The following is a 288,358-nucleotide window of genomic DNA, read 5'->3' on the forward strand; positions in this document are numbered from 1 at the left end:
CCAGGCAGAGGCTTGGCTGGAAGCAGTAGGTGGAAAGTATCTAATGGACAGATGGGAGGCTTGATGGCCACCAGGGAATAGAAATGGCAAGCATGAGAAGTACAAAGAAAAAGGCAAAGGCAATATTTTGGAAAGAAATCTATCGTCGTTTTTGCTCATAAGACAGAAAAGCCCATTCACAACAATTTATGTATTGAGAACTCCTAGATCCTGGCTCCTGATCAACTAGGAGTGTGCAGTCTCTCACGTCTGATCATTGGTGATCACAAAGGCTTCACGCAGCAGACATGGGGTGGGGTTGGGGGCAGGTGCCTCCCCATGCCAGACTGGGTGCACAGCCTGCACACTGCACTCTCTGAAGGCCTCACCCGCCGCACCCTCCCAGGTAGATTTACATTTCTACCCGACAGGGTAGACCTCTGTTTCCAGGTCTCCTTATCTGAGGCCTTAGAGTCTTCCCCAGGCATCTCTGCCACCTGCAGGAGGCAGCCAGGGAACATGAGGACGCTTTTTCTCTCTCTGACTCAGAACTCAAAACTTCACTCCTCACCTTTCCCCTCATCCCTCCCATCGCCCACCTCAAGGTCCACAAAATTGCTGAAGCCTTTTGTTCCAGGTGCTGGAAACAGCAAGATGACCCCCAGCCCCCACCCCCACGGACCTCTCAGTCCCCTGACCTCAGACAGGGCCATTCCACGGAGGGAAATGAAACAGGGGGAGTTGGCACATTCTCTAGTTTTAGCCTCTTGCTTATTCCATGACAGTAATTATAGACTTCACTTGGACACCTGAGCTCAGCTCTCTCCCAGCTCAGTTGGATTCCTGACAGTATGATCTGCATGCAGCTCTCAGGGGCCAAATGGACAGGAACATTAATAACTTTGTTTTCAGGCACAGACTTCAACCCTCCTCCTCTTTGGAATCTTGGGGAATATCCTGTGCTGTCAGAGGCCCCGAGTACCAGCAGGCACCAAAGAAAAGCTCAGCTATTGTGTTCCAGTTATTCAAAATACTGCACTAAATCAATTATCAGAGTGGTACGGAAGTGGGGCGACAGGGTGGCTCAGTCAGTTGGGCATCTGCCTTCAGCTCAGGTTGTGATCTTGGGGTCCTGGGATCGAGCCCCGCATCGGGCTGTCTGTTCAGTGGGAAGTCTGCTTCTCCCTGTCCCTTTCCTTCTGTGCTCTTTTGCTCTATCTCAAATAATAAAATAAAAAATATTAAAAAAAGAATGGTATGGAAGTTTAAATAGTAGGTGTCAGTCCTGGATGCACAATAGAATCACCTGCAGGACTGACAAACATGGAGACCCAGTGTTTCCGTAGAGCACCTGATTTTAATTTCACTAACTTAAAGAAGCAACACAATCCTGCTTTCCCACCGTTTTTTTTTTTTTTAAGGATTTTATTTGTTTATTTGAGAGAGAGCACGAGCAAGGAGGGGGACAGAGAGAGAAGTAGACTCCCCACTGAGCAGGGAGCCCAACATGGGGCTCCATCCCAGGACCCTGGGATCATGACCTGAGCTGAAGGCAGATGCTCAATCACTGAGCCACCCAGGTGCCCTCTCTCTCTCTCTCTCTCTCTCTCTCTCTGTTTATTTGAGAGAGAGAGAGTGGAGGAAGGGGAAGAGGGAAAGAATCTTCAAGCAGACTCACCAACAAGCATGGAGCCCCAGGCAGGGCTCCATTTCACAGCCCATGAAATCATGACCTGAACTGAAACCAAGAGTCAGATGCTCAACTGACTGAGCCACCCAGGCGCCCTGCTCTCCCACGTTCTAAATAAACCATGTTGGAGGATTCATATCACTTTCCTGAGGCTTAGTTTCCTTACCTTTCATATGGGGGTGATAATACTTGCCTCTCAAAGGGTGGTTAGTTCAATAATGTGTCTGGAAGCATAGTAAATGTGCATAGCAAGTGCTAGCCCAACCACAAGCTAAATCAAGAGCTTTCAGAAGAGGGATTTCCTGTGAGCCCAAAGGCCTGGAAGACTACTTGGAAGAGTCGGATTTGCCTCCTTAAGAAGGAGTGTTGACATGTGGGTGGGTGGAGAGGCGAAGGGGCCAGACTAAGACATCAGCAACCAGGGCCCCTGCCCCAGGCTCTGTACTTTACAGGGCTTTGCTCTGGCTTGCATCTCTTCTCTCTGCACCTTGCCCCCTAGGGCAAGGAGTCCAAAGGCAATAAGTGCCATGCATCCCAGGAGCCCATGTCCCCATCTTCTAGAACATGCATCAAGCACCAGAAACCAGCCTGAGCAGCCTGGGCCTACTCCTATTGTTTTTCCCTGGTCCAGTCCTCCTGAGAGTGGACCACACTTCGTTTGTAACTCTAGCCTCATGGGGTGCCTTAAAGGAGGCTGTTTACTGAAGGGCATGGGGACAGATCTTGGACTTGAAGGCTAGGAAGCTACAGACATGTGTATGAGGCCTTTCAGGGTGTGGGGTAGGCCAGGGGTAGAAAGAGGAAGGGACAGGCCACAGGCCAGGGGCTTTCGTGTGTTCTCTTGCTCCAGACCATACAGATGTTAAAAGTAGCTTCAATACCAGTGTCCATTTTACAGGGTTTCATTTCAGTATTTTTCTGGTATGTTTGTTCTTATTATTAAATTTAAAATAACATTTTGGGGCACCTGGGTGGCTCAAGTCAGTTAACTGTCTCCCTTTGGCTCCTGGGATCCAGCCCCACATTTGGCTCCCTGCTCAACAGAGAGCCTGCTTCTCCCTCCCCTCTGTTGCTCCCCCCCTTGTGTTCTCTCTCTCTCTCTCTCTCAATAAATAAAATCTTTTTAAAAATAAATTTAAAATATCTTTCAAAACCAAATAATGCTTAGCTCTCTGCCTGAGACCTCATAAGTACTTGAAAAATATGAGTGAAGCAGAATCCAAACATACGCACTGCAGCTCAGATGTGCATCTTGTTGCGTAGCAGGATTGCAGCTAGGAAGGAGACTGCCAATTTAAAGGAAGTTGGTTTCTTCCAGTTTTGAGTAAAGGTCCAGTCTCTCGGGTATTTTCCCTCCCTAGCCTTCCTCCCTTCATCTCAGGAGACATCTGGGCAGGAGGAGGCTGACAGACATTATGGTGATGATGAGGATAGGTGAGACTGGATCTGTGTGTTCTCCGCATCCCCAGCTTCTGCTGACTTGCTTTGGCGTGGAATTCATCACTCCTATCTCTGAATACCAGTCTCTTCCATCCCTGCACCTGCTGCAGAGGTGGCTGCCGCTGGCCATGTGCTGACACTCAGGCCAGGCTCCAGTGTGGCTTTTGCTGGGCTGCTGATTCTCTGAAAATCAGTAGCAATTTCTTTTTTTTTTTTTTAAGATTTTATTTATTTATTCATGAGAGACACACACACACACAGAGAAAGGCAGAGACATAGGCAGAGGGAGGAGCAGGCTTCACGCAGGGAGCCTAATGTGGGACTTGATCCTAGGACCCCAGGATCATGCCCTGGGCCAAAGGCAGGCACTAAACCACTGAGCCACCCAGGCGTCCCTCAGTAGCAATTTCCATCCACCTTTTAGCTTGAACATCAGGCCGCTCTGAAAGCTCTGCTAAGTTCTCTCCAGGTCTTTATGCTAATTCTTAATTCTCAGCTACCTTGTCATCTTATATTGACAAGAGAGGAAAAGTAGGAGAGACAACACGCAGAGCTCGGTCCAGTTATTTTCACGGTGCATATTGGTTTCCTCAGTCAATTCTCACAAGCCAGTAAGCCGAAGGTTCCTGTCCCACCCTTGTGTTATGGGCTGAACAGTGTTGCCCCAAAGGCAAGTGTTAAAGATCTAACCCTCGGTGTGACTTCACTTAGAGATGGGGCCTTTAAGAGGTAATTAAGGTTAAATGAGGTCATAAAGGTGAGGCCTTAATTTCATAGGACTGGTGTCCTTGTAAGAAGAGAAAGAGCTACCAAAGGTAGCTCTCCCTCTGCCCTCCCCACCTCCCACACCAAACACACAGAGAAAAGGCCATCAACAAGCAAAGGAGAGGAGCTTCACTAGAAACCAATCCTGCTGGCACCTTGACCTTGGACTGTCTGCCAGCCACCGGAACTGTGAGAAAATATCTATTGCTTAAGCAACCCAGACTGTACTTTGTGACGAAGGCCTAAGTGATCTAAGACCCCTAGAGATCACAATTGAATACCTTCTAGGAACCCAAGCATGCTTGGCTCTGAGCGTCCTGGGTGCCCAGTGTCACTGCAGCTGACTTCCTGGGCCTCGCTGCCCAACTGGAGTTCCAGTCCCATACTTTTACCTGCCTTTAATTCTCCAAACCAAGTTCCAGCTTCCTTCCTTTATTCCCTTAGCTCTTAGTCCCATATTTCTCTTGATACTTACAGTGTTCTTCCATTGGCCTGGAAACCCATCTGCAACTCAGACATTCTTTAAGGAGGTTATTTGTGTCCCATTTCTCCTCTGATATTCCCACTCCAAGCAGCTTCAGACATGGACTATAAATTGTCCCTGTGTGTATATGGGAGGGCTCATGCCAAGGAAAGAGGCTGAGTTTTCCCTGTAAGGAGAAACCAAGTGCTCCTTTTTGAGGCTGAGCTGACTCTGAGGGACTGGATCCTGTCATATCATGGAAGTTTCCTGGGAGTCCATCCCCAGCTCGGGGATTCATCCTGGCATCAAGTTAATAAGCCTAGGATTGGAGAAAGGGTTTTGGAGTCAGATTCCTATGGGTTTGATTTCTGGCTGCAAGCCCTACTAGAGAATCTTAAGCAAGTCATGTCATCTCTCTGAACCGCAGTTTTCTCATCTGTTAAAGGGAAATAACGATCCTTGCTTTGTAGAGTTGTAATGAAGAGTTCACATTCTTTTTTGAAATGATTGGTTTGGGTTTTTGTAGGCATTTATTCCATTCCCCCTATTCTCCGAGTCCAACTGGCCAACAAATCTGAACGGTAGTTCACACCCTGCAGTATAGCATTGGTGTGCATGTGGTGGGGGAGGAGGGGAAGAGTGGAGGGATGGATGTCTTTTAAAAAATCTGACTTATCCTATTTTGTTCAGGAAATATCCTCTCAGAAAATGCAGACTAACTGCAATCTCTGCCCCCAGCACATCTTTAGGAAGGCAGAACCATTCTCCAAAGAATGCATTAGTGAGCAATCATTCCCAGACTATCAATGACCTCGGCAATGTTTTTTTGTTTTGTTTTGAATGTATGAGTGAATGAATAAATAAAATCTCTTTTTAAAGGTCTGGTCTGGGAACATTCCCAGCTTCCCTGGGACTATTTACTCTCCCAGTCCCTTTGGGCTGGTTTAGGGAGCCAGAATGGAACGCAATGAGCCCAGCAACTCAAGGTCTGCAGGAAATGCCCTTCAGAAACAGATACTTTCTGAAGTCATTTTTCTGGCTGTTTCTCAGACAAGACACTTGGTGATACCATTTCGGGTATGTCACGCCTTGCAATGGGAACGCTTTGCAAAGTAGACCCACATCGTACCCCCTTGCCTGGTTGTGTTATTTTGAAGTCAAAGGAGAGCACAGAGAGGTGGAAGAAAGCACACAGGGAAACTACAGAACTCTGTTCTTTGTGTGTCTACATGTGGGGACCTGCAGCCTGTCCAGTGTGGGCCATGTAGGTGAGAGGTATGATCCCACTGGTATAGAGGAAATAGCAGTAGATTTAGAGCCCAAAAGATTGGGATTCAAATTCTATCTCCCAACTGGTTATGCAAACTTGGGCAACCAGTTTACCTTCAGCAGCCCTTGTTGCTTTACAACAAAAGGGAAATGGTTAACAAAGCCATCCCAGCGGGGGGTGCTGAGTAAGTCTTAGAGAAGACAAAGGGGCTTAGTTGAAAAGTACTAAACACACGTAGTGTACTAGAACTCTGGCTTAGAGTCAGACAGATTGGATGTGTTACACTATACCATCATCCATCAATATCCAGCGCCATTCCCTGGAGTCCAGCTTGGTCATGCGACTTAAGTCAACGTAAACCGAAACGGTCCTTGGGTCCCAAGGCGGACTTTACAGGCCCATCAGCGGTTCCCCAGCTCTTTCCCCCCCTTGCCCCCGTGATGAGAAAGCGCGCGTGAGAAGGAGCCCGGGGACATCAGGGTCCGAAGTGATGAGTAAAGCACAACGCTCAGGCTGTTCCTTGATGGGTTCCTATTAGCAGCTCTTACTTTAGCTCTTGAGGGATTTGAAGATGCGGAGATGTAGGGACTGATGGTTATTGCGGCAAAACTGTCTGGCCTCACTGATGCACTGTTTCTTTGTGCCATTTAATGCACAAGAGAAAAACAACACATAAAGCACAAACGGACAGGCGCACGGCCGCAGACACGGGGCCACCGGGCGCGGCCCGGCCCGGCCCGGCCCGGCCCGGCCCGGCAGGGGGCGCAGGCGCAGCCCGCGCTGGGGGCTACTTGCCGCCGCCCCTGGGCAGGGGCCGGTAGACGCCGACCACCACGGCGTGGTCCCTCTCGTACGGCTCCAGGGTGAGCTGCTCTTGGGGCTTCAGGTTCTCCTGCTGCAGCTTCCTCACCTCGGAGGCGAACACCGCCTCGGCGGACGCAGTCGAGTCGATGCAGTTGGCCTTGATGGAGATGAGGAAGTGGCCGCCGTTGCGCAGGAAGGTGTGGGCGTTCAGGGCCACGATGCGGGACTGGTCGGGCTGCGCCACGTCGGCGAAGAGCACGTCCACCATCCCGATGAGCATGCGGTACTTGAGCGGGTGCCGGGCGTCCTCGAGGACCGGGATGATGTTGGTTCGCTTCTTGGCCACGTTGACCAGGTCGCGGCCGGCCCGGTGCGAGAACTCGACCGCGTAGACCAGGCCGTCGGGGCCGATGATGTCGGAGACGTGGGACACCGTGGTCCCCGAGGCGGCGCCCAGGTACAGCACCTTGGCCTTGGGCTTGATGTGGATCTGGTCGACGCCGCCCAGGATGGCGGCCGCCAGCTTGGAGCGGAAGGGGTTCCAGGCGCGGTACTCCTGCCTGACGCCGCCCTCCGTCACCGTGAGCCGCCGCTCGCCGTACACCGACTGGCCCGGCACCAGGTTCAGCGTCACCAGCGCGTCCTCCGCGCCGCGGTAGATGAACACGCCCTCGTGCCTGTGCGGCTCCACCGACACGCCCGCGGCGCCCTTCCTGCGGCGGCTCTTGCTCCTCGCCGCGCCGCCGCGCCGCTGCCCGCCCCCGCCGCGCCCCCGGCCCCGGACGCCCGAGACACGGGGCCGCGCCCCGGAGCCGCCCTTGCCCGCGTGGCCGCCCTCGCCGCCGCCGCCGCCGCCGCCGCCCCGCCCCCCGCCCCAGCCGCCGCGGCCCCCCGCCCCCGCCCCCGCCCCCGCCCCGCGCGAGCTGCGCGCGGACTTCATGGCGCGCCCCGGGCACCCGGCTCCCGGGCGGCAGCTGTCGCGGGCGGCGGTCCCGCGTGGGCCAGCGACCGGCGGCGGCGGGCGCGGCCGGGCCCCTGCAGCACACCCGCGGCGGCGGCGGCGGCGGCGGAGCAGCTCGACCGCGGGCCCCCGCCCCGAGCCGCCCTGGGACGCGGCGGCCGGCGTGCTGACGTCACAGCCGCCGCCGCCGCGACCCCGCGGCTCCCGGAACCCCCCCCCCCCCCCCCGGCGCGCGCGGCCCCCTCCCCTCCCTCCCTCCCCCTCCTCATCGCCGCCGCCGCACCCGCCCGGCGCGCCCAGGAGGAAGCGGCCCCGCTGCCGCAGGCGACGGATCGAGCCCCGCGCCAGGGCTCGCAGCTGTGCGGCCTCGGGGAGCTTCCCTGACCCTCTGAAATCCCGGGTTGCCGTGGGCAAGCTCGGCGAGTTGGGCCTCGACCCCCCGTCTGCACACACTTACCCCAGCCACGGCACAGGATCATTTCTCGGGGCTTTTCTTCTTCTTTTTTTGTAATGTATTTCTTTTGTTCTTTTTATGGAGGGAGATTTGCATACAATAAATCGCACCCATTTTTGTGTGTTTTAAGCAAATATATTGCCTCTTAGAGCTTTTGCCACTTGTGCAAGAGTGACTCTCGCACCCTTATACAAGGTTGATGAGGATGCAAGTTGGTGCGCATATTCTTTTTCTAAAGATTTTATTTATTTACTCAGGAGAGACACAGAGAGAAGCAGAGACACAGGCAGAGGGAGAAGCAGGCTCCATGCAGGGAGCCCGACGTGGGACTCGATCCCAGGACACCAGGATCAGGCCCTGGGCCGAAGGCAGGCGCCCAACCGCTGAGCCACCGAGGGATCCCCTGGTGCGCATATTCTGACAAGCCACTTAGGCCATATACCTAGACTCAGTCTACTTTGAAAATGTTATCCTAAAGGGATGATCCCAGCGATTACCAAAGATGGTAACTACAACTTTTAGAGCGGGGTGGTGACGGCAGTAGTGACCATGATCACTGTTGTCAGGGAAGTGGCAGAGGTGAGACAAAGTAGACCGATCCAAGGGAAATATTTCAAAGATAGAAGTCACAGGGCTTTCTGATGGACTGGATGTAGGAAGTCAGAAAGAGGAAAATTCCAAGCCAGAGATTGCCAAAGTACAGTGCCTCCCTTTAAAAAAGAGAGAGAGAGAGAGAGAGAGAGACTTATTTGTTTCAGAGAAAAAGAGCATGAGCACATGAGCGGGGATTGGGGGGTGGGCAGAGGGAGAGGCAGAAGCAGACTCCCTGTTGAGCAGGGAGTCCAATGCGGGGCTCAACTGCAGGACTCCAGGATCATGACCTGAGCTGAAGGCAGACACTTAACCAACTGAGCCACCCCAGGCACCCCTGTGCCTCCCCTTTTTGGTTAATAGTCTACAAGCTGCAGCTGGTTGCTCTGTTTAGCTCTGCTCTCTTCTATTAATTGTGCTAAATGCCAGAATTTGTTCTGGGAATATGCAACTGCAAAAAAATGTTGATTCTTCAGTGTGAATGGATACACATAGGCCTGAGCCCTAAATCCTGTAACAAACCTCAGCAGAAGCCAAAATCTCGTGTTTACTCCTTAATTCTAGTCTATGTCTCAAAAACCCTGCTCTTTCAGTCTTCGGCATCTTTTTGAGCATTAAAAATAGGGGGCATCTGGGTGACTCAGTCGGTTAAGCATCTGCCTTCCGCATCGGGCTCCCTGCTTGGTGGGGAGTCTGCTTCTCCCTCCCCCCATTCGTTTTTTTTTTTTCTCTCTCTCTCTCTGAAAAAAATAAAATCTTTAAAAACAAAACCAAAAAACACTGGTTAGCGCAAAAGGACAGAAAAACAGGCATAACGTGGAGGCTTGAGCATTCAGCACCTCGGACAGCGACACCACCAGGGACCATTTTTAGCTACTGTGACTGGCTTGGGACCCTCCTAAGACTGGGGGAAGGTGGTGTATGTAGCTGGAATAAGCAACCTTCCCACCTCCCTATTAGTAGAACTAAGTGCCTCCTCCAGAGAAAGACAAAACATACCTGAAGATCAGGGCAGATGTTAAGCAGAGTGTACTGAATGCGCACACACCAAACTTTTATTTCATCCTGGACCAGAACTCTTCCTGTATCAAATTCATGGACAGTGACACCAGGTCTGGTTTTCTCAGAGAGCTCCTTAATGGGGGCCATAAGTTTATGTCCTGGAATGTGGACAAATTGTCAAAGAGTGCAAAGTACAGTTCTTGAGGTGGATGATTGTTATAAAACAAACGCTTTTCTTAGATGTTTTTGCTCTCATTGCAAATTGAAGAGTGAACTACGCTTGGTGTCTTGGTTTGGATTTCTCCCAAATCAGACCCTGTAGCGGTTGATTTTATGGACCAACTTCACCGGACCGTGGAGTGCCTGCATGTTTGGTCAAACTTATCCTGATGTTTTTGTGAAGGTGTTTCAGGATGAAATTAACATTTAAACAAGTAGACTACATAAAGCACTCTGCCCTCCATAATGTGGTTGGACCTTATTCAATCCATTGGAAACTTAAATAGAGCAAAAGGCTTACCTTTCCCAGAGTAAGAATTCTCCTGCCTGATAGCCTTTGAACTGGCACATTGACTGACTCTTCCTGGTTCTGTAGCAGCCTGCCTGCCTTCAGACTTAAACTGCAACATTGGCTCTGTAGATTTTGAACTCACCAGTCTATAATTGTGTGAACCATTTCCTTGGAATCTCTCTTTCTATATATATAGATGTGGATGTAGATATAGGTACAGATATAGATCAATCTATTTATCCCGTTGGTTCTGTTTATCTGGAGGACAGACCCTGAGACAAGAACGTGGGTCCAGTTGGTTTTTTGAGAAGTGATCCCAGGAAGCACATCTAGGGGATAAGCAATGAGACAGGAAGACAGAAAAACTAAGATTGGGTACATTAATTAGCAGATTACCACAGTGGGGGGCTCAAATGTCTTGAGCACATTCTGTGAAACTGTGTGGAGGGCATCTCAGAATTTTTCTATCACAGGCTGGAAGGCTAGGGCACTAGTTCACCATTCTCCTTCTCTATTGTTGGGAGTTGTTTCTGGGCCATTAACTCTCCTGCCCTTCGAGTTGCTCCAGTGTGTGGCTCAGCAAACTCCTCTGATGCTGCAGAGAGCCACTAAGCAGAGAGGCAGGCCCTTGGGGTAGGGAGCTGCTATCATGGTGGAAATTGTTTACCACAACTGCAGAGCTGGGCCTAGCGGATATTGGGTAAGGCACTAACAGTGCCTGCTTCAATTGGCTACTGTATATCATATACAACCAGAACAGGAAAGAAAGTCACACTATAAATGTACTAACACTACCTGTAATACGAGTATTCAACCTAGCAGTACAAAACTCTCCTCAGTATTTTTCACTCTAGTGCACAGTTTCATGGAGGTCTTCAGTTGTATTTGAATAGTTTATTACTCTTTTGCTTTTGTGCAATGAACTTTCTCCATTATGCCTCCATACCATAGAAGAGGATCCATATCTAACAAGAGATGCACCCAACTTTTACCTAAGATAGTTTAGATAATTCTGTACAACATTCCAGGTGTAAGCCTTTGAGGGCACACCTAGAGACACATTCCAACCTTTGTCTTACCACTTTCTGCAATGCTGTTATTAACATTTCTTTACCACAATACAAGCAAGTATCTCCCAGGTCCCTGTTCCTAGCCTGTTTTAAATGGACTTAAGTGGCCTTTCTAGTGTACTTACCGTTCATTTCAGAACTGACATACTCAAGAGTGTCATGCATTTTCATGTAATTTATTAAATGGAATCCACTAGGAGGGGTGTCCAGTGATTTCAAACATTCAACCTAATGAGCAACATCTTCATGAATTTATTTATTTATTTATTTATTTTATTAAAGATTTTTATTTATTATCTTCATGAATTTAGAGTTGTTCTTTGGGAGTAATTGCTGTCAACTGGCAACAGCAGTGGGCTACCAGCAGTGCCCATATCCCAGGTATTGCTGGTCCACTCTGCTCAGCAGATTTCATACCAGGGCTTGAGGCAGCCTCTACTACACTCTAGCAATGACAATTTCTCCAGATATCTTCTCCTCCACCCCCTTCCCCCATCACTTTCTTCACATTACTGCTGTCACTTTCAACAATATGCTAATGGTTCCAGAAGCACCTTCCCTTATGTATGCAAGCCTTGGCAGCTTCCTTTAGGCCTTTTCCCACTGCCTCATTGCTGGTGACAGCCTCAGAACTGCTAAAAACTAAGTTTTCAAATCTTGCTTTTCACCAGAGGCATCCTTACCCAGAACAGGGTTTGATGACCCCAGAGAACTTTTCTGTCTCCTGGCTTTGGTTCCTACCTGGCAAAGCCATTATTTTATAGCCTGTCTATTGAGATGCTATAGCCTGAGAGGACCCATCAGCCTATGACTTTCAATCTAGTTGAACATGCTCTGCCTATCCTGTACATGACCCCCAGAATGCTACCAAGGCAAAGACTCATGCCAAGTACTGGCATCTTAAGATGTCAAAAAATTCTTCCACTAAAACTTTTGGCTGGAGCCACTGATAACATTGAAATCTGTGTCATTCCCAAAGGTTCATGAGAAGTAGGTCCTATCTACTCAAGATGTTTCCTAAAGTAATAATTTATCATTATGATCAGACATTTCTTTCTGACAGAGAATAAGAACAACTATAGCCACTTAAACTTGTGTTTACAGTTGACTTGTTATTCCATAAGATATGCCCTATAGTAATGTTTGTAATTATATCTGTGACTGGGCCGTAGAGTTCATATGGAATAGACCAATCCTACTTAGAGACTTAAAAAGATACATGAGCAAGTTTTTTTTTTTTTCCATGAGCAACTTTTTTGCTCTATTTCTCTCATACACTAATTCTAGAAAACTGCCTAACAAATGACTAGCCATGACTTAGGTAAAACAAGCTGGAAGGCTGTGTAACCTCATTCCCAGTCTCATTAGAATTTAAATAGCCATGCATGAAGTGGCTTCCCCAACCTGGTTTCTAAAAACCATGGTTCACTTCCAAAGGTGACTCCAGGGATTTGCATCTCCATCCCCAGTGACAGCCATAGCTGTATTTGATCAAGACGCTCACATTGTCATCACTGGGGAAGAGTGCAGAGCACTCACATTCCTTTTTCTGTGGTTTGGCCTAGGGTTTGATATAGTCATTTCTACTCACAACCCATTGGCTGGAACTAGTTTCTAACTGGGAGGCAGCTGGGAAACATGAGTGAGATAATCAGTGAACAATAAATGTTTTTGCCATAAGTATCTATTGCATAGTGCTAGGCTGGCACACGTTGATCAGTGTACCTAACACAAACAACACAAATGAAATTTCCTGTTCAATGTGCATATATTTAAATTTACTAATCAAGGCAAAATATACTTTTTTGCGAATACATGACTAAAACCTAGACTCAATCAAATCCCAGCTATGTATCTAACATATTTTGTTAAATAAAGTAGAAAAAAGAGAACTGTCTCTCTTTTCCTAGTCTCCATGCCTTAGAGAATAGCTCAAGTTCCTCAGTTGGGATTCCATTAATATTTGACTCTTTTTTGGGGTGCCTCAGCAGCTGAATGTCTGCCTTCAGCTCAGGGCGTGATCCTGGGTCCTAGGATCAGGTCCCACATCCGGCTCCCTACATGGGGCCTGCTTCTCCTTCTGCCTCTGTCTCTACCTCTCTCTGTGGGTCTCTCATGAATAAATAAATAAAATCTTTAAAAAATATATTTGGCTCTTCCCTTACTGAGTGGGTACTTTATGTTTAGGGTGGCTCAGACTCTCCCTTTATTGCCCTCTGCAAAATTATTGACTGGGACTCAGTTAATGCTTAGAAAGCTTTGATGGGTGTTATTAGTTAGGGTTCTCCAGAGAAACAAAAATTTATTTTCTCACAGCTCTGGAAGCTAGAAGTCCAAGCTTAGAATGTCATCATGGTCAGTTTCTGGTGAAAGCTCTCTCTTTCTGGTCTGTGGAAGGCTGCCTTCTCACTGTGTCCTCACTTGATGGGGAGAGAGAGAGAGAGAAAGAGGGAGGGAGAGAGAGACAAGCTCTGGTGCCTCTTCCTTATAAGGACATTAATCCTGTTAGTGTCATACCCTATGACCTCGATTAACTTTATTTACTTCCTTATTCCAAATACAGACATTGAGAATTAGGGCTTCAACATATGAATTGGGGGGGGGGGGGGGACACAATTCAGTCTAGAAATAATGAGCTACTTTACCAAAGATCTTCTTTCTATAAGAAACAGAAATCATTAGTAATTCCTCTTTTTTACAGAATAGGAAATTGAGATTCAGAGGTTAGTTGGCTGTCCACAAATCCTACAATCTACAAATCCCTACCAACAAATTATCTAAAATCCTTACAAAAACACAGTAGGTCTAATTGAGCTTTTGTCAGTTCATAGAACTTTACCTTCCGCAAGCATTGTCTATACTTAACATCATGAAACTGTTGGCCAGTTGGAAATGCATAGCACCAAACAACAAAATAAAGCAATTTTTTTTTTTACCCCATGTACTTTCACAAACCTCAATAAAATTTCTATGACTTAACTGAATATTATTTAACTAATTTCCTAGGACCATTAATGCTGGGCACTTGAGCTAATACTGGCCAAGAAGGAAAGTCAAAGACTGACAGGAAAAAATAATAAAAAATTAGATAAAATTCCATCATGCCCTAGTTTAAATTCTCTTAGTATTAATTGTTCAATGGAGGAAAAAAAAAAATCAAGGCTGCCAGATGACTCACCATTTATCCCAATATATTAAGAATAATTTCTCTATTACCTCATTTGTACCATTAGTTTGCTCTGCTTTCTAAGAATTTGATAGCCAGTAGTGAAACCACAAATATCACCATAAAAATTAAAAACAGCATATTTAAATTTCAGTTGCTCTCATGGCTCCTCTTTGACACTAGTGAACTCTACATAACCTGTTCTTGACACTAGTGAACTCTACATAACCACATTCTTGCCCATATGGATTCCCTCATCTCACTAAGAATTTTTTATTTTGTCAGTGGGGCCAAATCAGAGCCTGACAGAAAACTTTTTCTTAAATAACCCCATGGTTCCTTGTTAACCCTAAGTAATTCTGACTGCAGTTTAGCTTCATTTGTAACTTCATTTTGGCTTCTCTGCTCTTTAAGAATTTCTAGGCAAAAGGAGAAAAATCAAGGCTTCCAGAAATAAATAATCAGAATAAAATTGACCCCTCCTGTACTACTGACCCCTTGATGATTCCAGTTTGCCTTTGGAAGTTCTCCCAGGTGTCAGAGGCCATTTTAAAGGAAAAAAGTTAATTAAAAAAGTAAATTTTTATTTTTCCCCTTCTTTACTGAGATACAACTGACATATAACATTGTATAAGTTTAAGGTATACAATATGATGATTTGATGTATGTGCCACGAAATGATTACCACAAAAAGGTTAGTTTATACATCTGTCACTTCACATAGTTACAATTTTTGTATATGTAGTGAAAACTTTTAATACCTACTCCCTTAGCAACTTTCAAACATACAGTATTGTTAACTGTAATCACCATGCTATACATTACATCCTCAGAACTTACTCATCTTATAGCTGGAAGATGGTACCCTCTGACCACCTTCACCCATTTCCTCCACCCCCTGGAAACCACCAATCTCTTCTCTGTTTCTATGAGTTTGGTTTTTTTAGATTCCACATAGTGAATCCACATAGATTTCACCTAATTGAGATCATTTAGCATTTGTTCTTTTCTGACTTATTTCATCTAGCATAATGACCTCAAGTTTCACCCATATTATCATAAATAACAGGATTTCCTTCTTTTTTATGACTGAATAATTTTATATTATATATATATATATATATATATATATTTCTTTATCCATTCACCCATCAATGGACATTTAGGTTTTTTCTGTATCTTGGCTATTGTAAACAGTGCTGTAATGAAAATGGGGTTACAGATCTGAAACAGTAATTTCATTTCCTTCAGATATACATCCAGAAGTAGATTGCTAGATTATATAGTAGTCCTATTTTAATTTTTTGAGGAATCTCCATACTATTTCCCATAGTGACTACACCAATTTACATTCCCACTAACAGTTAACAAGTTGTTTCCTTTTCTCCACATCTCCACCAACACTTATTTCTTGTCTTTTTGGTAATAGTCACTCTAACAAGTGTGAGGTATTAATTATCTCATTTAGGCTTTGATTTGCATTTTCCTGATAATTAGTGATGTGATAGCCATCTGTATATTTTATTTGGAAAATGTCTGTTCAGATTCTTTTAAAATTGGATTACTGTTTGCTTAGACTTTGTATTTGTTTTTGCTATTGAGGTATATGAGTTACTTATGCATTTTGGATATTAACTCGTTTTCAGATATGTGGTTTGCAGATATTTTCTCCCATTCCATAGACTTCCTTTTCATTTTGTTGACCGTTTGTTTCTTTACTGTACACAAGCTTTCTAGTTTGACATAGTCCCACTTGTTTATTTCTGCATTGGTTGCTTGTACTTTTGGTGTCATATCTAAAAAATCATTGCCAAGACCAATCAATGTCAAGGAGCTTTACCCTGGGCAGCCTGGGTGGCTCAGCGGTTTAGCGCCACCTTCAGCCTGGTTTGTGATCCTGGAAACTCAGGATCGAGTCCCACATCAGGCTCCCTATGGGGAGCCTGCTTCTCCCTCTCCCTGTTTCTCTGCCTCTCTCTTTCATGCTCTGTGTCTCTCATGAATAAATATACAATATTTGAAAAGAGGAGCTTTCCCTCTATATTTTCTAGGAATTTATGGTTCCAGATCTTAGATTTAAGTCTTTAACCCGTTTCTAGTTAATTTTTGTGAGTGGTACAAGATGGAAACCAATTTCATTTTTCATGCGAATATCCAGTTTTCTCAATATCATTTATTGAAGAAATACACTTTTCCCCATTGAATATTCTTGGCTCCCTTTTTAAAAAAAATATTTTATTTATTTATTCATGAGAGACACAGAGAGAGAGAAAGAGAGAGAGAAAGAGAGGCAGAGACACAGACAGAGGAGAAGCAGGCTCCATTTGGGAAGCCTGATGTGGGACTCGATCCCGGGACTTCAGGATCACATCTGGGCTGAAGGCAGGCGCCAAACCACTGAGCCACCCAGGGATCCCCTCTTGGCTCCTTTGTTAAAGATAATTTTTTAAAAAATTTATTTATGATAGGCACACAGAGAGAGAGAGGCAGAGAGATACAGGCAGAGGGAGAAGCAGGCTCCATGCACCGGGAGCCCAACGTGGGATTCGATCCCAGGTCTCCAGGATCGCGCCCCAGGCCAAAGGCAGGCGCTAAACCGCTGCACCACCCAGGGATCCCATCCTTTGTTAAAGATAAAAAATTTAATGGTTAAAACACAGGTCTGTTAAAATGCAATTATTCTGCATCCACAAAGTACCATAACTGAACTCTTTTATTCAGTTCCCTTGGTCACAATATGACATTCTTTTGGCCAAAAATATTCAAGTTCTCCAAATATGGTATTTTAAAAAACTATCACCTTCAATATACTCTTTATTCATTCTGGAAAGGCTTAGACCTTTTCACTGAAATACCTGCACTGTCTTCAATGACTCAGAAACTCAGATTCCTGGGGTCCTCAGCTTCCAGGCTCTGCATATCTTGGTGTGCTACTCAGGGCTCTGCGCTCAGCAAACAAAGGGCAGCTGGTATCCCTCTTAGTCCACCAGATGCAGGGTCATGAAAACAGATGACCTTGAAGCCACAGGGATAGGTGATACTTCTGGTATGGGTGCAAAGGTAGCCCTGAAATCTGGATAGACTAGAAGGAAAAGAAAGGAATCTGAAAAGTAGTAGAAGAAAAAGAGGAGAGAAAGAAAAAGTGAGAAGGAAAAACGTACACGTCAAGGCAAATGGATGTGGGTCCCAGTCCTGGGTTGTTGAATTGTTTTCTGTGTCTTCAATGGAATAATCAGGTTGTTGTAAGGATTATAGAGTCTTTCTTCTTCTTTTTTTTTAAAGATTTTATTTATTTATTTATTTATTTATTTATTTATTTATTTATTTATTTATTTATTCATAGAGACAGAGAGAGAGAGAGAGAGGCAGAGACACAGGCAGAGGGAGAAGCAGGCTCCACACAGGGAGCCTGACATTGGACTCGATCCCGGGTCTCCAGGATCACACCCTGGGCTGCAGGCAGCACCAAACCACTGTACCACCGGGGCTGCCCAGGATTATAGAGTCTTAGGATAAGTGTTCAAATGAATAGTTCTTACCAAAGCTATTAAGCCAGAGCAGGTACAGAGGGGCTTATGATGTTGGCAGAGTTCCTTTGCTGCTAGATATTGGCACATCTTTGTTTAACTATGCTTGAAATCTCTTAAGCAAATAAGTATTTACTAAGCAAAATCATAGGAAGAAAGAATTTCTTCCTTTCCTATCTAATCCATACTCTTATTTCAGTCTCCTTAATTGGTGCCTCAGGCTTCTTACGATTTTTGCATTTAGTCAGGCAAACTTAGTGACAGGCAACTGAACATCAGCCTAAAGGAACTGAAAGGATCATTTTTCCAAGGGAAAGGGGAAAGACTCTTGACAAAGATAAAGACTTAATTTGACCAAGTCTCACTGATTCAGCCCTGATCCTAGAGTTCCTCAGAGAAGAAACTCTTTGAGTTGCTAATTTGTCAGGCATTATACATTATTCCCCTAAATGTTTTTATTTATTTATTTATTGTTAATAATCCCCACACCCAACATGGGGCTAGAATCCATGACCCTGAGATCAAGAGTCACATACTCTTCTGACTGAGCCAGCCAGGTGCCCCTATAAATTATTTTTCTGACATATGTTTCTAAAACATTCCTAAGGGAAGAAAAGTTCCATCTATGTTTCTGTACTGAGCTAAATATTTCATCTCCTATATCCTCACAGGAACATTAGGGAGAAGGTATTATTACTTCCATTGAACAGACTGGGAAGCTAATGGTTGAAGAGAGGAAATAACTGTCCCAAGCCAAGGTATACACAACTTGTAAGTGGTAACTAACATTTGTTGAGTGTCTGCTCAGAGCCATCTCAATTATTATTACTGGTAATAGTAGCAACAGCAGTATCATTTTTGAACATATTAATCATAGGTATATACATAAATTATTAGCTATTATATGTAATATATAATTCTGTAATTCAGTCTAGTTGGAAAAAGTAAATAAGAATACACACAGGGGCACCTGGGTGGCTCAGTGGTTGAGCGTCTGCCTTCAGCTCAGGTTCTGATCCTGGGGTCCTGGGATCAAGTCCCACATCAGGCTCCCTGTAGGGAGCCTGCTTCTCCCTCTGCCTGTGTCTCTGCTTCTCTCTCTCTCTGTGTGTGTCTCTCATAAATAAACAAACAAATAAATAAATAAAATTTTAAAAAAAAAGAATACACACACGTGTGTGTGTGTGTATGTACTAATTTATCCTTCTCAGCTAGACACACAAAGAAATTAATTAACATGTCCAGAGTCACAAAGCTAATAACCGGTAGAACCAAGGGTTAAAATCATATCCAACGTTCCACATTCCATCCTTAACTGTAATACTACATGGCCACATCCCCACTGTATTAATCTACTTGAACTTCCATAACAAACTACCACAGACAGAGTGACTTAAAAAACAGAAATTTCTTCTTTCATCATTCTAGAGACTGAAAAGTCCAAGACTGAGATCCCAGAAGAGTTGAGTGCTGGTAAGAACTCTATCCTTGGCTTATTAGGCAGCTCCTTCTTATTGTGTCTTCATAAGGCCTTTCTTCTGTGCATATGCAAGGGGGGAGAAAGAGACATAGACATATCTCTGTTGTCTCTCCCCCCACCCTTTTTTTTTTTTTTTAAGATTTTATTTATTTGAGAGAGAGAGAGAGAGAGTATAAGCAAGAGAGAGAGAAGGAGCAGGGGGAGAAGAAGAGGGAAAGGGAAAAGCAGACTTCCCACTGAGCAGGGCTGGATCTCAGGACTTTGGGATCATGACCTGAGCTGAAGGCAGCCGCTTACCTGACTGAGCTACCCATGCGCACCTCTTTGTCTTCTTATAACAACACCAGTCCTCTCAAAGTAGGGCCCCATCCTTATGACCTCATTTAACCTTAATTACCTCCTTAAAAGCCCCATTTCCAAATACAATCACATTGAGGGTTAGGCTTCAACATATGAATTTAGGGGGGGAAGAGAGAACACAATTCAGTCCATAAACTCACCATCTTCAGAGTTGGTAGGCAAAGTTAAGGTGAGGAAGAGATTAAGTAACTTTTCCAGAGCCAAAAGCAGGGAAGGAAGGAAGGGTTTAAGCTGTGTACAAATCTAACCCATAGTCTACGAATTTCTTCAGAGTAAGGATATGTACTTATCTTGTTTTTTAACACAAAGTTAGGGTACAGTTTTAGGCTGATTAATTTTTCTAGTACTAACCTTGCATTACCACGTGTCAAATTCAATGTCCAGTACTGATGAGGGGACAAGGATGTAGAGTTCTTGTGATTGTTGCTGAGACTGTGACATGGTACCCTCTTTCTGGGAGTCATTTGGTAATGCATGCTGAATCCTGTAATATAAGTGTAACCTTCAACTCAATAATTGCCACTGCTTTTCTACTTATTAGAAGATGATCACGAATATGTGCAAAAATTTAGCTCCAGGAATCTTCACTGCAGTATTATCTGAAAAAAAAAAACAAGAAAGAAGTTCTGTGCTTGACAAAAATGACTAACATAAATTTTAGTATATCCATAAAATTGAATAAAATTCAGCTATTATTGGTGTTTTGGAGGAATATACAAAGCCATGGAACAACATGACATATTAACTGAAAAAAAAAAACTGGTTAAAATATGACTCTTTTTTGGGGCACCTGGGTGGCTCAGTCAGTTGAGCGTTCTGCCTTCAGCTCAGGCCATGATCTCAGGTTTCTGGAATCGAGCCCTGCATTGGATTCTCTGCTCAGTGGGCAGTCTGCTTCTTCCTCTCCCTTTGTGCACTCTCACTCTCTCTCTCATGCACATGCTCTCTCTCAAATAAATAAATAGATCTTTAAAAAAACCCTCTTTTCCATTATAAATGTAAACACATGCATATGTTTGCACACAAAAAGAACAAAAACACTACAACGTTTATAAATGTGATAGAACTATTGGTAGCTTTTGTCTTTTTTTTTTTCTTGTTCATCCACAGATTCTGAAGTTAGTTTAGTGGCAAGGGAAAAAATATTATTGGTTGTTTTTTGTTTATGTTTTTAAGTAGCCTCCACACTGGGAATGGAGCCCAACAGAGGACTTGAACTCACAACCCTAAGATCAAGACCTGAGCTGAGGGATCCCTGGGTGGCACAGCGGTTTGGCGCCTGCCTTTGGCCCAGGGCGCGATCCTGGAGACCCGGGATCGAATCCCACATCGGGCTCCACGTGCATGGAGCCTGCTTCTCCCTCTGCCTGTGTCTCTGCCTCCCTCTCTCTCTCTCTCTCTCTCTCTCTCTCTCTGTATGACTATCATAAATAAATTTAAAAAAATTAAAAAAAAAAAAAGACCTGAGCTGAGATCAAGAGTCAGATGCTTAACCAACGGAGCCACCTAGGCGCCCCACAAACATTAATGTTTTTAAGATTTTATTTATTCATGAGAAACACAGAGAGAGAGAGAAAGAGAGAGAGAGGCACAGAGACACAGGCAGAGTTGGAGAAGCAGGCTCCATGCAGGGAGCCTGATATGGGACTCAATCCCAGGACTCCAGAATCAGGCCCTGGGCCGAAGGCAGGCACCAAACCACTGAGCCACCTGGGCTGCCCAACATTATTGTTTAAAAGAATAACTATAATATTACATCTGAACCAAATTTTGAGTAAAACAATTTGAGTATCTACAGAAACAAAGAAAATGTAAGGAGGAAAAAAAAAAAAATTTGCATTCCATGGATGTCTGGATGGCTCAGTGGTTGAGCATCTGCCTTTGGCTCAAGCCATGATCCCGGTGTCCTGGGATCGAGTCCCACATCAGGCTTACTGCTTCTCCCACTGCCTATGTCTCTGCCTCTCTGTGTCTCATGAATAAATAAAATATTTTAAAAAACCCCAAAACTTTACATTCCAGCTTCAGAAAAATAGGTTGCACTTTCTTTGGTAACACACTAAGGCAGTGATCTAGACAGGAAATACATAAATTTCAACTAGGATACAATGCTCAGACCCTGACTTTCTAACCATGAGCCAATATTTATTTTGAAAAAAAAAAAAAAAAACCACCACTTTTTCAAAATTAGGAGTTTGAGTAGTTGACTCAAACTCTCTATTGAATTTGCCCTTGATATTTGGCACATTCTTTGTACAAAACAAAGAAAGTATGCTGGTCTAGAAGCTCAAGATCAAAATTAGCTGAGAGCCCTTACACAATACCCCCATCCATTCATTCGTTCATGCATAGATATTATTTAATTTACTTAAATATTTTATTTATTTATTTGAGAGAGTGAGACCGATCACAGAGATTGAAGAAAAGGGAGAAGCAGAGTCACTGCCGAACAGAGAACCCAATGGGGGGCTTGATCCCAGGACCCTGAGATCATGACCTGAGCTGAAGGCACTTAACTAAGCCACCCAGGCACCCCCCTTTTATTTAAATAGACTATATTTTAGAGCGGTTTTAGGTTCACAACAAATTGAAGTACAACGTACAGAATTCCCATATAACCTCAATCCTACACATGCACAGGCTCCTTATCAACATCCTCTGCCAGAGGTACATTGTTCCTATCATTGAGCCTACATCGATATATCTTTATCAACCAAAGTCCATAGTTTATACTGAGGCTTACTCTTGGTGTTATATATTCTACGGGTTTTGACAAAGAGAATTTCTTTTCCTTAAAGAACTAATTTTTGTTAAATTTAGTTTGATAATTACACCTAGTGCTTACTGCGGAAGGTAGAAGCAATGTTGAAAGAGCCAATTGGGAGTGAGGGAAGATTGCATCATTGTCACCATTCCTTTTTACCTAAGGAAGTTAGCAAATGGTGGTGATCTTAATAAAGCAGGGGGGTCAGGCAGCCTGGGTGGCTCAGTGGTTTAGCGCCACCTTCAGCCCAGGGCCTGATCCTGGAGAACTGGGATCGAGTCCCACGTTGGGCTCCCTGCATGGAGTCGGCCTCTCTTTCTCTCTCTCTCTCTCATGAATAAATAAAAATTAAAAAAAAAAAAAAAAAAAGCAGGGGTCTCCCAGAAGGTGGTCTAGCACAGGCTCTATCCCGCTCTATACCCAGGCTGCAAAGGTACTTAAATGACATTTCTGGACTCCTCCTGTGTCAGACACCAACACCGGAGACTCAGCCTGGCATTCTTCATGGTAGCCTCTCAATCCACTGAGGTCTCTATTGTGCATCTAAACTCTATGTTCCATTAAGAATTACCTGAGGATGGGGCCTGTCCTTCTCTTTCCCTTATAGAACACAGGGAGCAATCCTGTATGGGTATCTTTATGCCCCAAACTAGAAACAACTCAAATTTTCTGAAAATTACGAAAATGTTTGTCTCTGGTTATCTTTTGTTCCCCAGGTTAACTGTACAGACTCTGTCCTATATATCTCTATTCAAGTCTCTAGTCTCCAAGGATACAACTTCCTCCTACTGTTCCACTTCATACCACCATGTTGGAGGCTTTTTACTCCTTTCCAAAGTGAAGAATTCTTGTTCTGATCTATTCTGAAGAAAGTGGTTTGGAAGGAAGTCCTTTTGCCACACCACAGAGTTCATGATTGGATGCTTAGTCCTTTTCAAATAATTCAATTCACTAATCTATTTATTAATATATAATCTGGTTCTTGAAAGCATTTGCAGAAGTTTGAAAACATTCCTTATAAAGGTAACAAGTGGATCTGAATTATTTCAGGTATAACTGAGGTTTCCCACTCTGGGCCTTTCTGGTACCCTTTACTCATGGCATGCTGCCTCCACTTCAGCTGGGAGCTCCTTAATGTTTGAGGCAGTATACAAAATCTTAGCTATGTCTGTCCCCACTTTGTTTTTGTCACAATTTACATCTTTAAATATTGTATGCTCATAAACAGATTTATAGTTTTTTTTTCCCTTTTAAAGATTTTATTTAGAGGATCTCTGGGTGGCTCAGCGGTTCAGCACCTGCCTTTGGCCCAGGGCGTGATCCTGTAGTCCCCGGATCGAGTCCTGCATCGGGCTCCCGGCATGGAGCCTGCCTCTCTCTCTCTGTCTCTCTCATGAATAAATAAAATCTTTATTATTTTTTTTAAAGATTTTATTTATTCATGATAGACAGAGAGAGAGAGGCAGAGACACAGGCAGAGGGAGAAACGGGCTCCATGCCGGGAGCCCGACGCGGGACTCGATCCGGGGACTACAGGATCACGCCCTGGGCTTAAGTCGGCGCTAAATCGCTGAGCCACCCAGGCGGCCCAGATTTAGTTAAATTTTATGCAGCTGTGTTTTGAGTAAAAAAGTTACAAAAAATACATTAGTACTGCCTTTTATATTTATCTAAATAGTTACCTTCACTGGCATTCTTTGTGTGGATTTGCATACTATTTAATGTCTTTACATTTTAGTGTTTAGCATTTATTTCTTGTAGGGATGGTCTACTAGTGACAAACTTGACATTTTTGTTTACTGAGAATGTTTCATCTTCATGGGGGGGGGAGCTATTTATTTATAAAAAATTTATTTTAAACTTCCACATAGTTAACATAGTATCGTATTAGTTTCCAACATACAATAAGTGATTCAACAATTCTATACATCACCCAGTGCTCATCATGACAAGTGCACTCCTCAGTCCCCATCACCTATTCCCCCCACCCCCCACCCCCTTCTGGTAACCATCAGTTTGTTCTCTATAGCTGATTCTGTTTTTTTTTTCCCTTTTCTTTGCTCATTTTGTTTCTTAAATTCCTCATGAGTGAAATCATATGGTATTTGTCTTTCTCTCATTTTGCTTAACAATACACTCTTTAGTTCCATCCATGTTGCTGTAAATGGCAAGATTTCATTTTTATGGCCAAATAATATCCCATCATGTATCATCATTTTTGAAGTAGATTTTCTAGAAGTCACAGTTAATAGTTTTTTCTTTCACCTCTTTGAATATCATTCCATTGTCTGCTGGTCCCCATGGTTTCTAAGGAGAAAGTAGCTTTTATCCTGTTGAAGATCCCTTGCACATGAGTTGCTTCTCTCGTTTTCAAGATTCTCTTTCAACAGTTTGATCATGTGCCTAAGAATGGATCTGAGTTTATTCCTTAGACTTCACTGAACTTCAATGTGTAGATTTGTTTTTCATCAAATTTAAGTTTTCAGCTATTATTTCTTCAAATATTTTCTGCCTCTCTACTCTGGGACTCCCATTATACATATGCTAGCCTTTTTGATGGTGTCCCACACATCTCTTAAGCTCTGTTCTTTCTTTTAAGAAATTATTGTTACTCTGACTGGATTTCAGTTGGCTTATCTTCAAGTGCACTGATTCTTCCATTTATCTGCTCAACTCCGCTATTGGGCACCACTAAGTGAATCTTTTATTCCAGTTATGCTTTTTTAGTTCCACAATTCTTATTTCTATCTCTATTCCCATCCTCTATTTGGTAAGATAGCATTCTTACAGTTGCCTTTAGCTCTTTAAGCCAATTAAATCATTGTCTTGCATGTTCAATGTCAGGGATTCCTGGGGGACAATTGCTATTATTTCCTTAGGTATAGGCCATATTTTCTTACATGCCCTGTAATTTTGTTAAATATTGGACATCTTGAACATTCTAACGTCACAACTCTGTAAATCAGGTACTACCCTCCTCATCCCAGGGTTCGTTGGTGATGTGCATGGTCATTAACATTTCTCAATTAATTTTATAAGGTGTGTATTGTTATGTATGGCTACTGAAGTCTCTATTCTATTAGCTTAGGTTAGCTAGTGGCTGGACAGGTTTCCTTAAATGCCTAGAATCCAAAATATCTTCCAGTCTTGCAGATGAGCTCTGTGGAATGCTTGTAAAACTTTCAACACTCAACCAGGAAGTTCACAGCTCTGCCTTAGTATTTATTTCTTGCTTGCACAGAGCCTTAAAATCAGCTGGAGGTGATCTTTTAAAGCTTTTGCAGAGTATGTGCACAGCCCTGGACATGAATGAGCATGGCTTTCTAGATACCCAGCAATATGTCAGAGCTTTTATAAGTCCTATACACCAAAGCATCGCATTCCCCAGCCTCTTTGCAAGCTCTTTGGTTAATCTATTTTTCTCCCAAATGTTATCCATTCCCCAGCCAGCAACAACTAATACATTTGCCTGTGCTTTTGACAAATGACCTCTAGGGTGTAACTACTTCAGTACCGGAGAGTTCTGAGTTAGGTAAAAGAAAGGCAAACTCTTTGAAATTGTATTCCAAGGGGATCCCTGGGTGGCTTAGCGGTTTCGCGCCTGCCTTTGGCCCAGGGGTGCGATCCTGGAGTCCCGGGATCGAGTCCTGCATCGGGCTCCCGGCATGGAGCCTGCTTCTCCCTCTGCCTGTGTCTCTGCCTCTCTCTCTCTATCATAAATAAATAAAAATAAGCCTTTTAAAAAAAAGAAAAAAAAAAAAGAAATTGTATTCCAAGAAGCCACCAGGCAGTACAAAAGAAACAAGTACAATTTTTTGCAGATTAGTTCCATTACACTCACTGTAGTGGTGGTATACTCATAGGGAAAGTGGCTGTTATCTTCAAGGCCTTTGCTAAGGTAAGGAGAGGAGGATGAGACTAGGGTAGGTTAAAAATACCACTATGCTGTTCTTACCAAGATTCAGCTGTTTCTTCTTGTGTCACCCTGGTCTGCAAGCTTTTAGTTTCCAGAGCTCTGAAAAAGTTGACTATGATAATTTTTGCCAGTTTTTCATTCTTTTAATGGAAGGCAGACTTCTTAAGTTCCTAACTACATTTTTGCAGAAGTCTGGATAGAAGATTTAAAGAACTATATAGGAGAGTGTATCCAACAAATTGCAGACATCACATTCTTTTCAAGTATATGTGAAACATTTATAAAAACTAAACTTCTGGGTTATAAAGCAAGTCTCAACAAATTTCAAAGAATTGAAACAGTGCATTTTAGAATGGAAATATCCTTTCCAACAGCAATGCGATTAAAATAGAGCTCAACGACATAAAGACAATTAGAATCTAGCATCCAGCCAATTACTTAAGGGTGGTTGTAGTGAAGAACATGACAAGTTTTCTGGGGCTCTGGTCACATGCAGGTCAGAATTATCAGATGTCAGAGCCGAAATGCAGGAACATTAGAAATGTTCTGGTTTGACCCCTCCCCTCACCTTCACTTTTATGGGATTGACAGAAAACCAAAGAAAGTCACACTAGAACTGTTGGCTGAAATATTTCTATACCCCAGGACTCTCAACCCAGTGTTGATACAAGGCTGCCTCAAACCTTCCTTCATCCAGAGGTCTGGGCTGCCAGTACTCACTCTCCCCTTCCCCAATCATATCCCCTCCCCACCCCCCACAATGGTAATTCTAGCTGTGTTTCCTGACAGTCTTCCATTTTCTCCCAAAGACTAGCACATTAAAAACAGGCTAATCAGAGCTCTATTATTTCCTAAAGTAAAGTTTCTGGTATTATCTGTTACCTAATGATATTCATATCTGGTAAGACAATATTTTAAAGATGAAATAACTACATAGTTACTATCTCAGGAAGCTGAAGACTGGTCAGCATATGAACTAACCATGACATCTGATTAATTTAACATCCTCCCCAGTCTTTCATTAGTTCCTCCTATACCTCACTGAATTTTCACCCATAAAACTCCTGGAATTTCTGACTAATGTACTCAGTAGTACAGTAGATTCTCTTTGCAGTCACCAGGCTAAAGGAAAACTGGCTTGCAAGCTTGCTAGTTCTAGTATCATCACTTCAAACTTTTACATACCCATTTGTTTGTAAATTTGCAGCTATTGTTATAATTCATTAAAATTATCTCTTAGGTTCCTTTGGGCTTGACCTTTGGAAACAGCATGGTACAATACTGTTCATGTTCATTAAGCACTAATTTTCCCAAGTTTTATGCTACGTTCTTTATATGAATTCTAATTTTTGTGTTGGCAAATTACATTAACTACTGACCCAACAATCACCCCCTTCCCTGACTACCTTCACTGCCACTAGAAATGTCTACCTTGTCTTTCTACAACTCAAATTTCTTGGAGTGAGATAATAGAACAAACCTAGGAGATGAGTCTTGACTGATCTAAGCGAATCAGCTAATCATGGCAACTAGAGATTCAAGTTTTTCTATCTTCCTTTTTAACTAAAATTGGCACATGGCCAATGAGATAACGAAGAATTAATCTGTAGCTTTTTTGTTGTTGTTGTTGTTTTTTTTTTTTTTAATTTATTTATGATAGTCACAAAGAGAGAGAGAGAGAGGCAGAGACACAGGCAGAGGGAGAAGCAGGCTCCATGCACGGGGAGCCCGATGTGGGATTCGATCCCAGGTCTCCAGGATCGCGCCCTGGGCCAAAGGCAGGCGCCAAACCACTGCGCCACCCAGGGATCCCTAATCTAGCTTCTAAAAAAGTTCCAATCTGTTAATTTTCTTGACCTTCCCCTGAATCCAGGTTTGTTCTATTGCCAATGTCATCTTTTGCCAAAACAGAAAGAGGTTAAACTGAGGAGTCAAACATAGATATAAATCTTGGTTTTTCTTTGTGAGCAATGCAGGGCAAGATACTAATTTCTGTGAAGACTCAGTTTTGTCAATCGCCAAATAGAGATTCATGTTACGACAGAACAATGGAATGAGGACTAAATGGGACAATGAAAGTGTGTAAAGTTCCTGGGGCCTATAGCAGAGCTCAATAAATGGGACTCTGTATCAAATTAAAATGAAAAAACACCTCAGCCAACCCGATAAATGCTCTCACTGAAATATACAACAAAGCCTCTTACTCCGTGACCCCACTAAGGAATTTTAGTGGTCAGCAGAAGTAAGCTTACTAATGAAGTAATGTTTTTATTTTCCAGAGGCCCAGTTGGTAGGAAAAAAAACCACATTATGCAGATAGTTGACAAATTTCATTTACTTAATTTTTGTATCCACATGATTGTAAAAAAGCAAATAGTGCTAAATGGCTATTTTTTGGTAAAAACACACAGTGTTCAAACCTAAGGATTACATTCTTTGGACAGGTTTTATTCCCAAAATATCGAATGCCTTGGCCATAATAGCAGCTACTGCTTCACAAAGCAGCATACGCCACATGTTTACCTTCAACACTTGTCCTGAGGAAAAAGAAAAAAAAAAAATTAATTTGTCTTTTTCATTCTGCGACCCTCAGTAACCCTGCTTTTGTTAGAAATGTCCTGTTTCGAAAAATAATCCGGCAGAAAACAAGGGTAAGGGGGAGGCATTTAATGGGAGTTTTTCATACAACTTAATTTCAAGGAAATCATGGCTGTTTCACTAAATGAAGCTGAAGTTTCTCCTGGATCCCAGAATTCACACCATACATACAAATACATCATCCAGCTATTACTTGATTTTAATGGGCTTGTTAGACTAGTGTGGGAAATGTGTTTTTTACTATTTTCTATGGAGAAAATATTTTCCAATGTAACAAACTCAATGAACTTTTAAAATACAATCCATTTACGTTGGAGCTATCGGTGCAGCAGTTTCTTTACAACTGTACATAAAATGCTTTTTCTGTAAAATTGAGTTAATATATAAAATACTGTATTATACCAGAATAAAGGCATTAATATTTCCTAAAAAAAAAAAAAAGAAAAAAAAAGAAATGTCCTGTTTCTAGTTGTCTTCCAATTGTTTTCTTTGGAGTCCTATGATTCCATGCCATATGCCTGAGGGTGGGGGGAAGCTACTTTGCTTGGTAACAAGAATTCCATTTATGCTTCTATTAGATCTAGTTGAATTTTGTGTTATATATGATATGACCAGTGTATAACTGGGAGAAAAAGGGATGGAAGGTGTCCCAGGAATAAAGAAGTTGAAGACCATCCACCTAATTCAAATAAATGCCTTGCTTGTGTCCCAATCCCAATATGACCACTGAGTGAGATACTCACCAGTTTGTCGATCCTTCTCTACACAATAGCAGCTATCATAGAATTCTGTGAAAGTAGTTGCCAGCTCATAGATATAATCACAGAGTGTGTGGAGAAGTAAGTCATCTAAAATCTTTTGGAGAATCTCAGGGAACCGTAAAATACACCGGCCCAGTTTCCACTCCTTCTCATGGTCCAAAACGATCTTGGTCTCTTGAGCAGCTTTCTGAAGCATCTCTTCATTAATATTGGCCAGACGTGCAATAGACCTGAGAAATCAGGCAACAGCCATCATTTTCTTTGGTTAGGCCCATTCTTCTCCACTTAATAGAGAACATAGTAAGAAATGACTCATGTAAATTAGAAATCCTATCAATTGATTAAAAAACACAACACTGTACAATTACCTGATTCTAGTGAAGGCATACAACAAATAAGCAGCTGTGTTTCCTCTGTCATCCAGCATTTTGTCAAAGGAGAAGATGTAGTCATTCAACCGGTTATGAGAAAGATCAGCATATTTGATACAACCATAAGCAACAGATGTCTGAGCAGCCTTTAATTCCTCTGCAGTTAAGACCTTTAGAAAAAACAAAACAAACAAACAAAAAAACAACTTCATAACTTACTGACCACTTCCTTTTTCCTGGTGTCTCAGGCATAAGACACACATCAGGAGCATCTAATGGTTTTCTTTTATCAGTAAACTTTAATAAATATGGACACTGAGAGAACACAGGTCAATCTAAGAACTCATCAGCTCTGCATAACAAAGAGTGTTTTTTATGAAAAATCTGATTTGTAAAATATGAAGTATCCACTCAAATACTTTCCCCACAACATATTCAGTAGATATGAAATAGAAAGCACCAATTATTAAAGACAAATACTTTAACAGAGAAAAACAAACAAAAACTAGACCCACAAATATAGAGAATAAACTGGTGGTTTCTAGAAAGGGCGGGGTGGGGGGGAGAATGTGTATAACAGGTAAAGGAGATGAAGAGTACACTTATTTTGATGAGCACTGAGTAATGTACAGAATTGTTTTTTAGGGCAGCCCCGGTGGGGCAGCGGTTTAGCGCCGCCTGCAGCCCGGAGTGTGATCCTGGAGTCCCAGGATCGAGTCCCACGTCAGGCTCTCTGCATGGAGCCTGCTTCTCCCTCTGCCTGTGTCTATGCATCTCTCTATGTCTCTCATGAATAAATAAAATCTTAAAAAAAAAAAGATTTTATTTATTTATTCATAAAGGACCAGAGAGAGAGAGAGAGAGAGAGAGAGGGGCAGAGACACAGGCAGAGGGAGAAGGCGGCTCCATGAAGGGAGCCCAATGTGGGACTCTGGGATCACGCCCTGGGCTTAAGGTGGCGCTAAACCACAGAGCCACCCGGGCTGCCCAATGTACAGAATTGTTACAATACTACACTATATCCCTGAAACTAGTATTAACATTATATGTTAATTACACTGGAATTAAAAAACAAAACATGGTATCAGGAGTAGGAGAAAGAACTCATGCACTGTTTTAATATTTGGCCATGTATTCTGAAGCACTATCAGGACACAAGGCTATTGTTCAAAACTAAAAGCAATACAAAGATGTTTTCAGACAAATGCCAATAGAATTTATCACCAGTAGACCTGCACTACAAAAATACTAAAAGGAGATCTTCAGACTGAAGGAAAATAATCCCTGATGGAAGCAAAACACACTTCATCAGGAAGGAATGAAGTACACAAGAAAGGGTAAATACATAAATAAATTTAAATATTTGATGGTTTGCAACAAATAATGGGTAAAAGACTTGAGAAGACCCTTCATAAAAGACATATAAATGGCCAATAAGCATTAAAAAAGGCAATCAACACCAGGACTCATTGGGGAAATGCAAATTTTTTTGAGAGAGCATGCAAGAGGGCGGGCGGGGGGGGGGGGGGGGGGGGGGGGATATCTTAAGCAGATCCCATGCTCTGCTGAGCCCCATCTCACAATCCTGAGGTCATGACAAGAGGCAAAAATCAAGAGTAAGACCCTTAACCGACTAAACCACTTAGGTGCCCTGAGAAATGCAAATTTTAACCATAGTGAGATGCCATTACCTTCACCAGAAGACTGACAAATCAAGCATTGGTACCTATGAGCAACTGGAACCTACCATTAGTGGTAGGAGTGGATAATAGCTACAGTTCTCCTTGGCAATTTTTAATAAAGTTAAACATAAACCAACTTTCACCCTACAATCCAGCAATGATATTCCTAGATATATATCCAGAAGTAAAAGTGCACTAATCCATAAAAGGACTTTAAAAATGTTGAAATTAATATTTTATTCATAACAAAGAGAAACAACCCTAATATCCATCAACAGAATGAACAAAATGTGGTATATTCATACAACAGAACACTATTATTTAGCAATAAAAAGAAATGAACTACTGATACATCTAGAAAACAGCACCTACTCTATGATGTCCTAGAATAAACAAAAGTGACCTATGGTGACAGGAAGTTTTCTCAGGTAATAGAGATATAACTAGATTGGCTGGAGTTACCAGGCATATATTAGTGTAAAAAATCATCATGCTTCACATTTTATTGTACGCAAATTGGCCAAATAAAAGAGCCAAAGCAGTTTTTACCATCATACGGAGTGAGCAAATTGGTTAGATGACCAAATTTTCCACCTTTCATCTGATTGTGCTACATGTGCCTACACCAGGACTAAAAGGAGAAACTACTCTGTAGATAACAGTTGTGGAGACTTGACAACGACCTAGCAGAAGCAGAGAGAAAAGCTATTTTACATTTTATTTTGTTTGCAATGGAAAGGGGGTGGGGTGGGGGGACTATGGATGACAATGTAGCCTCATGGCCTGCCTTCATGCTCTCTGGATTGTCAGTGACCTGAACCAAACAAAAGAGCTTTTCCTCAAAGGACCTATTTTTGTGTTTGGTTCTTTCATGTCTATATTTCATCCAATTCTATTTCTCCTTCTGTAATTGTACGGTTAATAGTAGTTATGTTCATTCCAAAATATCACTTGACTTACTGAATAGTAAAAGACCTTGAATCTCAATCCTTGACCTTCCTATCTTAAAAAGATTTTCTTGTCAAGTTTTCTTCATTTTATTTCAATTACTTAAATTCCACACAAATCAAACCATAGTCCTTTTCAAGGGTGCTATCTAAGCCTATTATGTTGTTGCTTACTCTGATGGCTGACCAATGGCCTTGGGTGTAGGTATTGACTGCTAGGACTACTCTTCAAATGCTCCCAGAGAAAGGATCTCAGCAGATGTAGATCTTTCTGTAGGCTGTAGAATCTAATCTCTTAATCTGAAATAGTTTTGAATCATTGGTTCAAAGCAGTGATAGAATGCCAACAAGAAACAAAGATATGATGCCACATTAACACAGGAGGAAACACAGCCTTTTGTAATAGCCAAGAATTTTATTTTCAAACTACATGCTCAGTAATGAAACAAACTTTTTGTGCAATAATATCTGAGTAATATAAACTTGTCTTAGGTAAATTTGTTCCTCATAATGTTCTCCAGTTCTCTTGATAAAAACAGAAACGAAAAAGTCACAACATGTACACAATAGGCAAATAAGGCTTTGGATTACCTTGTCTCTTTCTTTTTCCTTCAATTTGTCCATGGATCGTTTTAGTCCTTCTTCCAGAAGGTCTATGAGGCGCACAGTTTCACCTGAACGTGTTTTAAACTTCTTCCTAAAACAGAACTTCCCACTTAGAAATGAAGGTCTGACACTTATTCCAACTGGTAACCAGGAAAGATGTCAAAGGAGTGGTACTTTTAATTACCTTTCTTCTATAGTCCTCAACTCAAAGCTTTTTTTTTCTTTCTTAAGGTTTTATTTATTTATTCATGAGAGACACAGAGAGGCAGAGCAAGAAGCAGGCTCCATGCAGGGAGCCCCAACGTGGGACTCAATCCCAGGTCTCCAGGATCACACACTGGGCCCAAGGCAGAGCCAAACTGCTGAGGGCCCCAGGCTGCCCAACAGGCTCCTAAGTTTATTTTATATTTTATTTATTTATTTTTTATTTATTTATGATAGGCACACAGTGAGAGAGAGAGAGAGAGGCAGAGACATAGGCAGAGGGAGAAGCAGGCTCCATGCACCGGGAACCCGACGTGGGATTCGATCCCGGGTCTCCAGCATCACGCCCTGGGCCAAAGGCAGGCGCTAAACCGCTGCGCCACCCAGGGATCCCCTGCTTTAGGCTAATACCATTCTGTTCATGTTAATCTATAATACATTCCCTAAAAGGGAAACAAAGATATTTGTTAATTTGTTCATTTTACTGAACAGAAAGTTTGGCTTATTTTGCCTTCTTTGAAGAATTAACAAAATACATGTTTGCTCCTAAAACTGTTCAGGAACTAGCAAGTTCTTAACTGGAATCTCATTTGCATTTCTCTAGATAGTAATCCCACCTATTGAATGGCAATCAACAGAAATCAGCTGAAGAGTTTAAGAAAAGCCAGGATGCCAGGGCTCCAATTACAAAACGAATCTCTGAGGATGGGGCAAAAGCACTGATTAACAACTGTTCTGTTGCAACATCACCATTAAAAGCATTTCTCAAAAATTGTATTTTATTGGGACACCTGGCTGGCTCAGTTGGTAGAGCATGTGATTCTTGATCTTGGGGTCATGAGTTCAAGCCTCATGTTGGGCAGAGATTATTTTTTAAAAACTGGATTTTACTATTAAACAGAAGTTTATACAATACTGAGTTATAAGCTTTTTTAAAGTTAAAAATTCTTTGGGGTGCCTGGCTAGCTCAGTCAGTACAGTGTATGATTCTTGATCTCAGGGTTGTGAGTTCAAGCCCCACATTGCATACAGAGATTACTTAAAATCTTAAATGCAATGGTACAAATGAAGCATGCTTTCCTCTTCAACACAAAGCCTACCAAAATCAAGATGTTTCTTATTAAAGTTGTATTTTCAGAGTTACCTTAGAAACGATCTTCTTGCCCTTTATCGCAGAATTAAAACTCCTTTATTACCCTATGAATACATTAAACACTTCTGTGGCTTTCCTTATTGCCATCCCCTACTGAGTACTAGAGTGTTCAGCAACTTCCAATTCTGTCTGATAAACTGTTACCCATCATAAAGCTAGTCAAAATGCTAAGGGAGGCCTTCTAACGTCTCTACAATAACGGTTCTTTTGTTACTCCCCCTATCTGTACCTGTCTTGAATTTTTGTGTTTTTTTTGGCACTCGTTTATTCCTCAGACCAGTGATTCTAATATAAGGGATCCATATCTGAATTATCAGAAGTTTTAAAGTAAATCCTTAATACCTGCTTTAGAACCTAATGTGTCAGTAAACTCCTCTGGTGGGGCCTGGCATGTATAATTTAACAGGCTCCCCAGGGAATTGCTCCCCTTCACAAGACAGGCCCCTTCAAGGAAAAGGTCATGTTCTACTATCTGTGTCTATCTGACACCTGCCAATGCCATACACAGGAGCTCAATAAATAGAGGAGTCTAAGGAATAAGATGATGATTAAAGGGTAAACTATTTACTATAAAAAGCTTTAACACAGAAGATTTCAGGGCATCTGGGTGGCTCAGTCAGTTAAGTGTCTGACTCTTGATTTTAGCTTAGGTCATGATCTCAGGGTTATGGGACTGAGCTCTATTCAGGTTCTGCACTCAGTGGGGACACTGCTTGAGATTCTCTCCCTCTCTCTCTGCCCCTCACCCGACTCATGCGGTCTCTCTATAAGTTTTTTAAAAAAAATAAAATTTCACTAACGGCAGAACTGGTGAGCATTTTAATGTAAATATTTAAAACATGGTAAATTGACACTGGTTAACTATCGCCAAAATTATTTTTCCTTAGCGCCTGCCTTCAGCCCAGGGCCTGATCCTGGAGTCCGGGGATCGAGTCCCACATCGGGCTCCCCACATGGAGCCTGCTTCTCCCTCTGCCTATGCCTCTCTCTGTCATGAATAAATAAATAAAATCTTAAAAAAAATTTTTTTTTCCTCTTCAGTGGCCTAAGATGCTATTAATTATATGACACTGATTGCAGAAATATAAAACAACAAAAATCAAGGAAAAAATTCCGTAGAATTACATGATCAATAAGTTAAATGACAAGATACGAATACTGGTGATAAATATAGATATAAAAGTAAATTCAACAATTTCACCTAAGAATAATCACCTAAACATCAGTCCAAAAAATCAACAGTTAAGAAACTAAAGTATTATAATCAATATTCAAAGTGCTTTCTTAGGACCATGGACACTTAAATAAGGACCTGGTGTCTTTTGATTCCAAAAAATGCTGCTCTATAGGAGAGTCACACATTATAATATAAAAGTGTCTGATGCTGACTCCAGCAAGGTCTTTGATATTCATATAATCAGTATCTAAAATAATACCTCAACATACCTAGCCTGACTTCTTTAAAGCTTAATTAGAGCTTTTGTACATTAGCTAGCCAAGCATCTTGAGCAACTTCCTGTGGTTTTTAAAATCATCACCACCTTTGTGTGATATTTGGGTTGTATCATTAAATCTAAAATGCCACAGATTTTAAGAGATATGATAACTAAATACCTAAGTGATCCTAAGACATTATTAAATGCAACATATTAAAAATTTTGTGCCTTTGAAAATAAAAATGTGTGCCTTTGAATTGATGAATCCTGTCTATATTTGCTTGTATTTGCCTTTTATTTCATAAACTGAACAGAATGTGGGGAAATGACTGGAAAATAGAAAAACTAAAAGCATGAATTAATATGTAGGTGTTAAACTTAGTATTTTTGAGAGAAACAGAACAACAAAAGCTGTAAATTTTAAAGCTCAATTGGAATCTCAATAAATGCATACCTGCTGACCAGGTGTTCAACTATGTAGGAAAAAAAACAGACATTTACAAAATGCTTGAAATATACCATTGAGTATTTTGTGTGAAATCTGAGAAGGTACTGTGATAGATTTTACAAATCATATCTATACAAATGAAAACCCTCTTTATAATCTGTAAAGTCTATTTCATTCAACTTTGTCCAAATCTCCCCTAAAAGGCTATATTCTCCAGCAGTGATAAGATATAGGTACAAAAAGGCTCAGCCAGATTCACCATTACAGCATATACAGACTAAAGAAAATTGTGCACTTAATTCTAATATGGTATCAAATGAAATGTAGCTTCTTCCAAAGAAATCTGGGGGTTAGGAATGTTATTAACACTCAGACTCCAGACTTACTTGTCTTCTCCCAGCACCACACCAAATCCGGCATGAGATACTCGAGTTACTTTAGGGTCATACCAACCAATCATTTGAGCAGCACCAAATATTGTCTGGAAGTGCACAGACTACAAAGAAACAAATGGAAAGTTACCTGCTAAACTTTCTAATTACAAAAAAGGGACTTAAAACTCTGTGCTTTGGGATAAATATTTACAAACACAAATTTTAAAAGGCAAATATAATTATAAGATCTTTTCTTTATACCTAATATATGAAAGAACAAGAACAGGATTGTTATACTTTTTATGTACAAAGGTTTTCAAAGTGCCTGAACTAAGGGTAGGTTCATGTGCAATAAATAATCTCAATTAAATTTTAAAAGGTCTCACAACCACCCTTTCAGATAGAAAGGGTCACTGATGTTCAGGAAAGTAACCCTTTCCAGTTTATGGAAAACAAGATCAAAAACTGGGAAGTATTAAAGCATGGCCAAATCCATACCCTGTTTTTCCATTTATGTTATACTGCATTTCTGGATTTTAGTCTTGTGCTAAACGCCACAAACCTCATCATACTGTCTCAGCTCCAATCAGATAATATAAGAACATAAACCAATCTGCGTGCCTGGTAGCTCAGTCGGTTAAGCATCTGCCTTCAGCTTCCATCATGATCCCAGGGGCCTGGGATCAAGTTCTGCATCAGGCTCCCTGCTCAGCAGGGAGTCTGCTTCTCCCTCTGCCCTGCCCCCACTCATGCTTGTGCTCTCTCTCTCTCTGGGGGAAAACAAAAAGAACATAAATCAATCTGCAAACTCACTTGTCCATTGTCTACCACATAGATAATCATATCTGCTTTTTCCTCAAATAGTCTTTGTTTAAGAGCAGCCAGGTCAGATGTATCATAGGTATAACCTCCATCTGATTTTACTATGGTTAATGGTACAGAACATCCTGGGACAAACACAATTTTTCTGCCATCATCCACTTGCACAAATCCTAGGAAAGAAAGCTTTATTAATAATGTTAATTAAAAAAAATAATAATGTTAATAGAATCCTGAAGGAATATAAAAGATAAGCCATTATAAGATATTTATTAGAAAGCTTAAGAAATCACATTCTTTCCCCTCAGTATGATCTACTATGAGTCTTGGAAAATGGCTATTGTCAAGGTTGTCTGGGCATCCGTGATGTTCTCAGGGCACAGGTGAGCTATCCCAGCAGTTTACTAGACTCACACTATACTTGGCTCTCAAACTCTTTTTAAAAACCACATCAGAGAGTGTCTGGGTAGCTCAGTAGGTTGACCATCTGACTCTTGGTTTCAGCTCAGGTCATGATCTCGGTATCTGGGGATTAAGCCCTGCACTGTACACTCAGAGCAGAGTCTGCTTGTCCCTCTCCCTCTGCTCCTCCCCCTAAGATCTCTCTCTCAGAAATAAAAATAAAATATTAAAAACAAAAAAACAAAAAAACCCAAATGCCTCACTGGAACCTACCTATCCTACCCATTGACATAGAACACGGGAATCCAGGCTCTATTTTCAAGGTAGAGCCATATACTTCCTTTGGGGAAAATGTGCAATTTCTAACACTGTCTCTTGAAATGTACTGAAAGGAAGTGAAAACTGTACGAGGTCCAAGAAACGAACATGGCAGGGTTTAGCATTTGGAATGATTATTGGAAAGAAAAAATAAAATCATGTTCATATATTCACATTACAAAAGGCAAAACTCTTTGATGGAATAAGGGACAAGAACATGATGATGGTAACAAAGTTTTTTTGATTGCTACTATGTACCAAATTCCATTAAGTCTAAAATTCAATCTTCACAATAACTCTAGGCAGCAAATACTATTAGTATTACTTTCTTACCTTTTAGGAATCTGGGGCTTGGTAAGGCAAGGGCAGTATAAAACTATAGTTAAAAACAAGCTCTGAATGTGGAGAAAAGGGAACCCTCTTGCACTGTTGGTATAAATGTAAACTAGTGCAACCATTCTGGAGAACAGTATTGAGGTTCCTCAAAATGTTAAAAGTAGAACTACTCTACCATCCAGCAATTACACTACTAGATATTTATCCAAAGAATACAAAAATACAGATTCTAAGGGACACATGCACCCCACCCCGATGCTTATAGCAGCACTATCAACAACAGCCAAAGATGGAGAGCCCAAATGTCCATCGACTGATGAAATGGATAAAAATGTGGTGTGTGTGTGTGTGCGTACTCACACATATACACAATGGAATACTACTCAGCCATCAAAAAGAATGAAATCTTGCCATTTGCAATGATGTGGATTGAACCAGAGTGTATTATGCTAAATGCAGTAAGTAAGAGAAAGAAATACTGTATGAGCTCACTCATATGTGAAATTTAAGAAAGGAAACAGATGAGCATCTGCGAAGGAGGAAAGAAAAAAAGGAGGGAAGGAAACAAGCCATAAGAGACTCCTAACGATAGAGAACAAACTGTTGATGGAGGGAGGAGGGTGGGGAATGGGCTAAAGTGGTGATGGCCGTTAAGAAGGGTACTTGTGATGAGCACTGGGTACTATATGTAAGTGATTAATCACTTAATTGTACTCCAGAAACCAACACTTCACTATATGTTAACTACCAAAAATATAAATTAAACAAACAAACAAACCCCCAAAACCCAAGCTCTGAGGCTAGACTGCCCAGGTTTGAATCTCAGACTTATTATTAGCTGTGTGACCTTGGCGAATTACTGATTTCTGTGCTTCCTTCTCATCACTAAAAGTCCCTAAAATTTTATTACCTTAAAGGTGTAATCCCTAGGCCACAGATTGTGATTAATAAAAACCATTTCCTATTCAAGAACCCAGTCTTTCTTGGAGATATCCAGTTAGCTGATTCTAGATCTAAGGCAGGAAATACACAAAAAAATCTTAGAATATTGTGTACCTGAAAGCAAGTAAACTATCAAAGACAATGGACCGTGAACATTTATTAAAAAGTATAATTAAAGCAAATGATTGAGAAATAAAATATATTAAATCCTGTCTATAATAATGCTAAAAATAACTCAGTTGATCTGGAAGATGCTAAGAAACTAATTTACTACTCTGAAATTGAGAAATTAAAAAAAGAATCACACATTTATACTATACGTCTTTGGTTAACTGTACTTTAGAGCAACCAAAATAATTACGTGGCAAAGCTCTGCACAGGGTAATTCAAGATAACAAAGAAGGAATAGAACACTACCATTTTCCAACCTCTAATGAAGTAATGGATCAAAGTCCTGATCATGAACAGCTGCTAAAAACAATATAGGGAAATCTAACAGGAAAATCTGTGGACAGATCAGGCTGACACCTGAACCTACAAATCCATCTCAATGTAGAGAGAGCCAACCAGACATTGCTGACATACTTGCAAATAAAAAGACAAAACAAAAAAAAAACAAACCAGAATTTGATCAGCCTCTTCAGAAGATACAGACGGAGGAACTGTTTTAATACCATATGGGAATTCTCTTAAGACAAATGGTCCAGTTTCTTCAAGAATAAGAGAAAAAAGCAAGGGTAGGGAAGAACCCTATGGATTTACAAAATTATATATATATATATAAAACAAATGTAGACTGAAAAAAAATGATTTAGAAAGATTATTTTAACAATCTCTTCACTTTTGCCTCTTCGAAAATTTCCATAACGAAAAGCTTAAAAAAAAAAAAAAAAGGTAGAATGCCTACCTTTATCTTCAAATTCTTTTACAATGTCATTCATCCTGTCTTGATAGAAGGATTCCCCTCTCTCTATTAAAGAGATGTCCAATGCGTCATAGATTTTATTAAACTCTAGGAAAAAAAAGGTCACCAAAAAAAAAACAAAAAACCAAAGTTTAAGAATTTAAATAGGAGACATACACCATACATTACAAGAAACATACTATTTAACTGCAACATTTTACTTAATTAATGTATTTATTAAGTTGGTTCCATGCCTAGCGCAGAGCTTAAAGTAGGGCTTGATCTCACCACCCTGAGATCATGCCCTGAGCTGAGATCAAGAGTCAGATGCTTAACAGAATGAGCCACCCAGGCACCCCTGTATCATATATTTTTTAATATAATTAATTTTCTTCCTTTAAAATGTTGCAATTAAAGTTGTCTATTTCTCTTCACTTTGGTCTGACACTTTCTATGTGAATTTATTCCAATGTGTTTTATAGCTTTGATGGCCACTATGAATAGGATTGTCCCACTTTCCTTCCTACCTCATTTCCTAATTAAAAAAAAATCTTTTTTAATTGAAATTTTTTCCTAATTAATTTTTCCTGGTCTAAGAAAGTTAAAATTTGCACTTGACTCTCTTAATGAACTTTCTTAATAGTTGTTTCAGTGTTAGAAAATACTTAAGAAAAAAATCTATTTGCCGGTCTTTCAGAGTTTAACATGTCATTAAAGGTCAACTGAGTAAAGACTCAAGGAAACTACTTGCAACAGTATTTCTTGGATGAATGAATGAAGCCCAGAAACTAACCTTGGCGGGAAACATCACAGATAAGCTTCCAAGCTTTTATAATATCTGGATTTTTACTTTGGAGCAGAACCACACACTGGTATGCTCGCTTCTTAAATTCCTCCTCAGTATCAAATCTCTTCTTGGATTCCTGTGTTTGAGGGGGGAAAAAAAAGCCAACTTTGTATTTTTAGGTAAAGAATTTATTCATTCTAAAACAAAAAACAAATACAAAAAAACCCAAAGTGAGAAAAGTGAAAATTTACAACACTAGTACAAAAGCAACAGAGTAGGTGCTCTATTTCAATTAAGTCAATAGTTACAAATCAATGTGCCAAAGAACCATATTATTTGTTTTGAAATCATTTCTTGAAAATGCAAAATTCTCACCAGAGCTACCTCCACTTTTACAATTCACAAAAACCTCCTTCACACCAATATTCAAGAATAAAGAATAACTAACAGGTGGGGTTCAATTTTCTGCACTTCATTTTCCATTTTGGATGTGGTCCTGGACAAATAATTTTTGTAATTAAAAATAAAATTGCTTTCATTGTTTATGTCTATTTTGAAAGCAACACATGCTTACTGCAAAAAAAAGAAAAAAAAAATTTGTTAATCCTACTCCAACCTAACCAGGGATAAGGTTTTGCTGCATTAATTCTAGACATTTCTTTGCAAATACATACCTATGTATTTTAAGCAAAAACTGGAACATACAGTGTTTTTACAACTTAGTAATGTATTATAAACACTTTTTGCATTAACAGATCTGCCTTACTATATTTAGAGCACAGAATTCCAATAGATTATAACATTAGTTATGTAATTTACCAGTTTCACATGAATAAACATATTGTTTTCAATTATTTCATTAGAAAATGGTTACTGAGACAAACCCCAAAAAACAGTAACAAAAAAACTCCCACATAGATATTTACACTTTAATGCTGTAATCCTATTCTTGGGAAACGATCTATCATAAGGAAATAATGTTTTTTTCAAAGATTTTATTTATTCATGAGAGACACAAGAGAGAGGAGCAGAGGGGAGCCACCCAGGTACCCCAAAGAAATAATTTTAAAAAGAGAAAAACTTGTATGTACAAAGTTATTTACCGAATGTATAAAAGCACTCCAAAAATGGGGAAAAAACCCCAACAAGAGGGATTAATACAAACTTCAGTACATCAATCCAACAAAACAATGTGCAGCCAAACCATACAGTAATGTGAAAGTTGATAATGAAAGATTAAACACGAAAGTATTATAATCACAAACAATGTAAAGATTTTTTTTTTTTAAGATTTTATTTATTTATTCATGAGAGACACACACACAGAGAGGCAGAGACATAGGTAGAGGGAGAAGCAGGCTCCATGCAGGAGCCCGATGTGGGACTCAATCTGGGGTCTCCAGGATCACGCCCTGAAGGACTGAAGGTGGCGCTAAACCACTGAGCCACCTGGGCTGCCCCAATGTAAAGATTTGTATATGGATGTCACAAAGTGAAAGTATATTGACCACAGTGATTAATTTAAAATTATGGTTTATAGTACATCTGTCTTTTATTTTATTTTATTTATTTATTTATTTTTTTTACATCTGTCTTTTAAAAACTATTCTTACATATACTATAAAATTTTCAACATATAAAATTGAGAAGAGTATCAAAAAAAATTTTAAATACTAATTTATCTTTTGATTACCAAGCTCCTGAATTCACTTAATGGATAATGTGGTGGCACCTAGGTGGCTCAGTGGTTGAGCGTCTGCCTTTGGCTCAGGTCCTGATCCCAGGGTCTTGGGATTGAGTCCCACATCAGGCTCTCCACGGGGAGCCTGCTTCTCCCTCTGCCTGTGTCTCTGCCTTTCTCTCTCTCTGTGTCTCTCATGAATAAATAAATAAAATCTTAAAAAAAAAAAAAAAAAGGGGGTAATGTGGGAGAGTTCAATTTTTAACATACACCAATTAAAAAAGCAAAGATGCGGTTAAGGGGCAGAGTTTAGTTTTAACCCCACAGTAGTTTCAAATACCAATTTGAACTCTCTAAAGAAAACTAAAAATTATGATGAATTGGTAAACACACAAATACTGTAACAATAAATGGTATCTAACCTTATAAAAGGCTTGAAGATCCCCAATAGGAGGTGAAACTGTTAGGTAATCTGGAAATTTATCTTGCAGGTGAGCGATGAGCATGCCAAATTGGGTTCCCCAATCTCCTACATGGTTTAATCTAATGCCAATCAGAATACAAAATTATTTTAAAATAACATGCTTAAACTAGACAAACTATATTCCATTAGGAACCACTAACATTTAAGTGCCAGTACATCACATTTAGTTACATCTGTTTCCTTGGCTGTCTCCTCACTGGTATGCATACTTTAGGAGAGGTGAGGACAACATCTATACGTTTAGAAATATATACCCGCTGATAGAGGTTGCACATGACAGGCCTCCAGTATTTGTGGTCAATGAGGTTCCTATTGATAGACTGATCTGTTTTCTGAGTAGTTAACTGAGACATGGACAGATAAGTCAACGTTGATAATTACCACTTTATGAAAATTTAACTTCTCAGCCAACTATCACCCTAAGATAATTAGACCAGTGGTTCTAAAACACCAGTGGATAAAATTCTTCAAAATGTGTCAATCCAACCACTTTATACTCCTTGCTGTTTTTAATCTCAAACCACCAGATCATCTTTTTTTTTTTTTTTCTTCACCAGATCATCTCTAACTGGATTGTTGTCATAGGGTTTCTAACTTACAGTTAGGCCTTCTTTGCCTTATTTCTTAACAGAAGCCAGACTAATCCTTAATTAGATTGTATTGCTCCTCCTAATTAAGACTCTCCAATAGCTTCCCATCACACTTAAGAATAAAATCCCAATTTCCTACCATTGCCTACAGGCCCAGCATAATCTCTTGCATACGCCTTTCCTTATTAGAATATAACCCCGTGGATACAGGAAGCACCCAAGTACTTGTGGAATGAACAGGAGAGTTTTTCCTTAGTTCCATCCCCAGTCAGTCTACAAATTAACAGTTCAGAGGAGCCCAGGACATAATTTATTTAAAAAGCCCACTTGGTGATTAGAAGCAGAACCATACTTACAAATCACTAACTTAGTCAAAGATTCTATCTCAAACAACATTTCCCATTTTCTATAGAAATTTCTAGAGGCAAGAGCACATACCTTAGCACATCATATCCTGCAAATTCAAAGAGGCGGCACATGCTCTCTCCTATGATAGTTGATCTGAGATGGCCTACATGCATCTCCTTAGCTATGTTGGGAGACGAGAAGTCAACTACAACCTGAGACAGAAAGAAAACAAAAATCTAGACAATATTGTACTTTAAAGTGATAAATATAGGTTCAATGGCAATTATGTCACAATATATAAATGTATCAAAGTTTAACACCTGTATATCTTAATTTTGCACAATGTTCTATCAAGTACCTTCAATTAAAATTTATTTACTTTTTTTTTTAATTTTTAAGTGGGCATAGACATTTTAGTCTGTTAACATTTAGTAATAACATTTAAAAATAAACTCAGACTTAAATAACAGCTTGGATTGCAGTTCAATTGTGTTAGGTTTCTAGTATACCTACTTGTCCATTATTAACTGAAAAAGAATTATATCTGTTTATACAAATAACCTACCCTATTTTAGCCAAACCTCATAAATACCAGCTGGCTACCCCAAATGCTCTGTGGAATACAGTGAAAAGAAAAACCAGGGCAACCCTGGTGGCACAGCAGTTTAGCGCCGCCTGCAGCCCAGGGTGTGATCCTGGAGACCTGGGATTGAGTCCCACGTTGGGCTCCCTGCATAGAGCCTGCTTCTCCCTCTGCCTGTGTCTCTGACTCTCTCTCTGTGTCTCTCATGAATAAATAAAATCTTTAAAAATAAAATAAAATAAAATGAAATAAAAAAAAGAAAAACCACAGAAGAAGCCAAGACCCAGGAAAAAGGTCATTTCAGTAATTTTCATAATCTTGAATACTAATGATTAAATCTCGATATAAAAAAATAACTGCCAGTCTCATCACAGCCCTTGTCCCACGGTTGTAAGGTGTTAATGTATCATTACAAACCGTGTACATACCTTTTTATTCTCTCCAAGGGCAGGTAGTTGAACACCATTCACCAGAAGATTGGTCAACTGTTGTGATACAAAGTCCTTTCTTAGGTGGACATTAATAAAACCTAATGAACAGTAAGAGGAAAGAAAGAAAAAATCAGATAGTTTCCTGTCTTAAAGGACTGCTCACTACCACAGTCTTTCTCAATTTCACTTATGCTGGCTCCAGAGTGCTGATCTGGCTCTGGCAAAACTTAAGGATTCCAACACCACCTGAAGCCCTCTTGTAATTCCTAATTTCAGTTGAAATTCCTAATTTCAGTTTCTGTTTCAAACATTACCATTCTCTTGAAGCTTCCTACTTAATCCTGGGCCCCTTCACTCTCAGTGTATGATTTGTTCACCTCTTAACAGAAAATTTGTGCCCCTTTTATGATAGATTTATCTGCCATTATCCATCTCCTTCATGCTGTTGAAAAACCGAGTCACAGGACGTAAAATAACTCATCCAAGACCAGGCAACTCAGTCCAGACTAAAACCTCAGTTTCCTAACTTCAATCCGAGGTGTTTTCACCACCTTATACAGTTTAAGCCTACATTCATATATTATATGAATCAATATCAATACTTCTCCTTAAGAAGGATAACACTGTCATACCAGGGCCGGCAATTTCAACTCTTTCAACACATTCATTGTCTGGGAGGTGTTTGGTAATGTTTTCAGCAATTTCTCTTGGATTAACTTTCTGTTCCTTGGTTTTGAGCATCTATAACACAATATAAAATGATTCATTACACAATAGATTCCAGCAAGTTACTCAGAAATACACAACTGATAAAGAGGTATATTTGACATTAAGACCCATGAAGAGGCACAAGCATGGAGTCCAACGGCCTTCTAAATGGACAGATTAAAGCATCAAGCATCAATAGGGCCAAGAGGCATACAAAAATGCCCAAACCACATGATCTCCATTTCAAAGTGAGCTGCCCCACATACCTAGAACTCTTTTACGAAGACATAACAAAACCTTTAGTTATGATGTTGGTTTCCAGGATATTTATATTTGGAATTTGCAAATCATGAAAGTGTGCAATATTCAGACCTGGGTAATAAAAATAGTACCCTTATAAACTTAACCCCAATGTAGACATATAAAAATTACTAGAAAAAATCTGGACATTTTAAATTAAACCCTTTGACTCAACAAAGAAAGGAAAGCAAAAAGTCCCAAACCAGGGCCAATTAAGCACAAACACAGTATACAATGCAGCTATGGGGAATGGGGAATTCTGGGGCACCTGGGTGGCTCAGTCAGTTGAATATCATGCCCTGCACTCAGCACGGAGTCTGCTTATCCCTCTCTCTCTGCTCCTCTCTCCCCCAGCGCTCTCTCTCTCTCGAACAAATAAATATTTAAAAAATGAAGGGGCGCCTGGTGACTCAGTAGGTTAAATGTCTACCTTTGGCTCAGGTCATGATCCCCAAGGTCCAGGGATCAAGCTCAGTGGGGAGCCTGCTTCTCACTCTCCCTGCTGCTCCTCCTGCTTGTGCTTGGTCTCTCTCTCTGGGAAATAAAATCTTAAAAAAAAAAAAAAATTAAAAAAAAAAGTTTAAAGTAACTCAAATTGTTTCTTACTACTAAAAAAAAAAAAAAAAAAAAAAAAGGCAGGAGAAGATTCCTCTAACTAAAAATGAAATATTTAAGTCCAACCCAGAGACCCCACAGCTGCACCAAGCATGTGATGGGGACATTGGTTGATAAATGGCTCACTTAGAATCTCTCACTTTCCAACATTCATCAATGATAACACAAAGCAATCCTGGACACAACAGGAGGCAAGCACCAGGAGTATCAACTACCACTCTTAAATACATATAAAATTTAACTGAATATTCAAACTTGTGTTTTAAAATTAAAAACATCCCCTTTGCTCAAGTTTTTCAGAACTGTGGAAAATGTTCTTTTCATTGAGAATACAATTTGCTACTATTTATGAAAAAGTAATGATGATTAATACTTAAGAAAACCAAATCAGTAAGAATGCTTTGTAGTAATGCAATCACCTGAGAGATACCCATAGCACTATTACACTGGTAGTCCCCAAACTTGGGCTGTTGACTTGGTGTCACTATAAGAGGAGGATTTTCCAAATCTGGATATGCAGCCTTAATGGCACAACCAAAGACTTCTTGCAGTCGGCTATTGATGTTAATCATATTTTTAGTTGGTCTGGTTCTTTCTGCTTGAAGACTCTAAGAAGGAAAATGTCAACAAAATATTAAATTATCATATAAAATATTCCCAAATATTGTAAGGAATCTTCAAGGTCTTGAGAAGGTAAATACCAAAAGGTAACATACACTGTGCGATGCTCTCATATCTGGGACATACTGAAAAACATAACAGGACAACCATCTAGTAAGTGTTGCTAAGTCAGAGCACGTGACCAATATGACCCAGGGAATGAAGGTAGAGTGAATGAATGGGTGTCTGACACATTATTTTTACTGATCTATGACTTGTTGGTTTTTGTTGTATACCTTGTCTTCAGGTACTATTACTCAGTAGGGCAAAGTATTTGTGAAACAATCAATGTGCCCACCCACCCATTACACTGACAGCATTCTAACATTTACACACTGGAGCCAATGTGCATTATGGAAACACATGTATATTAGAATGTACTGTACTTGGAGTGCCTGGTTAGCTCAATTGGTAGAGCATGGGACTCTTGATCTTGGAGTTGTAAATTCAAGCCCCATGCTGAGTGCAGAGATTACTTAAAATCTTAAAATAGGGGTGCCTGCCTGGGTGGCTCAGTGGTTAAGCATCTGCCTTTGGCTCAGGGTGTGACCCTGGGCTTCTGGGATCAGGTTCTGCATCAGGCTCCCCATTAGGAGCTTGCTTCTCGCTCTGCCTAGGTCTCTGCTTCTCTCTATGTATCTCTCATGAATAAATAAAAATCTTAAAAAAAAAACTTAAAACAATAATACAATGTACTTTGGTGTTTTTCCTCAGACCCTCTACCAAACATGAGGCATAATATTTCTGAATTAAAATATAAAAATGAATATAAATAAGTACAGAATAAATGAGGTAACCAGAAAGCTGAGGTATTTGGGGGAAGACTCCATGGAAAAGAAATGTCATTTTAGAAGATTCAAAGACAAAGTTATTTCAAGCAGACCAGATCACAAGTAGGTGATAAAAAGACTTTATGGGAGTGGAATGGGTAGAGCCTAAGATAAGAAAAATGGGGTCAGCTTTGGAAAAAAGAACATAATGTCAGTGTAGCCTGGCTAAGAAGTAGTATATACATACTGGAGAACAATTAGGCCAGTGAGGTCATCTCCCAGGATGTGTCATCAGCAGACATGAAAGGCAGGCCAAGAAATTAAAACCTCCACTAAAACAAGCTCAGTTCTTTGACAAAACTGATAAACACTGTTAGATTTTAAGATTATTAAATAACAAATACAGCACAAACTTCTTAGGAAAAAGTTCTGAAATAAAAGTGGAAAAAAAACGACACTCTGAAATATAAAAATCAAATTATAAAATAACCAACTTAGGGCACAGAAAGACTGTGCATATATTCTATATTTTCTTTTGATTGAGGCAATTATTAAAAATTCAAAAAAAATTTTTTAAAAGTCACCAACATAAACTATTAAATGTCTCAACCTATTGGAAGCCTACTTCAAGCGGGCCAAATATTTAGCGTATCAAACATTTCAAGGGGCCCTGGAAGGACAAGTCTACACCAACTTCTCCATTACTTGCACCAACAACTTAGTCCTAATTAGTCTTAGCCGGGGGAAAAGATAGGGTTTCTTTCCTCATGTCTCCAAATTCCTCAAGGTATACATTCCGAATCCTTGACAAAAGTTTTTTTTAAAAGATACAATAATTCAAATTATAAAATGAAAAACAACCCACAGTACTTACCTTTCGAAGGATTTTTAGTCGATACTTTAATTTTAAATTTTCTTCTCGCAACTGCTCCAAATCTGGAGAAGCTTCTAAACAGCCACAGTTTTTTAACCGATCTATTTCAGCAGTCAGAGACTTAATCTCTTTTTCCTATGAAAGCAAAGGCACTTTGTTCAGTCCACAATCCACTTATGACTGACAACTTTCGTTAACGTGATGAATTGAATTGTACTGTCAATTTCTTTCTTTTCCTCTTTCCAACAGCATGGCAGAGGTGATGGGAATAATGGGCCTTTCCTTTGATAAGCTGTGATTTTCCCTCCTGAGACTTTGCACTATATTAGCATACTATCCTTTCAATGAAAGATTTATGTGTGTATACTGGAGAGGAACAGGTGTGTTAAGCACATAATGGGATAAGCCTTATTATCCTGGGTTTTTTTTTTTTTTTTGGTCTCAGTAAACCACTCTGATTTAGTGAAGAGGACTAGTTAAGTTCAAGGGTGACCAACCTTTGTTCCTAAATCTTAGGACTTGGGGTTCTTTTAAAAAGGAAATGCCTGGGGATCCCTGGGTGGCGCAGCGGTTTGGCGCCTGCCTTTGGCCCAGGGCGCGATCCTGGAGACCCGGGATCGAATCCCACGTCGGGCTCCTGGTGCATGGAGCCTGCTTCTCCCTCTGCCTGTGTCTCTGCCTCTCTCTCTCTCTCTGTGACTATCATAAATAAATAAAAATTAAAACAACAACAAAAAAGGAAATGCCTCGGGGAACCCTGGTGACTCAGCGGTTTAGCGCCGTCTTCAGCCCAGGGCATGACCCTGGAGTCCCAGGATCGAGTCCCACGTCGGGCTCCCTGCATGGAGCCTGCTTCTCCCTCTGCCTGTGCCTCTGCCTCTCTCTCTCTCTGTGTGTCTCTCACGAATAAATAAATAAAATCTTAAAAAAATAATAATAAAAAGGAAATGACTTTTGTCACATTTAACATAGCTCAAGTGTCTGCCTTTTGCCCTTTCCTAGACAAAATGATTTCCCAATTCTTCCCTTAGTTTTCCACTGTGTCTCAGGTCCCACGCCAGATTTAACTCTAATGCCTAAAACTAAAAACATGCCAATTCAGAAGGAATAAACCTCCCAACCTAACAGAATCACTAAGGGGGAGATTCTCCCGAGACGTGAGAATGCTTATCAGGAGGTGACCACAGCAAAACCAGGTTGCCCGACACGAGCATAAGGTTCCACGCACTCAGCTGAACATTTTCCAAAAATTGAGGTCTTCTTCTTTTTCTTGTTGATGTCTGTAATTCTTTATCACAACCGAATGCTACGGCACCTGTACCCCCACCGCGACAAAGAACAGGGGCTCGGCACCAGCGCGAACCTCCCACTTTGCTTGACCGAGCTGTACTGTGTAGCTGCTGATCCCCTAGAGAGCAGCTCGCTCCCGGAGCCCGAGGGTGACGGGTGCGCCCCGGCGCCCGCAGGGGCCCTGGCGGCGCAGGTCGGGGTGTGTCGACTCCCGGGCTCCCGGCCCCGCCCCGCCGGCCGACCCCGCACCCCAGGCGGCGCATGCGCGGAAGGAGCGGCTCAGGGTCGGCCCGCACCGAGCACGCCGCGCCCCGAAGACGGGCGCCGCCGGGGGGCTGGGCCGGGCGCTGGAGCTCGCGGCGGGGGGCCGGGCCCGGGGGCGGGGCGGGGGCATCCCGGCGGGGGCGCTCGCTCCGGGGGAGCAGGCCCGGGTCTCGAGCGCGCGGACCAGCGCGGGCGCCGCCCCCCTGCCGCGACGCGCCCGGGCGGGCGCAGACCGTCCTCGCTCCCCGCCGAGCCTCCCTCCTGGCCCCATGCGGTCCTACCTGCTGCAACAGCCTCGCGGAGCACTGAGCCACCAGACCTTCCATCCTCCCGTCAGCGACGAACACCCCAAGGGGCCGGAAGCGGAAATGGCCGGCTCTTCCCGGAAGCGGAAGCCCCGGGTCCTGCGCCTCCCGCTGCTGCCCACGGTGTGCCGCCGCCTGTGCTGCCCCCTGGCGGGGTCCCGGCGACACTGCGGGGACGACGACGGGGAGATGCTGGAGGCCGCCCGGGCTCCAGGGGCGTCGGCAAGGGCCGCCCAAGGGTCAGGAAGACCTGTTCTGAGTTAGAATTTTTAAACAGCTGGGACGCCTGGTGGCTCGGTGGTTGAGCATCGGCCTTGGCTCAGGGCATGATCCCCTCTGGGGATGGAGTCCCGCGTCGGGCTCCCTGCATGGAGCCTGCTTCTCCCTCTGCCTGTGTCTCTCATGAATAAATGAATCAAATCTTTAAAAAAAAAAATTTTTTTTTTTTTTTAAACAGCTAACCTGGGATTTAAGTTCTGAGAAAACAGGGACATGAGTGGTCTTTCTCACTCTTCCCTATGGCCCCAGTACTTAGCAGCCTCTAAACTTTATTGCTTCTATGTCTTATAAAAGAATTAAAAAAAAATTGTATTCCAATAAGGATTTTTTAAAGTTGGCACCCCAAAACTCTTGTCGCAACTTTTTACTTTATTAAGATTTTATTCTTTAAGTAACCTCCACACCTGACGTGGGGCTCAAGCTCACAACCCTGAGATGAAGAGTTACTAACATGCTGTGCCGACTGAGCCAGCCAGGTGCCCTTGTCACAATTTTAAATAGTGGCAGTGGCCTATTTTCTGGTGTGATGTTTCTTGTATAAGTGCTCTCCACGTATTTTCATCAAAACTGCAGAGCTGCAATAAGCAAACACACAAAAACCCATAGAGCTCCATATTTGGCCCATCCAGAATGTTATCATATTGATTAATTGGCAAAGCCAGCTCTCTTTGTCAAACCAAATAACTCAAATCATATGTACTTATTTTTTTTAATTTAAAAGTTTACCTTTATTTTTATATTTCAAAACACGTGAAAGTGAATATATGATCCTGTGACACCTTCTTCTTTCTAAATTCAAAGAGAAAAAGACGAAGAGAAGGAGGGATGAGTTGGCGGATGGACGAATCGATGGACACATAGACCACCACCTTTGAAATAAAGCAGGAAGGAAGGGCCATCTTTTTACGGAGTATCTTCCGCTGGGTGCTCAAGGGTTTGCCTTCAGGAGAGGTGCACTCTCGAAATGTACTTTGTTCAGTTCCTGTTATTTTACACCTATAGCAGTGGGGGAGGTGGTAAGCCTTTTCTTGTGAACAGGGGACTATAAAAAATAAAAGTTGGATAACTGCATTGGTGGGCAAATCAATTTTAGGAAAGAGGATACAAAAATTCAAGATCTGCAGATGGATTTCCCTAATGTATCCAGATCCACCTACCCCTAGGAATATCTTCCTATATGTCAAGACGCATATAGGCAGTTTGGAAGATCCTTTACCTGGAGTGTGCTTGTCACAGGGCATTGCTCAAAAACTGCTTCCTACCTGAATGAATAGGAGGGTTCTCAGTAGAGAGGTATTCAAAGCAAATGACCTGAGGCAGGAGCTAAATTTATTTGGAAATAGAAGAGAGGGGGATTGGATGTGAGCCAAGTGGAGAAATTGGCAAAAGTGAAGCATATAGGAATTTATAAAGCAGAGCAAAGGTTTCTAATTTTATTCTAAGCATGATGGGAGCCACTAGAGGTTTTGCATGGGGGTAGTGGAGTATAATTTTTTGTTTTCAGAAAGGGATGTGTTGGGTTTAATTGTATTCCCCCCAAATTCATGTCAAAGTCCTAACCCCTAGTACCTTAGAACGGGACTGCATTACTGCGGTGTGTCTCCCAATCAGTTGGGGACCCCCAAATGTTGGGCAAAGATCTAGTGGAGACTGATGGCGCAGGCAGAGAAAGGATTCACCCAAAGGCAGAACAAAGGAGATGGAAATTTAATTAAGACACCGCAAGGGAGCTGCAAGCAGGACAGCAAATGAGAGACTGCAAAGAGGCAGTGGGTAGGGGTTGTTTTTAAAGGGGAATATGAAGAGGTATGGGGATGTATGGAATTCTCCCTTTCTTGGGAGCTGTGCCTGGTTGTACATAGCCCGTTAGCTAATTAGGACCTATGGATATTTTGAGGGGGATCGGCCTGTTGGGCCTGTCTGTATTCAGCCAGGTGGTCACTGTAGGCCCTTTTGCCTTGATCAAGTTTCCACTGTTCAAGCCTATTGTCTAAAAGTGGCCTCTGTAGTTACCTATCGATCCATCGTAGCCATTAACTCAGGAAACAAAAGAAGCCCTGGAACGCTGCCTCTGCCAACTACTCTGTCCTAGAAAATCTTGAAGGGGCTAGACTAATCAAAAGCATAGTTTAGTTCCTGGTTGGGTTTGCCAAACCTGTTGCCAAACAGAACTCAGAAAAACTCATTGCAAGAGAAGCCAAGAGAGATGCCTGGGTGGCTCAGTGGTTGAGTGTCTGCCTTCGGCTCAGGGCGTGATCCCGGAATCCCGGGATCATGTCCCACATTGGGCTCCCTGCATGGAGCCTGTTTCTCCGTCTGTCTGTGTCTCTGCCTCTCTCTCTGTATCTCTTGTGAATAAATAAATAAAATCTTGAAAAGAGAGAGAGAGAAGCCAAGAGATGAGGATTTGGAAAAGAGAAAGGGAGAAATTTATTTGGGGTGCTGGCAGCCAGAGGAGACGGCTCAGGCCTCAATAACCAACCTCTTCATCCACAAGATGGACACCTAGAGTTTGACAGGGAGAGAGGTTCAAGGGGTACATGCAAGAGAGCAGGCAGGGATCACATGATCGTAGGTAGGGATTGGTGGGGATTGGTATGTGTTCAGTGCCTGATCCTGGGCAGGGAAAGGGATGGAATGTGGTCTTTAAGGCATTCCGTTGCTATCAGGGCTTTTCTGGCCTGACAGTTGGAATGTTCCAGTCATTGTAAAACATCTTCATCAATGCCTTAAGGAAGTGTGATAAGAAATAAGTACGATGGGTTTTAGTTAGAGCATGAGTTAAGCAGCCCTATTTCTGGTTTAAACTGATGGGTGTCTATAGTTGAGGAAGTAGGCTAGCTGACAACTGTCTTTGGAGAGAGGGTTCTTAAAGAGGTAATGAAGTTAAAATGAGGTAATGAGTATGAGACCTAATCCAATATGATCCATATCCTTATACACACAAACACACACCCCACACACACCATGTGAAGACATAGGGGGAAGAATTCCATTTATAAGCCAAGAAGAAAGGCCTCAGAAATAACCAACCTTTAAAAAAAAAAAAAAGAAAAAAGAAATAACCAACCTTGCCTGCCAACACATCGATCTCAGTCTTCTAGTCTCCAGAAGTCTAAGAAAATAAATTTCTAGTGTGTAAGCCCCTGGTCTGTGCTACTTTGTTATGGCAGCGCTAGCAAACCAATATAGGAGGCTTTGGAAGTCCAATCTTTCCCTCAATGCAACATTCTATGGGAATTGGTGATGGTGCCTACAGGATCTTCTGTGGCCAGGATGCAGTAACATCTCTCAGTTGCTGCTGATAAGGTGTACAGGATGCAGTAACATCTCTCAGTTGCTGCTGATAAGGTGTACAGGTTTGGGTGCCTTGTTTTATGTAACAAAGGCTATAGCTAAGTGATGCTAAAAAAAGAAGAAGCCCTTTAGTTTCCTCTCCAGATTCCCAGATTCCAAGTTGAGAATTGCTGGTGGAAGTTCTCCATTTGTTTGGAATCAGTCCACAGTTGCATTCTTTGGGCCTGCAGGTTCGGTTCTTTCCACACCCCTCAGATTATTAGTGGGGCTCCGGGAAAACAAAAGGCCTCTTTAAAAGAAGTGGAGTTCTTTAAATCTGGGGAGGTGAGCCTGCCATGTTCTGGCACACTTTGTTTTCTAAGAACCATAGTCTCAGAAGTTGCAAATATCTAGTAAAATGGCAAAATCTTACTAAAGCCAACCTAGAATTACAATGGCCACTATGGGGAATGGTCCAATTAGATGGAATCATTTGTGAACTTGAAAGCAGGAGTTCCCAAACTAAACACAATGGGAACTAATTGCATGCTGAAGCCTTGAGGAGGTTACAAATTTCCAAAATAGTTTTATTGAGAGATTCCTTGCAAAGGTCTAGTGAAGAATTGAGGAGAAGAAAGTTACCTACAGCCAAAGACTATGAGACTGATGTATAAGACTGACATAACTTCTCCTGCTCCCCTCTATCCTCCTTTACCCGAGTGCTCATTCTCGTAATCCTCTGTCTGAATTGCCTTTCTACTTGGAAGAGACTTATTAAAACATTACCTTTTAACATAAGACAACCTGAGACTACAGGCAATCCTTTTCAGGTATCTTTCTTTCACTCCTTGGTCACGGCCAAAAGAATTTCTTAAATCCAGGGAGGATCCTCAAAAGTTTTTGTAAATAGATTACTTCCTGAACTCAGTAGAAAGAGAGATAGAGAGAGGAAAATAAAATTTCATGTTGTCCCTTCCTTTTCAAATCTAAACTAATTGGTTATTGATCCTTTCTCTCTCAGGAATAGATAGCTGTTGCCTTCTTTCTTGTCTCATTTCAGCATCCTAAGGACTTGGCTTGGCTTTTTGTCTGCCTGGGACACGCAGGTTGTGGGTCCTTTCTCTGCCTATATTTGGAAGTGACTCTAGATCTTGTGAAGATAGTATCTTTTGCACCCTCTTTGAGGACACTTCTTGGGTCCATGAAGTCATTTAATACTGCCAGAAATATTTCCTGTTTGTCCCAGCTGAATCCTGACAAGATATTTGAAAGAATTTAATGACTCTATGATAAGAAATTTGGCTAAATTGGAAGGTGATTCAGAGCCTTCTAGGAATTTCTTTAGGCATTCAACCCTAGGCTAAATGTACCCAAATGGAAAGGAAAGCATCCTAACAGAGGTGAATGGGGGTGTCAGTCCTTGATATCATTTAGGTGGCAACTCAATTCTTTGATGAATTACAAACAGATGTTCTTATTTTACAAATCTAGTCTTTGCAGGACCAGAGGTGTGGTTCCAGAAACAATTCAAAGTTCACCAATTCTTTTTACTAATCCCTGATTTTTCCCTGTTTATCTCAAAAGACCTGTAAGTATTGTAAAGACTCTGGCCTTAAAAGAAGTTCTAGGAGAAGCTTGCTTTTTTCCACCACTCCCATCTATGTCTTTGAGATATAAATGGTATATCCAGAATCTTTTCCATAACTCTTACCTAAACCATCTCTTTGATATGCAAACTTCAGGGGATGGAAATTTCTATCAAAAGAAAAAGAAAAAAAAAAGTGTGTGTGTGTGTGTGTGTGTGTATGTGATTTGGAACTTGACCTATCAAGGACAAATACAAACCTTTAAGTGTCTTTTCCACAAATATTTTACAAAGCTCTAGCCACCTAGACCGGTAAACTTAGTCTATTCCATGTTCCAGAAAGCAAACTTCAATCCAGTTTATAACTGGTAAGTTTTGTATTATCATATCTATTTTATGGCAATAATTTAAAAACAGACTTTTGCTGTCTGATGTCCTTGTACCATGGCAAAAGTTTGCTCCTGAATCAGAGAAATTAAGATGGATAAGCAGGTGCAATAAATTAAATGGTTGGGGCTATAGAGAATCCAAGACAGATTTTCTCTGCTACCTGACAAACCCCATTTTTCAGGGTTTGCATTCCTTCACCCAACACAGCACGTTTAAGATGACTTGGATTATGAATAGGCCTTGGCAGGGAGACTTCCATAAAACTGCAGAAACAGAGAACCTGCAATGTCTGATCTGTCAGGCCCATAATCCTGGAAAAACTATTTTTATTCCCAGTGGCCTCAGGCTTCCTCTCTCTGGACCCTCTGAACATCTGCTGTGAGACTTCATTCAGCTGCCACTTAGTATGTCTTATCAATATGCTCCTTGTCATATGTATGTTTTCTGAATAGGTTGGTGCCTTCACAGTGGCAAAGGAACCATTAGAGACTGTTTCCACTTGGAGTACACCCTCCATAATCTCCAGTGATGGAGGCACCCACTTTGCTGGACAAATCAGATGAGCCTTAATGAAAATCTTGCAAACTTTGCAGAATTAACACTGTTTTATCATCCTCAGTCATCAGGCAAAGTTGAGAGAATGAGTGGTGTTACCAAACCATCACAGCCACTAACTCAGGAAATGAACAGGAAAGCCCGGGCACTGCTACCACCTACTTTATCCCAGGGAATTCCAAGGGGGATGTACAAATGAAAACCACAACTCCTGACTGGATTTGCCAACACTGTTGCTGAACAAACTCAGATAAACTCACTGCAAGAGAAGCCAATAGCTTGAAACATGGATTTGTAGAAGAGAAAGGGAGAAATTTATTTGGGTGCTGGCAGCTGGGAGAGGTAGCAAGTTCAAGCCTTAACAACCCACTTCTCTCTTGACAAGATGAACACCTAGAGTTTTATAGGAAAAGGTTCAGGGGGGTAAATGCAAGAGAGCAGATAGGGAGCATGTAATCATGGGTGGTGGTCAGTGTGTGTTCAGCTTGTGACCATGGGCAGGAATGTGGTCTTCTAGGCGTTCCATGGCTATCAGGGCTTTTCTGGTTTGTTGACTGGAATGTTGCAGTCATTGTCAAAGCCTCAAGAAAGTGCGATAAGGAATAACTATTGTGGTCCATAGTTGAGCAAGAGGGCTCACTGATAATGGGATCCTCAAACTTAAAGCTTCTAATCTTACAAAAACTACTGGACTTTCCTGGCCAAAGGTACTGCCTTTGGTCTTGCTGACTATTTGAAGTTCATCATTCTGGAAACATAAACTGATGTTCCATGAGAGTCACTGGCAGACCAATGTCTGTTGGCATATAACCTTCTGCTGATTCCTTGTCTCATGCTAGTATGACTAGCTACTCAAAGTCTCTGATATCTTATACTCAAGACTGTCATCAGTTTTAAGAAGCCTTCTTGATTCCCAATTCAAAGGATCCTATTGCTCATGAAAAAGGCCTTTACCACCCCCCCCCCCCCCCCATTTTGACTGCAAACTTTCTCATTGATTAAGTTCTTTACTACTTGTTGGGCGGCCCCGGTGGCACAGCGGTTTAGCGCCGCCTGCAGCCTGGGGTGTGATCCTGGAGACCCGGGATCGAGTCCCACGTTGGGCTTCCTGTATGGAGCCTCCTCCTCCCTCTGCCTGTGTCCCTGCCCCTCTCTCTGTGTCTTTATGAATAAATAAAATCTTAAAAAAAAAAAAGTTTTTTACTATTTGTTAACTCAGGCAAAAGACCCTACTGGCAAAGCATCCTGGGAAGAGAACTAAAACTACCCCCTCAACAATAAGGACTGCCCTGAGCCAGTAAGATCCGGCCTGTGATGGATTTGACCTTCACTGCACACCTGCATACATCCACAAACCGTTGTTTTACATTTTCTTTATGTAAACCTGAAGGTATTTTCAGCACTTTGGAGACAGTCTTTGAGACACTAGCCCACTTTCTTTTGGTGTTGTCCTCACCAAAATAAATTCCTTTCTTGTTTCACCACCACTTGTCTCTCTGCCTTTGGAGTTTGTTAGCAGTGAGTGGCTGGATAATGGTCTGTTTGCAACCCCTGGAGCCAGGTGCTCATGTACCCTAGGTACAGTCACAGTGTTAAGCCTGGTGACTAGATATTCTGGAAGCATATAAAAAGATGGCCCTAGACTCATTAGAGGATACCTTACCGAGTGCTATTTTCAAAAGATTTTATTTATTATTTGACAGAGAATGAGGGAGAGAGCACAAGCAGGGGGAGTGACAGGTGGAGGGAGAAGGAAAAGCAGGCTCCTCACTGAGCAGGAAGCCCAATGTGGGGCTTGATCCCAGGACCCTGGGATCATGACCTAAGCCAACAGCAGATGCTTAACCAACTGAGCCACCCAGGCACCTCTCAAGTGCTCTTGACCACTGACATTGCTGGAGACCTCCCCATCAACCTGACAAGAGAGATAAGTAGCTGGTATGACATAGACTGCTTCCACTTCATATTGTGAACACTTTCTCTTCTTATCCTTTCCTTTACTCTGACATTCTCTTGGGAAAATAATGTCCTCATCTGTATTTCCTATAACATTGCTAAGAGGGATGGGTAACCTGAATTTACAACAACTTTCATGTCAGGCTACAAGAAAATCTAATTGTCCCTAATTTTTCACAAAGTAAGAGATCTCATTGGCTGTACCTCGCCCCCACCCCGAATTTACACTGTGGAGTTAGAAAGTACCTAGCAGGAGACTTTCAGGATTCAGTATTCACTCCTCTGGGTGGGTCCCTATTTCCCTAGCTAAGGATAAATGAAAATAAAGTTTCTGTTAGAAATTTCATAAGTCTTGAAATCATTGCAGAATTTACTACTAAAGCAATAGCTGCCTGGCAAAGATTCTTAGCCTGTCTGGCCAGAGTTGTTTTTGATAGTAGAATAGCTCTTTATTATCTTTTAGCTGAGTAAGGAGGTGTCTGTGCTATGCTTAACACCACCTGCTGTATCTGGGTTAACACTTCTGGGGAAGCCGAACCTCAGTTATTAAGATCACTGAGCAATCACCTGGCTTAAAAGGCTGACTCCTGCAATGGGGCCTTTGATTGGTTTGGGTCTTGGGGACCATGGCTCCAAAGTAAACTCTAATATAATCTTCCTGGTGCATTATATTCTCAAGAGTTTTTTTTTTTTTTTTTTTTTTTTTTTTTTTTTTTTTAGGGAGTGCGTACACGTGGGCAGGACGGGAGTGGTAGAGAGGATGCTGGGCAGACTCTATGCCCAGACAGCATGGAGCCAGAGGTGGGGCTCCATCTTCCTGAGACTGGAACATTGAAGAAGCAACAAGAATGACTGATTTAGATGATAAGCCTGGAGTTGTGATTTGAGAGTATCACAGGGTTAAGCAAAAAATGTCATGACCAGTGGATACCACACAAAGGGAGAAAAGAAATTGCAAGAGCTTCAGAGTGGTAGCTGACAGTAGTACTAATACCTTAAATTTTGAGCACATCTCTCAGGCTGAGAGTCTAATCAAAAGAGGGGAATTGTTAAAAAGAAAACCACAGACCTTAAATGGTATCACTTAAACCAAGTCACCAAGTCTACACTTAATACCTAATCTAATTGCAGTTTCAGCCTCCCCCAGAAATGTAGTCTTAATGGGTTGGTCAGGAATTTTTTGGCCAGCTTCAATGAGGTAATCCGCCACATGAGCCTCTCTATCCCTCAAAGGAATAGGAGATAATCTTCGCCATAAGACTCCCTGCCTTCCCCAAAGGTAAGATGATCTTGCCCGAAACAATTCTTTTCTTTTGTTAATAACTTCTTGTCCTGCCCTCCCTCCCACAAAACCTTCCATTTTGTACAACTCCTCAGAGCACCCTGGTATTTGCTAGATGGGATGCCATGGATTCATGAATCACTTAATAAGTAAATTAGATCCTCAAATGTATGCAGTTGCATTTTGTTTAACAAGGTCAATTATTTAAAGTGGAAACTACTAGATTAGCCAGTATTCATTGTAGATTCCAGAGAATGAGGGTAACTTCCATATCTTATGTCCTGTAGTACCTGCGTTTTTGTTCATTTACCATGCCTCTTCCTTCCTCACATAATAATAGAAAACAAATTCTAAACTTAAAAAAAATAAAGGGGCACCAAGCTCCTATACTGAGGCTCTAGGTGAGCGCTGGCCCCCTTTCTTACCCTGGTGGTAATGAAAATCCCCTCAGCACAGTGACTTCTACAGAGAGGGGCTGGGGCTGGGACAAGGCCCTGACCTAATAGGAGGCACATCCTCCCCAACGCATCTGAAAGCCTCCTTGTCCCCTTCCTGCTATCAGAGAGATGGTACCTGCCTCTCTTTCCCAAGGATCCGTCTTGTGTCTGGGTGCAGTGTCACAGTGTTACAGGATTACAGGGTTCTTGTCTCACGGAGTCCAAGAATGAATCTCCCGGACACAAAAGAGTGAAGTGACATGAATGTTTATTAAGTGAAGGTGAGCACAGAAAGGAAAGTAAAAAGCTCTCTAGAGTGAGAGGAGTCCCGAATGGGTTGCCACTGAGGGCTTTTACTGGCAGTCTTTTATGGAGAACTGACGAGGAAGTTTGTGGCCTTGAAATTCTTGGGCCATCTTGGTTTGAGCAAGGACTATTGATAACATCCTTAATGGCTTACTTCTTGGAGGTCTGGTCATTTTCTGTGATTACAATGAAGCTGCCAAAAAATATTCTCCCTGACATCCAGGGCCAGGTGATCTGGTTTCTTCCCTTATCTCTGGTTTTATACACCTCAGAGTTTCTCCATCTGGGATTTCTGTAAGCCTGGTCATGTAGCCCCCTGCATGAGCCTAGTCTGGGGAGTCAGGGACCTCCAATCTCTCCCTGCCTAGACCTTAACCCTTTCGTTACTCAATACCAGGATTCACACTCATGCAGGAGGAAACCAGAGAAAATTTGGGAGCCTTGGGCAGTGGCCGTTTCCCTTTAACCTCCCCCAGTTTGGAAAAGCACCCTTGGGATTCTGAGGGTTAAAGGGCAGAGGTGGGCATAGCTCAGCCCGACATCAACATCTCCCCATCCCCTGCCATGTTGCTTCCTTCCTTCACCCACTTCCTTGTTCAACAGTCACTGTGAACTAGGATGCAATGGGAAACTACTCAAATCAGAGGGCTGAAAACTATCAGCAGAAGGGAGGAAAGGCACAAAGCAGGAAGGGAATGTGTTTTGTTTTGCAGAACCAAGAGCTCCAGCCAGGGAGATGCTCAACTAGTGTTTCACCTGATAGCCCTTACATGAGTCAGTTTGAGCTGTATCAGAGCTGAGGACTTACAAGGAAGCGCCCCCCACCCCCCCACCCCACCCCTCGGCAGCTGACCTGAAGTCACCTTTGCTCATTATAATACTAAGATCTCCTTCTGTGGGTAGAGTTTTCTGCCATTTCTTGAACATACAGTGAATGTACTAGAATGTTGACAAGCTAAGCATGTGCAACTGAACTAGGGTGCTTATGCAAGTCCCTTATGCAAGCCCTTATGCCCTAATACACTGAATAAAAGCATCCTGTACTAACCCCATGGTGAAACAGCCAGTACTTTGAGAGCTATCTCCCTGTGTCCTGACATCACCAGCCCCCATGGCTCAGAACTGGGTGCTGGGGACACAGACGAATTAGACATAGTCTGTATTCACAAGGAGCTGACAATCTAGTCTATTGGGAGATAACTCACATCAAACTTTTTTTTTTTTAAGATTTTGTTTATTTATTCATGAGAGACACAGTGAGAGGCAGAGACATAGACAGAGGGAGAAGGAGGTTCTGGCGGGGAACCCAACATGGGACTCAATCCCAGGACCCCAGGATCACGCCCTGAGCTGAAGGCAGCCGCTCAACCACTGAGCCACCCAGTGCTCCTCAAAATCCATTTTTTTTAAAGATTTATTTATTTTAGAGCGAGTGAATGTTGTAGCAGGGGGAGTGGGGAGAGAGAATCTCAAGCAGACTCCCTGCTGGGCACGGAGCTCGCCACCAACGGAGCCACGCAGGTGCACCTCACATTAAACAAATCTAGAAAAGGAAGATGTGTCTTGGTTGTTGCTGGTGGTGGTGGGAAGGCCTGGGTGATAGGTGATAAGGAGGGAGGGCCTGTAGAGGTGATATTTAGGCTCGGTATGGGAGGAGGAGGGACATTCCAGCGGAAAGGAGCATTGCTGGTGGAGACAGGCAGGTGGAACCTTACCCTCAAGGCCAAGTTGAAGGATGGGACTCGGGGGTCAACATTCCCTCTAGGCTTCTGGGTCTGCACTTGGAGAAGAGGAATGGGTTCTGGGGGATGGTGGTAGCAGGGTTACTGTCACCATTGCTGGAGCCCCATGACAGAACCAGAACTGTCATCTGTGTTCTCTCTTCTGTCAGTAATAGGAGATGGCTCAGATGTGGGGGCTGGCACCAACACAGAGGTTGGGCCTAGAACTGGGGAGAGGAGGTGGGGAGGATGTTGCTGCTGTGGTTGCTTTCGGCTGCCTCTTGCATTTTAAACTAGATCAGTAATTTCTTTCCTTCTTTCTTCTTTTTCTTTTTTCTTTCTTTCTTTCTTTCTTTCTTTCTTTCTTTCTTTCTTTCTTTCTCTCTTTTCTCTCTCTCTCTCTTTCTCTCTCTCTTTTCTTTCTTTCTTTCTTTTCTTTCTTTCTTTCTTCTTTCTTTCTTTCTTTCTTTCTTTCTTCTTTCTTTCTTTCTTTTTCTTCTTCTTTCTTTCTCTTTCTTCTTTCTAAAAGATTATTTATTTATTAGAGATAGAGAGAGAGCAACAGGTGGAGGGAGAAGCAGGCTCCATGCAGGGACCCTGACATGGGACTCGATCCCAGGTCTTCAGGATCGTGCCCTGGGTGGAAGGTGGTGCTAAACTGCTAAGCCACCGGGGCTGCCCTTATTTTATTTTAAAAAAGATTTTATTATTTTGAGAGAGAACATGAGAGAGAGGGAGCACAAATAGCTTAAAGGGAGAAGCAGACTCCCCAACTGAGCGGGGAGCCTGATGTGGGGCTCCATCCCAGGACCCTGAGATCATGACCTGAGCCGAAGGCAGGCAGACAATAAGTGACTGGGCCACCCAGGCACTTCTAGATCAGTAATTCTTAAGAACATAGGTGGGGGAAGGGTTTATTAAAATTTCTAGATGAGGCAGATATATTAGTAAAAAGCATATTCCATATGGTGATCTTAGATTGGGAGGGGCACTTAGTAATATAAAGTAGAGCAGATGTAAACGTTTAAACATGGGAAGAGTTACCAAGAGCTGTTTATTGCTGGTAAGCCACGGCTCCTGGGCCTGCTCTCCCTATCTGTGAAATGCAGGATCATGCAAGGTGACCATTTAGACCTATTCCAGATACATTAACTCAGACTTTCCCAAATGTGTTTTCATTATCAGTATTTTTGCCGTTTCTTTGTGCCACGATATTATGTGATTTTTTTCTTAAATTGATTCACCTTAACTTAAATATTTATCCTCATCCAAAGCCATAATGTCTTTGAGTTCATGGGTTTGATGTGCATATTAAAATAAAATTATAAAAAAAATTCAGTTAGGTACCATCTAGCATTTTATTTTATACTTCCCTTTTGGAAACACTGCATCTAGTCATTGTTATCAAGACAGCCTGTTGAGAGGGTCAAAATCCACTGGAAAATATTCACCCAAGTTCCTGTTGTTACTTTGTAGGACTAGAATTAGAACTTTGGTTTTAGCCTTATTCATTCACCAAAAAATTGTTTGAGCATCAGCCCTCTGTCAGGGACTGTTTTGGCCCTGGGGATTAAAATAGTGAAGACATGAATGATGCCTGCTTTTCCATCTCCAACACTGTCATGAGCAGCCAGCCAAAACCCCAAAAGATCAAATAGGTAAATGCAAGTGGTAAAAAATACTATGTCAAGCTTATGTCCCCTTGTTACTTCTGATTGGCTATATATATATTTTGCTTATAAACTTAAGACTTATCATTGTCTCCTACATAAATTTATTTAGTCCCAGGTGCCCTAGAAGAAGTCTTACGAATGGTGTTAGGACAAGCTTTCAAATTTATTCTCGGAAGTTTCTGGTATATAACAACTAGAATGTAGTCCCCTGCTAGAACATAACTTCCCTACCATTCATTAGCAACTTATATCTATCTGTTCAGTATCTAAAGTGTATTATCTCTGCCACTCTCTATTATTTATTTATTTATTTATTTATTTATTTATTTATTTATTTATCTCTGCTACTCTTCATGCCACTTAGTGAGGGTAGCAAACATGCTGAGAAGAAATGTCCGAGAGGCAATTCACACTTTCATGTGGAGCTCTGATGGTGCATTTCAAAAATGTAGGCAATACTTAATCTATGGATATGCTCATACACATGTGAAAGGATGGATGTACAAAGACCACTTAGACGCTGTAAAAGGAAGAGACTGGGCTACAACATCGATGTCCATCAATTAATTTATGGTACACCATTCAGTGGAATACTACATCATTGTTAAGAAGAATGAAGTTGTTTACAAATATACTGAGAAATGGCAAAGTATAGGACATTACATTTAGTATGCATTTTGAGGTGGAGAAAATGATACACATAAGATTATATATGCATTCATCGCATATACACAATATATTGCCTATCTCTGGGGGGATCATGGGATAAACTGGCAATATAGAATGTCTTGAAGGAGGAACTGGTGGTAGCAGAGGTAGGAAGTCTCTGGTCACTGTAGGGAGGTGTCTTGAGAACTTACACTGGGTTTAATCCCAGTTTCTACCACTTACCATCTGTAAGATGTTGGGCAAACAACTTCTCTGAGCCGGTTTCCTCATGGTAAAATATGAATGATCATAACGTGCTTACCTCGTGGGGTTGTGGTGAGGATGGGTTCAAAATAAGTAAACATTTAGCACAGTGCCTAGGTCTACTGTGAGTGGAAGAATTTGCTCTTGTGTACCCTCTGGATTTTGTGTGGTATGTAAGTATTAGCTATTAATGCAACACAACTAATTGTTACAAGAGAGGAATGATTTCAGGGTAAATAACCTGACTTTTCCCTCAAAGAACGTAAACATTGTGTGTGGGTGTTAGCTATCCCAATCACTTCTGCTTCTTTACCCTCTAGGGTGGTGTGTGCATGTTTGGTGGGGCAAGTGCAGAGCTGGATCAGAGAGGTGTCCACAACCCAGCACCCCAAAGAATGCCCTTCAGTACTTTTATTCCACCCAGAATCTTCCTTTGCCCTGGTCAGGCCTGACAAAGGGAGTAAACACACCTCTGGGGGAGACATTTGATCTTGTTCATTTATTCCACAAATATTTATCGAGCACCCACTCTGTGTCAGACTCAACAGAGTCTCAAACAAAGACTAGAACTTAAATACAGAATACAGAGAAGAAATGTGGGAATACAGGAAAGAAAAATTAAGGAGTCTGATTAGCAGGGGGACAGGTAACTAGACAAATCTTATTAGTTTTCTTGGATGCAGGAAGCACAAAGATTGCTAATGTGTACATTGCAAAAGGGTTTATGGTCAAAGGCAACCATTGGTTTTGTGAATGGGTCAGAGTCGGTCAGTTTTTTCTCAGGCCAGTGTCCTAGTCACACCACCTTTATCATACCTCCCTATCCTCCCCTGCAGAGAAACCACAGGGTTTCATGACTTCACTCTTCAAAACCAAATGTTCAAATTCCTTTTGGGTAGGGCCCACATGTGACCACAGTGCCATGAAACAGAGACCAGAGCTGAAACACAAAAGTCATTTCGGAGATAGATGGTATTTGTGTCCTAGCTCTGGCCATTTCCTATCTGAGAGACCTAGAGCAGATCTTTCCACATTTCTGAAACTATATTTCCTGAAGATTCTGGAGAACATACATGCGTGAGTCTGAGTGGAATTTCTTTATCTATTCTTCAATTTCTCGTCAGGCAAATGACAGGATGTATTGCTGGTGTGCCAGTGAACTGTTTAGAGAATCCAAGGCTATGGTGGACAGAGGGCTGCCTGCAAATGCTCTGTCAGCTAAAGCAATACTGAGACATAGTGCTTGGGTAGGAGGATTGGTTCCACACAGCCTTTCCCCCACATGAGGGGGGTGTGAGCAGCTCTGCTTCCCAGAAGCTGATGCTGTAGGAGTGTGAGGGGCTGAGCCTTGCTGGGAGAGATGACTGTGGATGAATGTGTGACTGAGGGAAAAAAAAATGGTACTGCATGACCTTCACATTTTTATTAGCTCTTTCTCTTTTTTAAAGATTTTATTTATTTATTTGAGACGCAGAGAGAGAGAGAGAGAGAGAGAGAGAGAGAGAGAGAATGAGCAGGGAGCCAGACAAGGGGCTCGACCCAGGACCTTGAGATCACAACCTGAGTTGGAGGCAGACACTTTACTGACTGAGCCACCCAGTGCCCCTTTATTAGCTCTCTTGATCTGGTTCACCAGACAGACTACAGCTAGAGAGAGAATGGAGGATTTAAACCCCAGGTCAAGTCCTAGTTTCCCCACTTCTTATAACTGCTTCTCTCTGCGAGGTTGATCCCAGAAAAGTGAACCATGGCTACAGATAGCTTTGGGAAGGGAAAATTTAGTCTCTAACCTTCAGGTAGAAATGCTGAAGAAGGGCACTGGTTGGCCCAGCTAGGGTCTCATGCATATCCTCGCTCTAATTGTGACAGCCAATGGGATGGGTCACTCTTGACTATCCAGTTTGGGTCCTCTGCTCCATTGCTATAGCCAATGCCCTTAACACCAGGGCAGGGCCAGCAAGGACAACATCTCAAAGCTCTGAGTGGTGCAGGCACCAGGGGTCACAGGACAGCAGGGACACAATCCTTGTGTCCTTGGGCCTATTGTGATGGATCAGGGACAGTGCTGACACTCATTTGAAGAAATTGCAAAGCCAACCCTCAACATATGGGGTGGAATTTCACAGAAGAAGAGAGTGCGCACAGAAGTCTGGTGTGTTTAGAGAGTGCAGTACTGGGGAAGGGGGTGGCCCTGGGTTGATGGTGAGAAATTGGACTGTATTGTTGCAGGGAGTCTGAGCTATCAAAAACCCTGGAAACCATGTGGGGGAATAAGGATAAATTCTATACCTCTATAGGTTTCTCCTATGGAAGAAACAGCCAGGTAACAGATATAGAGGGGAAGTGGGAGAAGAGTCTCCACAGCCAAGGGAAATGGTCTTGACTCTCTCCATCACCCCCTCCTGCAATGGTCCTCAGTGGCCTGGAGAGGGCCATGCATATTAGTGTGCCCTTTGTGACTCTCTCCTAGGCTGCAGGGCCTCACCATTTTGCCCCTGTCTTTGCCTGAGCTTCCTTTGCATTACACTAGTAGGTCCCTCAAACTTTGGTGTGCATATTATTTCCAGTGGGAACACGGATAAAAGCAGGTCTTTGGGCTCATCCCAGGTGAGAAAGGGTGGCTCAGAGGGTCTGGGGAGGGGTTTAGGAATCTGTATTTTACAAGCTGTGTGAAGCGATTCTGATGTGGTTGGTGGTATGGTGTACCTTGAGGAAAGCTGCACAGGATAGTGTCAGAAAAAGCAAGGAGGAAGGGACCTGGCTACTTGTTTGTTAAAGGCTGATTTCCCATTATCTGCAACAGCCCTAGCTGAGCAGTGTTTTTTTTTTTTTTTTTTTTAATATATTCATGAGAGACACAGAGAGAGGCAGAGACATAGGCAGAGGGAGAAGCAGGCTCCCCGCAGGGGGCCCGATGTGGGACACAATCCCAAAACCCTGAGCTAAAGGCAGACAGGTGCTCAACCACTGAGACACCCAGGCACCCCTGAGCAGGGCTTTGAATCCAATGAGTGAATGAGTGGTGGTGCCTGTAAGGGAAAAACCATCCCCTGGCCTGTAGACAGGTGGAGAGGAAATGGTTAGAAAGGGACAGGTAAAAAATGGGGGAGACACAGATGAAGTGAGGGGTGGGAGAGAAAAAGAGAGAGTGAAAGTTCGTTCAGAAAGGCCACTTTATTGATGGAGATAAAACCGAAAGGAGTTCTCCACAGCCCTCCCTCACTCACTTCAGTGGCTTCACTGGGCATCCGGGACCGGAGTGGGCAGGCCTGTCGCCAGCACGGGCTGGGCTGCTCAGCCTGCTCCGTGCTGCCCATTCCACGTCAGGCGGCCACATCAAAACACACCACAGCTCATCAAGACTCGCAAATGTACCTCAGAACCCTCCAAATGGTTCCAGGCATTTTTTTTTAAATATTGTACAAAATGTGTTAAGTAGGAAAGATCAGCTGTGCTGTTGACACCTGCAGGGGACGTCCTTTTAGGATCACCGTCCCTGAAACATTACTTCTTATTGCAGTGAAACCTCTAGAAGGTAGAGCTGTACAAAAAAAAAAAAAAAAAAAAAAAAAATCTAAACAATTTTAAGAAGAGCAGCAACTTAACACTGCTTGAGTTCATTTAAATTTTCTTTCTCAAAAATACATTCCTAAATATACAAACTATACAATCTTGTCATTTTAATGCTGGTTTTTGTTGTTTTTATTTTTTTATTTTTTATTTTTTTAATAATAATAGAACCCAAACTAAAAAAAAAAAAAAAAAATCTGTTCATCTTCAAACCGACAAGAGCGCTAGAGGACTCATGACTCAGTACCTTCATATAACACCACATAAATAACTTTAGCCACAGTCTATGTTCACAGCGTGGTCAGTGGAACAAAGTAAATACTTTTCTGGCGATTAGACATCGTCGGCAGAGAGGGTCGGGATATTCATTCGAGGCTGGGTAAAAAATGCCATCTTCTCCCTGCAAGAGAGGCCAGACCTTTAGAGCAGGGTTTTCAACCTCACTGTATAGATATTATGGGCAGGACCGTTCTTTGTGGTGGGGGCTGTCCTGCACATTGTAGGATGTTTAGCAGAATCTCCCACCTCCAGCTACTCAGTGCCAGTAGTACCCCCCCCCCTTCCTTCCAGTTGTGACAACCAAAAACGTCCCCAGGCATCGCCAAAGGTCCCCCCAGTGCCCAAATCATCCCTGGTTCAGAACCACTAGTTTAGGGACATTAGCAGGACTAGCCACCTTCAGTTCAAATCAAGGGCCTGAGTTTAAAAGGGCCCTTGGGCCACAGGTGGGGCTCATTTTGTTTATTTTAGACTCCCCATTGGTTAAAAATTAAGAGATGTCCCAATACAGTTACACAAATGACAGCATATTTTAAATATTTCTATTCCAGGAAGTTTTTCTTTTCTTTTTTTTTTTTTTAAAGCACATACACAACCATGAGTGCCTTATCTAGGACGGTATCATGAGTCTAAATGCTGTGAATGGGAGGTCCTAGCCAAAGGGCATTCGGGGCCCTCCTATGACATGCCTGGATCCAGGCAAGAAAGCACTTCCCTGAGATCCTGGCAGGCAGCAGGCAGAGTCAGGGAGGCCCAGCAAGCACCCCAGGCTTATTTATCATTCAGCCAGTCCTCCATAATTACGGGTGATGGAAACACTCAGAGGGAAGGCCGGAGCAGGTGGCTCATTCGTTAAACAAGAGGATCTAACAAATTAGCTCGAGTTGTGCGGGGATTGATAAGGACAGCTGAGGGAAAGCACTGTGGCGCTCACAGACCGCCTGGGGCGGCTGGGCAGAGGGCACGCATCTGTTCCGAGGAGGGCTGGTGCTCTGCTAGCGGAGGGAGCATGGGCCAGGGCTGGTGAGACTGAGGCTGGGTCGGCTGCATGTGAAAGGGGAAGGCGGGCTGGCCAGGTGCCCACTGCTTACCTGAAAGACTGCACTTCTGGGGGCTCCTTACAGCTCTGGCCTCGAAGCCTGTGCACATCCTTGGCGGCTGCCCGCATCATCTTGTCTGTCTGAAGCTCACCCTTGTGCTCTGCTCGGTCCATCTGCAGGGCAAAGCAAGCAGGGCTGTGAGGTGCTACGGAGTCCTCAGGGCCCCTAGAAAGGGACAGCTAAGGACAGCTTTCTAGCACACATGAGGAGTCTAGTGTAGTCAAAAGGTCTGAGGGTCACAGAACAGGCATGCTCACTCCCTTTCCACTGCTGGGTCCTCTGTTTAGAATGGTGAGAAGATGTGACCCCATCACATGTCAGGGTGGACAGGCTTTTGGGGCCAGGGAACTGAATACCTATGTGTAAGGAGATGAGGGCTGCCTAGTGAAATGTGTGTTACCTTTCTAAGCCCCAGGGCCACCTAGAAAGGTACATTTTATAATTACTTCTGTATTATAGAGGAGGAAACTGAGGCTCAGGCGTGTTAAGACATTTCTTTGATGATGTCAAACAACTAAGAAGTGTTGGAAACACAATTCCAATCATGCAATTGTGTTCAAGGGCTTTAGATATGCTGTATCCCTTCCTCCTAATGCAAACCTATGTAAGTGCTTTTGAGAACAAACCACAAAAAGCCCTAAAATATCCATGTATCACATAACTTGAAACTTAATTGCATGAAGATGGAATTTTGGTCAGTGAAGCCATATTTTTTTTTTTTTTTTAAGACTTACCTATTTATTTGAGAGAGAGAGAGAGAGGTGGGGAGAGGAGAGAATCCCCAAGCTGAATCCCCATTGAGCATGGAGCCTGATGTGGGGCTCAATTCCAGGCCCCTGAGATCACAACCCAAGCTGAAATCAAGAATCAGCCACTTAACCGACTGAGCCACCCAGGTGCCCCAATGAAGCCATCATTTAAATGGTTATTTAGTAGGCCATTATCAGACAGTCACGATGTATTATTCTTTTGCTATTTGAGAGGTCAGGTTTTTTTTTTTCTTTTCCTTCCTTCCTTCCTTCCTTCCTTCCTTCCTTCCTTCCTTCCTTCCTTCCTTCCTTCCTTCCTTCCTTTTTTAAAAGATTTTATTTATTTGTCAGAGTGAGAGCGAGCGAGTGAGCACACAAGCAAGGGGAGCAGCAGATAGAAGGAGAAGCAGGCTCCTTGATGAGCAAGGAGCCCGATGTGAGAATCGATCCCAGGATCCTGGGATTATGACCTGAGCTGAAGGCAGATGCTTAACCAACTGAGTTACCAAGGCACCCCCTTTCTTTTTCTTTTTCTTTTTTTTCTTTAAAGGCATTACCTATTATAAGTATACAGGGTATAAATATTAAATTAGAAAGAAATAAACATTGCAGGAACTTTTGAATTACCAGAGTCAATTTGAAGCCCCTCAGCTAGTCCAGACCCCAGAAGCCCACCACCACTTTCCTACTCTCAGGCATTATCACTGGCACCGAGAGCTGGGGCTTCGGCTAAAGGCTCTCCCAAAAAAATAACCCAGGCCGGTACCCTCTGCAAGGTGCATTGTCTGGCTGTACGCAGAGGAAACCAGCAAAGGTCATTCTGCATGGGTGACAGTCCAGGAGTGGCAGATATTATATAAATGAGTTGAAGATGGCTTCTGTGTATTGACCCTGTGTTGTTACGTCTTCATGACAGGCTGGGACCTGTCAGCTCACTGGTGCCAAAGGCAAATTTTTAAGGCATCCAATTGCTTTAAATGTGGTTCAAACAAGCAGACTTTTTTTTTATCCATTTAGAAACTGCCAGCTTTGCATACCCCATGAAGTTGTGCCCACTATCTACTAGCCACAGATGAGATAAAGCCCAGAGCCATGAAAGATCTGAAGCTGCTCCTGCTTTGGAGCACCCTGACCCAGAGAGTCCTCCTGTGCTGCTGAGGAGGACTGCCCTCCTCCCTTCTAGGTGGTGGCCCAGAGCAGTAGCCTTTGGGAAATCTCCAGCATGAGGGACTTCCTCCATGTACGAACTTGATCTTTAGAGAGAGCTACTCTGTAGGATCACATGGGCCGACACTGGGGCAGATCAGTGTTCTGTATCTACTCTATTCAAGTGTGTGCCCAAGCGCAGATTTGGTACCCAATGTTTGACGAATAAAAGTGTGAATGATAAGGCCTTGCACACATAAATATGGAAATGCAGAAGGGTCCGGCAGCCAGGTCAAGAGTTAATAAAGTTTACTGGGCAAAGGGATTCCTGGATCGTTTTGATGATGGGAGTGAGGGGCCCTGGGAACACTCTTAGTGGGTCACAGGACTGTAGCACCTCTTCAAAGCTCTGGCCTCCCTCCCCTGCAGCACTGGGCAGTCCCTCAGGGCAGAGCAAGCCGCCTCCCTTGCCTCTTGCGTGGCTCTCACCCGCTTCTCCAGCATCCTCAGCAGCAGGCGGAAGCGCTCATCCTCACGCAACCACTGCGGCAACTCCTTCTCGCCGTGGCTCTTGGCTTGTTCAAGCTGCTCCTTGAGCTCCTTCAGCACCGAGATCTCCTGAGTCAGCTGGCTGTGCCAGGTCCTGGTCGCCTGCAGGTCCAGCTCGAGGTCCAGCGACGTGCGGATCAGGCGCTCGGCGCGCAGGGATTTGACCAACGAAGGCTGCGGGGGGAGGGACAGCTTTGGCTGATTATTAGAGGGCTGGGTTCCGTGAGCCCCAACAATCCACCCCCCTGAACCTCAAATACCCTCCTTTGTTCATCGGCAGGCTTCTTCTTCAAAAATGGGGCTCACCCACCCCCAGGGCCTATCCCGATTTCTCCCATGTCCTCAGCTTCTGTTCATTGAGCAATTTTATGCCCCAGGCAGGGTGCTGGGTGGTAAGTCTGAGATTCCACCCAGGCAGTTGGCTCCAGAACCCCCTCACTCACTCCCCACACTGCCCCATTTCCCTGCTTTCAGTGACCTCAACATTTACACTCGGTTAATGGGTTCTTGTCATTATCCTGAAGTTGTTTCCTCAGTGCAGGTCTGTGCCCCCCAGAAAGGAGACTTCATGGACATCTGCTGTTTCTGCATGTCCAGCGCCCGCTTCCCTGGTCTGACGGTAAACAGAGCCCATAGCTTCCCTTGGGGATCCACTCCTCCTGCATGCTCAACCCACAATGGTTCACATGGGATTTCAGGGACAGGGATGTGAACTGAACTTGGACAGTCAGAACCTCAGTGACCACTTCAGGGGTGAGTATGTTGTCTAAGCCCAGCCAATAACCTTCAATTTTGGAACTTTTGCTGAGCACCTTGGAAAAAAGTCTTTACACAGAAGTTGTGAGATCAGCAAGATATAGACTTGGAACTGATCAGAGCCATCTTTCCCACTATATGTGGTGACCCTTTTTAGGAATTAAGCTATCTGGGGGGACAGTGCCATGAGAGGAGGACTGAGGCTTGAGGAATTATCTCGATGAAGGATCAATTCATGCCTGAAGGTAGTCCAAAATCCTGGGGTTTTCCATTAAATGAACCAGTAAATTCCCTCTTGCACTTTCAAGCTATATATGCATTCTTCAGTTATCTTTATATTAAAGATCCTGAGTAATGCAACCACTTACTTTCCTTCTCCTATCAAGAAATAGTAATGATTACAAAATAATTACATAACTGAGGGAGACAGAATTCTAAGTTGGGCCCAAGTTTCCCACCCCTAATACACATTGATATACATGCCTGTGGAATGCCCTCCTCTTCAGTGCTTTTTTTTTTGGGGGGGGGGAGGGTGCTTTGAATACCATGGGATAACACTCTCATGATTAAGTAACTGATCCGTTGACTCTGAGTTACTCAAAGGGGAGATATTCCTAGGTGGGCCTGACCCCAATCCAGTGAGCCCCACAAAGGTGAACTGGGCCATCCTTGGAAACAGATCTCCTGCTGGCCTCAGACTAACAATATATTGTGGAAAGGGCCACATGGCAAGGACCTGAGAACGACCTCTGGGTGTGTGAGCAGACCCTGACCTGCAGGCCTGCAGCTAGCAAGAAAACACAAGACAAGGGATGCTGCCAATGTCCCAAGGGAGCCTGGAAGTGAATCTTTACCTACTCAAACTTTCAGGTGAGGATGCAGTCAACACCTGGATGTGAGCCTGGTGAGACCCCCAGCAGAGGATTCAGCTAAACTGTGCCTGAACTCCTGACCAGTGCAAACTATAAGGTAATGAATTTGTATTATTTTAAGCTGTTACGTTAGCTGTGATTTATTATTGCAGCAACAGAAAACAAACATGACGGCTGACAGAGTTGAGAAATGATACATAAAACATTACTATGAGAGCTGCCCTCAGGTAAGGCTGGCAAGCATACTTCTGGGGCGATGAAGCAGCTCAGTGCAGAACTGCTAGGGGGAGACCACTGTCTAGCCTGTGCCCATAAATGAGCAGGGTCAGGAAATCCAGCTGAGTGATCTGTGTGACTCAAGTTCTCAGAGTAACAAACGAAGGTTCTTTTGTTTTGTTCTGACTGATGATTCCCAGTCCTGGAAACTTGCCTGGACAGGCTGAAGACAGAGACAAAGTTCAGGCACCGAATAGAAGGACTGTAGTGCCCAAGGGCTCTGGCCCAGCCTCAGGACTCTCCCATGTCTCAGATCACAGTTAGCACCTGAAGGAAATGTGGGCTCAGATCTATCAATCAAAGGCCCTCTCAGTAGGTTTTCCTCTTGGGTAAGGGGAGGAAGAGGTGAAGAGGGGGAACTGTGTAGGCCTGTCTTGATAGGGAGCTGTAGGCAATGCAGGGAGAGCAAGCAGGAGCTTCCAGGGGCATTTCTCCAGGAGTGGATCCCTGGAACACCGGCTCTAGAATTCTCCAGGGAGCTTACTAAAATGCGGTTTCCAGGACCCCACCCCAGTGCCTGGGAGTGTGGCCTGGGAAATGTGCATCGTCAGTAAGCCTCCCAGCCCCCAGAAGACTTGGTGCTCCAGGGACTCTGCAGCACCAGCTACAGTAGATAAAGGTGTAGGAGGGGACTCCAGGCAGGCAGTTGGCCATCCCTGTCACCTGAGGCCATGGCTGTATTCCCCTGCAGCCAACACTCTTGCCTTCCCTGTGGCTCTCTAGGTCTGGAGACTTTTGGCGGGGGGGCACAGTGGAGACAGACAAAGGACCTCGTCCTGATAGCAGCAGGTCTGTAGGAAGTATGGAGGAGCCTTCCCCTGCTTGGGGCTGTTGGCACTGCCTCCCTGCCCACTCTTTTTGTTTTGTTCTCTCTACAGGTCTTTCTGACATTCTAATGCCTGTTTCTTCCTGACATTCAGTCAGTCCTTTGCCTGGTGGCTTCTTGGACAGCGTAGAACTGTCACTGTCACTTTGGTTCAGCTGCAGGAGAAAAGTCCTGGGAAGTTACTTGGGACTAGGGTACATCTGGAAGGCACCCCTGGGGCTAGAAGGATGGTGGGGTTTCCATGTGGTCAGCAGCACAGTGGGGCTGACAGCAGATAGTGTGGCTCCAGGCTCTAATGCCCTCCTGACCTACCACCGCAAGTCCTGTTTGCACTGGCCCTTCCCTGTCACCCACAGCAAACTCACCAGAACTGCTGTAAAGTCTGTCTATGCTCAAAGCCCAGAGTGGGAAGGGCCCTTTTGCATCTCCTGCAGCTCTGACTTGTACCAAAGTGCAGACCAGGAGTCAGTCCTTTGCCTGACACTGTCCTGCCCTGGTCTCTGAGCCAAGTCTCCATAAGGCAAGGTGAGATTTCTCTGCAAAGGCAGCTGGTGGTCTCTTCCTAGTGCTTTTCCAGCTGGACTGAGAGAAGCCCATTTGCACTTCCCTATTTCTGGTCACAGCTTGGAGATACCTGGTCCTCTCTGCCAGCAGGGAGGGCTGTCAGAACCTTTGCTCAGTCAGCGGGATGACATGCTGAGCAGAGTTGCATGAGAGGCAGGCTTCCATCAGTGACCATGACACCTTGAGTTGGTTAGTCCTTAGTGACTTTGATTTCAGGTCTGATCGACTCATCATCATCATGTTACATTTACCCTTTGGCACCTTTCCCAGTACCTACATAGGCCTTACAGTTCATAAACACCATCATGCTTGCCAAAGCAACTTTCTTCAAACCAGTGGCTGAGAAAAAATGGTCAGACACTGGGGGATATGCTTGGGGAAATGATGATGAAGCAGACATCTGAATAGCTTTGAGGTGACTGTCTTACCCGCTTCATCCGGACACTGCGCCGCTCCAGGGAGTTTCGAACAAAAGGTGGCTTCTTGGACAGCGTGGAACTGTCACTGTCACTTCGGTTCAGCTGCAGGAGAAAAGTCCTGGGAAGTTACTTGGGACTAGGGTACATCTGGAAGGCACCCTGGGGCCAGAAGGATGGTGGGGTTTCCATGTGGTCAGCAGCACAGTGGGGCTGACAGCAGATAGTGTGGCTCCAGGCTCTAATGCCCTCCTGACCTACCACCGCAAGTCCTGTTTGCACTGGCCCTTCCCTGTCACCCACAGAAGCCTGCTTTTATAGCTCAAATGGAGCCACTGTCAAGATACACATGTATGCAATGTATAAGATGAGCAGAGAGGCTCTATTAGCAATCCCTTCCTCAGAATCCCTTCAATCACTTAGGTTAGCTGTACTTTCTGCAGAGGGCTACTGAGATCATGCTTTCCTGCTGAGAATGCCCCTGACAGAGGAGGATTGGAGAGAGAGGATATGCAGGACAGGGGCTTCTTTTCTGGGTCACATTTGCAAGGTGGTGGGATCACTTCTGTTGGTGGTGGGATCACTCTGTTGCCTCAGGCTGAGGCAACAGAGCCTGCTCGTTCTGGCAGGGGTCTGCGCACTTCTCAGGTGTCTCTTGAGAAGCTGTCTGTACTGTGACTTTTGCGGTTATTGATAATTATTAGTAATAATGCTATCAATAGTTCCACAAGGTTGATGGACATGGCAACCCCAGGGACGTAAGTGACAAAAGCTACTGCAGGAGGCAGAGTCCTCATCGGAACCAGGACGAGAGTAACAGAAACAATGATAACGATGTGTGTGCTATGTGCCTTAAGGACAGTTACATTTAATCCTCCAACAGTCCTAATGGAGGGAATGGAGGCCCACGGAGATTAAGAAGCTTTTATAAACCACAAGGCTGATAAGCATCTGGACAAGAGTTTAAGGTCTGGTCAGTCTATGTTCGGGCATCCTCTTCTGGCCCCCTGGGGGTGCACGGAGGGCTCAGAGATGGAGCTGATGTGCACGTGGTGGGGGGTGGACCATCTTGATGGGGGTGGACTCTTACAAACTCACTGGCTGGATAGCATCCCGGGAGGGGGCTTTATACCACATTGTTCCAATCCAAAGGAGCAGACTATATGTCCCACTGACTGGAAATACTCATCAAGGCACCTGATCCTTAAGCTGTAGTTGTTCAGGAGTCAACAATGATGTTACAGAAGAGGGATAATAGCCACATTAGATCTTTAAACTTAACTTTTCCTAATGTAGGGATGTTTTGCTGCATTTAATCTCCAGCAGGGGAGAGAATATTGTTGCTCTGTTATTACTTCCACCTAATAGCTAGGGAAACCAGGAACAAAGAGGTAAAATGACCGACTGTCCCAGGCAGGTAGCTCGGGAAGGAGAATTTTGGAAGGACTGTGTCCATCAGGTAAGGGTGAGCTGACCAACACATGTGACAGCATTGCTGCTGACTATGTAGGTGTCATATACCCAGGCAGTGTGGAGAGCTGGAGGGAGGGTCATACATTGTTCCTATGCTCTCAGACTTCAAGTTCAGGGCGGGGCCCAATCATGGGAAACTAACCAGATGACACAGGCTGTGCTGAAGCCTGTCAAGGAAGGGAGACGGCCAGCAGAGGACACTTGGTATGGAGAAGGGTGGCATCAGGCCAGCAGAATAGACAAGTCTTAAGTAGCCTGGGGAAGGCAAAGGGAGCCCTTTAGGCGGTGGCTCCGAGTGATAGAAAGGCTGTGGGCTCTGGAGTCAGACTCCTGGTTTTGCACCTAATAAACTGTGTGACCTACAGCCAAGTGTTCTGACTTTCTGAGACTCAATTTCCACATCTATGAAATGGGGTAAACACACTTTGTCTTGCAGGGTTGTTTCTGAGATTAGATGATACAGAAAACATGGGCTTTTTTTTTTTTTTTTTTTGGTGGGGAAAGGTTGCTGATGAGCATGTGACACTTCATCCTGTGAGTGCTGAAATCCCCAACTTAGACCTCACGGTGGGAGACAAAGCCCACTTTCCATTAAGGAAACTGGAAGTGCCGGAGTCTACCTTTCCCAGCCTCGTTTGTGGCTACAAGCAGGCACAGGATTAGGCTGGAAATACTCATCAAGGCACCTGATCCTTAAGCTGTCCAGTGGATGCAACTGCCCCAGGCTTTTGAATCACAACCTGGTCAGCTGGACCCAATGCTCTGTTACTGGGCCTCTCAGATTTAACCAGCCCAGGTGCTTTTGCTCCATGAGCATGCCATGTCTCTTAGCATCTCAGGCAGATAAGGAGTGGTGGCAGCAGAAGCAAGCAGAGCTGCTCTGGCCTCCTGCAGGGGCAGGAGCCTCTGGGGATGTATCAATGTTGAACCCCAGTGGCAGCAGTGGGACCAGCTGGGCCCAGTTGGGCAGCAGCACTGGTATTATCCTCACCTAAATGATTTTGTGGGATGATTCTGGCTGTGTTCTGGTCTCTTCCCATCTGATTCCGAGGCTGGTTCTACAGCCTTCCAAGTCTTCCAATGAATATGTCAGCTACTTAGTTTCTTTTCAAAAAAAAAAAAAAACTCTTTCCTGCATATATTGCTCACAATCTATTTCTGTTGCTTCTATTAAGAACCTGACTGGCATAGGACTTGATGCCAGGAAGTGGAGTGCCCCAAGTCCCAGACTGGAAAACAGGGAGCTGGCTGTGTGCTGGAGGTAGGGTGGGGCACAGACCCAAAATTTCCTGTACAGAATTTGTCAATACTCATTTTGTGGGTTCAAAATGGAAGGCTACATTGTTACCAGACAGCATGCTGACAGAGTTTTATGGGAAATGACAGGATAATATTAAGGGTATTGTACCCACTGGCCTCTTCTTGCAGCCTTTTGAAAGATTTTACAAGAAAGAGATAACCTTGAGCTGAAGTGGGACGGTCAGAAAGCAAGAAAGGAAAAATGTAGGTACCCCTACTTTTTTGAAAGTTCATGTTACATTAGTTTGCTTTTACAAAAGACCTATGTTAGTATCTGTTTTTGCTGGCTGAAAGAAATGTGAAGAGGATTTTCACTTTTATGAAAAACACAAAAGCTAAAACAACACGCGGTGTTTGCTTTGCAGTGAGCCCTTACGGAGGCAGCGGTGGACCAAGTATGACGGGGCCCCACCAAGCTCCTTCCTCAGAACTATGCTGAGCATCTCAGCACCAAGCTCCCATAGTTTTGAACTGTGTCTATGAACATCTGTGCTTTATCCCGGTTTATGCTGCACATCTTTTAGTGAAATGTGTCCTAAGGCATCAGAAAACCATGAGAGGTTATGTTTTAGGTCTGGGAATGCTAAAAAATTTTCCATAAGGATGAATGGTAACTGCTTCTGCACTTTATGTCACTTTGGCTTTGTTATAAGAAAGGCCCTTTCTGCCTGTTGCATGTGATGGGGATTTCTTCCTTTGCAGCCTTGCAGGGTTGGAAACTGGTCCAGATAATAGAATATGGGAAGGGCCCCCTATAGTGCTAGGTGTGTTACAGACGCTTAATGAATAGGATCAGAGCTCCTGGTGATTCAAAGATGCCAATCCTGCGAAAGGGCCACTTAAAGTGAGTCCACCTAAACAGCGGATCAGAATTTCTAGTAAGTAAAGGGGAAAAAACTTTGAGTCTTTAGTTGGGAAGGGGAAATGCTTTTCCAAAGTTATATCTTTTGTCTTCCATTTGACAAAATTACAACTGCAGTCTAATTCTGATGAAAAAGAATGAATCAAACACTAATTTCTTTTTGTGTGATTTTTCTGACAAGTGATATTCTTTAGTTTGTGTTTGAATTCCACTGCACAGTCATAAAAATGGTAATTTTGCTCAGACCAGAGGGCTTCAACCATTAGCCTAAAGGCTTTTCTAAATCCTTCAAATTATTCACATTTGCAACATGAGTTGGATTTTTCTCTTCTTCACCTGTGAGCTGGCTTAATTGCAGGATTCTTCACCTGTGATTCAGGAATTCCCTAACATCAAAATTACATTCGGTGACTTTAGGAAACTCTGTACTTTTCCCAAGATATGCAGCCAACATGCAAATGCTTACAAGCTCAAATGATTAGCTAGAGGCTTGACACAGAAGGGAAGGGTTTATGTTATTTCTGGGAGGGACCAGGGGAATGTTTTTGTGAGGGAGTAACGGGTAAGTAGCTAGTAAATTAGTGACACTGCCATATCATGAAAAAATTAGCTTCTCTACTCAATCTTATAATCTTTGTCTTGGATACTGAATATCAGATATTGAAAATGGCCCTGAAATCCCCTCTCCCTCCCAAATTACAATAGATGGCAGGTTGATGACGTAGGCTGGGTTGCCTGGGCTTCTCCTTCTGTGATGACTTCTCGGAATATTAGACAAGGAAGGTTCTGTCTATGCTTCTAGCTAATGTTTGCTGGTTCTCTATGGCAGAGGGTCAGGAAGGATGTTGACACATCACCTGAGCCCAGGACTCAGGTGAGGTGTGCATGTGTCATACTTGTGCCATGTCTGAGGAAGGTTGGGAACCCCTCAGATGTGGTTAAGTGCTCAGACCGCCATTTATAGTAGAATGAAAGAAGGAGCCTGGCCTAGGAAGGGGTAGACTAATGAGATGGATACTCAGGGAATGGCATGAGGGAGCAAAAGCCTACCATAGGACTTCTAAACTCCAGGGCAGCCTATTAGAGAAGGCCAGCAACCAAAATAGCTCAAGAGGGCCAGGTGGCCAGGGTGAACTTGAAAGCCCCTTCTCGCCAATCATCTAAGGGTGGCTGTTGCCATTGCTTAGCTCCAGATAATTGCTGCCATGAGAGAATGTGTAGCCCATGATGGCAGGCAGTTTCTCTTTTTCAAGAGAAACTAGAATTTTACATGAAATCTCTTCATTTTTATTTTATTTTTAATGGCCTTCCCTAGGTTTTCAATGTTACCAGCAGGTTCAATTAAAACCAACCAGCCAACCTGTGGCATAATAGTACAGGTATGTTGTTTTTTTGCAACCTCAGGCTGTACGCCAGGATCACCCTGGAAGTGGGGAAGAAATGCCTGCTCAGGGACAGTGAGGGGTCCATCTGATCTCAGCCAAGTGGTTGTGTAGAAGGGAAGGGCAGGGTATGAATAAGAAGGAGAGGAGAGTTGGTTGGAATTAAAAAAAAAACAAAAACATTGGCCTGGTACTGGTTACCAAGCTTTCCCCATGCTTTATCTAATTTAATCCCTAAAACGATCCTTTGTGGTGTACTAACTCCACATGCAGTGACGCGTTAACTCATCTGAGGATAGCAGACAAAGTAAGAGTAATCAGAATTTGCACCCAGAACCCTGTGAGCCTGCAGGCTCTCGCTACTACTCAGGAGGCAGGTGTTCTGGGAAGAGGGCAGTACCATGCATTTGCTTACCCGGCACACATACTGGCTTTGGGGTCCTGGGGAGAAAGTCTTAGAGCGGATGATGGTGCTCCCTCGAAGAAAGGGCCCTGGGGATGGTGTGCCTACCCGTCGGTCCTTGGGCCGCACCACTGTGGGAGATGGGGCCGGGGTCTCTGTGTTGGTCTCTTTGTCCACCTGAAAAAGAAGTCAGAGCTCTGAGGCCACCAAGACTCATGGGGCACAGTCTCCAGCTGCTCCCCACTCCCATCATCTGGCCTTTGACTCACAGATACAGCTGGGGGCTTCCTAGGCCCTGGCCCTGCCAGCCAGGACAGCACCCAAGGTTGGACCATATTCAGTCCCCAAACAAGCTCACATGAACAGTATATGGATGGATGTCCTGGACTTCATACCCTCAAGACGTCTGTGCATTTTAACAAAGCCATACCCAAGGCCTCTAGCGCTGCAGCTAAGAACTGCAGATGCTTTTCTGGAATTATGGAGGCAATCAGCAAATCTTAGCCCTTTTCAGGTTTTCATACTGTCTTTTTATAGTCATCGCCAGCAACAGACAAACAAACAAGAATGCCTAAATGCAGGCCCTGTTAGCCTACACAGTGCCTTTGTGTAATTTTGCAAAAGGCACCCCTTTAGGCTGGAGAGACTGCAAAAAGACTTTCCTCTTGGTGTGGAGCAGTTGGAAGGTGGCCCTAGGTTCTTCTCTAGCTGCTCTTGGCCAGGTACCTTTGTGCAGTGCACAACCTGCAGCTCTACCCCTGGCTGCCCTGCTTGCATACAATGGGGTGCTCTATTTCCTGCCAGTGCAAAAAAGAGGGATCTCTATGGAGAGTGAGTCTGGTTATAGTGTGTAACCCTAGTGCAGCAGGGAAGGAGGTGGTGAGGGGAACTTGACTGGACTCCTTTTTCCTATTGTACTTTGGGCAGATCCAAACAAAGAAATACATTCCTCTGAAACTTTAGAACCTGCCTACAAGGTTGGCATTATTGTATCCATTTTAGAGATGAGGAAATGAAGGCTGGAGAGGGATGAAGTCACTTGCCTAAGACTATACAGCGAGGGAGTGGCAGAGCCAGCATCTGAACCCAGACCCATCTGGCTACAAAGCTTGAGGTCTAGAGAAACAGGGGAGCTGCAGAGGGCAGGACAGAAGAGGGGAGAGCCAGCCTCTCCTTGTTTACTGTCACTAAGATGACCTGAACTACAGGCAGGGACACTTCTATAGAACCTTCTGCAGGTCACCCTATTCCAAGGACCTGTCCCCTGATGCTAGAGGAGCCTTTGTGGAATGACTCAGGCACCGAGGGCTACTTCCTCAAGATGGCTCTTCCGGTCTCCCTGGAGGTGCCTACCTTTAACGCTGGGCACTCGTCCCTATCAGGTGAGGCTTTCTCAGCGAAGACATCCTCCTCTCCTTCCTCCTCCTCCTCCACTGCCACTTCATTCTCGCTGGTCTCCTCGTACCTCCTGTGATGACAAAGAGCTTTGGTTACCTGTCCAGAGACCACTCTGATCTGCTCACTTGCTTTTAAATGTACCCAGGGCAGGGCTTCCAAGCCTCTTCACCACTGAGGACACATTTAAACAAACAAAAGTGAGGTATAACTGACATACAACACAATGCATTTTCATTGTATAGTTTCATGAGTTTCCACCAATGTATTCCCAACCAATATACTCCTCCATGTAACTACCACACTTGAGGTACAGAACATTCCATTATCCCCGAAGGTTTCTTGTACCTTTGCCTATTTAACCTTTTCTTACCCTCAGCCTACCACTGATCAATCACTACAGATTGAATCTGAGTTTTCTAGCATTTCATATACATGGAATCAGACAGTATGTGGTCTTTTGTCTCTGGCTTCATTCTCTCTGTCTAAAGTTTTTAAGATTCAACTATGTTGGTGCCTGTATCGACCCTTTTAATTGCTGAGTGGCATTCCCAATGGATTGGGTATATTACAATTCATATAGTTATTCATCTATCTGGTGATGTACTTTTTTTTTTTTTTTTTTTTTTTTTTTACAGATTTTATTTATTTGACAGAGACAATGAGAGAGCACAAGTAGGGGAAGAGGCAGAGGAGAGGGAGAATCAGACTCCACGCTGAGCAGGGAGCCCGATGTGGGGCTCAATCCCAGGACTCTGGGATCATGACCTGAGCTGAAGGCAGGTGCTTAACTGACTAAGCCACCCAGGCACCCCTGGTGATGAACATTTGAATGGCTTCCATTTCTCAGCACTTATGAATAAAGCTTCTTATAGCCATTCACCTATAAATCTATGTAGATACAAGTTTTCACTTCTCTTGGATATTGTGTTAGTCTGCTGGGGCTGCTGTAGCACACAATACCATGGACTGGGTGGCTTAACAGACAGAAATGTCCTTCTCATGGTTCTAGAGGTTAAACATCCAAGATCACGATGTGGGCAGATTTGGTTTCCTCTGAGGCCTTTCTGTGGCTTGCATGTGCCCACCTTTTTGCTGTGCCCTCAAAAGGTCTTCCCTCTGTGTGCACATCCTTCCTTTTACAGAGATACCAGTCATATCAGATTAGGACTCACCCAAATTTTTATGGCCTCATGTTAACTTACTCATCTCTTTAAAGGGCCTATCTCTACAGTCACATTCTGTTTATGAGGGTCACAGCTTCAGTATATAAATTTGGGTGAGTGGGGGAGTACAATTCAGACCATAACAGATATACACCTAGGAGCAAAGCAGGGTCCTATGGTAAGTATGGTTTCATCCTTTTAAGAAACTGACAAACTGGGGCACCTAGGGGGCTCAACTGGTTAAGCACCTGCTCTTCACTCAGTGGAGAACCTGCTACTCCCTCTTCCTGTGTCTCTTTTCCCTCTACTCCCTGGTTCATGTTCTCTCTCTAGCTTGCTCTCTCCCAAATAACTAAATAAAATCTTAAAAAAAAAAAAAAAAAAGGAAACTGACAAATGTTTTTCAAGGTGGTTTTGCCATTTGCCATTTCCACCAGTAATATGTGAATTCCAGTTCCTCATCTATACTTGGTACTATCAGACTTTCAAATTTGGTCATCCTGCTGGGGGCATATTTGTATCTCATTGTGGTTTTAATTTGCACTTTCCTGTATTTACTGACCATTGATATATTTTCTTTTGCAAAGTGTCTGTTAGAATATTTAGCCTGTTTAAAAACTGGGTTGTCATTTTATTATTGAGATGTCAGATTTCATCACATCTTCTGGATATGAATCCTTTGCACATATTTGCTCCAAGTCTGTGGCTTGTCTTTTCATTTTCTAAATAGTGTCTTCCAAAGAACAGAAGCTTTTGATTGTGATAAAGTCCAATCTATCATTTTTTTTCTTTTATGGTTTGTGCTGTTTTGTCTTACCTAAGAAATCTCTGCCTACCCCAAAGCTGCAAAGAATTTCTATGTTTTCTTTTAGTAGGTTTATAGTTTTACCACTTATGTTTCACTGTATGATCCATTTAAGATTACTTTTTGTACATGGTGCTCAGAGATTATTTTTTCCTATATGGATATCCAATGGTTTTCCGGAACCGTTTGTTGAAGAGAGTTTATTTTTGGTGACACTTTTCATAATTATTATTTCCCTTCAGACTCCAGGGTTGGGAGGAGTTGTTGTGACAAATGGACTGCATTTGTTAATTACTAATTTATCTTTAGTCCCATCTTCTCAAAGACATACAGAACTGCCAGGCATCTGATCAGCAGGAGACAGTGTTGCCATACTGAGCGGAAGGAATTCCAGCCAAAAGAATCTGACATCCCCTTAGGTGGCTCAGTGAGACTCTGGACAAACATAAAACCTCCCTTGGGCTTTTCCTGATGGGGAGGAAAGACCTTGGATCACCAGCTCCAGCCCCATGACTAAAACCTCCCCTGCTCTTAGATGGGGACTGGTGCTAATGGACCCTCCTTACTTTCTTCTTTTGCCCCCACAGCTTCTTGATCTACTCAGAAAAGGGTCACTCAACATGAGAACACACAATAAGCACCTCCCTGAGAATCTGACAGATGCCACATCAATCGGCATTTATTGGAGGCTTAACAAGCACCATGTGCTATGCTAAGGCCTTACAACAACACTGAAGGCAATTATTGTTTCCATTGTATAGATTGGAAAGCTGAGGATCAGAAAGTTGATAGGCCTTGTCCGGCATCACAGACCACTAAGTGGTGCAGCCAGGTTACCAATACAGGCTGTCCAACTCCACTCGGTGCTTAACCATGAGGGAAGTCTTTTCTTTTTGACCATGTGTCTGATGTAAATATTTCCAGAAAGGAAAAAAAATCTCAATTGTCAGGAGGAAAATGATTATAGTAGACAACACCTTTTTACTCATTAGAGTGGCAAATAAGTGCTGGTGAAGGCATGGGAAATAGGCATTTCCCTGCAGGGAGTGTATATCAGAGCAGCCAATTTACACTCTGAAATCAGTTTAGCAGTATCTGCTAAGATGAAACATGTATGTATTCTTGATTAAGTACTCTAGATAGAGTATACTGAGCGTCAGAGAGGTTGTAGGCTTAAGGGTACTCTTAATGACTGCTGGGGGGGTGCATTTACTAGTTCAATCTTATTTGAGAACTATTCTGCAATGCCTATTAAAATATAAAGCACAAATGCCCTGGGACCCAGCAATGCCATTTCTCAACCTCTGCCCTGGACAAACACACACAAGTTCCCAAGGAGGCAAACACAGGACTTTCACCCTAGCATTATCTGCAATTATAGTCTATTTTCTAATACTCTTAGAATTTTGGTTCACTTGTGGGTCTTAAAATAATCCAGGCTTGTGATTATATGCACTAAAGAAACCTAAGCAAATAAAAGGAGGGAGTGACTATGGCATGCTGGCCCTTGGGTGCTGAGAGAGACGGAGAGGAAATTAGAAGGGAGGGTCAGTCTTTGGGGGACCTCTGCACACGACTCCAGAGGGGAGCAGGCGCAGCAAAGCTAGTTAACATTCCAACACCAAAAGAAGCCTCCAGTCTGGGGGTAGGGGGGCTGCGGATGGATTTACTCCAGTACAGCAGCTCTAGGATTCCCGGTCCTCTTTGTAAGTCAGTGTCTAGGGAAGTTTGAATGGCAGGGGTGGGGAGAGAGGGAGCCACAAAGGGAGAAAGAACAGAAGGCAGTTGCTAGGGGATGGCTTGAAAAGTCTCACCACAAGCTTGGAATTTGGCAGAAACCACTGATCTTGTGCCAGGGTTTTGGACGACAGGTCCTGGGCCTGTTTCCGGCATCAGACCTTTGCATAGCCCACCCTAGCCCAGCAGCAGTGTGCCACAGAGAGGAAGAGAGAGGGAGAGGCGAGAGAGGGAGGGAGAAAGAAAGGCGAAGTGGGAAGGGATGGAAAGGAAGAGGAGAGACAGGAAAGATAGGGACACAGGGAGGGAGAAAGAGGGAAAAGGAGAAAATGACACAATTGAGAGAGACCCCTAAAACAAACGAATTAACATACAAAAATTCAGGAACCTTGCCCTACCCTTTAACACATGGAGAAATAAAATAGTAAAAAAGAAGAGTAAAAGAGGGGTGAGGTTGTGGGCAAATCCAGCCTGCTGCCTATTTTGGACAGCCGAAGCTATGAGTGGTCTTTCTTTCTTTCTTTCTTTCTTTCTTTCTTTCTTTCTTTCTTTCTTTCTTTTTGTTTTTCATTTTTAAATGGCTGAAAAAAATAGCAAAAAAAGAATGATATTTCATGACATGGGCAAATTAAATGAAATTCAAATTTCAGCATCCATTAGTGAAGTTTCAATGGCAGAGACATGATGTTGGTGCATATGTCATCGAGGGCTCCTTTCACACCACAACTGTAGAGATGAATAGATGCACAGAATCCACATGGCTCACAAAACAGACATTTATGAGCTATTTGGCCCTTTCCAGAAAACATTTTCTGACCCCTGGAATAAAAGATATTATGGAAAGACCCTTTCTGGGACTAAATGTATAACTGGGGGCTGTAATAGAATAATATAGAAGAGTTACTAAGTGCTTCTTGTGGGACACAGTCCGTGCTAAGTGCTATCGTGCATAATTCTATCGAGTCTACAAAATACCCCAAGTGTTGTGGCCACTCATCAAATCTGTGTTTCATGGAGGCGGAAATGGAGGTTTAGAGACATGGTCTTCAGCCCTAGCTGTACATTAGGATCATCCGGGGAGCTTTTAAAACTCACTGATGCTCCGGCCTCACCCAGACCTAGGATCCCACAGGAAGCTGGCTGAGCAAGACTCCAAATCCCTAGCTGTCTGAATTCAGAGCATGTGCACTTAAGCCGGACCCTACTTCCTCCCAAATGGCAAATTCACAGGCTGTGGTCATTTCTGAGATGGGATTTGCCTTCTGCCTTCCTAGCTGGTAGTTGGCATGGTTCCTTCTCATTTTCCAAATGATAATTTCTACCGTCTACTGAGTGTCCACTATGAGCTTTCTGCTCAACTTTCATTACAGTGGCTTTCCCTCTGCAATGAGTCCATGAAGTCGGTGTGATATCCTGCTTTTCCAGATGAGGCTCAGATAAGGTTAGACAGGTTAGAATGATGTGCATGACAGCAGCTGCCCCTGGGGTGGAGGGCAGGGACCAGGAGGAAGCCCAGAGCGGGCTCCTAGAGAGCTGCTTATGATTTGCTTCTTGATTTGGATGCAGGTTACATGGATACTTTGGCTTCTGAAAATTCACTGAGATGTGTGCTTAGGGCAAATTTTATTTAAGTGTGTCATACTGCAAGAAAAAGTTAAAAATGCTTTGCCAAAGGTGACACAAAAAATGATGAAGCTAAGGTGTGAACTCTGGTCTATACCACTGTTTCCTAAATGGGTGATGAGACCTCTTTTTTTTGGGATAAAAGAGACTAAGAAGCATTGAAGCAAACAGAGAGAAAGCTGTCTGCAGTTCTTCTTTGGACACAAGGAGAAGTCTCTCTGGCAGTGGCATGTCTTTAATATTGCTGAAATACTGACTAATATTCCTGTTATAAAACGACAGAAGACATCAGGCCTAGAGCCTTAGCAAGCAATAGGTCTAGGTAGGTTTTAATATATTTGTTGTATTTTCATTAATTTTCCAGTTGCCTTCTGAGGCAGACTTGCTCATGGCCCACCCAGTATCCACCTCCACTCTCTTCCTTGGTAATAGAACCCTGATTTTTGTACCCAACTTAACAGATATCATTTCCCAGCCTTCCTTGCAGTTAGATAGATCAAAGATCAAATGCCTAAGCCTGGCCAGGGAGAATCAAGCAGAAATTGCTGGGTAGGACTTTTGGTTAAAAGGCATACAGGCATATCTTTTGTCTTTACTCTTTTCTGATGGCTGCCTGATGGCTGGTGATTGGGCAGCCATTCTGAGCTATAAAGCTGCCTCCGTGATGGCAGTCGCCTAGTAAGCAGAGCGAAGAGGAAGGAGAGGAGGAGCCTGGGTTCCCAGCAACATTTGTTGCTTCTTCCCATTCTTCTTTTTAAGTAACAAAGAAATAAACTATCTTATTTGAGCTGATTATTTATCCTCTCTGTTACTAGTAGTGAAATGCAATTCCTTACTGAAACATCTTCAATTTATGGCAGATTATACTTACTTTCCACTTACAGTAATAGGAAACTTTTTTTTTTAACCAAAGTAAACATCAGTGAGTCAATGCAGACACTAATATGTGAAATAGCACGAGTGATTTATAGATCACAAAATGACAAATTGGGAAGAAATTCTGGGAACCATCATACCAGGCTACGTACAGTTGATCTTGGAACCACACAGGTCCACTCATATGTGGATTTTTTTTTGATAAATATCCTACGGTGCTGTACATGTATTTTCTCAACTTTTTTTTCTAGCTTACTTTGTTGTAAGAATACAGTATATCAAACATATAAAAAGTATGTATAAATAGATTTTATGTTATTGGTTAAGACTTCTGGTCAACAGTAGACTCTTAGTAGTTAAGTTTTGGGTAAGTCAAAAGTTATATGTGTGTTTTCTGTGTGGTGGCTTGGTGCCCCTAGTCCCTACATTGTTCAAGGGTCAATTGTATTGCCTTGTCACCTGTAGAAAACCCATATGGAGAGAGGTTCTGTTTTCCCCGGGAAACACTTCTATTGGTTGCCCTGGAGTTTGGGCACCTCATTCCTGTGTCCAGGTCCAAGCCAGATCAGTTCCTGAGGGCCCAAGGGAACCCTTGCTTACCAGCTGTCCTCCAGCGTCTGTGAGTTGCTTCTTTCCTCCTGCCTCTTCTCCAGCTCCACTGCTGTCTGTTCCAACAGAGCAGATACAGCATCCTGTGGAGACAAAGGCCCAGGGGTTCATCTGCATACCACCAGGGCCACCTTACCTGGCAAGAATCAGAGCTTAGAGTGTGACACTCCCCATGAACTGAGAGTAAAACTGAAGACCAGAGTGAGTAAGCCTCTTGCCCCCAGGTCACTTATAAACTGGAAATACAGCACTTAGTTCATCTAACTGGCAGTTCTGAGAATAACCCCTATACGCATGGACAGACTTTTGGAAGACAGTCAAATTTAGTAGTTGAGTGAGGCAGAATTAATAAGATCTCTGGCTGTAAAGAGATTATGGTGTAGTTGGGGAGACCATCACATGAACTGTCAATAACAAAACAATGTGATGTTTAGGAATAAAGGAACAATGGCAAAGTCAGCTTGGAGGTTGCATTCAGGGAAGACTTTCTGGAGGAAGAACATCTATACCGAATGGTGTCTACAGTGAGGAAGCCTGTGTGACTTGAAGAAATTAACCTCTCCGAGACTCGGTTTCCTCTACAGTAGTTTCTAATAACTACTACAAAGGGTTGTTATGAAAATTAAATAAGAATATATATATAAGGTATAAAGAAGAACACTGAGCACATAATTAGCACTCAGTAAATGGCAGATAATAGTAAAGCAAAAACTGATCTTGTAGTTTTCTGAGCACAATTTGCAAATACCCTGGTACTGTGGGCCCAAGCCTGGAAAATCCTTGAAATCTTTTGGTGAAGAGGGAACAAAAACCAATCAAAGGCCTGGAATACGTCAGGCCCTGATAGATAGCTTATGTGTAGCATCTTATTTTATCTTAACAACTATTCTGATAGGTAGTCCTTATGATTTATTCCCTTGAGAAATGGGAACAAAGAAACTAATGTGCCTAGGGTTCACATCACTTACCCAAGGACAAGCTCTAGAAAACAGAGGATGTTTTCAAGACCTTTGCCAGCTCACTGACTCCTTTTTGGAGTGAGGGAGACCTAGCTTTGTGTGTTGCTAATTGGATGTCCTTAGGTAACCTTTTTGAGTCTTGGTAAATGGCATATGATAAGCAGGACAGTGCCTGACACAAAAGAAAGTGCAGAAAATGATGAGGATGATGAAAAAGTAGGTGGGAGTAGGGAGGAGGAAACAGATTTAATCCTTACCCTTATCCTCACCTGTACCACCAAGCCTCTCCCCTCTATTGAAATTCTGGGCAATGACTATACAAAGTAACCACGTACTGACTCTTCTTTACATGTTCTCCTTCAAATCTTCCTAATGACCCCCCGAGACTCAGATTAGACATGAAAAAAATAGAGGCTCACAGAAGTGAAATGACTGACCCGTCACCCAACAAATACCCAGTCTTCTGACTGTCCTCCTTGTGACTTTCTGCTGCCTTTTAGAGCAAGTCTTTCCTACTGACCACTATGCAAATAGCAGCATCTCAATAAAGGTTACATTTCTTTCTTCCATAGGTTCCTCCTTTCTTCTCCACTTCATTAAAAAAAAAAAAACACATAAATTAAGGTTTCTGTCAGGTGAGTTATATTATGTCAAGCAAAGTGCAGAAGGGGAGAGAGCACAGATGTGGAAGGGGCAAAGTTGCAGATGGGGGGCAGCCTGCCCCTTCGCAGAGGCCTCTCCTATCCTACCCTCCTCTCCCTCTCTGTTCCAATACCCTTTGCTGCTCCCCCCACCTCTGATGCCCAGCCCTCTCCAATTCTGGGAGAGGCTTTCCCTGCCATCCATCCAGCTGCTGCAGACATAGAAGGGTGGGGCCAACCCAAGACCCTGCTCACCGTGCTTTCAGGCCCTGGGGTGGGGACCTTGGCTCCCATTGGTTTGGTCTCCCTGCTCTGTTTCTTCAAGTATTTGTAGCTTAGGAGGTTGTACCAGCGAGTCGACCTCTCCCCAGACCGACAGACCTCAGCCAGGCTTATCTGGGCACCTCCCTGTTGAGGATGGGAAAAGGCAAGAGTATAAGCCAGACTGACAAGGTATTCTGGGGAATTTGGCTCCTGGGAAAAGTAGGAAAACTATCCCCAGAGGGTATAGGAGCTTCCGCGAAGAGGAAAGGGTTAGTTGTTAATCATTTCCAATAACTCACTCATTCACTAACTTATTCATTGGTTTACTCATACACCAAATCTTTATTGAACACCTATTGCATGTATTTTTTTATTATGATAAAAAACAAAATTTACCATCCTGTCCCCAAGTTTTACTGAAATATAACTGACATGTAACGTTGTACTAGTTTAAGATGTACGATATAAGGATTTTGCAGGGTGCCAGGCTGGCTCAGTTAGTAGAGCATGCAACTCTTGATCTGAGAGTCATGAGTTCAAGCCTCAGGTTGGGTGTAGAGCTTACTTAAAAAATAAATAAAGAGTTGGTATAGTATTTATTGTTAAATGATCACCACGGCAAGTTTAGTTAACATTCGTCATCTTATGGTTACAATTTTTTAAAAAAGATTTTATGTATTTATTCATGAGAGACACAGAGAGAGAGAGACAGAGACACAGGCAGAGGGAGAAGCAGGCTCCATGCAGGGAGCCTGATGTGGGACTTGATCCAGGGTCTCCAGGATCACGCCCCAGGCTGAAGGCAGGCTCTAAACTGCTGAGCCACCTGTGCTGCCCTACAATTTTTTTCTTACCATGAGAGCTTTAAGATCTACTCTCCTAACAACTTTTAAATATGCAATACAGTGTTGTTAACTATGGTCTCCGTATTACATTACATGGCTAGAACTTATTTCCCTTATAACTGGAAATTTGTACCTTGTGACTCCCTTCACCCATTTCTCCTACCTCTCTCCACCCCAGGTAATGACAAATCTGTTTTTTGTTTCTATGAATTTGTTTTTTTAGATTTCATGTGGAAGTGAGATCATACGGTATTGTTTTTCTCTCTCTGGCTTATTTCACTTAATATAATGTTTTCAAGGTTTATCCATGTTGTCACATGAACTTTGCCATCTTACTTTTAAGTATCTAGTTCAATAGAGTTATTATTTACATTGTTATGAAACAGACCTCCAGCACTTTTTCATCTTGCAAATCTGGAACTCTATATCCATTGAGCAACTTCCCTTTTCTTTTTCCCTGGTCCTTAGTTACCACTTTACTTTTTGTTTCTATGAATTTGACTACTTCTGAAAACTCACATAAGTGGAATCACCCAGTATTTGTCTTTTTGTGACTGGCTTATTTCACTTAACATAACATTCTTAAGGTTCATTTGTGTACAACATGTGACAGGACTGCTTTCCTTTTTAAGGCTGAATAATATTCCATCATACACAGAGATCATTTTTTTTTTTTTTTTTTTTTTTTTTTTTTAGAGAGAGAGAGCATGCATAAGTGAGTCGGAGGGCAGAGGGAGAGAATCTTTTTTTTTTTTTTTTTTAAGATTTTATTTATTTATTTATGAGAGACACACACAGAGAGAGGCAGAGACACAGGCAGAGGGAGAAGCAGGCTCCATGCAGGAAGCCCGATATGAGACTTAATCCCAAGACTCCAGGATCATGCCCTGGGCTGAAGGGAGGTACCCAACTTTTGAGCCACCCAGGCATCCCAGAAGGAGAGAATCTTAACCAGGCTCCACACGTGGGGCTCGATCTCATAACTCCGAGATCATGACCTGAGCCAAAACCAAGAGATGGGACACTTACCTGAGTGACCCAGGTGCATCAGAGAGCACATTTTTAAATCCATTTATCTACTGGCACACATTTGGGTTGCCTTTGTCTCTTGACTATTATGAAAAAAGGCTGTTTTGAACATGGTGGACAAGTATCTCTTTAAGATCTTGGATATTGATCTTGATATTGATCAGTTGTGAGACCGGTAGATCATATCGTAATTCCATTTTTAATTTTTTGAGGAATCTGCATATTGTTTTCCATAGCAGCCCATCAACAGTGCGCAAGGATTTTCTTTTTTCCATATCCTTGCAAACATCTGCTATTTCTTATCTCTTTGATAATAGCCATTCTAAGAAGTATGAGGTAGATTTGATTTGCATTTCCCTGATTAGTGATGTTGAGCATCATTTTATTGTACCAGTTGGCCTTCTGTATGTCTTCTTAGGAAAAATGACTATTTAGATCCTCTGCACATTTTTAAGTTGGATTGTTTGCTTTTTTACTATGGAATTATAGGAGTTCTTTCTACATTTTGGATATTAACCCTTTATCAGATATATGACTTGCAAATATTTTCTCTTATTTGGTAGGATGCCTTTTCATTTGTTGACTTGCTCTGCTGTGCAGAAGCTTTTTAGTTTGATGTAATCTTACTTATTTTTGCTCTTGTTGCCTGTGCTTTTGGAGTCAGATCCAAAAAATCATCACTAAGACCAGTGTCTAGGAAGAAGATTGTGAACAGGTCAAAGCTCTGGCAACAGGGGACTGAAGGAATAAACTATAATATCTTTACACAATGGGATATTATATAGCTATGTACAAAAAATGAGGAAGATCTCTAGATGCTGATGTGGAGATATTTTCAGGCTGTTTTGTTAAGGGAAAAAAAACCACAACAGTGCAGAATGGAATATGCAGTACGCTACATTTTGTTTTTTTTTTGTTTTTTGTTTTTTTTTTTTTAATTTTTTTTTATTATTTATTTATGATAGTCATACAGAGAGAGAGAGAGAGGCAGAGACACAGGCAGAGGGAGAAGCAGGCTCCATGCACCGGGAGCCCGACGTGGGATTCGATCCCGGGTCTCCAGTATCGCGCCCTGGGCCAAAGGCAGGCGCCAAACCGCTGCGCCACCCAGGGATCCCTACATTTTGTATAAGAAATGGAAAAGGCACCTGGGTGGCTCAGTCAGTTAAGTGTCTGCCTTTGGCTTCTGTGGTGGTCCCAGGGTCCTGGGATGGAGCCTCATGTCAGGTTCCCTGGTAGGTGGAGAGCCTGCTTCTCCTTCTCCCTCTGACCCTCCCCCCCGATCTGCTCTCTTTCTCAAATGAATAAAAAAATCTTAAAAAAAAAAGAAATGGAAAGAGGGATAAGAATATATATATTCTCTCTAGATACATACATATATTTTGCAACATATTTGAGGTGCAAGGGAGAGTGAACATTATCGCATGAACATATGTGCAATGAGAAATAATGGAAAGATAAAGATAACACTAATCAAAGTGGTTAGCTATATAGGGTAGGTGGTAGTATTGGGTGCAAGGGCAGGGACAGTAAGATCTCTCTTCAGTTAATCTTTATATACAGTTACACAATTCTCTGAATTGTGTAAATGGGTGCCTTAAGATGAAAATAAACTACTACATCAAATTAGCCAATCTGAATATAACCTTCTAGAGAGAGGATTTATTTCCAGTGACATACATCCTTAGTGGTAAGGATGATAAAATAATTCTAATCATTCCTCAGAGGGTTTTTTGTTTCAACATGTTCCCTTTTGAAGAGCCCTGATCTGATCAAGTCTGGGGTTTAGTTGATTCACCATCCCCAAACACAGCAGTTGCTGTGCCAGTGGGTAGCAGAAATGCCACAGGCCCATTTGTGAAGTGGGCCAGTAGTCAAGTGGTGGCTTGAGTGGCACTGGGGATGAGGAGAGGGCTCTCCAATCCACCTGGGATCCTTTTCCCCAGTTTTTCCTTCTATCAGGATGGACCAGGGTGTGCTACAGACTGTGAAACCCATTGTGTGGCTAAAGGTTAATTTCTACAACAGTGGTGAGTAAGTGGAGAACACAAATTCCTACCTGCAGGACTACAGTTAATTCAGGTATTGAATGCCTGGTGCATTTTAGGCACTTGTAATAAATTTAAATATATACAAATATGTATATATTACTCATTTATTCATTTAATAAATATCCCCTGAGCACTTTGCAGACTCTGGAGCCACAGAAACATGTAAGACAGGCTTCTGCCCTCAAGGGACTCAGTTTCTCAGGAAGACAGACAATGCATCAGATATTACAGTTCAGAACATGCCAGGCCATGTGTGAGGGGCAAGGGGGAACGAATATAATGACCACTTTGAGGTATAACACTGCCACCAGATTATTATTAATTTCAGCAAGATACACGGTCTACTTTAGGCTGGCTCATAGGTGAGAATATGGTCCACTTTGGTAAATGATGCACTTTGAGGGCATGCATTTACCTATTTGATACATACATACGTGTTATGTAGCCTCTATGAACCAGGCACTGTTTTGGGTGCTGGGGATACAGCAGAATAAAAATGTCTGCCCTTGTGAGCTTACGTTCCAGTCTCAGGGACTCAGATAAACAAATCACTAAGTAAATGCTATATTGTGTTTCACAGAATCGCAGATGTCAGCAATTATACAATTCACTATTTTATGCACCCTAAGAAAGAAAAACAGTTACCAGTTATAGTAGGTGACTTGTCACCTACTATAAATTGCATCTTGATTTTAGTTATTTGATAAAATATGAAAATCATGTATCCCCTAAAATCTGTGATATAGACAAATGCTAGGTGGGGGAACGTGCTGCAGGAGAAAAACAATGCAGGGAGAGGAGATGATGGGTACTGAGAGAGGGGAGGGGCGGGATGTGATTTGAAATAGGGTAAAAGGAAGACTGCACGGAGAAGGTGACATTTGGGCAAGCCCAGGATGAGGCGGGGGGGTGAGCCTTGCCCATCAGTATATGGGAGGAACAGAATCCGGTCAGAGGGCACAGCCGGAAGTATGGTAGTATGCTGACATATCCAAGGGGCATGGGGACGCCCAAGATTTCATTTTGGGACGACAAGGGGCAAATCCCCAAGGGCCTTGGGTGGCAGGCAAGGGGCCCAGGAATTAACTTTAGGTGGAGACAGAAGCTACTCTAAGGTTTTAGGTAGAGGGGTCACATGCACAGATTTGCAATTTAATAGCATCACTCTGGCTACTGTGTTGAGAAGAGATGAATGGAGGCAAGGACAGGTGCAGGGAGACCCAGTAGAGACTGCTGCACAATCCAGGTGACAAATGGCAGTGGGGCCAATGCGGTGGTAACCAGCTGGGGTGTGGGCCTCTTCTGAAGATGGAGCTGCCAAGAGTTCCTTTCTTTTTTTAAATATTTTATTTATTTAGTCATAAGAGACACAGAAAGGCAGAGACACAGGCAGAGGGAGAAGCATGCTCCCTGTGGGGAGCCGGATGCAGTACTCGATCCCAGGACCCCAGGATTACGACCTGAGTGGAAGGCAGACGCTCAACCACTGAGCTACCCACGCATCCCTGCCAGAAGTTCCTAAAGGACTGGCTGTTGGGTGGAGAGACAGAGAGAGGTCAAAGATGGCCCTGGGATCTTTGGCCTGGTGCAGTGAAAGGACGGGGCTGCCGTCAGCTGAGACACTGGAGGAAAGATCAGGAGTGTGCTTGTGAACAAGTTCATCTGAGAGGCTTCTTGGACAGGCAAGAGAAGATGTGGAACAGACAGCAGAGGTGTAAGGCAGCTGTGAGTGGAGAGGCTCAGGCTGGAGCCATACATCTGGCCTGGTGTTTGAAGCCAGAGGACCAAGGTCTCAATCACCAGGGCAGTGGATGCAAATGCAAAAGGGAGAGGCGCTGGGGCCTTCTGACATATAGCAATCAACAGAACTGAGAAGAATCAGTGAAGGAGACAGAAGAGTGAGTGACAAGCGAAGGACACGGAGAGCAAGGTGACCAGGAAGCCAAGTCAGGGCAGAGGATGCCGAGGAAGACTCGCTGAGGAACTGAACCAAACACCGTTAACCCAGTCAAGGGAGATGATGATGGAGAAGTGGCACTGACAACCTCGCTGAGCACATTTCTAGTGGAATGGTGAGGACAAAATCCCGTGTGAATTGGTTACAGAAAGAACACGAACACCCTTTTCACATTTTGCTATAAAGGAAAGAAACAAGGTAGTAGCTGGAGGGAGACATGGGTAAAACACTTTTTTTTTTTTTTGCTTTTTGGGTTTCTAAGCATTGGGGGATTCACAGCATGTTGGTATACTGACAGGCCAGATCCAGGGGAGGGGAGAAGACTAAAGAGAGGATGGAGCTCCAACAATTGGTGGTATAATGTCCCTGAGAGGTGGGAGCGGGGAGGGGCCAACAAGAGAGCTAGGAGAAATGGCAAGAACGGCCTGAAGCAAGGGCCTCAGCAGGGGGAGCTTGGGAGTAGGGCAGGAGCTTGGGGAAGTCTGAGGACAGAGGAGAGGGTAAGAATTTGCCCCTGGGGGGCACCTAGGGGGCTTAGTCTGTTAAGCATCAGATATCTGTTCCTGTCAAGATCCCAGGTCCGGGGATGTAACCATACATCAGACTCCCTGCTCAGGGAGGAGCCTGCTTCTCCCTCTCCCTCTCCCTACCACTCCCCCTGCTTGTGCATGCTCTTTTGTCAAATAAATAAGCAAAATCTTAAAAAAAAAAAAATTCAAGAATTCGCCCCTGGGACAAGGGGAAGGCAAATGGGTCTAGGGAGATGCAGTAGCAGGGCTGAGTAGCATTAAGGCTCATGTGAGGTTTATGACCACAGTTTTATTTTTTAAAAGATTTATTTATTTGTGAGAGAGAACACACACATGCTTGCGTGTAGGGGGAGGAGCAGAGGGAGAGAATCTCCAACAGACTCCATGCTGAGTGCAGAGCCTGACACTGGGCTTCTGGGGCTTTCAATCTCATCACCCATAAGACCATGACCTGAACCAAAATCAAGAGGATGTTTCACCAACTGAGCCACCCAGGCACCCCTATGGCCACAATTTTAAAATGAAACCGTATAGCATGGCTGTGTTTTCCTCCGAGTGCATGGATGGAGAGGTCACTTTGACAGGGCTGGGGTTTTCCCAAGTGGGGGTGGCAAGGTGAAAAGGGGCAGGGGAGCCTCTTTGTTGTAATGGTTACCTATGAGATACCATGGGGGCCCAGGAAGTGGGCTTTCTCTACAGAACCTGTACTGAGTGGCTCTGAGTCTAACAGCTGGGGAGTGGACAACCAGGGCCCAGCTGGAAAGCTTGTGACCCATTATGCCATGTTGAAGCATTTGGTAGAACTGTTGCCCGAGATATTGGAGAAAGCAGGCCACATATACATCCAAGCCCACAATCCAGGTCTGGGGCCAGGGGGACACAGTAACCCCCTGAGAGGTAGGACAGTACGATGGCTGCGTGGAAGGAAGCTGGGATCAGGAAGCAGGCTTCTCCACGTGATGGATGGCCTGGGCAGGTTACTTAGGCTTCTGGAGTCTTGATCCTTTATCTGCAGATGGAGGCAATCCTAAGGCTTCTTCCTCAGGCTACTAGGGAGGCTTAAGTGAGATACTGTATGCAGAGTTCCTAGCGTGGTACTAGACCCAGATGCTGGTCAGGATGGGGACCATCCTGGGTGATTAAGCAGTGCAAAACAGACCAGGGATTTCCCCAAACCCAGCAGTGTAGGGAGACCACATGGGAGCACACAGCCTTTCTCCTCATGTTCTGCTTCCTTGCCTGCTCCTCTAGCCACCAAACCACGGCAACCCAATACTCTACATCCCCACAGGATACGGGAAAGTAGATTTCCCATTGGCCACAGACAGAGACAAGCCACAGTGGGATGAGCGCTTTGGCTGCTGCCATGGCAACCAGCAATGGCCAGACTTCAATTAGGAAGGAGGAATAAAAGACATCCAATTAGGAGAAGAAAATAGGATTCTCTTCTCATTGAGGAATTCCCAGAGCTGAGGAAATGCTTCACCACAAAAGCCTGGGTTTGGAAAAGCTTCTGCTCTAACATCCAGTGTCTCTCATGCTCAACAGTCTTCAGCCACTATCCTACCTGGGGGTCTGGAGAGCACCATGCTGGTGAAAACACGACAGGGCTGATGTGGGTGGGTTGTACAAGTAGACCTGCCTCGGTTCTAAATGTTCCTGCCTCTTCCTGACAGTGTGACCCTGAGAAAGTTCTTTTACCTCTCTGTGCCTTGGTTTCCTCACTAGCATTAGAGTACCTATTTTATAAGATTATAGTGCAGGTAGACAAACTACATGGAGAGAGCTTAGCTTAGTGCTCACCACATAACGTGCATTCAATCTATGGATCCTGTTGCATTATGGCCAATAATAATACCAACCACATAAATGGCAATGATGTTGTTCTGTACCCCAGCTGAGGGGGATGGGGGTGGAGAATGACAGCCAGTGAGCATCTGGTATGTGCAGACACATTACTATTTTCATCCTTGCTATGAGGACCAGCAGCAATCAGCAGCACTTAGGAGCTTCCCCAATGCAGGATCCCCTGGTGTCTTCCCCACTCCCCCGCCCCCAACCAAACTTGCTGAATCAGAATCAGCCTTTTAACCAGAGCCCCGGGTAACCTGTGTGCATGTTCAGTTCCAGAAACACTGCTTTAATCCTCACTTAATCCCCAGAGAACCATCCGTGAGGTAGCCAGTGTCAGCTGGATTTTATAGAGAAGGAGACTGAGATGGAGTCCGAAGCCAATGCAGTGTCAGGCACAAGGGATGTGGCCCGGCAATCGGTCAACTCAGAAAGGAGCTTCTGGCTTCCTTGCCCCCTTCCCAGTAAGTGCAAGAATGCCGTTCACCTGCACAAGTCCCTGCTTGGAACCCGGATGAGCTTCACTTACATTACAGCCTGCGTTTTTCTCCAAGCCTTCTCCCTACACTGCAATGTGAGCCCATCCCCAGAAGGACAGAAGGCGGCCCAGATGGACAGACAGACAGGCATGGCCCTCACCAGGCACTCCTCCAGATGGCTCCGGTCAGTGGTACACACGTCGACTCTTAAGGTCTTCTGGTGAAGGGCTGGATAAGACATGGACACCCAGAACATCTCATTGAACACGAGGGTGTCTGAGGCGTCCAGGGGCCGGGTCCGAAACAGGCAGGTGGTGCTTTCGGAGCAGGGAAGGATAGCTACACGAATGTTCCTAGAGGGTGACAGAGGAGAGCCAATAGGTCAGCCCAAGTGTGGGCTGATGTGCTGGGCTCAGCAGTTGCCCCAAATCCCTAAGAAAACAACAGTGGGGGGAGTCTGTACGTTCTCCAGTGGCTATGCAGGTTTTTGTAAAGGAAGCAGAAAGGGCCCCAAGGATAACGAATTGCTCTTCCTTCTGAATCCCCCAATCCCTAGAACCTCAAAGTGGGTGGAGCCGGAGGCCAACCATGTGCAAACTTCCATGAACAGAAGGATCGGCAAGTCTGCTTGTTAACACTCAGGAATCCTTACACACTGCCGGTTAGAAGGCAAAATGCTACAGCTCCGGTGGAGGGGAATGTGGCAGTCCTGACAAAATTATAGATGCACTGACCCTGTGACCCATTCAGCTCCCCTCTAGGTACTCTCCCATGGGTACCCCTGAACAAAGACCAGTGACATATGGAGAAGCTTATTCATTCCGGCACTGTAAAAGCAAAAGGCTGACAACAACTCTACTGTCCAATCTTGTCCTCCTTCTGCTTGACATGCTTTCCTCCTGCCTTTCCCCTTCCCACATGTGGCAGCTCCAGATGCTGGCTGGGTACAGACCACAGAAACAGGAGCTCCTGTTGCTGCCCTGAGTGTGCTGTCTAGTTAAAGAAGGAGCATGTAGGCAGATGAAATGCAATGAAACATAAACCCGGTCTGCAATGGGAAGAGCCAATAAGCCAACAGTGCAGGTGTTTGCTGGATCGTCCACTGTAAGCTAATACCCCTCACACCCTTCCATAGAAGCACAGTGGCAGGCAATGACTCTCGAGAACAGCAGACCTATCTCTTTCTGTGTGGCATACTTGAGCTTAGAGCAGATAAAAGGGGCCGTGACCTTTTTCATGAGGCTTCAAGCTCACAAGGGCAAGGATTTGCTCACTACTCCATTCTTAGTGCCGGCACAGCACAGGTGCTTATGACATACTTGTGAAGGAACTGAAGCTGTTTAGATGCTTCTCTTTATAAGTCAGTGAGTTTACCATTATGCCTGTATCCACATTCACAGTACTGACACTTTGCATTACAGTCATATATATTAAAGACACACAGGGCCCGTTGTTGGAGCAGGGCAGAGCAGGAGAGTACTCCCGGGGACAGCCACAGAGGCTGAGAGGGTAATCTATACCCTGTCAGCAACGTACTCACACTTTCTGGTCCTGTTGCAGCAACAGAGCAGAAAGGTTACTGAGCTGGATGATTAATATTGCAAATTGCTTATTCTTCTCCTCATACCTGAAATGGAAAGGGGCAGATGGAGCACCTATGAGTGACACATTTCTCTGTTTCTTAATGATCACAGATGGGGCTGCTGGCTGCTCTGGGGACTCTGGTGAGCTTGAGAGCATAGGGCCAGGGCTTTGCTGCCATGCAGGGATGGAGATGCAGAGCCGTCAGTCTGAATTTTTAAAGAGAAGCCAGAAGATTTCGTGTGAAATTTCTTGATATTTAAATGTCAGCAATTAATTTCCAGTGAAAATAGTATTGAGGCCCTCCTGCCTCAAGAGAAAGCAACAAGAAGAGCCAGTCTGGGCTGTAGCCTCCGGAGGGTCGAAACCACAGTGGGATGATGGTAACACGAAAAGCCACAGCTACAGTGGCCAAACAGATCAAGATGCGAGTCTTACGCTCTGGCTCTGCCACTGGCCAGCTCAGTGAGTTCAGGAAAATTAGGAGGTCTTCAAGACCTCATTTTTCTCTTTGTAAAATGTGGAGTTGAAAGGGAGGGAGAGGGTGGCCCCCTTTAATTGGGAGCCCACACCGTGGGCAGGTCCCAGGGCAGCCGTGAAGGTCAAAGCTGGGGAGATGCTGCCGACCACCCCTCTGCGCTCGTGCTCCCAGTTACTTACTTCAAGGCAATCTGAACCCGGGTGGTACCCACTGCTTCTGATTCATCACTGTCAAAAGCAGCGGCTTCGGAAGCACCCAGTCTGGAAGGCAACAAGGGGAGGAGGGTCAGACTTCCCAGCAGTTACCCAGGGCCAAAGCCACTTTCCAGAAACGGGCTTCTCTCTGGCAGGGTGCAGCTGGGTCCTCAAGGAGGAAGGTTTGGGTCTGCTCAGACTCCCGGCAGACACCTGCCTTCCCACAACTGCTCGGGATTCCTCTCTGAGAGGGGCTGTTCTTTCTTTAGGACTTGCACCCCTAGCCAGATGTCCTTCGTGGCAATCATGGAACCAGCATCCCTGCACACATGCCATGCCTCAAGCCCCAGGGGGAACAACAGTGCTGTCTGCATCTCCAACACACCTCAAACAGGGTTCCCAAGGGGAAGATGGGGTCACCTGGCTATGCCCTCCTATGGACCCCTCCCACACCCCTGAGCGGGCCCAGGGCTCTGCATTCTCAGACGTCCCAGAGAGAGCCAGGACTCCTATGGACCCACCTCTGCACGGAAGCCTCATACACACCACTGTCCCCAGCCACCGATTCATCCGACACAGCTGCTGAGACACAGGCCACTTTCAGGCTGCACCCCTGGGCTGTATTCATAGCTGGAGGAAGAAGGGGGAAAAGGAGGGATGGCAAGGCAGGGTTCAGAAATCAGGACAGTCTTTGCAACACACACTTTGATCCACCCTTTGTCCTTAGGCGGTCCTGCCAAATACCACCTCTGAATTCGACAGCAAGGTCCTGCATTGCTTTGGGGTACGTAGGATTCTGTATTTAACATCCCAGATTTGGAAGCCAAAGTGCCTGGATTCACACCTCAGCTCCATGACTTACTGCTTCATGACAACTGGGACATGGATTTCAGCTCTCTGGCCCTTGGGTTCCTTGTCTGGAGGATGGAGAGAGTAACACCTACCCTGTGGGGCTGTCAGGAGGACCCAACAAGACATTCTAGGAAGTCCTTAGTACAGAGGCTGATGCAGGAAAAGACTATGAAATTTAGTACCACTATCCTTACTGCAAGGGTCATTCCCATCACTGTGGTGATGCCTTTGAGACAGATTCCTACACATCTGGGGCAAAATAATAGCCCCGGGACCCTTGGGAGGGTCAAGAGGAAGAAGAGAGGATTTCACTACTAGCACTCCCACTCGGCCTACTCCATTCCACTCTTTTTTGGTTAAGATTTTTAAAATTTATTTGAGAGAGAGTAAGGGTCAGCAGGAGAGCACAAGCAAGGAAGAGTGGTGGAGGAGTGGAAAAATGGCAAAGCAGCCCCCCCCCCGCCCCGAGCAGGGAGCTTGATGAGGGGCTCCATCCCAGGACCCCAGGATCTGACCTGAGCCGAAGGCAGACACCTAACTGATGGAGCCACCCAGGCGCCCCTCTATTCCACTCCTAACTCAACTCCTCAGCAACCCTGTCCTTCATGGAGGCCCTCAAAATATCCAACCCAGGGCTCCAAATAGGCACTTGGCACATGCTGCATATTCCTTCCCTCCTTAAGTCACAAGCTTCAATGGTGTGCCAGGCCCACTGCCAGGCTCAGAGCTATCAAGATGGATAGGACAGTTCCTGAGCTGCGTGCAGCGGGTAAGACCAGATTCAGGCTCTTGGAGCTCACAGCCAGCACTTCTGAGCGCCTGCTGTGTGCCAGGCACCAGGGCAGCCTGGAGAGGAGACTGGAGGGCAGGCCAGTGTTGGAGGGACACAGCGAGCTGGGAGAAGCCAAGCAGCTATCTGGGTGCGGCCTTCCCAGCCTGTGTCCCACGCCTGCTGTGGCCAGCAGAGACCTCCCACCTTCAGACCCACGCATCTCCACCCTCCACTAAACCACTTAAGGAGATTAATTTGTCTGCTGACTGAACAGCGGCATTAATCGCATAACCTGCTTAGTGTCGGTGCTCAGGCTGGCATCGTTCACTGCAGGGATGGCTTTTGGAGATGGCACGAAGGAAACGCCATCCTGAGACATGTGCGGTCCTTGGCCCATAAGCCCTAAGGGTACTCGGGGAGGAGAGAGTGGCTCCCAGCACCTTGTTGGGTCCCTGATTTGGCTTATTGCCACCTTTGACAGAGTGTCAGGAGCTCTTCTGCAGCTTCGTTAGAGGTTCCACCTGCACCCGCTCCTCTCCAGGGGACAATTTTCTGAAGTTTGCCACCTGCTATAGTATGAAGCCTGTTTTTATTTTTGTTTGAGAGCACTCAGCAAGACTCCCTTCCTGATGAGGGAGCCCCAGGGATCTCTCGGCTCCTCTTCTAAGGAAATGGCTGGCACTCACCCAGCAGAGCCTTTAATTAACCAGGAAATCTCGTCTTCCCCCCACATTGCTCCCACTGGCCCTTGGACACGAATGGATAATTCTGGTCATAGCAGCAGCCCTCCTGCCTATTTCTGGAGCCTTAAGGCTGAGATGGGTTCAGTTTTCCCCCCTCCCCCCCGGCCTCATGAGGAGCCAGGAGCATGAGCCCTGTGCATACACAGCTGGCACATGTCTTAGTGTGGGATTTGGACAGGTGGTCCTGGTGCCAATCCTGAGTCTACCACTTCCTAGCTGTGACACTGACCCTACTGGGCCTCACTTCTTTTGTCTGTAAATGAGGATAGAAGTAGCACCCATTTCACAGAGCCGTTATGAGGCTTAAATGAGTCAATACATAACAGTAACTGTATCTCGTATACCTACATTCAATAAATCAAAGCCAGGAAAGCCTGGGAGCCCCAGGTGAGCTTCCTGGGCACTCTGTTCCATTTTGGCCTTCATACCAGATAGGCATGTTGGGCCTGGGAGCCCCAGAGTATCTCCAGAACAGACACACAGAGCTGCCTCACGTCCTGAGAGGAGTATGATAATGAAGAGGTTGGGTGCTGGGTCAGGAAAACCCAGGTTCCAATCCCTTCTTTCCCCACTTGCTGGCTGGGAGACCTAGAGTTAGCAATACCATCTTGCTGAATCTGTTTCCTCATCTGTGAAATGGGCATAATAGAAGTAATCTACTTCACTTTATAAAGCACACTGCCCACCACATAATATGCCCCAATGAACATTAACTATTATTATCTAATACGTGGTTGCTGCTAAAAATGAAGAATTTCTCTCCTGATAAATCTTAGCTGTCACCATCAGCATCTTCTGTTTTGAAGATTTCAAATTGCATCTCAATCCACACCAAGATGTTCCTTCTGACCCCATGCAGAATGGGAGCCAGACCATATCATTCCCTTGCTCCAAATGGCCATATGGGTCCCTGCTGCTATTAGGATAAAATCCAAACTCCTTACCATGGCCTGTTAAGCCTTAAATGACTTGGACTCTGCCTGGTTCTCTGGTTTGGTGGTGACCTCTAAACTCTGGCCTCACAGATTTCACTCTTGCTTTTCCTAAGGCTAGTTCCTTCTCACTATTCAAGGACCTCAAATACCATCTTCTTTCACAACTCGCTCTGAACTGGCAGCGCTACCCCAACCTGAATGGCCCCATCATATCCCATCTTAATTTCCTTCTAGGGCTTTTATTGTTCTGACTGTACAGTTACTGTCTGTGCCTTCATTTGCATGTGAGCTTCATGGGAACAGGTACCCTAAGCTTGCCCGTCCTCAACACTGTATCCTTGTGACTAATCCTGTGCCTGGCACATGGTCTATCTGTTGAATGAACAAATGAAGGAATCCATGTGTATCCATTAGCACAATACCTGGCATTTAGTTTTAACAGATACTTAGTATCTGTTGAGTGAAGGAATCCACCACAGATAACACCTAAGCTCAAGACCTAGAACACAGTAGGCACATTAAAAATGCCTACTGAATGACTAAATGAATTGGTATACACGTAGAGGCCAGGCACACAGAAAGCAGTCAGTGGATGACAATAATCACCATTGGGGTCTGTGCTCAGGCCTGAGTGCAGCTCTAACCCTCCTCAATCCTTGTGGTCCCCCTTTCCCCATGTGATGCTCTCTACCTTGGCCCAACTGTTTGCCTTCTGTTCCTGGTTCGTCCAGTTGGTATTTTTCTTGGGTGCTGCTGCCAAGGCTCAGTTCACAAAGAGTGGCACTCAGCTCCGGGTCTTCATACTCCAGAGGGCTCAGGAAAGCGTCTCCAGCCAGGAGGGGGTCGGCAATGAGAGGGGAGCAGGGTGGGGATGGAGAGGAGAGGGAGGAGCGGGGCGACAGGGAGGTCATGGACTTCGGGGTGCCAGATAGGGAGCGCAGGGCCTGTAGGCGGCCGCCCCCCTCCACCTTCTGGGTCTTGGCCACCTCATCCTCATGGATGGTGGTGATGCAGCCGGAGGGCCGGAAGCCCGTGGCCCCCTCCAAGAGCAGAAACTCCACCTTGCTCTGCAGTTCCGAGTCCAGCTGCTCAAAGGGGTCGTAGTAGAGGTCAGTGAAGCTGGCTGAGGTGGAGGAGTCCAGGCTGGAGGCAGCCAGGGAGCCTCGGCTGGACGTAAGGGACCCAGGGCTGCTGCCTGAGGACAGAGACTGCATGCTGCTTGAGAGGCTGGGGGGCAGGGAGAGAACATTGGGTGAGAACACTCAGAGCGCAGTGGGCCACCCAGAACCACCTTCCACGACAGCCACTTAGAACACTTCATTTTGTTGGGCCCTCTTGACAGTCTCCAGGGGAGACCATGCACTCCCATTTCACTAAAAACGATACCCTGAGAAGGCCACATAATCAGAGAGTGGCAGAGCTGGGATTCAAACCCAAGTCCTCTGCCTTGAAACTCCACTTTTTCCTCTGTTTGCCAAACCTCCACTGGCCCGAGTCCAGTTTCACACTACTTTTCCCTGTGTGAATCCAGCCTTATTTCTTGACATTTTCCTTCAAATACACTCATTCTTTACTCTTCAATACATTCATCTTTTTTTTTAAGAGATCTTATCCATTCATCAGAGAGAGAGAGAGAGAGATACAGGTTCCTCTCTGAGCAGGAAGCTTGAGGCAGGGTTGGTCTCAGGATCCCAGAATCATGATCTGAGCAGAAAGCAGACGCCTAACCGACTGAGCCACCCATGTGCCCCTAATACATTCATCTTAAAAGGAAACTTTATATTCTAAGTGCGACTTTATATCCTATTGCTTATTGCAAATAGAAGGCAAACATTGCAAATCTCTGACCGAACAAAATGTTATTAAATCCCAGTTCTGTGCTGCTGCCCACCAAGGCCCAGGCTGGGGCCTGCTGTCTCTGTGTCAGGAAAGCAGATGGGCAGGTATTCGAGACTTCAGTGAGACACATCAGCCTCTGATGGGGGCCTTTTCCTCAGGGCTATCAGGACTGAATGCCACAGTCCAGAGAAGTGAAGAACTCTGCCCCTGGCCAAGCCCGGCCCGGTCCAAGGCCACCAGCCTCCCTAGCTGCCTGCTGGGTTTCTAAATGTCCACATTCAAGCTGTGGAGGATGAAGGAAGGGCAGAGTCTGGGCTACCTGGGGATACTGGCATTTGGCCATCCCCAAGGCCACACTCATGGCCCACCACTCACCTTTTCAGCTGAGAATGTAGAGCTGCTACTTGTCGGGTGGCTTCCTCCAGTTCTCTCACCAGCTGGTTCCTCTTACTGTTTAATTTTAACCTGAAGGGACAAAGAGCATGAATGGGGAAACCCGAGGAGATCAGCCTCTGTCTACTTGAATGGGGAATCGTAGGCAGGTACTTGTGGACAAGTACACACACACCCACAGTCACACATGCAGGAATTTTCCAGAAGTGTTTTACTGCAATATTTGGGGAGATATGGCCTCCAAATAGGATCCTATAGTAACTGCTGTATTCATCACCTACTATATATCAGGTGCCATGCTAAGAAACGCATAACACTGTTTTAATTCATTTGCACAGTAACCATGCACAGCAAAAATGGTTTTACCACTTTATATACAAGGAAATTGAAGATCTTAGAATTAAATAATTTACTTAAAGCTAAGGAATTAGTGTCAGAATTAGAATTCTACTCAATCACCCCTCCCTCCCTCTCCATCCTTCCTTCCCATCCATGGCCGCTACCCATCCACCAATATTTGCTGAGTGCCTACCTCATACCAGAACCTATTGTTGGCCCCTGGGGATAAAGATGTGAACAAAACAGAACTAGTTTCTGCTCTTACAGAGCTTACATTCTGCTGGGGAGAGTGGGAGAGGACAAATATGAAGAAAGTAGTCAAATATCTAATATCTAACACAGCGTGTGTCAAAGTTTATGGGGAAAAAGTAGAGAATGGTAGGAAAGAATGTAGGAATGACCCAATTTAGACTGGTTGATGGGTCTCCTTGAGCAAGTGACTTTATGGCTGGTCCTTTTGGTGCTCCCCTAGATCTACTGTCTCTTCAGCTCTCTGAGTCCACTGCTGGACCCCTTCACAGCTTCCCTTGCAGCTGGGCATCTGGGACAGGGTTCTGGCCAGTAGGATGTGAGCGAAGAAAAGTGGATCTTCCCCACTGCTCCCTGGAAGGCTCTAAAAGTAGAGGTGCCACAGATAGGAAGAGCCTGGGTCCCCAAATGACCAAACATAGCCAGGCATACTTGACTGCACACCATGTAGGCAAGAAATAAACTTCTACTGTGTTAAGCCATGGAGCTTTGGGAGGTTGTTTCTTGAAGTAGGTGGCCTCCCCTGACTAGCAGAGACATTTAAGCTGATATGAAGGATGGATAGGAGTTGGCCAGGAAAAGTACAGGTGAAAGAACATTCCAAGCAGGGAATCACAGCAGGGACCTCTTTCACTTTAAGGTCACCATGGCTGCTGTTAGGAAAATGGGCAGAAGGTTGTGGACAGGAGACAGGGACAAGAGTTGGGGTGGCTACAATATTTATTGAGATGGTGTGGACCATCTGGAGGAGACCAAGAAAGGTCACAGGCTGGATGAAGGTCAAGGCTGAGGGATTTAGGAGAAAGACTGGGAGGTACCAGCTACTAGCAACCAAACAGATCTGAGATGGCTTCTATAGAGATGGAAAGGTGAGGGGCAGAGCAGCCCAGGAGAAGAGAAGAGTTCTCTTATGGATGTGTGGGCATAAATGTTGAGCAGGTGGTGGTTGTAAAGGTGGGGGATCCTTATCACACAGATCACCACATGAAAGAGAGGACCATATGCTATGAGTTAGACTGTGTCCCTCTACCCCAAAATTCATATGCTGAAGTTTTGGTAACCCAGTGCCTCAAAATGTGACTGTATTTGGAGAAAAGGCCTTTAAAGAATCAAGGTAAAATGAAGTCATGCAGATAAGCTCTAAGCCAACATTCTTCTAAGAGATTAAGACACAGACATGCACACAGAGCAGACCAAGTGAAGTCATAGCAGACGTTCATGTGTGGATGGCCATCTTCAAGCTAAGGAGAGAAAATTCCAAAGAAACAATCCTGCCAACATCTTGGTCTTGGACATCAGCTTCCAGAACTGTGAGATAATACACTTCTGCTATGGAAGTCACCCATTTTGTGGTATTTTCGCTTGGCAGCCCTAACATAAGAATGCACTACTCTAGGGTAAAATATAGTAGGGGAGGAAAGGGAAGGCCCAGGACTAAGCTCTGAGTATATACAGCACTCCCAGGTTGAATAAACTGGCAATAGTAGGCAAAGGAGCCTGAGAGAATGGGACCAGAGAAGAAAGCAGGTGAGTGTGGTGGAATGTTCTGGAACATGGGCACAAAGATCTGCATGGAGGCATGTCTGATAGCTGATACTAAAGCCCATTTCAGTAATGACTCTGGAAGCAAAATCCTTATATTTAGAAGAAACTGCTAGATATAGGCCCAACCCTTAGCCCCAGCCTCTCCTGAAATCCCACATGGAGGGCAGCCTGGGTGGCTCCCTCTAACCACTGGAGTGCCCACCTTAAGGTCCCAGGATCTGACAGGGAAGGGGTTCCATCAAGCAAGGCTATGCCCTTACAAACTCATGACGTGGGTTGCCCTCAGGAAGCCACTACATTTTTGGTTCTCTGTGTGTGGTCTGCAGACCTCCTACATCAGAAAGGGAGGAGCACTTCCTAAATGCTCATTCTTGGGTCCATCTTTGATAAAGTGAATCAGAGAGTCTGGGGCAGGGCCCATGCATCTGCGCCTCTATTCGGGCACACAGGTGATTTTTAGGCACACTAAGGTTTCCAAGCCGCTGCATTGTCTGCTTTTCTAGCACCTTGTTTACCACATGGCTGTGGCTCAGTATTTGCTGCATGGATGATTTTTTTCCCAGTTGAGATAGGCAAAATTCATTTTCTCTGCTGAAAGATCTGGATGTTATATCTCCCACAGACAGATGTGTTCTACTGTGGGGCTCATATCCCCTTATGCTATCTTGCTAGAGAGGGACTAGCTGACCTGTCCCCAGAGTATAAGCAATCCAGCCTAGGGCCTGGGAGAAAGAGTTCATTCTCGTGGAAAAACATAACCATGCCAAACCTCTACCTGTAACACACCCAGACCTCTAACACAGGTTCTGCAATGAAGACCAGAACTTGCTCTAGACAACTGAGCAAGGTGGTGAGGGACTCAGTGTGGTTCTTGGCCAGTTCAATCCCTGGCACTGTTCTTTCAGAGTCTCGCCTGGGGCTGGCGGGGCAAGCAGCAGGCCGGCAGATGGAGTACGTAGTGCACAAAATCCTTGATTCTTGAAGGAATGGATGGAACTGTAGAATCTCCTCACTCCCCAGAAGAGCAAAGCCCTAGAAAGCTGTGAGGTTGCAGAGTCACGAGGCAGCTGGGGCTCACCATTTCTACCTTCACTTTCCTGCTCTTTGGGAGCAAAGTCACAGAGTTGTGTTCTGGGAATCTACAGAAAATGCAGGTCCCACTGGAGCCCTGGAGCCCTACCACAGTGCCAGGGAGACTGGGATTTGGGTGGCTTCAACTTCCCAAGCGTGGGAGTGTAGCCACCTGCAGCAATACACAGGTGCTGAGGCATCCTCAGAGAGGTGCTGGGCTCGGCAGGCCATATGGCATTTATGTGTGATGCCTGGCACATGCTGGGAAGCCATGAACACATCAAGCATGGAAGAACAGAGAAGATCTGGAAGGTGGAGCTGGAATCCCCACAAGCTGTACCTGGGGTGCTGGCTCAGACTGAAAGAGCTTGGGCTGAATTGCAGGCCTGGGGAACTAGTCCCTGGGGAGAGGCCAGGGAGTCTATGCTCTAATCAGTCCCCCATGTGACTGTGCAGCAACTCTCAAAAGTACTGATGGTGGGCCCATGGAAAGGGGGGTTAGACATGGGGTGCTAGGATGTCCAACTGTGAGTGATCTGTGATTGAGGTCTGGTGGGCCTGTGGTGCCCTTCCTGGACATGTCTATTCCCATCCTTCTCAAGGGCCCCAGGGGTGGAGAGGCTGATGTGTGAGAGTGAGGAACATATTCCCAGTCCGAGAGAGAGACAGGAGAGAGGAACAGAAGAAATAAAGGGAGAGAAAGTGACCCAGAGAGAGAACAATAGAGTCTGGGGAATGAACACAGACACAGGACCAGAAGCAAACAGCCATAGACATGGACAAAAAGGCAAAAAGGATCACTGGGATGGCTTTCTCCTCTCTCTTCAGCAGGATGCTTGCAGCCCTCAGCACTGTCCCTGCCTGTCCTGTGACTCTCTACTCCTCCTGCCCCCAGGCTCCCTGGCTTCCCCTGTCTGTACCTCTGGGACCTCTGGGTCGCCTGGTTGTGACAACTCGCCATTCTGGGGAGGGGCAGCAATCAGACCTTGGAAATACAGGATTGAAGGTGATAACAAAAGCCCTTCTGAGTGGGCAGCAGCCTGAAGCAAGCATGGGCTCCGGAGCTGGCAACCTGGATTCTAATCCCAGCTCTACCATGTGGTGGTATTGGCTGAGCCTCAGTTTCCAGACCTATAAAATAGGGATTGGCCTCCAGGTTGCTGGAAGGTTTCAACAAGATGATGTAGGTTATAGGGTCTGGCACATAGGGGCAGCATTTGCATGTAGAACACAGGTCTCTAAGAGAACCTCCAATCCTATTTTCAAGAAATCAATAGTATTAGAGCAGGGAAGAGCATCAGTTCACAATCTGGTGCAACTGCCTATCTTCAGACCATATAGGTATTCAATGTAATTATTTTTTTCCCTACTAGGCAACTAAAGTCCATATTGGTCAATGACTTGCTCAAGGTCAGCAGTGGGAAGCGTTTCTCTTTTGATCCAACAAGGAGTGAGGCTGCCACGAGTCTCTTCTCTTCAGCTGGGGTCTATGAGCATGATGAACGGCTAAAGGCTTCCTCATGGCTACTATAGGGTCTGGGAACAAGTGCAAGACCCAGGGGACTGTTAAAGGAGGCCAGAAGACTCATGTAGAAGTCTATGAAGGGTCTGCTTAGGCCAGCTAACCATTTATTCTTTCAACTGACACTGAAGGTGCAAGGGCATATAGACAGGCCTTCTCCCCACAGTGTCTAGCCCCAGGGAGAGTTGGATAGAGAGGTGGGGCTGAACATTTCTAGCAGGTACTTCCAAGGCTGCAAGACACCAATTACTGAATCTCTGTCCTCCCCCACCTCCCACCTGTGTGGTGGTGGGTCAGTCTATCAGCCACCCCTCCAGAGGATGGTGGAAGGGAAGAAAGCAACAGGTCTCTTAGCCATTCTGAGAAGGGGGTTAAGGATAAATGGTCTCTGATGTGCTTGCTTACAAGAGGCCAGGCAGACACTGCTCAGCTTGATCCACCTAACGTCCCAACATGTGCAAGTGGGGCTTATTCGGGTGCCAGGGCATGATTGCGAGTTGAGTGCTGTAGAGCTCAGAAGGTTCCCTGAAGGTGTCTTAGGACTCATCACGAGGTGACACAGAGAGCAAACACCCAGGCACCGAGGACGCCTGGCCTACTTCCACTGGGGTGCAGGCAAGTTCACCTGCTTTATAAACTGGGCTTCTGCCTCTGATTTCCTCTGAAAGAGGAATTCCCTTGCTCATCCCTGCCCTAAGCCCCCCCCCCCCCACACACACACACACAAATCACTACCTTCACTTCTAAGTTCCTTAAGGGCAGGGACCTTACTCAAAGTCTGCTGCCAAAAAAAAAAAAACGAAAATAACTAGGATAGATTTTAAGAGGCACTGGAGCAGGGATTGTGACTTATTAATTTCTGAATCCTCCAAATTGCCTTGTACAGAGAATATGTGCAACAAAATGTTTCTCAAATGAATAAATGATGGGCTGATGGATAGAATGAATGAATGAGATCAAAGGATTACAGGGCCTACTCTGAACACAGGGCTATGCTCTGTGCAATGGTGGGTGTGGAGCTTCGTGGGACACTGAAGGAAATAGTCTGTTATCTAGAGAACATAAGCCAATGGCTTTTGGGTTACACCACGCACATGAATGGAGGTGATTAAGCCTTCACGATATTTTTTGAAGTTATTGCATTAGTTGCCGATGGTTAAAAATTAAAAATACAAGCAACTCTTTTCTTGAAATATGAGGACGCCTGGCAGCCCAAGGCCTGAATTCCCATCTGCTGGAGGTGGGAGTCGGCACCATGTGAGGCAGACAAGCGGGGAGGGGGGTGGGGCGCATACCAGTCTGACCGAGTTTCCCACCATGTGGGCCTCCAGCATTTGTGCCACCTGCTTGGCCCCTATAAGCATCTCACTTTGCAATGCCTTGGCCTAAGGTGAAATCAGTTCAGTGGGTCATGACCATCATGAAAAGAAATGCAATATGCGAGACAGCATATTGGAGGGCTATCACATGTACAAAGGGTATGCACTGCTTTGTGAAACTTCTCTATCATGTGAGTCACTGTCAAAAAGTTGGCAAATGACTGCTTTACATGACAGAGGGTTATGCAGCTTACCTTAGGCAGAAGATAATTTCGAAAACCTGCACCTGAGCAGACGTTTTGGTACTGTGATTCCCTGTGTAAACTCCCGGGGCACTGGTATTCTGGATGGTGAATCATTTCCCCCAATCTGCTACTCTGGGGAGTTGCGAGATCTTTACACTGAGTGTTCTTAGAGGGGAGTCCTTGTGCCCCTTCCCTTGCCTGGGCTGGAGGACAGACTGGCAGTGAGGGTGGGGTCCCACGCCCCCTCCTGGCTCCAGCCCAGCCCCACCTCTCCGTCAGTGCCTTGCTCTGGGTGTCCCGAGCTGCCTGCAGGTCCTTTTCCAACCGCTTCCGGGCCATCTCCAGCTGCTCCACCTCCCCCTGGGTCCACTTTCGGGGGCTGATGAAGCGCATCTCTTTCAGCAGCTCTTCCTTCTCATTGATGAGGATCAGCCGGTCCCTTTCCGAGTCCAGCACTCCAGGCCAGGCTTCACTGTCCAGCTTGGCCAGCTGGATCTTCAGGTTGGCGATCCTGTGGGCAGAGAGGCAAGCATGACGGGTGTGCCCAGTGGCACTGCGGGAGCAGGGTAACAGGCTGTATTTCCAAGGTTACGTACTTTGAGCCATCTCTGGCAGCGACTGTCCTCCTTTGGACCAGCATGTCGTCTCAAGGAACATATTTTTATCTAACAAACACATGTGGTGCCTATCGTGTGCCAACAGTGAATAGGCTCTGCAGGGGTGGGAAAGAGATATAAACAGGGCAATGTCCTTGCCCTGAGGGACACTAAGCCTGATAGAACAGAGAGCTGGATTCATCACCAGGCAAGAGCCTTCTACAGCCAGCTATGTGACCTTGGGCAAGTCACTTCCTTCATCTCCCTGAAGGGAGTAACAAACGTTCCTTTGTCATAGGGTTGTGGTGGAAGGCTTTAGACATATTCCATGAACTCTCAAAGCATGGTATTTGGCACACAGTAAGCACTCAAATGAATGTTTCTGCTGTTATTGTTTTATTCCCTGGTTTGGTCACTTCCTAGGTACCTAATGTTTGGTGAACTCCCTGAGTCTTATTCTGAAAATGAGTAAGAATGTATTCAGAGTAGCTGGCACATAACAGGTGCTCAACCAGTGGCAGTCAGAGGCCCACCACAATGACAGCAAATAATGCAATTGCTGACTGTGTATTCCCAGTCCAGAGAGTGGTGGCAGCACTGTGTCACCAACTGTGGATATGGAGTCAGAGGCCTTGAGCCGGAGAGTATTGGCTCTGGCCTTCTCAACGGGAGGCACCATTCCTTTTTTTTTTTTTTAATAATTTAAATTCAGTTTGCCAACATATAGTATAACACCCCATGCTCATCTTATGGTGAGAAGGCACCATTTTTAAATCATTTTGGTATCATGAGCTTCTAGCACAGTGCCTGGTACACTGAAGGCATTATTAAAAGGAAGGAGTTGGGAGCTCTATCCCTTAACTTCATTGAGACACAGTATCCCCTCCTGTAAGGTTGGGTCAATGATGCAATCTGCAAGGTGGGTTATGAGAACCAAACGAAAACTTACCATTAAGAGCCCTTTATACATTGTCAAGTGCCACATAGATATTAAGTATAATTATCTTTGGACGAAAGTAAGATTCACAACATAACTAAGATGAGTGCTACAAATATCTCAAAGGAATCATGATGTGGACCTTTAGGATTTAGCCTTCCCAAAGACTTGCAGCTATTATATCCTTGCCCCACCGGATCCCTAAAGCGTGGATAAGATCTGGCGGTAAAGCTGCTGGACAGATGTCTGCAGAAGGTATGGTTCACCTAAGACTGCAATTCATAAATATGGCCAATACTTGTTGAGAGCCCAGGCCCCTGGACTCCCAGTTTGATCTTATCTGCAGACATGTGGCCCGACCCTTTATTTATAAAAACATTGTTGGAGACAAAATATTCACAGTGTATCTTGAAAATTCCATGCAAACACATCTAGGTTTGCTCATTTCCCAGCCAGGTGCATCAGAGGGATTCTTGGAGTTGGTTAATTTATATTTCACATTCACAAAGAGAGTAATCTGGGACAACTCTGTAGCTTCCACCATTGAGGATGGAGTGATATGTATAGGTCTGGCAGGGGCTCCACTTTGAAGCAGTACATTGAAGGGGTGATCGATGCTTAATGCTTAGATGTACTTTCTAGAGGCGCCTTCCCAGGGCTCCTTAACCTTTGGGCCAGCCATCTTTTGGCAAATCTGATGAAAAGCACTAGACTGGCTCTGCAGAAATGCACACATGACAAAATTTAGCATGCAGACTTTTCACTACAGCCACCTGCCCTCGTTTCTTCAAGCCGTGCAGCCTCTGCTTTCTACTCAGCAGGCTGCTCTACCCTTGACACTTCAATGACCTCTGGGTGAAAAGGGAGGCCTGAAGCTGGGTAACTGCAGATGAGCCAAGACCCTGCGATGGGAAGTTTAATGGCTCAACCCCAGAGGGAAGATTTCAATCTTTGAGTCTCTCCAGAACTGATCCTCTAAGATAGGCATTATTGCAGGCTGGAATAGATCCAGGGTTCAGAGTGGTCCCCTTCTGAGGGGACAAGTGGCTGTCCAAATGCAGAAGTCCTGCTGTTTCACTGGGCCTCTAGGGGGAGCTGATATAATGCACAGTGTTTTTTCTATCTGACCAGTATCCAATTTCTCCTTCTGTTAACAATGCTCCAAATTTTCTTTGGGAAATCGCTCCTCCCGTACTTAAGTCACTTGGTTCCCACAAATCTGATCTCAATCCCCCTCCCAGAGTTAGGCACATGACCCATGCCTGGACCTTCAGAGAATTCTAATTCCTCCAACTCTGCAACAATGATTGGTTCACCAGGAAAAGCCCGGGAGCATCAAACTCAAAACCCGTTAAATCTATTGGGAAAGGTAGATCCTCCTTCTGCTGGGGTGGCTAACCTGATAGTATATAACTCTAGAATTTCTGGGGGTCACCTTTACGTTTTTGGTAGGAAAGTCTGTCAACACAAAGGCAAGCAGGGTAGAGAGAAAAGGGGAGAAACTGAGTCTATATAACATGATTTGAATCTCTGGATCCAGCTGTGCCTGAACCTGCTTTACCCTCAGACTTTGGAATTCAATAAGCCAACAGATTTCCTTTTCTACTTCTCCTAGTTCCTGTAGGATTTCTGTTACTGCTGCAAAGGTTCTGCTAATCACACAGAGTTGGCAGAGAGGCAGAGCTGGGCACTGCCACACCTTTATATGGCCTGGCTTAGAATGTCCGTGGGCCAGGCAGCATGTGGCCTAAAGAGGAATGGATGCAATATGCCTGGCTTCATTAGCCATCACACTCTGTGGGTTCTTTCCCAGGAAGGCTGGCTTCGTGAACAAGAAGATCATGGACTTGGAGCCAGACTGTTCAGAGTTCAAAATCTGACTCCATCATCTTGAAAAGTCATAAAACATCTTAGATCTTACCTTTCTCTTCTCTAACATGGAGATAATACAAACTATGCTATAAGGTTGTTTTTAAAATGCAATGAGATGATACACATACAAATGCTTTTATACAATACCTGGTGCATAACAGATGCTCTAAAAATAACAGCTTTGATTATTGTTTAATTTGTTTAGTTGGCAGAACCCAACTGAAGCCACAGAACAACAGAACTGTCACTGGGGTCTGCACAGTTTGTAAGCACAGCTTGCTCCTTGTTGGGCAGGAGACACTGAAGTGTTTAGTATCCAACTCCTTTTTGGCTTATCACTAAAACCTCGGTTGTGCTTCTTCAAACCAGGCTACTTATAGGACTACTGAAAAATCCTGATTATAGAAACTGAGTCCAGTAAGTGGAAAAATAACTAGGCTCAAGGATTCACAGATTTGGGTTCAAAGCACAGTTCTACTTTTTACCTAGTGAAGCATCCCTGACTCAGTCATTTCCTTTCTGAGCTTCAGAGGGGGGTTAAAATATAAATATCCTAATACTTATCTTCATAATCTTAGAGGATTAAAGAGAAGGAGGCGTGTGAAAAGCCAGGCATGGAGCAGACACTGTGCAATGGTAGTTATCATCATCGAAGCCATCCCGCCCCCAGCCCCTAATTACCTTCTCTTAGCCTCTTCATATCGAAGGCGCAATCTGACCTTCTCTGCCAACTGATTGTTGCTGCTCGTGCCAAACTGGGGGAAAGAACAAAGTCGGGAATTATAGGGCCATTGTGGCCGGTGCGGAGTTGGATTTCAAGAGCTCATGAGAGACTTGACAGCTTGCGTGGGAAGTAGCTAAGAATAGCCCCCAATTACCGACTTGGCTGTGTGATAGCAGGGAAGCTAGTCAGGCAAAGACGCTTTCCTGCCTGCAGGCTGTGGGAAGACCCCCAAACTCAGACATCTATCACTTCTAGAAGAGAAGATGAGAGCCTAGAATATCATCTTGCAGCCCTGAAAGGCTTGGAGCCCATTCAAGCCCCAGAAGTATGGAGGACAGCTGGTCAGAAGGAAACAGGGCGGGGGGCAGCCAATATACAAGAAAGACATCGTCAGGAAGCTGCAGAGGGGCTCAGCTGAAAACTCAGGGAGGACTGAAACACGGAATGATTGAGGAGAAGGCCCTAGAACTGGCAGGGAGTCCTACAGGTGGCTTGTAGCTGGAAACATGGGTGGTTTGGAGAAGAAGGGGAACAGCCCATAGGACACCATTTGTCAAGCACTCTTGACAATGTTCAAGAAGCTACAAGGCTCACCCAAGCAGACATGGATATAGCTTCTCTTTGTAAGTGGGGACACACCTATTGGAACCAGAATGGAATAGCACTGGGCCACGGAGGCTAGGAGGCAGGTCTGCTTAATGTTACCTGCTCTAAGAAAACAAAAGTGCTCCAAACATGCCAGACAGCTGTGGGTCAGTCTTGCTCTAAAACTTTCACGGAGTACATCTGGATGGCAGTCTCAGTGTTCACTACTGTGACCAGACTGAGCTTTTGAAGAGTTGCTGTCTGAAAGCTGTGTGGAATGTTTTGGGAGGAACAGAAGGAAAATATCACCTGCTTTACAGCTAGTGAAAGAAAAACAGGATGGTGTTACAAATCCACAAGAAGGGAACCCAAGAGAGATGCTGGTCCTTCAGACATGCTCTGTGTGCAGCATCTAGAGATGCAAGCACATGGCCAGGTCACACTCAGGACCAGGAGTCAGTGCTGGCTTTTCCTCCATACCATCACACCATGTCATCCTGGGGCCGAGATGTCTGCAAGAGAATGGAGCTCCAGAAGGCTGAGTTAGCAGCCGGGCCAACAGAGAGACACTGGTCAACTCCCCAGGTGAGAGACGAGGAGGTGGCTGCCTGCTACAGCGGCCTCCTGGACGCACTGACTACTCACACTTCCCGAGATGTCTGTCTGGGAGCTGACGTCCAGGTACTGTTTTGGCAGTGGGTAACCTGAACTCTCCAGAGAGCTGCTGCTGGACCACAAGTCAGAGTGGGACCCTCTGTCTGTGCGGAAGCCATCCTTCAGCATGGCGAGGCTCTAAGGAGGGGAAGGCAGGGTTAGCAACACAACTTCCCAGAAGGGAGCTTTGGTCTGTCACCCTCTGTGTGCTATCCTCTCCACCTTTCGTAATTCAGTAAAAACCCACGCTCACTCTGGTTATTCCACTTACCTTATAAAGAGCTAGCAGCAAGTGGGTAGTTGCTCAGTCTTTAACTTGGGAGAGAATGGTATGGACTCTGGCTCTGGAGCCACCTGCCTGACTTGGAATCCTTGCCCTGCTACTTACTAGCTGTGTGACCTGAGGTAGTTGATTAAGCTCTCTGTGTCTCAGTTTCCCCTCCTAAAAAAGAGGAATAACCATAGGTCCTATCTCATAGGACTATCATACTGATTTAATGGGATGACCAATGTAAAGTGCTCATACAGCCAATACTCAATACCTGTTGGCTTTATCATCAGCTTGCTTAATCCTGACATCAGTCCTGTGAAAAATGACCTAGGAATATCTCCATTTTATTGATAAGAGAGTTGTTACATGGAAAGGCTGGCAAATGACAAAGCAGGATTTGGTTCAATCACAATAGGAACATGGTTCCCACAGCACTAGGGCCTGAATGTTTTCACTGGGTTGCTGTCCTGGACAGGAGTTTCAAAATAATTTTGTTTGCCATAGAGCATAAAGCTTCCTTCACTAAATCAGTTATAGCACCTCTGAGCCCAACTCTTAATCTGCCAAGGGGAAAAACAAATACAGGATCTCAGAGGTCAGGGTAGTTCCTGTGGGGAGAGGTGGAGTGTCCAGGGATGAAAAGAATAGGCTTCTGAGACGGTGTTCACAGGTTCGAATCCTGACTCTATGACTGACTCTGAGCTGTACAGTCATTATCTGTATGAAGGGGATGACCTCTGGCTGGTATAAGAGGTAAGTGAGGCGTGATACACGCAAAGTGCTTGGCCCAATTGCATGGCACGTTAAATCACAGGGACTATCATTTGTTCGGTCCTCAGCACAGACGGAGAACATGCAATACAATACTTATGAAGATGTTACATTTTGATGTTGGGGCTACTGATGTCAAAACCATCCCCCTGTTTGGTTCTTTAAAAAGCAAGCCAGGTAGCAAGAGCCAGTGGCAAAGACATGACCTTTGGACTAGAACAGATGGCTCCTGTTACAACTCTGCCAGTGATGTGACCTTAGGCAAGTCACCTAATGCTTCTGAACCTCCTTTTCTTGCTCTACAAGATGAGACTGAACACCCAAGAAGACCAATGATGAGAACTCAGTGAGCTGTGCAGCACGCAGAAACAGCATGAGTCCCGGCACAGAAAGGTGCTCAGGAAAAATCGAGGTAGGACCACATCACAGGAACTCCCATACCTTAATGAGATCTTGCTTTTCTTTTTCTCCACATGTGATGGCCTTTTTGATGGCTTTTGTTTCTCTCAAGACAGCCTGAGCTTCATCCAGTTTGTAGCTGCCCTGAGCATCAGACATTTTCTTATCGATTCTAGGAAACAGTCAGTGGGAAAAGTCAGACAGAGATAGGGTGAGGGATGGAGTCTCCCCAGGGGAAAAGCATGGAAGACAAACTTCAGTCCCATAAGGAGGCTCCTCTGTGTCCTACACTCCCTCCCCCCCCTTATCCGAAAGGTCCTGCCTTTAGGATAAGGCACAGTAGGTGCCTGTGAAATGTCTTGCAGTGTGGGGCTGCAGAAGCAACACCACCCTTGAAGTCAAGGATCCTCTAAGCACCAGCTCTTACAGGAAGCTTTCCCTGATTACTTCCCTGTATCCTCCAGGCTGGGCGAGGTGTTCCCATAACACTGTGTGTAGCTGTGACACTGTAACCATTACACTGTGTTCTAGTTAGTGGTGTATGTGGTAGTATCCTTGACTGGTCTCTGGCAGGCTTGGGACAGGGGTGGGACTGAGTAAGTTTCAGTAGTTTTATTTTATTAAAAAGATTTTATTTATTTATTCATGACACACACACACACACACACACACACACACAAACACACACACACACGCAGAGACATAGGCAGAAGAAGAAGCAGGCTCCCTGTGAGGGGAACCGGATACGGGCCTCAGTCCCAGGGCCCCGGGATCACAACCTGAGCCAAAGGCAGATGCTCAACCACTGAGCTACCCAGATGCCCCAGTTTCAGTAGTCTTAGAACGTGGTATAGAACAGTCCTTTAACTTGCGGTCTCTCAACCTCACCATCTTGACATTTGGGGAGGATGATTCATGGTGGGGGGCTGTCCTGTGCATTGTTGGCTGTTTAGTAGCATCCCTGGTCTCTGCCATCTCAGTGCCAGTAGCATTCTGACCCCCAGCTGTGACAACCAAAAACACCTCCATACTTTCTCCGATGCCCCCTGGGGGACAGGAGCTGGATGATTTGCTGAGCCAACAAGCACAGTGAAGGCGAGTTGTGAATGATGAAAAACTCCTAGCCCTGCCCCTCAGTGGCCCGGCCTTGGGCACAGCCCTCAACACAAGGAGGCTTAGCTTGTTCCTCTATAAAAAACCTGGGTAATGTCACCTGCCCCACCCATGCTCACGAAGCTGCTAGGAATGTCAGATGGGATAAAAGATGGATAGGCAGGCAGTGGACTGGGAAGGACGGGACCAAATCAGCTTATCTAGGCCCCACATACAGGACAATGTTGCTTTCTGAAGGACAACCAAGCCGGAGATGGTGGAGGTCCAGGCTTTCTGGGGAAGGAGGCCGTGGTGTGGAGAAGCTTCGGAGGAAAGAAAGAAAACTTCAACTGCTTCGCACTTTCCCCAAAGGCTAGGCCTCCCGTTTCAGTCCCCAAAGGAGAAAAGGAAGTCTTACAGTCTGAGGGAACACCAGAAACCCATTATTTCAGGATGAGAAACTGCTCGAAGGCATTCCTCTCTGGTTTCCTGCTTGAGGCCAAACTGTCCTAGGCTAAAAATAACCTGAGTGGGGAATCACTGAGGGGGTGGGGGGCAGGTTTTCATCCCCCTCTGTCTGTCTGCCTCTGAGCAGGAGAGAGGGAGAGAACCCGGGTCTCAGGGCGGCCCTCCCCCTGCCCTTCCGTTATTTCAGCCTCCGTGGAGAGAAAACAAAGCCCCATTTATGTCTCCCCACTAAAAATAGCCTGTCTATTCCTTTCGAGGACTTGGGCCTGAGCAGGCCTGCCAGGTTGGCTAAGACTGGTCTCAGATTTAGTTTGAAAAATTAGTCTAAAGGGAGCTTTCTGTAGCAGGGGCCCTGCCCAAGATGCTCTGTGGAGAGGAGGGTCCCCCAGGACCGGAGGTGGCCCTGCCCCAGATGTGGGGGGGAGGGGTGCAGGAGAAATGCCATTTGCTTGAGCAGGGCTGGGGGCTCCAGGGAGGGGGCTGTGCCCTGCTGTCCTCTGCCAACAGGGTGAGGATGGCTTTGAATCCTCAGCAGGATGAGACAGAAGCGGTTTGTCTGCTGTGCCCTGGGCTCCTCAGACAGCCTCTACCTGATTTCCCTCAGGGGCCTTAGCAACCCAGGCTCTGGAATTTGGCTCCAGAGAGGAGCTCCAAGAGGGAACACTCTTGGGATTGGGGGGTAGGGGGAGGGGAACAAAGGGTCACCATTATGTGCTCAGTGAATGAATCTTTTTTTTTTTTAAGGGAAAGAAAAGTTGTGTGGTTGAAGGGGAGAGGAGGGTGTAGTGGGCTGCGTGTGTTTTAGAATTTCTAAATTATGCAGCTGTCCAGAGATTCACACACCCGCTAGTCACAGGACAGCCACAGAGAAGCAGGGCAAAGGTTCTGACAGCAGCCAACTCCCCTTGGTCTTGTCCAGACAACTCTCACCTGGGCAGGGCGGCTTTGGGGACATGCGGGAAGATGCTGCATGGCCCTTCTCCCACAGGGATGATGTGCCAAGTCTCAACTCTTTCCTATTTACAAGGGCTCCAAGTGGCTGACAGACCAAGTCCCAAGCTTTCATCTTGATTTTTTTTTTTTCAGTCTCTGAAGATGCATCTTTCAATCCTCATCAACCTTTCCTTTTTTTTTAAAACTAGGGTTGCTGACCATAAATATGGTCATGACAAGGGAACAAGCTTTACCTTCTCCCATGCTCTGCAAAGGGAAGAGGCTGAGAGCAGTAGAAGTGATAAGATCACCTCCCACCACTGGCCTCTGCAAAAGATCCCAAGGGACATGGAAAGAGGCCTCCTGTTTTCTGGGGATGAGGAGGGGGTTATGAAGGATGAAGCCAGGAAGGAAGGTGCACATGCACATGAGTGGCAAAACCCAACAGTCCTGGGTTCTGACCCCAGCCCCGCTGCTTACTGGGTGAGGGAGCGTATGGTAGGTAGGTATATTTTCAACCTCTTTGGTGCTCTCATCTGTAAAATGGGGCATGACAAAAACCTCTCTTAAAGGGATAGAGACAGTGAAATGAGGTGAGTGATGCATAGTGCTTACCCAGCACAGCCTTGAGCCTGGGGCAAACGAGTTCATCTGAGTTCCTCCCCAAACCCAAGCCAGCAACTAGCTAGAGGTCACCCCCCCACCCCCCCGACACACACACATCCCTCACCCGATCCTTACGCTCACTGCTAGGCACTGTCACACACTTCAGTTTAATCTCCACAATAACTTATTTTTCAGGTAAAGAAACCAAAGCTCAAAGGGGCTAAGTCATTTTTGGAAGGTTCCTGGGAACTGGGATTTAAACCCAGGCCATCTGCCCCTCGAGGCTACATTCCTAACCCTCTCTGCCAAGGTGTGCATTAAAGCAGATGCCTTCCTCCATACTGAACATGGAGCTGGCTTCGGGTAAGGAGCGTGGGCGGCCAGAGCTGCCACGGGTCCTATCTAGGCCTGATATCAAACATCAGTTGGGCGGAGGGAGGAGGAAAAAAAGGAGGCTTGTCTTTGGGGTTTCAGCGTCAGCTTACCAAAGAACAAGAATTTTCAATGCTTCTACAGGGTGACAAAGTGGTAAAACAGGTTTGTGGTGGCTCAGAGAATAATGGGAAATGTTCTAACCAGAAGCTCCTGAGGATTGCAGGAAGGGGAGGGGGGGAAGGCCCCTGCGGTAAGATGACGTGGGAGTGAGTAACCTTTAAACTATGTGTTCAGAATCTGGAGGGCTCATGAGGTTATTTGCTTTATAGATCACAGATAGGAGTTTTCTAAGCTCAGATTCATGCTGTCGACTGTCACATGTATATATACGTCTATTAGTAATATATGTACCTATAGAAGCACACATATATAAAACCGTATTTTATAATAATTTATAATACGAAAAAGTATTGTACATAATCCATGACACAAAGCCACGCTTTCTGAAACCTTGTGTGGTGGAGGATTCATGTAGTTCCCCCGTAGCTTTGGAGATGCGAAGATGTGAATCAGAACCAACCAACCCCTAAGAGTGGTCACAGTCCTCTCGATTAATCAAGATTGGTGACAGCCATCTCAAGGCTTGGAGCTGTGGCCACAGAGTAGTGGGGTGGATCTGAGGTTCAGAGGATGAAGAAAAGGTAGAGTCAGAGAAAAGGCAAGTGACTAGAGAAGCAGTTGTCTGTTGGGAATCTAAGTGAGATGTCCCTTAGAACAGAGAAATGGACTGCATGTTCTCCCTGGGGCTTCCAAGAGGGCGACCAGGCACCTCTGTCATGACTGTACACTGAGTCCATCAAATATACTGAACATGACTCAACGCACAAGTGTTCACTGCATGTGTATTCATAACAATAAGCTAAGGCTTGCTGAGCACATACTATGTGACTCAGTTTCCTCTCCTACAAAGGGGAGTTAGCCAAAAGAACATTCCTTATAGAGTTGCAATGGGGATCAAATGAGGTCACCCAAGCAGAAACACTGAAAGTGCTGCTGGGCAGAGTAACTGCTCAATAAATCTTAGCTAGTATGATAATGATAATAGGGATCAATGCACCTGCTCTAAAGAAACAACAGAGCTATATCTTGGTGGCAAGTCAGTTTCTAAATGTGAAAATTACATTTGGTCAAAGTTATCCTGGAAACTCTGTAAGTCACCCATAGAGTACAGTGGCCATGACATGATGCATCTTTTCCCAGTGCTCTGTGTGTTGTGGAAGAAATCCTCATTCCTTCAGTGGGGCACACTAGCTGCTCAACTTTAGGGGAAAGCAGAGTTTGTTTTATTTGCATGTGTACCAGATCCTATTGTATCTCCTGGAGGAGATGAGACAGGTGCCCAGAAATGCCCAACAAAACTTGTTTCTGTGACTGGCTGGTGAAACTGGCTTCATCGGCTTCAGGAATTCAGAGGACAATGAGAACTCTGGTTTGAAAGGATTCCCTTTGGGGCATCTCGGGGGGCTCAGTTGGTTAAGCATCTGCCTTCGGCTCAGGTCATGATCCCAGGGTCCTGGGACCAAGCCCCACATTGCATCGGATTCCCTGCTCAGAAGGGAGTCTGCTTCTCCCTCTGCTCCTCCCCCTGCTCATGCTTGTGGTCTATCTATGAAGTAAATAAATAAGATCTTAAAAAGAAAAGAAAAGACTCCCCTTTTCTCTTTCTATACCGCAACCTTGAGTGACAATATCTTCAGTCAATACCAGTGGAACAGAACTGGAATCGAATGGTTAGAGTGGCCTTAAAGGAGAGACAGACAGAGGGGCAGGAGGGGGAGTAGGGGACATCCCCACGCTCTGCACAACAGGGTGGACTTACTTCTTCAGGGTCTGAAAGCCACGCTCTTTGAACTGCAGCTCCTGCTGGAGGTGAACCATCTCTCTCTTTAGCTTGTTGACCTGGATGGCAGAAGACACATAGGGCTAGATCCAAGGTTGATAGGGAATTGCAGGCTGCCTTCTCTTTAACACCCAGAGCCCCCCAGGGCTCCCGCATAATTACTCAGGTTGTATCCCTTGGGCCATGTGGTCCCACACCTTCCCCTCACTGATGTTGTTGGTCTCTGCAGCTGCTCCTGCAGTCAGCATCCCAGCCTGGCTGGGATCAGGTCATTCTTGGTCAGCCCTCACTTGAGGCAAGAAGTGGACAGGTGCTAGCTGCCCTGAGACAGAGCTTAGCCTTCCTACTGCCTCGCTGGGTGACCGCTCGCAAGCCACCTTGCCTCTCTGAACCTCCCTTTCCTGTTTAGACAGATGAGAATATGGTAATTTGCAGGGTTGTGCATAACTTAAAGCAGGTGATGGGTATGGGAGTGCTGTGCATGGAGGAGAGAGGCAATGTAGTAACTTTAGAGGCAAGACAAGGCACAGGAGCCAGATTTGGTCTGCAGGAATGCCTTGTTTGGCTTGCAGTTATTAAATCAAAAAAGTTAACTGCAAATAATGAAATACTGAGAGATTTTGTATAATAAGCCTAAGTACAGTTGTTTTCTAAAATTAGAAGATGCACCAACCACTGAGCCCTCATTCCAGCATGGCCACAAGAGGGGAGGGGTTAGATTCAACTACCCCTTTAGACAGGGCCCACCTCTCTAGGCTACACACTTCCCACCACTTCCTACTGCTTCACCCAGAGCTCTCATCCCCCTTTGACGTTTTTTTTGCAGGCATCTGAATTTGGAGAACCTTACTTGAAGTGTTACTGAACCAGTGTTCAAAATACTGGCTTTAGTTGAGCAAAATACTGGTTTAGTTGAGCACCACTGAACTGTGGTGTCTTAGTTACACATCGGTGAAATGGGAATCATAGCTATCCCCAAGAAGTCATGAAGTAGTTAAATAAGACAACGCAGGAGAAGCTGCAGCCAGGAAGATAGCACATTACATTAAGCACCGTGGAGGAAGCCCTGAGGCCTTGTGACCCTGGGCAAGTTCCTCAGCTCCCTAAGCTTGCGTGTGCTCATCTTTAAAGCACAGACGCTGACAGCTGCTTCTTGGGTCTGCTGCAAGAACACGAGACAGCCCTCATGGAGCCCTGAGCGCTATGCCAGGGATATAGTGAAATGGCAGCTGCTGTCACCTTCACAATTACTCTGACAACTGCTATTATTCAGGATCCTGGCAGTCAGCACTGGCCGCCACTGCCTGGTGGAAGCACCTGCTCTGGTCTTGTGCGTGAGTGAGTGGCCTGTGGCTGCCTCAGTGACCCCCTTCCACAGTATAGGCAAAGAGGCAGGCCCTACCCGGGATTTCGCAGTGGCAATTTCAGCTTTCAGGATCTCAGGGTCATACTTAGAGCTGGATGATGAGCCCGACACCACTGCAACGAGAAAGAAAAAAACAGTTCTGTAGAGGAAACATTTTGATAAAGATGGCTTGTTTGGCCATCTACATAAACCCAGAAAGGAATGACTAATAGTGAACCACCTAAATGTCCAACGGGGGGGGGGGGGGGGGGGAGGGGGTGTGCTAAATAAATAGGACGCATACATAAATGAGGACGATACGACTTACTGGGATTTAAAATAATGGTGCAGGGAGCATCTGGGCAGCTCAGTCCATTAAGTATCTACTTTCAGCCCAGGTTATGATCTCGAAGTCCTGGGATTGAGCTCAGCATCAGACTTGCTGCTCAGAGGGGAGTCTGTCTCTCCCTCTGTCCTTCCCCACTCCCTCCATTAAATAATTAAAAATCTTAAAAAATAAAATAAAATGGTAGTTCAGAGGAATTCTCAACAAGGGAAAATGTCCAAAAGGTGCTGCTACCTGAAAACAATCATCTACAGATACTATAAAAGAGTAACGTAAATTTGGAAAGTGAACAGTTAACACACACACACACACACACACACACACACACATCTAAAAAAGACACAAAAAGAAATATACAGAAAGATGACATTGATATCTAGAGATGTAAGTGATGAATATTTTCATCTTTGTATTTTTCTTTTCTACATTTTCTAAGATGAACATATTTTTAATAATCAAAATACTGTTGAAAATATTTATCGTACTTTACAATATCAGCGTACATTTTTAAGGGAAAATAATAAATAATGCCATCCCCCCAATACAATGATCTATTCATACAAATTACTCTCCAATGCTTATCCATGGTCCTGTTAAGTAGCTGTAATCTTAACTGCATTTTTAAAATTTAAAAATAGTATTTAGGTCTTGAAAAGATATCTTAAGGCTTATAAACATGAAGGTTAACAGTAAAATGAAGTAAAGGAAAAATAAGAATGATGAAGCACAGCCATAGGTGTGAGATTAGTTAGGGCCCATGCAAACATGGAAGGTTCCCCTTCCTTACCAGGTGCCACAGCAGGGCTCAGAGCTTCCTGACTGGTGATGTGAAGAGGGAAAGGGGCCCGATGTAATATTCATGGTGCCCTTAATGTAAACACAGCCTCACTGTTCAGGAAAAGGACAGGCATTCTTGGTATGGAGGCCAGAGAAGACCTTTTTCCTGCAGGGCCTTCATCCCACCGTACTCGCAATTCCATCATTCCCCCACTTTCCACCTGCTGTCACCTGAACACTATGTGTGCAGTGAGATCACCTACTGGGGCCTAGAGTTTTCTGAGGATAGAGACTGGTGGCAATTTTCAGTGTCCAGAGGCAGACATGGCTGTTGTGAAGGGGATGTTGCTCTTTGGATTTGGTTAAAATAGTGAAATGGACCTTCTGATATGCACAAAGGAAGCTGAAACATAATGCTGAAAAGTTGGGGAGAAAGGAAATAAAACTGTTCTGCACGGTAACAGTAAAGATGTTTTGCACCAAAGGCGTGTTGCATTTCTGCCCAGTTTATAGGAATGATGACAAGGGGGAGGAGGAGGAGGATGGATTTTACCACAAGAGATGGGTGGCAGGAATACCTGGGTTGGCAGGGGGAGGTCCTTGTAGTCCTCCTTGTGAGCATGGAACAGAGAGACTTCAGATACAGATTTTTGTTTACAATTGGAAGCTTTCATTTCCTGCATTCTAATCCCTCTGGTGTTTGCTGGACTTAGGGATTTCAGGGTGGGATTTGGCTGGATACCTAGCTGGAGGCAGCGATTTAAGCAATATTCCCCAGACAGGCACTTTTCAACAAAACTTTAAGGTTGTGAATATTTGTTACCCACTGATCAATTGTAAAAACATGGTGAAGAGAGTCACTGGTGAGGAAGTAAGATGGAGCCACACTCCAAAAGGGAGGGGTTGTCTGTTCTGTGAGCGTCCTACCCTGCTGGCCACTCTGCTATCAGGTTGTGCCACTGGACTTGGGTCTACGCTTCTAGGATCTTAAAGGTGAGTGTGACAGCAGCCTGGAGAACCCATGAAAAATTGCAAGACCTGACCCTAAAAGGGAGAGCGTGCTCTGTGGGCACCAGCAACACCAACCAGTGCTGATCTACAGAATGGGAGGTGGTTCTTGGGTATACTCAAAAATCTTGGAGGGAAGGAAACACAAAAAAGAACAGACTCCCACCAACTGAGCCACTGGGGGCTTGAATTCTTATGCTCTAGAGCACCACTGTGAAATGCAGTGTTTGCACCCCAAGCTGTTGAAATGGGATGTGGCCTGTTACCATTTTTTTGGTAAGCACTTTATCTAACTAAAAATGCAAGTGGAAAGGTGCACAAATCATGTGTGCAGCTTGAGGAATTTTCACAAAAGAAACACACTTGAGCCCTTTCTGCTCAGGGGTCCTGTCCCTGTGCTTTAATAAAACCATCTTTTTGCACTGGAAAAAGGAAAAAAAAAAAGGCAGCACACTTAACTAATCAGCACTGCAATCAAGAAACAGGTACCTATCTCCCTCCCCTTGCACCCTTATCCCTTCACTATGCTTACAACAAAGGAATTACATATATTCGAACAGAACCTTAAAGGCTGATTTTAAGTGCCCACCTTTTTATAGTTTTTAATTGTTAAGCTTTTATTCAAGGTATATATAAACGTAAGTTTAACAGTTCAAAGCGGTACAAGGTTTGCAATAAAAGAACATTCCATAGGTCCCTATCCCCTATCTCACTCCCCAAAAGGGAGCCATTTCCACGTGTTCAGCTATTTTCTTGGTTATCAGAAAGTAGCAAGGTATTTTTGTCTTAGGCTTATTTACTTTCTTCTCTCTCTGGAGGCTAGGGATTAGCTCCCCTCCCTCCTCTGGCCTCTATGCTGCACATGTGCCCTGCCCCCTGGCCCCTAGCTACCCATCCTCACAGATAAGCACAAGCACAGTCTTGGTGAAAGCATCTTCAGTGTTTGCATTACTTTTACTTTGTAAACACTCCTTGGGCCAGAGGCATGCAGCTGACTTTGCTTACTTTCCTTTCCAGCACATTTTTTGGGGGGTTGTTTTTCCTAGAGTTAATAATTGTCATTTTTATGCTGTCTACAAACTTATCACAGATTCAACCTCACGCTCTGCCAGTTATCTGAATCTCCCCTCTTCGGGTCCAGGCCAGTCAGCTTCCTGCCCATTTCCACTTTTTGGCTATGCCTGGCCCAGGCATGAGAGCTGGTTGCTCTCTCTGCACTGCCAGCACCCTGAGATTCCCTCTTTGTCTTGCTCCTCTTTCCTAAATATCACGTCTTCCCCTCTTACCAGCTGTTTCAGTAGAACACTAGCAGCTTCCCAAGAAGGAGACCACAAAGGAAAGAAACTTTTGAAATTGTGCATGTCTAAAAATATCTTTGTTCTACCCTACAGTTGGTTAAAGGTAGTTTTGCTGGATATAGAATTCTAGGTCAGAAGTGATTTTCCTTAAAAATTTGAAGGCATAGCTCCATTGTCTTCTAGGTTTCCAGTGTTGCTGTTGAACTATTCTGAGTCCTGATAATTTTTGTGTGACCTGGTTTTTTTATTCGAAGGCTTTCAGGAGCTCCAATCTCTCCATGTTTGAAGTTGCACAAGGGTATGTCTTGGTGTGAGCTGACTTTCATGCATTGTGTTCACTGAGCCCTTTAAACCTAAAAGCTCTCCTCCATCCGTTCTGGGAAATTTTTCCAAAATTATTTTACCTGATGCTCCTTCTCCTCTGTTTCCTCTGCTCTCTCTGGAACTTTTATCACTCCGATAGATCTCCTGGCCTGGTGCTCTATTTTTCTTTCTCTCATTTTCTATCTCATTCTATTTTTGCTCTGCTTTTTAGCAGATTTCTTCAGTCTTACCTTCTAGTCTTCCTACAGATTTTAAATTTCTGACATTGTATTTTAATTTCTAAAGGCTCTTTTGTGTTCTCTGAGTGTTCCTTTCTCTAAAATGTAGCATCCTGTTCTTGTTTCATGGGTGTGTAGCTTCTCGTGAGGTTTTTCTTCTTCGTGAAGACTCCCTGGGTCCCTCCAAGGCCCTCCTGACACCACCACATGATTGTTTTCATCTCTACTTTTCATGCCAGAGAATTCTTTCCTCGGATGTCTGGAATCTCAGCTGTCTGCTCATATTTAAGAGTAGGGCCCCAAAAGCAGACTAGACTTTTTTGACTTTGGGTAATGTGGTACATGACTTGGCTGGATTGTTTCATCCAGAGACCTTCAATGTCTTCACATCTCTTTTATCTGGTCAGATTAAACCTGCTACTGGTCAGATTAAACCAGACTCTGCTACTGTCCAGCCTGGGTAGTAAAAGCCTGGCACCATTCTGGGGAGCCAAGTGGTACATGTGAGCTGGGGTCTCAAATCCTATGTGTCCATGTTCACTTCTGTCTTTTCAGTGTGGTTCACCCCAGCTTTGAACTTGTCTTTTATCCAATAGTCCAGCAACTCTGAAAAAAAAAAAAAGAAAAAAAAAAAAAAAAGAAAAAACCCAAAAAACCCCACAAACCCTCCAGTCTTTTGCCAGGTTGGGGATGGGCTGAACCAATTGGGGGAGAAGGTCTGGTGATCCTTCTCGTAAAATAGCTTTCATCTAATCTTCTTTATTTGAGGCCTTTGTCACTTCACTTGCACTCCAAGAGACATCTGCAGTCTCCAATTCCCATGGCTTTTGCCAGTGATCTGTGTAGACCAGAGTGCTTGCTGGTTTTCCTTGTGAGTGGCCCATATTGTCTTTTCTCGGTCTACCAGATAGGCTGTCACCTGCCCATTTGCTTTCTAGCTTCCACATCCTCCAGGTCTCCCTGTCTTTGTGCATATACTCCTTAACAACAATCTCTTATTTGATATTTCCTTTGTTTTAAATGTGAGTGAGATCAGGTGGGTGATTCAACTGGCATTTTTAACTGCTACGTCCCCAGTGATTTCTTTTTCACATGGGAGACCAAGGCATAGAGAGAGGAAGGAATGTGATGAGATCCCAAAGAACCCAGCTCTTCTGAGTTCTCATTTTTCAGAGGATAGGAGGACTCAAATGTAACACATGAAACTTAAAATTTGACTGGCCGATCTATATGAAGAGAAGTATTTTTGAGGTCTGATAATCCTGGATAGAAAGGCCGGCTCTGCCACGTTTTACTGGTGTGACCTTGGAGAAACTCCTTCCCTTCTCTGGGCCTCAGTTTCCTGATCTGTAAAATGGGAAAAACAGTATCTTGTAGGATTGTTCAGAGGGGGAAGGTTACTTTAAATAACCTATGTGGAGCATCTATCATATTGCCCTGCAGGAATATAACAGGTGCACATTCAAGGTTAGTTCTCTTCTCCATGGAGCTAGAGTACAAGAGATAACAACAAAGTCTCCATCCCCAGGGCAGGGCCCCACCTGTGGCCAAGGCCAGGTGGCAAAAATTTCACAAGCCTGGGCAGGCCACCTGAGTTAGAAGCAAGGCATGTGCTCTCACTGGTCCATCAACATGTGCCGAGCTTGACTTGGAAGACGGACTTGGCTTGTAAAACCCAAAAGAAAGTCATGAGACTTTAACAGGCATGCTTAGGCTGGGGACACCTCAATTCCTGGCTGGTCTAGATCTCAGATCTAGTTACCTGAGATGACCCAAGTCACTTCAGATGGAAGTTCTTTAACATTCAAATCAGTGGTGCCTTTGGACTTGATGGAGCTCTTGGGAGTGTGCACATGATAGGAGTACATCATTACTTCCTACCACTGATCATATATTTATTCTTATTGGTTCAAATAAGACTAATAGGATCTATTAAAATCCCATTTTTGTCATTTCAATGCCAATGGATTAATAATATCAGATAATTGTTATTATTTATTGAGAGCTTAAGAATATGACAAGTACTATTCCAAGTACTTATATCTGTTAATGAATTTAAACCCCATAATACCTCAGTGAAGGTGATAACATTATTATTTTTTTAAATTTATTTATGATAGTCACACACAGAGAGAGAGAGAGAGGCAGAGACACAGGCAGAGGGAGAAGCAGGCTCCATGCACCGGGAGCCCGACGTGGGATTCGATCCCGAGGCTCCAGGATCGCGCCCTGCGCCAAAGGCAGGCGCTAAACCGCTGCACCACCCAGGGATCCCCGGTGATAACATTATTATATCAATTTTATAGATGAAGAGTTTGAGGCGGAGAGAAGTGGCATAACTGGGGCAAGGTTACACGGCTAGTAAGTTGCATATCCTGGATTTAAGCCCAGGCAGTCCAGCTCCAAAGTCCACACTTTCAAAATATTATGTAAAGTATTTCCTGCCAAGAAGAAAATTGAACCATTAACATGTTCTAAAGGTATTGTTTTACCTATACCATTGGTTTTTGACTGGGGAAATTCTGTACCCCCTAGAGTACATTTGGCAGTGTCTGGAGGTATTTTTGGTTATTACAACCTGGGGTGGAGGGGTACTACTAGCATCTAGTGGGTAGAGACCAGAAGTGCTGCCAAATTCCCCACAATATACAGGATGGCCCCTACAATAAAGATTTATCTGGCCCCAAATAGAGGAGGGTACTATTAACATTTCATACTTAAACAGAAGGAATCTCAGATGTAAAGAGATGCCAAGTATGTTTCCCAAGAGAACACAGTAACAGTGGAATGGAGATTCGAACCCAGGCTCTCTGATGTCAAAGTCCAATGTCTGCCAGGCTTCTCTGTGGGAATCCATTATTCTTGCCCATTTGGCTCTTTTCTCCATCCTGACCTCTTATTCTGGAAACTATATGTACAGGGGATTTGAAAGAATAACATAATATCAATATGTCCTCCTTTACCTATGTCCACCAATTTTTAACATTTTTGCCACATTTGTTTTATCTATCCTTCCATCCACTCCAATTCTTTCTCTCAGTAGGATATTCGGTTCATAGCAATTGCTCAACAAATGGTTATTGAAAATGGTCACCAAAAATGAAAGCCTATCCTATATTCAAAGCCATCAACATGTCATTGGCAGCAACTGATGGACTCACTTACAGTGATGGCATAGTTTTTTTCCCCTGCTCTTTGGAAATTAAGCTGCAGACACAATGCCACGTGCATGTCTTTAGAACAAGGACATTCTCCTACATAGCCACAACATGATGATCATACTTATGACAATTTTCCAAATGCTTGAGAATGTCTTCTTTGGCTGCCTCCTACCCCCCACCCTAATCCAAGTTCTAATCAGGGTACAGACATTTAGTTTGGTTTATGTCTCCAGAGTTTTTTTTTTAAAGTCTAGAATAGTTTCCTCTCTTTCTGGTTTTTCAGTGTGTTTTTACCCCAAAGACTCCAGGCTGATTATCCTGTAGGATATTCCACATTATGGATCTGTCTGGGTGTTTCTTGATTTGATTGATGGTAAACATTTTTGTCAGGCAACCTCCATACTGTTCTTACTGAATCATATCAGAAGGCATGCAATACCAGTTCGTCTCCTTATGGTGATGCTAATTTTATACCTGTGTGAGGTGGTGGCTATAGTTCTCTCCCATGTGAAAATACACTTCTCTCAAATGAGTGATTTGTGGGGTGATATTTTTGGTCCACGTAAAAGCATCCTGTCCCCCCAAATAGGAAGTTTTGTTTTTATACACACTTGTCACTTTTCAGACTGCAGGACTTCAGAGAATAAAAAAAGACCCAACCTTTTCAAACCTGAGTTTCAGTAGGGACAAAATATCTCCCTGCCAGGGCTGTGGTGAGGATAACACTATAAATTGAATTCTATCCCCCACCTTCCCCTCTCCAATCCATATGATGAAGCTCCAGCCCCCAAGGGGATGGAGTTTGAAGATAGTCTTTGGGAGGTGATTAGGTTTAGATGAGGTCACAAGGGTGGGGCTTTCATGATGGGTTAGTGACCCTATAGGAAGAGACACCAGGTAGCATGCTGTCTCTGTGCTATGTGATGACACAATGAGAAGACAGCCATCTGGCAGCCAGGAGGAGGGCTCTCACCAGAACCACACCATGCTGACATCCTGATTTTGGACTTCTAGCCTCCAGAACAATGGGAAAATACACTTCTGGTGTGTAAGCCACGAACTCTGTGAGATTCTGTGACGGCAGCCTGAGCTATCTAAAACAGATTAAATGCTAAAATGCTCACGGCAGTCTCTTGGACATTACTTGACCTAGAAAAAGGTAATGAAGTTCTTTTCCATAATCTGAGATGCTAGGGGTTTGCTTGAGTCACCAAGGAAAAGGGTAGGCCTGGGACAGTGAGTAATTGGGCAAGTTTTGTCCCCCTGGCAGACTAAACTTCTCAAAGTGAGAGCTTCATACCAGAGAAGTGTCGGGTAACCCAGCCAAGTCATGGCACAGCCTAATGCTGGCCCCTTGATCCGCAGAGAGAATGCTGGTGGGACAGATGGGATGGGTTTACAACTTCCTGTTGCTTCTCACTAGCTCTAAGACCCTGGGCATGTCATCGACCCCTCTAATCTGTTTCCTGATCTGTGACAGGGGACATTAACTGTACTTGCCCACAGGGGTTATTATGAGGATTCAACAAAATAGCATGTTTGGCCCAACATGTACTAAGCACTCAATATGCACTGGGAGGGATTGGTTACTAGAAATAAGACAAAAATCCCCAACACCTAGGAGAAGGTGAGTGAACTCCTGAACAGGTACTGTTCTGGCACTGCCCTGGGTATGAGGGACTAGGGCCCCAGCATGCTTGTTCTCCTGGATACCAGCGTGAACCGGGAAGACAGGAGCCCTGCCCTTACAGAGTTAATACGCCAGTGGAGGTAATGCAGACAGACATGTAAGCAGATGTCTTGTGACACACGCTATGAAGAAAATAAACAGAGAGGCATTACAGAGGCTAACAGTGGGGAAGGGAGTCTGTTGATGGAGTTGTCAGAGTGAGCCTCTCAGAGATGACAGGAAGAATGAGACTGGAAGGGTCAGAGGGAGCCAGCTGTGCAAATGGATGCACGAAGAGCATTCTATGCAGGGGTGCAGCAAGAGCAAGAACGCCGAGGTGGAAAGGTGCAGGGCAGGCCAGGGCAGTAGAGTGGGGGACTCTGGAGCCTGGTGAATGAGCCTGAGCTGCAGTGAATGGCCGCAAGAGACGAGGTGGGGGCAGCCAGCGGGGGCCTGATCACAAATGGCAGTAGAAGCCATGGAAGGAACGATGGGAAGCTGCCAAGTTTTTTTTTTTTTTTTTTTTTTAAACTGTGGTAAAATATACGTAACATAAAATTCACCGCTTTGATCATTTTTCAATGTCCAGTTCAGAGGCATTAAGTACATCTATGTTGTTGTGCAACCATCACCACCACCTATCTCCAGAAGCTTTTTCATCTTCCCCACTTGAAACTCCATCCGTTACGGAAGAACTGCCTACTCCCCACACCCTGTAGCCTTTGAAGGGCTTTACATGAGGAGATCTGTAACCCACCTGGCAGTCGGAGAGCACTGCAAACGAATGAAAGGAATGGGACGAAAATGGCACATGAATCACTGCAAGGCACAAGCAGGGGCAGGAGAGGCATCGGAGAAGCAGAGATGGAAGGAAACAGGCAGATGTGAGAAGCGCTGAGAGACAAGCCAGCCAGGACTGGGTGCAGCCACTGCCTCCTCCCTGCAGAGGTGTTGGTGGGGTGCTGGTGGTGGGAGGTACTCACAGCTGACCTGGGAGCCCAGCTTGTGCTCCCAGACGGCGTGCAGCTGCTGATACTCCTGCTGCGCGAGCTCCAGGCGCTGCCGCTTCACCTGGTAGATCTCCTTCTGCGCGCTCAACGCCTCCTGGGCCACCACCAGGTAATCCTTCAGCATGTGCTCCTGCTCCCGCCGCCATTGGACCCGTGGGTCCTCGATCTGAGTGGTTTCTGGAACAGACCCCAGCAGACACCCTAGGTCAGCACCTCACAAATAATCTGTTGGGCCGGTGGCCTGTGGAATCTACTACCAGAAATCAAAAAGCAGAATAAATAGGAAATCACGATAAAGGCAGATGGGTTAAACTTAACCTATTAAACCACAGTGACTCTCCACTCGGATTAAGCAAACGAACAGAAAATAACCAGAATCAATTTCCATACCCAAAGTCAATCTGTCTCAGAACAGCCAAGAGAAGGACCAGGTTTGAGTTCTAATCTAGATAGAGGCTCAAGGACATTATAGATGCTTAAGGTCATCTGTTTTGGTAAAATTAAATAATATTTTAGATGGTATGAAAAAATAAGGACCTCATTTCCTGCTGGCAATGTAAATTAAAGCATACTTAGAAGAGGACGGAGTATGCAAATAAAGACCCTTAAAGTGTGAATACCTTTGACCAATAATACCCCATACTAATTTATTATTAAACATAATAAAATATGTAGGCAAACATACATTTGTACCAAACTGGGATAATAATAATAATGAAAATAATAACTAGCACTTAGTTCATGTTTACTCTATGCCAGGTATTGATCTAACTACTTTACATCTATTTACCCCTTCAATCCTTACACTAATCCTAAAGGGAAGATTCCATTTTGACACCCACTACTCAAAAGGGAAAATCTAGACACAGATCAAATAACTTGCTCAAGGTCACATGGAAAATAACTGGCCAAATAGGTCTGCTGTGTTTTACATAATACACTGCCACAGCCACTAAAAATAGTGTGTTCAAAGAAATAGGATGAAATGGAAAGGGGCCTATGATATACGAGTAGAAGTACAGAGGGCAAACCATATAAATAATTTTGATTATTGAAATTATACGTACATTCTCAAAATGATTAGGAGACAACTTAGCACATTATCGGCACTAGATATGCCTTGGTAGTAGTAGGATATTTTTTCTTCATTCTTTTTGAAAAAAATTATCTATATGTATAGTGATCATTTGAAAAAAAAAAAAGTCAAAACCCAAAAAGATAGACATTTAGAAAAAGGGACAGCAGGCAGCTGAACGACATGGAACAGGTCAAAGCAATGTCAAAGAATCAATGCCCATCAACTGCCAACGCTCCAGCCACTTCCCAGGTGGGGGGTGAGGTTGGAGAGTGGGGGGTGCTGACACACCAGAAACTGTACAATCATGGCCATGTGGTGAACCCAGCCAGCAGACAGGTTTTGCTTAACCCAAAGTATTTTATTAGTTTTGAGTTGGTTACTAGTATGTAAAAATAGGAGATTTAAACATTAGAATCCTGATATCTTGTTTCTCAAAAGATCTGGCCACACTGAGTCCACAGTCTGCCACAGACCCGAGCACTGAATCAGTCTGCTGGTCTGCTTCATTCATTTGGGTCATGGTTCTAACTCCTGGAGAATCTGAGTTCATGCCTCCTTTTATATAGGCCCTAGAGCTCTCATTCCTCCTGCACAGGCCCAAATGAGCATTTCTAATGAACGCAAAAAAGGATAGGGAGAATGATCACAGAAGCAGCAGGGCCGGGATGCCTGTGTGGCTCACTCAGTTAAGCGGTTGACTCTTGATTTCAGCTGAGGTCTGATCTCAGGTCCTAAGATCGAGGCCCGCACCAGGTTCTGTGCTCAGCGCAGAGTTTGCTTGAGATTCACTCTCTCTGCCCCTCTCCACTGCTTGCATGTGTGCACATGCTTTCTCTCTAAATAAATAAATAAATCTTAAAAAAAAAAAAAAAAGCAGCAGGGCCAAATTTTCATCCCTGCCAGTAATTGCTGTGTTACAATGGGCAGGCTGCTTAACCTCTCTGAATGTATTTCTATATTTACTAAAGAGGATAATCAGCCCTGCCTCCTAGGAAGCTATAAAGCACTTCTGCTCAGGTAAAGTAAACAAACGGTGGTTGAGAGGAAAGCACAAACTCTTTTCTGGGACCAGCTTTTGAACTGTCCATGAATAGCAATTCCTTTAGCTTTTCCTCCTCCCTTTTTCTGGAAAAGAAAACAAGGACTTAAGATTGCTGGCAGGAGCCACAAGATTGGTTCTCATAAGAAAAACTTTGCAACTCTTCCACTAAGAAAGGAGGAGGGACATTTGCAAGAAAAAATTAAGAAGGGGAGCATTTAGAAGGCTAGGGCCCATAACCCATCAGTAGATGTGGACTCTCAGAGTCAGGGACTCTTGACCGCCCTTCAAGCACTAGCCTGAGACCTCCAGCTGACAGAAACCACATAAAAGAAACAGCTGGTCATGGCGCCAGGTTGGAGATGTTTTCTTAAGTTTGTAACTTTTTAAAATTTATATTTTTGGGGAAAGATACTGAAAAATACCTAAAAGGAAAATCTCACAATTCCACCACTGCAAATTTATAAAACACGAAGTGAGAGTTTCCATGTCTCTAATTCTACTACCCAGAAGTAAATGCTGCTAGGAGTCTCAGATACTAAAAGATACTATCCTTTGATTATATGTCAATCTGTTTATACATATGTATCTATATACACTAATTTATTTTTAATGCAAAATAGCCCCATGTCATATATACTAGTCTGTAATCTGCTTCCATCTGCAAATGATGTATCATACTCATCCTCCCATGAGTGCAGATGCAACTCAATTTTTTGTTTATTGGTTTTACTGTTTTTATTTATTTTTAAATTTTTTAATTTACTTCAACCATTTAAATGGTTGCATATCATTGTATGGTATGGTATTAAGCTTTATTTATGGTAGAGTGTTAGTGGTTTCTCAGACCACTATTGGGAAACTTTTGGATTATTTTCATTTTTTTTGCTACCACAATCAATACTGCAGTGACAATTGTTAAAAACAGTTTTATGAACTTGTGTGATTAATTCTGCAGAATATATTTCTTAATAGAGGGACTACTGGGTCGGAGGGTATATATAAATATATAGAAATATTTAATTTTTGCAGATACAACCAAATTACCTTCCAAAAGGTTATATCAATTTTTATCCTCACAAACAGCCTATGAAAGTGCCTTTTCCCCCAGATTCTCAGCAAAACTGCTTTAGAAAAAATGTTAGTACTTCATCCAGTAATTTTGGGTCCTGGCAATGTATTAGAATCAGCTGAGGAGCTACAAAAAACAAAAACAAAGAAGCCTGAACTCTGCCCCAGAACACTTACATCAGAATTTCTAGGAGTGGGACCCAGGCATTGTGAGTTGTATAAGCTTCTCCAGGTGACTCTGAAATGCAGATAGGGCTGAGAAGCCCTAAGTGCAACATTAGAATCACTTGGGCATATTTTAACACTCCTGATGCCCAGGTCCCAACCTGGATCAATTAGATCAGAATCTCTGGGGATGGGAATGAGGCAAAGGTGATTTGCAAAGCTCCCCAAATAATTCCAATGTGTCACCAAAGGTGAAAACCACTAAGAGGTGACAACACAGATGGGCTGAGTGATCACTGAAGCTGGCAGGCTAGGCTGGCAGGTGTGATGCTGAACTCCAGGTGGGATCACCCACCAGAGGGCTCGCTGAATCACCGGGCCCTAGACGAGCAGCTAGGGCACACGTGGATGAGCCCTCCCTCTCTCCAGTGCTCCCTTTAGTAGTGCCCGCCCTGTGGCCGAGGTCCTACTCTTTGAAACATAAATGTATGGGAGAGCCTTAATTGAAGGCTTGGTCAGCCACCATTTTTGGTGGTCCAGGCTTTCTCTTTTTTTTTTTTTTTTTTAAGATTTTACTTATTTATTTGAGAGAGAGAGAGAGAGAGAGAGAGGCAGAGACACAGGCAGAGGGAGAAGCAGGCTCCATGCAGGGAGCCCAACGTGGGACTCCATCCCAGGTCTCCAGGATCACACCCTGGGCCAAAGGCGGCGCTAAACCGCTGGGCCACGGGGGCTGCCCCAGGCTCTCTTTTATAGTAGAAACCAACACAGAAAGATGAATGCACACATGGACAAACAACACACAACCCCACATCAGAATACTGGTTTCAGCCTGGCCGCATGTTAGAATTATCCCCGAGATTCCCATTCAATTGGTCTGCACTATGAAGTGGGTATCAGTATATTGCTTAAATCAATTTTATTAAGGCATAATTTAAATACGATGAAGTGCAGGCATTTGAAGTGTGTATAGTTCAATATGTTCTGACAAACGTGTACACCATTAACCACTGCTTGAATCACTGTATAAAACATTCCCTTTACCTTAACAATCCCTGTACTCTTTCCCAGTCACCGCCATCCACCTCCTCCCTCCACTTCTACCTGTTTAGAACTTCCCATCAATGGGCCCATATACAGAGTGTACTCTCTGGGCCTTGCTTCTCATGCTCAGCATAAGGCTTTTAAGACTCATTTATGTTGTTTTATCAGTGACCTGTTTCTTGTTATTGCTGAATAATATTCTATTATGTGAATGTTATCACAATTCACTTTTTGATGAACTTTTAGGTTGTTTCTAGTTTGGGATTTTTTTTTTTTTAAAGTATTCGTTTGAGAGAGAGTGCGTGGGTGCCTGTGAATGGGAGGAGGTGGCAAAAGGAGAGACAGAAAATTCACGAGCAGACTCCCTGTTGACATTGGAGCCCAACGCAGAGCTTGATCCTAGGACCCTGAGATCATGACCTGAGCCGAAATCAAGAGTCTAACACTGAACCAACTGAGCCACCCAGGTGCCCCTCTAGTTTGGGATTATCATGAAAAGCTTTAATGGACATGCATGTACAAGTCTTTGAATGGGCACATGTTTGCATTTCTCCCAGGTAAAACTATCCAGCAGTGGAACTGCTGTGTTGCATGATAAGCATATACTGAATTTTATTAAAAAAAAGTCAATCATTTTGAACTGATGAGTTCTACACACATACCACACCCCACTACTTCTACACACCACACACCCACTTTCTACACACACCACACACCCATCCAAAATGGTTGCTCTGATTTACATCTCACCACTAACATATTAGAGTTCTGGTTCCTCCACATCCTCGCCAACTATGGGCATTGTTAATCTTTTTCATTTTAGTCATTACAGTGGGGTTGCAGTGGTACTTCCTTGTAGTTTTAATTCGTGTTTCCCTAAGGAAATGATGATGATGAAAGTGTACTTTTGTGTGTTTATTGGCCATTTTTTAACTGGTCATTTGTATATCTTTAGTCAAAGTGTCTTTTTAAATCTCTTGCTTATAATTTTTATTGAGTTGTTGGGCTTCTTTATATATATATTAAGTTGTAAGATATAAGAGTTCTTTATACATTCTTGATATGGTATTCTTACATTCTTTGTCAGATGTAAGAATCATAAATATTTTTTTCCTTATCCGTGGCTTGCCTTTTCAGTTTCTTAATGGTGACTTTTGAAGAACACAGGTTTAAATTTGATGAAACTCCATTTATCAATTTTTTTCTTTTATAGTTAGTGATTGTTGGGTGTTGTGTAAAAAAAAAAAAATCTTTTCCTACCATAAAATCTTGAAGAGTTTTCTCCTATGTTTTCTTCTAGATCTCTTCTAGTTTTCCCTTTTATGTTTGGGTCTATGGTCATTTTGAGGTTTCTTTTATGTACGGTGTGAGGCAAGGAGAGAAGTGGACATGTACTTCCATGTGGACCAGCAACTGTTGAAAAGACTGTCCTTTAGGACACTGTGCTTTTCAGAAGCTCCCAGGGGTTCTATGGAATTGTGTTAATAGCTGTTAGTCCTGAACCACTTCTGAGGGAGTCCTCCCAGACCCAGCCTCTTCTGCTGGTACTCCCCTTCCTTAAGTCCATCACACCCAAACAGATAACTTCACACTTGGATCTTTTAGATCACCTTGGCTAGCTAATTTCTCGTTTTTATTAAAGCTATACATGGACATAGTTTAATCATTCAGCATGTTATAAACTTAGCTATGTAAAACATCACCCCCTATCTTCTACCCCCTTATGTTCCCCTCCCTAAAAAGCAGCTATGCCAACATTTAGCTGAGTGAAACTATTATTGAGAACCCCTTCTCTATTCTCCCTCATGCCCCAAACATCAACCTACAAACACATTCCACACACGTTCTCCACACTCATGAGTTCACACACATTCCACACACCACCACCTCTACACACCACACACCCACTTTCTACACACACCACACACCCATCCATGTGGCTAACACTATTGTATTTTACAAAGGCTTTAACAACAATCATCTTAAAAACAGCTGAACATCTAGAGAATGCCCAACCTTGTTACTATGCAAAAGAATGCAAATGAAAAGCAGTGAAGTAACAATTTACAACCTATGATGGATTTATCAAAACATAAAGAAAAGAAAATAGCCCCATACTGATCAAGGTATCAGGAAAACAGTAATCTGGCTGCCTGCAGCAATATAGATTGCTAAAATTTTCTGGAAATACTTATCAATCTAGGAATATGGACCAGAAGTCTCAAAAATGTTCATAACCTTTCAGTTTGTGATCCTCTATTTGGAAATATAAATGAAATTATCACAAAGGAGAGAAGCAATATGAATAAAGATTCTCCCTCTAGTGTTATTTCTGACAAATAAATGGAAATAACACAAAAGGTCAGCAATGAGGGCAATTATGGTATATTTATGTGTTAACATGTAACACCACATCTACTCAATACATTAAAAATGACAAATATGGTGGCACTTGGATGGTGCAGTCCGTTGAGCATCCAACTCTTGGTTTTGGCTAAGATCATGATCTCAGGGTTGTGGGATTGAGGCTGGCCTCTGGCTGTGTGATCAACACAGAGTCTGCCTGAGGATTCTCTCTCCCTCTCCCTCTGCCCCTCCCCCACTTGTGCAAACACCCACGCATACTCTCTCTCTCAAATAAATAAATCTTTTTTAAAAATGACAAATATAAAGACTACATGGTATCTCTCAAATACTCAAAGCATGAAGAGAAAATGGCAAAACACACAACTTGGTCACTGATTAAAACCATCTAATTATGACGGATGTAAATAGTGGGAGTACTGAAATTAATAAAATGGGTCATATTTTGGAAAGCATTGTCTATATTTGCTGCTCCTCATTCCTCCAGCTTCTTTCAGACTCACTGTAGTCAGGCTCTTGCCCTGAGTCCTTGTCCAAAGCTCCCCTCCCAAGTTGGGTCTATCTCAGTCATCTTGGTACATGATCCATCAGAAGTATTCAACAGGATTCAAGACCCTCTCTTTGACGTACTTCCTTCACATAGCTGCTAAGATAGCATGGTTTTCCTCTCTCCTTCCTGGTCACTCCTCAAGGTCACCACTGGTTTTTCCCTTCTCTGCATCCCCTTACAATATGAGGACCCCAAGCCTCACTTCTCAGGCCTCTTCTCTGTCTTTGATTTACTCCTTTGATGACCTCAGCTGGTTTCATGTCTTTAAATACTACCTATATGCCAACAACTCCCAAATAACTATTTTAGCCCAGATCTCTTTTCCAAACTCCAGAGTCCTTTATCAAATTGGCCAGCAATATCTTAAATGTGTAACAGACATGGAAGACTCAACATGCCCAAGCTCTTGTTTTCCTTCTAAACTCAGTTATCCTCCAGTTTTTTCCATCCAGTCGATGACACTCCATCCTGCCAGTTGCTCAGTCTCCATGAGCATCATTCATTCCTCTTTCATGCTCCATATGCAATCTACCAGGAAATCCTATTGGCTCTACCTTGAAAATACATCCACATCTGGCCACTTTTTGCCACTTCCACCACTGTGGCCTTGGTCTGGGTCACTTGAACTACTGTAATCATCTCTCACAAGATTTCTGCTTCTGTGTTTGCCCAACTAAGGTCTATTCTCAGTAAAGCAGCCAGAGTGGCCCTTTTATGACATAAAGCAGATCATGCCACTCATCTGCTTAAAACTCTTCAATGGCTCTCATCTCACATGGAACAAAAGCTAGAGCCCATAAGGCAGATCACCTTGCAAAATTCCACCCCATCTATGCTCTGCAACTCTCTGGCCTGATGTTCTTCTCCTGGCTTCCTCACTCACTCATTCTGCTATGTGCACACCTGCTTCCTTGCCATTGCTGTACAAGCTGAACATGACCACCTCTCAGAGTTCTTGCTCTACCATTCCTCTACCTAAAATACCCCCTTATTTCCCTCAAGTCTTAGCTCCTAAAAATCTCATTTTCTAAACCAGATCTTCTTTCTAAAGACTATCACCACTGTCCTTCCCCATTACCCTCAAAGGTACCCCCACATGTCTCAGTTCACACTCTTTCTCTTTCTTCCATAATACTCCAATTAATTAATACATCACATAATCAGCTTATTTATGTTATTTATTTTTTTTAGCTTTAGCTTTTATTTTTTTTTAGCTTTTCTGCTAAAATGGAAGCTCTATTAGGGGAAGAAACCTTGCCATTTTGCATTGTCACGTATCCCAAGTTCTGAGAACAGTACCTGGAACATGATAGGTGGCCAGTGAATATTTGCTGAATCAATGGATGCTAGATGGTGGATTTAATTTGTCCTATTTCTATTGGGTCTATAATGGAAGAAGGTAATTTCAGTCCATGAACCACACAAACACGGAGGACTGGTCCGAGTCCAGTCCTTGGGCCTCGAGAGTCACACTCACTCCACCTGTATCACTGGCTCCATCTGCAGAAGTGGTGCCCTCCATCCAAGGAGAACAACTTCAGAGCTAGAGGCACCCAATAGCCTGATAGCTGGTAAAACTATCAGAATTCTTCCTATGGTGGCCCCCCATTTACTCACCTGCCCATATACCCCATTTCTACCATCATCCTCTCAAGAACAAATTCTGCCACTGCCTGCTGCTCCTTCCTCCCTTCTATTTCTCCAGCAACTCCCAGAAGCACCTTAAAATCCCATTCTCGCCATCAGATTTTAATGAGGGGGATGAACTCAGCAATTAAACACAAGGAGAGGACTGGTTAGGGTTCCTGTGCATCAGTGTTTAACCCAGCATACCGTGCGGCCCTCCAAGCATTAACCTCATTCCCTGTACACACTCAATTAGGCATATTTATTTCTCATTATCCAGCATGCAATCATGAGTGCTAATAAAAACCTCTGCTACCCCCAACAATGCAATTAATGCCATTAGCTGTCTCTCAGAATCTCTTCTACACTTTGGTGCCAACCGAGTCTGCTCATTCATTTATTTAGTCATGAATTCATGCACATATGCCCTTTCCTATTTAACAGAGGAAAAATGTACACTTACTATGTGCCTTACCAAGCACAGGTATGGGACTGGAGCAGTGAATTAGATAATGTCCTGTTTTACAACAGGCAAATGGTTATACCACAGAGTGATGAGGGGCACAAAAGAGCATGGCCAGGTGCTAGTGAAACCCCAAGGAGGAACTGAATGGGGAAGCACAACTCAAACCTCAGTTCCACCGTGCTCTAGCTCTGAATGTTAAGCAGTCAGTTTAGACTTCTAAGTTCCATTTATATGATGGGGATAATCATCCTAACACTCCATGGGGGAGCAGGGAGGATTAAATGAGATGATGACTATCAGGTGCCTGAGCACACTGCACAGAATGTATGTTCAGTGAACTGGGGCTTTTAGGATTTTGTGCTCTATTCTCAGCCCTCAGGTTTGGCCAGGCACATCCCATTTCATTCCATTCTCCTCTTGCCTGAAAGAACAAAGGGAACCCTACACTTCAGAAGGTTGAGAGTGAGACAGGCTTTGGATAAATGAATGGGGCAGCAAATTTCAGAGGGCAGGAAATAGTCCTGGCCAGGAAGTGTACTAAGGATGAAGCCCAAATATATATCAACTCTCCCTGGCAGGAGGACTGTGACCTGGGTTCCTCCACCTGTCAGACAATATGTTTGTCCCTTTCTCAATTTATTCCTCCATCATAGTCCCAGAGACAAAGACACTAGGAATATTTACTCTGGATCAGGACACTGGGATCATGGACACAAAGTGAGGGTGGGCTGACTGGTATGAGGGGCTGGAGGCGTACACTCATACCAATCCACTATGGACACACATGTATGCATACTGCCAGGGACATGTGGGGGCTCCAGCTGCTCCAAAATGGCCTGCCAGGGGCAATGACACATCTGCCTTACATGGAAAAAAATCCGTATGCACAAAAATTGAGATATATATACATAAAAAGGATATATGCATATACACAAACATACAATTGGAACATTTCTGGAATGATACACAAGAAATTATTAGCAGTGGCTGTTTCTGTAAAATTGGGGAGCTGGGTTGTGAGCGGGGAGTTTTAAATTCTATTTAAAACCCTTCTAAATGGTTATTTTGTATGAGCATACATTATCTATCTATATCTACATTGACATCTCTGTCTAACTCTATATAAAACAAAACACAATCTGGCTTCAAGAATCTCTGCCGGCAGCTCTTTCAGACTTGAGGGGAGGGGTGTGGAGGTAGAGGGATGGGGTGCAGGATGGGGAAGGGAGGCTGGCCAAGAACTTACTGGTGTTGTGGTCTATGAAGTAATCTCCAACCTGTGGGTCATACGCCTCTTCCCATCCTAGCGGCAACTCATCACTAATGCAGTCAGCAAAGGTGAGCGGTTTGGTGTACCTGGCAGAGAGGAGAGACAGACTCCATCAGCCCACAGTCCCCAAGGCCCTGCAGCTCACCGCTTCTCTCAGCCTCCCTGCTCCTCTGGGCTGGCCCAACAGAGCCACAGAGTCCGCACGGACCCCAGCCCTGCTGTCCCCATGGCCCCCCATCGTCCCAGGAAGGTGAGTGCATGGCTGCAGCAGCAGGTTAGATCATCCAGGAGGGAGGCAGGGAAACTGCATTCCAGTCCCCACTTGGCCACTCATTTGGGAATGATTTGAGCAAGTCACCTTCCTTCTTGGGGGCTCTGTTTCTGCATCTTTGAGAGGTTTGCAGAAAAGGGTTCGAAGGTCAAGCCTTGCTCTGAACTTGGACTCCAGCCCTCACTGGCTTCTTCACTGCAACTCACTTGCCCACCTCACCCTCAATCTTCATTCTGGCTCTAGCTCACATTTGTCAAGCCCACTTGCCCTCTGGAAAGCTGGTTTATAGCAGCATCTAGAATAGCAGATGTTCTAATCCTATGAATTTGGCCAAAAGAAGTATTTATTTACCTCCTGATTAGGTTCCCAAATGCTGACATCCACCCCTGTCCTTCCCTAGACAATCCAGGCCAAACTGATCTTTTTAGTAACAGCTACTCTCTAAGGCCCCATTTTGGTGTGCAGTGGTGGTAATCACCCAACTAAATGAACTAAGGCCGTCAAGGTGGGAAAACAGTGCAAACCATTGGTCAAGCATTTCAGCCAGACTGCAGGGAGTCACACCTGGACAGACAGCCAGTCACACCTGGACAGACAGCCAGTCAGCCCAAGTGGCCCATCCAGAAAGCCCCTCTGGTCTCTCCCACGGCTGACACTTCTGAAAATACATATTCAGATGTCCTCCCTTTCCTGTGTGCTCCCACCTCTCCCAATCCTGGAAGTCCAGAAGGCTCTGTTTCATCACTCTCAGGGTAAAGCAGTAGGCTGATGACCACAGGCCAGAAGGAAAGAGGACTGGAATAGGTCTACGATTCCTAATGAAGACCTTCCCTTCCAGGCCTCAGGAAACTGCCCTCTCTCTTATACTGTGCTATCTCCTCTCCTATACCTACTCTTAGTCAGACTTAAGCAAAATATATGGGGAGGAAAAGGAACACTTGAAAGAGCCCCTGGTGGGCAGGACATGGTGATTCATAGGCTACCATCTATCCAAGTCAGGTAGGTCGTGAAAAACACCTCCTGGCTGAATAAGTGGAGAATCCAAAAGCTTGTGTTAGCAATTTGCTGCTGTATTGTGAGAGACGATGAGGATGAGGCCAGAGGTAACTAGGATATGCAACAGACTCTGCTCCATCAAATAAAGATTCAGTAATCATCACTTATATTGGCTATGTGGGTTTGGCCACTTGTTCTCTTTGAGCCTCAGTTTTTTTCTTTCTTTTCTTAAGGGAGGTGGGGAGGATAGGGCAGAGGGAGAGGGAGAGAACCTCAAGCAGGCTCCATGACCAGTGCAGAGCTTGATGCAGGGGCTTGATCTCATGACCCCGAGATCATGAACTGAGCCAAAATCAAGAGTCAGACACCTAACCAAATTAGTCACCCAGGCGCCCCTCATCTAAATCATTCATTCATTCTTTCTTTCTTTCTTTTTTTTTAAAGATTTATTTGAGGGGGAGGAGGGACAGAGGGAGAGAGAGAATCTCAAGCAGACTCCCTGCTGAGCACAGGGCTGATGCAGGGTTCAATCTCATGACCTGATGCCTGATGATGATGATGCCTGAGCCAAAATCAAGAGCTGGATGCCTAACCGACAGAGTCATCCAGGTGCCCACCCCTCCTCTTCTTTAAAGATTTATTTGAGAGAGAGAGAGATCAGTGAGGGAGAGAGAGAGAAGCAGACTCTCTGCTGAGTGCAGAGACCCATAAAGGTTTTGATCCCACGACCCTGAGATCATGACCTGATCTGAAATCACTTAACCGACTGGGCCACCCAGGCACCCCTGAGCCTCAGTATTTTTACCTGACAAGTGGGGATAATAGTAACAACTGTCCAGGCTGTTGGCTAGGTTAAATAACGTCATATTTTAGGAGCATTTAGCACAGATCCTGGTGTGAATGAATGCTCAGAAAACATTATTGTTATCTCTGTTCCCTAGAAGGGAAAATTGAGGCTAGAAAAGACTAAGTACGATTCTCCAAGTCAATGACGAACCTAGAATCTCAAATGTGTCTCCAGAGTCATGAGCTAAAGGGTTCTCTTGGACTGATGTTTTCAGTGTACCTCCTGAGCCCTGGGGAAAATGCCAAGCCACTGTCTTAGAGTCAGAGGAGGAAAGAAATGGAAAAGACACACAGGTGACAGGGACTTTCATCGGCAAGGAAAGCTCTTCATTCAGGCACAATTGTGCGACTCTGGATAAAGTTCCTGCAAACTGTTTTCGGCCCACACTTCCTGCCCACCCCATGCCCTACCCAGGCTTCAGAAACAAAAAGGCCATGTCTCACAGCGCCTCCTCATCCTCCGACTTCACCAAGTGGTCTGTTCTCTCTTCCTTACAGAGGATGAAGATCAGTGACCACCAAAGAGTCAAGTCTCGTCCAACATCATTTGATACAGCAAATCTCTGAAAGAGCCTCTGAAGAAAAACCACACATAGGCATACCCCTCTGCAGAGAGTCACTCTCTTACTGAGGACAGAAGAATCTGTGAGGGAACGGGCATGCTTGAATCAAACCTTCCTTTCTGGTTAATTCCTCTCCCCGCTTCTGCCCTGAAAGCTCTGTCTGCCAGCCTGGCTGCACAGACAGGAATCCTATTATATATACTGTTTGCAACCCAGAAAATCAAGAAGATATGTCCCTTCCTGACAGTTCCTCTGGGATCAGTGCCTTTCAAAAGTCTTCCCTGGGGATCAATTAAATGGTTTCATCAATGGTGCATCTAAAAAGAGATTCCTGTGTCCCCCACAAACAAATAAATATTTATGGAATGGGTGACTGCAATAATGAATATGTAGGAATGAAAAATAATGATGTATTGTCCTATATTTTGCTAAAAGGGAAGGATGCTCTCAATAGATCATGAGAAAAACAACACTGTTGAAAGAGAACATCTACAGGATACTGTTATGGTATATTTTGTCTAAAAATGTGTGTTCACACATGCATGTGCCTGTGTGTGCTTATGTGTGTGTACAGAAGAGAAACTGGGTGCTCACTTCGGCAGCACATATAGAAGGGAAACTGGAAAGATGTACATAAAAATGTCATCTCGGTCCAGGGGTTTTAATGTAATTTTTTTCTTTACTAATTTCTCTGTAATGTTCATATATCAGTATAATTAAAATATTTAATAATGGCTAAATCTAGGCTTAGAAAGCAAGTTATATATGTCATGTTCTCTCTCCGGATAACAGGCACTCTTATCCATTTTACAAATGAGAAAACATGCTCAGTATCACACAGTTAGTAAACCTCAGAGCGATAACCTAAAGCCACACTACCTGATTTCCAAACCGAGGCTTTGCTAATAAGAATTAACAAGACCAAGTGAGTCTCAGAACAAACTGGAACACAGAGTAAGCTATGCCAGAGATATAGATAATGCCTCTCGACCTTCTGAGGCAAGTCTGAAGTAGGCAAAAGGCACTGGAGCTTCAGTATATTTGTACCTTTGATCATCGGAGTCTCGGTACAAAGATGTTCAATACACTTGGATCATCCACAGCTTCTTGATGAAAAGATAGTCAAGTGTTTCAAAGAATCCAAGTCATCGATATTAGTAATTCACTGAACTCTTGATGAGGATGGAGACTGGAGATAGGACAGGTCTGAAAGTACCCAAATGCATCACTTTTCCAGAAAACCATGAACTCCACTGAGTGTTCCAGCCTTAGATACTGGGAAGTCAGAACTGTGATAAATGTTAGCTACAAGGTTCAGATATGTGACTGCCATGAGAATATGCCACTGAGATGCTGACTTCCACTTATAGGGAACACAGACATTATGCCCATCAAGGATAAAGAAGAGTGAGTCAAGAGGACCCAAAGTCAGAAGGAGAGGGCACGAGGATAAAGGTAGGCTCTGGTTTGATATTCAGGGTTCCCCTTTGATGCAATCCTGGGGGAAAAGCCAGAGGGCTGGTAGCCTAGCTCCCAGAGCTCTTCCATGGGAAAGAGAAAAGCTGAAACAGAAAACCTTCTATTGGAAGACTATGCAACTTACAAGAAATCTGGACAGCAAGATTCTCTCTGGAACAAATGCCAAGAGGGAGATGAATTATTCAGTGTGCCGCAATGTGTCATTCAGAGAACCAGGATGAAGAGAAGTGTTTTTAGCTGCACAAAGATTTAAATACACACACACACACGTATATATGCACGTGCACGCATTCACTCTTCCTGCCAGAGAGAAGAACGGTCTGTTTAAACCAGTCCCCTCTGGGAAACTGTGGGTGCTTCTCTGGCCTACAATGTTTCCCCTTGGGCAAGCGCCAAGAATGTGGGCTGGGAAGAGATGTCCGCTTTCAGATGTGGCCCAGACTTGGGGGCTTGCCTGGAACTCCCAGCCCCCATTCTCCAATGAAGCGATTCACCCCATGTCAGCTTCAGGGCAGCCTCCAGCCTCTGTGTCCTGGACTAACGAAAACCCCAATCATGAAATTGAAATGCCCCAAATGCTGGAGGCGCGAGAGGCAGGGAGGGAAGAGGGCCAAGCAAAAACTAGTTCTGCCTCTTCTTAATTACCAATCTCTGAAGGAACACAAACATTCCTGAATGTTTCACAACAGGCCCTCCTGGAAATGCGGCCCGGATGTGTCACCTTGGAGACCGGTGGGTTCTGCCAGGATCACCCTGTGGGGAGCACACTGGCGCACCTGTCTGGCAACACAGGCCCCTTGGCCCCCTCGCGGCTCCCTGTCACTTTCCTATGGCCTGTGAGAGCGGCTCCCGGCCTGCCACGGCCAGCACTCGGTATTCAGACGGTGCATCCTTTCTAAGCAGCAGCTCAGAGAAGGGACGCAAGACCTGCTGCCAAGTCTAACACTGGCTGGTGATTCTCCGGGGGCTGAGGAACGCGTAACCTATCTTTCATGTTCCTGTTGCTTCCCTAGCGATCCAAATGCTTCCCACAGTAACCTCTTTATCGCCATCCAGCAGAATGCTGGCCCCCAACCGGGCTCTCTCCGAGGCCAGCTGGGCGGGATGGCTTCCTAAAGGGCCCTCCAGACTCCAAGCCAAGAACTGTCCAAACTTTCAGCTGAACCTCTCGTCCCACCCCGGCACAGGGGGCCGGCCTCGGCTCCTCCGCCCGGGGGTGTTTCACACGCATAGTTCCCATTGCTTAGATTGCACAACCCCTAACTTCACAGCCCCACCTCCAGGCTGCTGCAGAGAAGGGCCGCATTTCCAAGCCACCCTTTCACCTTTTGCACCTTGAATGCCAGGGTGGAGGGCAGGAAGAAAGTGCAATATTTGAAGCTCTCCTCCTTTCCTTTAATGAGTTCTGCTGTTCAAACACCTTTACCTACACATCTGACAATCTGGGGGTGACAAAAACAACCATCAGAGAGTTCGTTAGGAGGACTGCACACAAAACACAGCTGAAACTTCATAAACGCCAACTGCAGAAGCGGACGAGACAGACAGGGACCTGCCCTTACATTCTAGTTGAGACACACGCCCCAACCAGGAAGCAAGCCACTGAAGTCATGTCATGTCAGAGATTCACGCTCTTTAGAAAAATGCAACATGGTGGTGGGATCAAGGGCAATGGGGGTGGGGCATGGGAGGGAGGGAGTGTGAGAGGAAGCCTCTTGCAGAAGGTGATTTTTGGGGTGGGGAGCAATGGGAAGGGCCAGTTGCAGCGGGACGATTTTGGTGAGTTTGATGAGGGGGGAAAAAGCCATGTAACATCTTTCTGTTATAAGTGATGAGTGGAGGCACAGGGACGCAGAGGATGGGCTTCCGTTCTAAGAGCTACCCCTATGCTATGCTGTAGGAGGAGACCTAGAGAAACTCCCTGCCTCACCCTCTGCTTTCTTTCTCTCTCCCCCATTTCCAGCAACAAACATTTACTGCATGGACACAACCGCCTAGTCCCACGCCAGACACCATGAGGGCTCTGACATTTGAATAAGCCTTATTTCTGCCTTTAAGGGCAGTGGGTCTGGCCAGGGAGCCAAGGCTTGCCCTTAAAACAGCCAGTGACCCATCACCATGGCATTTGGTGATTGTATATGAGGTGGGGATGCTACCTGGGGCTGCAGACATAGGAAACTAGAGGATGTAGGGATGGTTAATAAGCTGCTATGTCAGCCGTTCAGATGTGAAAGGCCAAGGGGTTGGGAGACTGGAAAGACTGAGGCAACAGGGTACAGTCAGGAAAGGCTGGAGGAGGAAGGAGTCCAGGCAGGAAGGATAGAAGACAGTGGTCCATATCATAGGTACTGGGGAGACAGGTTAGCTGCTACCCACAAAGGCTCAGGATCCTGTGCTGGTCTGAAACCCATGTCCACCTCTTCTACAACTATGGGCATGTTACATAATCTCTTTAGGAGGAGTGCCCTTCTCTGTGAAATTTAGAAGTCCCAATCTCTTACGGAATGAGCATTAGGTGTTATACTACATGTTGGTAAATCAAACTTCAATACAAAATATATTAAAAAAATATATAGAAGTCCCAATCTCATAAGGATGTGGTGGGAATTAAATGAGATAACCCATATAAAGTGGCCTAGCACATAATACGCCCTGAGTAGATGTGGGCTGTTAACGTGATCTGTTGAGAGGCTGTGTGCTCCATGCATCCTGGGAATCCGGAGAATCATGTCCCCTTTCATCTTAGGTGGTCAGATATGTAGTGATCCTCATCAGTATCACTCTTCACCCCCAAGAGATACCCCATGGTGGTTAAAACTCCCAGGCTCCAGAGCCAGCCACCTGCATCTCCATGCAGGCACTGTTACTTACTGTTTGTCCTTGGGCACGAACCCTAACCTGCCTGAGTTTGCTTCTTTGTCTGAAAAGTGGGGATGTTCAGAGTGATGACCTAGTTAAAATGAGCTGTGCTGAGCTCACAGCACACAGGGCTCAACCAACATTAGCTGGTATCAGGAGTTGGAGTTTTCTATCCTTACTTCCATGATGGAGAAACTGAGGCAAAATAACTGTCCAGGTGAACAGCCAATACATCCTGTGATTTTCTCCATGGACTCCTTTCCTTCCAGGGGCTGGGACCATATATGCTTTCCCTTTTTGGAAATTAAACCAGGAATTAGGAGACAGCAGCTGGAGTGGGTTTGGCTCTCATGATTGCTCTCTGGAGGAGGTGTTTACACCAGGAACTTCTAAACTCTCATTCTCTTAAACATTTCCCTCTCTCCTTCCACTCTTGAAACACCTATCTCAACATTCTGGTGTTTTTACCCCAGATCTCTTTGCTTCCCTACTTTGGTTGATCTGGTTTACCCAGAAGCTTTCTTGGCTTGGTCACTCCCACTCCTGGAATTCTTTTATGGGGAAAAGAAGAGGAGGGAGCAAGCTAGAAGGAAGATTCCAGACTGTTCTCCAGGCTGCCCCCTTCTCACACACACCGGTGGCTCACTCCCCCTGCTAAATCTCATCTTTGCTCTGCTCTCACTGAGTTCTTGGGCCAGCCCCTTCCTCGGCCTCCATCCCCAGGTTTCTATGTCTTTCCATTCCCTAATTCCCTCCAGCTCAGAGACACAGTGGTGAATCTGTGCTGCTACCGCTTTGTGTACCACTTGCTGGGATTTAAGATTACGGCTTTGAGAACCAGGTAATGCATTAGAGTAGGCATGGCCAACTGACTACTGGAAGGCCAAATTCAGCCTACATTCTAGAGTTGCCTGTTTGCCTATTACAGTGCTTTGTTTAAAAGTGGAATTGGAATGACTTTTGGGGGTAGCACTTTTTTTTTTTTACGATTTTATCTATTTGAGAGAGGGGGAGAGGGGCAGGGGGAGAAACAGACTCCCCTCTGAGCAGGGGATTTGATCCCAGGACCCTGAGATCATGATTTGAGCCAAAGGCAGGTGCTTAACCAACTGAGTCACCCAGGCGCCCTGAGGGAATAGCACTATTATTGCACACAGTATCTTTGCTCTATAACATGTTACTCCAACTTTTATCTTACCAAAAGGCAGCATTAGAATAGTAGTTAAGAACACAGGGTTCTGGAGCTAGACTTCTGGGTTTGAATCCAGGCTCTGCCATTTTCAAGCTGTGTGACCTTGGGCAAGGCATTTAAACTTTCTTGTAGCTCAGTTTTCAAATTTGAAAAACAGGGGGAAAGTAATACATTTATTAAATACTCACTAAGTGCCAAGAACTTCTCCAAGCACTTTGTGGACATTAACTTACTTGGGCCTTATAACAACCCTTTTGGGTAGGTACCTTTCAGACCTACTTCACAGCATTCTTTGAGAATTAAATGAGATAATGCATAAAACAGACTTTAGAATACATGAAATAAACATGAACAACTCATTATTATTTTCATTACTATCCAAATGGGGCCTCCACTGCAGAAGTACTAAAGAATGATAAAACTGAACAGGGCATTTAGAATCTGACAAACCAACCCCCTTGTTGTACTGATAAGAAAATTGAGGCACAGAGAGAAAAAAGTTGGTCAGAGCCACCCAAGAACCGAGTGGCAGGGCTGAGACTAAAACCTGGAATCAACCCCAGGCCTGCATCACACTCATGATACCAAGAGATCAAACCAACCTGGTGCTGAGTTCAGCTCCATATGAAATGCAGTGAGTACCTGAATATCCTGCAAGATATAGTTACTGATAGTATTTTCTGGGCTAACAGGCCCTATGATACTGAAAGAAGGACCACGAGGCGAGAACCTGTATATAACTATGAAGCTCCCCCTCATGGAGAGATAAGGCTGGGAGATGGGCTCTTCCCTTTGTCCATTTCCTCATTGGAGGGTAATTTCCTGAAAGCCCAGCACCATAGCAGAACAGGGCACCTGGTATACATATCTGTCCATCACCTAGCTCTACCCCAGCTTCAACCTCATTCCTGATTTGAGAGTTAGGCTAAGGTGGTTCTGTGCCCTACAGACAGGGCCAGCTCCATCCTTCTTAGCTGTGTAATCTTAGTCCATTCTTTCCCCAGCTCTGAGCCTCAGTTTCCTCAAGGTATAAAGTAGGAAAATCTGCCTTGCAAGATTCTTACAGAGACTAAATGAATTAGTACATGGGAATGACTCAACATAGCACTTGGCATAGAATGCTGGGTAGGAATGCAGAGTTCTTCTTTCTGTAGTCAGGACCTTGAGGGCACTCAGCCCCCACTTTTTACTCCTTCCGGTCTGATGGGCTAAGTTTCCAAGGAGTTTTCCCAGGTGCTGGACTGTCCAGGTACCTCCAGCTCAAAGGAGAGAGGCCACAGCCCATCCCTCCCTGGAATCTGATCATTCCTCTATTCCTTGAGCTCTATCTTCACCTCACCCATCTAGGCCTGAGGAGCTGGTCCTTTCTGGAAGGAATTGGCCATGAAGGCTTCTCTGGGATCCTGCTTGACTTGGGGCCCCTTCCATGACAGCACAGCTTAGAGCTGACAAGGGGAAGGGGAGTGACAAGATCTGGGTTTGAATCTTAATGCTGTTACCAGATTAGCCATGCCCCTGGGTTTCCTACCCTTTCTGGGCCTCCCATCTCCCAAACAAGGGAGCTGGAATATGGTATCTCTGAGGCCCGCTTTATGGTTTTTGCCTTCATTAATCTACTATTTGGCTGCCTATCCCAAAGGTCAAGAGCATTGTGAGGCTGCAATGAAACAATAATGAGAATGTTTTTTGCTGAAGGCCAATTAAGAATGAGGTGCTGGACCATATGCTCCCTGTAAGAGAAATCATTTCCTTTATCTTCATAACTTTATTGTGAGGCAGGTACTTGCCACCTTCATTAAACCAACAGAGACACCAATGCTGAATAGTAGTAGTAGTAGTAGTAGTAGTAGTAGTAGTAGTAATGATGATGATGATGATGATAATAATAATAGTAAAAATAATAATAATAATCAACAATGCTAAATTTCATTGAGGGTGTACAAAGTACCAGGCACAATTCAGGCTCCCTTACATAGACTATCTTTCAATGATTCTAAGCTGCACATTTAAAAATACGTTTTAACATCCCTGAAATTGGGCTGTGTGTGGCCACTGCTTACTGACATCTTACAATACTGTCAGTGATGGAGGTGTCTCTGCCTGTGTACAGACATCAAAGGTATCATGGGTTTGGATAAAATCCCAGAGACAACAGTGGAGTACTTTCAACCCCTAGGAGCCAAATGGTGGTGGGGAGGGGTTAAGGAGGCAGTAAACAGACCCGTTTAGCAACATTCCCCAAGTAGGAGTGCAAAGTAGGCTAGCTCTACATGATTGCCACGCTGGCTTCAGAGCCCAGCACCTTTGAATTTCTCAGTGGGTCTTTATAACAAGGCTGTATCACCAACACTTTGAGGGCAACAAGGATGCTATTCAAAGCACAGACACCAATAATCCTGAGTTAAAAAATAACTCCAAAGAATTGGATTCATGACACTAATATAATGCTGTATGCTAACCATACTGGAATTTAAATAAAATAAATTAAAAGAAAAAAGAATTGGATTCTGAATAAGATGTTGTTTCAGGAACACTGGAACTTTGTTTATCCAGTTGGATTTTTTTTCTTTGTATGCATAAAAGCACTAGATGAGTTTAAAAAAATCTAAGTTTGAAAGATTTATTGCCATAAGTATGAGATAAACATTTTATTTAATTTCAAAACATTGGGTTATAATTTAATTGGTAGCTTTTTTCCTTTCTTAGTAGCACATAAAATAATGATGCTTCTTACAAAAATAAATGTTGTGTTGATTTGTAATAACCCCAAGCTGGAAATAACCCAAATGTCCATTAACAGTTGAATGGATATGGGGCACGTGGGTGGCTCAGTCAGTTAAGCCTCTGCCTTTGGCTCAGGTCAACATGATCCCAGGTCCTAGGATTAAGTACTGCATCCAGCTCCCTGCTCAGTGGGGAATCTGCTTCTCCCTCTCTCTCTGCCCCTCCCCGCCCAACTCATATGCTCGTTCTCTCTCTCAAATAAATAAATAAAATCTTAAAAAACAAAAAAAACACAAGACAGTTGAATGGATAGACACATGTAGTGTGTGATATAATGGAATAGTACTTGGTAATAAAAAGGAACAAACTGTTAACACATGCAACAACATAAAGGAATCTCAGAAACATTGTGCAGAAGTCAGGGAAAAAGAGACCATACTAGATGATTCCATTTATATAAAATTCTAGAAAACACAAAATAACCTAGAGGGACAGAAAGCAGATCAATGGTTGCCTGGGGATGCTGGTGGAGAGAGAGAAGGATTCCAAAGGGGTACAAAGATGGGAATTGTTATGTTGATTATGAAGATGGGTTCACAGATATACATATGTATGTCAAAATTCATCCAACTGCACTTGATTGTAAATACATACAATATAGTGTGTTTCAATAATCAATTTCTCAATAAAGTTGTCAAGAAAAAAAATAAAGAAAAACCTTGTATCTGATGCAATAGAATCTTAATTTTTTTGAAATAATTTATAAGTACCATTATCAGCTCCATTTTCCAGATGTGGAAACCGAGGCATAAGGAGGTGAGTTGACATACCCAGGAACACTTGGCCAATTGAGAGGTAAATCCAACTGGCCTCAATCCCCAGCTCTGCCACTGAGCGACTGTGGGTGGCCTTTCCCATCTTGGGGCCCTATTTCACCAACCCCCATGAAAGAGGACACAGTGATTGCTAAGGAACTTTGCAGTACTGAGTTTCCAAGCCTGTGTTCAGTACTTGTCCAAGGTCTTCTCCAAGGTCACATGGCCACAAAGGAGAGGATCTTCCCTCCAAGTTTCCGGTGTCCATACTCACTCATTCTATGAGCACCCCTCCTGACATCTCCTTATTGTATACAGCAGTATACAAGTTCTCAATCATGAGTTGTATCAGAATCCTCTGGAGGGCTTGAGAACTCACAGATGGCTGCAACCCCCCTCCATAGTTTCTGATTCAATAGGTTTCTGATTCTGGGTGGGGCTAAGATTTTGCATTTGCAACAAGCTCCCAGGGGATGCTGATATCACTGGTCCTGGCACCATACCTAGGACCCACTGGTGTACAATAGCATCCTCTACCTCATAACTGCAGGGACTCTAAAAAATGGTATCCAACCCTGTGGTCAAGAAATGCCTCTCCTCTATCACAGCTTTCTGCCTCCCCGGCCCACTCTACAGGACCTGGTCATGGCAGCTCAGTCTCTCCCTGAGCACAGCCCTGTGGGCAGGCTGTATCAGCCCTTTGCTAGTGTTTGCTGAGCTCCTGTCCAAAACAGTGTCTTGCCTGAGGTCCCACAGCCAGTGAGCACAGAGCCAGCATTTGGATCTGATTCAGGAATTCAGGTTCTCAATCACTTAGCTGCTCTATATGTAAAAGGCCCTCAGTGAGCATCATTTTCTTTCTGATTTATTTCACATTAAACAGCCCCTTCCCTTTGCATCCATTTGTAGACAGAAGGCCAAGCAGAGCTAGGGGCTGGGATAGGGGCAGTTGGCATACCCTGGCCTATTGGCTCTACAGGACCTTGGTTCTGCAGGTGCAGGACTAGACCACAAAGTCCACTAGCCCAGGGTGCCTTGGTGGCTCAGTTGGTTAAGTGTCTGCCGTCGGCTCAGATAATGATCCCAGGGTCCTGGGATTGAGCTCCACATCAGGCTCCTGGCTCAGCGGGTTGCCTGCTTCTCCCTCTCTGTCTGCTGCTCCCCCTACTTGTTTTCTCTCTCTCTCTCTCAAATAAATAAACATTAAAAAAAAAAAAAGCCCACTAGCCCTATCTCTCCAGCCATCAAGGGTCTTCTGGGTGTCCTTTGTGTCTTCAGATTGACACCTATTATCTCATGCTGTAACCCACACGACTTGTCTCACCCCAGGTCCTCCAAACTACATCTCATTACCTCTTGCTGCCCCTGTATGCAGATATCAAGGGCTCCAAAAACCTGGCTTCCAACCTCCCCTCTTCTCCAGGCCTTTCCACCAGGACCACTGGAAGAAGCCTTCTTAAAGCTGAGCCATGCACTTCACACTAGAGGTGACCTACCAAAGCCCTGGGAGGACATGATACTGTGCCTCTGCCCCCACCGCTGTTCTATGGGCAGCAAGGTCAGGGTGGTTTCCTGGGTTTCCTGGGTTGCCCACTAAGCAAATAGGGCCTTCCTGACATCTTTCCTGGACATTGGAGCTGGCTGGTCTAGGAAAGCACAAGTCAACCCAGCCTGGTTATGTCTGAGAGTCTGAAAAGCTGCAGAAGCCCAAGTGTTCATGGACTGCATCACAGTGAGCAGACTGATCTAGTCCAGAAGCTCACCTTGTCTGTCCATCTAACTGCTACTTCCTTATTTTCCAAGATCACAGAGGACTATAGTAACTGACTATAAAGGAGCTCTGCATAGGAGCTGAAAAGGAAATGGTTTTCACCTCTGAGAAATATGACTTTCTTCAAGGGTTTATTGTCCTCCCGTCATTTCTTTTTAAATAAGAAAATAAATGTGTTGTTCCCTGAAGGGAAGCCCTACCTGCAAGTCAACGTTAAACACCAAAGTGTTCTGAGCTGAAGACAGCTGAATTAAAGTCAGCAGTGAAACAAATAAGCAATTAAAACAGCTATTTCAGGAAGCCCTGGAAAGCAGCAGATACAACATGAATTATTCATTCATACTGCCAGGATGACTTCTGGGCATTGTCTTCTGTGCTCTGTTCTCTTGCTCTTATTCATGCAGCCATTCAAGCACAGAGAGGGGACACAATACCCTGGCCCTGGGACATGGGTGCCTGAGCACGCGCACACGCATACACACACATACCCCACGAGGAGGCCAGGTGGCCACTCCAGATGGTGAGCCACACGGAAAAGAAACCCACAGGTTGGCAGCCACCGTCAGCTCCAGTGCCAGGGGAGAATGTATGAATATCCAACTGGCCCAAGAGGATTGTGGGAAGAGGAAAGGAGAGGGAGAGAGGTGTCAACAAAAGATCACCTGTACAGTACAAGAGAGACTGTGTGCAGTGTTTCTAATATTCCACAAGCATCCTAACTGCTCTGGGATTAATCTGTGGGCTTCAGAGGCAATGGGAGGGATCTGAAACATCCGCTGACCCCCACACTGAGCCTGCCCGAGCTCTGGACATCAAACGATACATCCAGTAGGCTTGGTGGAAGGGCTCCATCTGGATTCTGAAGTCATCTGATCTCCTTGCTGCCTGACTGCAGGAGATGCTCTGCTATATGTCTTATACCCACCCAGATGGCCTTGGTCAAGTCCCTTCTCTTACTCGGGCCTCTGTTTCCCCATCAACGAAACAAGGAGGATGGACTCCATCTCAACCAATTCTTCCAGGTCTGGTATTTCATGGTGCCATTTTGACGTGAAAATTGCATGCTTCTCTGCAAGGACCCCATGTCAAAACCCTCAGAGAGTAATAACACCAGCACATCCTTGGTACCTTACATGTATGACCTGTCATTAAGTTCTCACAGCAAGCCATGTAGGTAGCTCCTATGATAATCCCCTGGCATAAATGAAAGAAAAAAAAAAAGGACACAGCCTCAAAATCAATAAGAAATAGGTAAACTATACAGCGACTGAATGTTTGGTAATAATCATTTGAAGCAACTGTTTGAGGCATATACTCACAAAGCCTTTTGGATGATAGAGGAAAGAGTGCTTATATTATAGAATTTAAAAAGGAATAGAAAAGCAGGGTATAAAGTGACTACAAGGAAAAATGCCAAAATGTTGACAGTGTTCGCCTTTTGGTGGTAGGGGTAATATTCAGGGATTCCCACCCTCCCCCGCTGCTTTTAAAACCAGAAAAAGACAGGAAAAAAAACCCCACTAAAAATACCAAGTACATTTTTCTACACAACTTCAGTTCTTCAGTTCTTCTATATAGAACCTCTTACTACCCCTTCATAAAAAAAGAAAAAAAGAGTCATTCCAAAATGAACCCTAATTTTCTTCTTAGGGAAAAATTCAAAGCATAGAAATGTATTAAAACACTGAAAGAAAACAAGCACCAACACTAGCTACACGATCTTTGCTGAAAAGCGGAGCCATGATGCAGAGTGGAGGCCAATGAGAATCCCACAGGGCCCTGGGCCGCTGCCGGGAGAGGAATGCACTCAGCCCTCCTGGGGCCTGAGGACCCCAAAGAGACCAGCCCAGGAGGCTGTCTAGGGGCTGATGTGAAAGGACCTGACTAATATTTAGATCTTCCCCACAAAGGTATCTATCTGGGTAGACAAACACAGAAAAATCCCAAACCATTATTAATCACCCCAAATTACAACCAGTTAGGTTTCACAGGAGGAGTGCTAGTGGAGGGTAATAAGTGTGTGTGTGGGAGCAGCTTGGGATATTTTATGTCAAACAGAAAGCTAATGGGGATCAGACCAGCCTGTACAACACAAACTGTGGTAAGAATACTTATAGAATACTCAGCCGTCAAAGCTATTAAAACAAGTCTCACCCACGCCCCCGAACCCCTCTGCCTTGACAAGGTTCTCACTCAGAAAAAACAGCAGCTTCCGGCTGCTTCTGGCGAGGACATGGCTTTAAGACCATTCCATGCATAGTCCATGCTATTTCACACCCTCCATGCCTTTCTGTTTGCTGTTCCTGCCGCCCAGAACATCTTTTCCTGGGCACCTGTTGATCTAAAGCAGGGTTCAAGAGTTATTTCCTTACCACGTATGTCCTTCCATTGTTTCTGTGTTTGCCACTTCTATGAGTTTTACGAGGGCCTGAGCAGTGTCTTATCAATCACTGTAACCTCAGCATCTCACATGAGTGAGCACCAGGTGAAGGCTCACTGAATGAATACATGAACTCACAAAAGAACAAATGAAGAAGGAAATATTTTATTGGAATTCCCAGCAGCGTTCACAGCTAGGCCTCCTACCTTCCAAGTTTTGCTTGTCCTATCAAAGGGAAATTTGCAAATGAAGAAATACTTCAGTGTCCTCAAAGTACTTCCGCATGCTTGACCTTATTTGATTGGCAAATAACCATTAGGACAACAGCATCCTGACCCTCATCATCGCTCCCCCATTTTACAGATGAACAAACAAGGCATGCTGAGACTTTCCTAAACTGACAGGGCTCCCGGGTCCCTGGTTTGTGCCAGCATTGGACATAGGCCACCTGCGCCCTGGCCCACTGCTTCTTCCCCTCCACCACCTACTCTCTCAATAGGTCTCCTTCCTCATTCCCAGTTGGTAACTGGAGAAGTGTGAAAACAGCCAATTCTCCTTCCTTGGGGAGTACATATCTCACTGGGGAGCAACAGAGGCCTCCGGTTCCTCCTTCCATTTCATTCTCATTAGTATAATCATCAGTATGCAGAAGTGAATCTCTCTCTGGCACAGGCCTTCTGTGACCCCTGGATAGTCTACTCAGCAGTCCTGAGTAAAGGAGCTGACACTTGAGGGTGGGAAGGATCCTTGTGGATTGTCTGGGTTTCAGTTATTGGGGAGCAGCTGCTCCATCATCACAGATAATCCCCCGACCAGAGCAGGGTGTGGGCCAGGGCCTCTCCCAGCCCAGCTGACATGAAGGGCCCTTGCCTGGCAGTGATGTGCTACTATTGCTTCTTTTTCACAGACACCGACACATAAGAGCCTGGAGCCCACCTACGTCAGAGGAGAGGGCAAGGCCTTTGGGACCACAGAGAGCTGGGTTCCCAGATGTAAGAGTGTCAGACTCTTCCCTTCTGGGCGTCCCATGTGGCATGCATCCCAGCGGAACAGGGCTCAACAGTCAAGTTCCTGTGTTCCTTCTACTTTCCCCATATGTCCCATCTCTGTATTTGCTTACGGGCATGTTGACTGTCTTCTTTTCCACGTAAACAGAGCCAACCTGCCTACTTCACTGCCGCTGTCTTACTACAACAGAGTGTAGAGTTAGTCCCTATCTGCTGAAGGAACGAAACACAGAACTTGTGAGTGTCCCCTCCTTTCGAAGGGAAAAGGTTTTCAGTTTGTGGGGGCTTTCTTCGGGTCTTTTCTTCCCCCTTTCCCTCCCTCTTGAGTAAAGTCACTGGGCCCAACATTTACAAAGCCAGTAGCAGCATCATGAAAAGAAAGAATCCCAGAGGCATAAAGGGCCTGTTACAGGCTCACCCTTGAACTCAATGCCCTCCATAAACCCCAAGGCAAACTGGAAACTCCCCACAGAACAGGCCCTGATAACCCTCCTTGTGAAGAATTTAAACTGACAGAACCACATTGGTCCACAGAGGAGAAACTTGCCAATGGAGCTGACTCCGTGGGCATCTAGCAAACTCTCTGCAGCCTGGCAAAAGTCAGACTTTGTAACTGGGTTCACGATGAACACCAAGCATCCTGTGAACTTCAGGAACACTTATTTTTGTACAAAGGACACTGCTAGTGCTAGGCAGTGCCCCAGGTTCCCAAAAAATGTAGGATGGAGGAAAGAAAGGATAATTTTTTAAAAAGCTAAAATATATTTCAGAAGTTTATCCAAATACTTGAAATTTTGCTTTTCCCTAAGAGAACATACAAACCAGCGAGAAAGGGCTTAACAAGTGAACCCCTATAGGTTCAAGTGCATCAATACTGAAAAACATTCATTTTTTGAGAGTCTAAGGTAATGTTCAAATATCTTTTACACAGCTATATACCTAGCACCAAATACTACATGAGCTTAGAAGCACTGGAAATAAACACATAAACATATTCATTCACACATGATAATATATATGGAGGAATGAAGACAATGAAGACATTGGTCAAAACGAGACTTTCATGAGAGGTGCCGCAGAGTTCACAAAAAGGAGAGATTCCTGCATACTGGACAGTTCCAGGAGGCTCCTGAAATAGCCTGGGTCCCTAAGGGCAGCGATTGTTCAACCAAATAAATAACATTATATGTCTCCATCCTTCACAACCATGCACTGTACAGGAGAGGAAAAAAAGCCTTGAGAGGGCCTGTGACTGGCTCCATGGCACACAGCCAGCCAGACCCTAGGGCAAAGGCACAGGTGGTCCAGTTCCCTTGTGGGTTTAGGGACGGAAAGGGCAACAACCCTGATTCTTTGGGGGGTGGGAGATGAGAAGACCTAGCACAAAGCTGGCTGATGCCAGAAGCAGGGCTGTTCTACGTTTGTGTATCAGTAGCACCCTGTCTCTTTACTTAAGAACTTTACTTGTGAAGGGCAAGAACTGCCTCAGGGTCTGGGAGAACAGCAAGGGACTAGGCAAAAATTCTGGAAGGAAGAGCCAGGCGGGTCATGGTGTAGCTCCGGGAAAGGTGGTGATGGGGAGAGGAGAGGTCAGTTCCTCTTCTGAGGGAAGGCAGGAGAAGGACATGAGCAAACCTGCTCCAGTAAGTCTGGGAGGCCCAGGGATGAGAGGCAGCAAGGCAGGGGCTGTCCCCAGCCCCCTAGAAGGACCCAAAATATACTGAAGGGTTTCCAAGTGGGAGAGAAAGCTACTAGTGAAGTGGAAGGAACAGGTGGGCTTGGGAGCACACAGGTCTGGGATCAAACCTGAGTTCAGTCACGTACCAGCTGAGTAACTTCAACTCATTAGTATTCATGACTGTGATAGTTCTCATTTACAGATGATTACTATTTGGCAAGCATTGACCTAAGAGTTCTACATACTAACTCAATGTAATCCTCACAGCAATCCCATGAGAAGATTCTACTTTGTATAATTAAGGATTATCATCTGCATTTTAGATGGAAACTGAGGCCTGGAGAGGCTAAGCCAGTTGCTCAGGCCCTACAGAGCTGGGACCCGAGCCTGGGCAAGCAGTTTCTGCACTCTTAACCACCATGCACCCTGCAATTAGCAAAAATGGGAAATATGCATATTAATACTGTGCAAAGTTATTTTGACAGTCAAACAAAAGAAGAGTGGAAGGCTCTGGCACCAAGCTGGAACTCAATGAACAATACCAGAACAATCAACAGACAAACCCAAAGCACAGCTGAGGCCACTCAGGCAAAGGAAATAGCTGGGGAGGGCATACTGTGCACTTCTCACTTTGTGAGTGTATTTGATCACCTGGCACAGACATCCCATTTTTCAGATGATGAAACTAAGGACCAGGGAGGTTAACTTGTTCATTGGAAGACAATGAGGATAGGAAGCCAACAACGTCTCAATTACTGGTTACACTCCATAAGCGTGTATGGAACATATTTTTTAAATTGTATTCGTTAATGTTTATTGAGCTCATCCCATGCCAGGTTGTGTGCTCAGCACTCTATGTGCCCTGTCTCATTTTACACTCCCAACCATCCCTGAGGTGGGTACTCAGATTACTGCCAGTTCACCAGCAGAAAATTCACCCCCAGGCTCACAGCCTCCCCAGAGAGCTAGCAGCTAGGGTCCTACAGCTGGGAATGAGAGGCTCTGGGGTCTGTGTCCCCATCAGCTTCTTTTACTACACCAGCTGCCACTCCAGGATGACTGGGCAGAGAATGTTGAGCAAACCAAGGTCAAGAGCATGCAGGGAACAGGAGGTCACTGGGCAGACATCCTGGTCTTGGTTCTGAATAGACAGTCTACTAATCAGCACCAGTAGGATCCAAGTATAAACGGACACCTGAGTGGGCAGAAACAGCAGAGCCATGGGCAGGCCTCCTTGCTGCTCTCTGAACACTCCCAGCCTCCCTGCCTTTCTCATGCTCCCCCTCTGCCTGAGATGCCTGAGCCCATTCTCTGGGGAAACTCCCCCCTGAGCATCAAGGCCCCTGCACCCTTCACCAGGTGCCCAGGGAGCACCCTCTTCTGGCCTTCCAGCACTTCATCTGGACCCTCCTTCCTTCACGTCCTGCCTGACAGCAGCACTCTCACATGTATCCTGCTGCTCATATCTCTCCTGCTAGAATGGAAGTTGCTTCCAGGCAAGGTGTATATTGGATTCACTTCTGAATGCCACCAGTATTTGACATATCCTATGTGTATACACTTTTCGGAGGCACACAGGACAATTTCATGTGGCATAGGTACAAGGTAGGAAGAGGCACTGGGTCTCTTGGTGAGAAAAGGATACTCTTTTCAATTCCTCTTCAGTTTTTCAGATTCCATTGAAGATAGTCTCAGTCTGGTGACACTGTCTTTAACCTCCAGCATCTGACAGGCTCCCTTTTGCACAAAGCAAGATTTGCCCCAGGCTGACAGCCTCCCCATGGGCTAGCAGCTAGGGAATGAGAACATCATTTTGCTTCATGACTTTTGCCAACAATTGGGGAGAGGGAAATTGGGAAGACAGTGCACCAGTGACTCAAGTCTGGAAAACCCTTAAACCCACTGTCTGCAAGGTCTTAGGTGTTAATGAGCATCTGTTAAACTAATAGCTGAGTAATCCAGTGAGCAGAAGAATGAGTGAACGGATGAATGAATGATCGTGATAATGACCAGCTCTCCTCCAGCCCCTGCCTTTGCCAGATGCCATTAATCTCTGAGTGGAGAAAAGGAGAGTACTGATTAAAAGTAGAGGGCCCAGGGTATGTGGGGATGTTAGTTCACAAGAGCTGCTCTCAACTTCTGTCCAGGTGCCCACCTGGCTCAGGTGGGCAGCCTATTGGTCTGGCCCTGGGGACTAGCCAGGGAAGGTATGAAGGATGGCTGTTGGGATTTTGACACCAAACACCCATTTCTACCTCTCTGGGTGAGCAAGTTGCCAATTTTCCAGGACAATCACCTCTCTAAGATTCTCAGCCCATGTGCTTTGACTGGGAGGTAATTTCACGCCAGCTTGGCGATGGGCACTTGATATGGGCCTGACCGACCCCCACTCAGCTCCTGGTCAGGGGCCAGAATGTGCCCCCGTATGGGCCAGTGACAGTCGGCTCCAGGGCTTCTGCATGAATCATGAAGGCAAAAGACCTCTTTCTTGGCCTAAATCCTAGAAGCCCATCATGTGAAAATTGAGAAGGAAACGAACACAGTAGCAGCAGGTGGAGTCGGGAGATGAGAGAAGCTATGGCCCGACAGTATCACTGAGCAAACAGCAACTTTTCCTGGCTTTTCCAGTAAGTGGCCCCTAGTATTTACTGTCCAACGTGGCTGAGGTGTTTCCCATGGGACCCTGAAAGAATAACCTGGAGGCAGAAGGTGAAGCAGGTGTTACAAGCAGCAGAGGTGGAGAGAGCTCACATTTAGAGATTCCATGTGGATCACTACCCTTTCTGCTCTGTTGAGTACTACTTTGAGGAAATCCAGGTCACTAAGAAACCCTGTACCTGTGCCTTCTGCAGCCTGTTGGTCACTAGACTGGGGCTGGTGGAGCTGTTGGTCCAGACTACCTCTTCTCAAAGCAGGAGGGTTTGAAGGATCCTGGCCCAACGGGCTAGAAGTGGTCACTCACTCTCAGGCCCATGCTGCTATCTGCCAGCAGAAGCAAAGCGAAGAACTAGCTTAATGAGAGAGAAGGCAAACAGCATTCTTTGAGGACCTACTATGTGCCTTACAGGAGATCAGGATGTAAGTCCCAGCTTGGAGTAGCCATTCACTGTGTGATCTTGGGCCAGTCCTACAATGGGTGTGCAGTAAATATCAGAGGGCTGGTAATGCTTGCCTACAGGCCTGTACTGAAGGCAAGGCTGCTTGGCCATGACTAGGCCTTGCAGAGAGGGACAAGAGGTAGGAAGCTTTTATAGGAAAGAGAAGGAGGGGTCTCTTGAGCCTAGATGTGGAAGACATTTAAAACAAAACAAAAACCTCCCTATAGTCATAAGCTGGGAATTGCTATATCGGAAAGGAGATTTCAGGAGGCTTGCCCAGAAATATGTGTGCATGGGGAGAGAAGTGGACAGGGTTGTTAACACCTGAGGTGCCCAAGAGGACCTCCTCCTCTGTGGCTGGGTGATTCTACAAGTCTCTGTGATATAATCATGTTGCCTCAGTACTGAGGACTTTGAAATAATTACGTCCATTCATCTCATTGCAGAGATGGGGAAACTGAGGCCCAGGGAGGGGAAGTCACTTGGCTATAGTCACTCAGTGGCAAAGCTGGAAGGAGAACCCAGGCTGCAACTCCATTTGAGCACTCTGGAACCTTGGGCATATCTGTTAACCTCACTGTGCTTCAGTTTTCTCCTCTGTAAAATGGGGCTAACAGTAGTCCCCGAGCTCACAGGGCTACTGGGGCATTTCCAGAACATGTGCGTATGACACCAGGCACCATATGTGGCATATGAAAAGCAGGTGAGGCCCATGAGCTATTGCAATTTCCAGACTACTTAGGAACTCTTCCACCAGGAAAGAAACCCCCTTTCCTTCCATGTCGCCAGGAACCCAGACTAGAGTTTGGGGACCAGTCACAGCCCACCCTAACTAAAGTCCTGCTAGGCCACATTCAGGAAAGGCCTTCTTAAGGCTCTTTCCTGAGTTGACAACTTCTATCTTTCTTTGTGCTTCACAAGTGGACCCTAACGAGCCTCCTCCTCGATCCCCCATGTTCCCAGCTTTCCGGAGGGTGCCTTAGTTGTTTCCTCCTTGGAGAAGCCCTTGTTTGTGATGGCCATCACTCCCAGCTGGCCCATCCAACATCGAGGTGGGATAAAGGCAGGCCTGTGCTCACGGCCAAGCTCCCACCCCACCCCGGAACTTGTGGAGAGGTGTGTTTCACGACAGGGACAATGATGTGTAGCCCTTTGCTCTGCCAGCAGTGCCAGCAGCTCTTCCCATCCGGCCGTGGATTAAAGGAGCCTGGGTAAGTGCCCAGGCGGAATAAAGCCTGCAAACATCCTGGGGATGTGCCCCTCCTTGGCAGTAAAACAGAACAGAGGGTGAGGGTAACAGCTTGAGTCTCCTTGAGCTGCACCCTACCTCAACCTGTGTACAGGCACACACGTGTGTGCAACTGTACATGCATGTGCACACACACGCGCGCGCGCACACACACACACATTGCAGTCACATCCTCGGAGCTCAGGGCTAGCTCTGCACTTGGCAGCTGTGTGCCCCACTCACATCACTTCATCTCTCCGTGCAGCGCCCCTGACCTGCTAAAGTGGGCTGATGGTAACACCTACCTCACGGGGTAAAGGGGCCCAGGCATGCCAGGTGTTTACATGGTGCTTAGAGTAGGTGCTCCATACTCTATACTCGGTAATCCTTCTTACAGTAGGTATGTCAAATAATGAAATCACTGTCACATGAACAACACTCTGCTTACCCTCCAGACCAGGTTAGATCCCAGGTTCACTTGAAATGACTTAGTCTTTCCCTGGGGACAATGGCCTTGCCCAAGGGCAAGCATCAGCACTGTTTAGGTCACAGTAGTTTCCCCTGTGGCTGGTGCACAGAATACTGCTTAGGAAGATAATGAATATTTAGGGATTTGGGGTTTTCTGGGCTGACTCTGCATGACAATGACTCTAAAAACGTCTCCATCAGGTTTCACCCAGGCTAATAAATTATGAAATAGATCCACAAGTGGCTTCCTCTTCACCTTGTTCAGACCCCCTCCCCCGACACTAGATTTCAGAGTATATGTGGGACAATGAACTCTGTGTCCAGATTGGGCTGTAAACTGATGGAATGGCAAAAACAGGGTTTTTGTTCTACCTTGGTGAGGGACCCACAAACAGGTCCCAAAAGAATGAGCAACATCTTCATAAGACCTCTTCCTCAACACCAGTATCTCAATGAAAGGTACAAGTAGATCCTGGAGCAGCCACTGGGATATGCAGCCAGAATTCCAAACTCCCTCTCCAGGCAAGGCAAGGGTGAGCACTGTGGAAGAAGAGCACGGAATCTGGGAAGGAGCCCCTCCAACACGGTGGACCAGGTAAGCTGTCCCCATGGAACTGCCTTACTCCAGGGGTCTGCCCGTAGAGCATGGGTGGCCCAAACCAGTTAAATCAAGAATTCCTGGCCTCCCAGTGCCCAGGAAACAGCACTCACCCCAGTGCTCCAAAGTCACTGCAGCTGACCTGGAGAGACCCTAGCCTTGGCCTCCGAGGAGGACCTTTGTCACTCACAGGCTGGTCCAATGGGTTAGGGTTTCTTGCCAATGCCTGAGGCTGATTTCTGAGGACCCCCTCAGGAAGGGAAGAAGGAATCTCGTAACAAGTCCAGTGTCACAGATTCAGAATGATTTTCTTAGGATTAAGGAAACAATGGCTGCCTAGGACAGGGGCAGCTCATCTATTTCTGGCCCTGCTCAGCTCCCCCTGCCCTTCATGGGCCCTGAGAACATGTGTCCAGTGCTCCAACATCAGACAGAAAGCATGTCAGGGACTGAGGGAGACACAATGCCTGACTTAACCACAAGACTCCCACTCAAATAATTTTCCAGGGACCAAAACATGCACTGTCTCATTAAAAAATAAGGCATGTCTGGCAATCATTTCTAAACCACTACCGATTTAGGGAACAATCTCACTCAAAGAGCATTCCAAACCTGGGCCCCGGGAGGTCCCCCGCTTTTACTTTTTAACTGATTCTAACTAGTCACACAGGTTTCTCGACAACAGCTCAGTTGAATTCCTTTGCTTACAGCCAAACCGGAGGTATTCCAGTATATTCTGCATGTATTTATTCTCTTGACAAGCATTCAGGCATGCCTGCTAAGTGCAAGATGTGTGCTATCTCTTTCAGGTGTTTTGCATCTCCAAAATACAGATTCCTAGCCTAACTCCAGATCTGCTGGCATTGGTCTGTAAGAACTTGCCCTCCCCCCCCCATCCTTTTCCTCTTTGCTACTTCTATCAGACACAAGGCACCTAGTTAATTTCCAGGAGCCCCAAGCTCAGGGCAGCTGGAAAGCCAGGGCCATGGCACCCCAGGCCATGGCTCTTGAAGGTGCCTGCTTCCCTTGGCCATCTGCTTCTGTTATGACACGGCACCTGTCATTTCTCCCTGACAAGGTAGTGCGAGGTAGAGCCTCCTACACTGCACCAAGTCCTTGAATGCTGGCAATACTCTGGTTCCATCCTACTGCAGCCTCATTTATTTTGGACCTTGGATTTGGATGTAGAGTGTTGTTGCCATTGTGAACTGTAGCTCCACAGGAAAAGTGGGCCACAGATGAGTAAAAAAAATTCTGATGAAAACTATGAACAACAATACTTGGTATTAATAATGATTGATACTTGTTGAGGCTACAGTAAATTCCAGAATGAAAGTAAGCTCTTCACCGCAACTATTTCATTTAATCCTCACAAAAACCCAAAGAGTGAGCAATTAGCATTTTCTCCTTTATACGGGTGGGAAAACTTGAGACTCTGATAACTTAATTATCTTGTCAAGGGTCACAAAAATTGTACAAATAGATCCTGGGATAGAAACGCAAGTGTCCTGACTCCAGAGCCCACGCTCTTAAGTCAGGGGAAACACAGTAACTGGATATTTATTATGTTGATCCCTGTACTTAGAAGATCATTTAGGGAAGCAAGAGTCATCACAATCTGAAAATTTAACCCATGAACCAAGCACTTAAAAAATCAGCACTACTCCAATATTATCCTCCTCTTAAGACAAGTGTCCAGCCCAGCCCATCAACATTTCAAGTCAACATCCTCAATGGGCTGGTTGGCTGTCTCAGCGATTGACAGAGCAGTGCAAATACAATGCATATCAACTGAAAGGGAGATAGCTAATTTTAAGTGATGCTGGGTGAAAGCAATGCTGAACAACTACTCAAATCAGGCCCAAAGTGGGGCAGGGTTCCTCAGGTAAGAAGCGAGAGGATCCACTGAGATGAAGAGGTGACAAGAGGCCTTCAAAAGAGAAGAACTTCTGGATCCCTGGGTGGCACAGCGGTTTGGCGCCCGCCTTTGGCCCAGGGTGCGATCCTGGAGACCTGGGATCAAATCCCACGCCGGGCTCCCGGTGCATGGAGCCTGCTTCTCCCTCTGCCTGTGTGTGTCTCTGCCTCTCTCTCTCTCTCTCTCTCTGTGTGACTATCATAAAAAAAAAAAAAAAAAAAAAGAAATGCCATCAGAGGAAGACTGAGTTGGGGTGCTGGGATAAACCTCTGAGAGGTCTGAACCCCAATGGACTAGGGAGAAACACTCCTGGAAGCAAGAGTTTGACTTATGCACTATAAGTCAGCAACATCTTTGCAACCAGCCCTGTGTGCTGCTGCTGACAGCATGGTATGATGAAGCAGGAATGTTCTAGAAGCAGGCTGACCCGAGCCCTGTGACCATGGGCAAGCTACTTCCTCTCTTTGAGACTTGGTTTTCCTCATCTATACCATGGGGATTCATCACTTTCACCTGTTGCGAAAAGTATGTGAGAGAATGTGGATATACAGTTAGCACAGTGCCAGCTGCAGAGTAAACACTCAAAACACGGGCTATGAGAAACAAATCCTAGTGCATGGCACACGATTGCCCTCAATATATGTTAGGTCTTTCCATCCCAAGAAGGCATTTCTGAGTCCCCTGGTGAAAGGACTTCATGACCTTCAAAACTACTACTATAGCTTTGTGCAAATGGGAGAGGGAACTAAAGTCAAGCGGGTTTGGGGGTGGGAGTCCCTGTGTGCAATGGGAGGTGGGTGCAGAGGCCCTAGGGGCACTCTCAGGGCTGGGGCAGGGGTTATAAGACACGATCTCCAACCTTGTGGAGCCCCGTTGTTCCTTGGAGGATATAAACAGAAATGAGTTGCTTAACTTTAGAACTGAAAATGCCCTTTGCTCCCTGTACAGTGCCCAGACACAGGTACTTGGCAGTGGGCACTGGGTGAGCCCACTGGATCAGGGTGGGAATACTCAGGAGCCCCACACCAGTGCTCTCAATGCAAACACGATGTGATCTCTTCACGTGCATTCATCTCCTCATTCTCGGCTCAGGAATCTCTATTGGCTCCCCGGTCACTTATAGGCTTCCTTAGCTGGGTCAAGGCTCTTCCTCATCTACCTTTTGAGAGTTCTCTGCCTTTCTACAAATCCCCTCTTCCATGCAGTATGGTCTCGTCACTGGGTCCCTTCTTACTTCAATGTCTCAGCATGTGAAGTCTTCCATGACCCCTTGGGCCACCCACCCAATACATGAGTTTCAGCCCTTCCAAGTCCTATAAAACCTAGGACCTCCACAAGATCTCTAGGGATCCCCCTCTGCTTGAACCCCGTCAGCGTGAATCCAAGCCCACATCTATTTTCACTGCTTAAAACTTGTGTGCATTCATCATGAGCTGAACTGTAAGCTTCTGGGAGGTGGGGGCTGTGCCACCTACACCTGCGATTCACCCACAGCATCTAACATTGTGACCTAGACCCAGCCAAACACCTGCCAAATGCCCTCCCAGTGGCTGAGGACCTCATTGTGCTCAGTGACTCTACCCACTGAGGCTCCCCACCTGGTTCAGCTCCATTGGCCCCTGGAACCTAGGACCCTGGTGTGTGCATTTTCCCTTTCCCTTCCTTTGCTCCACACAATTCAGATAAAACCAGGCCCACTGGACTTGAGCTGTGTCTAACCTTCCATACCTCTGAGAGTCTCATCTCTCCCCACCATCCCCACTGAAACTACCCCCTGTGGAGGGCGAGTTCCAGTGGCTGAGGAAGCACATGGAACCAGTGCCTGCAGGGGAAGGATAGTGTCTGAGACAGGCTGCACACCTCACTATGGACGCTGCAGCCTGCTGGCACCAGGCAGGGAGCAGCCCGGCTCTAAAAGGGTGGGATGATCATAATTAGCTAACAACACCCACTCGCAGCCCACGTGGGGAAGTGCAGGCTCAAACGTTGCTAGCAAGAGATGACAAGGCCTTTCTTCTGCTGACTATGAGTGAATCACCAGGTCGTCTGCATGGCTTAAGAAGGGGTCAGGGGATGACCTGGCTGGCCAAAGCCGCGGCAGAGGTGCATCTGACTGACATCTTACTTTTCCTCAAATACATTTTTCATCAGCAAATGACACCTCTACCCTTTTGAAGAGGAATGGATATTCTCTCCCATTTGAAAGGCCTGTTACCTGGAGGGAAGAAGATAAAAACCGCCATCCCAGGTTTAGATCTGAAGCATACCAGCCTTTTGATGTTTAAGATGAGAGGTGGGGATTGAAATCTGCACGCCGCCTCCCCACCCCCCATGGCTGAGACATCCTCCCCAACCCCCATGGCTGAGACATCCGTATCATCCGACAGCAAGAGGTGTTCATGTCTGGTGCTTGGGCTGGAGAGGTTTTCCTCAGTCAGCGCTGTGCCTAGGACCCATTATCTACGGAGCTCTGTGCCTACTAAATGCTAAGTAAATGCTTGGCCTCTGGAGGATGCATACTTCACTGGCCCCACCCTGGAGGGCTTGCACCTGAACAAGGCTGTTCTCCCCTTCCCACCGTCTCTGGTTAGCGTCTCTGCATCCTGAGACAGTCTGAGCACCTCTGATGAGGGCAAGTCTCAGGGGACCACCAACTCATCTGCCAGCACCTCTTCTTACTCCCTGCTGTGACAGCTGTCACATTGGCTGTGTCATGAGTCTTTGATTATTGCACTGTGTCTCCCAGTAAGTTTCATAAGGGTAGGGATGTGCCTGCTTTGCCCTCCGGGTCTCTCTGGTTCCATGCAAGTAGCTGCTGCCTAGAACACTTTCAGACAGGCAAAGACTCTGGAGCCAGACTGCCTGAGTTCTAATTGTGGATCTGTCATACACTAGCTGTGTGACATAGGCAAGTAACATAAATATTCTGTGCCTTGCCTTCCTTATTGCAAAATAAGGATCCGAACAGTACCTACCAAGAAAATGTAAACTTATACACACACAAAAGCTTTGTAAATAAATTTTCACGGTAGTATTATTTATAATAGCCAAAGTAGAAATAATCCAATATTCATTAACTGATGAATGGACCAAAAAGACATGGTATATTCATACAATGGAATATATTCCATATATTTGGCCATAAAAAGGAATGAAGTAGTAGTATAGGCTACAACATGATGAATGAACTTTGAAAACATGTTAAGTGAAAGAAGTCAGACACAAAAAGCCACATATTTCATGGCTCCATTTATATGAAATGCTCGGAATAAGTAAAGTTATAGAGACAGAAAGTCTATTAGTGGTTATCTAGGGCTAGGGGTAGGAGTGGGAAGAAGTTGAAGGGGTTATGGAAAGGGGTACAGGGTTTCTTTTGCAGTGCTAAAAATATTCTACAAGTGATTGAGGTGATAGTTGCAAACTTTGAATACACCAAAAGCCATGTAATCATATGTTTTAAATGGGTTACTTATATGGCATGTGAATTATATCTCAACCAAATTGTTTTAAAAAAATTATAGTTCCAGGCAGCCTGGGTGGCTCGGCGGTTTAGAACCGCCTTCAGCCCGGGCCTGATTCTGGAGACCCGGGATCGAGAACCACGTCAGGCTCCCTGCATGGAGCCTGCTTCTCCCTCTGCCTGTGTCTCTGCCTCTCTCTCTCTCTCTCTGTGTCTCTATGAATAAATTTAAAAAAATTATAGTTCCTACTTCATAGTATTGTTATAAAGTTTACATGTATCACTTGTGAAAATGTTTAGCTAAATTCACTATGTAATAATTAATATTCATTAAACCTTGATTATGCACTAGGAGCTCCACTAGTAAGCACTTTACAAAGAGAACTTTATTTCAACTGCACAGCCCAGTGAGGTAAGTACTTACCCACTTTACAGACGAGGAAGTTGAGGCACACAGAAAACAAGTAACTAACCCGCGGTGACATGACTGGTAAGTGGCAGGAACTGGCAACACCGACACACCAAACCATCACACTCAGAGAGAACAATATTCCCCAAACCCAGGGCCCCTGGACTTAAAGTGGGAACCACTTGGCAAAAATAGACAACATTCTCCTTCACATCAAATGAGAGTGCCCCTGACAGGCCCTACAATCTGTCAGCTGGCATTCTCCCCTCCTAGGCAACTGGCTGAGGGGCAGCTCCCTCCCTCCTCACTCTCCCCCCCCCCTCAGTTCTTCAGGAGCCCAGCTGGTATGACTCTGCTTCTCCTCTCTGAGAGCCCCTTCCTTCACATTACTCTGTGTGTTCTCTGTGGAGCTCTTGGTCCTTGTGATGGCCGGGGCTGGTTTCCTCAGTACCTCTCAACGTTTTTAACACAGGACAGAGTCCATCCAATTCAGTTTTTAAATCTTTTTTAAAAAATAAACGTGATCCTATCATATCCCTGTTAAAGACTTTCCAGTGGCTTCTCACTGTGTTTAGAACAAAGCCCATGCTCTTGCCCAAGCTGAAAGGCCCCTCAAGTCTGGCTCTCCAGTCTCCTCCAGCTCTGATCATTTTTTCCAAGGCTCACTCTACTCCAGCCACCCAGCACATTCTGACCCATGTCAGGAATGCTCTCCTCCTCTCTCTGCATGACTAGCTCCTGGGCTTTCAGATCCTGGTTTAACTGTCACCTTCCCAAAGAGGTCTTATCTGACTGAGTCATCTTAATTAGGTCCCCCTTGCCTATTCTCCATCAAGGCACCATTTTATTTTGGAAATTAAGACAAATGGAAATTTTATGTTAATTTCTTTGTTTAGTCATCTCTGTTCCCTATAACCCCTGCAACAGAAACTGGTTTACAAGATCCACACAAACAGGGGACTATGTCTGTCTTGTTCATCACCAGGCCTGCATGGTACGTGTTTAACATGGTTTTCAAGGCTTCTCCATGTTGGCCTTCACCATGAGCCCTTGCTGACATTTTTGGGCCAGATAATTCTTTGCTGCAGGGGAACCGTACTATGCATTGTGGGATGTTTAGTCACATCTCTCATCTCTAACCATTAGATGCACCCCCTCCTCCAGTTATGACAACAAAAATGTCTCCGGACATTGCCAAATGTTCCCTTGGCTGGAGGCGGATGGGGGAGGAGGTGTCAAAATCTTCCCCAATTAAACCACTGATATATCTGTTGAAAGATTGAGTAAGTCAAAAGAAAAGAGAATTCATCCATAAGTGCCGCATATAGTTTGAGAGTGGGGCTTCTGAACACCAGCAGAGCTGTTCACCACCACAAATAAGAGTGGAAGGGGAGAGGACAGCTACAATCCCTGTGTCTGCAGGATCCCAATAATTTTGCTCCATCAATTGGTATAGATGGTTGGGCAGCTGGTCAGGGGAGTACAAGGTGATGCTCCCTTTCCTTGGAATGTCACCATCATCTTTATATAACCCAAAATCTCCCAGCTCAGTACCAATTTCTAAATATGGTCCTAGTAATTAGAAATAACACATTCTTTGCAATCAAGATTATTAGCAATGGCTGGTATTTGTAGAGCACGTACACCATCTAGTTTAATACTAGAGCCTGGGCATCATCACCTCCTTGACACACCAAAGACACTAAAGCGGGTTAGTTAGGACAGGTTAGGTAGCTTGCCCATGGGCACAAGCTGTGAGGTGAAGGTGCAGGGATCTGAGCCCACTCAGCCTAACTCCTTGCAATAACAAATTTACATGGATTTCTTAGCAAGTCAGAACACCAACCATTCAATGAACTTTACCCTCTATATAGTTAAGCCAGTTTCCAAACATACAGGAGGGGTATTCTGGGATATAGGCTCAATCCCTTTGGCTTGGAGTCCCAAGGAGATTTTAAACCAGAAGGTATTGCTTTTAAAAATAAGAATATGCCCTGGCTCTTCTGCTAAATCCCAACAGAAGCAAAGATGGCAGATCACACTGGAAAGGCCTCTGAAAGTCATCTACTGCTGAGGTTCTCAAACTGAGCTCTGAGAATACATGAGATATAGGAGACCTCCATATCCAGGCAGGCTGGTGACACTGGGAAGCAAAGGGAGGGCTTCACATGCCAGGTACAATGTAGGATTTCACTTGAAATGGCTCCTTTCCAAAAAAAAAAAAAAAAAAAAAAAAAAGTTTGAAAACCCCTAATATTTTCCACTGTCCTCACTTTACCGATGAGGAGAGAAAAGTGATTTGCTCTAAGCCACACAGACTCTCCCCTGTCTGCTGAGGGTAAAGGAAAGCATGGACTCTGCAGGTGGATAAAACTATGTTTGAATCCTGGTTCTGGCATTTAACGAAGTTCTCTAAGCCTCAGTTTAGTAATTTGAGAAATGAGAGTCATCACATCTCCCTTATCAAGTTTTGTAAACAAAAGAACTAATGAAGTGGCAGGAAGACTCTGAGTGTTCAGGTACTGGTTGTCAGGGCAACCTGGAGATGGCACAGTGGTCAGAACAGGGGCTGGGAAGCCACGAGACAGATCTATGTTCAAATCCTGGCACTTCCTTACCCAGCTGCGTGACTGTGGGCAGGTCATTTCAATTCCTGAGCTCTAATTCTTCATCTGCTTAAGTGGCTTGCTTCCTTGCTTACAGGTGTGTTGGGAGGCCCAGACCAGATGAAGCATGCAAAGTGCTTACCACGTTGTATGGGACCTAACAGATGCTCCACAAGCACCTGCTTCTTTCCAACTTCTGTGGCACTTGTTTGGGGAACTGCTGCAGAGATGTTCCTGTGAACACCCAGGGTGCATGGACCAGAGACCTCCCCTCCTCCAGGGCATGCAATGCCAAGGACACTTGGGAGGTGCACTCGCACCAGCAAGAAGCAGGTCTGGGTGATGAGTGTAGCGTGACTTAGAAGCCCCCACCTCACAGCTCCTTCAGAAAGAATGTATTGCATGACTGCACTTTTTATCTTTTTTTGAGAAGGGGGTAAAAAATAAAGGCAAGAACTTCAAGGTCAGGTTCACTTCCCTGCAGGCTCCTCCTGGGCTGAAGTGAAATTTCAAGAATGCAGCCTCTGGGCCCAGTTTACATTCCCACCCTCTCTGGTATCCAGGATACCAGAGGGACCTGTCGCATTCCATCCCACCAATCAGCCTCCTCAGCCACATCCTGCTGGGGGCAGGGCCCGCCACGGGTTCTTGGGAGAAGCATCACTGCCTTGGCAGGAGAGTCATCCGTTCATTCATTTGTGCAGCATATATGTTCAGAGCTTACTGGAGCCAGGCACTGGGGGTACGGTTTTATAGGAAAACAGCCCAAGTCCCTGCTCCGGGGGAACTTGCAGTGCAGTGAGGAGCCAGCCAGAAATACTGTGAGTGGTGCTATGAAGTGGCCGCATACAGTGGCATGAGATTGTATACAGGCGGTCTGACCTACTCAGCAATGTTAGAGGAGGCTTCCTGGAGTGAGGACTGAGCTCAGGACTGAAGGGTGAGTAGTTGTAAATAGGTAAAGAGAGAAGGAAAGAACATTCCAGGTGGAGGGACTAGCATTTGCAAAGGTTCTGTAATGCTTCTGCAGACTTACTGACAGAATATGGAATGGAGGGTGGGGGACAGGATAGGGTTGGAGAAGCAAAATCAGGGTTAAACTTAGGTGAGTGCTCTATAGGTCATGTTAGAGCATCAAAATGTTTCGTGCAAGGGGATGGCGTGTATCAGAATGCACAAGAACTCTATAATAAAATCGTCTTGGAGAATGGAGTGGGAAGGGAGGGTAAGATAAAAAGAAAGGACACAGTGAGAATTTTAGTAGCATGTCCAAGTCCCCAAAATGATGAACTTGGACTGATGGGGTGGGGTAGGGACACAGACAGCTGATGCAGGTAGAGCTTGATTTGTCTTCTTTCCAAATGTTTGCCTCCTTCTGGAAAACCCTGGCAGCCACACCAGCCAACCGAGCATTGTTTCTGGACTGACGTTGCTCCAGAGTAGTCTCTCCATGTTGCAAAGATCACAGAGGTGCTGCCCATCATCATTAGGAACCTGATATAACATCTGGTCTTGCATCAAGATCACTGCAGGAAGGAGAGCCACCCTCCCATGATGAGGCTCACATCACCAAGACCACATTATCAGACTTAAAAGCTTAAGACTTAAAAAGACTTAAAAGAGATGATCAAGGATGTAATGACATATGCATTTTTCAGGCACCTCTGTTGCAAAATGGGCACCTCCTCCATTTCTAGAAGGGAGTCTATAGATGTTTGACATTATACACAGGAGACATGCTCAAAAAACATTTGAGGAAAGAAGAGAGACAGGGAAAGAAGGGGGCAAGAACATAGTTAATTTGCTAGTGAGTAGTTTCTCTGAACACTCATGAGCCTCATGGAGTTCTTGGTCTTGTGAACATGGAAGTACTAGCTGGCTTTCAGCCTGATGAGAAGGATAACCAGACCTGGCTACCCCACATCTGGGTTCCCCCACTCCAAGATCTGGAAGTCAGGAGGCCCAAGATATGGTTGAGACTCTAAAGATTTCTCCTCTTTTTTTAAAGAAAAAAACTGGAGCAAATACAATGAAAAATAAAAAAAACACAAAAGTCCATAAACACAGGCTATAAAAACTTTTCCCTCCTCACCCAGAGATGTAAGCCCCTAAAGGAACATGGAAGTGGAGATTTCCTGTGTGTCCTTCCAGAAATATTTTCCTTAAAAAACAACAACAACAACATTTGTTTATCTCAGAAAGAGAGAGAGAGAGAGAGAGAGAGAGAGCGATAGTGTGTGCAAGCATGAGGTGGGGAGGGGCAAAGGAAGCAGCAGCAGGCTCCCCACTGAGCAGGGAGCTCCTATCCCAGGACCCCGGGATCATGACCTAAGTCAAGGCACTAAACTGACTAAGCCACCCAGGAGTTCCCAAAAATATTTTCATAAACCTACCAGAATGTGCATGTACCTAGCATGCACATACACATGAATATATACATGTAGGCTGATCATACACACTCTACTCCACGGAGCTAAGAAAGCAAGCCTCAATTACAACAGTCTTTGACACTACCAATAAACTATGGCCCAGTGCTTTCTTTACCTTAGAATATTTCCTTTATATATATTGAAAAAGCTCATTTGGACTTATTTAGATATGCACTTCTTATACAGCTCTATTTTCCATATATGAAAAGAAAAATAAAAGCAAAATAAACTAGCTAGTTATTGATAAGATGGATCCTTTTCTCAGTGCTGAGTCATTAACACCTGTGTGTCTCTCACGGTGCCACTCTTTGTACCACTGGGCGCTGAGACAGCATTAGCGCTGATAACGTCTCTGTGATTTTCTTCCAAGCTACTGAAAATTACTTTGAGTTCTGATTCTGGTATGTTCCTGATTTTACCAGAAGGTACCAAAGAAAGGTTTTTTAATAAAAGAACAAAGGTCTGTCCACAGTCGTTCTTAAGTGGTTTGTAGCTGAAACTCAGCAGGACCACAGCACCAGTTGCACTAGCAGGAACACCAGAGTTTGTGCATGTGTGGGCAAGGACCATGGCCAAAAGCATTTCTGAGATGCATCCCCAATTTGAAGATGTTAACACAAAAAAACAAAACCAAAAAACACAAGTTAATCTTAAAACTGATAAATTCTACTACAATGCATACATAGTCTCCCTCATCTGACTCTCAGTTGACTTGGGGTTGCAAACTCAAGTCACAACATGATCCAGGCAGGTAACTGAGTTAAGTGGAATAGGTATTAACACAAAGTATTAACACAAAGTAGTTTTAAAGTAGTGATTCTCCAAGGGTGGTCCTGGACCAGCAGCTATTTTAATCCTACATGGACCAAATGTTCCATGGAATAGAGAATTCCTTCAATCCCCTCTAAAACACTATATTTATGGTTGTATAAGTATTTTTAGCCCCATTTCTTTTTTTTAAAGGTTTTATTTATTTATTCATGAGAGACAGAGAGAGAGAGGCAGAGACATAGGCAGAGGGAGAAGCAGGCTCCTCGAGGGGAGCCTGATGTGGGGACTCGACCCCAGGACCCCAGGATCATGATCTGAGCCAATGGCAGACGTTCAACCACAGAACCACCCAGGCGTCCCTGATTCCATTCCTTTTAACATAAAATATACTATTCTGCATCTTGTTATTTGCTTAATCATGCATCTTGGAATTCTTTCCCTATCAGCACCTGTAGCTGTATCTCATGCTTGTTAATTATCTACATGACACTCTACTACATGGATGTCCCTTAACTTACCTATGCAGCTCCCAGCATGAGAGTCAGGCTGTTTTCTGGTTTTGCTGCTCTCACACTCAAGGTTCCATGAGGAAGTAGCAAAGCTGCAGTCTGAAGCAAGACCCCCAGTGTGGGAGGGGGGCAGCCTGGTGATCCCAAACTTGGGAAGGGCTGTGAATCACCCACAAGTGACTGTCTTGTGGTCAGTTTGGGACTCTGGGGAGGCAGGAAGGGATTGGTTGTAGAGGATTCCGGATGCACCAGAAGATTCAGCAGCTTTAGGGGTGAGGATGGTGAAGAGGGCCCATCTTTTTCTCTATCTTCCTCTTCTTACTCTGCAGAGCCCTGTATCCCCTAAACCTGGCCACTGCCTGCCCACAGTCTGAGACACCCTCACTATATGCTGCTCCTATGCTCTATGTCCCTTTCTTCTGCCCTGCCAGCCCTACCTGTTTCTAGATAAAGAGAGGAAAGAGCAAGGCAAAGGGGCATGAGTACCTGTGGAGGTGAAGAGAAGTCTTAGTTTCATTATCCCAGAATCCCCTTCCACCAAATCACCCCCCTCCAGCACATTTCATATACACATATGGTGGGCTTTGTAAGGGTGGGAGTAACAATAATGGTTACTGAACACTATGCTGAGCACACACAATCCCAAGTCATTCTCACAATTCTGAAGGTACCTATTGTTAGCTCCATTTTCTTGATAGGAAAACGGAGTCTTGGAGAAGAATGCTTTTGCTCATTACACAACACCTAAGTAGCCTCCTTCCACAGAATTGCTCAGTTTTTCAAGGGTTTCTTCCAAAGGGGTGTTTCTTAGGCAGCAAACTGAAGCTCAGAAGTCTTTTTTTTTTTTTTTTTTTTTTTGTGGCGCGTGCAGGTCCCAGGCCAATCCCAAAGACCTTCCAGTTCAATGAACTATGTCCATGGATGCGGTGAAGGAGACCCAGGCTGGGGGCGGGGGTGGTGGCAGGGGAGTGGAGACTTCTCTCAGTAATCATGTCAGGAACTTACATTTTGAACTAAAGCCATGGTTTTTGATGAATATCGCTTTATATCATTTTACTCTCCCCTTTGTTTAGCTTTCTATCCTTTTAATTATTGTTTTGCCCTGTTCCTTCCACTCATTCACTGACACCCACCCCTGCACCCAAAGGGGTGGAAGCAAGGCAGGTCTTCCTAAGCTCTCCTCCTGTCCAGTGGGCCAGGGGCACAGTCCAGGAATTCATACAATGTGGCAAAAAGGCAGTCTACTGATTCCAGGTTCATTAGCATGGCTCGTTGATTATAAATGCTCCCCTCCCCAGCCATCCCTCTCCCCAAAACACCCCAAACAGCAGATTAAGTTTTAACTTTTGCTGGCAGAACACCTGCTTCTAAAATTCCTCCTCCCTCTACCTCCTAGGATTTACAACACAAAAGTAAACATTTACACTGGTTAAGATTTACCAAAAGGAAGTGTGACCTGGAATGAGTTCTTTGAAGTTAGGTCTCAAAAGAAGAAGGAGCGCTTTTTAAATCTATAAAATAAGAAACCTCAAAGCCTTCTAAATGATGTCTGACTCGGGCTTGGCAGTAACCAGGCCTTCTCAATTTTTCACTTGGGCATTGACGCCAGCATACGTTATCCTAAGTATAATTCCAAACTACAGGTCTCTCTGCTCCAGGGTAAATGAGGTTATCAGTCAATAATGCAATCAAGTGGCTTCCTGGAAACTCTAGGGTAGAACTTTCTTCCTGAGATATTGCCAGGGAGGTAGAAAAAGGTACCCTGGAGAGGGGGAGACAAAGGGCAAGGCCAACTTCACAAGTGGCAAAGATCCTGAGGCCCACCTGTTCACTCCAGACAAAGCTGATTTTCTCAATGAGGCTTGTCTGTTTTACTGGAGGTGGGGAGAGGTGGGCACAGCCAGCCTAGGGTAGATGTTGGCTAAGCTGACCAAGTAAGTCCCAGATGCCTCAGCAAAGAATCACCAGACATTGAGGTCATGCAGATACCTTTGGGGGAAAGCAAAGGAAACAATTCCACATCCCTACCCTAAGACTGCTGGCGAGGCCAATGGAAATGCTAGAATCAGAAGGGAAAGGATGATTGCACTTGTATGATGTTTGCATCCAATTAGAACTTTCTATTTCTTTAGTGATAACACCTACAGTGCAATCAAACAAGAATCCTGAGCACATGGAGCAAATCCCAGGCAGTGGTTGTGTGCACGGCCAAGTGAAGGAAGAGTAGATGAAGCAAGGACTCACCAGGAAACAGCACCGTTAATAACTGACTTTGTCCTAGGCACCTGTTGGCTGCTTTACCCAGTTAGCTCGCTGGTCTTCAGTGCAGCCCAGGGAAGCAAGTGTTCTTATCTATACCATGAGGATGGGACTGCTGAGGCTGAGCTAACTTGGCCACAGTTGCAAATGGTGCCTAAGCCTACACTCTTTCCATTGTACAATGCAGCCTTCAAATGGAAGATGTGTATAAAAACTGGCTGCATGATAGGTCAGAAGAAGCAATGAACGTGGACTCCTCAACTGTGGGAGACCCAGCTCAGCTTTTCTTAGCCGAGTGACCTGAGCAAGGCCTTCCACCCTCTGCAGGTGTTTGCGATCCGAGTTCTGTCCTTAGCCTCAGGTTTTCAGTGGGTTGCACATTGGAGGAAGGAGTCCACATCCACCCACTTGCTTCAACCTCCTGGATGATCCAGCCAAGTGTTCAGAAGTTTGTCAGCATGAACGTGACAGATTTCTGTAAGGCTTTTTCCTTGCTCCTGGGTTCCCTATCAAGAAGAATGCTCCTTCCAACATGAGTTTATAGTAGTATTATATATCCTTCCAGAGTTGGGAAAGTAGCCAACTTTATGTTACACTACATCATTTTACACTTGGGTTTTTGTTAGGTGAACATCTACAAGCACTGGCCTTTCATGGTTCTTCAATCAAAGTCTGCCCCAGCAAGGCCTCACCTTTACTTGGAGAGTAAGACACATCCAGAGGCCCTGAGAGCATTTATTCTTGCTGCCTCCAGCTTCAGAGGGTCTTAGAAAGCCACGATCTCACTCAGAGGAATGCCCTGGTTCTGAATCTGAATTTGATCCAAGGACCAATAGCAAACGTATTTCTCCACACTTCCAAAGCTCCATTTCCCAAATTGTCAATTGGGACAATCCTATGAAAGGATTTACCTCCCAAGGTTGTCAGTGGAGAGCTAAGGAACCCCAGAAGGTAAAACTCTCTTAATCATAAACATTCTAAGCATTTTCTATGTGCTGGGTGGCCCTTTAACACACCATTGAATGAGTCAGTATTAGACATTCATGTCAGAAACAAACATGAAAATATAGGACACAGGGTGAACAAATGAACCAATCAATTAAATGAAGGAATGTAGGGAAGGAGAGGGGGAAGGACCTAGGAAAGCTAGCGGGGCCCTGAATCATGCTCAGAAATTTTGGGGTTTTCTATGGGCATTGGAGAAATATGAGAAGCTTCCGAGAAGAAGAGCAATTTACTCTGGAAAGTCCTATGGAAGAAAAAAAATTCCAAGAGGAGTTGCAATGTGAGTTGCTGGAAAATTTTCTTGGAGTCTGGCTACCCTCCTATCCAGGGACTGTTAGAATAGCCAATGCTAAAAAACGACACTTTAACTCAGACGGTGGCCATGAGGACCACAAAGGACAAAGGATTGGCAGAGGGGTGGGGCAGACTTTAAAAGACCTCACCTATAGAATAATCTCAGCTGTCCCCTCAAAAATGCAAACTTACAAGGACAAACTCTCCCAGATGTGTATTTTTGTTCTAGGTCTCAAGTGTGAAATGAGGCTGTCATGCCAGCATCCTGAACCACTAATTTCTATCCCCACATTCACCTCAAAACCTTTAAACAAAACAAAACAGAAAGGAATCACTGCTACAACCTCACATTCACTGCAGCATAATTCACAATAGCTGAAAGGTGGAAGTAACCCCAGTGTCCATCAATAGATAAACAGAAAAACAACAGGTAGTGTGTACATACAATAGGATATTATTCTGCCTTTAAAAAGGACGTGCTGACACAAGCTACAAGATGGATGAACCCAGAGGACATCATGCTACCTGAAATAAGCCAGTCACAGAAAGACAAAAACTTTATGATTCCACTTAATATGAAATACCTAAAGTAGGGGAACCTGGGTGGCTCAGTGGTTGAGCATCTACCTTCAGCTCAGGTCATGATCCCAGGGATCCTGGGATCGAGTCCTACATTGGACTCCCCACAGGGAGCCTGCTTCTCCCCCCACCTATGTCTCTACCTCTCTTTATGTGTCTCTCATGAATAAATAAATAAAATCTTTTTAAAAATACCTAAGGTAGTTAAATTTATAGAGAGTAGAATGGTAGTTGCAAGGGGCTGAGAGGTGAGCACTGTATGAGGACAGAGTTCTGGTTTTGCAAGATGAAAAGAATTCTGGAGATGGAGGGCGGTGATGGTTGCACAGCAATGTGAATGTGCTTAACACCATGAAGTGGACACTTAAAAATGCTTAAGATTGTATATTTTGTTGTGTGAATTTTACCAGAATTTTTTTTTAAAAGTCTGGGAAGGAAGCAAGCAAGCAATCATTGCTGGATTGTCAGAAAATGGGACAGCATGAAAACAATGCAGTTCTTTGCCAACCAGGCACACCCCATCTGAGAACCAACTTCTCTTCCAGGCAACTTTTTGTTATTGCTCAAAAATTCTCCTAACGCCTTCCTCCTGTCCCACTGGATGCTGACTCAGCCCCTTTTAGTATCTGAATGGCAGGCGTCAGCCTTAGGGTAGACACTACTACCTTATTCTGTGTCCTGGGACACCTGGAGTTCCCAGTGACCAACACTGACCATACACATCACTCCAAGACCTCAGCCCTTTCCAAACCTCAGGAGCCATAACCCTAAATCCTGTCTGGCACTTCACGTGAGATTGGCAGGTGCCAGAAAATGCTTCACCTCTTCTGTGGCCAGAAGAGTTGAAGTGCCCTGTGGGAACTGTATGGAAGGGCTCTTGTCAGAGAGCCCCAGAGCCTGCCTTCTGAGAGGGAAGGAGGGACACAAGTGGTCACAACGCTGAGCACAGAAGGAGGCTGCCGACTTCGGCTTCCTTCTGCCCACCTCTGTCCTCCTCACTGACTCAAAGAAGATCAGGCCAAGAATGAGGAAATGTCTCCATCAATCCTTCCCCTTGCAAAAAGCTGGAAAACCGGCTCTCCTGGATCCCTTCCTCATGTATTTTGAACTCAGCTATTAGGTGTGTACACGTTCAGGATTATTATGTCTTTTTGAGGAACTGACCCATTATAACAAAAGCTCTGTCTCTGTACCTGGTATGCTCCTGTTTCTGGAATACTTTGTATTTTGTCATTATAGCCATTCCAGTCGTCTTTTGATTAGTATCTCCCCACCCTTTCTCATCCTTTTACTTTTTGCCTAACTGTATATTTATATTTAAAGGGAATCTTTTGTTGGTAGCTTAAACACTTGTTCCTCCCATCCACCCTCAACCTGACAGTACCTTTTAACTAGAGTGTTTAATCCCTTTACTTTTTTTTTTTTTTTTTTAAGATTCATTTATTTATTCATGAGAGACACACAGGCAGAGACACAGGCAGAGGGAGAAGCAGGCTCCTCAATGGGAGCCCAATGAGGGACTCGATCCCGGATCCTGGGATCCCGCCCTGAGCCGAAGGCAGCTCAATACTGTGAGCCACCCAGGTGTCCCTAAATCCCTTTACTTTTAATAAATTATTAATACAGCTGGATTCAAGTCTACGAACTTGCCAATTGTCTTCTATTTGTCTCATCTGTTTGATTCTTTTTTCCTACTCTAAAGAAATCATCCACAATACACTATTATGTTAGCTTTAAACAATTATCTTTTAAAGAAATCAAGAAAAATTTTAAAGTCTTTTATATTTCGGGGGCTCTTAATCTCTCATGGAGATCCAAGTTTCCATCTGATATCATTTTCTTTCAGCCTGAAGAATTTCTTTTGACATTGCTTTTTGTGTAAGTCTGCTGGTAAGAATTTCTCTCAGCTTTTATCTGAAAATATCTTGGTTTTTACCCTCATCATTAAAGGATTTTTGTTGTTGGATAGAGGATTGTAGACTGACAGTCCCCTAAACCCCTGGCTTAGCATCTTAAATATATAATGCAATTATTTTGGGGCTCTGTTTCTGATGAGAAGACAGTAATAAGGCTCATTGTTCTCCCATACATCATATGTATTTATTCATTGCCTGATTTTAAGGTTTTTCTCTTTGACTTCAGTTTTCAGCAACATGATTATGGATGTGTCTGGGTAGGATTGTCCACATGATTCTCCTCCTGTGTGGGGTTTGTTGAATTTCTTGGATCTGTGGGTTGATATTTTCCATCAACTCTGGAACTTTTCAGTCATTATGTCTTCAAATATATTTTCTTTCTCAATTTCTCTCTCTCTCCTTTCGAGAATCCAAATATACACTTGTTAGACTATGGAATGTCCCGCAGATCACTGAGGTTCTGACTTGTTCTTCCCCAGCTTTTCTTCTCTCTGTGCCTAGTCTGGATAGTTTCTATAGCCCCAACTTTAAGTTCAGTGTCCTCTTCTTTTCCTACAACATCCAATCTAATGTTAGATCCATCTAGCAGATTTTTCGCTGCAGGTACTATAGTTTTCATCTAGAATTTTTATTTGGTTCCATTTCTCTACTAGTTTCTTTTCCTTTGAATCCTTAAACATATCTATAATCCTTACTTTACAGTCATTTTTCTGCTAATTCCATCATCTCTGCCATCTGTGGATCTATCTCTACCAACTTTCCTCCTAGGTCTAAGTACCTTTTCTATTATATGCTCGATGTGGTGACTACTGAGCTTCTGAGAATCTGGATTTTGTTTTCTTTCTTTAAAAATGTTTTGTTGGGGATCCCTGGGTGGCTCAGTGGTTTAGCGCCTGCCTTTGGCCCAGGGTGCGATCCTGAAGTCCCGGGATCAAGTCCCGCGTCAGGCGTGGAGCCTGCTTCTCCCTCCTCCTGTGTCTCTGCCTCTCTCTCTCTCTCTATGTCTATCATAAATAAATAAATCTTTAAAAAAATAAATAAATAAAATAAAAAATAAAAATAAAAATAAAAATGTTTTGTTGTGGGAGCACCTGGGTGGCCCAGTCGGTTAAGCATCTACCTTCAGCTTGGGTCGTAATCTCAGGGTCCTGGGATTGAGCCCCACATGGGACTCCCTGCTCAGCGGGGAGCCTGCTTCTCCCTCTCCTCCCCTCTTGTGCTCTCTCACTATCTCTCTCTCTCAAATAAATCTTTTAAAAAAAACAAAAAAAAAACAACAACAAAAAACCAACCCAAAACATTTTGTCGTGATGGGCAGTTAATTCATTGACAGACCAGCTTTATTCTCTTGAGGCTTCTTAAACTTTGTTGGGCAGTGAGGTGAGTATAATGATAGAAGCAACGTGCTAAGAATGGTGGGGCAGAGAGGCTTAAGGAACCTGGGTACCTGGTCACCATGTGGAGCTACCACTCCAATCCTGACTGGCTTGTCTTGTGATTTTTTAAAAAATATGATAAAGAAGTAAAGTTAACTCTTGAAGTTAAGCTACTATTATTTCTGACTTGTGCTGCCAGCAGCTTAAACACTCTGTTAAAAGTACTGAATATCTACTACATAGAGCAAGTGCTAGGTATTGGGGATAAAGTAATTTACAAGTTAGATGCAGTTCCTGACCTAACAGAGCCTGTAGTCTAGAGCAGGGGATGGCCAACTACTGCCTGCAGGCCAAACTCATGCATTGCCTGTTTTTGCAAATAAAGTAGTTTTCAGTGGCACACAGCCATCCCTATTTCTTTATATATTACCTCTGACTGCCTTTGTGCTATAAAGTTAAGACAGGTGGTATGGTCCACAAAACCTGAAATGTTTACTCTCTAGTTCTTTATAGAAAGAGGTTATAGACTCTTGTCTACGATAGTAGTTCTCAAACTTTCTGGTCTTAGGACCCCTTCACCATCTTAAAACTGGAGAACTTCTAAGAGGTTTTGTTCATGTGTGTTTGTCTATCAATATTTACCATATTAGAAATCAAAACAAAAAATTTGAAAATACTTATTAATTTCTTTGAAAATAACAATAGTAATCGCATTGCATGTTAACCTTTTTTTAATTAAACATTTTAAATTTATACACTTATAAACTTTTTTACACTTAGATGTTTTCTAAGTCCCTGCCAAAAAATTAGAAGAGTCATATTACTTTATATTTTTTGCAAAACTCTTTAATGTAAAGCTTAACAGAAGACAGTTGAGTCCTAAGAGATGCATTTGCATCAATCTGTTGCAAAATCACATATCATGTAGCCTCTGGAAAACTGCATCGTCCTCTCGTGATAGACCCAAAGTAAAAAAGGCAAATAACTTCTTAGTATTATGAAGTTTTGACTTTGCAGATGCCCTAAGAGAATCCCTGGGACCTCCAAGGAAACACACTTTGAGAACGGCTGTCTAGAAAAGTCCTAGGCTGACATTAAACAGAAAAAGACATGAGGTCTAATTAGCTAATTATCACTGAACAACTGATTTAAAGAAAAAGAATACTGCTCTGTGAGGGAATGTAAACCCCAAACCTGGCCCCATCTGGGGTGTCAGGAAATGATTTCTTGAGGAAATGATATTCCAAGATGGGCTTGGAAAAGACAGTTAACCAGGTGAAGGCAGGAGAGGGGTGCTCTCCCTTCAGTGCATGTGCTCCTCTGCCTGGCTGAGAAAATTGGGTTAGGCTTTGGGGAAGGATCAGAAATGAGGAGGAATTTCCCATGATATCTTCCCCTGAGGGGACCAGGTCAGAGATGTGCTCTGGGAAGCAAAGGGAAAGCTGTCACCCCAGGGTCCTTCTGACATGCCTGGAATTCACATCAGAACAACAGGCAAACCCTGATCTCTCTGGGACTAGGTGGAATGTTCTACAGATGGGGCACTATATGGAGGCCCAAATGCTGAGACTCAGGGGACCCAGGGAGCACGGACCTGAGGACAGTCAGGCAAACCCTTAGGATGCAGTGTCCTACAGTAACACGGGCAGCAACACAAACCCTTAGCTACCCATCTTCCTTAAGGCATCAGGAGCCATTCCTCATCCAGATGGTTATTTGCTGTAAAAGTTACTGGGTGAGGGACCACAGCAGCTCCCTTTCCACTCAATTGCTGGATCTTGTCCCCATCTCCCTCCCAGTTACCAGAGCTCTGCAAACACTGGCTCTCAAAGCCAGGGTCTGCCAAGTTTCAGGATGGCTATCAAAGGCTGCCGCGGTTCTTCTTCCTCCTGACATGCCCACCCTTGGGGTATGAAAACCCTCCAGATTCTAGCTATCGTCTCACCTCAAATGTCCCCACCTGATACACAGTAGGCAGAGAAGAAAGCTTTCCCCAGCAGATGGGAGGCAGCAGGTTCAACTCTGTTCACGGAAAGTAATGCTCCCCACAGTCAGCCCACTGCTAGCAAGTCATGAGGCAATCTATGGGACTTCGCTGTGTTAGTTCCCCGAGTCCTCTTAGGAGCCCTGTGAGATCCATTTACATATTATCCCATTTTACAGATGAGAAACTGAAGCACAAAGAGGTCTTGCAGCTGACCCAGGTGACAAAGTCAGTAGGGAGTGAAGCCACCATTAAACCCAGGCATTTGGCTTCTAGCATTCAGCTCCTTGAATATACATTTTACTGCCTCTCTATAATTGGAAGGACGTGAGGAGTTAGTTTTTTATTTCCAAAATTTTTTTAAAGATTGTATTTATTAGAGAGAGAGAGAGAGAGAGAGAGAGTGCGCACGCAGGCACACGAGTGAGGGGAGGGGCAGGAGAGGGAGAAGCAGAGAGCCTAATGCAGGGCTCTATCCAGCATTGCGAGATCATGACTTGAGCCAAAGGCAGACAACATAACCAAATGAATCACCCAGGTGTCCTGATGCAGTTAGTTTTTTAAAAAGTATCCATGTAGATGCTCAACACTGCTTACTTATCAGCAGGGAAATGCAAATCCAAACCACGAGATACCATTTCACACCCATTTGGATGGCTACTATACAAAAACCCAGAAAATAACAAGTGCGTTGGTGAGGCTGTGGGAAATGGGACACCCTGCACATGGCTGCTGTAGATGTAAAATGGTGCAGCCACGGTGGAGAAAAGTGCAATGACTCCTCAAAAAAAAAATGTTTTTTAAAGATTTATTTATTCATGAGAGACACACACAGAGAGAGGCAGAGACACAGGCAGAGGGAGAAGCAGGCTCCATGCAGGGACCCCGACGTGGGACTCGATCCCAGGTCCTGGGATCACAACCTCAGCCGAAAGCAGCCGCCCAACCGCTGAGCCACCCAGGCATCCCAACTCCTCCAAAAATTAAAAGTAGAATTACCATATGATCCAGAAGTTCCCCTTCTGGACTTCTGGGGTTACAGCCAAAGGATTTAAAGGCAAAGACGTGAACAGATATTCATATGCCCGTCAGAGCAGCATCATTCATAATAATCCAAAGGTGAAAGCAAGCCCTGTGTCCATGAGTTGGATAAGTGGATAAACAAAATATTGCAGGTACACACAATGGAATATTATTCGGCCTTAAAAAAGGAAGGAAATTCTGCTGCATGCAACAGCAATGGATGAACCTGGAGGGCGTGACACTAAGTGAAACAAACCAGTCACAAGACGACAAATACCAAATACTGTGTGACTCCATCATATGAGGTACCCAGAGCAGTCAAACTGATACAACAGAAAGAACGATGCTTGCCATGCACAGCAATGTGAATGTGTTCAATATCATGAACTGGATGCTTACTATGGTTAACATGGTAAATTTTGTGTCTGTTTTACCCAATCAAAAATAAATGTTTTAAAAAGTAAACTAATAGGTAATACACCTCAGAATGTTTATTATTATAATTGCAGTAGGAATTACCCTGAATGATGTTTTGAAGTTGGGGGTGGGGAGGTGCTGACTGTTTCTGAACTTCTGGAACTGAGAGAGCCCTTGCAAACAGATTAAGTGCTATGGCCTTTCCCTGGTTTGCATGCCAAGCCGAAAGAGGTGATTAGCAGGCTTAAACTACTGGTTTCTAATCAGAAAGTTAAAAAAAAAAAAAAAATCCTTTGTCAAAGAGAACAGGAACAAAGGGCCAGTAGGCCCAGGGGTTATACAATAAAAGCTGGATCATGCTGTGTAAAAAGGCCCCTCCATCTCCTCATGGCTGTGTCCTCCTAACACCGGGATCTTCATGACGTCGAGGGCTATTGTACTGTATTGATAACACATCATTCAGTGTTGCCTGGCTTCTCACAAAGGCAGGCAGCGTCCCTGCGTGCAAGGAGGACATTTAGGAGACAAATTCTAGGAGTCATTAGCAATTGCATCTTAACTGTTCCCATACATTTGCCTCTCCTTCCCATACAATCCTGTTCCTCTCCCTCCCTCTCCCTCCCTCCCTCTCCCTCTCTCTCTGTCTCTGTTTCTCTCCCTCCCTCCCTCCCTCCCTCCCTCCAGTGAGCAAGGATACTGGGAATACTGGAGAACAGGACTCTTCTGGAAAGGCCTCTGTGTTCACTTTTCCAAACAGCGACAGATCCTAAGAGGGCAGGGGCTAAAGAGGGAAGTAGAAGAGGGGGTTGTGGCAGGGGGAGGGCCCAGGATGCAGTGCCTGGGAGCTAACAGGGAGCCTGCGTCCCATGGGTCATCACAACTCCACCTCCTCCACACCCCCTGGCCATGCTGCCCACCACCCGCTGGCAACACCTCCTGTCCTCACCACCTTATAGAGCAGGGCCTGTGGGATCTGGCTGCCTGTGGACTCTAGGAAGGAGGCAGGAACTTCCTCCAGCGCCTGGATTCCAGTTGCTGCACCCAGGAGAGTGCGAAAGCTTAACTAATTCTCAAATCAGGACACATACACAAAACCCTCTGAGAAGTGGTAGAGAACTCAATGAGTGTTAGCAATGTTACATCAACGCGAGCCAATGACCTCCAGGAGACAATGCGGCAGTGACAAGCCCTGAGCCCTGGATGGAAACCCAACCCCTTGTGCCAACTTGCTGTGTGATCTTGATAAATTCCCTAATCTCTCTGGGCCTCAGCAGCTACTGAGGACAAGTGAAACAGTAAATGAATGTAACTTTCCTCAGTATGTGGCAGTGGTCACAACCTACAGGAAGTTTCCTCAGCTTCTAGCAAGATTTATGAACTTTATTTCTGAATATAAAATTCTGACCAAATGACAGCACAGCACTGTCTTCCTCCTAGAAGCAAAACAAGTATAACCTGGGGAGATGAGAAAAGAAAGGGAGTAGATTCAGAGATAATATGCTTGTGGAAAAAAAGGCACAAAAGAAACTCAGTAATTACCCACGATCTTAGACTACCTGGCCCCCATCCCCTGGAATTAGAGCAAATGTCTGAAGAACTGTGACACAGCCCACATTAACTAGAACTGGATGCTCCCCTTTCATCAACTCAAGAAGCTTTGCTGAGGGCCTACTGCACACTGAGCTCTCAGCGACTCCACCCTGCCCCTATAATTCAGTCAATCTTTTCTCTTCCAAGGGCCAAGGAAGGTTCTGACCCTACTTTGGATTGAGAGCAGACTGCCCTTACCCTGACCTCAGACATCAAGAGGTCAGTTCGTCTCCTATACTGAGGTCCCCTGCGGTCACTACCATCTGGGCTAACCTAGAGTTCCCTCTGGTGGCTCCCCTGCCAGCCCCCAAAAGGCCTCCCGCCCACCAGAGGCACACAGATAAGCAAGATCAGAGCAGGGACCCTGGGCTCATACAGCAGGCTTCCTGGTGTTCCAGTGAAGGATAAGGAACTGCGGCCTGTGTTTCAGAGAGAGGTGATGGGCAGCATTTTTAGAACAGAGGCAGCCAGCTCTCCCTTCACCAACACGACGAAGACGGCCTGTGTGATTTCTGTTGGGTGAACAGTTACCGGTTTGGCAAACAGCAGTGCAGAGCCTTACACAGAGAATCACGGTAGCAAACGCTGAGAAACTCTGGGGGAAGGCTCTGTGGGAGTTCCACGGTCCAATAGCTCTATTCTTTAATGCCTCCTGTCTGACAAGAGGGAGGCTTGCACATTCCAGCGGCCCTGGGTGCGGGGTCAGGTCAGGGCTGGCAAACTGTCCTTGAGTGTTTTCTTCTACATCAGGAAGGCTTCCTGAGCGGCAGACCCAGAGCTGAGCCTCACCCCCATGCAGCTGGGCTCTGCCCCCTGCCACTCAGAGCCCTGGGCTCTCCCTGGGTCTAATGCTCACCCTCTGGCTTGAAAACCTGACCCAGGACTTCAGACTGACCAAGGGAGGAGTCAGAGGGTGGCAGCTTCTCATCAGGAGGCATCTACTCATCACCCTTCGTTCTGCAACTTGCCCGTTGCCTCTCAGCTGCCTTCAAGGGTATCCATGCATTTGCTAGGACTGATTCCATGCAAGACGTTGTGCCGGGCCTGGGAGACAGGCAGGACACTTCCCCATTGGGTGGAGAACATAGACATGAAAAGGATCACGGCTCCACTGTGGATGCATATGAGAATGGTGCACAGGGGGCGGGGGAGGCCTTTACCCGAGCTGGGACAAGGCAGGCTCCCGTAAGAGGAAGCCTTTAAGCTGGGTGTAGCAATGCAGAGCGGGAGTGTCAGCAGGCAGGGCACACACAGGGTTCATGCAGAGCACAGAGAGCATCTCCTGGGGCAGGGAAGAGAGGGCTTCAAGTTTAAGGTGTATTAGAATTGTCTGGGTAGCATATTTAAAATGTAGATTCCAATAAATAAAATAAAATTTAAAAAATAAAATAAAATAAAACAAAATAAAAATATAGAATCCTGGAGCCCCACTGAGATTCTGATTCAGTATATTTCAGGTGGGGGCCCAGGAATCTGTTTTACGGGCTCCTTGGGGGAGTAAGGCAGGAGGTCTATGGACCACACTCTGAGAAACTCTGCTTTGAAGGAATGGCGGGGGGGGGGGGGGGGGGGGGGGAGCCATTTGTGGCTTTGATGGAATATTGGTTCATTTTTCTGGAATGTTCCCAAGGGGACTTTGGACAGCTCACTAATGATTTGTTCTTTAGTCATTTTACACAGACAGACATACCAACATCAAACAAACTGGAAATGAACCCAGGGAGGGTGTTAGGAGCCCCACTCACGTGGATGGCTGTCACTGTGTTCCATGGGATGACGATGGGCATTATCTCAGGAATGTGTCAGGGCAAGGTCCACACTTAACGCCAAAAGGCTGTCCACAGGTGAACCAGGGCCCAGCAAGCAGTGATGGGAAAGCCTTCTGGAATCTGGCCACACCTCCCTGCCAACTCCATGCCAGGAAAGGCAAGGCAGTCTGCGGACTTCTTACAGACTTTCTCTGCAGCCCACAGCTGGCTTTCTGCCCCTCTTGTCCTGGGTCCTCCATCAGGAGCCTGGTCTCTGCCACCCTACTCAGGGTCCTCCTGGCTTGAACCAGGGATTGCATGTGTGGCCTCTGGCTCAACCAGCCTAAGCCTTGGCTGTAGGTATTGTTTCTGCTAGTACCCTCATGGCAATATTTTTGGTCTATTCAGAACTAGTTCCAGGGAGTCCGCCATTTGTTTCACTGGCTCAAGCCCCTGCCTGGGAAGCTTACAGGGGAACCCCAGACCTCCTTGTCTTGCTCTTGCCACTGTTCTCTGAGGGTTGGAACTCTGCCTTTGGGATCTTTGCCAAGTGTCTGCTGGGCCACCTCCTCATTATGTGTTACAGCCACAGGCACTAGCCTCCCAAGGGTTCCCACCTTCCAGCTGCCCATGTCCCCAAGGGCCATGTTTTGCCACTCTGGGGATTTCCCGCACAGCCCGATCTGCTCTGCCTCAACTGCTGAATATGTTACAGTCTCAGGACCTGCCTTTTCTCAGCAGGTGTGATACCCTTTGAACTGACTTTCACACTCCATCTGGCTTCAATCCCTTATTCCACATGGAGCTCTGAGAACAGGCTAAGAAACTCATCCACTGACAGCGTTTATAACTGGTGATAATAATCCACTGCTTATTGATAGTATGACTACATGGTGTGCCCCACATCATATCTTGGTAAGAGCTAGTCAGCCACAAAACAAAAACAAAAAACTAAAACAAACAAAAAACCCAGGGCTACACAATAAACAATAAGGAGTATTAAATGAACATGCTTAAGGACCACTGGGATCTTGTTAAAATGCAGCTTCTGGTGCTTGCTTCAGAAGCACATATACTAAAACTGAAATGATAGAGATTACCACGGCCCCTGCGTAAGGATGACACACAAATTTCTGAAGCATTCCATATTAAAAATAAAGAAAGCAAAAACGGTTTCTGATTCCGTGGGCCTGGAGTGGAGTCTGAAATTCTGTATATTTAACAAGCTCCCTGGCAATACTGATGTGCAGGTCCACAACCCGCACTTCCAGTAGCAAGAGGGTAGGGATCAATCACACTAATGAGTGGGAGTCTGTCACACGGGGGGGGGGGGGGGGGGGGGGAGGCCAGAAGCAGGGCTCAGAATCGAGCATGTGCTCACACACAGTACCCACCAAATCAAACTCATTGCCACAGAATCAGAACAATTTACATAGAAGTTCTGAGAAAGAATGACTGGGGGATGGCCAACTGCCATAAGACATTATTTTTTTTTAATGTCTCCTGAGCAGACAGCTGCTGTGGTTGGTACCACATGACCCCTGACCCTTGTCACAGTTTCCTATACCAGGTGAGTCCAACTCAAGGTCAGCTCTGCAATTTTTCCAAATCCACACTGAATTTTTGGACACTGAGCTAACTGTGGTTGTGGGGTTGAAGGGTTATAAGACTGGCTGGGGCCGTGAAGGGGATCAGGGTCACCTAATGCTGTGATAATGTCATAACATTTTTGAGTACTTAGCCTGAGCCTTGCTGTCCGATAAGTGCCTTACACGAAGAATCTGTGCCGCAATTCTCACAATCATCCTTCAAAGTGGATAGCAATTTAAGAGTGGGAGCTCTGAAGCCAGACAGCCTGAGACTGAATCCCAGCTTTGGGGATTTCTAGCTGTGTGACCTTAAGCAAATTACTTAGCAGCCCCCCCCTCCCATGTCTCCACTTCCTCCTCTGTGTATAGAGAGAACTACAGCACCTCCCTTAGACAATTGGTTGAATAAACATAAAGCATTTAGTGTACACTCAGCACTCAATAAAATCGTGATTATTTTAGCCTTATTTGTATAAAGCAAGAAACTGAGGCTCAAAGAGCTTAAGTAGCTTGCCCAAGTGTACACAGAAAGTTAGAGGCAGAAATGATTGTGAATTTATGAGCAAATTTTAGATCTGTTGTTGTAGGTTTTAGGAGACATCATAAATTGTGGCCACCAGCTGCAGTCCCACCTGCCCGGCAGTGGGGTATCTGTGGGGTAGTTACGCCTTCCTTAGATTCCTGTAAAATCTTAGTTCACAGTAGTCTTTTTCCAGAGCCATCTGGGATGGGCTTTTTCTGGTTTTGACTAGAAGAGACTTGACTTAAAGTAGAGCTCTTCCAGGCAGGAGCAGGGAGGGAGGTGATGGATAAGGGAAGGCCTCCTGGAGCAGGCATCATCACCTGTGGGCTGTGAAAGAGGTGGGGCCTCCACGGATTCAGGCTGGGCTGGGAAATGGGCCATGATGGGAGAATGGCAAATTGTAGGGCATGTCTGGGTACTATCACTAACACAGGTGGACTATATGCAGAAGACCAATGAAGAGAGCTCAGTAATCACAGCTAACAACGACTGGCACCTGCATGCTATGCTGTTGGGCATTCTGCAAAGTATTTTAGATAAGTTTATTTTTTTATTTTTTTTATTTTAGATAAGTTTAATTTAAACTTATTAAAATTGCATGAAGTGTGGTTATGTAAGAGGATGTTTTATTTCTTATACACACATACGCTAAACATACTAAACACTGAAGTACTTAGTGGAAAGAGACATGATGTCCAATTTAAGAGTAATAACCAAATTATTATTATTTTTTTAAGTAGGCTCCATGCCCAACGTGAAGCCCAATGTGGGGCACAATATGGGGCTTGAACTCTTGACCTTGAGGTCAAGACCTGAGCTGAGATCAAGAGTGGGGCACTTAACCAACTGAGCTACTCAGGTGTCCCTATAATGTACTTTTAAATGGTTTATATATGTCATGGTTTCATATATTTAATCATATATGTTTGTATATATAAGTACACATACACAAACTCACCTACACATAGGGAAAATGAGAGACTATAAGGTAAACGGGTAACATGTAAAAATTGGTCAATTTGGGTAAAGGGTCTACGGAAATTTCTTATATTTTTGCAACTTTCCTGTAAGTTTAAAATCATATCAAATTTAAAAGATACCAAAATACACCTGTAAAGATTTTTTAAAAATCTTTAAAAATAGTCTGAACTCAATACTGCTATTACCCCCATCTCATTCATGAGGAAAGTGGGGCAAAGCAAGAGAGACAGAAAATGGGGCAGGCTCAGCTTTGAGGAGCTTTGATGCCAAGCTTGGAAGGTTGTCCCTCAGCAAGTTTGGGGACCGGGGGGATGTCTGTAGAGTGTAAGGAGGGGAGTGGGCAACACTGGGTAAGACAAGACCCATCTGAAAGCATGCAACAGGCTGGCTAGAAGGGTGAGGCCTCTAGTTTGGGCTCTATTTTCAACTAAGCCTCAGTAGGAATAAAAAGAAAAAAGAAGAGGTGTCAAAGTCCATAAAAGAAAGGCTGGCACCAGAACCTGGAGCCAGATGGGAGTAGGGAGGAATCCAGAGGATGGAAACAGGGGTGGCCAGTATGTGGTAGGGAAACTGGGTACATGGGTGCCAGTGGGGAGAAATACCTATGATCTGCTGCATACCTTTTGGACCTTTCGAATTTGAACCATGTGTGTTTTAGGCATTATGGGGGATTCCTCTCAGGGAATGGCAGAAGAGGCAAAGCTGTCTGAGACCAGGACTGGATTCAGACTTAAATGTATTGTAGTGTCCAGTGTTTGTCTGGACCCAAAAATGATGTCTAGTGGGAAACTGGAAGTGGGCAGTGTAGAGGAGGTAGCAGAAAGTGTGGGGTCCCAGGACACCACAAAGGAAGAGCAGTGGGAGATAAGACCACAAGATGCCCTCCCTTTCCTGGAGAAGAGCGACCGTCAATAGAGGAGAAGGGTCACTACCACCACTAGATGCCTGTGCACTTTGGCAGGAATGTACATTGGTGCAGGCATGGTGCAAAACAGCATAGGAGCCCGTGGGGGGCTCAGTCGATGAAGTGTCTGCCTTGGGCTCAGGTCATGATTTCAGGGTCCTGGGATCCAGAGGTGTTGAGGGGGGGGTGTCACTGCTCAGCAGGGAGCCTGCTTCTCCTTCTCCCTCTGCCTCTCCCCACCCTCATGCTCTAATAAATAAAATCTTTAAAAAAAAGAAAAAGAAAAACAGTATGCAGGATCCTCAAAAAATTCAAAATAGAGCTACTATATGACCTAGAAATCCCGCTTCTGGGTACTGATTTGAAGGAAATGAAACCACTAATTCAAAAATATATCTGCACTCCATGCTCACTACAGCATCATTTACAACTGCCAAGATATGGAGACAACCTAAGTGGCCACTGATGAATGAATGGAGAAAGAAAATGTGGTGTATACATACAATGGAATACTACTACCATAAGGAAGAATGAAATCTTGTGTTAGCATAGATGGACCCTGAGGGCAGTATGGCTAAATGAAATAAGACAGAAAATGATAAATAATGCATGATCTCATACGTGGAATCCAAAAATAAAACAAAACAAGTTCACAGATACAGAGAACAGACTGGTGGTCGCCAGAGGCAGGAGGTGTGGTAGGTAAAATGACTGAAGGACCTCGAAAGGTACAAACTTCCAGTCACAAAATAATTAAGTCCTGGAGATAGAATATACAACATGGTGACCCTAGTTAACAAAACTGCACCACACACTTGAAAGTTGCTAAGAGCAGATAGTAAAAGTTCTCATCATGAGAAAAAAAAACCTGTAACTATGAATTGACAGATGTTTACCGGACTTACTGTGATGATCATTTTGCAATATATATAAATACTGAATCATTATTTTGTATACCTAAAACTAAATTTGTATGTCAAATGCATCTCAACAAAATAAATAAAAATTAAAGAAAGGCACCAGTAGATGAGGAGGGTCAGCCACACTGTTAGATGCTACAAGGAGGTCAAGTTAGACATCAGTGGGTGGCTCCTGTGACCTTTCTGGAACTGTGATCAGAGGATGAGGTGGGAGAAGGAGGATGGGGGGTGCTGAATTGTGAGTGGGGGCTGTGGATTCAGTGGGTACGGAACTCCTCCATGTTCTTCAGAGCAAGGGGTATGGGGTAGGACACAGCCTGAACATTTAGTCTTGGAGAGGGAACACCTGAACACACTGGAGAAAAACTCACAGATGCCTGACAAAAGGAAGAGATTTCTCTGATACAAGGACCAAGAAGTGGGCCAGGTTGTGGTAAAGGCTGAAGGAATTTCTAGTCCTGGTTGAGTTGAGTGGTTCTCAAGCTTAAGACAGCATCAAAATCACTTGGGGTTTCTTTTTACATACATGGAGTTGGGATTCCATGTATTCCATGGGTTCTGATTATGTTGACTGGGGCTGGGCCTGGAAATCTGCATTAGCCACCCTTAGGAGGTTCAGACGGACACAGTCGAGAGACAATACCGGACTTGGGGGAAACCTGGCTCCTAGGCCAAAGTTAAGAAGCCCTGTTTGTTACCACCACAGTGAATGCCACAATCTACTGACTGGAATTAAGAAAACCTGGCTGAAGACAGAGACAGGCCATTATTATAGATGCATCTTATTTAAAGTTAAAAGCAAACTCAGTGTTTCTAATTATAGAACATAACAAATTTATGGCTTGACCTCTGGTGTCATTCATAAGGACTGTTATTTTCTCTTCATTTTCCTGATCTGTAATTATTTTATGTTTTTAGTATTTATCTGTAAGCTCCATGAGGGACAACGTCGGCCTTTGTTCACTGCTGTACCCCCTTCCTAGCACAGCTCCTATCAGGAACCAAATGCACAAAGGTGATGGCATTCTTTTGTTTCAATTCACTCCACTGTGCAACAGAAGTGGATGGTAATTCATGCCCAGCTGGAGCCATTTTGGGCTTGAGATGACCCAAATGTCTTCTAGTGAACCCAAAACAGACATTCTTCGGGATGTTCTGCTGGGCAAGCAAGAATGCTGCAGACCAAGCCCATATGCTGTGCAGACACCAAGAGTCCAACAGGAACTTGATTCTTGCAAAGTCTTCTGTGCCAAAGTAATAAGAGACGGAAGCTGTCTTGGACAGAGTCAGTAGGGAGGGTGAAGCAAAGACACTGATCACCACCACGGACCAAGGAATTTGGTCAAGGACATTGATCCCTGGGCTTTTGAAAAACCTACTGTAATCAGAAAAACAGCTCGCTCACCCTGCCTACTAAAAGGGGATATCTGCTAAAACAGGAATAGAGCAAACACAAAATTCTGGCCTCCCCCAACAGACTCCGAGCAACTTGAAGTTAGTTGGTGCTGCAGGAATCACCAGAGTGAAAGGGGCTCTGGTCTGAATTACCAGGATTAAGTCAGTGGTGCTCTCCCTGCCAGCCTTGCCTGACCTACAGGATGATGAAGAACATGCGTTTTGGGAGCGGGCAGACTGAATCCCACTTTTGCCACTTATTAGTTTACAATCATGGGCAAGTTTTCAACTCCCCCAGCATCACCTTCCCTGTCAGCAGGATGGAGACAGTACCGCTCTTACCTCATTGGGGCTCTGAGAATTAAATTGGATAATACATTCAAAGCCCACAGCCTAGATCTTGGCACAGTCTACGGTCATAATAAATGTTAGCTATTATTAGTTCTTACCCACAGGCTATAATCTATATGGTGACGATGTCTACGCTCCCCACTCTCTTGGAGTCTCAAGGACACAGATGTGTGCATGAAATCCAGACGGAGTTCTGCTGAGGTCAGACAGAAGAGGCGCTAACGGCCCAACCCTCAGGCCTGCCTCTCCGTAGGAGCTTAGACCAATTTGTTCAAAAGCATTACTGCTGCAATGGGAATTTAAAGATTTTCACATTAAAGTAAAGATAAGCCTAAGGCTCTCTGATCCTTAACGCGCCAGGACAGAAATCACAAGACAGGTACGGCAAGGTGACTGACATCCCCCAAAGATCTACTTCTCCCCTCCCTCGACTATTTCCAAAATCATCTCAATTTTTCTATGTACAGCCATATAAATCTTTAGTTTGAAAACCTTCTAGGTGGTACTTTCACATAATCCCACTGAAACCCTGCAAGTGTTTATAAGGGGTTACCTATAGTTGCAGTTCTCTGATCTGACTTTACCCTGGAAATCCTGTGCCCAGGCCATACCCCGGTCCAATTAAACCAGAATGTCTGGGAGTGGGCCAGACCTGGGTATTTTTAGCACTCCCCTCCTGCAAGATCAATGTGCAACTGAACCTGAGAATCCCTGACTGATCCTTTCATTCCTCAGCTCCAAACACAACCTCCTATCCTCTGCTGTGGAAAGGAGATGAAGCGTTAATATTCCTCCATGGTAGAGCAATGGATGCTAGGGCTCTGGGAAGGCAAGTGACTTATTGCTCTGAAGAGGGCTGGAAACAGAATCTAAAACTCCCAGCTGGAGAGCATTCATTTCCCAACTTAGTGCACTCCTACTGCATGCCGGCCACTGGGCTAACCTGATAACCAAGAATGGAGAACATGGAGGTAGTCATGCTGTTCAACCACAGTGTAAGGTGTCATGGGGCCCAGGCAAGGTGCATGGAGAAGGCCTTTCTAAGCTTCATCTGTGAACCAAACTTTGATGTAAAGAAGATGTCAAGCAACAGTGGGGCCTGGCGAAGGAAGTGTGAAGGTCCAGTTTGGACGATACAAGTTTTGGGATGATACTAAGATGGTCATAAGCCAATGAAGACCACTTCAACTGGCTACATCTACCTGTGCTCAGAAGGTTCTTCAAATCCGGTCAGTTTTTGTCTGTGACCGCTAACAAAATATCTGAAGTCATTCTCGCTGCAAGCATTTGGCCAGTGTCCCAAGACTTGAAAGGACAGCAGAGTCAGATTTTAGATTCTATAGGTGGGGTATGAGAATCTGTGTTTCTAACCAGTTCCTAGAAGAAGCTAATGTGCCAGTCTAAGACCACATTTTGAGAACTTAGGCCAGGCGACCAGTAAGAAACCTGAAGAAATACCTAGGGTCTCCACTGGCAGCTGATAAATGTTTAAATTAGCGATGGAAATAAGGCACTCAGGCTGGTTTTGAAACTCCTTGAGCTGTTTAGATACCTTTCAGTAGTCCTGTCTAGCAAAAATCATTGTTCACTGGAAAGATGTTTACCTCTTAAGTATGCTCAGTTTTCCCTGAGAAGAAAAAAGTGGTTTATGTCCAAGAAATCTGGTACTTAAAATATATGAATTGAGCAGTAATTCTATAATGATAAAGCTATAAAATGTACTGAGGAGGCCTTAATTGCTGCATTTAGAGAACTACCGGAGAGTGGAATATAATGAGACACTTCTAATTTGGTTTTGGCCAACTCTATGAGGTATGTTCTAACTTATTTCGTCAGTGAAGATATTGAGGCTCAGGAGGGTTTAAGTAACTTAACCAAGGTCACAGAACTAGCTAGTGACAAGTTGCGATGTAAAATCCAAATTGTGGTCAAGAAGACCAGCAATGGACAATGGCTCCCTAGAGGGTTTGTGAGGATTCAGTGAAAAGAGGGACTTGCCTCTTCCACACACCTCCCCTGCACTCCATAGGGCTCAAGTCAGACTGGGGGCAGGGGGCCCTGAAGGTTCCCAGGCATGAAGGAGCCCTGGGACCCTTACTCTGCAGAACAGCTCAGGATGGATGCCCTGGCTCAGCACCATTGAGAAACAGAGACAACTATTTCCTCTGATCCTCTCCTGTGTATGGATATATAGAGTCTATATACACTCTGGTGTAAAGAGAAGTCCCTCTGGCTTCTGGAATCCTCTCAAGCTTCTGGCTTCCCTGTGCTTTATTTCACCACAGAGGAGAAAACTTTACCAGATTTTGCCACCACTGGGCTTCAGGTTAGCAAAAGAACTAGAACAATGGCATGCTCATAGCCATCACAGACACGTAGGTAAACAGTGCTTGTTCCTGAAACCACTTCCTTCGGCTCTCTTAGCGTTACCTCACCTGCTTTCTTTGGTTTCCCTGTTTGTAAAACAGGAATAATCTGGTACTCTCCCAAGTTTATTGTGAGGATTCGATGAATTGACTGCCAGTGGTTTTGCAAAGTACAGGGCAAAGACCAGTAACAACACGTGGGGACGTGTAAGAAGTGCACATTTCTGGGCCCCAAAGCAGGCCAACTGACTCAAACTGGGCGTGGAGGTGGGAGTTGGGGAGTGGGAGTCAGATTTATCAAGCCCTCCAGGTGGTTCCAGTGCTTCCCCAAGCTCGACAACATCTGCTCTAAAATGGAAGTTCCATGAGGACAGGATTTTGTTGGTCCCATCGGTCCTGAGTATTCAGTGCTGGAGTAATGCCTGGCATATTACTGACACCCTAACCTTTTACAGGCACTCAATATTTTTGAAGGATGAAATGAGTCCAGATGAAACAGGGGAAAGAAATCAAGGTCCAGAGAGCCTGGCATTTCCAACTATATTTGCACAGCTTGATGACTCTCTCACTAATTTGTAGTAAATATTATGAGTTGCAGACTGACGGTGGTGTCTCACCCTTGCATGCCCAGCTCTTAGCGCAGTGCCCAGCTCATCATACAACAGGCTCTTGGCAACACTGTACTGAAGGCACTAATGTCTCCCAGTTCCAAACTGAAGTTCACACCACAACTGCCAACAGGTGTAGCAGACGGGTCTGTCCCTCCATTTTCCTGAGATGGGGAAAAGAATTCCAGAGAACACCAAGCCCCCAGCTGTAATGCAACTTATCTGTTTAAGTGTTTGCCCTTCTTCCTCACCCAAGGGTACACCCTGCTGCAGCAGGGACTTTGCTCTGATCCTCAGCACTGGCAACGGAGCCCGAGGCCCAGGAGGCACCCAATAAATACCTGCTGAATGAATGGCCAACCCCTGGCTGGGTGGGACGTGATAAATACCAATGTCCTTCTGCACCACCACCCCCACCCCCACCATGCTAAAATCAGCAGGTTCTCAAACAGCTCTTGAAAGGTCCTAGGGGTGGAACGGTAGGAGGGACTTCTGGAGTGAGGAGACATGGTATCAAGCGGTTACAAATGAATTCCAGATACCTCCATCAGCCTTTTTAGTTCTGCCATGACAACTGCAATTCATTACCTCTGCTTCACACACAGCCCTGGTGCCAGCTCACTGGCAAGAGTCACTTCACTCCAGAAATTCCAAAGAAGGGCTTGTCTCTGATAAGACTGGGGAAAAGAATTTATTGACTTATTTATATAATGAGTGATGCCAAGGTGGTTTGCAAGCTCTGATGTCAACATGGCTCAGAGGAGCCCTGGCTTACCAGAAGACACTTGAGTGGGCAAGGAGGGGACAAGCCTTCCAGTTCCTCTACCAATACACAGGAGGGCAAACGAGCCTAACTAGGAACAGCTCCCAGGGGAAAGCGTGATGTGCACTAGGCACTGGGCTAATAAGACTTGCCGTGTCCAGTGTCATTTCATCCTCACGGGTAGAGAGGTCCTACCCTGAGAAGAAGAAATTTATTCAAGGTCATTTTCTACGTGTAATGACAGAACCAGAACTTAAGTTGGCACCCTGTGAAGATCTTTACGAAGACCTTATCTACTGCAGGGAACAGTGTGGTATTGTCGGACCAATGTTTGCCTGGAAGCACACAATCATTTTTCTCCACAGTGAACAATATGCTGCTAGGTGTGTTTCCGCTGATTCCTCTGTAGTTAAAAAGTTCCTTTTCCCTCTGCTGCCCTCTCTTCCCCTCCTCCTTCCAAATTTACTGACGGTGCAGTGGTACACAGTAAGGCTTTGAAATTAGATGGACTTCAGGGCGCCAGGGTGGCTCTGTGGTTGAGTGTCTGCCTTTGGCTCAGGTCATGATCCCGGGGTCCTGGGATGAAGTGCTGCATCAGGCTCCCCGCAGGGAGCCTGCTTCTCCCTCTGCCTGTGTCTCTGCCTCTGTGTGTCTCTCTTGAATAAATAATAAAATCTTAAAAAAAAATTAGATGGACCTTGATTCAGATTCCAACTCTCTTTTGACCTGTCTGACCTTGCTTAGTCTGTTTCCCCATTTGCAAAATGCCAGAAAACCACCATGAGCAACAGCGCTTGGCACATGACATATACTGGATAAAGATGATGAAATATAACTATGATTATCCTCATTCTCGCCAACATTAAAACCAGTTATTATTCTCTTCGTTAGCAATACAAAGACAAGCCGTGCATTTGGAGGCAATTCCTGGATTACAAAGTAAAGTGCACATAGAGCCCTAACTATCTAAGAAAAGCCACAACAGATGCGAGATCGGAAGGCTGTCCCAAGGTCACCTCATCCTAGCAGCCACCTGATGCCTGTATCTTGATATTTTATCCTTCCAAGTCAGGTACCAGTCAGGGGATCCTAAGGGCTGCCCCAGTGACCAATCAAACGAGCAACCGCCACTGGGCGGAGAGAAAGCCGGCGTGGGGACAGCTGGGCTGCCACGGAACCAGGCCCAGCAACAGCAGGCAGCCGGCTGGGGAAAGTCAGCAGCTGCCGTTGGCCTGGTGTCCTGGCTGCCAGGGAGTGATGAATGGAGCAGGGAAAGAAAAAAGGCAACAAAGGTGTCCCTAATCTTGATGCAGCTTCATTTTTTTTTCTTTTCTGGCTGACCATTGAGCAAGAACTTAAGCCTGGGTCCTTTTTCTTTGGCAGACATTTGAAACTGAAAGATCCCATTTCTTCCCAACAGTGAGATGTCATGGGTAGAAGCATTGAGGAGGAGGCAATTGCAGGGGGGTGGGGGGGATGTAACCCACCACACTTGTCCATATTTCCCCTCCTCCCCACTCTCTCTGCTCTACCCCCCTCCTTGTCCAGCATCTTTATAGAATGGCCTATGTTCTCCCAACACACCAACAGTGAAGGCCTGTCTCCGCTTCAATCTCCCCCCATTATTTTGGCAAGAGGTTTTCTGCTCAGGAGCTGGAGGCTTAATGGCCTGCTGGTGAAGGTTGAATAACAAAACACCACTGTATCCAGTTTCCGAGTTTTCTCTTCTTTTATCTCACTCTGAAACAGGGATTCAAGGCAGTCGAGAAGCTTGTCAGCAGCAAGCAGAGCCTCTCGTTGTTCTGCCTGAGGGTGAGCGGCCGGCTGGCCCTCTCCGTGCTGGAGACGCATGGTGTGTGAATTTCTCACACACACTTAGCCCAGATCCAGCCATCAGCCCTGTCGAAGTGAAAGCCCTAGGAGATGTCACCCAAGCCATTTCTCCAAGAGAAGTGGGTTTCTCTTATCCAGGGCCCCTTGCTGAGCTGGGGGCTGCAGATACTCATTGCCTGGAGGCAGACATAGCCAGCAGCAGCTCCTGACAGCATGGACAGCCAAGTGTCCCTCGGTTGGCAATCCCCACAAATGCCACCAAAACCAGACCAAGGCTTCTTCTATTCAGGAAGCTCTGTGGTAACATGTGGGCCACCTTCCAGCTCCCACTTATTTGAGCCTTGTCTCTCCTTATGTGCACCTGAGCTTGGTGTTCCAACCCTCCCAGTAACTAAGGCAACCTGATTCTCCTCTCTTCAAAAGAGCAGTGTTTCACAGCTACCTGGGATCCCGAGGGAGTGAAGAATCAGGTCAATTTGGCTAGGCAAAAAGCTGGAGGGGTGATGACAGAAGAGTCACTAGCTGCCTTGGCTACTAATTCCCTGGCCACTGGGAACATTTACCCAAGCGACTTGGAAACGACTTTGAGCTCTCGACACACACTGTATCCTTTAGAATTTCTTTGCCTCTGCTTCTGTTCTCTCTTTCCCAGAGCTCTGGTTAGCTGGTTGCTCCTAGAAGGTGGGGTTTTTGCCCAACAGTCTCCTAATCCACTCTGGGGATCTCACAGGCTCCTGTGATCAAGCCTCCTCTGCAACAGATCTCCCTAAAATCCATAGCACGTTTGCTTCAGCTCAAGAATAAATGGCAACTGTCAAGTCCACCTTATTGACAGGGCACTCTGGAACAGCTACAGCTAATATGAGTGTGGACTCAAGGGTCCTCACTACCTGGGCTCCAACCTGGCGTGCATCACCTACTGGTGACCTTGAGCAACTTACTTTACCTTTCTAAGTATGTTTCCTCATCTGAAAATGAAAATAATAACAGTACTTACTTCATAAGGTTGGCAAGAGAATGAAATGAGATTGTAATAGAAAAGGCTCAGCCTGGCGCATAGCATTAGAGTAAATTCAGTATCATCATATTCCTAGGACACAACACACAAACCATTGGGACAGTATGAAAGAAACCTGCTGGTCTACACAGGCAGACAGGATTATGGAAAATAACTCAGCCACAAGCATAAAATGTTGCCAAATTATTATAATGGGTGAGGAGAACGTGGATCTGAGTTTTAGGGAAAAGTTTACATAAGAGAAAGAGAGAAGAAGAAACCTTTCCTAGAGATTCAAGGTATGACCTTGGGCAGGTCACTGGTCTCTGGGCCTTAGTTTCATCAGCAAAATGAGAGGGATGCAGTTACATGACCAGAAGGGTCCATCCCAGCTGCGAACTGCTACAGAGCCAGGCAGAGACTCAGTCTCCATTTGATTTAACTGTTCCACAGGCACTTTCTAGTAAAAGCTAAAGGACCTGGCATTCCCAAGTGTCTCCTAGATGTCAGGTTCTGTGCTAACTGCTCTACCTGACTTAGCTCATTTAACGTCCATAACTGCCCTTGAGAACTATTATGTACCTCCCTATTACAGAAAAGACAAAAACCAAGGCTTGCAACTTGCCAAGGTCACTCAGGAAGCAAGCAGCAGATTCAAGATGCCAGGATTCAAAGGCTCACCCTCTTTCCATTGTCCACACTTGCTCTCTGGTTAACTGTGGCCTGGCCACACCAGGATGGTTACAGGTAAATAAAATCATGCCTGTCCCTGCTCCAGTTCCCAAGGCCAAATTCCTTAGGCAGGCAATGGAGCACAGGCAGTTGAGCAGTGCCAGGCAGTGTGGTCAGATGTGTGGGTTCTGGCGTTAGTGCACTTAGCATTCACATCTGGATTCCACAAAAGTTGGCTTTCACCAAACGCAGTCCCCCTGAGCTTCAGATTCCTTATAGAAAATTGTACCTATTCCCAGGGTTGCTGGAGGGATTAGGGGAATCACCCACATAAAGCTCTCAGCAGACCGCCTGTATGCAGTAAATGCTCGGGCATTATTTCCTACCTCACTGAACAGGAGAGCATATAGGCAGTGATGAGCAGTTTCTAAATTAATCTACGGCAGGAGTATGAAGTGGGGTCCAACAGCCCCCTGGAATTGTGTGCCAAAAACTGTATCTGCACTTTTCTTAAGGAAGCATCTTTAACCTTTGTCAGATTCTCATTAAGATCTGTAGCCAAAAGGAGGTTAAGATCTTTTGACTGTAGGGGGCACCTGGGTGGCTCAGTGGTTGAGCGGCTGTCTTTGGCTCAGGTCATGATCCCAGGGTCCTGGGATCAAGTCCTGCATCAGGCTCCCTGCATCTCCCTCTGCGTGTCTCTGCATCTCTCTCTGTGTCTCTCATGAATAGATAAGTAGAATCTTTAAAAAAAATATATATCTTTGACTGTACCCAACTTCCTACATTATAACTATTTCTGAAATAACAGAATTAGCAAATGTTCCTCAAATCATGAGAGAAGTCGCTGAGTCTTCTCTAAGTGGCCTCTTAGCCACCGGGCCTCCAGTACTTATCACAGAGCCCCCAGAAACTGTGCCCACAGAGTTCCCAGGTGGTTCCTGGAAGAAGGTCTGAACATACACCACAGAATGAGCAGGAATTAGGCTTCAGGAACCTTCTCTGGCAGGGCCAATTTAAACAATCCATTCTTCCTTGGAGAACAATCAGCATATTTGTTTTTGCATACCACTAAGTTAAATACACAAGGAATGCTGACCCTTTGCTGGGAGCTCCCAGAAGCACCCAGACTTACTCTGCTAAAGAAACACTGCTCCTAGGGGCTGCAGAGGCCAGAGCACCTGAGTCCCCACAGACTCGGCCCCTTCCCAGGCCAGCCATGCCTCAGGAGGAGGCTGCGGTGTTGTTGGAGCCTTTGGCCCAGTAGGCAGGGCCCAAGCTGCCCACTGGACCCTCTCTGGTTGTTGGGACAACCGTTCTCAGGAATTTCGGCCTCCCAGTCTTGCCCTGGGTGAGAAGGGAAGAGAGTTGGCAAGGCTGGCTGCCTGGCTGCTCTTCCAACCCGCTGGTGAAAGGGGAAGCGGAAAACTGGATTCCCTACCCCCAGCAGCCTCCATGCCGGACAGCACACAAAACAGCTCAGCCCCAGAGGGAGGAATGTGCCAAGACATTCTTCAGGGTTGGTAACCCGAGACGCTATTTTGTTCTTCGTGGCTAAGAAATCACTTTTCTGACTGAGGGACCGTTTGACTTACTTCTTTTAAATTCAAGGGAATGGGTGGGCATCGCCTTGATTCAGGTAAGAAAAAAGCCAAGACAAATGCAAACACACACACGCACACACACACACACCCTTAAGGAGTAGAAATTCTTTTTTTAAAAAATGTCATCTTTTGTTTCACAGCATTAATGAAATGGGTTGCAGAGATGTAACTACCTTGGCAGAATTTATCTCCCCCACACCACCACCCCAAAGTTGTCTAGCTCTTTTTCACTTTAATTTTTTTTCTTCTTCCTTGCTACAGTCCCCTCTCTCCTTCTGCCATGGAGTCAGGAGGGGTAAGACAAGGCCAAGGAGTCTGAAATCACATCTGAGACCTGGCAGGGTTCTGCGAACATCTTCTCACCAATGGAGGACTCATTTGTGGAGAGGTCAAGCAATTTATCCAAGACCATCTTCATATCCATGAAGATATTCAAGTAAGTCACACCTCTGGACCTCAAATTTTCTCTTATGTTTGAAAATAAGAGCTGGGCTCTGATCATCTATGTCCCTTCCAACTTTCAGGAGAGAAATTCCAGAGAGCCATGGGTGGATGCCCTCTGCTTAGCTTTCTCCCCAAATTTTCAGTTGGCCTACCATAACAGTGACCCCAGGGTTGCACTTGGAACACCTCAGCATCCCAAACTCCGGGGCCCCCCACCAACCCAGTATGGGAGGGATGACCAGAAGGTACAAAGATGCATTAAAACCAATTATTTGCAAGGTGAAGAAAGTGAGCGGCTCAGTTAAATGCCACTATGTTTTTAATTCCTCTCCAATACTTGTCAATCTGCGTAAAAAACAAAGGCTGGGCATACCTGTTGCTGGGTATGGGCAAGCTACTGTACAGAGATAAAATATAATGGCACTGGGTTGTTGTTTTTTGTTTCCCCTCCACTGTTTTTTTTTTTTTGAAGATCCTTTCTATTTATGACAACAGATAATACTAGTTTCCCATTTGTGAAAGTGGTTAAAAATTTTTCATACTGAGGGGCACCTGGGTGGTTCAGTCAGTTAAGCATCTGCCTTTGGCTCAGAGCCGCATGGTGTGCTCCCTGCTCAAAGGGGAGCCTGCTTCTCTCTCTCCCTCTGCCCCTCTCCCCACTCTTTCTCTCCCTTTCTCTTTCTCAAATAAATAAAATCTTTAAAAATTTTTTCACGTTTAGTTGATTTAAAGTCAAATATTAAGTAAGCAATGGTACAAGTCAATATAGCAGAAAATCATGATGGTGGTTCATATGGTACTAAAATTTGAAAAATAATACTCTAGCCAAGTCAATTTTCCACTTGTCCTTTTCCAGGGGTAGAAAATTACCTGTTGTTTGAGAAGCTTTCTATAGCTGTATTATCCTCTCAGAGCCCCAGAGAAGTCCCTAGATTCACAACCGAGGGTGAGTTAGCAACGCTGGGTGTGGGGCTGTCCTAGTCCTCTGACACGCAACTGCTGACAGCACACTGGCCTCAGTAAGTTGCAAGGACCAAAACCAGGCAGGAAACAGAAGACTGAACTTATGTCTCTTCTGGAAGAGAACAAGGGGCTGCCCAGTTCTCCAACACGTAACAGCGTCCCTGGCACAGATGACCCTGAGTGGGGCAGGGAAGAGAAGTGAGTCAGGAGACAAATCTGGAGGTTAGAACTTCAGAGATGGTAAAGAATCTGGCATATGGTGAGTGGTGGAAAGATGGAGATATTCAAGTAAGTCACACCTCTGGACCTCAAATTTTCTCTTATGTTTGAAAATAAGAGCTGGGCTCTGATAATCTATGTCCCTTCCAACTTTCAGAGTTCTACGATTACTTCTCTTCCAAACAAACCACTAATCTGACCAACGGGAACCTGAGGCTCAGAGGTTAAAGCAGCTTACTCATGGGATGCTTTCTCTAGCATTAAAAATTTATCTTCCAGTGCCACCAGACTGACTCAGTTGGTAGAACACCCGAATCTTGATCTCAGAGTGGTTGAGTTCAAGCCCCACAATGGGCAGAGAACTTTTTCTTTTTTAATTTCTCTTCTAAATTATATCAAAGAGGCATCTAGCGTGGTACTGAGAATAAAGCAAGCACCCAAGAAATGTTAAATGAATGAACTTAGAGCGCTCACAGATATTACGGGGCATCTCAATTCAAATTTTCTTTCTGCCTTTTTAAAAACCCATACCTTGCTACACACCCCATCTTGGACTTCTGGGACCTGCATCCCAACCCTACAAGTCGAAAGATCCAAAAAATTCACCTCTATTGTGTTACAGGCACCTGACACTCAAGGTCGCACAGACCAGGTGAAAATTCCACATTCCTAAGACACTGACCACAGACCAAGCCAACAAGGACAACAAAGCAATCTCAGAGGCTGGTCCTCTTCCTCCCCTTCCCCCCCCCCCCCACATGGGGAGGGTGTGTGCAAAGAAATGACAAGCAATCAAAACCGGGAGAAAGTGTGGAAGCTCTGAGCAGTCACCTCAGACTCCACCTGCCACAGAAAAAATAAAATAAAATAGAATCCGTGCTACAGTCGCTTGGTGCCCACCAAGGTCAGGACGCGCTGGTGCAGGGCTGAGGAGTCTCGGTCCCCAGAGGAAGAAAGGGCGGAGAACGAGGTGATGGGCAGGGCTTTGTGGGAGGCCTCTCACCTCCATCTACATCCTAACAGCTTCCAAGTTGCTCTAAGATTCCTGGAGAACCAGTCTTCCGATCAGCCCTCCCCCGCCCCTTCCTTTCCTTCCCACTCCCGGCCTCCAGGCCCCCTGGCTGCTCCCGTGCTCTTCTCCGAGCCTCCCAGGCACCTGTCAAAGACCACAGTCCAGGCTGCCTTCCCCTCCGCCTAGTGTCCTCCAGCAGTTTCCCACTGAATCCTGGGTCCCCACTACCCCCTCCAAACCAGATGCTTCCCCCCCCCCCAACACACACACACACTGGGGAAAGCCTCCCCGGGAAGCCCCAGAAACGCTCCGCTAGGTGGCTGCCCCAGCCCCCGCCCGACCTCGTCCTAAAGGGGGCGGGGGAGGCGGGGCTAGAGCTTAAGGTCAAAACTCTGGGCAGGTGCCGGCTGGGGCCTAAGTCCTCCGGCGGGGACGGCGGCGGGGGCCGCCCGGGTCCCTGGCCGCGCCCCCCTCCAGCAGCCCACCCGGGCGGGAGCAGCGCTCCGGACGGCGGGCGCTGGGGCTGGGGCTGGGGATGGGGATGGGGATGGGGATGGGGATGGGGCTGGGGCTGGGGATGGGGATGGGGCTGGGGATGGGGCTGGGGATGGGGCTGGGGATGGGGATGCGGGCGGGGGCGGGGCCGGGGGGCCAACTGAAGAAAGCGCGAGGGGCTCGCAGAGTTCCCCGGCGGCCCCGGCCCGGTCCCCGCGGGTGGCCCCTGGGGCAAGAGGGGGGCTGCCGGGCCCTACCTGTCCCGCGGGTCGATCCAGCTGGTGGTGCGGCTCGTGTGGTCTATGTAGTAGACCTTGCCGTCGAAGTCGCGCGCCTCCTCCCAGCCCTCCGGCAGGGGCAGCTCCGGCCGGGGCATCTTCCCGAGCGCGGCCCGCGCTCCCCCATGCAGTCCCGGCCGCCGCGGGGCCCCGGCTCAGCGGCTCCGGCCGGCCGTGCCCAGCCCGGGCGGCCGCCGAGGCACCATGATGGGGGGGGAGGCTGGCGCCGCGGACCGGGGGCCTAGTGGGGGCCGGCGGGGGGGGCGCCGCGGTCCATGCGGCCCTGCGGCTCCGGCCCGCCGCTCCCGGCTCCCGGCTCCCGCTCCCGGCTCCCGCTCCCCGCTCCCCGCTCCCCGCTCCGCGCTCCCGCCGCCGCCTCTCACGCTGCCATGTGCGCCCGCCGCGGCGCGGTGCGGGCCCGGGGACGCGCCCGGCCGGCGGGGCAGAGCGAGCCGAGCGCCGCCGCCGCTCCCCGCCGCCGCTCCCCGCCGCCGCTCCCCGCCGCCGCTCCCCGCCGCCGCTCCCCGCCGCCGCTGCCCGCCGCCGCCCGCCGCCGCCGCCCGCTCCCCGCCGCTGCCCGCCGCCGCCGCCGCCCCCTGGCCGGGCGCCCGAGCCCCCTCCGCCGCGCCGCTCTGCGCCCGCCCGCTCGGCGACTCCGGCCTCCGCCAGGTGCGGCTCGGGCGGCGCAGGTAACCGCGCTGCCCCGGAAACGGGAGGCGGAGCGCCGGGCGCCTGGGCTCCCGCGTCCCCTCCCCGCGCCCGGCGCTGCGAGGGCGGATCCTAGGACCCGAGACGCGCCCCCTCGTGGGACGGTCCGGACCGCCCGCGGCCCCGCAGCGGGGAGGGGGCACCGCCCCTTACCTGGGCCCGGGACAGCGCGGGGGCCCCGGGTGGCCCGAGCGAGACCCGCTCGCCGCTGCTTCCCAGCGCCCGCCTCTCCACCTCGCGCCCAGGCTCTTGGTACAGGTGGCCCCAAACCCTGAAACTCCCCGCTTCGCTTTGACGTAGAATCAGGAGCCAGACAAGAAGTGGTTAAATGGAAACATTCTTGCGATGCAGGGAGCATAAGTTTTCCTGGATCGCCGATCCCTTCCCCCAACACACGCACCATCTGTCTCCCTCTCCTTCCATTCTTCTCCCCGCGTTGTTCCACTGTCTCCCCTACCCTCGTATTTGCTAATGTAGCTGGCTGTCCTCTGGGTCCCTAAAATGTGGAGTATTCGCTATGAATCCCCTCCCCCCGGGACGGCATCCCAGGGGCGCCAGGGGAAGCCTTTTGCAAAGTAACAGTAACGATGGTCTTGGGGACTGAAGGCAGGACTCAGCCTGTCCCGGGCGGGAGGCTAGCAGCTTCGCGTGTGCTTCCGTCCTAGGATACTTGGAGGTAGGTACGTTATGGATTTGAGGGAAGAAGAAAGCAAAGCAAAATTCCGTTTTGAAAACCATTAGAAGAAATTTTAAAATCAGTATTTCTTGAGAAATTAAAGATATGTAATTAAGTATAAAAAGATGAGACCCCAGAGTTTAGGATCAACGGGCTCGTCTGTTTCCTGAACGTTAGTGTTTAACCATTTTTGCCCTGGATATGTGGCAGGAAGCTGGCTTGGAGGAATGGAATGAAGCCCAGCACGGTGTACCCCCTTGTCCGAGCCCCCGCCGTCTCCCAGAGGAGCCAGCATCCCATGCTGTATGGGCCAGAGTGTGCTGAGCAAGGGAAGGAATCCCATGTTTGCAGTCTCATCTTCCCTTAATGGATAAGACCCACCATGGCAGTTCCTTACCCCCAAATGCTGTCTGCCAAGTCAGTTACTTCCCTGAGGCCAGACCTAGGGCTCAGTGTTTGGCCCTTCCTACCCCCTACTTCATTCCATACATGCCATGCACTGAAATCCAGAATCACGGGCCTCAGACTGGCCTGTAACACCCCAAAGTAGGAGTTCCCCATCCTTTTAAGCGAGGTCCCCACAGTCCTCTTCACCTCCTCTCCTTTGGCCAAGCTTTCACAATATAAAAACCTATTATTTATTAGAGCAATAGCTCAAAAGCGAAGCCAACATGGTGCTGAGTGCTTCACACACATGGTCTCATATAATCTCACAGCAACCCTCCGGAGTACGGCACACTTATACCCATTTTACTGATGAGAAAACTGATGTTCTAAGACGCTATATTATTGGCCAGGGATATAGAACTAATAAGTGGGCTCAGTTCTGTTTGACTCTAGCACTTAACCATTAACCTATACATTTTTTTTTTTTAAACTATGCTTCCATTCCTGGACCTACCCATGGTCTGGACCTGGAATATTATGGATGCCGATGAAGGCCTGTCTCTGTTGATGCTTGCTTCCTAAGTATTCTGCTCTGGATCAGTCTGTTTGGGGGCAAACATACCCTATTTTCTCCCCGTGTGACCATGAGTACCTTACTTGACCAAAGTCTCAAGTCTTAGGTCTGAAAAACATAGATTTCCATAGGGCTTGTTTTAATGGCTAAAGGAGGTAAGAAATGTAGAGGGCTCCGTACTCAGTGGTAAGCCATCATCTCGGGCGCCTCATTGTGGTACATTTGGAGCAGCAAGCATGCCCCTATGAAATAGGAACCAACGAAGTATTTTCTGTTTCAAACAGAAAACCTGTGTCCATTCCCTTCCTGAAAACTGTGCATGGTCGCTTGTGACAATCTTCCCAACTGCTGATTTCCTTTTTGTCTTCTTTTGCAACCCAGCCTTCTCACTGGTGGGTATCACTTGTGAAGGGACACACGTGGTAGGCTGCCAAATCCAGCTTGCTCTGCAGCCCAGGTACCCCAGCCGTAGCATTTTCCGAATGCCTTGTTCCTTTGGACCCTTAGATGTGAGCAGGGGAGGACGAAAGAGAGACCAGAACCGGAATCAACTCCTTAAAGCTTTGGTCTGCTTTTCAGTCCTTTCTACCCTCCATCACCGCACCGCTGCCCCCCCACCCCCGCAACCCCCCAACAACAAAAGAATCCTAGGTTATCTCCCAGAAGCTGCAAGCTGGGTGAGGTAATAAAACAGATGACTGCCTGCCCCATGTGATGGCGGGTGAATCATCCCCAGGCATTCTCTGAGGCTGAGGACAAACGTGAAAGGGATTAAAGGTAAAACCAGCTCAGCCACGTGATAGGGCAAACTGGACGTTATTCTACAGGTGACTGAACTGCAGGAATGTGAGCCTAAGCAGCCCAGCGTCTCCTGGCCTTCCTCCTGGGGCCGCGTCTGGCTGCCCGTGAGCTGTGTCCAAGGCATGGCCGGTACCGGAGCTGAGCTGAGCAGATGTGACCACAGGACAAGCCTTTCTTCATTCCCTTTCGCATCCAGGTGGCCCATGGGAGACACCTGAGCCTGGGACAGGTTGCCTTGTTTTTAAAAAAGACGCCCACTTAAGTCCTTTCCCCTACTGCATGAGCAAAGAAGAAAGGCCAGTTTCCACACATGTGTTTCAGAGAATTTTAGAGTGGTAGGGTAACATTTTATGAAGATGGTAAGGAGAGAAATTAAGCTTAAAAAAAAAAAAAAAACAGACATGTCAGCAGTAGTTTCTTGTTCCCTTCTACATTCTTCAAGAAAATGGAGGCTGTGAAGACCTCTGCTGAGATTTTTCTTCTGACTCCATGCCCATACCTCCCTACTCCATGCAGTCCCTCCCACGCACTCCAGAGAAGGCATACAGCTCCATTTCTATGATTGAGCCCAGAATGTCCTTTTTCTATAGCTATGAATTATTTGAGATTCATAATTGGGCCCATGGACTGTTCTTTTCAATGATGGGAAAACATATCCTAAGCCAGAGAAAATTAGGATGGAAGAAACACTGGCATTATGAGAGCCAAGGCAGAAGAGATGGCTTTTAATGTATTTCTGGGTCCTCAGTCCTTAATACAGTGCCTGAAAATAAATCGAGATAAGTCTAGCACAGCCTACTCACTTTCCACGTAGATGGACTGTCTATGACTAGTGACTCATTGTCCTGGTTCTTACTAGTCCCATTTTACAGATGTGTAAACTGAGACTCCAAGAAGCAAAGTGACTTTCTTAAACTGACGTAGTAAACAACAGAGCCAAGATTCCAACTCAGCTCCTTCCAGTAAGTAGGTCTTGGCTTCTGAATTCACAGCTCTATGGGCTCTAGGGTGTCAATAAGGGAAGAACTTTAAGACACAGAAGAGCATCCAGGAGATTATCTTGAACTCCTGCTTTCAATTTGGACTGCTTATCTCCTTGGAGTGGTTAGAGGTGGGAGGGGGCGTGTGAGGTCATAGCTGAGTTTACAATGAGAGGGCAGGGTCGAGGTGGGAGTTCTGAGTTCTAAGCAGAAGAGAGACCAACCTGATTCTTGACCTCTGCTGGTGCTGTCAATGAGATCCACCTGGGGGTTAGGCATCAGGGGGTTTAATAGGCTAAGTTTTCTCTGGAAGGAGGAACATTTTTCTCCCTATGATGCTTGCCTCCTGCCTCCCCCTTTCCTTCCCTTGTTTGTTCATTTACTAACTGAACTGGTCCTTTCTTTTCTTTTTTTCTTTCTTCCTTTTTCTTTCTTTCTTTCTTTCTTTCTTTCTTTCTTTCTTTCTTTCTTTCTTTCTTTCTTCTTTTTTTCTTTCATTTTAGATAAAGTGAGCACAGTGGGGGGTGAGGGGCAGGGAGAAAGGAAGAAGCAGGCTCTCTGCTAAACCAGGCTCTATCCCAGGACTCTGGGATCATGACCTGAGCCAAAGGCAGACGCTTAATGGACTGAGCCACCCAGGTGCCCTGAACTGGATTTCTTCTGGACAGGAAGCTACCCCAGGGCTGGCAGGAGAGGTTTTGACGCTCTCATCTAAGAATCTTCTGGGTCCTGGGGGCTGGGAACTGTTGAGTCTTTCATCTAAGAATCTTCTGGGTCCTGGGGGCTGGGAACTGTTGAGTCTTTCACCCTAGGATGAGGAAATGAATTATGCACTGAAGGAGGAGGTGGAGATGAAATCTTAGTTTCAAGGGTGGGGGTGTGGAGAGGAGAAAGAAAGTGTGAGCAGAGGGAGGGAGTTCCTGCAGAGCAGTGCTTTCCTCTACCCCCACCCCAGCAGTAGAAGAGGAGCCCTGGTGGGAAATAGGGGTGGGGGTGCGAGTGCAGTACCCAGCAGGCTGGCTGAAAGAAGCCTCTCTCGGGTATTTATAGAGCTTGCATCGCCATGGTACCCAGGCTCTGAAATTAAACTCCAGCCCAACTGCTTAGAGACGGGTGGAATGAAAGGCTCTTTACCTGTCCATTGCTCATGGTTTGATGCCCCATTCTCCGAATTTTAGATTTAGTCTGAGTGAATTTTGTAAAATACTAGCAAGAAGAGTCTAGGGTTGGGGCTTAAACCCAGAAAAGGTGCCTCAGCAGGGGGGCTAGGTGGAGTAGTGGAAAATACATAGGTGGGGTGGTGGTGCATGGAACCTTGCATGAAACTTGGCTCTGCATCTTGGCCAGTATGTGACTTTCAGCATGAGACTGTGCCTTCTTGAGCCGCAGTTTTCCTGTTGGTAAAATGAGAGCAACTATACCCACCTCACTGTCAACATGTGACAACTAAATGAGTTGTTGTAGATAAAGTGCAGGCTCAGCCCCTGAACACGGGGGTTCCTTTAAAGGTGGGTCTCTGTGTGCCAGGCAATCGGTGAAGCACTCAGGACAGTCTCATGGAACTTAAGTTTAGTAGGGGAGATATACACTATACAAATCCACAAATGAAATAATTACATGTTGTGGTCAGTAACAAGAACAAATGGTGCGATGATAAAATTTCATAGGGCAGGGATTGGCAGAAAATCTACTTGAGGCAGGGTCAGAGGAGAAAGCCCTTCTGAGGAAGGGACATTTATACAGAGGGCTGAGGTAGCCGTCAATGGAAAGAGGCAAGGAATGTGCATTCCAGGCTATGGGAGCCACAGGGAGAAAGACCTGGAAGATTTGGTATGTTCAACACACCAAAACAGCCCTGTTTCTATTCCATTGAAAACCACAGGAGGGGCAGCCCAGGTGGCTCAGCAGTTTAGCGCCTGCCTTTGGCCCAGGGTGTGATCCTGGAGACCTGGGACTGAGTCCCACATCAGGCTCCCTGCATGGAGCCTGCTTCTCCCTCTGCCTGTGTCTCTGCCCCTCTCTCTCTCTGTGTCTCTCATGAATAAATAAATAAAATCTTAAAAAAAAAAAAAAAAGAAAGAAAAGAAACCACAGGAGGTTGTTTCCAACAGGTGAATCCAAACTAGGAGGTGGTTATTCTAAAATCCTGCAAGGTTCTCTGGCTCCATGGCTTCCTGCATTGCCATCGACACCTGACCCAGGCTGAACAGAGACCTTTTTCCCCAAGTAAAAGTTGGATACTTTGTTTATCCGGTCTTTAGTTTTCAAAGCTTCATTGTGTGTCTTGGCATGGATTTCTTTGGGTTTATCTTATTTGGGGTTCACTAAGCTTCTTGAATTTGCAGTTTGATGATTCCTGTCAAAGTCTGGAACTTTCCAGCCATTATTTCTGATTCCTTTTACAGTCCCACCTTTTCTCCTCTCTTTCTGGGACTCCCACATTTTATTATAGTTCCTCAGGTCCCCGGGGCTCTGTTCTCTCCTCCCACCTCCCCAGTCTATTTTCTCTCTGTTTTTCAGATTAGGTCATGTCTCTTGTTCTCTTTTCCACATCACTGATTCTTCCTTCTGCTCTTGAACCTAGCCTCTGAGCTTTTCATCTTCATTGTTCTATTTTTCAGTTCAAACCTTTCCATTTGGTTCTCCTTTATGTCCTTTATTTCTTTACTGAGGCTTTTTTTTTTTTCATTTTATGTCAGCTGTATTTATCACTATTCATTGAAGCATTTTAATCATGACTACTTTAATATTTTTGTCAGAAATTCTAACATATATATCATTTAAGTGTGGGCATCTATTGACTGTCTTTTTTTTTTCTTCAGCTTGAAATCTCCCTGGTTTTTTGTAAGATGAGTGATAGTTATTTACTTATGTGTTGATTTTTAAGTAGGCTCCCTGCCCAATGTGGGGCTTGAACTCATGACCCTGAGATTTGAGAGTACATGCTCTATCAACTGAACCAGTCAGGCAACCCGATGAATGACTTTTTTTTTTTTTTTGAAATCTAGGCATTTTTATATTACGCTCTGAGATCCTGGATCTTCTGTAAATTGGTTTTAGCTGGCTTTCTCTGATATGGTTCCAGCAGGGGTGGGGGATGGTTACAGGAGTGGAAGATATGGCACCCTGTTCCTGCCTGGTCCAAATTCCCACTTGGTCTTGTTGCCACCTGGGGGGTACCCTTTGGCCTTCTCTGACACAATCCCAGGAGGGTGTCAGGGCTCCTCATGAAGGCCTCTTCAAGGTAGCAGTTTAGGGTTCCTACTTGGCCTTTGCTAGTATGACTGAAAGTGGGGTCACAGTTTTGTTCTGTGGTATTTAGCTTAGAGTGAGATGGCTATTGTCTAAAAGATTTCTGTGTGCTAATCTGCCCCTTTTCTGGTCCTCTGGCTGACTTTTGTTGAACATTTTTTCTCTGGACCCATTGACATTTCTGGGTTTTTGGTTTCTCTAGCACTCAGTCTGGGATATGTGAGGCACATAGAAAATCCAGGGAGCTCATGTCATTCCTCAGGTCCTGAGGTCCTTAACCATCTGCCTCCTTTTTTGCACTTTGGGTTTTCTTACATTTGTTTTGTGTATAATGTCCAAAGATCTTGGTTTTACTTAGCGGAAGGAATAGGGAAAAGTATGGCTATTCCATCTTTCTGGAACCAGAAGTTCATTACTTACTCTGAGCCAAGAAAACTCTGTGTCTAAGCTGAATTCACCTGTTTTTCTCAAATTAGTTTCTCCTTCCCCCTCCTTCTCCCCTTCTCCTCCCCCTCCCTTCCTCCCTCTCCCTCTTCTCCCTCTTCTACATCTCTATTTCCAATCATGTTCCCAACAGTCATGTAAGTAGAAAACTGAGGATTTCATGCTTATGGGCTCCCATACTCTCTTCCTTCCTCCTCCTCCTCCTCCTCCTCCTCCTCCTCCTCCTCCTCTTCTTCTTCTTCTTCTTCTTCTTCTTCTTCTTCTTCTTCTCCTTCTTTTAAAGATCTTTATATATTTATTCATGAGAGACACACACACAGAGGCAGAGACACAGGCAGAGATAGAAGCAGGCTCCATGCAGGGAGCCTGATGTGGAACTAGAGGATCATGCCCTGAGCCTAAGGCAGACGCTCAACCACTGAGCCATCCAGGTGTCCCTCTCTTCCTTCTTTTTGACCTAAGCCCTAGCTCGGGCCCTTTTGTCTGATTCTTGTTATTTGAATGGTGTCTTAATTGATCTCCTTACTTGGATTCTCACCAATCTTTGCCCCTCCAGAATACCTCTTAATCTTTCCAAAGTTAATGTCTACAGGTGCATTCTTCAGAGTTAAACTGAAATATAGGCAAATACATTTGGAAAATGTTGGCTTTAATAAAGAGATTTCTTTACTGTAGGACTTCTCAGCTTTCACTATACCTAGATTCAGAGTGAGTAGCCAAGAAAACAGTATAAAATACAGAGTTGCCCAACCTTATTTGACTAAAACATCCTTTTTTCTTCCTGAGGCATCTCTGGAATACAGTGATTTAAAACAGAGGTTTGCAAATGTTTTATATAAAGAACCAGATAATAAATATTTTTGGCTTTGCGAGCCATATGGTCTCTGTTGAAACTACTCACCTCTTCTGTTGTAGCAGAAAGTAGCCATAGATAATATGTAAATAAGTGGCTGTGTGCCAATAAAACTTTATTTACAAAACAGACCTCTGGCCCACAGGCTTTAGTTTACCCCCTGTACTGAAACATTATTTTAATTACAAAGACCTGGGTGTCATCCTAGACTTCTCCGTTTTCTTTACTCCCTATGTACATTCTATCTTTAAGAGCCTTGGATTAGGGATGCCTGGGTGGCTCAGTGGTTGAGCATCTGCCTTCTGCTCAGGTCATGATCCCGGGGCCCTGGGATTGAGTCCTGCATCAATCTCCCCATGGGGGAGCCTGCTTCTCCCTCTGCCGTGTGTCAGTCTCTCTCTCTGTGTGTCTCTTATGAATAAATAAATAAATAAAATCTTTTTAAAAAATCAGGAGAAAATAATAATGTCTTATAAAAAAAATAAGATCCTATCTCTGAAGTATGTATCTGTTGCTGTCCTTCCATCTGCACTTGTACTTTTTTTTTTTTAAGTAGGCTCTACACTGGGCATGGAGCCTAATGTGGGGGTCAAACTCAGGACGCTGAGATGAAGCCCTGAACTGTGATCAAGACCTGAGCTGAGATCAAGAGTTGGATGCTTAATCACCTGAGCCATCCAGGTGCCCCTCCACTTGTGCTACTTTAGATTCAGGCTGCCGTTGCCAGCCCCTTATACAGCCTCCCAACTGGCCTTCCTCTGCCCACTTATCTGATCATTCTAGAGTGTGCCAGGACACCTTATGTTAACACCTCAATGCCCTTCACCGGCCTTAAGATAAAGTCCCAGCAACTTAGCACATGTTGTAAGGTCCAATCTGGCCTGGCCCTGGTGCACTCTTCCAAATCCTGATTCCATGCCTCCTGTTCTCACACTCTAACTGAGCTTGTGTATGTGGCTTGCACACACTTGCTCTCCAGGCTATTTCTCTTGTTCAGAATACTATTCCTTTGTCTTTAGCTGGCAAATTCACCTTGAACTGGCAGCTTAGATGTGCCTTCTCTTCTCACTGTCCAACACGGGGTTGTGTGTCCCTCCATTTACTTTATTCTTTAGTGATTTACCCCTCCCCCTTCTCCCAGTTGGACCATAAACACCGTGAGGACAGGGCTTTTCTTATTTTTCTCCACATTGCCAGTGCCTAAAACAGGTCTGGCACAGATTGACATGGGCATGTGCTAGAGGACATACCTGATCAGGACATAATACTTCTGCCACCACCTTTTAACCATTTTTCCTCCTTGTAGGGAGCAGATGGCATTAATCTGTTGGAAAAATTAGGAGCCCATATGCCCCTCTAAGAAGTAATTTGCCCATCTGTGGTGAGGAATGAGAATGCAGCATCCAAGGGTCCTTATGGAAGGATTTTTCTTTTTAGTTTGAGTCTGAAGATTCTTTCTCAAAAGTCTTTATTTGAGAGCTCTCTAACTTTCTTTACAGAATTTTCTATCAAAACATGAGGAAGAAGCCAAATGCAATGATGCACGAATGTATCTTGGAGTACTTAAAAAAAGCTACAAAGGACATCCTTGGGACAACTGGGTAAATGTGAATACAGACTGTATTTTAGACAATATTATGTCAGGGTTAAGGATCTCATGAGTGGTTATGGTACTGTAGTTATGTAGGAGGATAACCCTTGTTCTCAGGAGGCAGATACGGGAGTATTTAGAGTGAAGTGTCATGTCTAAAACTTACTTTCAAATGATCTGGCAACCATTTGAGCATATCAGATGAAAGGGAGAAAGGGAAGGAGAAAGAACACAAATATGGCAAAAAATGTTAATCAGTAAATAATAATATCGAAGGTACTGAATTTTATATTTTCTTCAACTCTCCTCTCAGCGTAGTATCTGGCATGGAATACACCTCACTAAATGTTGGCTGAACTGCAACAACTACTACTAGGTTACCTAAAAGTGTGCCCTGAGTTGCTTAAGATGATCTATTTTCTTCCTACCTATGAACTTCTGATATTGGACTTTGAGCAGCTTTGTAACCGAAAGCCAGCCAACAGTCATCTCTCTCTTGGTGAGCCAGTGGGTCTGAACTCCAAATGTTTTTCATAGAACTTAACTTTTTTTTTAACTTAACATTTTTATAGTAAGTCTTTATAAAGGACAACAAAAAAACAAAGACAGGGAAGCAACTTGCCCATTGTATTCCAAATTAGGGAAAAGAAATTTGGGTTTGGATATGACCATGAGTCATGATTTCTGATCCAGATGAGGATGGAGACAGTCTCTGGCTCATCTTCTCAGCCAACTCCTTGGAGGTCCCTTTAGGAGCTCAGCTGCAGGTGGTATGCAGCCTCTCTGATTTCTACCCCATGATCCAGCTCAGGGACTGAAATTGCCTGGAAAGTTGAAGACTTGCACCTGCGTGGAATTAGCAGGGTTCGGTGGGCAAGTGGAACATCTTCTCTGGCCTCAGTCTCTTGGAGTCTAGTGTTCCATTTCATGGTGATCAAACATAAGGTCCAACCCAGAAAAGGAAACCCATATGTTTGGCAGCCCTTGAGGCAATGGGACAGGCCTTCAGAGATTGGCTTGCCCTCTGACATGGCCATGGGCCAGAGGATGGGATGAGAACAGGCGGATGATGCTTAGCCTGTCAGGTGGCTCATCTCTGTAACAGGGGCTTCTCTGGCCAACAACAGTGAGGGAGGAATAATGATGATTGTGGCTGCTGACTGAGCACTTACCCTGTTCCAGGCACTGAGTTGGCACTTCCCATATCCAGTACTCATTCTAGCCTCAAAATTTAAGCCAGGATTCAGACCAAAGCCTGCCTGACATGAAAATGCAGGCTGTAGCATAGATGGTATAACGGAAGCAACGCCCACCTCAGGAGTGGAGAACAGTTCAGTGGCACATGGGATCTTAGTAAAGTTCTAGATGAATCTAAATGGTGAATGGTATAACTGGTACACTATGAGGGCACAAGGAGTAGGTAAGAACCTGTCCCTTGCGCAGGTTCTCATGCTTAGCTCCAACACCTCAGAAGAGAAACCTATTTCCCATCAGCAAGTTAATAAGTAACATGGTTGCCCCCGAGAGGGCCAGGGGTCACCAGTGTGCTATCAGCAAGTGCCTAGCTTGGGCAGGGGGATTAATGAGGGAAGTGGGAGACCGATTCTGTCTCCACTTGGAACCACCGGCATTGACAGGGCCCACGGCCTGGAGTGTGCTCAGCAGAGCCCTCCTGTCAGCAGGGAGGCCAGGAACTCCCTTTTCCCAGGTGGTGGGGGAGCTCTCCATCTGTGCATCTTTTGAGGAAGAACGAGCTGGGGCTCGCATCACAAATGGAGCCTCTGAGCCAGAAAGCTGGCAAACAGTCCAGGGAGCCTTGAAGGAATGAATGAATGCATGTGTTTTGTGAACTTTGAAGGGTCATGCACAAGTGAGTGACATGTGCTAGAGGCGAGGATTTGGCCGTGACCAGGAGCTGATCCCAAGCCTCATTCTTTAGCTTCACCTCTTACACTAAAGGTGACCTGGACTGACTTCTTCCCATCTCCACTCAAGAACCAGGGTCTGGAATGCAGGCTGTGTGTTTGGGACAGCGTGTGTTTTGTGCCTGGGGATAGGGAGCGGGTGATTATCTGCACACTCAGATCTCTGTGTGGCCAACAGAGCAGGTGGCTATGGCTGCAGACGTCCACTGTGTTGCTGAATCTAACAAGCAGGTGACATTCTTTTGTCCTCTTGCTGTGCCTTTCAACAGAGATGCTGGCTTGGAAAAACAAACAGTAACGCGTGTGCACACGCTTCATCGCGCTTCTCCCTCTACTTCCCCCCACCCTCATCATATAGCGCTTTAAACTAGCCCCTGCAAAACACCCTGGTTGCACCTCTCCTGAGAGGAGAGCAGGTAGGAAGTGTCTTTGGTTGAGTTCCCCTGGGAAAGACTCTGGGCTGGAAATTTGTAGGCAGGCTCTTTTTTAGAGAGTACAGCAGGAACACCTGGGGGGCCCAGGATTGGGCAGAGGCAGAAGTCCAGCTGTGATGGCCCAGCATGGATGGCCTCAGCCAATCCGCTTTCCAGCTCTGGAGCTGAGATAACTCTTTACTATGGCATGCAGCCAGCCTTTGTACCCCTGTCTCCACCTGACCAGTCGATGGGTCAGGTCAGGTCGACAGGTCACTGAATGACACCCCCAGGGCATGTAACCTTTTAGCAGACAGCTCCTTTCAGAGAGAGGAGGTTTGAAGTGTCCGCAGGCAGCATTCCTGGGGCTGGGGAGTGTGAAGAGGTTGGGAGGGAGGAATGAATGCCTGGGTCTCCAACAGAGGGATCTGTGCCCACTGCAGGGGGTGGTCCCCACTGTAGCCCAAACAATGTCATTGTGAGCTGGTTAAAACCACCCTTAAAATTTGGAAGAATGTAGAAAATGTTCTCTTGCTGCTTTTACCACAGTTATTTTATAATGGTGCCAGACCTGAGTTCCTGACCCTTGAGTTTCAAATTGTCCACATCCTTGAAGTCAACCAAGAAAGTTTTTTTGTTTTGTTTTAATTGTAGTTGACACAATGCTAGTTTCAGGTGCACAATTGGGAAAGCTTTTAACCCATGGATCTCTTGCTCCTCTTCTCCCAATGTGTCTTTGACATTTTTATTCTCTTCAGTATCCTACCACAGCGATCCCACCCCATTTCCATGATGTAGATACCCTCACCTCACAAGCCACCAGGGTGATGTCACTGAATGCAGAGAGTCTTGTGAGCAGTTCCTACACATCCCAAGTTCAGGTTGTGTGGAGCCTCAGGGAGAAGCAGTGGGGTGAGGACTGCCTGTCCTTGGTAGGGAAGGGCTTGCCTGCTTTCTCTCTGTTCTTAGGATGTCATCCATGCTCCATTTCAGGAGCTGTGTGACTGCCACCGTAGGGGCAGGATGGGAAGGAGGAAATAAAACATGACTCTGTCATCTCAGGTTCTAGCATCTGCAGGGGGGAGGTGCTCTCATTTGCATTGCCCTGAGACTCTTCACTGTAGCACTCATGTGGCTGCTCCTTGCTGCAGACAGATGCAGCTGGTCTGTCTCAGGAATGCCAGTGTCTCTGCCTTCTGAGTGGGGGCATCTCCTCAGGGAAGTCTGGTGCAGGGATGAGGGGGTTGTGGAGCAGAGCAATCAATTCTCTCCTCCACACTCGGCTAGTAAATTCAGCTACTGAGTAGCTCCTGGGTGGTGAGCCCAGAAGAAAAGGATAATTAGGGCAGAACTTTAATGTAGTTCCAGAACCTTTGGTTTGGAGGGAGTGTTCCTTGGATGAACCTAGGCAAGTATGGGTAAATGTCTCCTCAGGGAGAATTAGCCTGACTAACCAGAGAGCAGAGGCTTCTCCTTTCCAAAGTTCTGGGGTTAGGGAGAAATGAGGGTGGAGGGAGAATGAGCTAGAGCAGTGGTTCTCAACTGAGCATGACTTTTCCCCTCCATAAGCCATTTGGCAATGTCTGGAGACATTTTGGGTTGTCACAGCTAGAAGCCAGGGGTGCTGCTAAACATTCCACACTGCACAAGTCATAAACCAGCCCCCATTTTAGAGCCACCTGGCTCCCAATGCTGTTGATGCTCAGACTGGGGAAACCTGCACTAGAGCAGAGGCTGGTCTGATGGGCAGAGCAACTTCTCCTTACAGAACGTGGTTGACACCTAGGGGAAGTCTTACTCCCCGTGTGTTGAAGGAGGGAGAAAGGGTTCAGAGTGAAGAAGTGGGAGACATCCAGCCCCCTAGACACAACTCAGCCTTGGGAGAGGTTCTCCAGGCTGGTATTGGAAAGAGGTTTCCTGTCTTCCCAGTGGAAGGGAAAGGGCCATGGTAGGTGGGCAAGAATCTTGGCGGGAAGGATTAGATGCCTCTTTGACTACTAAGATACAATCTCTATCTTCCCAGTGTGCTACTTATGCACACATCCATGTCCTTCCTTCCAAATCCCCATCATGCACCATGCAGTTATTTCGCCAGCATTTCCATGTTGTATCACTGTTTGTTTGCTTGTGTTCCTTACTAGTTCCCGGATGGCTGTGTTTTATTCAACCCTGTTTCCCTGGCACCTGGCTTTGTCATCTGAACACCCAAGATGTGGCAGGCCCTATTTGTTGATAGAATGGGCAGATGGGTGATTTCAGTAGATATCGTATTAGCAGCTCCCATGTTTTTGTCTAGGCTGTTATCTTCCTTGAGGGAACCATGCATTCCCTCTCTTTATGGCTCTGCTGGGATCGGAGCCCATTCAAGTTCTCTGAGAGAGTCTCTCTGCCATTTCCATGAGTGCCAGAGGGATGTGAGTGAGGGGCTGCCAGCAATCATCTTTACCACATACAAGGGAAGCACACCTGGGAATAGAGACAAATCCCAAGGAAAGAGAACTGGAGGTGGAGCAAAGACATCTTTTGAGTCCCTGGACCTAACCATGTCTGAAGCCATCCTGTTTCTGAACTTCCCAGTTTTTGCTTTGCGTTGGGGTTCCATCACTTAGCTCCTAATTAATCCAGTGATGCCACCTGGGGGCAGAGCCAGGCTCCTTTCATGGTTTCCATCTCCTCTAGCTCCTAAAGTTGATTTACAGGGACTGAGCAGATTGCTTCTGGTCAGGGGCCCTGTCTTAGAATAAAATCTGCATGTATTTGGCTGAGATAATACTAAGTTCAGAGACCATGGGGGGAGTGGCCTGGGACTGGATATGGTGGTAAACTAGAAACAGGAGGACTTCCAGCCACCTGGGAGGCGCCTGTTTTGTTGTGTAACCTCTGGTTACCTCAGCTCTCCAAGTTCCTCAGCATCTCTCAGGTGGTGGTAAAGTTCAAATCAATCAATTTGGGCAAAAGCGTTTATGAATGTGTAAGTGCAAGGAGATTGCTTTTACTGCCACTGGAATTGGTTCAGAGGGAGGAGACCAGGGTGGGGAGCTATTGAAAGGATATAGAGAAGCAGGGGGAAGGGGAGAGAATGAAGGTGAATGTTTTGTGCAAGTGGCTACCCCCATGGAACACTAAAGACGGGTGGGGGCAGGCAAGGGGAGATTTTGTTGTGTTCTCCCCAGGCCTGGGGACCCTGGAGCCCTGGTGAGGGCTGTGGAGCTGGTTTAGATGCTAAGTGGTCACCTCCTACCCCCATTACCCTCATAACTGGCATTCCTAGTTCATCTCTGGCAGGATGGCCACTGGGAAAGTTGTCCCACAGGCTTCCCACCCTTGGCCTGCTTGCAGAGCAAGGCCCTTTTACTTTATGTAGCTTATGTGGTAGGAGGGTGGAGGGGGGCGGGCAATGGAAGCTTGACTCCTTCACAGGTCAGGCTCAGGACTGGGATATGTGCAGCTAGTCTTAGGGCAGGGATCCCACCCGCAGTCCTCATAGGCTAAGGATAATAGTTATTGGTGATCAGTCAATAGCCATTCCCATAGGCCAGGCACTGGATTGGGCGTTCATTACAGCAATCCTGCGAGATGGTATTACACCCATTTTACAGGGGGAGGAAACTGTGTCTTCAGAAGTTAAGAGACCCTGCTTAGCTAGAAAGGACAGCAGTGGGACTTAAAGACTAGTTTGTTTTTTGTTTTTGACTCTGAAGACCGTAATTCAAAAATGTTGCGCTGCTTTCCTTGAATAGTAACTGCTTACCATTCAATATGCGCTTGTGAAGCGCTGGGCGCTGCCAAGTGCCTTTTGCATGTAAAACAGCCTGGAGCAGCCAGGCGAAGCTCTCGGAAGATTTTTACAGGAAAGGCCGCCATCTAGTGCCCAAATGGCAAGCCCAGCACTTACCAGGACGAAGTGCTCTCTGGGGAGGGTGAAGCTTTGGGGAAAAAGGTGAAGTCAGTGGGGGAAGAGCCCCCAGTTGGCACAGCCTTGCTTCTGGAGGGCTGAGGCACAGCGAGAGTACCAGCTCCGGGCCTCAGAGGTCAGGCTGCCCAGCTGCCTCAGGAAGGAAGGGGGGACTTGGGGTGGGGGCGTGGTGGACCAGAACTATCCTGGGAAGTCCCACCTTGGGCCCCTCAGAGGATTTCTGGAGGTGAGCCTCGGCTAGACTCCCCCACCCCCCAGGTGTTGTGTCCTTTCATCAGGGTGAGGTGGGGAGCCGGGACGTGGGTGTATCTGATGCATTCCCTGCAGAGCGGCCTGGGATCCCGCCCCTGGTGGTCAACCTTGTATGGACACGTCCGCACCTCTGAGGGAGTTCTGCACCTCCTCCTCGTTTCTGTAATGGCGTTCTGGGGAGCTCTCCCTCTGTCCTCACCCCTCACCCCTGATGGCCCTCATCTGGCCTGGTACATTCCAACAGTACAACTGTTGCTGTCTCCCAGGATCTGCTCTGTTGGCCCCTCTTCTCTGCCCACTTTGCTAATCAAGTATTTCCCAGTCCTGGAGGACCTCCCCTAGGCCCGCTCCATGCCCCCCAGGAGAATGTCCAACTTCCAGGTCTGATTTTCATTCCCGCCTCATTCTCTCTGACATGCCTCATCCCAGTCCACACACCTCCTGTTAGGCTCTGACCTGGTGCTTCTCAGTCCCGGCTGCACGTTCGAATCACCTGGGGAGCTTTGGCACCTATCCGTGCCTGGAACCCTGCCCCTGGGGTTCTGGTTTAGTTGGCCCGGGACCTGGAGGTTGTGGGTGTATTGAGAAAGTCCCTCAAGTGATTCTAATACGTAGCCAGGGGGCTCGCTTGTAACCATTGCTCCAGCCTTTCTGAACTTCTCCCCAGTGGACTTGCGTATCTTTTCTCCCTCCCATCTGTAGCACCCATTCTCCGTCCAGAGTGCCCTCTTCCAGCTTTTCTGACTAGCATTCTCTTACCTGGGAAGACTCAGCTCAAATGCTCCTGTAGAGAACTTGCAGCCCTCTCTGGGCTTCACATTTTTGTGCATCACTTCTATGTGCCCTCGTGTCCCATTGATGGGCTTGTTTCTCCTCACACCTTAGACGGTGAGATCTTGGACCATGATGTACTTAGCTTTGTGTGCCCAGCTTCTGACAGTGCCAGGAACAAAACTCTGCTTGGTGATTAAATGTGGAGGGCCAGTCTTCATGTTGCTGAGACCTCCAACCTTCCAAATGTCAACCTTCTTGAAGAGCCCTTGAGACTGTGAACCAGAGTCTCACACTGGAAGTACCTAGTCATGTTCCCTAGGTTGGGGAGAAGGGAGACGGCCACACCGTGTGGGATTTGAGGGAAGGGCCTCCTCCATCCTCCCAAATCCTACATAAAAATTTCTCCCATATGACAATGGGCTGATTCCTCCATTTCCATGCTTAGAAAACCTGTGCTTGGAGCAAAGATGTAAAAATAATAAAAACTAACATTTCCTGAGAACTTACCATAGGTCATGAAACATGCAATATTCCACTTAATCATCATAGCAGGTTTGCAGCCTTGTGTTTACCCATCCTCGTGTACAGGTGAGGAAAGAGCGGCTCTTAGACATTGAGTTACATGCCAGAGACTGCTTGGGCTCACCAGCACCCAGTCTCCTTTTCTTCTAAAGGTCATAAATGACATTCTCTAGTCTCTTGCAGTACGTGGGTCCACGGATATAAGAGAATGGCTGGGGGTTGGAGGAAGCTAGGCCTCATTGTCAGGTGTGGTTCATTAAAAATAAAAGTTACACATGTGGCCTTGGATCTTTCTTCTTCAACCAGCTCAGTGGAGGGGATGTCCTCAATTCTGAAGACGTAGGAGACTGAGCCACAAGATGAAAGGAGGCTGGGACCCTGAATGACCGGCACGGAGCAGAGCCATTCCCATCCCTGACCTACAGTGGAATTCAACTTTTCCATGTTAACTTATGTTGGATTTATCTCTTACAGCACCTATTGCTATGTACCCTAATTAATAGAGGTAACCATCTCCAGCTCTCATGTTCAGTCAGTGGTCCAGGTAAAATTTGTTTCCATGCAGGCTGACTTCAGAGTGCCCAAATGTATCCCCTGCGCTGCCTTTCCAGAATTCTGTATCAAGGTGCACATACTCTGGGAGAGGTCAAGCATTCCATCCTGTCATTTTAGGACTAGCCTGAGGAAAGGCAGGAGAGGATTTTTACCCAAGGCTCTCTCCCTCTCCCAGTTTGTGGGTTCATGCGTGTGTATTGTGAGGGGTTGGACTGGGCTAGGTATAGTAGGAAACTCATGAATAATTCAAAGATGGTTGGCATGCGAGAGGAGTTTCAGGTTCTAGTGAATTTCCGGTGACCTGTGATTTCCTGTGTGCCACACTGTGTGTCTGCCACCCAAGAGTCTAGTTGGGACAGAGGAGTTCTGGGTTGAGCGAGCTCCCTGCTTCTTGCCTGGGATTGATTCTGTTGTGGTTGGTCCCACTGGCTGCTTCTACCCCGGGGAGACGGAACATAGTGGTTAACCCCTCCATAGCTCCCACTGAACCAGGATTCAGGCTGCCCCATGACCAGCTGGATTCTCTTCTGTGAGTACATATCCAAGTGGTCCTGACACCAATCAGATTAGACAAGGCAGCTGGCAGCTGGGTTAAAGCACACAGGAGGAGCTGTCCCCTGTCTCCCTCCTGAAGGGAAATGGCCCAAACTCACTGCACTGGGCAAAAGTGTTCTTATGTGCTTCTGAGAGGGAAGTTGTTGGACACCTTTTTGTTCTCCTGTTTGCTTTACTAGATCATAGCTTGCTCTGCTGCTGATGCTAACTGGGCCCATGAGACCTGACACCTGATGTAAAGCAGGCTAGTCTGGCCTCTCTCTCCCCATCCTTCCACCTGGGGACATGGCCCCTGGCCTGGCAGCAGTGCCTCAGAGCACTGAGGGGGTCTCTGTGGTATGCTAACTAGACCTCCTGGGGAGCTTCTGAAATCAGTCACAGCTGGACTGGAATCTGATTCCACCACTTACTCAGCTGAGGGTACCAGCCTCAGTTTCCTCACCTGCAAAGTGAATGCTACTAGGAGTTCATTCTTGCAGTCTAGCCACTTGATTCATTTCCACTTCCTGCTGTAGTCCAAAACGCTTCCCTCTTAGGCCAGTGGCCACCAGCCTTCTCTGTTATCTCACTCAGGTGACAACGTCTGATTCCCCTGCCTGTTTTCCACACTGTATGCGGAGCACTTCCTTATGAAATTAAAACAGACTCTCTCTTGTTTTTAATTAAAAAAAAAAAAAAAAAAAAAGGAGACCCCCTCCTCCCCGCCACCACTCCCAGCCTGTGCATCTTCTGATTCCTGCCAGCCTCTTCTGTGTTTCAGCCTGGCTCAGCAGCGTCCCTTTGTATAGACCGGCGCCCGGGTTCTGGAGTACGTTCCTTGCTCTTCACCTGGCTAATGCTTGCCTTCAGACCCTAGCCACTTTTGTGCATTCTCAGTCTAGGTCACCTCTCCAGTTATGAGCTTCCATGGCTTTAAACGTCTTTACTTAAAAAAAATGTTTTAAATTTTTTTCAGTTTTTTAAAATTATTTTTTTTCATTGCTTTATACATCCTCTTGGTGCTTAACACCCCTGCCATTTTCACTAGTTAGTGGAATGATTTGATGATTATTTGTCTACATTCCTGACCCAAGTTTTGAGAGGTGAGGACCCACGTTTTTGTCTACCTACCTCCTTTATCCCCAGAACTTAGCACAGGACCCGGTGCGTGACAAGCCCTCGTGTAATGCTGCTGAATGAATGAAAGATGGGGACGAAATGAATGTGTTGTATGCAGAGCACTTACCACTGTTGTTGGCATTAGCAAGCATCAATAAATACTTGCTATTGATGATAATATTACTCTGTGGGTTTGGTGGAAAAAAAATTCGTCCATATCATAAGCGCTCTCCTTACTTGGGTTGCCCCAAGTGTGCAAGTTTGGGGGTCACTTAATCTGGAAGAAACTATAGATACAGATACAGGCACACCTCCCAGTGAGGCAAGAGTGTTTGCCCTCACTTCCGGCCAGCACTTTCCAGAAGCAGAACTCAGCATCAGGGGAAGCCTGATTGTCCCTTGAAGGCTGGAGGGACCGCTCCATGCAGGGCTAGGTGTGAGGGTCCTCACTGTCCCCCCCCCCATTCAGACTTTTTCTTCACCCCGGTTCCAGGCAGAGAGGGGGCGGCAGGCGTAGGCAGAGATCACTCTGTTGTTTAGAGCAGTCTGGGGAGCCCCTAACAAAAGCTCCTCCCAAAGTTCGAAACCAGCTCAGCCTATGCTTCTCAGCAGGCTCCCCTTTCCTCCGGCAGCCTCTCCCTTGTCCTCATCTCAAAGCATTTCCACAGAAGACCAGTGTCCACAGGAGTTTTAGAGACTTTATTTATGTATAAACAATTTAAACACTTTGCCATAAATTATCTTTGCCTGTCCCTAGTCTTTGCTTAGCAGCAAATTAAAATTAATATAAAAACTCGATGAACAATTCATACATGTATATTACAAAAAAGTTCCTGTACCAAAGTTCTTATTAGACTTTTTTTTTTGTTTTTCTTTATTTTTTTTGTTTTTGTGGGTTTTTTTTTTTTTTTTTGAATTTTTTTATTTTCTCTCCTCGTGGTGACTGTCATGTGATTGTCTCAGTTTCTGGACCAAACAAACACACTAATAATTTTAAATCTGAAACAGTGATTGTGCCTTGAGGCTTATGTATGTACAGGGTGATCTGAAGTGGTGCCCGTTAGCAAAAGAGTGTCACAATGCCACACCTCTACTGCAACTGATACCCACGAACTACGGAATCTAAACAGACTACACCCTGTAACTGCGTATTACTGTCCACAATGGAATCTTCAAAGACAAAAGAGTATGAAATTTATCTGTAGTGATTATAGCCACCATTTTGAATTAAATTTTACACTCTGCGCTCAAATAAATTAGCTCAGGCCGGACTAAGTTGGGACCTGAGAGTTTAAGTGCTGAACGGTATTATTTCGCTTTGATTTTTGATATTAATTTCCTTTTTTGTGTGTGTTTTTCTTTTTTTTTTCTTTAAAAAGTATTTCCAGTGCTCACTCTTTCACTTTTATCCCCCCCTCCCCAGTCGCTACACACAAATCACCCCCAAAGTCGTGTTTTAAATGCACCTGTATTTGTTTAAACGAAAACGTCTGTAGTATTTGTCCAACAAGCAGTCTGATTCGGTTTCCTCAGCTGGTCTGTGACGCCGGCCCTGGCGGATGTCTCTGCGTCGCTCACGTGTGGATGAGTGAGGTAATAGGATATGAGGCCTTCTCGTCTTCACGGCTTTGTTTTTCGGTCGGTATATATGGTTTGCTTTCTGTTTTTTTGTGTTTTTGTTTTGTTTTTCTGTTCTTTTGCTCCTTTTAGACATCTTGTGTCTTTTTTTTTTTTTTCCTGTGTAGACCCAGAACAAGTGGGTCATATTTTAGGGGAACTTGGAACATGTTGTGTGTGTTCATTCATTCGTTTGTTTTGTTTTCCTCAGAATTTTCAGCCAGGCTTTAGTCTACTTCAGGATGTGGGACTTCTTGCTTGGACAGTAGCATTTGAACTCAAAAAATGTGAGCTTTCTTGCCACTTGATATCCTAAAGCAGCCTGGCCTAGTGCCCCTGGTAGGTCTTCATCTCCTTAGGAGAGGAGATAACAGTTACTCCCGCTGAGCCATCCAGACAAGGAATGGCAGCAGATTATTTTGTTACCTCTTTCCCATCTCATTCTGTCTTAAAAACTGGATGTTGCTGCTACTGTCTGCAAGCTCTGGGTATTGCTCTACAGGAAGCACGTAATATCCCTCATAACCTTGCACACGTCCCGTGCTCAGGAGCTGCTGCTTCTCACCCTCGGTCCACAGGCGGCTCCCCTCTCTCCCGTCCCTGGCTTTCTGCTGCTCCTTGGCCCAGGCGGTGCCCAGGGCCCTCTGTCTCGCCTGGTCCAGGACGCGGGCCTTCTCTTCGTCCAGGGTATCGGGGGTGAGGCCATAGCGGATGCTGAGCAGCAGTGTGGAGTATTGGAATTCAATGTTGGTGAACCTTCGAGTCCTGCCGTTGACCAGCAGCGTGGGCTGTGACACGGTTACATTCACCCCGCTCTCCAGCACCTTGCGGCCGATCGTGGTGCCCAGCGTGACCAGGTCGCTGTCGGCCGAGCCGATCTTCACAAAGTAGTGGGTGTCCTTGCCCTCGATGCTATAGTGCATCTTGTCCAGGTAGTAGGCGTTGTTCAGCACGGAAGCCACCTTGCGGCTGTCCTCGCTGGCGATGCTGGACACACCGGTGGTCACTTGTCCTTCTTTGATGGCAAACATGATGCCTTTGCCGATGATGGGTGTGGTGGTGGCAAACCAGTGACCTGCTTTCTCTCGGATGTTGGCATGGAGCTTTTTAGAGATGACCTGCCCTTCCAGAGCCATGAAGGCCTGATTATGCCTCTCTGTTGTCTGCTGGACACCTGTAATGAGCTGTGGGCAGAAGAAAACACAGAAGGCTGAGATGATGGTCCGGACACCTCTTTGCATGGGCCGAGCAGCTCATTAAAAAAGAGTCAGGGAAATGCTTGGACTCTCGGCAAGAACTAGTCTTATATCTGTAATGATATGAGCTAACATAGCCCTACCTTTTGAAACTAGCACAGGCTGGCTGGTTCCCAGTGCTCTGATGGTGTGGCCTGTCCGCCTTGTAACTGTGACCCTGACTAAAAGGACAGTGCAGAGGTCCGCCACCTTGTTGACATCTGTACCCAGGCCTACCCACTTACCATGTTTCTCCATTATTGGAGAAGAGAGAGTCACTCTGCTCTCGGATGGTTTGGCAGCTGCCTTGCACACTTCAGACCGAGGAATATCCTGACCCAAAGGGCAGGGTGTACGTTTGAGAAGCTATGAACCCTGCTGCTGTGACCTAGATTTTCTTCGAGGCCAATGCCCAGGGTATTCATTAACTTCCTTGGGTTAAGACCTTGCTACTCAAAGCATGACTAGCAGCAGAGGAATCGCCGGGACCTGCCTTGTTAGAAAAGCAGAATCTCACAGACCCACTGAGTCAGAAGCTGCATCTTAGCAAGACATACCCTAGGTGGTTTGTGTGCATATTAATGTTGGCGAAGCACCAGACTAGGGTTCTGGCTTTGTGGGCCAGAGGGAATATCCTTGGGCTCTGAGTCATTTGCTTTGGATCCTAGCCCTGGTTCTGCAGAGGGACGAAATCACCATTGTCTCCTTGGCCTTGAGCTCTCTACTCACAAATTACAACTCATCTCAATTGGTGGTTGGGGGACAGACTGGGATAATGGAAGAGGCTGTGTTTGGGAGGTAACGGCACTTAGATAAATGAGAGAAATGATGGCTATTCATCCACTGAGTGGTCCCCACAGGGCAGAACTGAGAGAAGGTTGTTCTCAATTACCCACCGGCTCCTCCTTGTCTCTCTTTAGTTACACAGTGTGGATGATTATTCAGAGCAGATGAGACCTTTCAGACTTTTATGTTGCTGGGCACTGTCCTATAACAGGGGTTATCTGAACACTGATGCCCACCCCTCCTGTCTGACCGTGCCAGAGGTTTCAGGAGCACCCAGATGGAAACTGACCATCTCTTGGTCATCGCTGAAAGACCCAAGCACAAATTATGTTCTGAAAACTTAATCTGTATACATTTGGGCCATAAAATGCTGAGGTTTTATGTCAGGCATAAAAATGTTCTTTAATGGGATAGAAACTGCAAACCACAGTTATATTATGTCCCATAAAAGCCAAAAGGGTTATGATCTTATAGGCAGTGCAGATGGTAGGTTGCTGCTAGATTTCTCTGTGCTGTTGTTAATCAAGGAGTGACTCAAGGGTATATACCGAGCAGATAATGATACCACAATTAAGGTAATAATTGAGGTTGGGAAGAAAAATGTGCTATGCCAGACAGGTGACAGCACTGACATTCACTTTCGTGGGAAGTCACAATGTTTCATGCACCTTTTTATACCCAGCTCTGATGTTTGCCTCCTCTACTGACATGCCCTTGGCTCCCATGCGGTTCTGTTTGCAAAAGGGAATGAGGACAATCATTCAGATTCTTGGCAGGAACCTCTGCTTACCTGTCCATTCTCACTGGCTTGACTCTCTGACAATTCATAGGGAGGAGGCACGAAATACATTTTGGCTCTTGGGAAGCCAGGAATTATGTTGCTAAGCTGAAATCCAAACATCACAAGCCAGCTTTTCACATCTATGGTGGAAACAAAAATAAAGATTTCTGAATCATGATGGATGGAAAGCAGTTGAGGATCTTGGAGAGAGAACAAAACAAAAAGGGTGGTTGGGTGTGGAGTCCAGCAGGGGAGGGAGGCAAAAGCTTGTGAAAGTCTCCTGGTCCAGACCCAGAGCCGCTTTACATCAGTCCTGGGAAGGATGTCCTTCCAACCAATTATCCTTCCAATTATCACCTGATAATCCCCAATTGAGGGCCAGTCCTGGGGTAAGGTTTAGTTTAGAATCCCCTTACCATGTGACCTTGGGTAAAGTTCCTGAGGCTCTCTAAGCTTTGTGTTCTCAGATATGAATTGGGATGATAACTGTACCCATGTTTCTGGGTTCTTGGGAAAGCAGAGGGAGAAATCCACATAAAGGGCTTGTGACAGTGCCTGGCACATATATTGCTCAGTAAATATGAACTCCTTCATTTAAAGTATTTTAGGGAGTATCTGTTATAGGCCAGTCGGTGTGTTTGGAAGCTGGGGGTACAATGATCAACTAAACGGATAAGTGATGATGATTATTTTTTTTTTAAGATTTTATTCATTTATTCATGAGAGACACACAGACACAGGCAGAGGGAGAAGCAGGCTCCATGCAGGGAGCCTGACATGGGACTCGATCCCGGGTCTCCAGGATCACACCCTGGGCTGAAGGTAGCACTAAACCCCTGAGCCACCCGGGCTACCCATAAGTGATGATTATTAACACTGTGTGTGGACATTGGCACGTGTTGGGGGCTGCACTGAGGCTGGCTCATTATGGAACGGGGGTTCCAAAAGCATGTGGAATGCACAAAGTCTTCTGGCTCCTGAGACCCTTTTCTCAGATGCCTACTCTTCAAAAAGAGGCCAGGAGAGAGCTCTCACACTCTCAGAGTAAGACTTCCCTTCCCCTGCCAGGGTCATGGCTGAGTCCCTTGCTTTGGGGTTTTATGCCTCTTGCCCCATGGGTCCATTGAATGATTCAGGCTTTCAGAGTAAGACTGCAGTCCCTAGGATGCCTTCTTCCACAGTGATTGGTAGTGAGCCCTGGACATCCATCCCTTGCAGCACTCACAGCCTCACCCATGCCATTGATCTGGGGTCTAGAAGGAGTCCCCTTTTTAGGCTCCTTATCTCTGTTTATAAGGGGCACCGCAACATCATGCCCTGCAGCTTCCCACTTCTACCATCGGTGGGCCTGGAGATACAAGTGCTCCTTGTTGCAGTCATTACTGACCCCAGGCTAATCACTCACCTGCATTTCATGGTGCTTTTCTGCTTCACTGGCCTTCTTGCCACTTCTGTTCCTAAATTCATTCTTAGTGATTCCGTTTTATAAGCACTGGTATCTTCATTCCTTTGATGACCATTCCCTCCCCCCATCCTCTGGACCCTGTCATCACCAATAATTCTGATTCCCCACTATCTCAATTTCATGCACATCATCCTCTGACCACCACGTGGACTCTTTCTAATTTACTCCTTTTTATGATCTGACACACATGCTTCTTAGTCCTCTCCCCTCCTCCCTAGGATCTTCATGCTATCCTTAGCTTCTTGTCCCTATTCCTCAACATCTTGGTCTCTTTTCCTACCTAGCACATGTCCATGGCCAATCATTAGAATCATTCCTCATAGACATTCTCACTCTGTCCCTTTCTCACTTTATCACACTTGCTTGGTGAAATCACAATTTTGGTTAATCCATGTTGTTTGCCCTATTCTTTATTTGTACCCGTGCAGCAGAAAGTGACTAGAGAAATAAACAGAACTTCACTGACTGGTGTCACTTTAAATTCCGGAACCCCAGTTGTGCCTTCCTGATGCCTGACAATGTTCCCCTCCTCCATCAGAGATTCTTCTAATCTTCTGGGTGATGTTACATCTTATCTTTCCTAAAACCCTCAACATCTGTTTTCCCTTCTCATTAGAACAGCTGACCTTGTTTCCTATTCTGAAAAAACCCAACGCAGCCAGAGGGGAATTCCTCTAAACTCTCATCACCTTAACCGGCCTTCCAGCATCTGTAACCATATTCCCCACCTTCTTCTTGTTACTCTAGATTAACTGCTAAAGTCAACCCTCTATGTATGCAGTAGGTAGCATCTTTTATTTTGTCCACCCAAGGACATCACTCCAGTGACACACTCTCTCTCCCTCTCATGGTATCAAATTACTCCTCTTGGGGATCCCTGGGTGGCACAGCGGTTTAGCGCCTGCCTTTGGCCCAGGGCGCGATCCTGGAGACCCGGGATCGAATCCCACATCGGGCTCCCAGTGCATGGAGCCTGCTTCTCCCTCTGCCTATGTCTCTGCCTCTCTCTCTCACTGTGTGCCTATCATAAATAAAAAGTCTGTAATTCTTTAAAAACAAAAACAAAACCAAAACAAAAACAAAAACAAAAAAAACCCCAAATTACTCCTCTTCTATTGGATCAAACCTGTCAGCATGCAGACATGCTACCAAATGTCCACCTTACAAGAAATCCTTTTTTATCCCTTTTCCCATTTGCTACCAACCATTTCTCCCACCTTCCTTGACAAAAACTTCTCAGGATCAAAAGATTTCTCTGGACTCCTTATTTCCCATTCTCCTTTGAATCAGGCTTTGTCCCTAACTATCCACTGAAGCAACTCTTATCAAGGTCACAAAATTACCTCCATGTTGCTAAGTCTGATATTAATCTGGGTCCTTATCTTACTTATAAGTACTTGAAAAGTTGAATGCTCCTACCTTTCTTTTTTTCTTGACTCTCTGGACAACACATTCATTTGTCCTTCTCCTACTTTGGTAGCTACTCCTTGTTCCTTTTTGGTTCTTCCGTATTTGCCTCCTGATCTCTTTAGTGTTGGAATACCCTACACTTAAGTCTACAAACTTCTCCACTCTATCTACTCTTACAGACATGGTGATCTTATCCATCCTTAGGGCTCTAATTACCATCAATATATTGATGCTGATTCTAAAATTTATATCTACATCCTGACATCTCTTTGAGCTCCAAACTACTATATGTAATTACATTTCAGATTTTTGTCCAAAACTGGACTCCTGATCTTCTTCCCCAAACCTGTCCCATCCACATACTTTTCCATCCCAGATAATGGCCATTCCATCCTCTTAGCCACCATCCCTGACCCCTTTCTTTTCTTTACTCTTCATATCTAAATCCATTGATGAATCCTTTGCTTTTTTAAATTGAGATAACAAAATTGACAATTTTAACCATTTTTAAGTGCATAATTCAGTGGCTTCTAGTACATTCACCATGTTGTACAACCATCATTACTATTTAATTCCAGAACATTTTCTTCATGCCCTAAGCAGTCATTTTGCATTCTCTTTTCTCCTCAGTCCCTGCTAACCACCAAACTGCTTTCTATCTCTATGGATTTGCTTATTCTGGACGTTTCTTATAAATGCAATCATACAATATGTGGCCTTTTGTGCCCGGTTTCCTTCACTTAGCATAATGTATTCAAGGTTCATCCATGTTGTACCACATTATCAATAGAGTTCATTTCTTTTTATGGACAAATAATATTCCATTGTTTGGATATAACACACTTTGTTTATCTGTTCATCAGTTAATGGGTATCTGGGTTGTTTTTATTTTTTACTATTATGAATAATGTTGCTATGAATATCTCTGTACAGATTTTTGTTTGAAAACCTGTACCTGTTTTCAGTTCTCTTGCTTATATACATACCTAGGTGTGAAATTTGCTGGGTTGTATGGTTAAATCCTTTGTTTTTACTTTTAAAATAGATCCAGAATCTGTGTCCACTTGCTATCACTTCAAAACGTCAACTCTGGCTCATTATCCCTCACCTGAACTTCTAACTGGCCTCGCTGCTTCCACCTTTCTGTCCCACATAATTTATCAGCATCGTAGCCAGAATGAGCCCTTAAACCTGGAGCAGACCATGCCATTCCCTTGCTCAAAACACCCAGGGAACCCTCATTTCTCTCTCTCTCTCTTTTTTTTTTTTTCTTTCATTTTTCTCAATGAAGAGGCCAAAGTCTTCCCACTGGTCTCTAAGGACCTCATCCATTATCTGTCTGACCTCCTGTTCTCTTGCTCTCTCCCTTGCTCACACAGCTCCAGCCTTGATGCTATTTCTTGAACATGCCAGGCATACACTCATCTTGGGGGCCTTTACACTGACAAGCTCCTCTTCCCAGAGTGTTCTCTAAAAGTATTTTTTGGCTCTCTCACCTCCTTCAAGTCTTTTTTGTTTTTTTTTAAAGATTTTATTTATTTATTTGAGAGACAGAGCACAAGAGAGAAGTGGGGGGGGGGGTGCAGAGACAGAGGCAAAGGGAGAAGCAGAATCCCCACTGAGCAGGGAGCCAAATGTAGAACTTGATCTCAGGACCCTGAGATCATGACCTGAGTCAAAGGCAGATGTTTAACCAACTGAGCCAGCCAGGTGCCCTTCTCTCTTTTTTTTTTTTTTTTTTTTAAGATTTATTTATTTATTCATTAGAGAGAGAGAGGCAGGCTCCATGCAGGGAGCCTGATATGGAAATCGATCCCCAGACCTGGGGTCACGCCCTGAGCCGAAGGCAGACGTTCAACCACTGAGCCACTCAGGTGTCCCCCCACTTCGCCTCTTTTAAGTTTTATTTTAAATTTTATTTATTTATTCATGAGAGAGAGAGAGAGAGAGAGAGAGAGAGAGAGCAGAGACCTAGGCAGAGGGAGAAGCAGGCTCCATGGAGGGAGCCCCAGATCCGGGTCCCTAGGATCACACCCTGGGCTGAAGGCAGGTACTAAACTGCTGAGCCATCCGGGGATCCACTCCTCTTTCAAGTCTTGTTCAGATGTTGCCTCTTGAATAAGGCAAACCCGATCACCACATTTAAAACCCTTTTAAACCTTCCCTTCCCTCGTTCTCCACTTCCAACAATTCCGAGTCCCCTTACTCTGTTCATCTTTCACCCCCTGCCCCCAAAGTAATCATATTCTAATATGCTGTATCATTTGCATATTTATTGTTTACTCTCTGTCTCCCTTACTGAGATTGTGAGTTCTACTAGTGCAGGGACTTAAAGTTTTTGTTTTATCCACTAATGTCCTCCTAGGTCCTATAAATGCCTGGCACATAATTGGTGTTTGATAAGTATCCATGGAATGAATGAATGAAAGAATACTGAATGTATGTGGCAAAAGCTACCCTCAGTAGTTTAAGCAGTGACAGAGGAGCTAATGGTGCCTGGGAGCATACTTCTGAAGACGTTAAGTAAGGTATAACTACCTCCTGCCCTGGGACTGCTGTGAGGAATTTAATGTTGACTTTGCTACTAAATATATCAGCATAAAAGAACCTTCTGATTAGAGGGAATCTGGGATCTACAGTCCATCCATCATCCTTGGGCACAGGCTGACTGGTTCCTTCAATAACTTGGGCTATCACTAAGATGTGTAGTTACTATGTAAGAGTCTTAAGAATAGAGATTTACAATTGCCTTAAAAAGTAGGTTCTGCATCAAGCAGAGGGAAGCCTGGTTATAATCAGCAATGATCATATATTTACAGAGCACCTATTCTGTGCAAGGTAGGTGCTGGATGCTGTGGAGGATGGATTTTCCAACTTTGGGTATTCACGGTCACAATTGTTTTGCCATATCCAGATATCACCTGTAGTAGTATTGACTTACTGATTTAAAAAATAAATTTGCCTGTTTCACCTAAGTCCACTTAAAAAAAAAAGAAGCTTTATGTCTATCACAAATGGGAAGGCAGACTTACTTGATGCAAACAGAAAATAACTAAAAATAAAACAAAACAATGCAATGCAAATAAATTAGAGCATGATTTTTGTTACCTGCTACTGAGGGCGTCTCAGACCTACTCTCTTTGTTAAAAGTGTTAATGAGGTGTGAAGTACATACCAGCATCAGGTGGAGACGTTCTCCTCAACTGAATTGAAAGAATAAAAAGAGCCCTAAAGAGATGAATTTTCCCCATCTGTGTTTCCATGTTATTTAATACCTCATCTGTATACCATGTAAAATCATCCCATCTTTCATCAGGAACATGTAGGATATGTGGGGAATTCAAAGAGAGGCAAGAGTGGTCTTGCCCACCAAGACTCTCCACATCTTGATCTTTTCGTTGCAGGGACCCCTCCCTAGTACTCAAAGAAGTGATGTTGAGAAGCCTCTGCCTCTGAGACCAGAATTTTAATGGCCGATCCCATGAAGGCTGAGAGCGCATGTCATCTACTTTCTTTTCCTTAAAGCTTTTAACATGGCTTAGTTCCTGAGTCTAAACCTATTCTGAAATGTTTATTCAAGTTCTCATCTCCTCCATTCTGCAGAAGACACCTCTGGCACCACACAAATAGCCTTCTTCCTTTTTGAAGTAATTAATGTTTCTGGTGACAGGCACCCTACACAGTCTGTAGAGAGGGAGCCTTTGGGGCAGGAGCTGATGAGGTGGCCCCTCCTAATGGCTCATTTCTGTCTGCCTCTTATGTTCTTTAGGGCATGTGATGATGTTATGGCCGCTGAGCATATTCTCTCTCTCCAAAAACGCTGTCAGAACAGCATCTTAGGTGTTAAGTGTAGATCTGAGAAGAGGGTAATGTGAGAGGGAGGTTGTGCCATCCTCCTCACTTAGGGAAATTCTACTTCATAAAATCCCACCATGCTCACATGTGCCTGGGGTTTGTAAGCCCAAAGACTCGCCAGAGAGAAGGGGTAGGGAGAAAATATAAGCCCTTGTGAGTGACATCTAGGATGTTTGTTTAACTTATATTTGTCTGGGGTGTCAGGTTTGCCAAGCAGTGCCATTCAGGCCAGAATTTGAATCGGTTTCAGAGTGGATCTGGAGACCCCTCCCTACATTCCTCAGAAAATTATACAAGAGGTGGTATCTGCACTCTTCATCTATGAACTGCTCCATGTCCAAGTCCATGGCTGCTTCAAACTAACAAACGTGTCGCTACTATTTTTTTTTCTTTAGCTTTAGCACTGTGCTAGGCACCTCACACGGCAGGCCTCATTTACTTTTAGCAGCCCCATAGGGTGAGCACTATGATGACCACCATTTTGCTGATGAAGAAATGACACTTCAGAAAGTTTAAGATCTTATCCAAGTGACACAGTGAGTGATGAGCAAGGCCAACATCGGGGTCTTGAGATGTACTCAGATTCTAACATCGGAAAGAACAGGTCTGAATTACAGGCCGTGCTTGGGGCTGGGCATGGCTCCCCATTTGTCTGGGACTGAGGAGTTTCCTGTGATGTCAGAATTGGAAAAGACTGAGGCCTTGCAGGTTGTCGGGAAGGGAGTCTTCCTCCCAGACTGTTTTTTACATCCTTTCCTCTAATATCTGGTTATCACAGATGTATTAATTGTCAGTATATTACCTTAAAAAAATACCTGCTAGGGTGCTGCTTTGGAGTCTGTGAGTGGGAAAAGAACCACTTCTGGCCCTCCTTCATCCCCTCCTGGTGGCTACACCTCTGCTCCAGCCCAGGTGCCTTTGAACTCATGGGTACTCTATGCTGTTCTCCTTTGTGTTTGCATTCTCAGGAGGAAGTAGAACCTCCTCCAGCCTCAGCAGCTGCCTCTTGCATTCAGATAGCTCTGTTTCCAAAACATCAATGATTTTTTTTGTGCACCAGAGAGAAGGTTCTGTTCTCTGCGTTCCTCCTGACTACATCTTAATTACTTCTTCTGCTTAAATTGTGAGCAGCAAGTTCAACCACTTTGCTCGTCTCCTAAGTGGCAAATTAAGACTAATTTAGACGGGGTTTACAGATTAGCCAACATTCAAACAGCAGAGAATGATTTGGTGTTTCTCTGCTGGGATCCACTCTCCAGGGGGCAGCTCATCTTGAACGGGCAGCAGGTGTGGGCTTGTGCCTGGTCTGACTCTCTGCTCTGCCTGGGCCCTGCTTTTCCCGGCTTTGACTGCTCACATCAGCTCTATGCATGTGCTTCTCTAACACTACCTTTTATTTTTGACTCTTTCGAATGGTTTCTGGATTCAATTTTGTTGGACTTAGTTCCACTTGGTTTGATTCCCATGTATTGAGTCTCTGTGAGGCACTGGAATGAGTAAAGTCATATTGCTGTTCAGAAAATTCTGATAATTTTTTTTTTTTCCTTTTCAGGAGAACCAGGGAAGTAGTTGAGGAGGGCCAGTGAGTTAGTGCTCTGTGAGTGATTTTGTTTGGACCTTGGCAACTCTAATGTCCATTCAGTCCCCTCTGAGGGTTCTCTTTTTGTTTCACTCTGGCAGACTCATCCCTAAGTTATCCAATGCCAAGCCACATTTTGGGAAGCACATTCTGGAGGGTGAGGGAATTCTCCTAAGGCTCAGATAGGCATGGTCTGCCTTCCCATTCACACTGTCTCCTATGTCAAGAACACCCTTCCTCACTTCATAAAGCTCTCTACTCAAATGCTACCTCCTCAGAAAGTCCTGTGAGCACCCTAGATATAGAAGATCCTACCCATTATTCTCTAACCCCTTATCCTGTTTTATCTTCATAGCACTTATTGTTATCTGAAGTTATGTATGTACAGATGTTTTCCTGAGAGGTCCTTTAATTTGAAAGTACAGTAACTGAGGTATAACAGGCTAAGCCATGGGGAAGAGAGACCATGGCAGAGTATATGGCAGGGCCTCTCGATGAGGTGTGGTGGGGATAATAGGACAGAACTAGCTTGGCCATAGCTCCTGGGCTCAAAAGGTACCAGCTTCTTTGGCTGTAGGGGATGCTGGGTTCAACTTCAAAGGCTCTGTAATGTGACAATGAGATACAGCATGGCCACAAGTTGATCTTTATGGTCGTCCTGCAGCATGGGACCTTGAGGGCAGCTGTGTGCTCAGCTAGCTGCTATTTCCTTTCTTGAGGATGGACGAGTGACTCCTAGTCACCTGAGGGTAGGGACCCTTTGGGTTTGATGTTTTCTTGGCTCCTGGTCAAGAACTGTGAGTTTCCTGGAACTTGGGGGGCCTTGGAGAGGGGGTCCCTACTCTTGTTCCTCTATAATGCATGGACAGGTAGGATGACTCTGAAAGTTGATCTCTTTGGATCAATCGATCAATCCATTCATCCTTCCTGATTTCCTTATTTACCTGAGGAAAAGGATTTTATCTAGCTGTCCACTGCATCTCTAATACTTAGTATATGTCATATATTATGAAAAGATTTGTTGAATGGTTAATGGATGGATAGATGAGTAGAGATATGTGGGTGAGCAGATGAATGTTAGTATATGTTAGATATTATGAAAAGATTTGTTGAATGAATGGATAGATGGTTGGAGATATCTGAATGAGATAAGAGATAGGGACGCTTATTTTACCATTTTCTCACTTATTATGAGTCAGTAGGTTATTTGCCCTCCTTTGGCCCCTCAATCCATATCCTTCTCCAAGCTTCCTATGTCCTTTTAACTTTTGTTTATAGTATTTCTTTAGCCTTGAGCTCATTTCTGCCAACCAGGATCCCCTTCAACCTTTAGACCCAGTTTGACATGGAGCCCTTCTGTACTATGTCACTCACTTCAGCGGCGGCAGCAGCTGGTCTCGGTGTAAACAAGTCGCGGCGGCTGCGAACCCGGGCCGGGGGGGACGGCGCCCACCAGGAGCGCCCCCCACTCCCAGGCCAGGCCACCCCGGCGGACTGGGCCCCCGCGCGCCCAGGCGAGGCACTGGGCTCCCTCTGCTCCCCGTGGGCTGCTCCCCCCTTTCAAATTTGAAGTTATCTACACACATACACACATATACATCCCCCCTTTGAGAGAAGGGTGTTTGTCTTGTTCATCATTGTATTCCCAGAATCTAGCATAATGCCACTCTATCAATGCTTATTGAATAAATAACTGAACAAACACCTATATGGTAGCACAGACCTGATTCTGCTTTGCGTTATCATTGACCGTGTTTGTATCTTGCCAGTCTGCTTGTGAGGTCAGGAACTGGGTCTTAATTGTCTCATACCTATGCTAACTCAATGCCTCATTTGTAATGATAATGGTAATAGCAATAGCAAATACTCTTTTGTGAGCATCACTATCTAAATGCTGGGCACTAAGCTTTACCTGCCTAAATTCATTCACTTCTCATAATCACTCTGTGGGATGGTTTTATTAGTACCTTTTCACAGAGAAGAAAACTACAACTCAGATTAGAAATGTAGCCCAAAGTCCTTTGGCTTATAAGTAGAAGAGAGAGAATCTGAACCAGGTATTTCTGACACTAGAGTCCCATTATTTCCTCCTTCATAAGGCTGCTTTCTTGGGGTAGGAAGTGCTCTTATAAATGTTTTTTCAACTAAATGGACTTGAAAATGGTCAGGACATCTTCAAACAGATCTGAAGGCTGCTCTATCCTGCTGTCCCTTGACTGTTCTAGATACTGTACAGATCAGTGTTTATAGGTCTCTCCAGGATTATCATCAGAAGTAATAAGACCTTCTTTTGAAGTTCCCTTACAGTCTACTGAGACAACCACCCCGCAGGGAGCCACTGCCCAACTGAGATGGTAGAGTCCTCACCTGTCACATAGTTCTTCAAATCCAGCTCATTGCTGAGAGGATTGTTGCTTTTGAACATATATAGGTTAAAGGGGGCTGGCTCCTTGCCCACGTTTTTCCACATGGTATAGTCTGGAGAGGTCCATCGTCCTGCTAGTACATCATAATCACGCTGAGTGAAGTGGACCAGCTTGGTCAGAGGATCATAGAGTCCCCCATGGAAGCCAATGACCATCTGGAAGTCAGGGTTAGAGTCATAATAAATCTCCCCATAGGCTGTATACTGCAGTTGTTTGATCATAAGACCATTGATACTGAACACAGCCAGAGGAGTGCCAGTGTTATCTGAGGCAACATAGTACTCCTCCCCACTGCTGCTCTCCATGGCAAAGAGGTGACCTTGGAGGTCATAGTAGAGTGAGGTTATCTCTGAGTTGGAATGATTATATACATGAGTGATGCGGGTCGGGTTGTGGAGGTCAGAGTAGAAATACTGCAGGTGGTGGCCCAGGTTGGTCTTGTAGGAAGCCCGCCGCCCCACACCATCATATCGGTACTGGACGCTCCACCCACTGGCCTTGTTGTAGGCTCTTGTTAGGAGGCCCTTGGAGTTATACTCAAAGATGTCAGCCCCTCGCTGGCACAGATAGCCATCATCATCAATTTTGTACTGCACATCACCCAGTCTGGTTATCCGATCCCGGAGATCGTAGCGCAAGGGCATAAGGCGCACGCTATTTCCCGGGTTTAGCAAGTGGAGGTTCCCATTGAGATCATAGCTGTAGCGCCAGGTTGGGCGGTCATTGACAGCCACACTCTGGAGCTGCCCATCCCCATCATAGTCATAGGTGTACTTCGTGGTGTTAGCATAGGGCCCTAGTTTTAGCTCCCTCTTAATCACCCTTCCCATACTGTCATATTGCACTGTCATCCAGTACATGAGGGACCGAAACATCTCATACTGGACTTCCTTGATCCGTCCATGCGTGTCAAAGTGTTTGCTGAGGGTCATTACAGCAGTGGTGATGATCTGGTTGATATCATAATAGATGACTCCAAACTTGCCAAAATGCTCCACCTTGCCAGAAATCTCATCATAACGGTAGAGGTCAACAGGAAGGGGAGTCTCACTTATCACGGGCTTGATGCTTGCAATCCGGAAGCTGTTGTCGTGATAGGTATAGTCAAACCTGGCATTGACCATGCCTTCCTCAGAGAACCTGTAGATCTGCTTGTCCACTAGTGGGCCAATCTTCCGGTACCTGATTGTGCAGGAGAAACCCCCACTTTGGAGACTGACCATTTTTAAAACACCGGTGGTCTCATCATATCCGAAAGTGACAGCAGTACTGTCATAGACAATCTCTGATAACTTGGAGAGTTTCCCATACTTGTAGAATACCTGGCGCCCCGTGCCCAAAAAGGATGTCTTGAGGATGCGGCCATCATCACTGTAGTCAAAAATGACTGAAGCGTTGCTTTCAGGGGGATTATAAATGTTGCGGATGTAGCCAATGGACGTATGGGTGGACATGCTGTGCCGGGCGACACTGGGCATGGTGACAGCGTGGAGACGGTCGGAGGAGTCATACTCAAATATATACTGACGCTGACTCTGAAGCAGGAGGACCATAGACTGGAGGAAGGAAAGGGGGAAGGAACACATGAGTTGGCTCCTTAAGACCAAACCCTCAAATGGACAGAATCTATTCCATTTCCCAAAATGGCAATTCAAAAGCCATGAAGGATGGGGAAGTTTATACCAGAGATTATGGTAGATTGACTTTACTGGGGATGCTAACTCTGATGAATAATGGTGGCTACCTGGACTAATGCTTCCCCAACTTTATTGTGCATGTGAATTATCCAGGAATCTTGCCAAAAGGCAGATTCTGATTTAGTAGTTTGGTGGAGGGAGGAGGAATGCAGGGGTGGAGTAGGTGGCCTGAGAATCTGCTTTTGTAACAAGCTTCTAGGTGATCCTGATGTTGCCTGAATCATACTTTGAGTAGAGAGGGCTCGAGGGACTGAGGTGAGAGAAATTGAGTTTGCCTCTAGGGCTCGCTAACAAGAAATCCTAAGATTGCTTAGAAATGACAGCCACTGGCCCAGCAGGGGCACTCTTACTATATTTTGGCCACTCCTGATTACATCTGAAGAGAATGTATATCTTTCATTTAGAAAGTACTGAAAAGGTTAAGTAACCCAGAATCATTGATTTTGGGGGGATAAAAATGGCCTCAAACTTGAGGCAATTGGGAGATTCTTGCCTCCCCTGGTCAACTATTCTAGTATTTTATGGCATAATGAGAAAGGGATTCAGGGATGACCATAGGGACTGAGCCCCACTCTTATGAAGGAGGTCACAGCCCTGTCTGCAAGTGACTGCTGTAATGGCGAGGCAAGAAAGGAAGAAATAGAAATGGAACCTGTGCCGAGGTGAGTACAGGTGAGAGGTTCAAGCTGAGCAAGCCCCTGTTTAATGACTTAGATGACCAGGACAGCCTTCAAAAGTCTTGACTTGTACCCTGAAGGGACCTCTTTTTACTGTTGCTCCAACCTGACCCTTTCTGGTATGGAGACCTGAATATGCCACTTTGAGACACAGGGAATTATGTAGAGAGAATTCATTGGCTGTTTCAGCCAATAGGCCAAATAGGAGGATGTTTCTCCATGTGCTTGAGTTTTAGGCAAAATTCCCTACCCAAATGACTTAATTTCAGGCAAGGCAGAAATGAATCACTGCATTTCCAATTCATAAATAATGATTAGCTGTGATGCCAGTGGGATGATTTTGTCCATTTCAACAGCACTTTTTCTTTTTTCTTTTGGAATAAAATCAGACAATCCATTCTTTTTGCCATTACCAAGTGTCTAGAACTTTCCCCTCCTTTTAATGGTAATAGTGATGAGCATGTTATTTAAATAACATTTTCTTTCAGATATTCCTCCCTCCCAGCGAGGATGGGAGCATGAGGAGAGAACTCAGAGAGTCAAAGATTTTAAATGTCTTATGGTAAAGTATATCAGGTCATCTTAAAAAGAGCAGTGTGAATAAGGGAAAGTCCCAGCTGAGTGGGGGCAGCATATTCACCTACCTTGTCAAGGTAGGAGTAGCTCCACACTTTCCCATCAGCAAACATGCGGGACACAATTCGGCCTTGCTTGTCGATGTCTGTCCTTTCACTCATAGCCCCACGCTGAAGGCCAGCCAAGCGACCATTGAAGAAGTATGAGACGTTGACTGCTGCCAGCCCACTGCTGGGGAGCCAGAGGAATGGGCGGCCCACCTGGTCATAAATGATCCTCAGGGTGAACTTCCGGTGATCATCATAGATCTTTTCTGTTCGAATATTCCGGTCATAATCAATGGACAAGAGATTTCTTCCATGGACCTAGGAAAACACAGTGGGCTTTATTTGAGAGACATCACCTGGGCATGTTAGCTTCTATGGAGGATATGGCTGACATGGCCAGGAAGCAAGTGTGCACTGGAGGAAGAACTAACCTTGAAGTTATTTAGAGCAGTATTTTCTAAACTCCTTTACATCACGGTACATAAAGAAAATGGTAATATTTGTAGGGTGCACTAGGACACAGAAATGAGGCTTATGGTCAGAGATGACTAAGCTGGGCATGGCTGCTGTGACCAGTTATGTAGGCCAGGCACTGCACAATTATAAGGAGTGTCATCCTGTTGTAGAAAGTGTGAATGGTGAAAATTGTGCACTGTATCAATTAGCCACACACAATAGCCCTGGACACTGGGGTTCTGACTGCTCTGCTTGGCCACTGTGAAGGACAAGATAAGATTTGTATATTTGCACACTTCCAATCCTTTTTTGGCACATCATCAGCTAAGTAGCTAAAGATCTTAAGAGTAGGTGTGAAGATTTCTTCTGAAACCTCAAGTAAAGGTATCTAGGAGGGTGGGGGAGTATATCTTAGAAATCAGTATTTTGCAAAGATCTGGGAATAGGAAAGCTTGTTGCTATGTGAACCTTGTACGTCTATCTAGAGAAAAATCTCTTGCCACTGTCAAGGATGCAAGACATCAGTGGGGAGACCTCAAGAGGGCTGGAGAATTCCAACAAAGGAACTGATTTACTTAGATTTGAAAGGAATAATGGAACACATCTAGACATAATTTAATATTTATTTAGAAGTTGATCTGATCAGAGGAGAGAGCCTGTCCCAGAAGGCAGAGCTGGGTGACTAGACTCTGGTTAGGGGGCAGAGGAGAGGGACTCTTGAGATTCAGCTAGTCCTGAGTGGATGGCTGGAAGTGAATAAAATGAGGCTGACTGAGCCAAGGCTCTTTCAACATAATTGACTGCAAATCCAGACATCCCTGGGGTGACCACTGAAGTCGAGGGAAGATGTAAACAGGCAGAAGGAAGAGAAGTGGAGAGATATCTGGTACCTCCTTAACCTTACCTAATAATTCAATAGCACCTAACAATAACAGTGATGATGGTGATGTTGGTGGTGGTGGTAATAACTTTAAACATGTTGGGGTTAGTATACATAGGCATTGTGTTAGGCAATTTGCATCTCCCGTCTGAGTTGGTGCTCACAAGGACCACTTGACAAATAAGGAAACTGAACCTGAAGTAGAGAGGTTACATACTTGCTCAAGGTCACATAACAATGAAGCAGTAGGGTTGGTCTGGAACTTAGGTCTTCACACTTGAACCAGTTAACACTTAAACATTTAATCAGTTTTACTGATTCCTGTATTTCTGTATATATACAGAGTGCCCTGACTTGTCAAATGATGAAGAAACTGTAAAGCATTGCCACAGCTCTGGGGGCTCCATATTGTAGCTTGATGGGGAGAAAAGGAATAATTCTAATACTACAGACATCTGTATTCTAGGGAGCAGCACTGTTACCCAGCTAAAGAACTACATTTCACAGCTTTCTTTGGAGATAGGGGTGGCGAATGTGATGTAAGTGGTAGTGGTCAGCGGGGTCTCCTGGGAACCTTAAAGGAAGCTGACTCCACTAAGAAATAGGTACCCATTTGTTCTTCCCACTTTCCTCCCTTTCCCTGGGTGAAGATGTCTATGATTCTTAGAACTCTAGCATTCACATTATAAATATGGGGTGACTTTGAGGATGGGAGCCTCAAGGATGATGGCGCATACAGAGAAAGTCTAGATCTCTGTTGATTAGGTATCTTCAATGGTCATCCAGACCAGCCATTAATGGAGCCTCTAGACTCTTTTTAGGTAATAACAAATAATAAGGCCATATCTTATTTAAGCTATTTTTGTTTCTAATCTCTGTTATTAGCAATTGAAACTAATCTAAAATGATATAAGCCCCTCATGCTTTGACAGGAACTGTGCTAGGTACTTTGCATACCTTATCCCAGTTTAATTATCATAGACACAGGTAGAAATTATTTTATGTATGGGCAGTTGAGCTCACAGGGGGTCAAAAATCTAGACAAGTGGTGGAGGCTTTATCTGAACCAGGACTACTTGATTCTTCAAACTATTGCTGTTTCCATAGAGTCATCTCAGAAAGAAAAGGATAAAACACTTGAGATAAAATATTTCAGAAAGAAAATGTGTTAAAGCATGGAGATAGGAATAAAGGAGGTGAGTTCTTAGGATTACAGGGCACCCAACTTCAAGTGGAATATTCATATAACCAAACATGCAGCCATGGGGAAAAACAGACAAGAAAGCAAAGGTGGAGGGAGTGGTAGAATTTTTAAAAAACAGGTCCAAAAGTTAATGCTGTCAGAATTATTAGGATCCTGACCCCAAATTAGAGTCATCATATCCAAAGCAAACTACAAGGTGGAGTCAGAATGATCACTTCCTCTGGAAACAGAAGTTTGGCCACGTTGGGTTACTTCATTTGGGACAAGTGCAGAAGGCCATCAAGATTTTTAATCCTGTGAGTTGAAAATTTCAGTTCAAGACCTTGCCAACATTTTATTAGGCAGAATGAATAATGTGCCAACAATGAGGATGGATTTTCAGGGTTTCCTGAACCAACTGCTGGTGACTTCTTACCATGCCTATGTATTTCCCGTCTCCTTGGTCATCCTTCTATCCTCTTTCCCTTTCCTTACTAATTCCTCTTTTTGCTTCTCTTTGTTAATATCATACAGCTTCCTGTGCATTATTATTTATTGAACATTAAACTCTGCTAGTCTCAGGCTTGGTGCCTGTTCTGGAATGCAGGGATGAACAAAACCAACAAAGCAATGTGTCCTGAGAATTTATGATGGGCTTGGTGTGTTCTCAGAGCTACCTGTTTTATTTAATCCTCACAACACTCTCAGGCAAGCGCTATTATCTCCCCTTTACACACAAGGTACAGATAGGTTTAAGTGCCTTGTTCAAGCTTATACAAATAGTAAGCGGTAGAGCCAGGATCTCAATCTAGAACTCTGTGTCTTCATCCTTAGGCTGTACCACCTCTGTGACCAGCTGCTTTCCATCAGACGTGCAATTCTAAACCACTTGGGATGCTCTCTCAAAGCACTGCTGCTGGGGTGACTATACAGCTGCTGAATCAGCCCTCTAGAGAATAGGGGCTGGGTGATTCTGGTGTGTATTCATGGTTAAAATACACTTGGAGTGATATAAATCCCTATCTTCAGTTACCTGAGTGAGGCTAACAGGCAAATTATATATATAACCATGATATAATCATGTGTGTATCTATCTATCTGCATATCTATCTGCATATATATGTATATATGAATATATACTGTAACATGTAACCATGGGAAAGAACATGTAAATCATATATATAAGCATGACTATTGTTATAACAATTAATATTAGTATGTGAGGCTGCTAAGATGGCAGAAGGAACTGAATAGGGGCAAAACCAGAAGAGGGGTCCCTAACCTCTGGCTGCCAACATTTGGGTTTATTGCTACTACTTAAGAGCTGACAAGGCCCTCCCCTAGCCTGGGTGCACCAACCATAAAGAAGTAATAAGTGTTCACCGTTAGACATTGATAATTTAAGGTGGGATTTTAATTTCCCAATTTACCACATCCTTGGGAATGGGATTTTGTTACAGTATTGGTTCAAAATGACTTCCTCCTGGGACACCTGGGTGGCTCTGCAGGTGAGCGTCTTTGGCTCAGGGTGTGATCCTGGAATCCCCAGGATCAAGTCCCACATCAGGCTCTCTGCAGGGAGCCTACTTCTCCCGCTGCCTATGTCTCTGCCTCTCTCTGTGTCTCTCATGAATAAATAAATAAGATCTTAAAAAAAAAAATTAACTTCCTCATCCTACATTTTTTGAGATGTAGTTAATATACATCACTGTATACATTTAAATTATATAGCATAATAGGCTGTGGGTACAATGAAATGATTTCCCTAATAAGTTTAGTTAATATCTGTCATCTCATGGGCACCTGGGTGGCTCAGTGGTTGAGCATCTGCCTTCAGCTCAGGTTGTGATCCCAAAGTCCTGGGATTGAGTCCCATATCGGGTTCCCTCAGGGAGCCTATTTTTACCTCTGCCTATGTCTCTGCCTCTGCCTCTCTCATGAATAAATTTAAAAAAATGTTTAAATTAAAAAAAATTGGTCATCTCATATAACGTTTTTTTTCTTTTGTTAAGATTTTCACTTTGTGATGAGAATTCTTAGGATTTTACTCTCAACAGCTTCTCTAAATATCACACAGCAGTGTTATCTATAGTCACCATGTGTGAATTATATCCTTAGTACTTATTTAGCTTATTACTGGGAATCTGTACCTTTTGACCACCTTCCTCCAATTCTTCTTCACCTACCCGCCACCTCTGGTAACCACAAATCTGATCTCTTTTTCTGTGAGTCTTCATTTTTATTTATTTTTAAAGATTTCACACATAAATGAAATCATACAGTATTTGTCTTTTTCTTATTTAACTTAGCATAATATCATCAGGAGTCATCCATGTCATTGCAAATGGCAAGATTTTCTCATTTTTTATGGCTGAATAACGTTCCATTATAAATGTGTAAACAAATTTTCATCCCTTCATCTGTTGATGAACACACAGGCTATTTCCATATCTTGGCTATTATGAATAATACTGGAATGGACATGGGAATACAGATAGATCTTTGACATACTGTTTTTATTTCTTTTGGATATACTCTCAGAGGTAGAATTGCTGGATTATATATTGCTTATTTTATTTTTTAAAAGGTTTTATTTTTTAAAGATTTTATTTGAGACTCAGAGAGAGAGGGAGAGAGAGGCAGAGACACAGGCAGAGGGAGAAGCAGGCACCACGCAGGGAGCCCAACGTGGGACTCGATCCCGGGTCTCCAGGATCACACCCTGGCCTGCAGGCGGCCCTAAACCATTGCGCTCCTGGGGTTGCCCTATATTACTTATTTTTAAAATTTTGAGGATCCTCCACATTGTTTTCCATAGTGCCTGCACCAATTTACAGTCCTACCAATAGTGCACAAGAGTTCCCTTTTCTTTACATCCTTGCCAGCATTTAATCTTTATCTGTTTGATGGACATCCTAAAAAATGTGAGGTGTTACTGTGGTTTTGATTTGCATTACTCTCACAGTTAGCGATGTTGAGAATCTTTTCATGTAAAAATGTCTGTTCGGTTACTTTACCCATTTTATTATGTATGTATGCATTTATGTATGTATATATTCATTCAAGTAATCTCTATGCCCATGTGAGGCTCAAACTCATGACTCTGAGATAAGAGTCACATGCTAAATTGACTGAGCTGGCCAGGTGACCCCTTTGACTATTTTTAAATTGTATTATTTTAATTTTGCTATTGAGTTGTAGGAGATTTTTTTTTAAGGTTTTTGTTTATTTATTTGAGAGTAAGCGAGCAAGAGAGAACATGTGTGGAGAGGGGCAGAGGGAGAAGTAGGCTCCCCACTGAGCATGGAGCCCAATGTGGGGTTGGATCCTAGGACCTCGCATCATGCTGAGCTGACGGCAGCTGCTTAACCAACTGAGCCACCCAGGCACCACAATGAATTTTTTAAAAAAAATTTATTTTGGAGGGCAGCCCCAATGGCCCAGCGGTTTGGCGGCACCTTCGGCCTGGGGTGTGATCCTGGAGACCCGGGCTCAAGTCCTGCATCAGGCTTCCTGCATGGAGGCTGCTTCTCTCCCTCTGCCTCTGTCTCTGCCTCTGCCTCTGTCTCTCTCTCTCTCTCTCTCTCTCTCTGTCATGAATAAATAAATAAAATATACATTTTTTAAGATTTTATTTATTTACTCATGAGAGACACACACACAGAGAGAGGCAGAGACACAGGCAGAGGGAGAAGCAGGTACCACGCAGGGAGCCTGCTGCGGGACTCGATCCTGGGACTCCAGGTTCATGCCTGGAGCTGAAGGCGGTGCTAAACCGCTGAGCCACCCAGGCTGCCCATAAATAAAATCTTAGAAAAAATACCTAAACCTCACAGCTTTTGGTAGTATTGGCATTTTTTATAAAAAGACTATTTATATATTCATGAGAGACACAGAGAGAGATGCAGAGACATGGGCAGAGGGAGAAGAAGTAGGCTCCTAACGGGGAGCCTGAGGCAGGACTTGATCCTGGGATCCCATAATCATGACCTAAGCCAAAGGCAGATGCTCAACCACTGGGCCATCCGGGTGCCCTGGTAGTATTGACATTTTAATAATATTAATTCTTCCAATCCATGAACACAAGATACCATTCTATTTGTGTCTTCTTTGATTTCTTTCATCAGGGTCTTAACGGTTTTCAGAGGAGAAATCTTTTACTTCCTGAGTTAAAATCAATTCCTAAATATTTTATTGTTGCTGTTGCTATTGTAAATGATATCATTTTCTTAATTTTAAGATAATTCATTTTAAGTGTATTGAAATGCTACAGATGCTTTATGTTAATTTTGCATCTTGCAACTTTGCTGAATTAATTGATTAGATCTCATTTCAGTTTTATTTTTTGATGGAGTCTTGATGATTTTCTCTCTATAAAATCATGTCATCTGCAAATAGAGACCATTTTACTTGTTCCTAAGTTTGATGCCTTTTATTTATTTTTCTTGCATAATTGCTGTGGCTAGGACTTGTAGTACCATGTAAATCAGGAATAGTAAGAGTGAGTATCTTTGTATGATGTTAGCTGCGGGCTTGTCATAAGTGGCTTTTACTATGTTGGGATACATTCCTTCTTGAGTTTTTTTAAAAATAACAAATGGATATTGACTTTTGTCAAATGTTTTTCTGCATCTATTGAGATGATCATATGATTTTAAAAATTCTGTTATTGTGATATATTACATTGCTTATTTGTGTATGTCAAGCTATTTCTGGATCCCTAAAATACATCCCACTTGATCCTGGTGAATGATCCTTTTAATGTGCTTGCTGCTGAATTCAATTTATTAGTATTTCATTGATAATGTTTGTATCTATATTCATTAGGGATATTGGTCTGCAGTTTCCTTTTCTGGTAGTGTTTTTTTTTTTCTTCTTCTGATTTTGGTATCTGGTTTATTTAGGTTAATGCTGGCCTCCTAAAATGAGTTTGAGAGTGTTCCCTCCTTTTTGACTTTTTGGAAGAGTTCCCAAAGGATTGGTGTTAATTCTTTTTTTAAAGTTTTGTAAAATTCACCAGTAAAACCTTTGGGTCTGGTCTTTTCTTCTTTGGGAGATTTTTGATTACTGATTCAATCTTTTATCCATTTAAGAGTTTATCCATTTCTCTAGGTTGTGCAGTTTATTAGCATATAGTTATTCATAGTAGACTCTTAATGAGGCTTTGTATTTCTGTGGTATCAGTTATATTATTATTATTTATTATTTCAGACTTTGGTAAAACCTCTTATATTAAGGATATAGACTTCTCTTTACACTCATAAAATGGGATAACTGCAAAAAGGATGGTCATGGACTACAGAAATAACATTATTTGTAAGGAGAAATAAATAAACTCCTAGGTAATGGTATTTTCCCTATAGCCCAGTGTGCCTACTCTGTTGAAAACTTTAGTTCTCAAAGCAATGTATAGGTGTGATAGCCATCATTCCTGTTTAAGGGGTAACATTTAATGCAACCTTTTATCCCCTTTAAAATGGATGCACAGTGTTTTATCCTAGGCTCAAAGCTGAGTATTCTCCCATCATTTTAATAATTGTTTAGGCATGTCCTATGACAATTATATCGAATTTCCTCAGACAGCCCCCCACCAGTATCGCCCCTATGTTCTGCTTGTCCATATTCCCTTCACCTTTCCTCTGCTATGATCATGGATATCTCTGCTTGTACTTGAAAGTAAAAAGCAGTTCCAGGTTACAGCAAACTCCACGGCCTTGCTCCACACTATGGCCTCTGCTGAAGAGACAGAAAAGGGAGAAGCACGAAGACCATCATGGGTTGAGATCAGGCACTACCAGAAGCTCAGCTTGAGTTTTAAAAAGAGGCTCTTAGACATATTCCCAGCAGATAAGTCTTCACTGGCTTGGAGAACAGGAAGGACTACTCTACAAACACCACTGTGTTTGAATTTCTAGAAGCCACCCAGGCCAAGAAGACATCCCTGCAGTGCTTCACCACACATTCATTGCTGCAGTACTCATTGTCCCAGTCCTTACTTAAAACGGAAGGGTTCTCACAGCTGGACCTCACACATCGAGGCTGGGGTGAGAATGTCACAGGAGACCCACTCACCAATTCAACATCCATTTGAGAAGGAGATTCAACCTCAGGAACTACATCTGTGATCATCTCACAGATCATCTCAGGAGAGGTTTCCTCTACTGTATGGGCCTCAGGGATGTTGTTCACAGGCTACTCAGGACTACTTTCCACAGTTGGTGGGACTAAGGTTCTGCATTTTGAGAGTGGGTGGAGGTACAATCTTGATCTGCAGAGGAGGTGGCTGTTGCTGTAAATTGATTCGAACTTTCTAGGGTGGAGGCTGTTGCATGGCCTGAAGTGGGGGAGGCTGCTGCAGAATGGTCACATGCTGCTGAGTGCAGGGCTGAGGCATCTGTTGCAGTGGAGGGGGTTGTAGTCGAGGTGGAGGCAGTTGCATAGAAGCAGCGGCTGCTGCCGCCACCTGCAACACTGAGCAAGTGACAATTTGGGCTTGTTGACTGGGCTGGATAGTGGCTGTACTGGTTTGGATTCCCTGGGAGGTCACCACTGTGGCTGGGATAATGGTAACCATTCCTCCTTGAGACATAGTAACAGAAAAGGGTAACATCTGTTTGGTAGTAATCAACTTGGTGATATTGGGCTGACCTCCGGCCCCAGAAGATGCCTGGTTTGCCACATAGGAGGAAAGAGTGGAGTTAACGACAATGGAAGGGAACAGGGCAGGGGTCTCTGTTGTGGCTGGTGCTGGAGATGCTGGGTCAACAGAGGAGGTGGAGAGGCGTCTGTCATTGTGACACTGGATCCAATTCTACTGTTTCCACAGTGGCCTGACACTCTTGATTGTCTTTATATGCAGCCAGAGCCTCCAGATATTCTTTCTTGGCAGCTTCAGTTTTCCTCTTACACACCTGTTTTTGCTCTTCTCCAAGACTATCCCACATGGAGGCCACAATTTTTGAAACCTTCCCAAAAGTGGCATTGGGATTCTGTCCCTTGAGGGCAGCCTGTGTATCACGAAAGAATAAAGCATATGCCAAAACTGGCTTCTGAGGTTCATTAGGATCTTTCTTTTTTTTCTTCTTTGGGGCCTTATGCTTTTTTCCTGCTTCCGCCACAATGGCCTTCTGGCTGGGAACTTGCTTCCGGAAATCCTCAATACCATCCTCATGAAGTGAACTAGTAGGTGAAGGGGTGGTTAAAAGACGATCCTCAGGTAACTGGGCAGGTAGCAGGATGGTGCCACCCCCTAAGCTCAAACCAAGTTGAGAACTCAGTTCTGACTGATCAGCGGTAGTCAACCGTCTATGCTCCATCAAGCCAGATGTCATGTCTATCATTGGTACATCAATTGTAACAGGTGGGTTGGCACTATACTGAGTTCCTACAGAATGGTCCAAGTCCATGGTCAAGCCCCCACTCAGGAGCCCCCCCCCCCCGCCCTGCTCCAGTAAGCCATGGGTCATGCCCACAGGCATGTCCAATGTCTGGATCCCATACTGGGCTGAAAATCTGCCATCCTGAGAGGAGGAGGGGTCTTCCAGGTCACCAAAGTGGCCAACCACATCCGAGACACCAGTGAGGGGTCAGAATCCAAGGAGATAGGTAGGATTTCAAATTCCTCATCTTCCAAGCTCGGTGTATGGAATGTCTTGGCCCCTGGCAGGAAGGGGATTGTCCGCTCATTGTCATTTCCTCTGGGAAAGTCCATCTTCACATAACGGCTACCACCATCTCAGCCCCCTCATTACTCCCCCTGCCCCCACCGGAGTCCTGTGGTATCAGTTATAATGTCTCCTTTTTCATTTATAGTTTTGTTGATTTGGGCCCTCTATTTTCCTTGGTTGATGTAGTAAAGGTTTGTCATTTTTAAATATCATTTCAAAGGACCTATTTTTAGTTTGGTTAATCTTTTTTATTGTTTGCTCATTCTCTATTTCTGCTTTTCATTTCCTTCCTTCTAGTAACTTTGGGTTCAGGATGTCCTTTTTCTAGTTCTTAAGGGATAGAATTAGATTGCATATTTGGGGGGTGGGGAGTCTTTCTTCTTTTTAAACTTTAAAAAAAATTTTTTTTTTCTTTAAACCCACTTCTCCTACCCCCTATCACTTGCCTCTGGCAGTACTAATACATTCTCTGTAATATAAGCTTTTTTTCTAGATTCCACATATAAGAGAGAGCATTTGTATTTCTCTGACTTATTTCACCTAGTATAATGCTCTTGAGGTCTATCCATGTGGTTGCAAACAACAATATTTCATTCTTTATTACCAAATAATGTTGCATTGTGTATAAACACCACGTTTTCCTTACCTATTCATCCATCAATGGACAATTTGGTTGTTTCCATATGTTGGCTATTGTAAAGAGTGTTGCAATAAACATGGGGGAACATATCTCTTTTCAAGTTAGTGTTTTTGTTTTTTTCAGCTAAATAACCGGAAGTGCAATTGCCATCCTACCCAATACTTGTTATTTTTGTCTTCTTGATAATAGGTAATCTGACAGCTATGAGCTGATATCTAATTGCATTTTCCTGATGATTAGTGATGTTAAGCATCTTTTCAAGGCTCCTTGGCCATCTTTATGTCTTTTTTGGGAAAATATCTATTCGAGTCCTCTGCCTATTTTTAAATCAGGTCATTTGCTTTTTGATATTAAGTTGTGTAAACTCTTTATATACTTTTGGATATTAATCCTCTATCAGATGTATGATTTGCAAGTATGTTCTCCCATTCAGTAGGTTGCCTTTTCATTTTGTTGCCTTTCCTTTGCTGTGCAAAAGGTTTTTATTTTGGGGGCACCTGGCTGGCTCAGTTGGTAGAGCATGTGACTCTCAATCTTGGGATTGTGGGTTCAAGCCCCACATTGGGTGTAGAGATTATTAAAAAAAAATAGTATCTTAAAAAAAGATTTTTATTTTGGTGTAGTCCCAATAGTTTATTTTTGCTTTTGTTTCCCCTGTCTGAGGAGGCATATGCATGAATATGTTGTTAAGGCTGATGTCCAAGAGATTATTGCCTTTGTTTTCTTTGAGGAGTTTCAGGATTTTAGGTCTTCATTCACTTTGAATCTTTAATCCATTTGGAACTTTTTAAAAATATATATGACATAAGATCTAGTTTCATTCTTTTGCATGTAGCCATCCAGTTTCCCCAGCACCATTTATTGAACAGTCTTTCCCACATTTATATTCTTGCCTCCTTTGTCGTAGATTAAATGACCATATATGTGTGGGTTTTTCTATAAGCATTCTATTCTATTCTATTGATCTATGTGTTTGCTTTTGTGCAAGTACCATACTGTTTTGATTACCTGAGTCTTGTAGTATATCTTTAAATTAAGGAATGTGATTCATCCAGCTTTATTCGTCCTCCAGATTTTTTTTTAAGGGTCTTCGTGGTTCCATACAGATTTTAGGATTCTTTACCCTAGTTCTGTGAAAAATGTCATTGGTAGTTTGGGAGGATGTTGAATCTGTAGATTTCATTGGGTAGTATGGACACACTTAACAATCTTAATTTTTCCAGTCCATGAGCACAGAATATCTTTTGATTTATTTGTGTCATTTTGAGTTTTTTCATCAATTTTATAGTTTTCAGAGTATAGGTTTTTCACTTCCTTGGTTAAATTTTTTTCCTACGTATTTTGTTTTTTTCTTAAAATGACTGAAGTTTATTTCCTATTCAGGCTAAGTCCAGGGGAGTCTCCAAGGTAGCTGTCCTTTCCAGGATGCTTTTAATATTATGGCACTTTTATGTTGCTACAAACTTCCCTCATTTCTCTTTCACTTCATTTCCTTTTATTTATTTTTAATTTTTATTATTGAAATATAGTTGACATATAAAATTAGTTTAGGTTCAACAATTTTAAACATTACTCAATGCTTACCATGATAAATGTAGTCACCATCTGTCACCATAAAATGTTATTATTATAATATCATTGACTTTATTCCATATGCTATACTTTTCATCTCCATGTTTTATTTTATAACTGGAAGTCTGTACTTCTTAATCTCCTTCACCTGTCCTCAAAGAGTTAAAAATAGAGCTACCCTATGACCCAGTTATTGCACTACTGGAGTTTTACCCCAAAGGTACAGATGCAGTGAAAGACCGAGACACCTGCACCCCAATGTTTATAGCAACAATGTCCACAATAGCCAAACTGTGGAAGGAGCCTTGGTGTCCATCAAAGCATGAATGGATAAAGAAGATGTGGTCTATATATACAATGGAATATTACTTAGCCACTAGAAATGACGAATACCCACCATTTGCTTCAACGTGGATGGAACCAGAGGGTATTATGCTGAGTGAAATAAGTCAGTCAGAGAAGGACAAACATTATATGTTTCATTCATATGGGGAATATAAGAAATTGTGAAAGGGATTATAGGGGAAAGGAGAGAAAGTGAGTGGGAAAAATCAGAGAGGATGACAAAACATGAGAGACTCCTAACTCTGGGAAACGAACAAAGGGTAGTGGAAGGGGAGGTGGGCGGGGGATGGGGTGACTGGATGATGGGCACTGACGGGAGCACTTGATGGGATGAGCACTGGGTGTTATACTGTATGTTGGCAAACCGAACTCCAATAAAAAAAATCCCCTTCACCTCTTTTACCCTAACCCCCTCCCCTCTGGGAACCATCAGTTTGTTCTATATTTATGAATCTGTTTCTGATTGTTTTTTTATTTTTCTTTTTTATTTTTTTATTTTTTTTTAGATTCCACATATAAGTGAATTCATATGGTATTTGTCTTTCTCTTTCTGGCTTATTTCATTTAGCATAATGCCCTCTAGATCCATCAATGTTGCAAATGGGAAGATCTCATTCTTTTTTTTATGGTTCAGTCACATCATCTTCATTCATTCATCTATTGACAGACACTTGGGTTGCTTCCATATCTTGGCTATTGTAAATAATCCTGTAATAAATATAGGGGCATATGTATCTTTTTGAATTAATGTTTCTGTTTCCTTTGGCTAAATATCCAGTAGTGGAATTACTGGGTTATATGGTATTTTTATTTAAAAAAGTTTAAGGAACCACCATACTGTTTTCCACAGTGGTTGGACCAATTTTCATTTCTACCAACAGTGCATAAGAATTCCCTTTTCTCCACATCCTTGCCAACACTTGCCATTTCTTATCTTTTTGATACTAGTTAATCTGACTGATGATATCTTATTGTGGTTTTGATTTGCATTTCTCTGATTATTAGTAATATTGAGCATCTTTTTCATGTGTCTGTTGGCCATCCATATGTCTTCTTTGGAAAAATGTCTAAGTCCTCTTCCCATTTTTAAATTGGATTATTATTATTTTGGAGTTGAATTGTGTAAGTTATTTATATTTTTTGGATATATCCTTATTGGACATATCATTAGCAAATATCTTCTATTCTGTATGTTGTCTTTTTGTTTTATTGATGGTTTCCTTTGCTATGCAAAAGATTTTATTTTGGTGTGGTCCCAATAGTTTAATTTTGCTTTTGTGTGCCTTGCCTAAGGAGACATATTCATATATATGTTGCTAAGGCTGTTGTCCAAGAAATTACTGTCTACATTTTCTTTTAGGAGTTTTATAGTTGCAGGTCTCACCTGTAGGTCAATTCATTTTGAGTATGGCATAAGAAAGAATCTAGTTTCCTTATTTTGTATATAGCTGTCCAGTTTTCCCAACACCATTTATTGAAGATACTGTCTTTTCCTCATTGTATATTCTTGCCTCGTAATTCATAGATTAGTGGACTATACAAATATGGGTTTATTCCTGAGCATTTTATCCTGTTCCATTGATCTATGTATTTTTGTGTTAATACTGTACTATCTTGATCACTATAGGTTTGTACTATATCTTGAAATCAGGGAGTGTGATACCTCCAGTATTGTTCTTCTTCCTTAAGGTTGCTTTGGCTATTTGGGGTCTTGTGGTTTCATACTAATTTTAGGATCGTTCTATTTCTGTGAAAAATGTTATTGGTATTTTGACAATAATTTCATTGAATCTGTGGATTTTGTTAGGTATTATGAACATTGTAACGTTAGTTCTTCCAATCCATGAACATGGTATATCTTCACATTTATTTGGGTCATCTGCAATTTCTTTGATCAGTGTTTTACAGTTTTTAGAGTATAGGTCTTTCACTTCCATGGTTAAATTTATTCCTAGATATTTTATTCTTTTTGATGAAATTATAAGGAATTATTTTCTTAATTTCTCTCAGATACCTTGTTATTAATGCATAGAAATGCAACTGATTTTTGTATGTTAATTATGTCTCCTGTGACTTTTTATTGAATTCATTTATTTTATTAGTTTTTTGGTGGAGTTTTTAGAATTTTTTTTTTTGTATAGTATCATGACATCGGCAAATAGTGACTGTTTTACCTCTTCCTTTCCAAGTTGGATTTCCCTTCTTTCTCTTGTCTAAAGCTCTGGCTAAGATTTCCAATGCTATTTTGGATAAAAGTGGCAAAAGTTGGCATCCTTGTCTTTTTCCTCATCTTGGAAGAAAAGTGGCTTTTCACCACTAAGTGTGATGTTATCTGTGGGTTTGTCATAGATGACTTTTATTATATGGAGTTACATTTCTTCTATACCTATTTTGTTGAGAGTTTCTGTCATAAATTGATGCTGAATTTTGTTCAAATGTTTTTTATGAATTTATTCAGATGATCATTTTTATTCTTCATGTTGCTAATGTGGTGCATCACATTGTTTGATTTGCATATTTTTAACCATCCTTGCATCCCTGGAATAAATTCCACCTGATTGTGGTCTATGATCCTTTTAATATATTGTTGAATTTAGTTTGGTAATAGTTTGCTGAGATGTTTTACATCTATGCTAATCAGAGGTATTGGCTGGGGTTTTTTTTTTTTTTTTTTTGAGGTGTCTGGTTTTGGGATCAAGGTAATTGTTAGCCTTATAAATTGAGTTTGGAAGAACTCCTTCCTCTTCAATTTTTTGAATAGTTTTAGAAGGGTAGGTACTAATTCTTCTTTAAATGTTTGGTTAATTTGGGGATCCTGGGTGGCTCAGTGGTCTAGCCCCTGCCTTTGGCCCAAGGCATGATCCTCGAGTCCTGGGATCGAGTCCCACATTGGGCTCCCTGCATGGAGCCTGCTTCTTCCTCTGCCTGTGTCTCTGCCTCTCTCTCTCTCTGTGTCTCTCATGAATAAATAAATAAAATCTTAAAAAAAAATAAATGTTTGGTTAATTCGCCTTTAAAATGGTCTGGTCCTGGGCTTTTGTTTATATTTTCTTTTAAATTATGGATTCATTACTTGTAATCTGGCTATTCAGATTTTCTATTCATGGTTCAGTCTTGGAAGGAGATGTATTTCTAGGAATTTATCCATTTCTTCCAGGTTTATTAGTGTATAATTGTTAATAGTAATCTCTTATTCTTTGCATTTCTGTTGTGTCAGTTGTAACTTCTGTTTCGTTTCCTTTTTTATTTGGGCTCTCTTTTTTTTTCTGAATAAGGCTGGCTAAAGGTTTATTGATTTTATTTATATATATATTTTTTTAAAGATGTATTTTTATTTATTTATGATAGTCACAGAGAGAGAGAGAGGCAGAGACACAGGCAGAGGGAGAAGCAGGCTCCATGCACCGGGAGCCCGATGTGGGATTCGATCCCGGGTCTCCAGGATCGCGCCCCGGGCCAAAGGCAGGCGCCAAACCGCTGCGCCACCCAGGGATCCCTTATTTATATTTTCAAAGAAACATCTGTTTCATTGATATTTTGTTATTTTCTTTTTTCTTTTTAAGATTTTACTTATTTATTTAACAGAGAGAGAGGGAGAGCACAAGTAGTAGGAGTGGCAGGCAGAGGGAGAGGGAGAAGCAGGCTGTCTGAGGAGTAGGGAGCCCAATGTGGGACTTGATCCCAGGACCCTGGGATCATGACCTGAGCCAAAGGCAGATTCTTAGCTGAATGAGCTACTGAGCCACCCCAATAGTTTGTTATTTTTTAAAGTTTCTATATCTATCTGCTCTGATCTTTATTATTTTCTTCCTTCTATTACCTTTGGGTTTCTTTTTTTTCCCTTCTGGTTCTTTTAGATATAAAACTAGATTATTTATTTGGAATTTTTCTTGTTTCTTAAGGTAGGCCTGTATTGCTATGAACTTCTTTCTTAGGACTCCTTTGCTGTCTCATGAATTTTGAGAAATTGTGTTTCCATTTTCATTTGTTTCAAGGTATTTTTAATTTCCTTTTTCTGTGACCCACTGGTTGTGTAGTAACATGTTGTTCAGTCTCCATGTATTTGTATTTTCCCCCCAGTTTTCTTCTTGTAAATGATTTCTAGCTTCATACCATTGTGGTAGGAAAATATGCTTGATATGATTTCAGTCTTCTTGAATATATTGAGACTTGTTTTGTGGCCCAATATGTGATCTATATTGGAGAATATTCCATGTTCACTTAAAAAGGAATGTGTATTCTGTATTTTTTTGGATAAAATGTTCTAAATATATCTATTAAGTCCATCTGGTCTAATGTGTCATTTAAGACCAATGTTTATTAATATGTCTGGATAATCTATCCATTGATGTAAGTGGGGTATTAAAATTCCCTACTATTACTGTATTACTGCCAATTTCTCCTTTATGTCTATCAATATTTGCTTCATATATTTAGGTGCTCATATTTTGGCTGTGTATATTTTTATGAATGTTATATCTTTTCCTGTATTGTCTCCTGTATCATTACATGCCTTTTTTTTTGTCTTTTGTTATGGTATTTGTTTTAAAGTCTATTTTGTCTGATAAGAGTATTGCTATAACGGTTTTCTTTTATTCCCCATCTACCAGGAATATCTTTTTCCAGCCCTTCACTTTCAGTCTGTATCTGTCTTTTGGTCTTAGGTTAGTCTCTTGTAGGCAGCATGTAGATGGGTCTTTTTTTTTTTTTTAATTCTTCAGCCATCCTGTATATTTTAATTGGAGCATTTAGTCCATTTGCATTTAAAATAAGTATCAATAAGTATTTACTTATTACCATTTTGTTAATTATTGTTTTTGTAGTTCAACTCTTGCTCTTGTGGTTTGATGGTTTTTCTTTAGTGTTATATTTGGGATCATTTCTCATTTTTTTTTTTTGTCTATGTATTGTAGGTTTTTGGTTTGTGGTACCATGAGGTTCATAAATATAGCATATTTACACATATGTGTATATTACTAGTTGATAGTTGTGTAAGTCTGAACACATTTTAAAAGCACATTTTTATGCCCTCTCCCAATTTTATATTTTGATGTCTTATTTTACATATTTTAATTTTGTGCATCACTTAACTACTTATAGTTGAAAATAATACTTTTGTCTTTTAACCTTTACACTTTTTAAGTAGCTGATTTATTGCCTTTACTAGTGAGATATTTTTCTTTCATATTTTTTCTTATTTCTAGTTATGGTCTTTTCCTTTTGGCTTAAAGAAGACCTTTTAACATTTCTTATAAGGCTGGTTTGGTGGTGATTAACTTTGTAAACTTTTGTTTTGCTGGAAACACTTTATATCTCCCTTAGTTCTGAGTGATAATCTTGCCAGGTAGAGTATTCTTGCTTGCAAGTTTTCCCCCTTTTAGCACTTTAACAATATCCTACCACTTTGTTCTGGCCTGCAAAGTTTCTTCTAACAAATTTTTCTGTGGCTGCCTTTAAGATTTTCTCTTTAACTTTTGCCATTTTAATTATAATATGTCTCTTGGTGTGGATCTTTTTGGGTTCATCTTGTTTGGGACTTTATAGTCTTCTTGGGGCTGAATGTCTGTTTTTTTTTTCTCCCAGGTTAGAGAAGTTTTCACCAATTATTTCTTCAGATACATATTCTGCCCCTTTCTCCTTTTTCCTTCTTGAACCCCTGTGTAAATATCAGTATGTTTGATGTTGTCTTAGAGGTCCTTTAAACTATTCTCATTTAAAAAAATTATTTTCTTTACTTTTCTGTTTGTCTTTCAGTTGCTGATTTGTTCTATATTATTTAGTCTGCTGCTGATACCCTCTAGTGTAATTTTCAATTCAGTTATTGCATTCTCCAGCTCTGTGACTGTTTGTTACAGTTGTTACAGTTTGTTACTTCCTTATATTTTCTAACTCCTTGTTGAAATTCTCGCTGTATTCCTTAATTTTTTCCCCTGAATTTAGTGAGCATCTTTATGACCATTACTTTGAACCCTTCCTCAAGTAAATTACTTATTTCTATTTCATTAGTTTCTTTCCCCTCTGAGATTTTATCTTGTTCTTTTGTTTAAAACATAGTCCTCTGTCTCCCCATTTTGAGTTTGTGTGTTTATTATGAATTAGGTGGAACTGCCATCTGTCCTAATCTTGAAAGAGTGGCCTTATGTAGAAACATCCCCTGTGTAAACTGTGTGTTCCTGGCAGGATTGCTGGAGCTGGAGAGGGTACAGATCAGGGGGTCTTGGGGTGCTCTGGGTTGGGGCTATCCTGCCAGGAAAACTGAGCTGAAGCAGGCATGGGCTGGGGGAGGGAGGGTGTCTCAGGGTGCTTGGCTCTGGAATTGCCCTAGTAGAATGGCAGTGGGAGTTGGCAGAGCTGGGGGATCCCACAGTGTGCTGCATCAGTGTATGGGTCTTTCAGCTCCTTCATTAAAGTTATTCCTAATGATTTCATTCTTTTTGATGTAATTATAAATGAGATTTTAGTTTTAATTTCTTTCTGATAGTTCCTTAACTACAACAGATTTTTGTGTATTGATTTTTTGCATTCTGTAACATTTCTGAATTTGTTTATTCTAACAGTTTTTTGATGGAGTCTTTTCGGTTTTCTATACATAATATGTCATTTTCAGATAGCAGCAGTTTTACTTCTTCCTTTTCAATTCAGATGCATTTTATTTCTTTTTCTTGCCTAATTGCTTTGGCTAGGGTTTCCAGTACTATGGTGATTAAGAGAAGTGAGAATGGGCATCTTTCTCTTTTTCCTGATCTTGGAGGAAAAGCTTTCAGCTTTCACCATTGAGTTTGGGGTTAACTGTGGGCTTTTCATAAATGGCCTTTATTGTGTTGAACAATATTCCCTATTTACCTGCTTGGCTGAGAGTTTTTATCATAAGTGTATAATTTTGTCAGTGCTTTTCTGCATCTATTGAGATAATCATATGATTTTTATCTTTAATTTTTTAAAAGATTTTATTTATTCATGAGAGAGAGAGTGAGAGAGAGAGCGAGAGAGAGAGTGAGAGGCAAGCAGAGACACAGGCAGAGGGAAAAGGAGGCCCCATGCAGGAAGCCTGATGTGGGACTCGATACCAGGACTCCAGGATCACGCCCTGGGCCAAAGGCAAGCGCTAAACTGCTGAGCCACCCAGGGATCTCCTAATTTTGTTAATATAACATGTCACGATGACTGATTTTAAGATATTGAAATATATTTGTATCTCTGGATAAAACCCCCCACTTACTTATGGTGTATAACCCTTTAATGTATTGTTGAATTTGGTTTGCTAATATTTTGTGGATAATTTTTACACTTATGGTCATCAGGGATATTGCCTGTTGTTTTCTTTTCTTGTAGTGTCCTTATCTAATCTTGGTATCAGGGTAATGCTGGCCTCATAAAAGGAGTTTGGAAGAGTTTGTTCCTTTTCCATTTTTGGAAGAGTCTTAGAAGGATTGGTATTAATTCTTTGAATATTTGGTAGAATTCACCAGTGAATTCCACACCACCATTAACATATTATAGAATCTAACAATGACTGCATATTTACCATTAAAAGGAGTTTTATAATTTCTTATTTTTTAAAATTTTGTTTTTAAGTAATTTCTACACATAACATGGGGCTTGAACCTACAACTCCAAGATTAAGAGTCACATGCTTGACCCACCCCACTGAGCCAGCCAGGTGGCCATCTTTTTAAATTTTTTTTTATATGAGTTAGGATCTTTTTATTTCTATTTAAAGAACTTCCTTTAGCATTTATTGGAAGGCAGGTATAGTGCCTTCCTCAGGTTTTGTTTGTTCAGGAAAGTCTATATTCCCTTGAGCAGAACTTCTTTTTTCTTTCTGCTCTCAAAATTCTTTGTCTTTGATTTTTTTTTAAAGTAATCTTTATACCCAACATGGTCTTGAACTCATGACCCCAAGATCAAGAGTTGCATGCTTTGCTGACTGAGCCAGCTAGGCACCTCCATGTCTTTGACTTTTGACAATATAATTATAATGTGTCTTGGTGTTGGCCTATTTATGTTCAAGTATTTGGGAGCCTTTGGGCCCCATGGATGTCTATTTCTCTCTCCAGGTTTGAGAAATTTTCAGCTGATTTATAGTTGCTTTAACTATAAATCTCTTTGTCTTCTCCTCCTGGAATTCCCCTAATGCAAGTATTGTTTCTTATGAATATGTCCCATAAATTCTGTAGGCTTTCACCACTCCTTTTCATTCTTTTTTCTTTTTACTACCATTCTTTTTTCTTTTTTACTGGGCAATTTCAAATGTCCTATCTTCCAGGTTATTGATCCTTCTGCATGATCAAGTCTACTTTTTTTTTTTTTTAAGATTTTATTTATTTATTCATGACAGACACACACACACACACACACACACACAGAGAAAGAGAGAGAGGCAGAGGCACAGGCAGAGGGAGAATCAGGGGGAGCGCGATGTGGGACTCGATCCCAAGTCTCCAGGATCACGCCCTGGGCTGAAGGTGGCACTAAACTGCTGAGCCACCCAGGCTGCTCTCAAGTCTACTTTTTCTTTTTTTTTAATTTATTCATAAAGACACAGAGAGAAAGAGAGAGAAGCGCAGAGAATCAGGCAGAGGGAGAAGCAAGCACCATATAGGGAGCTCGACGTGGGACTCGATCCCGGGTCTCCAGGATCACGCCCTGGGCTGCAGGCGGCGCTAAACCGCTGCGCCACCGGGGCTAACCCCTCAAGTCTACTTTTGAAGCACTCTACTGCATTCTTCAGTCATTGTATTTTTCAGGTCTAGTTTTTACCCCCCCTTTGGTTTCTATTTCTTTGTTGAACTCATTGAACTCATTTTGTTCATTATCATTTTCCTAATTTTGTTCAGTTGTCTTGTCTAAGTGTTCTTATAGTTCTCTAAACTTCAAGAGGACTATTCTTAATTCTTTGACAGTTACTAAATATCCATTTCTTTAAGGTCAGTTATACGAACTTCATTAGTTTCCTTTGGTGGTGTCATATTTACTTGATTTATTGTGATCCTCAATTCCTTACATTTGTATCTGCACATTTGAGTATGTAGTCTCCTCCTCAAGATTTTAAAGATTTGCTTTGGTAGAGGCCATTCTTCATTAGTCAGCCCAGTTTGGGTTTCTGGATGTGCCTGCTGGTAATGTCCTTGGGCAGGAATGTCTTGCTTCAGGGTTAATTTCTGGGCAAGGCAACTGCCTGAACTTTGAGGTCAGGGTGAGGGGGTGAGGAAGTGTGCTGCTGGCTGACAATAGTTGGTATGGACTATTGGCTTGGTTCTTTGTCCAGTTGAGGCTGTAGGATGGGCACCATGGTTCCTCAGTTCTTTGGTCAGGCTTACTAGACTGTTGGGACTGGGTACTATATTCAGTCAGAATATAGTTATATAGGCTATGAGTTAACTTCTCTGCCCTGGAAGGACAACAGGATGGGAGCTAAATCCTTCAAAGCTTGTTGTTTGGAGACTCAAATCAGGGAAGAATTTGCACTAAATTCCCTGTCTTGATTGAGGATACTCTTTTTGTTCTTCAGTTGGGGAAAGATAGCTGTGCTTTCTTTTCAAGTGCCATTGTAAGAAGGGCTATGCAGCTTTCTGTGTGCTCTGGTTAGGTTCCATGGTAGAGCAGGCTGAAGGCTGTATTCAGCAATAATCAGAGCTATGAATTAGTTTCCTTGTCTAGGTGCAGCAGGACTAATTCCAAACCTTGCAAGGCTCTTTGTGGTCTTGATTCAAGCCAACTCTTCCTCCAAGTTCCCTGGCTGAATAGAGTCACTGGCTTTGCTCTGTAGCCTATCAGTTTGTGTGCCTGCATTTTGGCTTGAGCTTGCTGAGGTAAGTAACCTCCAGGCATTCCACCAGCCCTTCTGGCCAGTCAGGGGGAAAGTTACCCTCAGTAGTGGGTGTGGCTTTGATTCAGCTTCTTTGCCTGGGTACAGTGGGAGGGCCCACTCTAAGAACCTTCAAAATTTTCTGAATGGGCTTTCTGGTTGGGAGTAGCCAGGGGTTATCCTAAACAGAGTGGAGTTGTAAACTAACTTCTTTGTGGGCATAGGCGGGGGAACTCTTCCTGTCTGGTACTGGCTTTGCTCTGGGGGTGATCGGCTCTGTCTGCCTTCCTCTCAACTTGTCACTACTGGGCTACTCAGCTTTTAGGAGTTTTCACCAGTCCTTCCAGTCAAATTGGGCTGGGAGCCATACTCAGTAGTGCATGGGCAGGGGCTCCAGGGCCAGTGAGACTCCTCATTTAAGGACCTGAATCAGGCAAATTTGCACCCTGCTGAATTCCATAGTCAGACTGCAGCAATAGCTTGGTTCTGCAAATGAGGTGCTGATTGGGAGTACTATTTGGGCTCTGTGGGTAGGAACTTGGTCTGCCAAGATCCATGTGCTGGCTGTTGCAAGCTTCTCCTTTCTTCTCTATTGTAATCAGTTTCCTAGGGGCCAAGCCATGTGGATTCTCCTGTAGTCACCGTTGGGCAAGACTTGAGTAGGGGATTTCACAAAGTAACCCAGAATACTGTGTGTGTGTGTGTGTGTGTGTGTGTGTGTGTGTGTGTGTTGTATAGTGGGGCTGGATGTCCCTTCTGGGCTCTCTTTCCCTCCAGAGGACCTGAAGGCCCACAGAAGAGCTCTTTGCACGCTGTGACACTGACCTGGGGGAAGGACAATGTGGTCAGTGTGTAGCTGTTCCTCTTAGCCTTCTAATCCAATCTGTCTTGGTCTCTGTGGTTCAGGGGAAAACTTTAGCCTCACTCCCATGTTCTAGAATTGTCTCAGTGGTGTCTTGTCTACCAATAGTTGTTATTCTTATGAGGGAGGAGCAAAGTCAGGGACAATTTATGTTGCCATCTTGGTCCTGTCACTCTGCGTTAACTTTTGAAATGTATAATTTCTATTAAAATGCCCAATCCTTCTAATAATTAAATATGATAAATTTACTGGGAGCTAAGCCAAGAAGTTCAGGCCTGTTGTGTGATCTAATCAAGTATCTTTAATTATAAGGGTGCGATTTGTGAAGAGGAGGTACCTCATCTGTGGGTTGTGGGATGTTGGGGGGGTTGGACAGGCATGCTCAGTCCTTCCTGGGCATCTGCCCCCAGTTTAGAGTGTGCAGGAGCTTTAATTTAGCCACACTGTTCTCTTATTCTGAATTAAATTACCCATCTAACAATATTTAAATTAACCTTGAGGCTTCCTGGAGAACATAAAAGTTATTTTGAATTATTTTCACTGCCAGGATCAGCACAATTCCCTTCCCAGCCAGCTTGGTAGGTATTCAGTGATAGAGAAACCAATTTTTAAATTAATACAATTTTGTGTTTGTAAGGAAGCCATTATTTTTAATTATCGGGCATTTTCCTCAGCCTGGCTTCCCCAGTTAATAAAACTCAGCTATTTAGCATGGTTTTTATTTTTGCAGAGGGCAGACTTTGGGAAGTAGTTTCCCCTATGGAATCTCCCCCCAGAATGTTTTGATCTCACCAAGCACACGCCTGTCACAAGGAAGCTCGTAAAAAACCCTGAGAAAAGGAAACGCTGTCGTCAAAACGGCCCTGCTGGGCCCATAACCAGTGACTCTAACTTAGCTCGAGGGGCAATGACGGGAGCTGGTGATTTGAGAAACATGAAGGAGGAAATTAACACCGGGCTGGATCCCCTCCAGGAAAAGGCATTGGAGCACAGCAGGAGAGGCTTCAGTGAAGCTTACTGAGGAATATTTTGCCTGTCATGTTTGGAGTGTGGGAAACCCCAAAAAGGTGAAGGAGGGAGGGCATGAGATTTTCCATGGCTGGAGATATTGAAAAACTGAATTCCTGCCTTAGAGAGTTTAGGTATTCACCTACCCAGAGGGAAAGCCAGGGCTAGATGACATCTTCATTTCCTTCCTGGGTCAGTCCTCTGGGATTTATAAAGCAGCTCTCTCCAGTTGCCATACAACAAGACTCAATGCTACATTGGGATCAGTGCTTGTGCAGACAAAACAACTTGCTATAAATTTAATATTAGCTTAAATAATGCATAATTAGAAGGGTAAGCTTCTGCAAACACATTAAATAATGTATTCCCTAAGCAAACATTATTTTTTGGATGACTTGCTGTTTTGGATGATGGTGAAATAGAAAGGTGGAAAGATCTGAATTTGAGTTGCAGTTTTGACACTGATTAGCTTTGTCAGTCACTGCAAAGCAGTCTTTTACCTTTAATACCTCAGTTTCCTTATCTATAATGGCCTATGAGCTTCTGATAGGTGGGGACTGTATTTTTCTTAGTGTCCATATTATTTTTGAAAGTGCTTGGTACTCAGCAAATATTAGTGAATAAGGGGGTTGAATCATACCCACTATAAGAACCATGGCAATTCTGATGATCTAATGTTCTAATATGGAAAACTGGGAAGAGAGAATATAACTGGGACATCTGTGATCTCCAAATAATGGACTTCATTCTAAAGAGCATTTAGAGTCATTCTGGGAGGCTCCCCAAACCTGGAATTAATAGAGGTTGGAAAGAGTGGATTTTCATGACATCAACCTAAAATCCCATTCATTCATTCACTAAATATTTACTGAGCACTTACTATATGCTTGCTAATGTGATCAGCACTTAGGACAGAGCAAGGTAGCTCAGTGGTTGAGTGCCTTTGGCTCAGGGCATGATCCCAGGGTCCCAGGATCGAGTCCTGCATCAGGGTTCCTGCAGGGAGCCTGATTCTTCCTCTGCCTATGTCTCTCTCTCTCTCTCTCTCTCTCTGTGTCTCTCATGAATAAATAAAATCTTTTTTTTAAGAAAAGAGCAAGACATTTATGGTCCTTGCTCTTATGGAAGTTATAGAGGAGGGTAAAGACACATGAGCCAACAGTGAAAACATTAGAGCTATAATGAGAGTAAACACAGGGAAGAAACTACGGGAAGGAGGAAGGACACTTAGAACTAGGCTCACAAGGCCTGTTTCCTAGAGGAAGTGCTATCTCAGTGGGAGCTTCAAAGATGACTAAGACTTTACAAGTGAGGGTGAGAAGAGTTGGGGAGAATATTCCAGATGAGGAGGTCAGCAAGTGAAAGCTTGAGTAGTGAGCAAAGGCCCTGCTCAGGCAGACAACTTCATTTCAGATGCTGTGGGAATATTCTAATAGAGGTGGGTGGTCTGTTGGTACAGATATGGCAGACAAGAGAGGCATCTGGTATGTAGGCTCAGCCTGGATGACCTGAACAGGCTTGTACTAGTCACCTCTCAACCTGAACTTTCCAGAATCCAAGTATGTTGCACATCTTCAGCCTCTGAGAAGGAAGGTAGATAGTTTAGTCTGCAGATGAATGCTCCTTTGCATTCGCCAATGTGTCCATCTGGGGAGGACTTGCATATTTCTAAGATCCTTCCCAGGGTCACTAAGGGCCTTTCTCCTTGACCCTGCCCCCAGTTAGTTTGCTCCAGCCACACTAGCTCTCCTGCTTAGGATATAAGCAACGGTCTCTTCTGCTTCAGGGCATTTGCACATGCTGATACACTAGCATAGGAGGCTTGCGTCCCATCACATGTCTGGAAAATTCCTACTCTTCAGTTCTCAACTCAAATGTCTATTTTCTTAGAGTGGCCTAACCTAAATCAGATATTCCCTTTTATCTGCACCCTGTATTTTTCTTCGTGGCTCCCATCACAATTTCTTTATATGTCCATTTATTTGATTATTATCTGTTTCTCTTTGCTATGGCACAGGGTCTTTCCACTTTTCCACCATACCTTCCAAAATAGCAAGTCAGCCAAAAGTAATACTTGCTTGGGGAACACATTGCTTAATGCGTTTGCAGAGGCTTGCCCTTCTAATAATATATTATTTAAGCTGATATTAAATTTATTACAAGTCCTGTCTGCACAAGCACTGCTCATAATATAACACTGAGTCTTGTCTGTTTTGTTCACCAGTATACACTGAGTGAGTCATACAGTGCCGACGCATAGATGTTTGAAACATAAAATATTGGTGCAGAGTGAAAACACTGGCAGGAAGGGGCTGGTAAAATTCACACTTTCATGGTAACTGTGAATATTAGCAGAGCTACTTGAGTGGGCCTCATGCAGAACTGAGTTCACACGTGTGTGTTTGCATGTACAGCTGCCTCCCACCTCACTCCTGTGTCAATGTCATTTGCCACAAAGGTAAAACTAACACAAAGCAGTGTGTAATTGCAATGTCATATTAATCCTATAGAAACCCCAGCAAAATTACTAACTCCTACCTCTTCTGGGGAAGGATACTAATGCCAATATCATGATGGAAGATATCTTGGAAGTGGTTTTTCTTTTGTTCTGCTGCCTACACATGTAGTTGTTTCTTGCTTCTGCAATCTCTGTGTAAATCATAATCAAGAGGAAATATCCTGGAGGGTGGTTGTATGCTTCCTGTTCAGAGACAATCATGCACTGAATCCATTTCAGGAAGGAGCAGTAGTTTTAAATCTCAGTAGAAGGGGCTGGTTTCTGCTCTCTCTTCCAAAAAAATCTAGAAAGAAGACTTGCTGGTGGGGAAGGTGGGGTGAGGGGGGATGATACATAAACAGATCCTCAAGGCCAGGAGTTTGCCTTATGATCAGTCTCTGGAGGGATGGAGAATGTGGAATATATCTGGGGTGTGTGTGTGTGCATGTTTGTGATTTAACCTATTCCTTCCTTCTTTGGGTGTAGCATCCTCTTTCTGTATGGCTTCCCACGTTTAGGTGATCATGTATACAAGGTACATGTGTCCACATGTGACCTAATACTGGCTGATCATAGATCTGTGCTAGGTCAGTCACCTGAGGTGATTTTGTTTTTAAGTATAAATGCTGTGGGAGATCCTTTCCTCTATGTTCACTAAGCTAAGCTGATGTCAGCCTGAAGTCACCTTTGGCCAACTCTGACTCCCCAGTGTGAAGAGGTCACTGGTCTACTGTGGAAGAAAATGAGGCCAACTGCCAAGAGAAATAATGCTGGGGGATGGAAGGGGACCATGAGAAAGACAGAAAAAGAGAGGGAGATGTCAGTGATGACATCACTTGGGCTTGTGGGGGTCCATTAGGCAAGACAATGAATGCCCTTTTTTATTACTCTAGTTTGAGTGGGCTTCCTATCTTTTGCAATAGAAAGATTCCTGACAGATATAGGGGAAATGTGTTTGTGAACTCATTCCTGCTTTGGGTGAGTTGGGGGAGCAGAATTCACACATATGCACCTTCTAAGAAGGAGCCCTCAGGAGGCATGGTCATCACTTCTTCCTTCCTCACTTGTTGTCTGAGTGCTTACCACATGGCACTTGTCACCAGGGACATAGTGGTGAGGTGGTTCCTGTGCTTATGGAGCTTACAGATGCCCTGCTGCAACTGTTCCGTGTGTTTTTGAAAGGCCCGAGAGAACAGAGAAAGGAGTGGAGTGGAAAAGACTCTTTCAAATGAGATTCCTTGAGATGTTCTTGGGAGACAAAATGAAAATTATTCTCACATTGAGTTTGGGCAGAGAAGAAGGGACTAATACTCTAAGTTTTGCTGAAGCATCATAAAGCTTTTGGTGGAAGGATGTGGTTCTTTGATGGTCTACCCATTCACCATCTTACATTTCACCAACCTATATGGAAATGTCACTGACACTTTCCTCACCCAAGAGATGACCCTGACTGGGTTGCTGAAAAAAAAGAGCTACTTAGGTGGCTTAGAATTTCACTGGGCACTGGTCTATCATGGTAGCTTCATTGCGATTTTTGGTTTCCTCTGAATTCTAGGGAAGCTCAGAGCCTTGGGTCCTCACATCACTCCTTTAGCCAGACTCCTAGGAGCTGGACAGTCCCTGAGAAAGGTAGATCTGTTTGCTTCAGTGCTTGATACCCTCCGTTACTGCACCATAGATTCTCTACAAATTCCCTACTTTTAACGAAGGAGCAACAGTTTCTTCCCCATTCCAAGAGGCAGGGCTGGGGCTACCAGAATGTCACATCTCTGTCTTGGGGTTCAGTCCCCAGCCTCTCTCCTTCACAGAGCCTGGCAGGCCAGTTCACAAATTCTAGATAGCCACTCAGTTTCCCAATCCATATGGTTATCGAGAGGAAGCCTTGAAAGCGAGCATGATACAGCAACTCTGCTACTTGTCAAATCCTGTTAATTATGTGTGCTAAATGTCTCCCCCTCTTTTCTTTCTTTACTTTTAGTGATTTAGTTATTTGTTTGGATTACTGCAGTTGCTTCTATGCTGTCCCTCTCTTCCTATCTTGTCCCCTTCTAATCTATCTTCCTCCACACCTGAGAAAGCTTGAGAGGTCTTCTAAGACGACACATCCCAACACATCACCCTGCTAATTAAACCCTGGAAGAGTTCCCCACAGTCCTCTGGATAAATGTCAGCCTAGCAAAATATTCCGTTCCATGTGCTGCCTCTGGCCAATGTATTCTTTGTCTGTACCACAGTGTAACACTTTCCCCTTCCCTCTGGCCAAACTGAGTTAAGGTTTCTTGAAATGCTCTTCCCCTTTTTTGACCTCTCTGTTATTTCACAGGCAGCACTTTTGGTCTGGTCACCCCTTCCCCATATCTTTGCTGGGCTAATTCCTACTACTCTTCAGAACTGATTCCAATTCTTCTGTGAAGCTCATCCTGATAGAGATGGCAGAGACCTTGCTATGTGTTCACCAACTCTTTCATTTTTTTTCTCCCTTAGCCATTCAAGAAAGACAACACTTCCTAGGCTTTCTTGCAGTTCAGTTGAAGTGTTCTCACTGGGGTGGGTGAAATGAGCTCTGCTCATTCAGCCCCTTGTCCTTCCAGAGCAACCTTAAAGGTCACTTGCCTCCTGTGGTGGGATCACAAGACAGCAAGTTCAGTGAGTCACCCCTAGGACAAGCTTCCTTTCATTATTGGGACCGTGATGTGGTTGGCTCCTGAGATTGGAGGTCCTATTTGTTATCTGGCCTCAGTCCATCCTTTTCTGATGCAACGAGCTATTGCTTTCCTTGTGACATTGCTTGTATTACAGCTTATACCACACTATTCACATTGTCTTCTCCACTGGAATGCAAACTTCTTGCTGGCAAGGATTTAGTTTTCTTTCTCTAGTCTACTCCATAGCGCTTGGCATATAGTCAGCACTTAGCAAACATGTTTTTTTTTTTTTTTTTAATTATAATATTGCTTTAATTTGCAGCCCAAAACAGAAGAGACTTAAAGAGAAAATTAAAAAGAAATGAGTTAGTTATACACAGGAAAATGATTATAGTTGTAAAATGCAGCATTCTGCTAAGACTCCATTCTAGTAATCTTCTGAACGAATGAATGAGAAATTTCAGGGCCCCATTTGACAATGGAATTCAAGATAGAGTGAAAAGAACGTTAGGACTGGAGGTAAGGAGAGAAGAGCCTGCTTGCCTTGTGTGGGCCAAGGTACCTTTGATTTGAAACTGCAAACTTCCCTGCCCTAGGCTCACGAAGAGCCTGACTAAAAGGACACTCCCTGGTTCTCTTAATCCACATCATGCTCCATCTTTCTTTTATACCTTCTTTCAATTGCTCCCCTGCAATTTCCAAGAGTTGCTTTTATTTCATTCACTAAACAATTTATGAATTGAATTAAAATAAATGAGATGCAAATAAATTCCAGGCTTTCTCCCTCATTTTCAAATTACATTTTCAGTCCACTCAACCTGTTATAATCTCATAGTGATTTTCATTTAAGAGAGCTAAATGGATATGTGATTATTGTTACAGGAACTAACACCAGACAATTAAATGTTGAGGTGTTGATAGATAAAGCTGTGTTTTGATTTGCATAAACATGATGCCAGCAAATCTAACCCTGGCAGAAATTCAGTTATAAGACTTGCGTGCCTAACTTCTGCTAATTACCACAAGTATCATTATTAAGATTTTTAATATTCAGAGTTGGGATTATAACCATTTTATTTTAGGGCCACATTTATCTTTATTTTGAAAACTTAGTCAAAATGCATAACTGATTTATCAGAGAAAAGGCACGATTACTACTTATAATCAACTTCTACAGTGCAGCATATCAAAAATCAATTATACAGCCCTGAAATCCAGTCATTAAGGACTTAGCTACTAATCTCATTTCATTTTTGTCTTTAGGAAGATACTGCCGTTTGCAACTTTGCAGATACCAGCACAGGAAGAAAAACATGGGAGACTGCTGATAACCTAATGTGAGGAATGAAGCTCCAACTAGACAAAAGCAGAACCTTCATATGGAGTGGTCTGGCCCTGCCAAGAGGTAGTGTCCCCTGGGTAGATTTCAATGCAGTAAGAGGCCAAAGTTACTACTCAAGTGTTGTGATTCCAAAGTAGTAGTTGAACTCGGCCGTGCTCCATTGTTTATTCTCTTCCCAGTGCTTATCTTAATCTGCAGTTACTTTATTTATTAGTATACTGACTATCTGCCCCTCCTGTCCCTATCTCCCCCATTTACCACCCCCACTCCCTGACTGTAACTGTAAGAGGGTAAGGATTTTGCTTGGTGTGCCATGTAGATCCCCAGTGCCTAGCTTGTAGTAGGCGTTCAGTAAATACGTGCCGAATTTAATGAGGACTGGGATCCCTAGAATTATTTCATGCCATGGGGAAAGGGGTTAGCATGATATTAAGAATCAGTCCCTCCTCATGCCAGATAAGTGACTACGGCAGGAATCAGATTATCTGGATGACTGAGAATTTAATCTGGTAGCTGTGGGCTTGGTGGTTAAGGATATTGGCAAGTGAGCCAGACACAAAGATGGAACTGGGACCAAGTCCTGGCTATGCCATTTTCTAGCCAGGGTGCCTTTGCACAGGTTATGTAGCTTCCCAGAACCTGTGTTTCCTCATCTGAAAAACAGAGGTAAGTACCCCCATGGGGCTGTTGAAAATAAGTAAAGCATTTAACGGTGCTTGCATCATGAAAGTCCTCAATGAGTTTTGTGTGTTAGTTTTTAAAAGATGTAATTTGTTGGTAAGCTGCTTAGTCTGGGGAAGCTATGGTTGGTTAAAACTTTCTACAGTGGTTTGCTT

At 44.6% G+C, this 288,358-nt stretch overlaps 4 protein-coding genes, 2 non-coding genes and 1 pseudogene across 61 annotated transcripts in view; 2 read left to right on the forward strand and 5 right to left on the reverse strand.

The window, feature by feature from the left end:
- Nucleotides 1–4,509: 4,509 nt before the first annotated feature.
- On the reverse strand, nucleotides 4,510–7,436 carry FBLL1 (fibrillarin like 1). Its single transcript, XM_072756637.1, has one exon. The coding sequence runs from the start codon at nucleotides 7,349–7,351 to the stop codon at nucleotides 6,395–6,397; it is 957 nt and encodes a 318-aa protein (XP_072612738.1). The 5' UTR covers nucleotides 7,352–7,436; the 3' UTR covers nucleotides 4,510–6,394.
- Nucleotides 7,437–19,315: 11,879 nt separating this feature from the next.
- RARS1 (arginyl-tRNA synthetase 1) lies at nucleotides 19,316–51,277 on the reverse strand. Of its 2 annotated transcripts, none has more exons than XM_026007468.2 (15): nucleotides 51,181–51,267; nucleotides 49,346–49,480; nucleotides 47,461–47,649; nucleotides 46,051–46,159; nucleotides 45,416–45,516; nucleotides 44,495–44,616; nucleotides 43,405–43,525; nucleotides 41,308–41,437; nucleotides 40,518–40,622; nucleotides 37,607–37,785; nucleotides 36,806–36,915; nucleotides 33,164–33,269; nucleotides 29,941–30,113; nucleotides 29,555–29,802; nucleotides 19,316–20,132 (listed from the first exon to the last, which is right to left on the reverse strand). In XM_026007468.2, the coding sequence occupies exons 1-15, from the start codon at nucleotides 51,223–51,225 to the stop codon at nucleotides 20,071–20,073; spliced, it is 1,935 nt and encodes a 644-aa protein (XP_025863253.1). In that variant the 5' UTR covers nucleotides 51,226–51,267; the 3' UTR covers nucleotides 19,316–20,070. The 2 variants fall into 2 exon arrangements, with proteins under 2 accessions (XP_025863253.1, XP_025863249.1); XM_026007464.2 differs by lacking the exon at nucleotides 19,316–20,132 and adding an exon at nucleotides 28,531–28,750 and having other exon boundaries at nucleotides 51,181–51,277.
- A 17,454-nt stretch (nucleotides 51,278–68,731) lies between these two features.
- Nucleotides 68,732–219,373, reverse strand: WWC1 (WW and C2 domain containing 1). Of its 6 annotated transcripts, none has more exons than XM_072756690.1 (23): nucleotides 219,052–219,373; nucleotides 148,984–149,093; nucleotides 138,308–138,511; nucleotides 128,581–128,657; nucleotides 127,158–127,237; nucleotides 121,847–121,976; nucleotides 120,355–120,501; nucleotides 119,082–119,155; nucleotides 115,264–115,506; nucleotides 108,688–108,777; nucleotides 107,165–107,700; nucleotides 103,693–103,801; nucleotides 103,157–103,237; nucleotides 102,456–102,542; nucleotides 101,076–101,268; nucleotides 92,165–92,317; nucleotides 90,301–90,392; nucleotides 83,452–83,566; nucleotides 82,111–82,275; nucleotides 76,692–76,784; nucleotides 72,910–73,143; nucleotides 70,517–70,638; nucleotides 68,732–69,546 (listed from the first exon to the last, which is right to left on the reverse strand). In XM_072756690.1, the coding sequence occupies exons 3-23, from the start codon at nucleotides 138,456–138,458 to the stop codon at nucleotides 69,480–69,482; spliced, it is 3,039 nt and encodes a 1,012-aa protein (XP_072612791.1). In that variant the 5' UTR covers nucleotides 138,459–138,511; nucleotides 148,984–149,093; nucleotides 219,052–219,373; the 3' UTR covers nucleotides 68,732–69,479. The 6 variants fall into 6 exon arrangements, with proteins under 6 accessions (XP_072612791.1, XP_072612790.1, XP_025863266.2 ...); XM_072756689.1 differs by having other exon boundaries at nucleotides 72,910–73,161; nucleotides 219,052–219,365; XM_026007481.2 differs by lacking the exon at nucleotides 219,052–219,373 and adding an exon at nucleotides 218,170–218,424.
- On the forward strand, nucleotides 200,325–200,426 carry LOC112929071 (U6 spliceosomal RNA). Its single transcript, XR_003236868.2, has one exon. It is a non-coding gene; the product is annotated as a U6 spliceosomal RNA (small nuclear RNA).
- Nucleotides 219,374–239,362: 19,989 nt separating the features above from the next.
- TENM2 (teneurin transmembrane protein 2) overlaps nucleotides 239,363–288,358 on the reverse strand; it is a 3,534,961-nt gene continuing 3,485,965 nt past the window's right edge. For all 50 annotated transcript variants that reach the window (XM_072756643.1, XM_072756655.1, XM_072756648.1 and 47 more), the window contains 4 exons: nucleotides 256,639–256,935; nucleotides 253,562–255,176; nucleotides 242,895–243,025; nucleotides 239,363–241,267 (listed from right to left, as the gene is read on the reverse strand). In XM_072756643.1, the coding sequence (XP_072612744.1) occupies nucleotides 240,506–241,267; nucleotides 242,895–243,025; nucleotides 253,562–255,176; nucleotides 256,639–256,935 (2,805 nt within the window). In that variant the 3' untranslated portion in view covers nucleotides 239,363–240,505. The remainder of the gene's footprint in view (nucleotides 241,268–242,894; nucleotides 243,026–253,561; nucleotides 255,177–256,638; nucleotides 256,936–288,358) is intronic.
- LOC112926488 (TOX high mobility group box family member 4 pseudogene) lies at nucleotides 265,007–266,847 on the reverse strand (annotated as a pseudogene).
- On the forward strand, nucleotides 267,939–268,011 carry TRNAE-CUC (transfer RNA glutamic acid (anticodon CUC)). The gene has a single exon. It is a non-coding gene; the product is annotated as a tRNA-Glu (tRNA).

Source organism: Vulpes vulpes, chromosome 4 (genome assembly GCF_048418805.1).
Source record: "Vulpes vulpes isolate BD-2025 chromosome 4, VulVul3, whole genome shotgun sequence".
In the NCBI taxonomy this organism is placed as follows: domain Eukaryota; kingdom Metazoa; phylum Chordata; class Mammalia; order Carnivora; family Canidae; genus Vulpes; species Vulpes vulpes.

Excerpts from the sequence above, each read along its gene's own strand:
- FBLL1 (XM_072756637.1), bottom strand. The coding sequence starts at position 7,351 with ATGAAGTCCGCGCGCAGCTCGCGCGGGGCGGGGGCGGGGGCGGGGGCG.
- RARS1 (XM_026007464.2), bottom strand. The coding sequence starts at position 51,225 with ATGGAAGGTCTGGTGGCTCAGTGCTCCGCGAGGCTGTTGCAGCAG. Across the intron at positions 29,803-29,940 it reads TATGCCTTCACTAGAATCAG|GTCTATTGCACGTCTGGCCA; the intron begins GTAATTGTACAG and ends CTGATTTCTCAG. Across the intron at positions 28,751-29,554 it reads AGAGAAGGATCGACAAACTG|GACAAGTGTTGAAGGTAAAC; the intron begins GTGAGTATCTCA and ends CTTTTTCCTCAG.
- WWC1 (XM_026007469.2), bottom strand. The coding sequence starts at position 218,288 with ATGCCCCGGCCGGAGCTGCCCCTGCCGGAGGGCTGGGAGGAGGCGCGC. Across the intron at positions 103,238-103,692 it reads TATGAGGCTTCCGTGCAGAG|ACTGGGTGCTTCCGAAGCCG; the intron begins GTGGGTCCATAG and ends GTTGCCTTCCAG. Across the intron at positions 101,269-102,455 it reads CTGCAACAGGACCAGAAAGT|GAACATTCGTGTAGCTATCC; the intron begins GTGAGTACGTTG and ends GTCACCCTCTAG.